We start from the raw sequence: 236,813 nt of genomic DNA, 5'->3' as shown, positions 1-236,813 counted from the left end.
CAGATCATTGGCAAATATAATTTGATGATAAATAATTAATGCTAAATTTATCAAATGTAAACCAGAATTTAAAGTTGTCGTCAGAATGACGCACTTTTTGACCGAAGATTATGACTTGACTATCGGAAATATAGCTGTCATCTATCGTATGCAACGAAAATGTTGCAGTTTTCTCTTCAACCGGCTATATTTTAATGAAAAAAAATAATTATTTATTTATTATTGCATTAAAAACCTCCAGTCTTCTTGGTTGTCATTTATGTCAACAGTGACTAAGAATTTGTCGAGGTAAAATAAATTTGAGGTCATGCTTATCAGTTGGTATGAATATTTTAAAAGTAGTTCCATTACAGGCTGCTTGACACTAGCGCTCAAAAGAACCACGGGCCATCACGCGAACCGCGAATACCTGATAACAAATTAAATTATCAAATGGTCCCGAGTGATATATCGTACGTAATGTATCGAGGCACTATAAAATAATCAAAAATAATTGGCTTTCTTCTTTCAATTTAATTTTTTTTTTATTCACCATTCATTTCAATATTTACATAACCATAAGCATACATACTTAAATAATTAAATAATTAAAGATTTAATTTTTTTCAATAATTCATAATAAAAATATTATTGTTTACAATTGTTAACTTTCAAATTTTTTATGTGCAGCTCACAATTGCACTAATTATTATTTCATTTTTCGCAATGACTCAAATTTTTCTTCTCACTGACACTCGTATATTCTGTTTTATTTATTTCAAAATTCTTTCAATCAGCAAAGCATAGAAAATCTTACTGTCAATTATAAATTTTATTTAAATTAAATTTATTTCAAAAATTAATTCAAAAAATTAAACAAACATTCGTCAGCACAACTACTTGTTACATGTCTTGATTTATTATTTTTATTATTTATTTTTTTTGTTTGGAGAACATTATTTATTTAATGACACCATTGTAAAAAACTTTTTATTTTCTTTTTATTATAAAAATTTGTATGAATTATTTAGACAAAAAATTTTCATTCGCAATAAGGCTCAAAAATTTATCTATTGGTTCTTTGATTATCGTACATTAGTCTATGAGTGTTTTATTTGTTTTTACTTTTTTTAATTTTAATTTCTTTACTTTACTTTGACAGATATGATTTCACTTGCAAATTTGACTTGTAGCTCTTTTTTAAAAAAATTGAAAAATCCAAACACAGAGATAAAAAATCAAAATAATAATCGAAAAACAATTTTTTTTTTCCAAAATTCATGTTAAATATTTTTTTTTGACATTCTACAATTCGTAAATAAATTCTTCTATATATACGTCATACTTTAATAACAATAAACATGTGGTTACACTAGAGAAATTCAAAAAAAAAAAATAAAAAGTATAAATTCTATATAAATCTTGTGATATAAAAAAAAAATAATAATCTTTCTTTAGACTAATTAGCACTGACACACAGTCACGCAGCATAATTGTATACAGTTATCAAAAAAATGGCATTAATGAGTTTAATCAGTTACAAAAAAAATCTAGTATTATAAATATTTTTGTGCTCATTGAAAAAATGTTAACTTGTTGTTTAACAAACAACACTATCCAAAAAAATTAAAATAAAAACATTAGATCACACATTGAGGTCCATCAATATTGATTATTATTTAAATATTATCGCATTTATGTTGAAGAGCACAAGCTGCTCATTTTAAATCTACACATGTATTATTATGTCAATTATAAACATATATTTTACGTATACGCTTTCATAGTTTTAATGCATTTAAATGCAATTATTATTTCAATATTTAATTGTAAATAAATGTCACAATGTTAATGTCATTTATAAAGCACCTTGATTATTAATATATTTTTTTTTGTTTTTATATTTTTACTTTATGCGTTAAAAATATACAAAAGTGGCAGGCCTAATATTTTTTATTTTATTTTTTCATTTTCATTTCTTTTCATCCAGTTATTATTTCGTTTTTTATTTTTTTTCTTTTTGAATTTCAATCAAAAATTAAACAGTCAATAAACACGTTCACGTGTTATATATAAAATGAAAATTAATAATAATAATAATTTTTGTTTTTTAAATATTATATAATATAAATATTTTTTTTTTATTTTTTTTAGTATTTAATATAAATTAATATATAATGTGATTTCGAATATATGCATATGAAGGAGTGCATCGACCGGCTTGCCAATCGAAAAATGGTGCATAATAATAAGCTGGCTTACGATTTATATCACATCCTTAAAGTGTGCGGCAGTGTTTTTTTTTCTTAACATATTTTTTTCATATTATTTATAATTTTCTTATTAATATTATTATTATTATTATTATTGTTTTATTTTTTTTTTATTTTTCGTATTTTCTTTTTATATTTATTTAATTATTTTTTTCCTATAATTTTATTCTAAACTTCAAGTGCATTGTTAAACATTGCATTTTTCAAATGAAAAAAAAAAAAATTCATTGTTATTCATTGCTTGTAAAAAAGCAATTTAGATGGTATATATATATATAAAATTGCAACAAAAACTTTTCATGTGCACGTATACATAATACATACTGGAGACTTTTTTTTTTTATTTTTTCTGTACTAGATAAGAGAACAAGCATCCAATTTTCGTGTTTAAGAATATAGATAAAAGCACATATTGAATAGTAAAATTGTAAAACAGTTGTTGTTGTTGTTATTGTTGTTGTAATTAATTTTGTTGAAAAAATGTTTTTTGTATCAAATACAAAAACACGAGTACCATCGCCTCTCAGTATGAGGCTGAATTATCAGCTACTGTCAGTGCATTGGACGGCTTGTTAATTGTGTAGTTTCAGCTCTTTTTGGTGGTGGTGGTGGTGGTCTTTTTTTACATGCAATAACATTAGCAATATTCATACTTTGATTTTCATCAGTAAATTTAATTGTTTGTTGTAATGTTGGACTTGTTGCATATTCAATTGGTGCATTTGGATCATTTGTATAAATATTTTCATAAAGATTATCATTTCCATAATGTTCTTGTACCCAATTTGATACATTTGTTTCTCTATAATCAGCAATTGCTGGTGGTGGATCACGAAAACCAAGTACCTCATGTGGTGTTGTTGTTGTATCTAATTTACATTTTTGTGCAACTTGCCATTTTTTTCTCATAACACGTTGTAAATCTTTAAGAAAATCACCAGGTGGTGCTTGATCAGATGCTGCTAATTTTTTAGGTGATGTTAATTTAGTACTATCTGAACGTGCTGGTGGCATTGGTTTTCTTAATGGTAATGCTGGACTATCAATATCTTGTTCTGGTGGTAAATTAAATGTTATTTTTTTACCAGTACCTGTTTTTAATTTTGGTGACATTGGTGGTTCTTGTATTGTAACACGTTTTTGTGGTTGTGGACTTGATGTTGCTTTAAGTTCAGCAAGATATGGTGGTGTTGAATAATTATTTGTTGTTTGTTTTAATGCACTTCTTCTAACTGTATCAGTATTACTATTATTATTAATATTATTTTTTATCAATTGTCCACTTTGTTGTTGTAGTAGTACTGGTGTTGTTGTTGGTGTTGCTACTGTTGCTATTCCTGGATATGTACCATAATTAATTTCAGCTTTAACTGTTTGTCTTTGAAGACTATGTTGTTGTGAATTATATGCTGGTGGTGGTATAAATGGTGGTGGTGATATAAAAGTCGGTGAACTTGGTGTATAAGTTGGTGTACTTGAATTTGATTCAGAATATAAATTATGAGGTGATGTATTACCATTATTATGCGTATAGCCATTATTTTGTGATTGTGTCGTATTACAATTTTGTATTATACCATAAATTTGTCCATTACTATTATTATTAATATTATTATTAAGATTATTATTAATATTATTATTATTACGTGTTGATGATGTATCAGGTATTATAGAATTACATTGTATTGTTTGTTTTGGTTTTGCTCGTCTTATTGTACCAGTTTCACCAACAAGAGGACATGGTGGTGGTGGTAATGAATCAAGACTCAATGTTGAACCAGTAAAATTTGCTGTATCACAATTTGGTATTTCACCAGGTGCTGGTGGTGGTGGTAATGAATCCAATGATAAATTTGATCTAAACATTTCTGGTGGTGGTGGTGGTAATGGTTCATTATCACAATTAATAATATCTTCATTTAATCTTGCTGGTGATGGTGGTGGTGGTGGTAATGACATTATTGAATCAGTCATACAATTATTATTATTTTTAATTGGACTTGTTGGTGTTTTAATATCTTGACTATCTGTTTTTGTATAATTTATTGGACTAATAATTTCTCTAACTGGTGTAGTTGGTGGTACTGGACTAACTGGTGTTGCATTACCAGATCTATGATGTCTTTTTAATGTACCAGAACCATCAGAATCACTTGTTCCACTTCTTCTACGACTGTGTCTTCTTGTTAATGTACTTGTACTTGAATTTGTTGGACTTGGACAAGAATCTGGTTCATCTCTAACTGTTTCACCAACTTCTTTTAATTGTCTTGTTATTGATGTTAATGGTAATTTTGGATTCATTGATGGTTTACGTTTTATTGTACCAGTTGGAAATTCACCACATTCAAATGCAACTTCACAACTACTTGGTGCACCATCAGACAAACAACCACTTGAACTTGAACTACTTGCACGACTTAAACGTCCATCATTTGTAAAACTTTGTCGTTGTTCTGTATTATTATTGTTATTATTATTATTATAATTTTGTCGTTGATTATCATATGTTCTTGTGCCATTATCATTAATTGTACCATTTTGTCTATTTTTTTCACTAAATTGTCGTGCATTATCATTTGTTGTATTGTATTGTGTTTGATTTTGTGGTACAGCAATTGAACTAACTGAGCATGATCTAGCATGTGCCAAAAGATCAAGATCCTCTTGAGCTAATTCATCAACTAGTGTTCTATAATTTTCCATTATTTGTCTACCATATTTAGCAACTCTAATACCAACCATCCATCTTTCTAAAACAGCATTATCCTCAGCACAAATAAATTTGATATATTTTGTTGATTTTGGCTGTTGTAAACGTGGATGTTTTACAGCAAAACAATAATCAGTTGGTGCTTTATATTTTTTTTTCCAACCAACACCATAATATACTTGATTAACATCAAATGTTGCTAGACAAACAAGATCACGTGCTGTTCTTGCTTTTTCTTTTGGCCAATAATAAAGACCAGATGCACGTAATATAAAATGATATTTTTTCCATCCTTTTTTACCATCTGATTTCAAGTAGAGTGGACCCTCAACCTGCAATAAAAAAATAAAAATTGAAAATTAAATACACTGTCACAGTATGATGCACGGAGTCACTATTGCCAACTCATTAATGTAAAATATTTTTTGGCTAAAAGCCTGACTATTATTTATACAAAATAAAAATCAATATTTGTTGTTGTTATTATTTTTACCTCTGGTACACCAATATTACTGCTTGAAAAAAATTCTTCAAGTAATATATTACGAGAATGATCGTCATATTCAGTAGCATGTCTGTCTGATTGTCCAAGTAAATATTTTTCTGGTGATAAAAATAATTGAGTTTTATCTGGTCTTTCAACAAATAATAATTTATTTTTTGAATCTCTTGTCCATAACAAAAGATTTTCCACAAGAAGTTCATGATCCTCATAAATTCTCTCCATAAAAAGATCAGGAAGATGTTCAACAACAGCCCACTTGGGATCCATTGCAACATGATTTTTGTCAGCAAGTAAACGGCAAACATGTGCAACACTCATTCCTTCATCAACAAGAAGACTTTTTCCACTACCATCCAATGTAAATGCTTTGATAAATAATTTTTGTACACTTGCTTCACGCATTTTCTCCAATGCAAGACGTATTTTTTCAGCTTTAGCACGACTTGCTGCATCTGTTATTTAAATTTAAATTTAAATTATATGAATAAATTAATTAAACTATTAAATGAACCAATTGAATGCATTAATTGATATATATTTATATGTAAATTTTACCCATAAGTTGATGTGATTGCTGTGGAGGTGGTGGATGCATAACTGGTTGTGGTAGTTTATGTCCTGAACCACTGCTACTTGCTGAACTTTCACTTGACAACATTGATACAGTATCAGAAAATGCACTGTCATTGTCAGGACTATCAGTACGTATACCTGTTGTAAAAAAAAATCAATAATATATAAAATAAATTTTTTATAAATATATAAAATAATTATTTGATATTTTCAAATGATAATACATACCACCATCATTTTTTCCAATGTCTGTACTGTCACCTGGATTGATTCTTCCGCTGTTTGGTCTTCCAGGTCGTTGGGTGTCTGGCGCCGGTGTCGAGGCAATGTCCCCATCGCAACGTCTTTCAAGTGCACACAACTCACCAAGAATTGCATCAAGATCAACATCTTGAGAATCTAAAATTGTTAAAAATAATAATCATATAAATTTTATTTTCTATTTTCTTGTATTTTTTTTTTTTTATTATTTTGATACATGTACTTGTTGGAATAACACATTACGATGATGAATAACAGATGAGATAACAAAATGATTAATGGCAATTGACAAAAGCTCAACACTGAGAATCGAGCTGTTGGCAATGGTGTAATGTCCAATGAAAACCAGTTTTACACTAATTGCTTGGATATTTAATTTATAAAAGAAGGGAAAAAAAAAACATTTTTTTATTTTAAAAATAAATGAGCATGGTGAAGCTGAACATATCGGTTAAATTGTGATGACCAATGGATAACGATACACATTCACTACAGTGATATTTTCAACTGGTGTTGACCAACCTCATATATAAATTCAAAAAAAATTCTCAATGACAACCAAATGAAATAATTCAATGATAAAATATATTTATATATTATTAATATATTGAAAAAGAGTTAAAATAATTAATCGAGTGTGTGTATAGACTATTTCCCGCTGTGTAATAACTTGAACAAGGTATCGAATTAATTATCTAACTGAACCACCACCAACACAAATAAACATGCTCAGTTAAAATGTTGTATTTTAACGTTGTAATAACCTGCTGGGTGGACGATCGATAATCGTATCATATTACCCTTATTATTTTACAGCTAGTGTCTCGTTAAATTCAACGATCCTGAAGACAACAACAACGACAACAAAATAAATAAAATTAGAAATAATAATTGGGGCCAAGTCAACAAATGATATGTTTTAAACAAAATTTACGTTAAAATATAATTTAATTAAAAAGTATATAATTATTTTTTCATCATGTGTTGTTGTTTCTTTTTAATTTTTTTTAAACATGATGATTATTTTTTAGTGTTATATATATTTATTCTTTTGGCTCTTCTTTTAACTTGGTATAGTTATTATAATTATTTTAGATTGTTATCACAATGTAGGTGTACATGGATAGCAGACTTTTGCAGCACGCCTGGCTCGTTACACTAATTAACAAAATTAACAGTACAAACTGCCATGCTTTGGCAACATTTTGTATTATCAACACATACACACCAATTTATCCCTCGTTAACATACATTTCACTACACCTCGATCACTCACATTGCATTTTTTTTTTTTATTTTTAAATAAATGTTCGTTTAGCTTTCATCCCTGAGGCAAATATATTTTATTCAGTTAGTTTTATTGATCAAAGCAACATGATTTTTAAAAATCCTTTTCATTTATTTATTGGAATTTTTTATACTCGTTTTCATGTAATATATACAATAGAAAATTTTAATATTAAATTAATTTTTTTTATGAAATTTTAATTGGTTTAAAGTGATGATTAATATTTATAGAATAATTAAATTGTATGTTTAAATTTAAAAATAAAAAAAATTATAAATTAATGGATGTGGTTAGAAAATTTATGTTATTTGATAAGAAACATTGAACACGAGTTTAATAAAATAATGTGAAGGCGTTAAATTTCATATGAATTTCCAGACGATGCTTTAGAGAATATAATGCAAAAATTAATTTTTGTTTTTTTATTTTTTATTTCATGTGAATGTAATGCGTGGGCAAGATGTTACTTAAACTTTGTGCTGGCCAATTTACTAAGGCACGTAATCCTCGTAATACCACCATCATCATCATCAACATCATCAACATCAACGCCATCACTATTATCATTATTATCATGAGATGATAGGTGTAAGTACTCTGTTTAATATCGTCAGCTCCATGTTTCATTCTTAATATAATTTAAATTATCATCAATCATAATTTTAAATATGACATTTATTTTTTATCATGAAGAGTGAAAAGTTTATTTTCTAATTGACAGATATTTTATATATCAAATAAATTTGCATTTTTTAAAATGGATTTATTTGTTGATTATGAAAAATTGATAAATTTAAATAACAAATAAGTTTATTTAATTTTTTTTTTTTTTCCAATGTAGGTTTTTAATTAAAATATAAAAAATTTAATCGACATTAAAAGTTTAAAACTGTGATAATAATTATTTGAATTTCAAATAAATATTTTAGTAAATAAATAAATTTAATTTAATTAAAAAATTAAATAAAACTTTTTGAATAAATATTTAAGTATTAATTTTTTGTGTATTAATTTTATTAATTATTAAAGCTTCAAGTAAAAATTTTTAGTCGTCAAAATTTAATAGAGCATTATATAATTCTTGAATTTTAAATAAACGTATATTTTTTATCGTCAAACGTTGTCAATAATGATTAAAAAGAAAAAATAGAAAAATAGAAAAAACCCAAGATAATGATGTAATTAATTTTAGACCTCGCACTGATAATCAAGGCGTTTATTACATTTTATCTTAATGATAATGATATTTATATATGTCATTAGAAAAAGAAAAAAAGAAAAAAAAAAAAAGGAGTCAACGAGTGACCGTTTATGATGAACACGTGAGGAATATTTACGATTGGAATTTGAGATAGTTATAAGAAATTGTAACATCAATGTCATGACATTTATTGAGGCTAAATAAATTTAGTTTATTAAATAAATAATTAAGAAAAAGAACAGCTGTATATTGTTCATTTTATATACGAAATTTCGATTATTATCATGATAATAATTGCAGTTTCTTGGAGCAGAACTTAACAAAGTTTACTCCGATATGTATTTGACAGGTATAATGGAGGTGGGCTCGATTGAAGATTGGTGGTTGTATATATTTACCGTTAGTAAACATCTATGTTTTGTGATGAAAGAAAAATAAAATAAAACAAAAAAAAATTCAAGTAAAAACAGAAGTATAAAAGTTAAATAAAAATGGAAAAAAATAAAATAAATTGTCGTAAGTAAAATTGAAGAAGAAAGGCAAGACTGGATTTGTATTCCAAGCACAGATGAGAGATTCCAGTGGTGACTACTACTGGGCCCAGTATGACTCATCATTCACCTCAAACTTTATACACAATTTTTTTTTTCTTTTTTTCACTTTATTTTATCCAATATTATTTTTTAAATATATCTATTTTTATTTTATGTATATAATCATGTCGATGAATTTTTTGGTGACATCTTGCTGGTGGTGGCTGCTGTTGTTGTTGATGGGGCTTTAATGACAGTCTGTTACTGAATCTTTGTAACGTGACTCACACAAATACACACAAAATTTATAAAAACAGGTCATCGACATGATCTGAATATTATTTTCTTTTTTAGAAAATTCAAAATAACATTTAAACAAATAATTTACCTTCCACAGAATAATATCCAAGTATACTTTCATTACTGCCAAAATAATCTGGCATATTAAATCCGTTAATTTGCATTTTGTATTTTTTGTTTTTCTTAAATTTTAAATTTACTTTTTTTTTAATTTATATACCAGCTGAAATAATTTAAATCACATATTTTTACAACAAAAAATACATCACATTTTCACTTAACTTTCGTTGAAATAAGTTTTTATTATTGAAAAAAAAATTGAACAACAAATTTGTGCATAAGGCTGGAGTTATTTTAAATATTATTTTCTTTGTGATAATGAATGGAACGTGATATTATTGAAGAAGCGAGAGTGTATATATTCGATGCTAACGCGGCGTCTGACTCAACTCGACTGGTTGGTTTTGAAAAAAAGGTGGTAAGAGTATCTCTTCTGGCTGTTTTCAATGTGCCTTGCCAGTTGCCTCTCTTCTGATGTTGCTTTATCCATACCAGCAGTATGTGTATATATAAATTCAAGAAATAATACAAACTCAATTTTATCGTGTGCGTACTCAGTTTATTTCTCATTTGAAAATAACAAGTTTTACGACAGGCGCCTTTACGAATTTGTACCATTCAAAATGAATATATTCACTTCTAGTAATGTGTTATTTTAAATAATAGTAAATTTTAATAAATGCAATAATAAAAAAATATATATTATGTAATAAAAATAATAATAATAAAATGGAATGAAAATATAAAATTTTTATTTTTAAATAAATTGAAAATTTTTTATTATTTTATGAAATAATTTAATTTAAAAATATGTCAAATACAAGATTGAGTTGAATAAAATATTAACTTGTATTTTTTTCTTATTGTTAATAATGACAATGATGTGAAACAGTTTATCGACCTACAGTATTATTACGCAAATCAAGTGTTGGCTGACCTAAATCGATTGAATTTATCAGTGATCTCAATGCATCAGTATGCATTTTAATGATTACTTATTCTAGGAAATACTCAACTTGACATTTGTAAAAATAAAGAAATTATTAAAACTGCAGTTAGCTGTTTGGTTTTTTTTTTTAATTGAAAATTAACATATAATAGTAAGTCACAAATAATATTGATTAAATTAATTTTATAATTTAATTAAAATATTTAGGAAAAAGTCATTATAAAATGTAAATCGATATCTCAATAATATAATTATCAAACGTGTGAGAATTCAAAAAATAAAGAAATAAATTTGTTTTATTATTGTTAGTCACTCATGTGAATTTTCATATCGAGTGACAATTTCGAAACCCATTTGCAACCTGCGCATATATACGATATGACAAAAAAAAAAAGTATATAAAAATTATTATTCAAAAAATAAAAAAAGAAAGATGTCATAATGAATCGATTGAACAGACACGTCTCGCCAACAAAAATAAAGAAATAGACACGTTTTGTGTCAACCATTATATTTTACAATAAAAAAAAAATAATATTCCCTCTTCTCTTTTCAAAAGAACAAATAAAAAAATAAAAAAACAATAACGTTAATTATAGTTAAAAAAAAAAAAACAAAAGAGACTTCAATTGATGACAATGAACATGAAAACGTGAAATAAAAAGTAAAATAAATAAATATATAAAAAGAAATTTAAAAAAGAAAAAAAAAAAAAATGATTGCTGCTATGCGGCATCATTGTGACATTCAAAGGTTTGGAGTTATCTGGATAGATAAATTAGATGGTGCATGTACATATATATATCAAGACTAGTACTATCGTAAAATTTAACACACATGGAATAAGCCAATAATACATATACACACAGATACACGGTTGAATTGTGTAACACAAAGGAGAATCATCAAAAGAGAAATACTGTACATGCACGACAACTTCACTAATTATAATTAATCGAATTTTCATTACGAATGTGTTGTACCTTAATGTCAAGATTAAATGACAGTCTGTCATGTGATGGATGATATCAAGATCATACCTGATATTGACAGTAGGAAAGAAAAAAAAAAAGAAGAACTGATGTAAAATCAGAATATTGATTTATCAACTGACTGAATTGACGAGACAGTTTTGCAAATACTTGGATACATCAGCCAAGAATAATATGCTTTGATAATATTCAATGCAACTCGATGATAACAAGCAAGCACCACATTATAAATGTATAATATTGTATATCTGTGTGATGATAATATTGTCATGTACATATCAATTGTGTAAGCATTCTGATATGAATGCGAAAATTCATGGTTTGAAATTTTATCGTTCAAGTAATATCAGCAAAATGACATTACACTGTCGTCGTTATAATTTCAAGAAACCAGACGATGACAACAACAAAAAACTAGACAGACAGAAAGTCAGTGGACAAATAAAACAGAATATGAAAAATTTATTTTTATGCTATCTGTGCAATATCGTATTCATGAAAAATGAAAAGAGAAAAAATAAAATGACAAAGAATAGAAAAAAAGAGATGTGAAAATGCTCGTGATGTCCCGAGAGAAATGGGTAACTTGGCGACGATTACCAGAGAGATAGCCAATCGTGTTGCTCTTCAAGATTACTCCCATGTGAATTTATATATCTATATGAACAAAGTTACTGATGATCCACCTGGAAATTCTTGTCGTTGAATATTCACTGTAATTCACATACGTTGTTACATCCCGCGGGCTTTTTGTAATTTTCTACTTGAATCTATGTGGCACGTATCTCACCTTCTATATAAACCATATACGTGGCTAAACAATTTCTGTAAAGGCATTAATTATTATGATGATTCATGCATTAAATCTTCGTGCAAATAATGTACATTTGATTGATTGTAAAACGTGTATGAATGACCAAATTACTGGGTAATATTATTCAGAAGCAAATTGAAAATTCAAAATAATAAAAGCGACATTTACTAATTAGAATTTTAGAAACGATGATTAAGTGAAAAGGTGAATGAAGAATAGTTTCGAGCTAAAGGTTTTCTTGCTCATTATTATTACTGACAGATTTGAAAATTTTATGAGACATATTTTTTACTTTTTCAATGTCAAACTTTGTTTTTGTTTAAATTATTTAAGGTGGTATTTATTATTTAATTGTATATAACTTTTATTGTTATTAAATATTAAATGAAAATTTTAGATTGATTAAATTATGAAAATTCTAAATTAAATTATCTTCATTTAATTAAAAATTTTTAAAACTCATGCTATTTGTACGAAAAATTTCGTTTATATTTCTCTTTTTTTTTTTTTTATTTTTTTTTTTTAAATAATAATTATCTCATCTAATCTTTTTAATTAATTTTTTTTTTAATTTTTCCAAAACTCTAAATTATAAAAAAAAAATTTAGAGTTGTTTTTTTTGTTTACAAAAGAAAAATTTGGAGATTCTATTGTAAATTTTTCAGAGAAATTTTACTGTAAAAAACAAAAAAGTTTCTTTTTTAAAGAAAAAAAAAAAATTCAGGCATTAAAGTTACGCTATTATTTTATAGTTGAATGAAATATGATAAAAAAAATTTTTATTTATTTTCATGAAAAATTTACTGGCAGATCCGGTTGAACACTCAATAACGTGAAGTGAAATTTCTGGTTTGTGCGGTAATAAACAGATTTATAAAGTTGATGTCAAGGGATGAATGTTGGTCTCTAATCTCTAGGAATGGATTTTACTTCTCTCACTTGACTTGTGAGCTACCAAAGCCACAAACATCATGATAGAAAGGATTCGTTCTAGTACTATTGTTGAATTTAACCACAAATAGGGATTCAGTTCCTTTCATACAACAAAAGCACATTGGATCACAAGTAGACATTAGAATGCTCAGTGGTTCTACTGATGCGTGACTCTTGTTCTATACAATCAATGATTTTATTTATATTATCATTAATTATCCCTATTCAAATACTTTTCAATATAAACATTTTCCATGTTAAATAAATTATCAGTATAATTTATTTTCTCAAACTCCAAATAAGTTTTAAATCTGTTTTTTCTTTTTATATAAGAAATTTCTTTTTTAAATTTATTGTACAATTATATGAGTTGATATAATTTTCAAGATATAAAAATAAATTGTTCTTATTGCTATACACTTGGAAAGAAAATTTTTATATATATCCTATTTTATGTTTTAGCAGAGTATATCATTATTGATCAACAATGAAAATAACCACTTGGATAGTTGGATTATATATTTATTTATTTGAAATTGGCTCCCTTTTATTTTTCCATCAACAACTTTTTTCATGATGATCATAAACTTACTCGACTTTTGTATCTTTCTATATATAAAAAATAATAAATAAAAAAATCTAGCAACAAATAAAAAATGTTTATTAAAATATAAAAATTATTATTATTTGTTTCAAAATAATTTTTGAAGGTTAATAAAAATATTTATTAATAATAGCAAATAATTTTTCAATATTAAAATAAAGCAATTTAGTAAATTATAAATATTGAATTTAAAAAAAAAAATAAAGTAGTACTGTCGTAATAATTGAAATGAAAATTTGTATTTTATTTCCGGCATATTAATATACATATGCATAACATGTTTTATTTTAAAGTTGTAGTTTAGTGACACCCACAGTGTGTATTAATAGTATCCACCTTTTTATTGCTTTCTTTTTGTATATTTAGACAAGTCTGTTGGGGGTTTATATTTTCTATATACAATTGAACGAGTGGTGATTTCTTGTGTGGGTTTTAATAAACATCAACAAACTAACATTTCCTTATCTAAACTGGCATGATATATTTCAATTTAAATTTGACTTGGATTCATTAGCTATATCTTGATGATGATACTCATTAAATAGATATGTACTTAACACGTTTTATATTAAAACCATATTTATAAACTTGAATGAAAAAAAAAAAATGAAATGCCAATAATAAAATAATAATAAATATTGCCCTTTGTATGATTTATGACCATGCTATGTGTACTCCGAGTGAGTCACTAAAATGAATTGAAAGTCAAACTTCCGAACCATCAAAATTCCCCTTTTTAAAATTTATTGTAGCCCTCGAGGACATTGTGGTATACTGCGAGAGTAATTTTAACTCCAAAATTATCCACAAAAAGGTTCAATAAATTCATCAATTGCACACAGAGAAGGATATGTTAACTTACCTACATTAACATATCCATGTTACATCATCAAAGATATATATATTCCATACGTATCTTAATAGTTAATATGCTATGTTAACTATTAAGATATCTACAAATTTGATTATACATTTACGTATGTAAATATGTAATGTTTAAGTAATTTACAAATAATTATTATGACAACACAAAAATTATCAATTAGAATAGTATCAATTATAATGTCATCAATATGGCGCATATATTAAAGATACGTATGTTAACTATAAGTATTATGTTAACATTAATAATGTTTATTAATATATATATCAACATAAACTTAATGTTTAATGTAAACATTTGTATAACTTTAATTATTTCTGTATATCTTCATGTGATGTTCAATTAATACTAGATTATAATTTTATCTATTGTATAGTAATTATTAAATTTCTTGGTATAGCATTATCAAATTTAAAAAAAATAGCTTTTAATTAAAAAATATAATTAAAACTTGAACGATCCATTGTTTTAATTTTAGATCCATTTAATAATAGTACTGTTGATTATTATTTTTATAATTTAATCACTGAAATGTGTAGATTCGTATAGTATCTGGCTTTTTAAATGTGTGATAGTATTACTGGTACTGTACTACTGTTACTATGATAGTAAAATAAATTGTTCACTTGATTACAAGTGACGCATGCTATTTGCAAAAGCCCTGATATGGAACATTGGAGTCATCGAGTTATCAGTGCTTTCCCACACATTAAGTGCATTACCAAGTAAATGAAATTCTATGCATGAATATCGAGTAACTATAAATACCGGGAAAAAAATTTAAATATCAAGGTATACATATAATAAATCAACTGAAACTTTTTATTCTATATACTAACATTGTTGAGTTGACAGCTGTCATTAAACTCTTTCTTTTTTTTCATTTAAATATTTTAGAATAATTTTTTCCACTACTTTTTAATTAACTTGACATTGTAATTTATAAATTTATATAAAAATAATAATTGTCTAGTTGCTATATATTGAAGATAATAAAGTGAATCATTTTTGTTTATTTATTTCAATTTTATTTGTCGAGAAATAAAAAACTCAGTTCTTTTTCTTTTAGTGACAATTTTTACAGAGACATAAAGCAAAGAATACGGAAATTAATCGTAAAAAATTTATATACGAAACTAGGTGTAAAGCCATATCACGGTGGGATCAAGGAAAGTATTTAATTACATACCAGACCATCAAGTTGGCTATAAAAAATTCCGGAAAATAATAATATCAACGAACTTGAAAAAAAGGTTTTTTTTTTTTATTTTTCTTTTTTAATATTGAAGGATTTTACGTCATTAATTTCAAATTGGGATTTTTTATTCATGATAATGCTTGGGTTTTATTATTTTTTTTTTATTTACAAAGAAAAAGAAGTTTTATTTTTTGTTTTTCCTTAAGTACTTTTCTCATGGAAAGTCGTTAACGATTTAAAGAGTTTTAGTTTTTTATTATACCTATAGTTTTTTTTTTTTTTTGTCTTTTTCATTAATAACTTTACATTTTATTGGCCATTTAATTTAATAAAAGGATTTTTAGAGTGTCCAAGTGGGTGCTCGGAAAACTTTTATAATAAGTTTGATAATAAGCTGGTGGTGTTCAACAGTCCTTATCTAAGGAATGTCCTGAGGCTGATGCAATGTGCAAGTAACTAACAAACTCAACACTTGACTTACTCTATTCACAAACATGCTTGAACAACTTGAGGAAGTTATACAAAACCATCCAGTTATTTTAATCTCATGTAAATGCGTGTAATATACGTGATTGATTTAATTTTTAAGCTCGCTATGAATATACATTCATTGAGTAGAAAAAATTAAAATAAATGTATCATTTATACTTGAGATTAAATGGCGCGACTTGTTTGAATACTTGACTGGGCACATAATCGAATATACATACGTCGACGTTGTCTTATAGACAAATGACTTGCCGACTATTTTTTTTTTTCAATTGTCGAGACTGTACGTCAGAATTACGGCGACTTAAAAAAATAAATTCGCGGATAAAACATGATGCTACTGGTTGACCGAAGTAAACTTTGCCAAATGTATTAAAACAAAATTCATTTTTTTTTATTTCATTATATGAAAGTTTCTGGCTGAAGTAAATCAAGACTCAAGTTTCTATTTTATTTATATATTTTTTTTTTTCAACAACAAAGTTGTTTTTGTTTATATAGTTTTGTATCTTTATAAGTTGATGTTGGTTTGTGATGCTTGAAGGAAGGATAGGAGACTATTAGTCAGTGCATGTAGACCGGAAAATCCAGATATCTGTAGAATGGAATCGGCAAACTTTATATTTTTTAGTTAAATTTAATCGACTGAATTTTATCTTGAGCATCACTGGCATAAATATAATAATTTAAATAATACAAAAAAATATAAAAGAAAAAAAATTAAATAACTTTTTAATAATAGTACAAAAGAGCTTTATAAATTTTACTCTAAATCATAGATAGAAAATTTATTTGAATGTGGTATTGAGACAAAAGGGGGTGCAGTTGATGGGTGGTTAAAAAAAAAATTAAATGAAAAGGGTGGAATACCGAAAGGTATTATCGACAGCCTTGGGCAATATTCAGAAATATAAATTCAACGATATGCCAAAGGTACACATATTCTTATTTATAAATAAACTGTACATGGACACATTTGTGTATATATATTTGTGTTTATATCTATACAAAAGTGTACGTTGAAAAGATTTTAGATAACCATTTCCGCAGGCAATATTTGTGTGTTGAGACCCTGGCTCGTCCAGCTCAACTCGACGCCAACATAAAAGGTAAACCCATGCGAATTTATATATGTATGCCAATAGAGAAAATAAAAAAATAAAAAAAATATATATACTCAAGATAATATATTTTATGAAAATATTTTTGCTCGGTTTATGAGGCGTGTACGTTGTTGATGAATTGTATTTTTTTTTTTTTCATTCTCCGCTGAATTGATACTGCATTGTTATTATAATATCTGCGTCATTATTATCCGGAAAAATTCTTAGTAAAGATTCACTTTTGTGCTAGATTTTTTACTTCTTTTTTTTTTTATCAAGGAAAAATAATACTACTCAAGTTGATGGTCTCATTTTTTATATTTTTTTTTTATATATACACCATGTTATCAAGCTCGACGGGTATAAATTATTGCACAATTTAGTTTGGGCGTTTTGTAAGATACAGCTAATGACTTGATGACAAGAGAATATTTGATTTTAGCTGGATTAATATACGAAGCAATGAAGCAGATTGTTCAAGGTATACTTTGCAAAAAAAAACCAAACAAAAAAGATAAATAATTAGTTGAGAAAAAAAAAAAACAAAAAGTAATTTTCTAATGCAGGAATATCGGTCAAAGTTGGGGTGATGTTTCTTTTACTTGGATTGGTACTCAACAAGAAGCGGATGAAAAAAAAAAATGCCTAGCTATCTTTGAGAGGGGTTGTACGCCCTGAGTCGTTATCACAAGTATAGTGTGTATAATGGAGGTAAATTTTTTTCGTGTCATCGATGCTTGAAGAATCCATGATTCATTCAAAGAGGGATGAAGGACATTTTGGTCGACCTGAATGAAAAAAATAGGGACGAAAGGAAAAAAAAAAGTCTTCCACTTTCACATGGTTTAACCTGAGTATAGTTGAAATATTTAAAAATTTTTTTTACCTTCAAGATTTGCCATGGAAAATCGATAACTGTCAATTCTCGGTGTGTTGATGTCTGAATTAAATGGCCTTAGGGTTGCTGAGCTCACATTGTCCAAGCCCTGTAACAAAATAAAAATATAATAATAAAAATATCAGTAAAATTGCATATTCAAGATCAAAAGTAAATTTAAAAAAAAAAAAATTTCATTTTAGCAATAAAAGTTTTGTAGAATTTCACCCTATGGCAAAGTGAGTTTCATTTTGTCGTCTGTTGAAATTGCAAGATGTGCATCAAGTCAGACTTTGTATGAATGAAAAGCCTCCTCAATTTCATCATGATTCTCTCCTCTTTCCATTTCTTCAACCGGAATACCATATCAGTTTGGTTCCTTCGGGCTTCTTGGTGACAGCGTGGTAAATGCAATTCAACTCACTCACACCCATCAATTTATTTCTCTTTCAACATTCAGTATATATATCCCTTTTCACAATCTTAAAGATATCAAGTCTTAAAGACATATATATATAAATACATCAACCAATATTTCTCTGGTGATTTTCCAGCATCAACAAAATGAATCGACACTTTGCCATTTTTTTTACAACTTCAAATACAATTTAAAATGTCATATAGCTCAATGAGTTTTCTTACCATTCGACAAATATCGATAACAATATTTCGAAAAGCAATTCAACTTTTTTTAAAAAAAAATATAATTTGATTATATCGATTTAAATTTTAAAAATTCATTGATTACACGGAGAAAAATTTACATTTTTTTTTAATATAATACCATAGCAATTTTTGCGTTGTGTTACAGTAAGCTGGAACCATAAGAGCATCATATTAAATTTTGAGACAGGCCATAGCAATTTTCATTGAAAAACGCCACTTATTGGCCGTACGCCATATGATGTACCATAGTAATTCTTGCGATGGGCAAACGCAAAATTTATTATGTTTATAAACGCTCGTAAAAAAATATTGTAAAAAAACATTTCAAGCCTAGGATTTGAACCACATATCATCGGGATACAAATCCTACGAGTTATCCGCTGCGCCACAACAACGTATCTGTAAGGGAAATATTATTTGTTTTACATTAACAATTTAAAAATAAGCAAAGTCACGCCTGCGCAGTCGACTAAAAAGTGGGGCAGTTGACATTTCTGAGTCCTTCATCAATTTCTATGGCCCATTGTAATTTTAAATATGTTGTTGTATTTGTTAGTGACACCTACAGGAAATCCAAGAAAGTTATTAAAATTACTATGGTACATTGTAAATTTTCAGAGGATCATTTTAATCTTGTCCATAACAACAAAGTAAAATTTGTGAAATAAACAAAGCAAAAAGAAAAAATATTTTTGCTATGGTGCAAAATGTAATTTTAGACTGATTATTTTAAATTTTAAATTTGGTTTCTGTAAAAATTTCTTATGCGTTGTAATTTTTCATCGGGGAATAGTAAAAAACATGACAAAATCGCTATGGTACATTTTAATTTTTCAAGACTACAATTGTTTTTTTTCGTTGAAATGACAGTAAATTTTTTAATAATCATAATATGGTTCTATGGTAATGTGGCACCATAGTAATATTGAGTGAAAATTTTTCTCCGTGTAACTGTTTTTTTTTATTTATAAAAAATATATAATATATTTATTTTAATAATTTTTTTTTCATAGAAGATAATGATGATGAAAAGTGATGCTTTTAAAAAAACTACTCTCGGCATTCTAGCTTCTACATATTTTGCGCTATTAGTCGTGAATAATGTGAGCTGTCACCTCGTTAAGCCCGAAGCGAGCATGGTTGAGTGGTCAATCAAGTGTAGAGGGTTGTCCGCATAACACACCCACATACACACTCAACGTTTGATAATACATAATACATATATATCCTGAAAACTTGTTGTGTGCATGGTCAACATCCCTTATGCTATATAATCATTTCGTTGACAAGCATTGGGCATGCACTCACACACCCAAACGTAAATGAAAAACGAACGAAAAAATAAACTAGAACAAGATCTCAATGATCACATATATACATTATATATTTAAAAAAAAATAAAGCATGTCCTCAGGGTTCATATAAATCACTTGGAGAATGTCGGAAGTATATAAACAGCCTAGACTACCATCTTGCTTTATAAACAACCTTTATCTTTACAATCATGCATTCCAGCCATGAAGATATTATTGAACACACAAATATAGTTATCTTGATAATTCTAGTAATGCATTTTCTTATATATTACTATACATGCGTGAATAACTTTGCACCAAGTTGCATGATAAAAATTCAAAAGATAAATATTTGAAAATTGTAATAAAAATTTATAAATTCTGTTACTCTTCAAGATCCACGTAAAGCCATTTTTTAATATTGAAAAACTCTTACAAATAAGCCATTTTATGCTCACAAATTTATACACTTTATTTTCAATCTTATTCTACAAAATGTAGAATAAAAAAAAATTCTCTATACTCTGTTATTTGTACATGAAAAAAAAAAAACTATATATAAAAATAGTAAATTCCTATTGAGATTTTTTTTAAAAGATTTGGTTTATATATATAATTTAAAAGATTTAAGTTGTTTTTTTAAATTTATTTTTAAACTTGGTAGTTGCATGTAGGATAACAAATAATGTTGATAATTGGGTGAACTATGCATAACTGTGTCCTATTTATTTGAAATTGAAATATCTTTTTTATCTGTCAATGTGGTGAGTTGTGTGTATAAATTCATAAATATAAATTTTGTATACACTGCAGAGGTATCTGGTAGATATACATGCCAATGCTTGTTGGTTATATATATTATTACGAAGGTGAGCATAAGCAAAAGAGATCTCATTCACCATAAATTTTGAAAAGGCGTTTGTTCTCACCCGATTGCATGAAGGATTCATAATCTCTACTTTAGTACGTGACCAACGAGAGTACCAAGTACGTAGATATAATATCATGTCTCTTTATACGCTTACTATCATAAAATGCAAAAGAGGTCGTATACATCTTTCCAAAATCTACACTACATTTTATTTAACTTTTTTTTACTATTTATTTTCATTCAAATATTATACAGTTGCGTAGTGTGAATTATTACACAGGAGTTTTCGTAAAGACTTTAAAATTTTATAACAAACGCGTTCACGCATTTGTCTGTTTTACAGTGATATTTTAATATTTTATTTAAACAAATAAATATATAAATAAACAAAGTTATTATACAGTTGACTATACATATACAAAATCATGTGTTTAACTTTGCAGTTTGAAAGGTACCACCCACGATGCTCATTTCAAAACAAGGAAATGTTAAACATTTCATTATACATGCAAAAACGATTTGAGGATCAGAATTTATTTGAGAATTGTATTATATTCAAGTGACTTTAAGCGTGGGAGTTTAGAGAATTAAAAAAGGAGTTTAAACACAAAATAGAAAATACATACAATTAGATTTGAATTGATATAAGTATAATTTTTTTTTGATTTTTTCTAGCAAATACAAGAATTGTCTGAGACGCAATTTTTATATTTAAAAATACATTTGATTTATATTTAGATAGATGAGACAGTGTAATCATCATCATGATATATAAATACGGGGTATGACGTCACATTAATTCGACAAGAAGATATTTTTATAAAAAAGCTAATACGTTATAGATTGCACTGATGACGCGAAGCTCAACAAAAATACCCTGGCATTTACAAATAATAGGTGAAAATTAATAATTTGTCATTTTGTAATTTTTCAACGAAAATAATCATTTTTTTTGACCTCAATAAATTTCATTTGTTGTATATTAATAGAGGTAAATATAAAAGAAAAAAATAGATAAGAAAAAAAAAAAAGGTAAAATATATATTTATAAAATTTCTTTGAATTTTTTGAAGCATAATTCTTGTTTGCAGTTACTGAACAAAGAGAGGTTAAAATTGTTCTTCCGCATATTATATTGTATCGATAAAATATTGTATTTTATTTATTTTTAAAAAATTTTTTTTTTCTTTACCCTTATGTCACGTTTGTTCACGAGGTTAGTGGCATCGTCGAGACTTGAATCTTTGATAAACATTGAGTTAACCAACGAACGTGACTACAGCATTGATTTTTACACCAGCAAACTTCAACTTATTTTGAAAATTTCGCACACACATGCTTAGAAAAAAAGCAAAAAAATATTATTTGAAAATAATAAAAAAAAAAACTTGATGATGCTTGTTAACTAACTTTTCTGATAAAATCATTGAAGTACACTTGGGAATTGAAGTTGTCTTGGTTAAAGTTTGACAAAGTTGCACAAAGAAAGCCCAATGTCGTTTTCAAAAGTAAACGTTTATATGCACTTGTGTGGAAAAATATGGATGACTTGTTTGGCATAAGTTACGTAATTTTTGCATCGTCGCCAAGAGATGGGGTTTTAATTTTTCATTATGTGGTGGGTTTATTGTTTGGATTCTGCCAGACCAAAAAGGGAAGAAGTAAAAAATAATAAAGGACATGGTTTGAAGAATAAAAAAAGTAAATAAATGAAAAATGACAAAGAAAAAAAAAACAAGAAAACTGAATTAGAGCAGAGTTGAATTTAGCTTTTGCCAATTTTTCTATACCTTCAGGCATTTCTCATGGGACTAAAGCTGTTTTTACGAAAAAATATCTTCAAAACAATAAAGTCTTTTTATTTTTTGATTTTTCTAAAGAACATTTAATAAAAAAAAAAAAACTCCAGTAATACAATTTACTTGGTAGATGGAAAATATAATTAAATACGAAGGATGTAAACACCAAAGTAATTGAATAATCTGACATAATAAAAATAAAAAAATTGTTTGTTGATTTTTTTTCTACCTAATCTTCATGTGACACTTTTTTTTTTTTTACTCATCTTGATGATAAAAAGAAGAGGCAACTTTTGACCTGATATATTCATTTTTACATACAAAAGAATTTTTAAGTTTCAACTCTTGAAATTTAGATAAGTTTCATGTGTGTACCGTTGAGTATGAAAGAAAATAAAAGTAGGTCTAGTACGAGCAAGTGATTTTTATATATGACACGCAGAAAAAAAATCCCCTTCAAACAACACATACTTTCTCACCCCTCGACATATTTTTTTTTCATCATGCTACTATTATTTAAGATAAAAAAAAATGGATTTATACAAATAAAAATCCATCTTGGTATAACCACAATATTTTCTTTTCATTTTATATTATTTTTGTTATTTTTATTGCAAAGAAAAGAATGCAAAAAAACGTGGATTATATTTCTTATGATTTTTTCATAGCTTTAAATCCATTCATGATTGAATTAATTAAAAAAAGAAATATTAAAATTTTTAATTTGAAAAAAAAAAAGAAAAACAAGCTGCTACATTTAATGTTCAATTAGACTCGAACTTTCAACAGATGCTGGTGGTCACGTGAAGACGATTTACGTGCTTTAATTTTATCTTAAATTATTCGTGGATATCCCTCAATGATGTACGAGGGTAAAAAATTGAAAAACAAAAATAAAAAGCATACATAACTTATTGCACTAAAAAAAAATCACTTGAATGAAAATTCACAAAGAGTTTAATCCGCTTTGCATAATCTCTCATGGAAAATATCAGTAATGGAATATACAAGTTCCATGATACTCACATACTCTTGGACTTTGTGGCTTTTCCACCGAAAAAATCGCTCCATTATTCACTGTTAAACCAGTGACAGATAGTCACTTTTGTAATTATTCTTTGTCAAAAACTTTTTTTATTAGATCCATCAGAACTGTATGTTGTATTGAGAAAAAAAAAAAAAAAACAAAACGTAATTCAAAATATATAAAATTAAATAATTTAAAACTATTTCAGTCGTTAATTATTAATAAAAATAAATAAATAAATAAATAAAATTTGAATTGATCGCGTAAATTGATAATGAGGATATTTAAACAACCCCCAAGAGTCAATGATAGGACGGAGTTACTCCGAATACTGGATGCTGTCCCGTGAGGAATTCAGCGTGGAGCCTCAAACACCTCGTTTTCCTCACTTTTCTTCTTCTATACCTCTTGCTCACTTGTTCTTCTTTACTCTGGATGTGTTTTAGTCGCGCGCGCAAACTCATCAAAATAATTATGCGCATGTGCAGCTATTGATTCCCTCGATTGTAATATTATTTCAGGATGTTGATACCAGCCACACAACATGATAGCTCAACAAAGTAAAGGACATTTAGAACATAACTTATTTTCAAATAAATTGTTTGATTAGTTTTTCATTAATCGCTTCAATATTGCAATTGTTGTTTTATATTTTCATAAACCAACATCATGAATTACCACCAAACCACACGATCTAACTTCAAATCCAACTGGCAAGAAATAATTTAACCAACATCTATTCTCTATCGTTTTTTCATACCCTTATAATACATAAAATGTAAATTTGTATTTTCACCTGGTTATACATATCTATTTATAATTGTACACTTGGGAATTATTTGTAACGAGAAATTTTCTTGCATTACTCTTCATCTATTCATTCATTAATCATTACAAGTTTGATATTTATGCTGATTGTTTCAATGCCGTACATATGAATGAGCACTTTGACTTTTTAATTTTAACAACTTATAAAGCCAATTTATTGCTCGATTTTTTCAATTATATATTTATATAGCTACTTAAAAAATCATCATATTTTATAATTTAATTTAAACTTTTTAAACTCAATTTTATTATCATTTATTATTATTATTATTATTGAAATTAATGAAAAATAAAATTGTTCGTTTTTTTTTAGTTGAGTGTTTTCAAGCTGTATTTTAATGAGATGATTTTATTTATTTATTATTTAATGTAAATTATAAATATATGTATATTCAACTCACAAGCTTAGAAGGCATTGTAAAGGAAAAAAAAAAAAAAAAAAAAAAATCTGAAGTTGAAATACAATTAGCAAGTAATATCCAGCGGGATGTTGGTAGCTATTATTTTAAATGTGTTGAAATTAGAAGAGAGAATATTATTTTACCTTTCATGTATATAATGTAATTAAATATTAAAATGTTATTATTTTGACTTTAGTGTATACGTACTGTTAGTATAAACTCGAGTTAATTTATTTAAAAAATAAATAATAATAATTTAAAACAGCAACTAAAATAATAATTTCAAAGTTGATTTCTTTGTATGCAAGTGGTTGATTTCCACAGTAGCGAAAAACGTTTGTCAACAAAATAACAAAATTGCATTTGATGCTTTTATATATTTATTTTGTTAGAGATGAAATAATATATTATTTAAAATAAATAATATCGATTAACCCCGGGAGTGTGTGTGGTCTATTCTGTATATATATTTTGTCAGTTTTTGTGTTATTTTTTTTCACCGACATTTGTGTCTCGTTGTGGATAGATCTCTGTTTGATAGACGATATATTATACCAGAGCCCCAGAGGGTGGAGCTGCTTCACCAACTCGAACAATAAAAAAAATAAAAAAAGCATCTTGTGCAAGGAAGATTTTACTACCCTCCATTGATACATATATATTTTACATATCATAAAAAAATATTATCATGAGAAGTAATCAAAAAATATTCTCATCGAAATATAACGTAGAGATTGATAAATAAATAAATAAAAATAAAAACAATGAAATTGCCTATCTATATTTTTACGGATTTTAATAGTTTTTTTTTTTTTTCTTTTTAATTTCTGGATACAATTTTGTTTCAATTTGGTGTTGTATAAAAAGCTCTGTATACTGGTTATATATATAACTTTGAAAAACTCATTTCACAACTGCAAACGTGGTCACACTAATAGTCTATTCTGTTGGCCAACAAAACATAAACCTCAAAGTATTTTATAAACTTTATTTTATACACACGCACAAACACACACAGTGTGCTTTTGAAAAAAAAAATTTTTTTCTTTATTTGATAGTTGATTTGTTCCAATGGATTTTTATCATATTCAATAAACGGTGAGAATAAATTTAATTTATTTTTTTTGTTTTTAAAATTCTTAATATATATTTGGGGTATAGTCATATGCCTGTCGCGTCGCAATGCTGCTTGCCTGTCGATGTCATTTAGTTTTTTTTTTTTTTTTTTTTATTCTATTTCGTCTAGACCCTACACTTTTACCGCAACTTTTCTCGTCACGTCGAACCGCCCCTTTGCGAATCTCTTTTCTTAGGCTCAGCAGCAGTTGCAGTGCGTGGCTTTTCTCTAAGTTGATCTGAATGAAAAAAAATATATAAATATATAGAAAAAATATAAAATAAAAAAATTACTTGAAGCTGGCATATTTATAGTCGTCTAGAAAAAGCTGAGCTTTGATTTTTTATTTTTATTAGTTAAAAAGGTGGTTCTAGCCAAAGTGCAGAGTTACTTTGATGAAAAAAAAATTAATGTTAATTTACATATGGCAGTAAAAGCTCTTGCTCATTATTTTAAAATTAATACTATATTAAAAAAAAAAAAAAATAAAAATCAGCATTAATTAAACAAGATGTACTTTTGATAAATCCATTTGATAGAAATGTAATTTTATCTTTTAACATTGAAATGAATATTTCAAAAAAAAAGCCTACAAAATTAGTCAGCCAAAGCTTCAAGTAAACAGACGAAAGCTTAAGAGTGTAGAAAATTTTTCAAAGCCAGGACACAATAGTCCTGAGGGAGATAAACATACAAAAATACCTCTTAACTTTTTCCCTGTATATATAAAAGATCGAAAGCCCTTGAGGATACAAAAGTTCAAATCGTCACAAGTTCAAAATCTTCCCAAGTGAACGTACAATATATCCTTTTTTTTATTTTATTTTTATCTCTACCCATTTTCAATATTTTGAATATTTCATATAAAATCGAAAAAACATTGTCTATTAAAAACTTGAAAAGACCATATATCTTATATTTTATAAGTTGATATTCAATTCATTCAAATATCAATAATTTAATATAAAAAAAAAAAAACTTTTTTCATTTTAATATCAAGTTTTAACGCATCAATTGCAAAGCTCGAGACACATAACTACGAACTTGTTTCACAGAATAGTTCAAATAATGACAATCATATCTCAAGTGTACATTGTTTTTTAGATATTGTAGAGAGAAAATTTTTCAAAGGGAAGATTGTATGAACAACAGAAATGTAACACATGTATCAAAACGTGCTTTATCATTTTCAGCCAACTTTATTTAATTTATTTTTCATAAAAATATATATCTCTATATGAAATTTTTATCTACTTGGGAGTTGATATAAATGATAGAAGAAAAATCTACTGTCCAGCAATGACTGTTGATCGATAGAAAAAAAAAACAAACGACATTTAAATTTATTCTGAAAATCCATTGGATACTTTTATGTTGACCGATCAAAAAGTTTGTTCAATTACCATTTACATTGGTGATCCGATTGACATATCTGATTGACGTACCCTAGACGTTGTATTAAATCAGATCATTTACTAAATCCCTAGTTGAATTTTTTACTCTTCCTTTTTGAACATCACAGAAACCCGTCGACTTCCTTATATATTCATCCAGTATCATCAATGACATTTTCATTTATCCAAAAAGAAAATATTTAAATAATTTTAAATTTGAATTGATTTTTTTACATTTTATTTTTCTTTATTGTCTTGCAGATATTTGATACGTCATTTGAAAATATTCCAAGGTATAAAAATAATATTTTTAAATGGCTCAACAAGCAAAATATAAGTGGATAAAAAATATCATTTGAGTTATTTGTCTTACTATCAGAAATGATAGGAAACAAAACGAAAAAAAAAAATAAACAAAGTAAAGGATTCTTCAATGAAAAAAATAAACAAATAAAATTCTGGGTCATCCAATTAGCCTGGTCTGTAGAAGTAGTTTGCTGATGTATTTTTATTTTTTATTTTTACGATCATATCGAGCAACATAAGTATCTAGACCCTCGACTTTAAGAGCCTCATTGATAAGAATTGTATAAGTATAGACAATTCGAACAATCAGGAAAAAATAAAAACCAATAAATATTTTTTTTGTTTTTTTAGTATCGTAGTGAATATTTTTTATATAATATATGTGTAATTAATCACCCCAACAAAGCTGATGGGGCAAAATTAAATCAGACTAATATGAAAAATTAAATTATCTTTATCAGTATTAATGTTTGTATAAATATTAAATTGAATGTAAATTTTTATCATGATCCATTAAGCAATTGGAAAATTAGTTTATTTTGAATTTATATTTTCAGGGAAAAATCGATTCAACAGTCAGAAATAAAATATTGAGAGTAGCCTATATTTTTTATGGAAATAAATGTATTATTTTGTATAATAATTTTATTCTATTTTGGATGGTACATATTTTTTATGAAAAAACAAATTTATTTTGATGATTGTAATAACTTTTCATTCAGAATATATACTTGTAACTTGGCTGCTTATTTATTTGACTTTTCAAATCATTTTTTGAGTATGAAAAATTCAAAATTAAAAGATAAATAACATATTAAAATTTTCCAACTACCAATTTGCTTTGATAATAAAATTTTTAATGTCATAGTCAAACATATTTTGAAGTTATCATTAAGATACGATAAGACAGTTTAATGGTAGGACAAGAGAAATTCCTTGACCCGTTACAAACAACAGGATGTTGTTATCATTGCCAGGAAAAATTTATAAAGATAACAACAAAATGTTAAAACTATTGTTTGATGTTTATGACATAATGAAATATTTTATTTATTAAAAAATAAGATTAATTAGTATGTAGTAAATAAAATATTAGCATTGAGATAAGAAAATATGATTTTATATAATCATCATTATTTTTTTATGTGAATAATAAAGAATAAAATAAAAAAAAAAAATGTATTTTCACTGACAGGAAGCAAGTAATGAGACAACTAAACGAGGGCTCGATTTTTTTACTTTAATTGGCCACGCCCATTATGCATTGTTAATTTTATATAATATGTTCTTCACAAGGTTAAACGACTGTTAAAAAATAAAAAAAGAACAGTAATTAGTATTAAACTTCGAACTTCACTCTTCAGTGAAAAAAAAAAATTTGCTGATTAATCTCTGTAAAGTAATGCATCTCGTTATACATAAAAAAAAATTAATTATTAAATACAGCTGCTGAAGGTTAGATTAAATTCTATTGATTATATTGTCTCAACATCAGGAGTCACATTCAAGATGGTATGGGAAAGAACAAAAAAAAAATTGTCGAAATAATTGAAGCAAGTATAACAGAGTAAAACATCAATAAATCGATAAATGTATACATGTCTATCAGCCACAATTGAATCGTATTTTTATTTTTTATTTTTGTGGTATAGAAAAAGGGTGTATTTTTTTTTTAAATTCCAAGCACGTTCACACGTGCTAGCCATCAATACTGCAGAAAATAAAAGTAACTACACGACATGTGAGACTTAACTACTACTCTAAGGATCGAAGCTTTTCTACTTTGAGGATCTTGCTATTATTCCAATGTTTTTTTTTAAAACTCGTTATTAAGACTAAACCGAAGCAAGGTTTACCCTCAGAGTACGTGCACAATTCATCCATCAGCCTAATTTCGATAATTACAAAAAGGATTACTCCATTGAATTCTAATATTTTAAAGCCACTTGTGTATTAATTTTTGTTTTTCAAACATGATTACAACTTTGTGTTGTAAAAATTAAACTATTAGTTGAAGAAAAAATATCTATATTTGACCTTGAAACGTCGAATATATAAAATTTGATTTTTTTTGATTTATTAAAAGTGGTAGTCACTTTCCGCAATCAGGAAATGAAAATGATAAGATAAAAAAAAATATATGTATCATATCCATCAATATATAAAAGTGATTGGTAATTTTTTTTTTTTCTTTTTTTTATATATTGGCTATTTTTGTCAAAGTTAATAAAATGAATATTGCATTAAATAGAAAAGAAAAAATTGAGGAAACAAGTTGACAGGCTTTTAGGATTTTGTTGTTGTTAAAATATTATTTTTTTTTTTTTCATATTCAGGTCATGGCTATATACTGATACCCAACTGTATACATGTAAACATAAATATGAATTTGATTTTAAAATGATATCTTTTATCCTGTTAATATTAAATTTTATTTTCTAGGAAAAGTTAAAATTTTTACATCGGAAATTGATTGTCTAATAATTTTAGAATCTAGTCTCAAAAATTGTTAGTTTTATTCTTGATAATATTGATGATAAAATGATTCATGATGAGGATCAATTATCATGATAAAATTCATTTGAAAAAAATATATATTAATGATGAATTAAAGCTTGAAATAAAATACTAACATAATTATTATTATTTTTTTTTTTGCAACATTGAATCCTATAATTTGTGTAAATGTTGAAATTAATATTGAAACAAAAAAAAATCCTATCAGTTGAAGTATATTTGAGCAGCAAGTGTAAGAGACAAATTAGTTATCTCTTTGCTTTCTATATATTCGCCTTGAAAAGTGTCTAGAGAGACACACAAAAACTGCTATTTATAATCTAAAATATTAACATAGGCGTCAGTTTTCTTCTTTCTTTAAAATTATTTCTCACTTTCTACACAAAATTCTATGAATAAATCAAGTTTTAAATTTTTTTTTAAAAACAAATCAACTGAACTCTAGTTCGATTGTCTAAGCATAATAATATTATATAAATAAATGAATAAATTGTTCAAATAACTTTGTTAAAATTTAATAAATATTTTCGAAACTAATGAAATATTTATTGGCAAAATAATTGATAATCAATGGCATTCCTTTTTAATTTAATTAATGTTTTATACTATATATTACGATAAAATTGATGTTCAGTAAGCCAATATATTTAATTAACAGTTTGGTATATCGTTAAATTTAAATTGAATTAAATTTAAATTAAAAAAAATATATATAGTCTTACAAGAGTCATTGATAAATGATATTGAATTGGAATTAAATTTTTTATAAAAGTTTGGCTGTTGAAAATGAAGCATTTAATTTTGTATCAGTGTGTATTCAGCTGATGTCTTCTAATATTAGAAATCGCAAGAGAGCAAATTCTATATTTATCAAACGTAGGGGCATTGCAGGTCGTTCAGTTAATTTACAGAGTATACAAGTCAAGATATTCTCAATGTGAATGCAGTGATTTCAAGTGTACCAACGCATGCTTCACCATCGAGACAATGGCATTCATTTGCAATACGTCAACAATTCTATACATGCATGTATTTAAAATTTAAATGATATCTTAATTTTTTTATATTTTAATATGTTTGAAAACACTTTAATCAAAATGGAAGAAAACGAAACAAGTGTTTCGCAGAGAGATACTAACAGTCAGTACCTTAAAAATAAACAGTTGATTTTATTTTATCTTTAATTTTAAAAATTATATAAAATATTATTTAAATTAAAATTAACATGGAATGTTTTTGTGTATTTTTAATTCTCTATATATAAAATTATCTTAAAAATAAATTTAATATAATTTATTAACTGTTTTAAATATATTTTTAAATTTAACTATTTTTTTAAAATATCAATGACTATTATACAAATGAAAGTTTAAAAAAAAATTAACTAAACACCTGAACGAATGCATTTAAAAAAAATATTAAATATTAAATTTTGGCGTATGTCGGTATAGCCAAGATAATAAAATAAAAAATAAATTAAATAAAATTAATAATGAAAAAAAAAAAAAAAAGTTAAATGTCGAAAGAAGCGGCAAAATAAAGTGTCAAGGGTGAAGTTAAAACTAAAAAAAAAAAAAGGTAAAAAGGGTGGAGTAAATATTGTCAGAGGGGAATTTTATGATAGGTTTTAAAAAAATGGATATGTGTGGCAAAAAAAAAAAAATTTTTAAAATGAGTCATCGAAGGTTGTCGATAAAATTGAAGAAGCCGGTGACTTTAACAAAGCTGTTTTAACGAAGAGCGACATAAAGTCATATGAATAGTATACGACGACGACATTGATTTGATTTTTTTATTTTTTTTTTTTTTCTCCATGGCGGGTCTTGTTCCGTTACAATAAACTGTGTGGCATTCAAATCGGCAAAAAATAAAAAAATAGATACATAAAGATCACGTCCCTTCGGCTCAGATGAAAGTTCACAACCCCCGGAGTTTTCAAAAGTCTAGGACACTCCACACTGAGTGTATCACGTAAAAAAAAAAAAAATTATATAGCAAAAAAAGGTGAAAACTAGAAAAAAAAAAAATCATATAAATCAAGATGTATATCTTTTTATTTATTTATTTTTTTTTCTTTTTTCAGAAGTTTATTTCACTCCCTGCTGATCACAAAACATCTTGACTTTTCCGACCGGCAAATTGTTTGCCAAGTTGAAAATTGAAATATATGAAGTATCAAAGTAACCTCTGGTGGTAAATTTTTCTTAGTAAATACTTTTAAAGCCAGCATAAATACAACTTCTCGAAAGACCATAAAAAAAAAAAAAAAGCATTAATTAAAAATATAATAAATTTGATGTAATTTAAAATAAATTTTTCTCATTTATTATTTCAATTGTATTTGCGCTTATTTGAGGATATAAATTGAGATAATTTTTCGCGTTAAATATAAGACAAATGATGGTGTTATTTTTATTATAATGTGACAATTTTCGTTATTGGATGAAAAAGACAAGGGAATGTATATAGCTGTGACCTTTTTATTTTTTATTTTGGTGAATTTTACAAATTTGAAAGACGAGATGAGGGTGCGACTGACACACTCAACCAACCATGAAGTGTTTTTGTAAAGTCCTTGAAATATTTCACACCGAGGGTGTGGATGTTTGGATCTGTGAGATATATAGTTGTTTTTTTAAAAGATAAAAAATTACCTAATAAAAAAGGAAAATCGCTCTAAGCATGGCTAAGATAAATCAATAATGACATGTAATACTGGACATGCAGCAAATAAACATTTGAATTAACATATTAATTTATAAACAAGTATAAATATTATTTTTATCATCAGTTAAAGAATTTTATGACTATCTTTTTAAAATGACAAGATCAATCATAGTTTGTTTTTTTTTTGTTTTTCTCTTTTTTATATTTGAAATACTTTTATGTATTTTTACTTGATATTTATTTATTTTTACTTTCATTTCCGTTGCAAGCAGGGATGTTTTATTTTCAACGACGAATCTTGTTTTTTTTTTTGTAATACATTTACGTTGCATTAAGCTATTCATCTTGTCAAAGAATCAACGTGACTAGAAAACAACAGATTACTATTGAAATATTGTCAATTAATTAATTTAAATTAATTTACATGTTTAATTACAGAGACAAAATTGATTGGTAAAAAATAAAATAAATAATAAAATGTAATTTAAAATATCGATTTATTTGTGGCTACGATATTTCTCAAATGTTTCCGGGCTTTATTTCGATTTGACGGTTTGAAATAATGAAAAAAGCTAAGATAATGGAGCTAGCAATTTTTCATTTCTCCCTTTAGAAATAAATATAAAAACCACCTATTTCCCAATGATGAACATGGTATATTGAAAAAGATTATTCAAAGTCCAGAAAAAATATATTCTCTTGGATATATCGGAAAGAAAAAAAATTATATTTTTATGTTTACTTTAAAATATATATATTATTTATTTTATTTTTTATCTAAAAAATATGAAGACTCATCTTTGCACGGACAAAGGCGTTTGTATAAATCAAAGTTGTGTATCTATACTAGATGTTTCACTCTTTTCTGCATTTTAAAAATTTTTTATTTACAATTTATTTTATTTTTTCAGTTAGTCATGCTATCTGCAGCCACAAACTGAGTTCTTCGAACATTTAACGTAACGATAAAGTCAGCCATTTTCCTTAACCCCTGTTTTATGTTTCCGGATTTTTCCACTAGTATATACACCACATCTTTTATTGTTGAAATGTTTTTTTTTTTATTTTCAACAAAATAACTATCAACTTTTGTAAATAAAAAATAAAGTATAACACTTAATCCCAGGTGGATTTTATTTCGATTTTTTGTTTTTTTTTCGCACGAATATTTAAATTTGAAAATAAACAAAAACATGATCGATATTTTTTTTTACGTATTTGCAAAAAGTGTAATTTAATTTGTGTAAATCAAATTTAAATAATGAAAATACCTGAAAATTGGAAAAAAAAAAAATTAAATGAATGAAAAAATTGATAATAAAAATGAAAATTTTTGCAGTAAAAATTACATAGATATGAAAAATAAATATGAATTTTAATATCACCAGAGAAAAAGTTTTTTTTTTTCTTCTTTTTTATAAAAAATTCTAAAAAATTATTGCCGGTAAAAATAATCAGTAATTTTGTGTTTTCAATGTTAATAGAAAAAATAATGTTGAATAAAATTTATGTAAATATATTCAATTAGTAATTTCACTCTACCATAACAACAAATTTTAGTGTAATTTCACAGTAGCCGGTCAAAATCCCCTCGAGTTATCGTTATTTGCAAGCTTGCATGTTTTTCACCTGAGTCGTTGTTGTTATCTATTTTACCGACTGCCAGCCAGTTGTCGAAGGGATAACGACCCTTTTGGGGTAGAATAATATAGGGTGAATATAAATGATTGTAATAAAATTTAAATTGAGGGAGTGAGGGTAAAGTCAATTTATTGATAGGTGTTTTAAGAGAATGTTATGCGTTGGCACGTGCTGACCAGTGTATGCATACAGTTTACTAAATATTCGGAAGTCAAAAACATTTAATACACAGAGAACAGGGTCTTCCAAAAAAAAAAAAAAAAAATGAACATGTGTACACAGTATGATTATCATCGAGTTGCAGGCCTGTCTCGTTCATTGGTTCCATTGAATTTAAAATTGAAAAAGAAAAAATACAAATAAAAAAAATATAAGCAAACAATATTTAAAATAAATTTGGTGGTTGAACAACGGAAGTCTGTTCAAGATAAAATTTATTAAAATAAATATATTCATAATTTAGAAACTAATGGAAGAATAATGCATTAAAAAAAAAATTAAATTATAAAGTTGCATGAAATATAATATAATTTGCATAATCATGGCTATTTATAAAGTTTTTTTTTTTTTAATAAAAGTTATCCAGCTTTGATTTTATTGTCGTTTATACTTATAAATTTAAATTTGTAAAGAAAAGTTTAAACTTGATTGACGGAAAAAATTTATTAAAATATGGGAAAAAAATAATAATTTAATTTAATATAAATTCTTTTTTATTCTGAGAGATTTTTTTTTATTTCAGGGTAAATTGAAAAAGAAAAAATTAAAAAAAAATAAATTGTTCATTCCAAGTTATCGCTGATCGATAAAAATCTAATTTCAGTGTAATCACTGCTTTTTGACTTTAATTATCTATATTTTTCTTGCAAGTACAAAACTCTGCTCTATTTTGATGCTTCAAAAAAAGACCCTATTTCCATTAATTTTTATTTTTCAATTTTATCAGATTTCAAGCACATTAAATGACTCCTATTCATGATAATATTAAAAAACATTTAATAAATTATTTTCGTTAATAATTTTTTATATTAAAAAAAAATTTCACACATTAAATTTTATAAATTTAATAATTTTTTACCAATAAATAAATAAGTTTATTATTTTTCTGTTGATATAAACTTGTGATTTATATTTTTTAGAGTTGAAAAAAAAAAAAATTCTACTCAATAACCAATTTTTAGTGGCTCGAGTAAAATTTTCAACAGCTGGCGTCGTATCAGCACTTTAACGATCATAATAAATAACTAAAAATCTTTAAAACGGAAATGACCAATGTCGACAATGCTAGATATCGTTATGACGCGATTTTTTATTTCCTGGGGTTAAGTGGCAGCTGTATGACATCTGCGAAATTACACTTGATTTTAAAATATATTTTAAAAATTTAAAATATATAATATTCTTTAATTTATAAATTAATAAATATTTAGATATTCAAATGTCTTGATTATTAAAATATATAGTGACGAGAAATTTAATTTAATAATGCATGCTCACACAGTTACGATCAGTAATGATGGTCTTTAAAGAATATTATATTGCATGGTGCATGAAATTGATGGCTGCACGTGAGATGACTTGGCTAAGAAATCCTTCTCGACTAATTTTAATATTTTAATTTTTAAATAATAATTAATTTATATTGGAATGCGTAAACTCACATAGCCATAAACATGGGTGGTCATTGTTAAGCATCGCTAGTTTAACAGTGAGTAGTTTCAAGACAAATATTATTTTTTAAATTATTAAAACAAGAATAATCAATGGAGCAAATAGTGTTGAATTCATTTCTATTATTTTAAGGCATGAAAAAATATTTTTTATGCAATTATTAGAATCAAAAAATTGTCATATTTTTTTAGAAATGTTTCAAGTTTTAATTAGAGAGGGTCACGAGAGGGCATTTGCCTTTAAAAGAGCAGTAAAACGATGAAAGATGAAAGAAAAAGACAAAGAAGAAGAATGAGTATAGGGTGAGGACAAATTTTTCCTTTCTCATATCATATAGCCAGAACATAAATAAGAGATATTTTTATTATTTTTTTTTTTTTATTTTCTATAAAGGTTCCCCACAACTTGATGTTTCTTCTGTAGATGTTAAAATATTTGTTTGGTAAATGGAGATACCCTTGTCGAATTTCACGCCTATCTATAATGCTTGTGATGAGTTTGATATATTCTTAAAAAACATATATCTCATCTTGAAAAACTTTAGGAATGTATCACAAAATTAAATGTATATAAAATTTTTCTAAGGATATTATTTTATACACCGTTTATATATTTTTTTTTGTAAGAATGATTGAAAGGGTGATGCTGAGAGTGTCATGGGACTATATGAGAGTTTTTTAGATTGAAGATCAACGCGTCAATGCTCGATTAATCCGACTTGGAGTATAATCATTGCGTATGGCACTGGAGTGCATTTACCCAAGTAAAAAAAAAACACTTCAATAAAATAAATATGATGAATTGAAATAACAAAAAAAAAAAAAATACTGGAATGAAATTAATATAAACAGTCACAAAAAATTCCAGGAGAAATGAAAAATTTTAATATTAAATAAAAAATACACAAGAGAAATGAAAATAAAAATGGTACATTGAGTAAATTCTTACAATCGCATAAAGAAATTAAAACAAAACAAAAAAAAAATCATAAAATAATAATTTGCTTGAAACAAAGAAGATAAAAATAATTAAAATACGGGTACCATCATAATATTTCACTGGGTCTTTGTTGAAGATTTCTTTTTTATTCTGCTTATTTCTAATTGATAAATTAATAAACTTGAAATAGTTTTTTTATTTTTTCTATATATCTATATTTATGATGAAATATAAAGGATAATATATTTTTCAAGTCTATTTTTATATAAATTTTATACAGATAAAAATATTCAAAAAATATTCATTTATACACTATTGCATTCATAAAAAATACACAAAAGCGAGAACAACATGAATAAATTTTATATGTATTCATGAAGAAGTAGAAATAAAAAAAGGAAACAGAGAAAAAGATAGTGCGGATGTTGGTTGTGTATATCTGTTATCCACTCGTCGTCGCATTTTTATAAATTCAAAGTCAACCCGCTTTTCCCGCACTAGCAGTTTTGCAAAGCGGATCTTATTTATTTTTTTTTTTTATATACTTCTAAACGAGCAGCATGTACTAAACTCGTTCCGGGTGCTCGTGCACTGACGACTGGATAATTTAGCCAAAGAAAAAATTAAAAAAATAATTAAAAAACAAAAAACATTTAAGAGCAAAAAATACGAAAAAATAAATAAGCAAGCTTGTCTGTTTGCAGGGCCATTAGGAAGACACATGTGTATGCCAAACTTAGAATGTATTTGAGTTATAAAAAAATCTCATTGACACAAAGAAATGAAAAAATTATTTCTTACATATGCAGTGGCAACAATAAATAAAATACAAATTTTTTTAAATATTAAAAATCCAAAATTGATAGTTTTTTAAAATAAATAAATATTAATTTTTTAAATTTATGAAAAGGATGAGGATAACCGGCAGAAATTAAAGCTGCAGGATGTAGCAGTTGTCCTGAAGGAATTTTTCTCATTAGTGAATATTCTTAGTGAGTCCATAAATTTAAAGTTTACATTAAATAAAAATTTTGAGTTCCTGTGGTGACTTTAATTGGCCACTGTGCGTGTATATATTGTTCAAGTAAATTTTTATTTTCGTGTTTCAGGTCTTTTATTTGAGCACCCTATTTTAGTTCCCTCCTTCCACGTGACAAATGAAATTCCGGCATCACCTAATCAGGTGGTGTTTTCTTATTTATTTATTTTTTCATATATATTTTAAATTTATACATGTGGGTGTAAAAATATAATATATTAAATAAATATTTTTATTTATTTTTTATTTCAAACCAGTTTTTATGAATGATGGGAAAAAAGGAGTGTGCACATGCAACAAATCTATTATGAGGGTTCGATGAAAAAACTTGAATTGAAAGACATGGGACTTTTTCAATCGGAAAGATGATATTTAATATTAAAAAAAGAATTCAAAGGTAATGAAAAAAAAATTACTTAATCTACAAACTGTACGCGACTAGCAATCTTCACTCGGTATATTACATATACCCGTTGTGAGTTGCTTTTCCGCGCTTTGATAAAGATTTTCTTTGCGAAAACTCAAGTTACCGACCGAGTTAAAATTATTATACAGAACATTATTTTCTTTTATTAATTTTTTTTTGTTAAAACCCCTGATGTAGATATTTTTTATTTATACAAATAAATTGTTGATGTATTATTTTTTTTATTGTTACGATTTTATTACTCCGAGGATTTTGAACTGGAGTCATTTTACTACTAGTCTATCGAATTTAAAAAAAAAAAAAACATCTGCACTTAACAATATCATCATTGTCAACAATAGAACTTAAATATATTCTTTAAAAATTTTTACTACTTCCAAGTTTATTTATTTTATAATTTAAATTATAAAAAAAAAAAATATCTACATCATTTATTTTCAGTTATATAAATATATTTTAAATTCGATTTGTAGGATGTTTGAATGTAGCGTGAAGTGAATGGTTAGCTCGTAAAATTTTTGACGCTGTGATTTTCTTTTGCGGTATTATAATATATGCTAAGTATATTAGTAAATATATATAGTTGTAGTAGTATAAATATAAATATAGCCAGACATAAGATGTAAAATCCCTTGACGCGTTAGAGGACGACCATGTCCATGGGAATTGCGACTAATATTTTTTCGCACGAGGGACTGTATCATATATGTACGCCCGCGCGTGAAATACACTAAAAACATTAAAAATCATATATAAAAATATATTTGTATTAAAGTTAATTTTATTTTTTTTTTTCTTTTTGCAAGTGTATGTGTGTGAAGACACAAATATAACCAGCCTGGCGCCAGGCAATAATAACTATTCGCCCACACAGTGAATCCAGCCGTTTTCTTTTTTTTTTTTTGCACCCTCGAGGGATTCTGCAAAGATTGTAACAATTTTTTTTTTTTCTCCATTTCCTTTCTTCTTTATGAATTTCATTTTTCTTATTTCACAGCATTTCCTATTCATTCAGTTTATAAATACAACTGGAAATATAATATTACAATATTCTTATGATAATATTTTGTTTTTTTTTTTTTTGATTTTTCAAGTTTTTTAAATAAGTAGTCAGCTGATTTATTGAAAACACGGAAAACCCCATTTTACGACAATATAATTTCAGAAAAAAAAACACGACAAGAAATAAAAATAAAATTACATAGAAAAGAAAGAATATTAGTCATAAAATTCCCCTTATTGAGGTCAATGTTCTACAGGGATAAATAAAAAATATTTTTCATGTTGAAAAGTCATTTAAAATGTTAATAGTATTTTTTATATTTTATTATTAAAAGTCTATATAGATAATAGACATTAGGTAAAATGATCAAGCGATAATTATATATGGCATTATAGATATATCCATAAAATATATTACTTTGAAAATCACGTGACTGACATATATTCTATATTTACCCACCATAAGGGAATGAAAACAAGAAAAAGAAAAAAAAAAAAGAAATGGCATGCTTGCACTATTAATGATAAATCTACATTTGATAGTGTTCTCTTTTATGTAGCTTTGGGTTCACCAATCTCATTTCGACATCTTGGCATCGTTGAATTGCGGGCGTGAACACACTTTTCCAGATGCTGTCTTATTTAATGCCTCTGATGTTTCTCCCTTTGGGGATTTATTCCAGAGTAATATAGATGATCATGACTCGAAAGATTTACAGTTGATAAAAAATTTTTTTAACATTAAAATAAAACAAAAATTATATTTATAAATATGTCGTTTTTTTTCGCTAAAAATAAAATTAATCTTTCTGCTTTTAAAATCATTACGCCCACTGGATTTGAAAATTTATCATTTGCAATAAAATTAATGTATTTAAAAAATACTAATGTAAATATTGTATGGCAAATAAATTTTTATTCAAAAGTCGTGCACAGTTATATAATATTAGTAATATCGACTTTGACACCTGAATAAAAATGACATGCGTATACAGAATAGAAGCTATATACATAGGGTGACGCGTCCGAATAAAATTATGTTAATTTTCGCTTCTATTTAATCTCCCTTGACAGACTAAAATGCAACAAACATAGGCTAGATTGAACTCTATGTACAGCACATGCATATAAAACACACGTAAATGTGTAATACTAACTCACAAGTTATATATCTACGTGTACATGTAGCTGGTAACCTGGGAGATTTGGGCCAAAAGAGCTTGTGGCGAACAGAGGGTGAATTGAACAGCAAAACCCTACAGACGAGACATGCCACGTGGGGTAAAAAAAGTCTAGGTATGGGCAAATGGTGAGTCATGCTTCATCCCCTTTCCGTCACACTCAGGATTCTCTTTTTTTTTTTTTTTTTTTCTTTTAGACTTATCTTTGCCCGCGGACTGAACATTCAGAGTGCTCTTCGTTGATTGAAATTGTATTTTATTTTTCTCTCATGTATGAAAATATATAGATAAATAAATATAACTAAAAATTTGATATGATATTTTCATTTGCAAAAAATTTATATTTCAAGTAGAAAAAAAAATAAATTAACTTGTTAACTACTTGAAATTGAAATGTATTTTTTCAAGTTAATTTATTTTTTTGTATTTTATTCATTAATTATTTATTCAAAGAGTAAGTTATATATACAAAGGTTGAGCCAGACTCGTTTTAATGGTATTCAGGATCTATTCAGAAAAACATTTGAACTTGGAACTCATGTCCAGCTGTTAAAAATATATACACACATTGAATCATCCCGACAGAAGAGGATGGAAAACATAAAAGAAATGAATAAATAAATTTAAAAAAAAATTATTCAGTATATATATATTTTTTAAAGTGTGCAGTGTTGTTGCTGCTGCGGTCTCGCGTTATTCTCCAATCAACTAGGGACTTTTTTTTTTTTTTGCGACGTTGTCAAGTTTGCCGAGAATAAAACTATCGTACTTTGCCCTTATTATCACTTTAACGGGTCCAAAACTTTACAATAAAAACTGGCCTGTATCCAACTGTCTTTGGTTTGAAGAAAAAAAAAATAAAAAATCACATAAAATAGATAAAAAAAAAAAGAGAAACCTTGACCATGAAAATTGAATTGCTATTTTTTTATGTCTAGATAAGTTGAAGTAAACTTTTTCAGAGTAAAATTATAAATTTTATTTTTATTTATATACATAACAATTTGAAAGAGGAAAAAAAAAATATATATATTATTTATATCTGGTTATGTATCCATGACTAAATATGGTAATGTCAATGTTTGTATATATTTATTGCATTAAATTTATACGCATTATTATAAACCTTAACATACACAAAATGCCAGTGTACCTTTAAGCAGTCATGCATCATGCAACGAAGGGATCAAGTGCCATAACTGAACATGTAGGTTTGTATTTATAACAAATATTACTTTGTGTTTCATCGATTTGCATAAATGTTATTGTTGATTGTCTGGGAGGGTTAACTTGCTCCATTATGCAATTTAAAATTAAGTTTATAGACACGAGCTTGTTATAAAAAAAAAAACAGTAAAATAAATGTTAAACATAATTTCAAGAAACATGGTGATATAAGAAAAAACTCTTATCATGGCAAACATACAAAGCTACAACGTTATCTAAAATGAAAAAAAAAAAAAAAATCAACATTTGTTTCTCTTGTCATTTGAACAACTGTAAATTCTTGAAAAAATATAAAACAATAAAATACACAAGATAATTGCACAAGCAATTTAAAATATACCTTGTGCATTTTATTTATTTTTTTATTTGTCAAAAATAAAAGAGAATAAAAAATTTATTTTTTTGTATATATTCGAATAGTTTGAGACAGCAAAAATGAACATGGTGTGTGTAACTTTATATACGTATTGTAACATAAGACGCGTTTGTATTTAACCACATATATATACGGGCGATGAAAATAAAAATTCAATAAAAAAAATATATATGTGTGTATTTACTGCTAAGGGTTAGAGGGCACGTACTAGTTTACGTCTAGCAAGATGGATCACAGGAAATAATATCTGACCAACTGTTGGATAGAATTTCATTGATTAAAAATACAAAAAAAATTAATTTAAAATATTTGAATGATTGTATTAATAAATTATATGATTAATTATGTTTTTTATTATTGTTGTATATATTTTTATGTGAGGTGGCTATATCCGGTCGCCACATGGCTGTGGTTCCCAGAAAGTCGTTTGATAAGATGTTGATAATCTTTATTTAAGGGGCAATGTTTTTAGGCTGTTTATATTTATGAATACTATTTAGATTTTTATAATTTTCAACTCTTATTAAAAGCCTGAATTTTATTAAATGTAAATTCATCTAAAATGTCTTTAAATATAAATAAATTTGCTGGTAATATTTATGCAAAGTTGAAACACGAATGAGGATAAATGATAATATATTTTCAAGTTCAACAAAACAATATGCATCATGAATAATATATAATAATTATTATTATAAATCTGTAATATTTATATGATAAATTGTTTTTAAAATATTTTATAATGCCAATGATTGTAAATGCATCATCAAATTCAAATCACGTACCATGCCTTCATCAATAGAGGTGTCCTCCTCAAAGTAACAATCGTCATTCTCATCCGGTGTCACAGAAACATCCGGTAACTCTTTGACATCCTGATGTCTCAACCAATCCATGATTATCAATTTTAATCAATAATCACACGAATTTAATAACTTTCACTATTAATCTATTTCAAACCCATTCAATATTTTTACTATTTTATAATTACTCAAATAAACATTCAATAAACAAATCACATGTCAAAAAAAAAAAAAAATATTCACGTGACAATTTAACGTCAAAAACGGAGCCTGTTATTAATTTATCCTCATTTTTTTTTCACAGACACTTGTGTATACACTTCACTTGAAATAATAACTTTGCCAAATATTTTTGAACCTTAAATTAATTATTGTAATTAAGTCACAGCTGAGATTTTAAAAAATATAATTAAATATATTGCACTGTCACTGGTATGCATATAATTATAAATATAAATAAATAATAAATAAATAATACTGTCAAATTAATTAAATATAAATGAATAATAAAATTTTTTTTAAATTTGAATTTAAAATATATATATATATGCTGACTGACGTTGTTGCAGCTGCAACTGCGGCCAAACAGAGAATGCTGAAAGTTGTAGTATGGAGGATGGCTTGGAGTAGCCGGCCGGAAAGCAACGGCTGCTTCGCGTAGGGCCAGAGAACACGCTGTATAGATTAGGGGTTGGTGGAGGGGTGTTGAGGAAAGACGGGAGAAATATCATGACAAAGGGGAAAGCAAAAAAAAGATAGAAATAGAGAGAAATTGAGGAAAGAACGGTAAAGAAGTAGAGGACCATAAAACTGAGCGGGGGCGTGTGAGGCTATATATATATAAAATTTTTTTTTTTAATTTTTTATTCCTTTTTTAATTTTGGCCTTGTGGCTTTTTTTTTTTTTTTGCGTCTATATACATATATACATATTATTATAACTCTGTCTCATCTTTGAATACAACTACTCCTTTTTTTTACTAAAGGAAAAAAAAATATCCCCACTATATTATGGTCTCCTTTTTTTGTCGACAGTCACTGCTCGTTTTCAGGGACGATTCTTGATTTTGGAGCCATGGTGAGACATACAGGGTATTATCCTCAGACGTATGTTAACAATATGAAAAAAAAAATTTATATATATATACACTCGAATATAAAACTGTAAAAATTGTAAACCTGATTTTTCTTTTTTTTGTACCAAGATCACGTTAAAATTTTATACCTATATATTTTTATGCTGATTTTATTATATTTTTTTGTTGCGTTATTTAAATTATAATAGGAAGTTTAAAAAATACATTTTTTTATCTCTTAAATAAATGAGCTTTAGAGTTGAATCATTTATTGATGTATAGTTACACAAAAAATTTACTGAAAAATTATTTAAATTGTCTAATAAAATATACATTACTTCCGGGTAATTTTTTTTTTTTCTTTCGGCTAGTCAGTGAATAGTAACGTCATCAAGTTATATTGCATTTATAAAAAAAAATGTTATATTCCAGACAAGCAGTGCTTTTTTTTTTTTGAAACAAAAAGCTCTTGAACGATATTGGTCCATATTTAGTGAGTCACCCCTTTTGAATTGTCGTAAGTGTGTGTGTATTTGTGAGTAGGAAAAAATATTGTCGAATGGTAGACAAGCAAGGGTGGACTGGCAACAAAACGACACCACTATTCTGATCGATGGTGTGCTGATAGATTAGATGCGAATAATGACTCGTCATTTATATCCCAAAACTGCAATATGGTGTCCATATATATTTCGATACAGATTGTTCATTAGTTTAAAATTCAAAATAAAAGAAAAAAAAAATGAATAAATCAATGTGATTTGTTGACTCTTACAAACATATATTTCATAAATAATTTTATATAAATAAAAAATAAATCAATGCACAAATTCAATTCACTAGTTGAAGTAGCACGAGCGCATATAAAAATCACAGTATCTTTTTCGTTTTTTTTTTTTGTTAGAACGTGGTAGGGGGAAGCGACTAAACTATTCAAAATCAATCGAGTGTTAAAAATCGTGTTTTACTATTGAAAAAATTCAAATAGAGATAGCCAAACGAAAAAAATAAATTATAATGATAATAGATTTTATATAACTAGGAAAAAATTTAAATTAAAAAATAGATAAAATATAAATTTATTATTATCAATTACGAGCGTTAAAAAGGCAAAATTGTACCACATGCAGATTAAATGAACATCAAAGAATAAAATGATTGAGTCAAAAATTTTGCGATAATAAAATAAATATGAAAGAGAGGGTTGCAAAGTAAGGCTACATAAAGATTACGAAAATTATTTTGGGGTCATGTGTGGTTATGATAAAATATATTATAACGGAGAGATGAATCCCTGAAAGTTGAATATAACCTCATGATGATACTTCTCATTATACGAGGATGAAGCATGTAAAATTATAAACATGCACAGTGAGTGCTTCAAAATATGCAACACAAAAATACATGAAGTGAAGTGAAGAGAGATAAAATGAGGAAGGGTGAAGTAATAATGACATTGAAGTACACACTGTTAATGTAATGCAACAAAGTATAGATTGCAGCATCACATTGTACCAAAATGGTTGCCCATAGCAACCTTCATCTATGTATTTTGCAACACACACATACTGTATATTTATTTACAAAGCTGAAACGTTCACAACATACACAATGTTCTCATTTACGATTGTGAACACAAAACTCGATATTTTCATCATATGTTATCCCTTTGAGTTTTACCTATAAATAGACAATAAAAAGCAACGAAAATAAAAGATGAAAAAAAATATATACACTCACATATACATGCAGAATAAATCACAAATGTATTGTAATGTTGCGTGGGTGAGTTAATTGATTTTTCGTTCATCAGAACAGGGATGAACCCTCTGATAGTAACATCGAAAATGCGTTAGAGAAATTGAAGATTTAAAAACCGAATGAATAAATACATTTAAATAAATAAAAAAAATTTAAATATGTAAAATTTTTATCTATTATTATAAAGAAACTTTTTAAAAATATAAAAAATAATTTAATTGTTTTACTGCAGATTATTGAAACACATTTAAAATAGTTGATTTGAAAAAAGAAAATAATTATTAATAAACTGTAATTTGTAATTTGAGTTGACGATATAAATTTTATTATATTTTTATCGAAGCCGAGTATGGCTAACTACTTTGTAAAGTGTATACGTATTTATTGGTAATGTAATAAAAATAAATTGACAAAGTAGAAGGGGGTTATACCTATATACACACATTTGCTTTATCGGGCCGGAAGTGAATGGGTGGTTACGAAAGATATTCCAGTTAATAATTTGCGACTTGATATTGTTACATGAAACACATTTAAAATGAGATTCAAAATGATTTAGCGAATAATCAAGATATTTATAATTAGTCTGGTTATAAAATTTAGAATATTGTTCAATGATTAAGCATAAAGTTAAATCAACATTGTCATTTTAATTATTCAGTTCAAATATAATAATAATTAATACTTTCATAACATAAATATTAAAAATAATATATTTTTTTTATTATTATGTTTAATTAACTGTAATGCAAACAACAGTTTCGATTCAATATTCATTTTATTCCAATAATTTTAAAAATTTAATTATTTAAAGTACACAGCTCATAATTAATTGATATTTATTAATTAAAATTTGTATTAATAATTATGTTTTTTAATTATTCTTAGAGGAAATTTCATGCGATAAAATGTAATGTACTTTTTTTTAAATTTATTATATTTATTTTTTTATTATGATTATATTTGTAATAACAAAACTTGTGTATTGTTCATCATCGACTCATAAAGGTATATCATACCCGGGTGCATAAATTTAAAATTGCAATTTACGCTTCCTCGATTTTTCATTTTATGTATACTTCACGAACCATGCAATCAATTGTATATGCGTTATTACAATGAAACCAGGTAAATATGAACCGCAAAAACACGAAAAAAAAAATATGAAAATAACATTTTAATGGATGTACATTGTGTGTAATTGTAAAAGGAAAAAAAATGGATGAATAAAAAAATTAATGGACCAAGGATTACAGTGACTAATTTACGGAATCGAAAAATTTTATTTTTAAAGTTGGTAATCTTCATCTATTCTTGCAAATATGTATATAAAACATTTAGAAGTGATATGTGAATGTGTGGATCGGTTCAAAGTACACCATATGTTTATATGGTTTATCGGGGCATTTGGTAAAAAGACCAGTGAACATTGGATTTTGCCTACCAATTAACAACGCTCAACACCGTAATCTGAAATACTTGGCGATATGCAAATGGCATTTTGCCCGATGCATATACAGCTGCTGCTTCTGCTGTTGTTGAATATATTTTATCATGAATTCAACCACAAACACCCATTGCAGTTTCTCAACCTTCATTAAGTTTCTTTTTATTTAATCAAAAAAATATACACAAAATTTTATTTACTCCAACGTATTGTTTTACACTATTTCGACCTGAATTTTACTACTGTAAATTGTTGAAAATATTTATTAAAATCAAGAATATAAAACATAAAAAAATCCAGCAAACAAGTATACAACTGAAAACCAGTTTATAACATAAATTTATAAAACAAAAAAACAGTGTGTTTCAATCAGCACTTGAAAGATGTACCAGACTTTTTGATCATCAAGTGAACGGTAATAACGAGGGTAAAAAAATATAACTGAATATTTTTGATACTTAATATAATAAACTTTTTTTTTAGATGAGTTATTATCTTGTTTCTTAATGAACTCACTTATAATTTTTCAATGAGTTACAAAATAATAAAATTAGTTTTATTATACAAACGAAAAAACATGATTCACAAAAATATTGATTTTTATATATATTTCTGTTTCATTTATATAGTGGTGAGTAATACAGTCGTGCTAGTCGGAAATATAATTAACACCCTAGCGCAAAAATAAAAAAAATAAACAATATCTAGGTATAAATGAAGAAAAACCATGAAAAAAAAAAAATGTGGATTTAAAGTTAGTCTTATTTCACGTCACTTTAAAATCTCTATACGCCCACTCGGTTTAATATTATTATTTTCGTATACTAACACACAGTGATGACAGTATAACGCGACATTATGTAGATTATAAAAAGCTTAAACTGCGATAGCAACGAGGGTTGAAGATGAAGAAGAAGAAGAAGATGAGTTGGTACATTATATTTAAACTAGCTATACGACCCTGTCATTTGTGACAATACACATTTGCAATATCACCTAAATCCACACACCATTATTACTTGCGAGTAAAAGCGTTGGTGGTTTAACAAGGGTTCAAGATACAAATATAAAAAAACATTAAAATAAAAATATAAAATACTTGAGAACATTGTTTTTTAGTTAGCCGTTGTCATTATACAATGGCAATTTTTTTTTATGCAACTTGTACATTGCTGCACTCAACAAAAGATAAGCTTTGGCCAAGTGTGAGTGTGATAAAATATTTTTAAAAAATATCTCAAGACACTGGAAAATAATAAAATAATTATACTGATGATTTTTTATTTTCATTTTTTATTGTTAAGAGACTTGAATATTTGTCAAAGGAAAAAAAAACTTCAAGGCATTTTGAGTGTTTAAAATTTTTTAAAAGCTTCAGAAGTTTAAAAAAAAAAAAAATGTATATACTTTCGCTGTATTATCGTCAAACAAATGAAAGATTTTTATCGGATATAATATCATAAACACGAATCAATTCAATCTTGTCAGGATCATAAAGGTCTAAAGAAAAACTGTATGTTTAGATTTTCCACTGATATATTAGAAGAGATATATACCAAGCAAGTTTATCATTGATTTGCATCTTTGAGTAAAATGTTTGCAAACTTGCCGAGTCATGTATGTATGGTTTGTCTCTTGTGGTACATAAAGAACTGTTTAGAAATGAATACATGGTATCCATATGCAAGCATCAAACTGTGTGGACCACAATACCACATATACATAAACAATAATTCAACGACAGAACTTTACTCTTGTATATATGTATTTTGTTGAAGAGACTTGGTCCAATCTTTTTGTCAATACTCTTCCTGTCGTCGTTGGGTGGAGATTCAAGGAGGCAAAAAACGACATTTTTATTTTATTTTATTTTTGTATGTTCCTGTGGCGTTTGAGAGGGCCACCTTAACCGACAAAATTAATATAAACAGCCGCTAGGGACAAAATAAAACTTCCCAATTCACTTTGTCGGTTAGACAACGATCGGCAAAAACAGCGTTATATATTTAAAGAGCCATCCAATATAGAGAAGATGAAGTGGTAGATTTGCAAAACACAAAGACAACAGAACGAAAGAAAAAAAAAATAAGTTAACAAAGAAAAAAAGGATTCACTTTGTTTCGATAACAATCGAACAATAGTCATCATCGTGAACAACAAGCTAAAAAAATAAAAATATATAATATTAAAATGAAATTAGTTTTTTTCGTAATAGTTTTATTTTTATTCATTTTTTCTAGTTAAAAAATAGTATAGTTATTTTTTTATTTAAAATAATATTTAAAATAATTTTTCATTTGATTAAAGAGCAGATGATATTTGATAAATAGTATGTAATTTTAATTGATAGCTACATGCTTTTATACTTTGGTCATTGGTGATAATTAGTAGGCACATCACTTCCAGCTCTGGCGCCACACAAATATACCGAGACTATTTATAAATAAATAAAAATAAAAAAATGTATAAACAGACAGTACACATCTACAGATATATAAATGAGAGTTGAGAATTTTCTAGAGAGAGTGTGATATCTCTTGTTTATATGTAATGATGATGATTGTGAAAAGAGGCAGTTTTAAGTGGAATTAATATTACGATTGAAATAAATTACTTGAAAATATATACACATAAGTTATAACCAATCATTTTTTATGTACAATAAATTATTTTTGATGATGTACGTGAAGAACACAAAGTAACTGATGTGTTATATTATATATATTTTAGCGAATCATCAATCGACAATTTCAACGAGTTGCTGTATTTCAAATATTTATAAAACACGTGCCCCCTTAAGGAGAAATGAGAATAATATCAGTAATGATACTTGGTTTAACAAGATGTTATATAAATTGCAGGCTTGTCAATTTTAGTTCAGTGAACTGGAAAAAAAATAATCAACAACGTCAGTGTGCAAGACGTGTTAATATATTTAATAATAAAAAAAAAGAAAAAAAAATATCACTGATTTATCTGATAGATAATAATCATTCGACATACATAAATTGCAAATCATACTTTTCAATATTACTTTTTTTTAAAAAAAACGTTTGAATATATTAAAAGTAGTATATATAATAAAAAAAATTGCGGTCGAGTTTAAAGAACATTGGTGCAATAAATTAAATAAGCAGAATGAAAAGAAAAAAAAAGAAATTATATTCAGATTTAAGGAATAAAGTATTGCTAAAAATTCCAAGTTTGGTGGAATGTGCTGAGTTATATACACAGTGATGCCACTCAAGCAATTCAGTAAAAAATTGGGGTAAAAATAATTAAAGAGAAAAATTGCAGCGAAAGAAAAAATGTATAAATAAATTGCATGAACAAAGACAGTCAACGCAAATTGCTCCAAATGAAGATGAAGAATCATTGTTCTTTAATTTTTATTTTATTTTTTTTTTTTTTGGCACAGAATAAGTCTACTCACAGCCAATTTTTCGTCACTGTGATATTGTACCAACTAGCTGTATAATTTTCAGCATGAAGTAAAAAGCTCAAAGCTTAATATTGTGCTTTTTTTTTTTGAACTATATTATGAACCCTAATTGCAAGTACTTAATAATTTTTTTAAAAAAATATAAATGATAATTATTTAAATCCAAGAAACATCAAGATAGTTTTAAACGAAAAAAAAAAAAAAAAAAAAACAATTTTAAATTGATTACTCAGAGTTTTCTTTCTCATAAATTAAGAAACAACAAAAATTCTAAAAATATGTTTTTTTACTAGGGCAGCAGTTTGCTTTACATTTAAAAATAACTGCAAGTTAAAAAATGAAAAAAAAAAAAATAAATAATTCTCAAGCAAAAAGTAAGAAAAAAAATAAAAGATAAAAGGTATTCAACAAAGGGCTTCTAATGGAAACTGAACATATCCTGAAAAGCGCCATATATGGCAAAGTGCTTCGCGGTTACCAGCAACACAAGCAACACAAGCAACACGACATCACACAACAGACAACAGACGACAGTATGTATATATATATCGAGTGTTGTGTGTGCAATGTTAGCCCATTCTTTTACTCATATTTTTTTATTTCTTCAATTTATTTTTTCATTTTGTTTCTTTGATCTTTGATCCTTCTCTCTTTTACGATTCACCTTGCCGCGCGACTCCACATTTTTTATGTCACAGCTTAAAACAAGCGTGTTTCATAGTTTCCTCTCGCGAGCGCCATCAACCGCCAGATTTAGATCAAAATAAAAACACGAGCAAGTAAAATGGAGCTTAAATATTTTTCTATTTATCCCGACACTTGAGATGATTTTCAAAAGAAAAAAATGCAAATTAAAACTGAGCTGTCCAAAAGCTATTAGAAAAAACTTACCATTATTATTAGATCTTTTATTGATGAAGATTTTGATGACAATTTATTGGTTGCCTTGATTGATTCTTCAGTGTTGTCATTCATTGAAATAATCTGGGTATTATTTGATCTTACTAGACGATATTCATCGCCTGGTTGACGTCTTTTTTTTTTAAATGAACCACAGAGCATGTTTGCTGCACTTTTTTTTTACTTTTTGTTTTCAAGATGTAAATTAAACTTAAAATGAATAAACAAATGTGTATGTGTACGTGTGTGTTTATGTGGTGACAGTGCGGTTTTTAGTTTGATGGCAACAGTTGTGAAATTAGAATTAAAAAAATAAAAAAAATCATTGGTTAAAAATATACGTGGTTGAAAATAAGATTCTCGAATAATAATAAATTTGGTTTCTTTCTTTTTTTCAATTCATGTGGTTGTATGTTTCACAAAATACAAATGCATGTACTATCATATATGGCAACACTTGAACTTTATTTTATTATTTTGTTTTGGTCTTATCTTTATCCCAGTGTTGTCCACAATCGTTCTCCATTGCTCGATTTCTTTCTCCTTTCTATATCGTAATAACTGACATGGCGCCAGTCTCAGATTCCTGCATCTGTTTATTTAATTTCTTTTTTACTTTTCTTTATTCTTCCTGTTTATGGTACTGATACCGTTTTATAGTATATTTTATTTATTTATTTTTATTCTCAAATCACCCAGTTACTTAGCATTTTAAGATATTTGATAAGAATAATTTTTGTTATAAAATTTTGATATTTTTATGATGATTTTGTGACAACATCATCAGTGGAGCCACAGGGAGTCTATTAAAAATTTTTGATTGACAAGGCCTACCAGCATGAAAGATTCATGAAAGAAGATTTTTATAAACGATCCAATGATCGATGTTTTGATCATCAATTTTATTCAAGCAAGACAACAGCAGCAGCAACTACCAAGTTTCATTAATCTCAACTGGTTGATGCACTTCCTGTTTTGATTTTTGAATACTTTATTAGTACTTCCACTGAATTAAGATCACTGTGGTGAAAAAAGTTGTAGCCTCTTTTCTTGAATCACTCTGAATCTTGGTAGCCTGATTTTTCAATCGAGAGAAATTCAATGAGACTTGGGCCAATACATCAAGTATAGTCTATTGATCTTTTGATAGATCTTTATAGTTTTATAGATCAGATGATACTTGAACTTTATTTTCGCAACACCTGATATTATTTTCTTGCTTTAATCACAAATATTATTTAATTAAAACGGTATCTTGAGACTTGACGCAGTGAGTGTCAAGAGTCGACTGAAGCAATGGACTTGCTGATTATAGCGGTTGAAGGAGCCCCACTACGTTGATTTTTAAAAACACCCGGCAGGCTCTGGGCTCACCGACCGGACAACCTGGTCGCGTAGTATGCACGGCACAGATACACAGTGTTTCTCAAAATTATTTTTCATCATCACTACAATTTTTTTTTATCATGATCATTTATGTTAAAAAATAAATGTAAAAATATTATTAAAATTCAATCAATTTTATCCGTTACTTTTTTAAAAATATTTCATATTACATAATATATTTTTGTTTACTTATTTTTTGTATTTTTTTTTATGCCATGTAATATTCAGTAAAATAAAAAAACTGCAAACTACATTCAAGATAATAATTCTCTTGGGATTTTTTTTTTGTATAAATAATATTTTGATTAATTTCAAATCTTTATTTATTTATTTATTTTTTCATTTACCGATATCCTTGGAAAATTCCTTTCGTTAATTTATAATAAACGACAAAAATGTCCTTGACTAGATTTTTTTTTTAAACTTATATTAACTTATGTTTTTCTTGTGAAACTTGTTTATGAAAAAAAAAAAATAAAAAGAAAATAATTGCAAGTAGTTACGAGGATCTTTGGTTAGTTAATAATTTTATCTATAAATAGTCAACTATGATAGATTGATATTTTATGATTTATTATATGTATAGATTAGCGATGGCTTTATTGGTCTTCTTTTGATCAAGTTTTAGTCGTAAAGTAATAAAAGACACCTGGTTAGCCTTAAGGGTATATTCGTGGTTTAGTATATACACTGAAGAAGATGAGAACATTATAAACTTCAAGGTCTTCATTCTGATATTATCTAGAGAAAATAATAGAACACAACTTGTATTGTGTAGAATTTCCAAACAAAAAAAAAAACAATAATAAAAATGCGACAAAATAAAATTTTAACAAAAAACGAAATAATAAATTGTAACCAAATTATTTGTCATTCAAAGGATAAAATTACTAGCTTTCAGAATTAACATTGTAAAGCCCAGAGATGTGGAAGAAAAAAAACATAATAATAATATTTTTTAACCCTTTGTGCATTGATGCAATTGGTCGACAGTGATGGCGCGTGTGTATGAGTAATACAAAGTTCAGGTGACCAAGTTAAATTTGCATCAGAAATAAATGTACATAGAATGAGAAAAAAAAATAAAAAAAAATAAAACTTCCCCGGCTGTTGGATATAATTGATGGTCTGCATATAATTTGTATTTTGTAGGCAACTGAGTCACCTGCGAGTCACACCCTCTTGAGTCAAATCACAAATTTATTATTGCATGACTTGAACCTATTCAATTTAAATATTATGTCAATTAAAATGACACTTTCAGTTGGTCTTTGTATTTGAAATAAAAATACAAAAAAATATATATTATTGTTTGTAAATAAATTATTTTAAAATACATATTAATTTGCCATTAAAATTCGTGAAGCACAGTAGCCACAATAAATACTTATTAGAAAAAAATAAACGTATCGTTAGAGAAGCTGGTAAACGTGTGCCTATTTATTCACTAACATGACACGTGATTGGCTACTTTTTTTTGTTCACGTGTTATGCCTCATAATCATCAACTAGACTGTTGAAAAATTTGAAATGAGCCAAATAATTGACAAACCATTCAAAATTACAAACAATTACTATAATCATTGTGGTGAAAGGAAAAATGCATAGAATAAAAAAATATTGAGAATCCCTGCAATTTGTGCAGGCATTATTTTAAGGATATATTTATAAACGCGTTTGCAAACGACAGATGTTTCTTCATCGCCAACTGTTGCTGTTTACCACTATGCCCAAAAATACTGGTGGATCTGATTTACTGGTGTAAGAAAAAAAAAAAAAATCCCGTCTTTTCATTTCATTTTTATAATCTATTTTTTTTTTTTTTTTTCTTTTATCTCGATTTTGCTTCACCTGTCCTACTCATCTATACAGTGATATTTTTTTCTTACAAACCCCGAGGCAAGTTTACGTCTAGCATCAACATATTCATCACATTTAAAATTTTTTTCGAATTCAATATATACTATTTTTAGTAAACACACTATTTGACAACTCTTTGTTAATAATATGAAAAAAAATATAGTTCGTGCACTGATTGATACATCTAAAATAGTATAATATTCTCTAATGTGGTAGCGTGTTATTTAAAAATAGATATTTCAAATTACACTGATGATAATGCTTTCATTCGAAATGGCAAGAAATTTTATACGTGATTATGGAATATTAGTCAGACAATAAAACCCTTTTCGTGGCAATTTGATAGATCAATTTGTGCTTTTAATATCTCCATTAGTCTTTGCTATATTTTTTACCTAACGATACGTGTAAAACAACATGGTCATAAGCTCATAACTCATAAATATGCAAATTCATAAAATTGTAAATAAAAAAATTAAGATTTACGATATATCAATTTTTTTGTGTTTTTGATGTATTTCGCAATTAGCAACGATTTAAAATGTAAAACTTGGAATTTTTGGTAGCGACAAGTATTCATTATATATACATGATGTATGTAAAAATTGTTGTTGTATATGTTAAAAATAATAATGTATGAATATTGAATACAAATGAAATAAAAATAAAAAAAGTTAATGCTGAATTAAATGAATATACATTTTTATGTTTCAGCACACCTGTCACCTGTATCAGTGCTTTTACAAATAAAAATTTACTGTTTTTTATATGTGTGTGTAAAAACACCGTGCAATGTTATTTTGTATTCGAGAGTAAGATTTATCACAAGATTCTTCAGTACACTGGCATCTTATTACGACTTATTAACCAGCAATAACTGCGTGATCTTCCTGTACCCAATCAAACTGGTTGTGATCGTTAAAGCTATCACCTGCTCTCCATGTAACCTTATCCCATGTTTTTTCAATTCTCGCTCAACCTATTTTTGTTTCATTGGAGGGAAAAGAAGAAAAAAAAAACTCTGTCTTGCTTTAACATTTATTTTGAATTTTTCGTTCCACTTGGTCCCTTTTTTTTTTTTTTTTAACTGCATCCAGATCGTCTCTTTAGAAATCAATGTACTAAATTCACCTTCATCTGGGGTGTGCTACCTCTTCCTGTCTCATTCGAGTACCTGGTGCATATACTGTATACTGCATCAACGAAATCACGACGCGTGAGGGGGAGGCGATTGCTCAACAACGCCAACCACCTGCCTGTTGAGAGAACACGTGCTCATCGATACCAAAGGGAGAAGAGCAGCTGCTTCTTAATTTTTTTTTTTTGTATATATACTCAGCCTCTTCTTCTCCCAAAGAAATAATAAATAAAAAGAATAAAAATATTCATGGACCATATTTTTCTTCTTCAAAACTTTAAAGGATAATAATTTTACTGGCTAGAAGTTATTACTACAACTGCTAGAAAAACAATTTATTCTTGTAAACACATGACAGGATAAATTAATTAACTTGCTCATATTTGTAAGGAAAAAAAAAAATGTTCCTTTTTTTCACTGCACGTGCAAAGAATGGCAGTCAATAAAGAAAATACAGTAAATTGGTTGTAATACAGCAATGATCTTGTCTCATGCCTTTGCTAGAGTTTGCAGATAATGTCTCAGTATCTACTGAGAAAAAAAAATAAATAAATAACAATAACAACAAAAGTAGCAATAACATGGTTAATGCAACAGATGGTAGACATGACGCGTGGCTAATATTAAACCCAAGATAAGCGATCCATCCCCCATCTCAAAAACTCAACTGGTTCAGGAAAATGATACTCCAGTGATGATAATATCATCATACGGGCTATTATCCTATTTTGTATTTAGTCGAAAATTAAGAGTTGAGACTTTATTATGTCTGGCTATATTTATACCTAATTATTTTATCCTTTTTTTTTTAGTGATGATTTAAAAAAAAATCAGCATAATGAGTTTGTAAAAAAAAAAAAAAAAATACGAGGTCATTAACCAGTATTTTCAAATTTTTAATACTTTTTTTTTTTTTTTTTCTGGCATATAAATTACTGTGATAATTTTAATTTATTATTATTTTTTTTTTACAGTATTACATCATTGAAAAGGCTGATTAAAAATTAATGTAACAGCACACGACATTGAATATTTTATATAATTACTTTTGCGGCTTCAAAGCAGATGGCATTCATGCTGCGATAATGAAAGTAATCAGCCGGCTATCATATAATGAGTAATTTATATTGTATAATCCATGCATCATTGCAATGATTTTTTTTTTTTCTAATATTATTATTTTTATTTTTGTTGAAGCGAAATGCATGGAGTGAAGAGAAAACTTGCATGCGGAAGAGATGATCATATTACTCCTGAAACATCTTGTACACAAGAGAGTATGGCAAAGAGAAAAAAGGGATGTAGAGTGAGTAAAAAATAAATAAAATAAAGAATATCTAAAAACGTACAGCTGTCCCTCTTACAGGGCACGTGCACATCACGTTATTCATTTTGCTGTTCTTTTTTTCTTCTCGTATTTCTTTTTTTTTTTTTTCTTCATTTTTCGAAGGGACCCTCCAGGCGATTTTATTGGGTTTCTTCTTATCTGATAGTTGATCAGTGAAAAACATATTAACCATGGTATCTAAGTAACTATTTCTATACATCGGCTAATGCATACAAAAAAAAAAACCATCAAAGTCGATCAAAGTTGTATTTTTAGTTGGATTTTTTGATTTGGGAAAAAAAAAATAAGTGGCTAGTTGATAGCTTAAAGTACCATAAGGAACAAAGACAATTAGAAATGAAAAAAAAGTCTGGATATTTTGAAATTATAATGCTGAGAAGCGCTTTGCGTGATTGTTGATCCAGGATAGGATATACGAAACCCGCATACCGATAATACACCGGAAACTCTTGGCTAACATTTATTCGTTTCTTTTATTCATCAAACTGCTTAAAGAGGCTTGATTATTGTTATTATTTCTCAATTTTTATATATAACTAGGATCATTTTTATAAGAGCTTACAGACAAACACAAAATGTTTTGGTGAAGAAAAAAATAATTGGGCGTACCTTCCAATTATACAGAGGGATTAATGTTTGGGTCTATCATTTGAAGATTGAGAATCATTTTTATATTATGATTTTATGACTGTCATAAAATTTAATTAAGTGTTTCAAAGATTTATTAATTATCGACTGCTGAACAAGTTTAAATAGTCGAAATGTTATTTATAGGAATATCGAGATTCGAGAAACCCAGGAGGGAGTCACCTCAATTTTTTTTCATTTATAATTGAAATTATTTTCTATAACTTTCAGGATAATAATATTTAGGTGTCTTTTAAATACTGGAACGACAATTTTATAAAATTTTTGCTTGGAAATATTTTTTTTAACAATGATCACTTTTCGCAAAAAGTACCGAATTTCGAAAAAATTTAAAAATAAAAATTAGTTGTTTCCATTTTCTATGAATTTCAGGGTAATATTGTTTGGATGTTAATTAAATATTAGAAGCATAATATTATGAAATTTTTGCTTAGAAATATTTATTTGTTATTTAATATTTTTTTAAATAAACATTCGTAGTCATAATGAAGTAGCGCCAAGAATAAACCGACATAAACTCATGGAACTATTTTAGTTTGTGCTAGTACAAACCGTGTATCGATAATGTAGGTATCAGAAGACGACAAATACCCTGTGAGTTTTGAATAAAAAAATACAAGTGGTAGATGTCGATGTATGCTTTTGGTTAAATTTAAAATGCATGATGAAAAATGATTTATAAAAAATTATTAAATGTACTTTGCAAATGTATATTTTGTAATGATATTTTACAAAGTAAAAAATATTTGATTGAACGATAGCATTACCGGACTATATAATATAAATTATCATAAATGCAGTATCATTTTTCTTGAGATATGATCAATATAAAAAAAAATGTAAAATAATTAAAATCTCAACGACAAGGCTATCAGTATCATGTCAACTGGAAAACTTTGAATTTTTCATCTGTAAGTACAAACAAGTCGAATGGCATTTAAATTATCACGAATGAAAAACCGATCAATATAATTTATTAAAATTTAAAGTAAATTTTTTATTCAAAAAAAAAACATTAATTTCAATGATATATATTTTTAACAATCAATAAATTATTTGTAAAATGATTTCCTTTTTTTAAAAAAATTTTTATAACCCAATGGATATACATTTAATATTTATTCGAGACTTAATCTTACTGAAGACCATAAGTATGTCAGTTAGTTCATAAAATATATTAAATATTTCAGCATTAACAATAGCAACATATCAAACTGAAGGTTAAAGTTAAAGTCCAGCAGGCAACAATAAACTATCAACTGTTTTGCAGTAACAAAGAATTGTGTTTATACAGCAGTCTCGAAGTTTCGATCGTAAAATGAATTGTATAGTTGAAAAAGTATTGGCAAAAAATATTGAAAAAGAAACAATATATATTATATAAAAGAGAATAAAAAAAAAAAAGCAAGATGGATAGATGGATGGAGACAGTGAACGCGTGCGGGGAAGGTCAGCGACCAGTATGTATTATCCGTTCCGCGTTGGCAAGCTATCGATTTGTAGGCGCCTTGACCGACCTCGGTATTGCCAAGTGCAAGCCCAAGGGTTTACTCATCTTTCAACGATTCAATTAATTTATAGTATTTTAAAAGAAAAATTTAACAATTAAAATTACACTCAACAAGTTTATTTCTATTTTTTTTTCTCAACACATTTATTGCATTCTCATTTTTTTTTTTCATTTTTATCCTTCATGATTAATAATAAAATTTAAAATTATATATCAGTGTTGAGATATTCAAGTCTTGTATGACACGTTTATAATCCGATAAAACATAAAATAATATTTATATGCCAATGATAAAAAAAAACTGCTGTGTCAATACAACATATATGTGTACCACACGCATTCTCGTTTGATCAATGAGTCAGAAAATACCGGAAAAGTCATTCTGTTTAAAATTCTACAGTGAAAGAATTTTTTTTAATTTTATTTTTTCGTTATTTCTAAATAGGTTCACTTTTATTTGCAACGTCAATCGACGAAAATGGCCGATTTCCTGGTGAGGGTTTTGTGTCAGCAAATTACAAATTATTTACGAGACAATTGATACGAGTATTGTCAGTTAGAAACCAACACTAAAGCCACCATCACATGCTCGTTGATGTAGATCAGATATATCAATACGTAAAATAGAAAAAAAAAAGCAGCCATGATTTAACAATACGACTCTACTTCAAAAAACAAAAAAATCATTTGTTTTAAAATCAATGTTTGCATGAAATGGATATACACAGTTTAAAAATTTTGTTCAACTATTGATAATAGATAAATATGTATGTAGAATTAGTTGGTTACTAACAATGTTATTTACGTTTGGATAATCAAATATTTGTTGAATCATGTTACATCAAATGAGAAATAGAGAAACATCATCAGTTAGCTTGAATCATGTATCAGAAACATAGCCAATGTATTGCATTCAGCTATTATTTGTACTACCCATCAATTGACACCAATTGAGGAATTTACAAACACAAAGAAAGCCGCAGTATATATACATATAAAAATTATATAAAATGATATATATGTATGATACTTGTTTAATATAAAACCATGAGTTTATTCATGTTCTCATTTTGAATATAAACTATCAATTAATTTATCATTACAAACAAGACGAGTATATAATTAATGGAATTATATGTATATACTTTGAGGCTACATTCACTACTGATTTCTTAACTTATTTTATTTATCCATGCAAGATAAAATTATAGTTGAGTTTGTAGAAACTTACCACAGTTAGACTGTCTAGTTCACCCAACCATTCATTGAGAAGTTGTTCGGGATCAGTCTCATTGTCACTGTCTTCACCACCTTCATCCTCGTAACGTTCCATTATTATAAACTTTTTAATTTAACTTATCAAGTTTCACTTGTTTTATATTGTCACTAAGAACAGCCAAACTTTTCTGTAAAACAAAAAAGAATATATATTATTTATTATTTTTAATATTTAAAAATTTATAAAAGTATTATTAATATAAAATTTTAATATTTATACGTGATAAATTTATAACACTTGTCAAGTTTGCATTAATGAACCTGCTCGTATTAGAATCGATTCGTCCGAGCGAATAATTGTAGTCATGCAACGATGGCCACGTTGTGAATTTACAACAAGAGGTGCGCATGTTACATTATGTTACTCGTAGGACTTGTTATTACAAAACTTTTAAGGGAAAAAGTTAGGTAAATTATATACACATAGATAACACATTAAATTTATTTCTTTATAAATGAACTTTGGTGGTGTGCTGACTGCTGAATCGATTGATGATTCTTTAATCATAAATTCAATATGCCAAAACAAAAATGAAAAATAATTTATATATTAATGACTTATTTATGAGTATCGTAAAATTTTTGACATGCATAAAAATATTACGTATGTGTATACAACATTCTATAAATTGTTTTTTATTTTTTTTTTCATTTCTGACTGATGGAATTGCATGAAAAATTTCTACTGGAGTATTTTTAAAATTGATTTTACATAATTCTCTGCGTGGAGAATAAAAAGTAGGCTATGTAGAAATTGATAGGTTTAATATTTCCGTGTAATAATTATTAAATCGGAAATACTCGTACGTTAAATTACCAGAATTAAATTACGTAGCTGAATTCAATGACGTCAAATCCGATAATTAGATTTCCCATGGAGATTTTCGTATTCAAACGCGCCAAAGCAAAGGCAAAGTACGCCTGATAAATTTATGGATAAAACTCGTAAATTAAATTACGAACAATTTTGTGGTGCATTCAAGTTTTCGGTTTAATATCGGAATTTACTTGAAAAATAGTACAAAAGATATTGTATCTGATAAAAAAAAAAAATTTAAAAATTAATCATTACGATGGAATTTGTCAAGGTAAATTTATTCAACAATTCCAATAAATCAAGTATTTTTTCTATTTTAATTTGAAGAAAAAAAGCAAAAATAAATCCAAGCAATATTTGATTTTTAAATTTTATTAATATCAGATAAATTAAAAAATTAAATTTCTTTTTTTCAAAGACAATTAAAAGTTTCTATAATGCTAATGCTATTATATTGTCATCAGATACTTTTTTTAGGTCGTTAAATATACCCCACACACATATATAAAATTATCCAATTGACTTTTTCAAGTATTATCTTGAAAAGTTGTTAACTGCAATTCAGAACTATGAAAACTTTGCCAATAAAATCTACTTAGATTTTAATTTTTTAATAATTAATGATTTAACTTATTGAGACTAAAGTTTTTAAACAGTTAAAAAAAAAAAAAATTACATAACTACGTCACGTGACAAGTCTTATTTGATTTCATATATTTGATTCATTAATAGAGCATTAAAAAAAATTATTAAACTGTCGTAAATATTTACCAAGAATATAATATTAAATTTAAAGATTTGACAACGTCAAGAATACAAGAAATAAGTTTGAAGAAGTTATGTAAAATAATTGTCAATTGTCGCGTGTTTCCTTGTATTTTTTAAGAGAAAAAAAAACTTGAAACTTTAAATGATTGCTGCTTTAGACAGATCACTTGAAGATGATAAAATCTGCCCTCGTTGATGTTACTCTAGCACACAATATTGTAGATACTATATATAAACCTCATGTACTTGTTGAAGTTGAACTACAATATTCTTATCTTATTAAAACAATCATGGTCTTCAATCGCGCGAGACCAGTCTTTGGCACTATTTTATACCATCCTATTTTACAAACAGACAGAACACATTGTTCGTGTAACCATCTTACAACAATGATAAGAAGGCCCTGTGGCTTTTAGCTCATCTAAATCATTGCAATTGTCTTTGGTTATTTTTTAATTTTTTTTCATGACCCTGGGTCAATTTTATTATCGCTCTAAAGCCACATTTAAAATCTCAACATTCACTACCAAATAAAAATAAATAATACAACTATTTTACATTATGTTTAATTGTTGACTCACACAAATCGAAGTGCATACACATTTATTTGCAATTCAAATACAACCACTTTGAATTGAGTCTGAGAAAATAGCATGAATCATCATAAATTAAACTTTTGAACCATTAAATAATTATTGTCATGAAACAATTATCATTTTTTATTTTCAGCTTAAACTTTTTTTATATTATTCAAAATATTATTGACATTATAAGTATGATAGTGTTTGCCAAGATTATTATTTTTTTTTCAGCAGAAATTTACCACAAGTGTGTGCAGTGTATTTCTAAAATAAAATCAAAAAGACCCAAGTAAACATTCATCACAAAGTTCATAAGTCTTTGCCTTTTATTCAATTTATTCAAACGCACTGAAGTTTAATGCACCATTCAGTATACCAATTATATTTTTTTTTACATTTTATTTTATCATTTATAAAAAGTAATATAACGCTGGGTTTATTATATACTGAATGAATATATGATGAGCCATTCATGCCGTACACTGTAAGGTAAGGTAATGACAGGTCGATTAACATTCACCTAGAAATATGAGTATTGGAACAACAATTGTTAACGACAACAAGTACGAAAACAGGATCGATACTCAGCTCATGTTACAGCAGTATCTTCCTTGTTCGACCTCAGAGTCAAGTTCTCCATAACAAAGTTGTGCATACACAAAATGTTTGTGATATTAACACATCATCTATTTTCATGTCAGATGTCTTCAACAATAAATGCTTCGATCCATTATGAATATATTTTTTTTTTAAATAATATTTTATTGTTGCAAATAATCAATAATATTTATTTTTTAATTTTTCTTTTTTCAAATCGATTTACGTTCAAGTATACAGCTTCATACGGGTTTTTTTTCGAGAGTTGATTTGAGCTTTCAAAAAATTCAGGATTCACGTATTCGTCATTGTGAAAAGCACCAGAGCTGACTCATCGAGGTGCAATTAAGTTTCTACTATTTTCCAATATCGAAAATAAAAAAATAAATTTTTTTTTCAACTTGAAGAGTACAACAGCAGATTATTTTATGATTTTTTTTGTAAAAAAAAATATAAAAATAATGATCTTTGTTGTTTTATTTTGTTTTTTTTTTTATTTCAAAAGAGCTTAGTATTTTTTAAAAACAAAAAATCAAGGTGAAAGTTCAAATGAACTGCATTGTCAATCAGACAAATCCGATCAGTGTATTGGGGAAGTGGATTTTAAGGATGAGAATTTCATTGGTGGAAATATAGGGGCGATCTTAATTGTTTGGGGATTGACAATGCGATTATCTCGAAGGAAAGTCAATAGTTTTTAATGATTAAACATTTTTTTCTTTTATCCGTAATCCATGTAATTGATATTAGTCTAATAAATAATTTAAATCTATAAATTACTATTTCATCATTAGTTTTAATATTTATTTCATTAATTTTATAATAAAATTATCATTTAAAATTTAGACAACATTGTAGTTTATAAATTTGATAAGTTAATTTTTTTATTTCAACTGCATTATTTCCAAACTATTGAATTTATTTGAACATTTCATAGTCACGATTGAAAACTTTTTGTGAAAATTTTTCTTTTAAGTTGTTCATTTGAGCAGCTTAGTTTTTTTTATTCTCAAGTTTGTATAAAAAAAAACTCTATCGAGTTGATAGTAGAATAGAAGACAAAGTTTCAGATGAACAACGTAACGAATAGAATTAATGATGACAAAAAAAAAAATATTCATAAGAATATATAATAATTGAGAAAAAAAAAAAGAAGCATCGACCAATTCAAAGACAAAAATGGCCAAGTTATATAGCCGACGAAATCAGTTGATCGATAAAGTCAGCTGTATAAATTATGAAAATTTTAAATGTTTCCATATTTAAATATGCAAAAAGAATTAGTATGTCTCTTATTCTGATGGGAATTAAAACCGTAGACGAACAAGACAAGTCGCTTAGAGTGAAAATATCGATTGTGCAATTAATAATGCAATGTTGCGACCAGGTATATAGAAAGCAAACACATCAAAATATATTATTTATATTTCAGACTCCTATAAATCGAAGCGACCTTTGTACCATTGTCATCTTGAACCAGCAATAATTTAATAATTCAATTTTAATCGTAACAATCACAGCAAACAAAAATATTCCATAAAAATTTTATAAATTATTTTTAAACTTATAATTAAATTAAATTAAATAATTTTGTTTTACGTGATTTTTGGCTTGACTGATACTGGTGGTATATATGTACACACATGAATAATAAACTGAGAAGGGTTTAAATGTTTAAATGCGTGAGATGTTTGTTTCAACTTTGCAGACTGTGATTCTATATGTAAACTATTGAATTTGTTAAAAACCACATGAGCAATGCTACCCACAGGCTGTTTAAAACATTGTTGATTTTGTTATACCAAGTAAACATATATATATTCAATCATTCACAAAATATTTAACCGGAAAACATAAAAATTTCATTGGATAAACAATTAAAATTAGATAAGATTAAATCGTATGATGATTGTTATTTATTTAACAATGCAAATAAGATAAATAAATTCATCCCAGATAAATGTTTTGAATATTATGAATATTTTTTGGTGATGCATCATTACATTCATGAATATATTGTGTTAATATATCACACAAACACATCTTCAATAGATACGCTGGAGATAATGCACATTTGCAACGCATTTTCGAGTTGCTGAGGGAACATTTACTATATAACTGGTTGATGCAATCCAGTGGCATGCAATATTGATCATTCAAATGGGGATTTCGCTAGAAACAAAACAAGCAAATTCATATACACACATACACAAATATCAATTTGAGAATTCCCTTGAAATATTCATACAGAAAAGTGTGGCCCATAAAGTTTATAAACACCCCCTTTGAAATCTCCTTGGAAACCCAGGTAAAACCAATGCCCATGAATATTTACCACACACATACGCACTGGCAACTTGTAAAAATTAAATACTGTTGGGAATAGACGATGAATAAATTTAATTTCATTTGTGTTTATCACGGAGTTGTTTAAATAAAAATTCATCTATTGAAATGCAAAAATAAAATACAAGCTATTACAATTCAATTTATAATATTTTTTTATATCTATTGAAGTGTGCTGTTTTTTATTTTTAACAATTATAAAAATGAATATAGTTGTATGTAAATAAATTGTATAAATAATTGATTCTTTTTTTTCATCAAACAAAAGTTAATCAAACACACAAATCCTTGTCAAGGAAAATAATTAAATAAATAAAAAAAAAAAGAGGATGAATGCCCTCGGAAAATACTGAATAAAAAGAATGAAAATAAAATAGAAAAGATGATGAAAATTGGAATCTTGTAGACTCTATACACTCTGTCATGGTTCGTGCAGCCAAGGGACTACTGCATTATTTTATAGTTTATTTTTATTTTTTTTCAGTATATATTTTCTCACCAACGCCCCGTTTCAATCGATCTCTCGTGCACCTTACCTATATATCTGTTGAATGGACCAGTAGTTATGTCACAATTTGTTTCGTAGAATACGACGTGAAAGCTCATTGGGGGCTATTCAGCCACGTTTCGGAGATTTCTTGCTATCCCTCGTTTATATTATTTTATCTCAGGAAAATGTGATAGTAGAAATAAATAATAGTACAATTATATATAAAATTTTCAACAATTTACAACAAGAACATCTGGATGAATGCCCAATTTTAAGAATTATAAACTTTCCCCCCTCAACTGATGATAATAATTTATTTTTAAAAATTAAAATAATAAATTTATATATGTGAATTAATTAACAAAACATATTAATATAAATTACATCAATTAACATGAAGAATAAAAATAAAAACAATAATTAAATGGAAGTTTCTGTGAAGTAAATTTTAATTAAAATCCTTGTGAATAGAATCATTGAAACCTTTTGATGTAGAGAAAAAAAAAAAAGAAAAATAGAAAACTCATAAGCTACTGCAGTTTCAAATAAAATTATCAACATCATGATAAACTGTTTCAAAGATGAGTAAAGAAATATTAAAAAAAGAATTTAGCACTCCAATTGCAGTACAGTGTAAAGCATAACTTGTATGCAAAAGTCAGTAACAAAAGTAGTAAGATAGTTTGTGAAGTAGTCGCTCGATAAGCCTGTCGTTGCCCTTGGCAATGCAAAGTAATAATATTCTCGTGTGCCTTTGACGCAGCTACTGTATTGGTAAAATGAGTTAACGACTGAGCTGGGATTTAGCTTTGACAAGAGCACAACTATGTAGTCATACACAATAGAGACATCACATTTCATACAGATGATAACGTATGATTATCAAAACTATATAGTAATCAAATATAAATTTTAAAAATCAATAAATAAATTCATCCTCAACTTTTGTGATTATATTAAATCGTGAATAAAATATCAATATTTGCTGTAAACTATAGAAACTTTTTATAAGATTTTCACTCTAAAATCGATCAAAAGTTTCGTCTTTAGTTTACTAGAAAACCAGCCCACGTATATAAAGTTTTTTTTTTTTTTGAAAAAAGTTGTAGGCGAAGATTGCCTATAATATTATACAGAGTAGGCTGACAAGTCTGGCAAATATATTTATAAAGTTGCTGTATAACGATCATCTTTTTCAACTACTATAAAACTTGCTTCTCACGTTTACAATTATTTTTATTTTTTTAAAATAAAAAATACAAAATAACTTTAAATAAATATTTATAAACATGAAAATAAATAAATATTCATTCATCCCACATTTTCATTGTCCCGCATAATCAACAAAAAAGTCTTAGCCAATTTTATATATTAAAAAAAAAAAAAATATTTTGAATATTAAAAATATTTAATTTTTTCAAATATCAAAATGATATTTTGATGACTACATGAATTGTTAGTGGCAGTTGAAATGCAAGTAGCAACGATATCCGGTAACACCCATCGAATTTAAATGCTGGCTATTTCATATGCATCTTATAGGTCAGGTCGGTGACTTCTATACACACCAAAGTGTTTATGTAAAATATATATAAGCAAAAGAGGAAATGAAATGGAAGCATCATGAATGAATATGTGTGATAACGGTTTGAAAAAAAAAACACCCATCATGATACAACCAGTACCATCAGCAATACTTTTTTCATTTTACCCTTACTATTCCTTTTAAAAAAGACAGTATAAAAATTGATGCATTAAAGAGACACCGATCTCTTTTACAAGATGTATAGAAATCAAGAGGCGCCAGTAAAATTACACTCACGCGCAACTGATGATGAAGAGTGTTGTACATCCATGAGAGTTCCCTCGTCATAAAGCAAAACGACAAGAGGAAAAATTAAAAAAAAAAATAAATAAAAAAAATTTATATATAATGTTAGTTGAAGAGTGTGTTGTAGAAGTACATGTTAATCTTCACTTCAAAACAAATTCAATACACAGTAGTTTTAAATCTGATGAAACTTTATAAACTTTTTATAGACACATAGTGTCACAAAGAGCCTCATTTATGATACAGACTGTATTTACTCTCCGAGTATATAAATTGAATTTTTAATATAAATTTTTTTCTTCCATGTGTGAATTAAATCAGACATCAGTTTATCAGATTAATTTATAATATTAGTTGAGTACAAATAATATGCGATATTCTCGGAATAATTTATTCAATAAATATATATTTGACGATTATTATTTGTATCGAGTTTTTCAATTATCAATTTTATATATTAAGCTTGTATTAATTATTTTTATTATCTATTCAATAACATGTGTTGCAATTGATTTTATTTTTCAAATTAATAATGAGTCTGATGATGAGTCAGTTTGTGATGCGTCAAGTAATCAAGTTTTTCTCAGCAGTTAAACAATGAAATCAGTGAAATGTTGATAAAAATATTTTATATATATATGATAAAGAAAAATAAAATTAAAAAAAGTCAAACACCGACATTCTGGCGCCGTAATAAATATATTTTCCGATAAAAGAGAAAGTACACTTGAACGCGATTAAAAAAAATAAAATATTTTTAATGTTTTGATTACGTTTAATTAATGAGGTTTTAATATAAATAATTTATATAAGTTTATTTTTTTTTTCTCAATTGTCTGACAGATATATATGTAGCTTTATATTTTATTTTTTAAGATAAGTGAGCTGATATTTACCTCCTTAAAATGTAAATATCTGTCTGACACAATAAAGTGGCAAGTAATTAAATTCAAATAATAATTAGCATGCAATGTTTTGCATAAATTTAATTTTTTTATTCAACTTTTTATATATATAATAGAAATAAATAAATTTTAATAAAAGTTGATTATACGTTATTTGCCTCGAGGAAAGAACAGACCAATTACTATGGCGTATGTATTTTAAAAAAAATATTTTAACAGACATTTCATATTACTATAATAATATCAGTAATTTTTCAACATATTTATATATATTTATATATTATTCACTGATTCTTTTTCATTTACATGAAATAGTTTTTTTTTTTTTTTTATCTTTTAGTGGCGCACAAGTAGGCGCCATGTAGACGATTACAAGTACCAAGTATAATTTGTGATGTGAGCACACATATTTGCATCTATCTTAACAAATATTCAATATTACAGAATTTTTTTATTTTTATTATTCGATGCGTGCATGAATACTCGCTTACCTTGAACAAGTATTTTTTGAAAAAAATTATTTATTTATTTTTCTTCCGCCCTTCTGGCAGATTTGTTTTTTTTTTATCCATTTTTCACTGAGTCACTAGTCGTTTTTTACTTGTGAATTTCAAGAGTATCAACTCTGTTTGTCTTTCAGGCAAAGTAATAAAAAATAAAAAATAAATCGAAAACATTTGCGCAGTTGATAAATCGTATTCTTTGTGAAAGCGTCATATCAGAAGCCTTATAAAAGTTTTCATTGTCTGGATCGAAAAAAAAAGTTAGGGAAGCACAAATAATCAGATTATCTATGGGTCGAGTTTGAGCTACTACACCAATCACAATTTTTTTTTTTTCTTTTTTATTTGATTTTACTTGTATACTTTTTGATATGATATAAATATTTTTGAAGTTTAAATAATCAATTTTTCAAATCAGATAAATTGGTTTGTCTTGTAATTGAGGGAAAAAAAAAAAATTGAAATAATAATTTTCAAAGTTTATACGTCAATACTTGTTAAACTCATTTCTTTTTTTTTTTTTCGTGGGGTAAGTTTATTTTTAATATTTAGCCAAGCGTTGTTACAAATTTTTCATTGTTCAAGAAAACGAATATTTCATGTTTACCAGTTTCAATGTTTTTTTCTTATTGATTTTTAAATAACACAAGGTAAATTATTATTTTTTTTTTTCTTTATAAAATCCTTCATTGTTATTAGTATTTTTTTTTTTTTTATTTTTGTAATAATTATATTAAATTATTTCAACAAACTGACATTGTAAATTCAAATGCATGATTGATTATTTGGCTCGAATTTTAAGGCGATAAATTTTTTAGTTCATAATTTAATTACGTCAGTGAAGAAAATATAAAAAAAAATTAACTGTAAAATGGATAACTCATCAAGTCATAACTTGTGAACATAATAGATTATTATATTTTTTTGTGGTCTATTTAAATAAGTTATGTATGTATTAAAAGATGTACGGTAACAGACAATATATATTTTGTAAAATAAATTTTTAGTCATTATTCTTGTACAGCTGAATTTAATTTCAACGATAATAAAATTTTTGACTGGCAACTTGAATGAAAAAAAAAAACTAAATAAAGGCTAAAGAGAAATTTAGTTTTAAAAAAACACATAATTCAATAATGAAAAATAAATAATTGTTTATGTTTTTTTTTTTTTTTTCTTTTGGTGAGTGTGCCTGATGGAGCTCTGAAAGCCAAAAGAGACCAAAAGAAAAAGATTTGACATATATGACAGAAATTTTTTTGCCTTTTATTAGCGAAATATGACATTTCTGTGGCCATGATGATGTTCGCGAGTATAAAAAAACTGAAAAGGAATAACTGAGTCTTTTTTTTTTATTATTGTCTGACGCGGTCGTGACAAAACCACAGTATCTCAATGAATAATAAACAGAGCAATAATTTACAACCCACCATACACACTAATGGAGAAAAAAGAAAAAAAAAAATACTATTATACTGTCTAAAAAATACTTTAGACAAAGTTTAAATAGTTTAAAAATTTCTCATAATATATAGTTTTTTTCATTTTGTTTTTCTATTTTAATATCCGGAAATTGTGGTATCATATATAAAGAAAATAAATAAGCATATAATCCGTTAGAAAAATTGCTTTCAATAATAAATATAAAATCTGATCACAGTGTACTTTTGTACATCCGGTTTAAAATTTTCTAGAATATATATATAGATAAAATTCTTGGTTTTTATCTCTTGAAAAATTCGACTTAAACTTTCTTCCATTTCAACATTTATATAATTTTTTTTTATTATGAAACCCGTCTATTTTGGGATTTGCGAAAACGCCAGACATGTCAAAAGGGCCCAGACTGTTTATTTCAATGCAACAGGGCTTTCCTTTCAGCCTTTTCAAAATACATGTGAGCCTTTTTTTTTTTTATATTTTTTTTTCAACATCACATTGCAATATAATAATAAAAAAAAAAAAAACTTCTGTCTGTTTGTTTTTTATACATGAGTATTCTATTGTTTAATTTAAGTTTTAATAACAACAAAAACTTTTGAAATTTAATTATGTTTATTTGATATACAAGCAGATATGTACGTGAAAATTTTCAGCAAACATATGTACAACTTTATTCATTCAGTAAACGTTTGTTTGAATTAGGGATTAATTAGATATATAAAATGAAAATTTGGGATTGTAAATTTGGGGTCAAGATCAAAAGCGCTTTTCACTTATATATCTCTTGAGGATTTTATATTTTAAAAAATTCCCCTTATACTTGAAAAATAAAATTTATATAGAAAAACCAATTTGGCAGTGCACAGTATATTCCTAAAGGCAAATGCGAATGCGAAAAAAAAAATGAAAAAAAAAGACATCAGTTAGAAAAGAGAGAACTTGGAAGTGAAGGACGTCGACCCGTGTTGGTAAAATCGATAATTCCAGTGGGCTGTGTTGTATAGCATGAGGCTTTTTCTAACTAGTTAAGGTATACATGTTGATATACATAGAGTAAAGACGGAACATCGTGTGCAGGGAGGGTTCGATCGTTTCAACTTTGCCGCATGCTTTTTTGAGCTTTTTTAAATGGATATTTTTAGATGATTTTACTTTGCTTATCGATGTACAAGAGACATCAAGAGACAAAAAGAAAAACAAAATGAATAATTCAAATGAAAATATTATAATAAAATTATTCAACTAATTAATATTCATTTAATAATATTTATTTAGTTAATTGATCATTTTGCTAAACCTGGTCTTTACTGGACCTATTTTATAAAGCTCATTAAGCACCACCACTACCACTGTAAATTCCTCTTTTACTTTCCAAATAGATCAACCAGCAAAGTCTAATTGTGTTCATGGAATTGAAGCGTGATTTTGATGATAGTAAAACAGTAGTAGATGTGCAATCAAAATTGAGCTATACTGCTAAATTACACAGGCATATGTATGATGTATATACACAAATACATGGAGAGATGTAAAGCCTGGACAATATTAATTCAGAGAATTGCCAAGTGACTATATCCGGAGGATCTCGCGTGTTACCAATTGGATAACCTCAGGAAGGCGGAATTTCGATCAGTCATCGATAGTCAATTTGACTGTGTGATTTAACTGGAATAATTAATTCACAGTATAATGAAAAATTAAACATGAAAATAATATTATTATACAAAATTATATAAATACATATTAATATGAATATTATATAAATTTTATCAAAATTTAATTTATTAAAATCACAGACAAATCTCATTAATATTCAATTAGGATTATAAAATTAAATAAATTTAAAAAATTAAAAACCTGACCTAAATTTTTATAATTTTTTACTTGAATAATTATTGTCAAAATATTTGACAAGAATAATTTTATTTTTTAATCAATAAATAGAAAATAAATAATTTTTTTTTTTTTAAGAAATTAATTTAAAAGACTTGTGTAGTAAAAATGTTAATTATATGTTGAAATTAAAAAAAGTATATTCTAAATTTTTATCATGAATAAAATATGTTTTTGTATTTTGATTTTTTGCTGCAATCAGCGTTTGGTGAATTCCTGCCCATGTACGGTTAATAAAAGACCATCACATTGGTGAAAAAAAAATTTTCGGCGAATCGAAGTATGCGTTAAAAATAAAAAAAATAATAAATAAATAAACGATTGGGTTGCTTGTCGATCGAAAGGACGTTTCTTCCTTCACACACATGCACACGTATATATATATATTTCAAATTTTATATGTGTAAAAGTTATACCCGCATACGTGCCTTGAATAATTCCTGGAAATACGTCGCAAGTAAAGAAGATAGGACCTCTGCTTTGCAAAAAACCCTAGCCATGATATGCTTGAAAAATTTTGAATCGAAAAAAAAAATCCACAAGAATATATATAAACGCTATAGCGTTATACTGGGGATTTATACTCAATTTACTTCAACGACGTGATGATATAGAATGTTCAAGACACTGCATGCCAATGCACAAGAATAAGTTATACCATGAGTTTCCCAAATATTAAAATAAGGAAAAAAAAAAAAACCATCATGAATTGACAAATGTATTGCTAAATTCAAATATATTTTTGTATTTTATATTTTTTAAAATTTACCATATATTATTGACAAAATAATATCTACTATTTATACAAAGAAATTTTAATACTAAATTATTATTACATAATTTTGATTGATAGGTGTTTGCAGAAAAAAATTATTCAACAATTTTAAAATTTAATTAAATTGCACTCGGAGCATTTTAATTTTACACTGATGAAAAACTCATTTCAAAATTTCATGTATATGTTTGTAATCAGTCTGAAAGGCAATTTTATACTTGATGTAAAATCCATTTAATACTGTACATGGTATATTTATTCGTTGGACAATTTCTCGTTTGTTAAAGATGTCCTCCCACACACATACACAGATGCACATTGTGCTTGGTGCATTAGAGAGGATTTAACAAGTGAGGTAAAATAATGAGAATCGATTTTATCGATTTTTTTTTCTGAATAGTAAATAATGGAAAATTGACAAGACTAATAGTAGAATAAAAAAAATGAAATAAAAATAAAAATTGGCCAATAGAAAAGAGACAATATAAAAAGAAAAATGAAATTGAGGAATGAAAAAATAAAAATGAGGTGACTTGGTCGATTACTAAAATGAACGATAGCTTTCGTAACACCTTTGGGGAACCATAATTAACGCCCAGTTGTTTTATACTTTATTAAGGTTGGGTGAGATAAGAAGTCAACCGTGTATCCAACAACCGTGATGAAGATAATGAAAAAAATAATAAAATAAACTTGTTGGAGTGGTGTGTGTGTGTGTGTGTGTTAAATTATTTGACGATAGTTGTATTATTATACAAAAGAAAGTAAAAATTATAATAAAACTATCAAATCGACACGAATTAAACTGCCACTATTATCAATATTTAAAATCAAATAAATATAAACATAAACTTTTTGCTTATCGAGTTGGATATTTTAAAATTATATTTACACTTTGACATAAATGTTTTTATAAATTTATTTTTATTTATTTATTATTTATTTATTTTGTAAATTAAAAATTTATATTTTTTATTTATTTATTTTATTTTCAATATATTTAATCAAATTAAATTAAATCTTATATATAAAAATACAATAAAAGACCAGTGCACAATTTACTTTGATAATAGAAAATACGTAAAGTGATAGTAAAAGGTATAACAGTCAATTTTTATCTTTGCACGATTTGCTGAAGCAACCGTGCGTGATGTAGAACTTTAGCGAGCAACATTATAGATATATATTCAGACAATAAGAGACATACTATATCCAAACAAGAAAAAGCAAAAGAAAAAAAATTGATAGTATTTTCAACATTTGCTGTTACATTATCTCTGAAGCTGAGTGCATATTATTATCATCATCATCATCATCAAAAGTTGTGTATATGTGTTGGCATTATAGAGCTCATACATACGCAAATAGCCAACGTCAAATAATCACGATGGCTATTCCATTATTTGATCAGTCTCAAGAATTGTATTTGCTTGACTTTAGTACATTCGTATATGATTATATCAACATAAATCACAATGCCTTGTGGTCAATACCACCCAGTATTTAACCTACAATATTCCATCACTGCATGATCCATAAAAGACATTTATTGCTTCATGAATATATTATAGATTTTTTTTTAAATATTTGTATTTTTTTATTAACTACATTCTATTTTATTGAGAAAAATATTTCTTTTTTTTTCAGCATATGTATGTTTATATGCAACGAAGAATCAGTCAAAAAAAAAAATGAAGGAACAAGATTAATTGACTTGATCAAATGTACATTGTTAAATTCAATTTAATAAAAATAAATAAATCAAAAAAAAAAAAAAGAAAACATGAAAAGAATCTGTTTTTTTTCTTTCAATCATCAAAAATCTGAAACTCTTCAGATAAAATAATAAATTTTTTGATTCACCCACGTCTAAAAATTCCAACAATGCATTTTAATGTTTTTATAGAAGAACAACATAAATATTGGTAGAAAAAAAAATAAAAAAGAAGCAGTTGAATTAGGGGGGGACGTTTGATGATACCGTTCGACAGACAAAAATAAAAAAAATATATATATAAATATATTTATATATTTATAAACACATGAACAGGTTAGAAAAATATACGGGGAATTTTTTTTGGTGTATATGAATGCATTTTATGGGAGCGGCTAAGAAGAGGGTAAGGATGATAAACGTGTGACGTTGGTAATATGTTTATGGTGTTAGTTATTATTATTATTATTATTTACTTGGGTGTGACACTAGCCCATTGGCCTATAATAATGAAGGGTCTCAATGGGATAAGACTTGTCATTTATATATAATCCCGAAGGACATTGTATAATAATTACATATATCACACACACATACACATTGTTTTGACTTTTGGGGGTGTGAACATTTTAATTGTCGCGTGCCATATTTTATGATAAATTTTTTTATTTACTTATCAGGTTGAGGTCAAGTATGAATAAATTAATTTACAAAAAAATAAACGATATACAAATGTAATGATATTATCTGTTGAAATTAAAATATTGCCTGTTGCATTTGCTAATTAATTACTGATTGTAAAATAATTTTGAAAAATTAAAATAATTAACTTTAATTATTAAATAAATATATTTTTAATTAATGATAACTAGTAAAGATATATAATTAATAAAATTAATTTTTAAAATTAAATTTGAACAATTATTTTATATTAAAAAAAAAAAAAAAATCAAATTGATGTTTTTTGAAATTTAAATAATATTTTAATAGTAGTCATTCAATTGTCGTCGTTATTTAAATCGTAATATAAAAAGGACAAACATCATCGGTCTTCCGGACATTTGATTGGTCATTGTTTTTTTCTCACTTACTCTCATACAAATTTCTTTGTTTGCCTTTTTCTATTATTTTTTTATTTATTTCGTTAGCAACGAAAAAACAACAAAAAAAAGCGAGTAAACAAAATTTTTTTTGGTATTTTTTTCTTTTAAATTGACATATTAAGCTAGCACAACTTTTTTAATAATTATTAGATCTTAATGCAATTGGGCTTAAAATTTTGTGCGAATTATGTGTTTTTTATGTGTGAAGAAATAAATTTGAAAGAAAAATTTTTTTTTATTTTTTACATTTTTTTTAAAAATTCAAATATTAAGCTAGCACAACTTTCTCAATAATCATCAGATCTCGATGCAGTTGGGCTTGAAATTTTGTGCGAATTATGTGTTTTTCATGTGTGAAGAAATAAATTTGAAAGAAAATTTTTTTAAATATTTTTTATATTTTTTTTAAAAATTGACATATTAAGCTAGCACAACTTTCTCAATAATCATCGGATCTCGATGCAGTTGGGCTTGAAATTTTGTGCGAATTATGTGTTTTTTATGTGTGAAGAAATAAATTTGAAAGAAAATTTTTTTTTTATTTTTTACATTTTTTTTAAAAGTTCAAATATTAAGCTAGCACAACTTTCTCAATAATCATCGGATCTCGATGCAATTGGGCTTAAAATTTTGTGCGAATTATGTGTTTTTTATGTGTGAAGAAATAAATTTGAAAGAAAATTTTTTAAAATATTTTTTACATTTTTTTTAAAGATTCAAATATTAAGCTAGCACAACTTTCTCAATAATCATCGAATCTCGATGCAATTGGGCTTCAATTTTTGTGCGAATTATGTGTTTTTTATGTGTGAAGAAATAAATTTGAAAGAAAATTTTTTTAAATATTTTTTATATTTGTTTAAAAAATTGACATATTAAGCTAGCACAACTTTTTTAATAATCATCGGATCTTAATGCAATTGGGCTCAAAATTTTGTGCGAATTATGTGTTTTTTATGTGTGGAGAAATAATTCAAAAACAAAATTTTTTTAAATATTTTTTATATTTTTTTTAAAAATTAAGATATAAAGGTTGCACAACTTTTTCAGTAAACATTCAATCTTGATGTTATTAGACTAAAAATTACGTGTGAATTATGTGTGATTTATGTGTAAATAAATAAATTAAAAAAATTTTTCGTCAATTTATTCATTCTTTTTTTTTTTTTTTATGATAATACTTGTGTTCATAAATCCAATGAACAATAAACCTTTCAGAAGGTATGGATACAGGCGCGCGTAGCGCGCCAATGTGCTCGTGTAATAACAAAAAGAATTTTCATATGCAAGTAATTAAAAATAAAAAAAATAAAAAAAAAAAAATATATATATAATTAATTTAAATATACAATTGTGAACAATTGTAATGTGATTAGAATAAACTAAAAAAAAAAAAATATATGAATATAAATGATAATCAGAGTTCAATAATCGACGATCTATTTCCCAGGGATAATCGAGACAGTAGCCCCTTGGGCACTCAAGATGAACTATTGACCCCTGATGAGGTGGAAGACCGTGTGGAAAACCCAGGGAGTCTAACACACAAACGACTTGGGTCAGTTGGGTCGGCACGAGTTGAATATACAAAGCCTCGTTAAATCGGCACAATAATGGGAATAATAAAAATAATAATGATAGCAAGAGGATGCGACGAATCTAAAAAGAGTTTGTTGTTGTTGTTGTTTTTGTTATTGTTTTTGTTGTTGCTTGGTAAGTTAGATGCATGACGTTGTCTTGTGTATATGCGAGAGAAAGGAAATACATATAAGAAAAATAACTGATTTATTTATAAAAAAAAAGATATATTTAAAAAAAAAAGATAAGATATTTTTTATTTATCTTTTAGTTTTGTTTTAGATTCTATTTTTATATAAAATACTTTGAGCAATAAATTTATTTCACAGTTAAAAAAAGATAAAAGTTTTTTCTAAAAAAAAAAAAAAAGATGGTGAAGGACTAAAATGAGATTGCATGTTTAATTCTACTACTTAACTCTTCAACATTTTACAATCTAACATTTTGTTGATTTTATATTTTACTTTTTTGATAGTACTTTGTAGTTTAATTTATATGTTTTTTCTTTATTCTACTAGTATATTTTTACTCAACTCAAAAACGAAATTAAAAAAAAAAAAAAATTATTTGGTATATTACGTAGGCAGGATCTGGTTCAACCAATTAAAACTTTAACACTGATTATCACGCCAGTATTGCAATTTACCTCAGCTAACATATATTTATTTGTTTATTTTTTTTTTTAGTAACTTGAGCAATCCTCATATATTGCAGACTTTATATTACTCAAAAATAAGCATCTCGAGAAGAGGTTAAAAAAAAAATAATATATTTTTATGAGGTCAGTGAAATGATATATACAAAACAGTAAATTGACCTGGAGGTAAAATAGTATGAATATTCAACTGATAAGAAAAAAAAAAAAAAATACATAATTGTCAATTGATTCAGATAAACATAATGAATTTTTATCACCCAAGTCATAAAAATTAATTAACACCCATTTGAAATAAAAAATTAATTTAATAATTTTAAACCAATGACATTTTCATTATCATTACATTAATTTGTCAATCGTAATTTAAGATAATTTAACTGCTTGAATTATATGCTTGTGTATATATTATTCATGAATACATTTAGTATAAAGTAAATTGGAAAGTTTGTCAGTTGTACTTTATCCTATATAAGCAAATTGTTACATTCAAAGTTATTTCTCTCACTCAAGATAAGTAGAAGCCACAAATGAAATACAATCAAAAGTTACATCTTCACTTGTCATTGTAATGATGGTTATACTTTTTGCATTTCAGTCTCTATACAATCATGTTTGAATAAAAATTATTTTGTTAAATTACTATGACAGTGTAAGGGTGTTGATAATTTGCATTTTATTTACAACGAAATCTTCTTATTTGGCGTAATGACAAAGGACATGTGATATAACCATATATGTAAATAATGTGCCAAGGATAAAGAACTTTGGCTTTTCAGTATGTAAATAAAATATGTCACTGTGTATTCATTGGACCTTGTGTTTAGTGAGAGGTAAAAAAAATAATATACATAAAATTTTTGAAACAAAAAAATAATTTCAGTACTTTAAAAGGAATCTTCTTTTTTTTTTTTTTTGGCAACAAGCAATGAATTGTAAAAATAAAAATATCAAAAGATAAATGACTTGTAAAAAAATTGATATTTAAACAAAGTGATAATTTTTTTTTTGAGTCAAGGATATATAGAATGTTTTATTTTTATATTATCTCATATTTATTTTGTCGTTAAAAAATAAAAAAATTATACTTTCTATACAGTTTCGATAAAAAATATATTATAAAAATTAGACGTAAGAAAAAATTGAAATGATAAATTAATAATATTATTTTAAACTATGTTTTTATTTATTTTTAGGAATTTTTATTTACACGTGTATAGATAATTTATCTATTTCAAAGTAGCAATATATATACGTGTAAAGGTAATTTGTAAAGAGACGAGAAACCTCGGGGCTTACTGCAACACATATCTAAAGAACTCAATGTACACTTGGCATGCTTTCACGTGTGTATATATATGTTATACAAAATTCAATCCAAGTAAAGCCACATAGGTTTCTTGCGGCTTTTGTACAACGAAGGAAGAGGAAATTTCATTATGCTAGCATCAACCACTTGTATAGAACAACATTGGCAATGAGAAGAGATTAAATGAAAACATAAGAAAGGTAAAGGATAAAAGCACTTTATATATTAGATGACGCTTGTCTTAAGATTGAGGACCATCATCAAAAGTAACCACGATAAATTCAACACTTGATTTTCTCTGTCCTCATTAGATGCTTTTCATGTTTATCAATATTATATACTTGATAATGTACACACATCAAATTCTATTTGTCTAGCTTTGGTTTAATTTTCTTTTTTTTTTTTCTAAATGAAAAAGTCATCATTACGTAAATAAATAAAATAATAAAAATATATTATTTATAAATGTATTTTTGAAAAAAAAAAAAAAAGAGGAGAAAGTGATATAAAAATACCCAAATTTTTAGGATTAAAAATTTACGGTTATTGAGTTGTAAATAAAAAAAAAAAAAAAAAAGTTTCCTCATTTTATCTCGTAAAATACACGAGTGTAATTTCAATCAAAAAGCTCTATTCTGTTGACACTTTATGTGTCTAAAAATATATCAAAAAGAAATTAAAAATACTTTTACTCACGTATTTTGTTACTCGAATTTTTTAATTATCATATTTGCTTGTTGATAATTTAATAAAAAAAAAAAATTGTTATTCTTCTATTGTACATAACGCTGACAGAACAAAAAAATTTAATTGAAAAAAAAAACGTGATTTCAATCTGATAGCAGCGCATAAAAAATTATTAAATTAAAAAAAAAAAAAAGAAAAATTGCAAATTTTTGTTTGATGCTATATTTTCAAGCTGGAAAACAAATAACTCGTATCGATAATAAAATTTATTTATGAATATATAAATGCAAACAAGAGTCTTTAGATTTATTGAATATAATAGTTGACACATAAATATTTATTCATTTGAATAAATTATTATTAATTATTTTATGTAAATTCATACACGTGCATCAATATAGCAAAGAAATAAATATTGACATTTCATATTTGATAATAAATTTTCAAGTAATATTTATATCATCTGTTGTATAAAATTGTATTCTGTATTATAAAAGGAACAACATTCGTCTCGATTATTGGAAAATATAAATAAAAATAAAAATATATTTTCTTTTTTTTATTTTACAAAAAATATCAAATTCAAATGGATAAAATTTTATTATATTCAAGATAAAATTTGAATCTATTGAGAATCAAAGTATTATAAATTCACGACCAGATGGATATACATACAGAAAACGGATGAAACAGTTGCAGCCATTGATCCGGATGCTTATACTGACTCACTCTCATAAAATCATAGAAATATATATTCAAAAAAATTTATATATATATTTGTTTTTTATTTTTAGTTTTTAGTTATGTCTCTCATCCCCTAGTATATTCATTTATGCGCGAATTCCCAATTAAGGACAATCGATTGTTGCACATGAATCCTCATGGAACAATGAGTTATGCAATTACAATAAACCAATTTGTTTTCAATGCTCAAGCCTCAACGACCATTAGGGAATGTGTCCCTGTGTGACGCAATCATTCAACAACTATTTATCATTATTATTATTATTTTATTTTTTAACCACTAATGAAAATTTATATATAAAATATAAACTCATATATATAAATAAATGACACATGAATTGTGTGTGAATTTAAAACTCTGGCTGCTGATTCAGTGAGAAATAATTTAATGAATTAAATAGCAAATTTAATTTTTTCCTCTCAATAGTCTATTTTTATAATAATTATTTATTTATATTAAAAAAATTAATTAATTGAATTTTATGTTTAAAAAATGAAGGACAAGTTTTGTAAAGAATGAAATAATTAGACAAGATTAGTTGTATAAAAAACAAATTAATAAAATAATAGAAACAATAAAAAATATTATCAATAAAAAGTATTTATATATATGGTCTTATATTGAAAGTGATTGAGGTAGATCAAGATGACAATGACCTCATGGCCGAGCAAATTCGAGGACAGATTGAAATGACGATTTGCAAATTAATAAGAGACTATGCAATGGGGACAATTCAACCAATAACAAGTGACAAATTATCGTGAGACAAAAAAAAGAATTAAAAAAAATTATTGTCATTAAATTTTAGAGACATACTATAAATTTGCCATTACCATTTTTGTTTAACAATTTTATTGTTATATTTAAAAATTTCCATAAAGAGTAAATTTATGATTATTTTTCTTTTGCGATGCATTTTCTTTGATATCTTTTATTCCCGAGTAATGATAAAATATAAATTGAAAATATGTATATCATAATTTATTCAAGATAAAAATAAAAACAGTAAAATAAATATTTTGTATGTCTGGGAATTTTAATCGAAACCGACAACAATGACCTTGACGACAAAGCAAAGTAAAGTGGTGGTAAGAGGGAAGAAGAAATGAGAAATGATTAAATTCGTGGTGGACAAAGGACATGCAAATAATTATTACGGATAATAAACGGCTCAAGTATCTCTCTATGTAGACGAAAAAATATAGCTATTTATTATTTCATTTTATTCACAAATATACTTGTGTTACGAGTTAACTAACAGACTATATTTAGCAGTTAAAAAAATACTGGATAAAACGAGTCGTGGTTTGGTGGTTGGATTTCGGTTTGCTCCAAGCTTTTTCCATGCTTGTAAACCAGCTGGAAAACGAACGAACGAAATAAACTACATAAATATATAGTCCTTCATCTCTACTTTTGAGATTTTTTTTTTGTTCATTTATTTTATTCAACATTCTATGTGCAGAAAAAGCAAAAGGGATTTTATATTTTTTTATTTGACAAATAAATAAATATAAAACAAGCTTAAAAATTATAAATAATAGTATTAGATCATAAATTTAATATAAGAAATTATTCAAAATTCTTTTTTGATATATATTAGATTTAAAATGAAAATTCTTCGAGTTGATAATAATTTAATTTGCCAAGTTTTATCTAATATTATTGGATTTTTTAACCCCTTTTATCTTGAAATACTTTTTACTCATCTTAAACTTCAATATAGTAGATTGCTTGTGGAATGTACATCGATATTTCGACCATTCAAGCTAGAAAATTCAAGCAGACTTGCTGAAAATAATATTGATCAAGTCAAGGAGTCTTCAACAAACGTGTTGGAATTTCAACATCATCTGTCTTTGTACTGTAAGCCCAATAAATATATATAATCAATACTTGGCAAAATTTATTGAAAATAAACTAACAATTTTTACTTGGATTTTTATAAAAAAAAAAATTAATTCAAATGTGCAGTATTGCAGTGACATATTGAATATAAAAAAAATATATTTTTTCATCCCTTTTATGTGACTGATTTATAGAATGAAAAATACTAGAATATTTTTAAGAAGCATTCACTTTTAACCCACGAAGATTTAATATTTCTAGCTGACGTTTGTTTACCATCTACATTTACCACACAAAACAAGGTGACAAGAGCACGTGGGCAAACGTGAAATTCAATGGAAAATACGTAGGATGAAAAACGTGAAAGTCAACAAATATAATAATAATAATAATATTTTTTATTATTTAAATAATTTATTTATTTGCCAAATTAAAAAAGAAATTTATAATAATTATTATTTGCATTTTAATTAAAAATAATTATAATTGATGTATTTTTTTAAAAAGTGAATGATGATAATGATCAAATGAAAAAAACAATAATAATGATGTGTATAAGGAAGCTGACGCGAATGTTCAGATTACATGTAATACGATCAGTTAACCAGAGTGGTCACAGCGAGGAATAATAAAGTAATGTATAATGTGTGTGTTAAGGGGGTGTAGAATATATTCAAGTGAGTTGAAAAAGGAGGCAAATGAGGAGTGTGTTTGCTTGTTGCATTCCAGTGGACCTTTCAACGCCTGGAAATCTTGTTGAGACAACCAAGTATGGTTAGAATATGTATGTACATTGTACACACAAAAACATACATACATATCCATGAATATTGCTTAATGTGTGTCTGAATGATGATGGGATCTTCTAGAACTGCTGTGTTACTCTCGTGTCTTTTTTTTTCAACACTGTATAAATGTACCTACATGTATAGGTACATCAAAATAAGAGGAAGAGACATACGACAGACTGGAAAATATATGAGAAAGATAGGGCGAGGTATAGAGATCGATAAGATGAGCACAAGTCTCTTTTTTGACTCAAATATAAAATAAACAAAATGTGAAAATATATTTATAAAGAAAAAATTAAATTAAATAAAAAAAATTCTAGAGAAAAAAGTTCTTTGAATTTTTAATGAACAGTCTGGTTGGAATTATTATTTTTTTTTTTTAATTTTCATAAAACTCAATGAAGGTATAAATAATATTAAATAAAATTATTATTATTTTTAAAAATAATTTTGATGATACAATTATAATAATTATTCTCGTAAAAAAATTTCTACTTGATTCTTTTTGATTGGATTGATCTTTCGTGTTGGATAAATAAAATTGAAAAATTTAATTTTAGTAAGTATGATTTACCTTTTTATTTCTAATATTAACGTAAATTAAAAAAAAAAAAAATATTTAGAGTTGAAAAAAAAATTATTTAATGACTTTACTAGATGTAAGATGAAAAAAAAATTGTTCCCTCAATATTGGCTAATAATAAAACACAAAGTTTTAAATTTTTAGTAATTTTTTATAATAAATATGCCACAAAAATTTGTGCTTTATCATTAATTTTAACCCTTTTCGTGACGAAACATTTTAAGTAGCTTTTTCTTTCTCCATTATTAAACTTTTTATTATTTATTTTTTCTTAAAACTAATTTTAAATTTCAGTGGCAATATCTATACAATCTTAGTTTAAAAATTATTTAAAAATTTACTAAAGAATTTATGGTTAAATAATTTAACAAAAATAAAAAAAAATCTATCGATTACATAGCTAATAGAATTTTTTTTTATTAAAAAAATAAAACTACCAATAAACATGCTAATAAATAATGACAAAATTATTTTTAGCCATATATGTGTGTCAAAAGTTATGTTTAAATTTTTCATTTTAGCGAGATTTATGTTAACGATAAATTTAATGACATTGAATTCAGATGATATTATGTCAGTGGGCGAAAACCACCAATGAAGTATAATAAAAATATTTAAAAAAAAAATAATTGAATAAAATACTTATAATTTATTTTTTCATAAGTACCGAACGATTATTTATGAAGTAACGTAGCACGTGCACCTACGCTTCATGAACGCGTAGGCATTTACACACGCAAAGAACCACCCATTCACAGTGGACACTATTTTTTTATTTATTTAATTTTTTAAACTAAAGAAAATATCAAAACCACACCCGATTATACGATAATAATAAATAATTCACATCAAATTTAATTTTGAAATAAATATTTTTGTATGAAATAAATACAAATGAAAAAATTAATTGATCAAAGCTACAGTTGACATTTAAAATGATGCCAATTTTCAATATTATGGTATAATTATAAAAAAGACAATAGAAAAAAAAATATATACTCTGAGAAATTATATAGAAAATTTTTCAACAGCAAAGTCGAGTGTATTTCTCAGCACATTTTCTATGTAAACCGTGTTGAATATATTATACTGGAGGGTGGCTTTGCCCTTTTGGCGTGACTTGGAAAAGCTCTTGGTATGCACCAGAGGGATCAACGAACAAGAGGAAAAACTACAAGAGAAAAAAAATATATATTTCGTCGCTGTTATATATAGGAAAAAATTAATGTTTGTCGCGTACTGTTTCTCACGAATGATATATATTTTTCATTTTTCAATCTTTTGTTATTTTTATATAAAAAAAATATTTTTCTGAGCATTTACTACGAGATTTAACACATTATTTTCAAAGAAATTTTAATTATGATTAAATTAAGAAAATTATAATTTGACATATTAAAATTATTATCATATATTTTATAAAGATCGATAGATTTAATTTTTTTTGTATATATGAATCATTAATTTATTGCGTCGAGATGAAGTCATATAAAAATTAAAATGCATATTATTTTTAAAACAAAAAATAAACTAAATAAAAATAAAAAAAGCCTTGGGGCTTAAATCTGTTTTAAAAAAAAAAAACTGAAAACGATAAATACGAGATGAGATGAGAAATGTACGGGGATTTAAATGAAGTAGAGAAGGGTGTCACATCCTCCGGCGTCATGTATCAACTATATTCAAAAATATCTTGATGCTGCACAGTTGCATTCAAAATCACACACAATATTCAAATCTATATGCACTCTCTTATTCAATTTCAATACAAAAAAAAACTATCAAAACAGGAATAAATAGTAAATAAATTTGAAATAACGAAACGAATAATCACAAACAACTAACAAGTGATCATTGTTCCATACAAAAATTTAGAATAATGTAAAAAAAAAAAAATGATGTCTTCATTAAATCGTCTGAGTAAATTCAAAAGAGTGCAGGAAGTGCTTTTTTTCACCTTTCCATTGTCGATATCATATTTATCATACAAGTAGATGTATATTTGTGAACAATATGTGTATGAGCACTTGCAGGCTTGGCTTTTGCCACTAGATATTTTTTTTTTTCAATCTCTTTCTCTTTTTCTCTCGGGAGAATAAATAAACAAATAAATAAATAAGGTAGACGGTGGGTGTCACACGAGTAACAGGGATTTTGCGAAGGCGTTTCTCAACTTCTACTCGACAGCTTTTCATCATTCAACTTAAACTTGGAAATTTCAAACAGCTTGAAAGCAAAAAGTAGTAAATACACCAAAACTAATGTCCTTTGGATTATTATTTCTGAAAATTATCCCTTTTAAAATTCATCCTTAATTCCGTAATCAAATTAATGAAATGTCTTTCGCTTGAATTATTCTAAATTATTATTTTACTCTCATAATAATAATAATAATAATAATAATGATAATAAAAAGACTCCATGCTTGAATTAATATCACAAAGCTGGATTAAACAATAAAATTATATATCTATACTAAAAAAGCTTTGATAAAATAAAAATTGAATAAAAAAATACAAGTGATAATTTTTTAATTATATATTATTATTTTTTAAAAATTTTTTTGTTTTAAATTTCATAATAAATCAGACATACGAGCGGTAATAAATAATAAATATAGTTTTTTTTTTTTAGTACACAACAGTTGAACAATATAACAGGTAGATTTATTAAAAAAAAAAAAAAAAAAATCCAAGTGTATATGGAGAGTTTAACTTTGTATTGCGTGGGTTTAAAACACGTAGATATTTTTTTGTGTCATTGATATGAATATGTGGATGTAAATTTAAAAAGGTCTACATAGTTACGAGTATATTATAGAGTTTAATTACAAAACAAGATTGACTCGTTAGGCAGTGTATATGTGTGTTTATATATATGGAGTTTTGCATTACCATTTATACTAGCTATTCACCAATTTTCATTCGGATATTGGAGACCACATTCATGGGATATATCCACCTAATATTGCTTGGATGTATTAACGTTGTATTGAGCAAATGAAAAGTTATTTAAATTTATATCTCGGGTATACAAAATGATAGAGTATTTTTATATATAAGTGGCTGTTTATAATAGAATTATATATGGATCAAATATAGAATGTAAACTTGAAATGAAAATTCATATTGCACGCACTATCGTTGTCATTTTCAAACGACTTTTTTTTTATATTTTAAATATGTATTATTAATGTTTATATATGGTTTATTTAATTCTGGGAAAATCGATAACTCGGCGGACCTAATAACCGGTCGATTAGTTGCGAAGCATGTACACCATGAAACCACACCTCATTTTTTTTTTTTTTTTTTTTTAATTGTGAATTTTTGTGTTGTCATTATTTTTCCGGCATATATGCAAAATTATAAATTTTCTTTTTTTTTTAATGAATTTTACATTTTTATATTGTTTGAATGGATAAAAACAGAAAAATGACACTGCGGTATTCATGATACTCATGAGCTTTTGTATATAATTATTATGAAAAAAAAAAAAAAATCATTTTTTATATTAAAACAGAGTATTTTAAAATGTACAACTGACTATTTTTATTTATCATTATTATTATAAATAGATATTATATTTTAATGAAGCAATAATGATATTTTTTTCATCAAAATATTATTTTTTGAATATACATTTTTTTATTTTTTTCAAATAAATAACGACCTCGAGCATAAAATTTTTTTGCTATCAGTGATAATGACTTTAACAGCTATATTTTTTCAACAAAAAAAAAAACATGAAAAAACAACCTTGAACGAGCGAAATTCATCGGTGCCTCCTCGAAAGTTCATAAACTTTAGAGAAAGATAAAAAGATAAAAAAATTGGATAGCGCTATTACACATATAAAATAGTGATACCACAGAAAAAAAAAGAACCAACTAAAATAGCAAAAATATAATATTCAAAAATAATAATAATAATGAAAAGTTAAGAGTATCATAAGTTAAAATTTTTGTTCAAAATTACGAGTGCACATTATTTTTATGAATACTAAAAAAATAATAAAAAATGATTTTAATTACTTTAAAAAATATAACCCAACAAACATAATAAAATGTAAACATTATTATTACAAAATATTCATTTGAATAAATATATAAATAGTGGTGGCATAATGAAAATGAAAAAAGTAAAAATAAAAATATTTTAGTGACAGAGGAATCTCGTTCACATATGAGATGTAATATAATATTTATGTACAGTAATGCAACTCGTATATTTAAATGAAGGAGTTTGTCGGTACAATGGTTTGCGTTATTCGCAATGATTTATCGATTGCTTCTGTATGGCGTGTGTGTTGTGTGCAATGGCCTGTAATACTCTCTAGTCATAACGAATAAACACGAACATGTCCTGAGTCTTTCACGACTACTATCGTCGACATCAAAAATATATATACACAAGCAACCAACCACTGAAAGACAACCTTTTTCTTATTTTATATTACATAAATAATCATAATAATAAATATTTAAAAGAAAAAAAAAAAATTAGTGTCAACAAACCAAGCTTCTAGCATCAAAATTTTTATTATTTTTTATTTATTACTATATTTATACTGTACGTATATAAAACGTGAGCTGAGAGGAAACGGAAAATGTGTATAAACATAGACGCGGAAATGAACAGCTGTTAAAATTCCCTCAGATATTGAGCTCGTATATATTCTTTTGGTTGCTATCCACCTTTCGAAGAGAATAATATCGATTTTAATAGTATTTTTAATTATCTTTATTTTAATACTACAGTTGTCTGGTATAATAATTTAAATTTCATCACATATAGCCAGTTTTATATTTTGTATTTCATTTTTTGTCGTTACAACTGTGTGGATGAATAATAAAATTCATCAGACGAATTTTGAAGTGAAAATATATAATAATGATGTTCATATATAATGACAAGTTTTTTTTTTCTTTTATTATTTTGGTAATTATGGTTTTTTATTTTGGAAAATCAATAGAGCCATCAATTATGAATACCATGAATATTTTTTTTTTTTTTTTTTTACTATAAATTATGAGAGGGATTTATTTTCGAGGGATAGAATGAACCCGACAAAGGTCAATCAATGTCGGAAAATTAATCGACAATTTTTGTGTGTGTATGTGTGTTTTATATATGTATTTACTAAATACTAATTTTTTTTTTTTTTTTTGGATGTCAGGTTCAATGTATAGTCATTTTGATAGATTTCAACTGACAAGCTTTATAAAGTTAAATCAAATAAATATGATCTGCAAAAAAAAAATTGTTTTATATCTAAAAAAAAAATAGACTAAAACGATAATATGATTCTTTTTTGTAGATATAAAATATCAAAGCACACAAAACTCAAATTTCCGTGTACTAAAAATATTCAAGAAATGAAAAAAAAAAAAAATGAAAAAAAATTTAATGAAAGCACAAAAGTTATCACTCGAGTCTGTCTTTTGAACTTAATATTTTTATTTTAAATATTTTTTATTCTTTTAAAGTACAGAAGATAAAACGTAAAAATACCAAAAAAGGAAGAAAAAAAAAAATAAATAAATAAAAAAAAAAAAAATATATAATTTTAGGGAGAAAATGAATCGGGTAATTGCGTGCGAGTTCACCTGTTTTATGGGCCAAATGTATGTGGCACGAGCTTTCAGACATTTTAAACCATATATAGGCACGCGTCACAACAAATGGGCACAGACATTTACCCTTGTTTTCTCTCACTCCACTTGAATTTTATGTACTCGTATATACCTATATATTACCCTCCCTCACTTTCAGTTAGCTCTTATATTCTCTCAACCCTTTGCCACTGCCGCACACACTCGAGTCTAATGTATCTATTCCTAAAACATTTCATGGAAATTCTAAAATTCCCTATATGTTTATCTTTATTTTTGAATTTTTTTATTATATTTATTATTGTCAAAATTACTCTCTCTCTTTCTCTTGATATGATGTACAATGATAACTTGTGTGCATGTACTAAAATAACGACAGTATTTTCTACAGAATATTATGGTTTATTTTAGAATACCCTTGGGACAGTGCACTACGATAAAGACGGACAAGAAAATGTACGTAAACCCTACAAATATTTGTAATAAAACTCGATGAATTCAACCACAAGAGACACACAAATCACAAAAATATAAAAAACCCAAAAATCTTTTTTTTAAATCACATAAACTTTAAAAAATATTTCTTTAAACTTTATTTAAATTTTATAAATAACTTTTGTTTTATTATTTTTTTTTTCCTTGTAAATTATTCTATTCTTTTGAATTTTTTAAATCAATTATTCTAAAAGACGACAAATAATTTGTAGCTCAAAAAAAAAATTTACAATTGTCTATGTGGAGAATATATTTATATATATTTTAAATGAAATAATGTTACTTTTAAAATATAACAAAAAAAAAATAAATTATATTTCGTTAAATTGTTGAATTAAAAAGTTTTTAATTATAATGAAATTTTTGTTTTATTTTTAAATGATTTAAGAGTAGTTTTATAAATGTTTTTATCTGCAATGTGAATTTAATGTGTACATCACGAAAATGTAGTTTATTATACAAGTGTATTAGTGAGTGGGTGGGTGAGGAGGTTGACTCTATATTATTCGACAATAAATTCAAAAAAAAAACAGCTTAAAGTATGAAAAAAAAAATTATAATAAAATTATATACAAAGTGTAAAAGTATTGGTGTATTTTCTCATGAAAGTGTGATAAAATTCAACGAATTTTATTTTCATTTGATTGTTTTCTGGCTATTATACCTTGGACCAAGCTGGGAACAATATTAAAGATAGAATAAAATCAAAATACGTCACTGAATTGACGACCATATATGAGATTATAAATTCAAAAATTGTCCAACTGCTCAGACACACATACACACACAAAGGTGATGGTAAATTAATTGAAATAAAAAAATAATAAAAAAACTGTATCTTGTACATTATCAATTAACTGAATATTTTATATTTCTATAAATAAAAATATAAAAAATTCTATTATTTAATTTAATTGAATATTCATTTATTCAAGTCTGGACTATTTAAAAATATAAATAATTTAAATCATCAATTTTCCATTAATTGAATTACAAACTGAAATATTAGTTAATAAAAAAAGAGAAAAAAAAAACTTTTAGAGTATTTTGATCTGGATTAAATATCATTATCAATTAGATAAAAATAAATTAAATTGAAATTATCATAATATATATAAAAGGGTGAAGAAAAAAATCGTGCAGTTCCATTTAAAAAAAAAAAACGAAAAAACCCCGAAGCAAATCTGAAAAGAATTTATAGATAAAATGAAGTGGGTTTGAATATGCAACAATTTTGTTGATCAGAATATTATTTTTAAAAAAAAATGCAGCCTCAGGGGAAAAGAAAAAAACTTATACTTTGAAATAGGTTGATATTAAATGTGAAAAAAATATTTCCTGGGGCATCACACTTGAATTTCGCGTGTTATTTTATTTATTTTAGTTGTATCCTGGTGAGACACTTGGGACTGGTACATAAGGAAAATTAAACGTGAGTGTCAACCCCTCTGCCAACACCAAAACCCTGACGTTTGTAACAAAACTTTTCGTTTTCATGTTAAAAAAAAAATAAAATAATAAAAAAATATATATAGAAAAAACGTGTCTAGCTGGAGAGAGCTTGTGGCACTCGCTGCTGCTGCAACCACTTTAGGACATATTGTACCTGTTTCCATTATTTTTTTTTTATTATATATATATATTTTGTTTTTATTTTTTTGTCTGAATGTCGGTTTCTTCCTGGAGGAAGAGTACATCTGTGTACAACGTTTATATATGTGTTTAAACTCGTTGCACAAACGAGCGTGGGTGAATTCGCATTTGGTAAAGTTACTTGCCATCTTATTTCTCGTTTCAAAGTATTTCAACTCTATGTACACATACATATACATACGCCATGTATATATGTTTAAAAAGCCCGCATATAACGTCTCGTTTTTGCTAGCTAAAATCTACTATATTTTCTTGTAATTTTTTTTTTTTTTTTTCGCTGGTTTAACACTGAAGACACAACGATTCTATTATTAGAAAAAAGTTATTTTAACAAACACGCAAGTCAATTTCTGAATTATATTTTTTTATTCTTCATATATATATCTGTTTTTTTTTTTAAATAAACTTTTATTCATTTTACTTTTATTTTTTTTTGTCTCTATGTACAGTGCTTTTCAAACACCTAAAACTTTAAAACGATTGAGGTAAAAAGAAAGAAAAAAAAAAATATTATGACACAAAACTTTCAACTTGTATATACATCCAAACTCTTTGAGAAAATTTTTATTTACAAATGAAAATAAAAATAAATCAACTTGAAAAAGATATTAGTATTAAAAATAGTATATAAAATTTCTTTTAATCATTTGACGTATAGTAGTGTTTGTCTATGTGTGATAAATAAAATGAAAAAAAAAAAAAAAAATTATAATAATAAAGAGGTAAAAAAAATATTAAAATTTTTTCACGATGTCTGGCTTTTTTTTTTTGACTTGCGTCACATTTTAGAAATAAAAAAATTTAATTGATGTAAATATATATAAATAAAATTATTCGCATATTACGAAAAAATAAAAAAAGCTTTTATCATTTATTTTTGTGTGACAAAATATGTAAATTTGGATTTTTTTTAAACGTAAAAATATAAAATATAGATCAAGTTGGATGCATGACATGAAGGAGTAGTTGGAGACAAACTCAGCCGTTATACATGTATAAATTATATTGATAAAATGTGTGTTTATATTTAAAGTTGGTGAGACAAGATAGTATTTTCTAAACGTGGTGGTCGTGATAATTCGATAGGTGAATGTAACATCATGACAGCCAAGACACGAAAGTCACGACTATTATAACCCGCCTTCCCCCCCACATGAGTAAATATTTGATTGTATTAATGTGACAAAAGTTGGCGTGAGAAATTATTTAAAATATGTCACCCTAATTAAAAGCTTTAATCGATTTAATAGACATGTAGTTTGCAAATTACAATTTAAATTAAAACAAACAAAAAAAAAACACATGATTTTCATTAGATCATTGTTGCTCAACTCAAATGTCTTTTGTAAACATAATATAAAAAATATAAATAGTTTTTTTTTGTTTAATACAATGTTAATGCTTTCATATTTTTTAGATCAATGACAAAAAATAAATATAACCGAAGTAGAATTATTGCTAACGGAATATTTTTTTTTTGTCGTGATCATAAAGGATGAAATTAAAAAAAGAAAATAAATTTTTAAAAATACCACAGTAATTTAAATACGAAGTGGTAAGACATGAGAAAAAAAAAAAAAAGAAGTTATCCAGTACGATGAACTTGTCGAGGATTTTTCAAACGATATTCATGGATTTTTCCTCGACCATCAATTATTATTTTAATCCAAAAATATTTATACATTTATTTATGTCAAAAAGCGACGAATAAAAATAGATTCAAATGTAAATAAAGGTTCATCATGATACAGCTGAATTAAGAAAAAAAAAAAGACTGTTATTATTATCAATTTTTCATCACTTGATATCATCAAATGGCATTGATTAGAAAGCAAGAGTATTTATTATGATTTTATTTATTTTTATTTTTTTAAAAAATGTACCGTTACTCAGTCGTTTACCTTCTTTTTTTTTTTCATAATATATTTTTTTCATTATACAAATGGCATGCATATATTTTAAAACGTTCAACTTACCACGTTGAAGATTTTATCCTTCAAAATCTCTTGACACTTCCTTTGGAAAGTAAAACCCTCTCGTCCACACTTGTCACTCGGTTTAAATAAAAAAAAAAATAAACAAAACGCGAGTGAGAAAAAATGAGCGAAAAAAAAAAAAATAATAAATAAATAAATGACAAACAGCAACACTGATAATAATTGGATATAATTATAAAAGTTGGAGCACTGTTTTAAACTTAATTGTTTTTGGAGCAGAGTCTATGAACCCCGTATCACTTTTGACTTGTTTTTTTTTATTATCATATAAATGCCAGTTATGTTGACATTATCAGTAAAACTTCAAGGATAAGATTATTGAACAGAGATGATGAGACATTACATTATGAGAATGGCCCGAGCGGCAACACACTGACTCTGTCGGTGGCTGAACGTGACTGAATCCGTTTTCGACGAATCCGCGCGCATGTCTTGATACTTTTCATCACGACGCCCCCTTGTGAAACATTGTCGAATGATTTTAATACAACCACATATATATATTTTATTATTATATTTGTTTAATGTAAATACACACAACACACTATTATTACAATCACTAATTACACAGTCGTCGTTAAAAAAATTAATTAGCCTGTAGAGTTGGGCCAAAGATGATCTTGTTTTGAGTGTTTGATGAAATTAATTTGTTATATAATTAAAATTCAAATTAATTCAAATTTATAGATGATACATTAAATAGTAATTGATAACAAATTATTTTTTATTTTTTTGGGAAAGATAAACTTGGGGAATTATTTGCAAATTTGATTGAAAAAAAAAAAATTTTTTTGAAATAAAAATAAATTTGTTTTTTTTTTTTTTTTTAATTTAGGAAAAGTGATCGAGAAAAATGTAAATAAAATGGAATTTGAATTTGTCAAAAAAATGGCGCTTATTGACCGAAGATGCGGCATCGAACCGATTTAGCTGCTGTCTGTTAGAAAAGATTGCGACAAAAATAATGCAGCTCCTTCGACCACCATTATTTTTGTAGAAATAAAAATAATAATAATAATAATAAAATAAAAAAATTTGGAGTATACAAATATTTACGAAAATATTGAAATTAAATTATCAAATATAATTAAATATTTGATAATAAAATTAAATTATCAAATTAAATTATCAAATTAAATTATTAAATATAATAATAATATATTGATAAATAATTATTCGTTTTTAAAAAACAACAAAATTAAATAAAATAAAATAAAATTAGTCGATGATTGTGGAGTAAAAACTGGCACACAAAAAAAAAAAAATAAATAAAAAATTAATTGACGAGACTCCTTTATCCCGATTTATCCATATTTTTTCGCACCATCAATAAAAAAATTAATTAAATCATACAAATTTTAAGAAGTTAAAAAAAAAAAAAATTTACTCAACAATCGAAGGGACATTTTGTGAAAAAATATGCAACTCCAACAATATCGCAATATTAAACACGAAAACAATTAAATAATTAATTAAATAACGTTAAAAATTTGATTGAATAAATTATTAAAGATAAAGTGTATTATATAAGAAAAACTGTACCAGAAAAAAACAGCAAAAGACAGGAGCACAAAAAAACAATCACACTACATATTATTCAAGTTCACACCGCACACGACCACCGACAATGTTTCACTGAGAAAAAAAACAAAAAACAAAAGACGGTAGACCACCCAAAAAAAAACATCCTGTGGCTCTTGATATTCACACCCCTGTACCCTTCCCCGCAAATGTATAACAAGCCAACCACAGTCATCCATGTTCATTTGTTTTTTCAAGATGGATTACTCTTGATTTGCATTGTGCGTCTTACAACAATTATTATTATTATCTGGTAAATTATTAAAACAATATTATATTATTATTAAAATTTTATTGTTTAAAAAAAATTATTTAATAATATTTAAACAATTTATATATTTATTTAGATGGATATTTATTGACTGCTGATCTCAAATCTGGTGTCCAAATATATTTCAAGGTCAAGCCCAAAAAAAAGGCAAGTTTTATTTTTCTTTTTTTAATTTTTATTTAATAATAATTGATTAATTTTTTTTTGTGTATTATTTTGTTATTAATTAATCGTCTTGTTGGCGTTGATATTTTTGACGTTTTTTATTTTCTTCATGTATTTTTAATTTTTTAATTTTTCGCATATTGTCAATGTATTCTGTTGTTGGTGTTGACATGCCCATTAATGCAACTGAGTAATTTCCAATACCCGGATTATTAAATACAATTTCATGATTAATTTTCCAATGTCCATAATTAATTTCTGATAATATGTTGAAACCAATTGTTTGTGATAATTTTTGAGTGTCATTTGAAGTGAAAATTCCAACAACAGCTGGTATATCATTGACAATTGCCATTTCGATGCAAGCCTCCAGGAGGTCAGTGTATACATCTCGGAGTTTGTAACTTGGATGAACACAAATAATATAAAGACGAAGAATTTTTGATACATTCAATTGTTGATAGACATTTGATTTTTTCATTAGTGCATTTTTTAAATTCATCAATTTGGCAAGAACATCACCTTGTAAAATCTGGTGTTAAAAAAAAAATTAATTTTATTCATTTATTTATTTTTTATTAGTTAATCTATTCAAGTAATTTATTTTATTTAAATTAAATTTTTTTTTACCTGAAATCTCATTCTTGAAAATACATGGTTTTTTTCTTCTTCACTATTGATTTTTAAAATTGCAGCACCAACGACTCTATCACTTTTTTTGCTGATTGCAACAATGCTATTATTTTCTCTCATCCAACTACAAATTTCATCAAGATATTCTTGGGTTGAAATTGGATCATCAAGAAGTTTTGCTGATAGACACATTGGATCATCAGAAAAAAAATGATGCTGCAAAAAAATAATTAAACGTTGACAGTTTTAATTTATAACTTTTTATTTTTTCATCTCAATTTGTAAGTATTTACTTTTATTAAATGTAAAACTTGTTGATAATGTTGTTCTTTTAGATCAATAATTTTGCATGATTCTGAACAGCTCCATTGTAAAGGAGCTGTTATTTTTTCTTGCATTTTCATTATCATTTCTTCTCTTTCTATTTCTGATATTCTATTTTTTTTAAACGCCATATTGTTTTTTTTTTGCTTTTATTTTTAGAAAATACATCATCTTGATAATTCAATTTAATAATATTAATTTTTTTGTTTTGTTTTATTACAGGGACAAGCTCATTATGAAGAAGTAGAGCTGATTGTCAAGATGTTGATCTCAAGTATATTTACTGGAGGAAAAATTATTTACAGCTATCTTGACAAATCTTCAATAAGTTTTCTCATTATTTATGTAAGTATTATTTTATAATTTAAATTTTTTATTCAACTTTACTTTACCTGCATCAACTGTTTCATTGGTCCAATTAATTATTGTTTTTTTAATTTGATAAAGCATCGATACAATGAGCTTCACCTTCTCATCAACATTGACTATATAATCAATTTTTTTTTTCTGTTTGAAATAAAGCTAAGATTTTGCAAATTTTATTATATAATTTTGAAAAAAATAATCATCTTAGTTTATTTAAATGATGTAAAGAAGGTTAATTATCATTAATTGAAATAATTAAGTTGACAGTTATAAGAAAAACACAAAATTCATTTGTTAAAATAAAAAAATAACCTACACAAGTTATATTTAATAAAAATAATATTTTTCTAGGAATGTCGTCATCAGTTTTGTGACAAAAACTTTCCAATTGACCGAGTGGAATAATGACAAACAGCTTCTGGCAAATTGGATCAAAGAACTTCACATGTAAGTAATTTTTATTTTTTATTTTTTCATTCTATCTTATCGAGCTGCATATACAAATACATTCTCAAGAAATAAATTTATCACAATGACATTATAAATAGATAATCGAAATATTGTTATCTTTTGAATGAAAATATTTGATTCACAGTATCTCATTTGAATCAAATTTTAAAAAAAAAATCTAATCTAAATTGTATTTAGCTTTTTTTTTTTAAATTGTCTTTTGAAATAATTTATCAAGGCTTATTTAATTGAAATTAATTGAAGCAAATCTTGATTGTTTTTTATTTATATTTATTATAATTATCGTGACTTGAATCAATTTATTTTGTTGAACAACATTGCCAACTATAATTGGAATGAAAAAAAAAAACCAACGTCATTTTTTAAAAAATTGATTTCTATTTTAAGTTACAATTTTTCTTGTTTTACAATTAATTAATGGAGAAAAAAAATTACAATTCATCTTTGACTCTATCATTTAATTTTCTAAATGGTAAATTTTCCAAAAATTTCATTCGTTTTTTATTAAAATTTTTTGACATAAACATATTTTCTGGATTTTTTATTAAAAAAAATTCCAAATCTTCAGTTCTCACTGGTTTCCATTTATTTGGTAATTGTTTCGTTACAACAGGAGTTGGATTGCTGAAAAATATTAATTAAAATTACACAAATTATATATTAAATCATTTATATTATATAATTTATTTTTTTCATACCCATGTTTGGCAAAATTGCACCAAATGTTTGTAAGTACATCAATCATTTGTTGGTCTTCCTCACTTTGTTTAATATCTGGACTAAAACTTAGTTTACTCAACGGAAAAAGATACATTAAATCATCAGTATGTGAAACACCATAATTTTCTTTACTGCCATATGTCTCGATCAATGATGTTTTTCCTCTGTATGAAAATTCATAATAAAATACTGAGCTTCCAAAATGTTTAAGATGATACTTCACAGACAGATGGGTACCAAAATTCTCCCAAAAATCTGAGTACATCTAAATCAAAAAATAAAATAAATATATTTTAATTCTTTATAAATATTGAAATTATTTTTAACTTATTAAAAAATTAATTTTAACATACATCAATTAAATCAGACTTTGATGAATCATCAATAATTTTATTTTTCAAATAAAATTTACGAATTTTTTTAGCCATTTCATTGTGATATTTTTCATCATGTGTCTGTTGATACATTAGAGTAGTTGGTGCTAGTTCTTGCCACTTGTCATTTAGTGATTTAATTAAATCATCAGAATTATAAAGAAAAAATACTGGAGGAGCCCCTTCGTGTGATGTAATTCCTGTCATCCATGGTGTATCCCTGACTTGACCATTTTTTATCAATTCAACCGGGTCTTCAGTTAAAAATGCACCTGGATGTTTTGGTTCTATGACAACTCTAAATGGCATTATTGGATCTATACTAAATATTTTAAATATTGAATCAGTATCCATTATATCACTTGCATTTTTATTTTTAAGACATGCAATTAAATTCTCTGAATTTGATATTGGACAGTTGAGATATTTTCCAAGTTTATTTGCATTTTCAATTGCAGTTTTTTCATTATTAAATGCCCATGAAGATAAAGCTGTTCCACTTTGTGAAATTCCACGATGAAATAAATCTAAATTGTAAATTTTACGTATATGGATAAGATAAAATTGTTGTCTATTTTTTTTTTTTCTCTATTATGTAATATCATTAAAATAATAATTGACTTGTTGCGTGATAAAATTTAATTACGTAAAATAAATTGAATACAATTTTACCTTTTGCAAGAGGACTCATCATGTGATAATGAATACTTGCTCCTCCTGCACTTTCACCAAATAGTGTTACACTATTTGGATCACCACCAAAAGCATCAATATTTTCTTTGACCCATCTTAAAATATTATTAAAATGACACATGATTATTGTATAATTTTTTTTTTGGGCATAAATTTTACCTTATTGACTGGACTTGATCTTTCATTCCATAGTTACCCGGTGATACTATATCTTGGGTACTTAAAAAACCCAATGGACCAAGTCTGTAATATTTAAATACACGTTAAAAAAGTATGTTGTTATTTTTTTTTTTTTAAATAATTTTACCTGTAGTTTATTGTAACTAGAACAATATCGTGATCGAGAAAATAAATTGGGCTGTGACAATCTGAATGACCAGATCCTTCTAACCATCCACCTCCTTTATTTATTAACAATAAAATATCAGTAATAAATTAATAAAAATTTTAAATAATACTTGCCATGAATCCAAATCATTACTGGATATTTTTTTGATATATTTTCTGTATTGAGAGTTGGTAATTCGGGTGTGTATACATTAAGATATAGACAGTCCTCTGAACCAATTATTTTATCAAGCAAATTATTCTTTTGATAACTATTGACTTGAATGCACATATCTGCATCTTTTTTTGCTGATCGTGTACCTTTCCATGATGTAGCAGGTTTTGGAGACTGTTAAATATTTACAAATTTATTTTTTTTATTTTTTTTTTTTTTTACAAACGAACCTTGAATCGCAATTCACCAATTGGTGGAAGAGCATATGGTATTCCTCTAAAAGAATAAAAATTTCTTCCATTTTTAGATTTCATTATTGAGCCCTCGAGAGTTCCATTTTTTATTTTTACAATTGGTGAAGCATTAATTAAAATACTACATGCCCAAATTGTAACGATTAATAATTTAAATATTACACTTGACATTGATAACTAATTTACAACAGTTTAAACGAAACGATTGACATGAAAAATTTGATGCTTCAACTGCACTCAACTCAGCAATACTGTTTAAAAGTTGATAAACACTTTTTAACTTGGGTGCTATTTCATTATTATCAATATCAGTCAACGACCTTATTGTATTTTTTTTACTTGCATATCTACAAACTTATTATCGTTAAACTCGTTTTAAAATTTTTTATCAAGCCTTAATTATAATAGATATGTATTTTAAAAATTTATAAATTCTCAAGAGTTTAAAAAAAAAAAAAAATATCAATAAAAAACATATTTATATAGACTAATGATGACTTCTACATTTTTTTTTCTACGCTAATTATGTCAAGGACAATATAAAATTAGTCAAATTAATTTAAAAAAAAATAAACTGTATATTTTATTGCATTAAAGTAATAAATATTAAATATTTTTTTTTTATTTTTACATCAAATTTTTTATACAAATATTTATTGATTTTTTTTCTTTCACATGACTTGGCAATAAAAATTAAATACAAACGTGTTATATAAAAAAATAATTAACTAAAATTTTAATAGAAAAAAAAAAAAATTCTAGCACGAATACAATTAGGTACATAAATTAAAATGTAAAAAAATATATATAAATATGCATTATAAATTATAATTTATAATTCATCTTTGATATCTTCAGAGTCTATGTGATCATAGGATTGATTAAAATTCATTTGATACAATGTGTTATCCCAGAATGTCATTCTTTCTTTATTAAGATTTTCTGACATTTTTATATCCATTGAATTTTTAATTTCAAGATACTCTAATTTATCAGTTTGTACTGATAGCCATTTTACTGGATTTTCCTTTGTAACATCAGGTGTTGGATTTCTAAAATTGATTTAAAAATTAATTTTCAATTATAAATATTTTTAATTTATGTTTGAATTTACTAACCCAGTTTTTGCAAAGTTGTACCATAGCTGAGTCATAATATCAATCATATTATTATCTTCTGTGCTTATTGGTAATCCAAATAATTCAAAGAAAAATTTTATATCAATTGGAAATATATACTGAAGTTCATCACCATGACAGACTCCATAATCTTGAAATAAAGTATATATATTTGATACAGAGTACCTTCCTTTGTATGAAAAATAATAAAAATAAACAGGATTAGAAAATTTTTTAAGATGTGTCTTGATAGATCTGGAAGCTGGTACTCCAAACCAACCATCAGTATACATCTGTAATTTAAAAAAAAAAAAAAACAATATATTTAATGCCATTTTAAATTTACCAAATTAATTAATTATTAAAAGTTTTTTGTTTTTACATTTATCAAATCAGATTTAGAATTTTCATTGATAATTTTATTACCAAAATAAAATTCACGAATTTTACTTGTTACTTTGGCTTGTAAATTTTTTGGACAAGTATGTTCATAGAGTAAAATCATTGGTGCAAGTTCAGACCATTTTTCATTTAATTCAGAAATAAAATCTTTTTTATTATTATGAAAATAATGTATAGCTCTTATTGCACCTTCGTGTGCATTAATTCCAGTAAGCCAAGGTACATCATTGATATTTCCATTTTCCAATGACTCATTTGGATCCTCTTTTAAAAATGCACTTGGATGATTTGGCTCAATAACTGGTCTAAATGGAATGACTGGATCAATTGACCATATTGACATTTTTTCTTGCATTTCAATAATATCAATTGCATTTATTTTTCTTAAACAATTAACAAGTTCAATTGAATTGGTTGTTGGACAATTTAACAAGCTACCTAAACGTATAGCTTTTTCTTTGGCTTGACCTGGTTGATGTAAAGCCCATGGACAATGAATAGTTCCACTTTGTGATATTGCACGATGAAAAAGTCCTGTTAAAAATAATAATACAATGTAATTTAATTTGTTTAATTGAATTTTATAAATTAATAGACAAAAAGAAAAATAAAAGAAACCTTTTGACATAGGACTTATCATGTGATAATGAGCACTAGCACCACCAGCACTTTCTCCAAATATTGTAACACTATTTGGATCACCACCAAATGCTGCAATATTTTCATTGACCCATCTAAAGTTATATTTATTATTTATTATTTATTTTATAAATTATTTTTAATTTATATTCAAACCTTAATGCTTGTACTTGATCTTTCAATCCTAAATTACCAGGTAGTATCATATCTTCAGTACTGAGAAAACCCAATGGTCCTAATCTGTAAAATAAAAAAAATAAAAAATTATTTAAATGTTTATTTTTATTTTTACAGTATCAACCTGTAGTTTACAGTGACCAGGACAACATTATGATCAAGAAGATATTTTGGACCATAAAGTTTTGAGTAACCAGAGCCACAGTAAAATCCGCCACCATGGTACCAGACCATCACTGGGTAAAGTTCATTTTCATTTTTATCGATCATCAATTTTGGAGTATACACATTTATATAAAGACAGTCCTCTGATCCACTCATTTTTCCATTATCAAAAATGTCTTTTTGAACACAAATGTCTGCATCTTTTTGAGCAATATATACATCTTTCCATGAATCAGCTGGTTGTGGTAGCTGTAATTAAATATTTATTATAAAGTAATTTTTGTTATTTATGTTAGATGAATGTTGGCATGTTACCTCAAAACGTAAATCACCAATTGGTGGACGTGCATATGGTATACCTTGAAAGGCAAATATTTGTCTTCCATTTCTTGTTGTTATTATTGATCCTTGGAGTGTTCCATTTTTAATCGTTACTCTTGGTGATGCCAACACATGCATACAACAACACAAACATGTGATAGTTAAATATTTTATTACTAACAACATTTCACTTGTTATTTTATTTATTTATCAAGTAGAATTAAAATTAGAAAAATATGTAAATTATTGATGTTCACTCTCTGACATAACCAGCACAACTGTGCTGTAACCTGTTTCGTGTATTATCTTTTTTTCTAACAGTTTCTTTTTATGTAGAAAGTTCCTATTGCCTTGTATATTGTTACTGGAGTTGGCCGCGAATATATTACCTTGATTTCTCAAGCATAACTCTTTCCTTTTTTACAAAATTAAAAACGTTTTTTTTTTTTTTTTAAATAAAAAAACAAACAAATTTATTTATTCAAATTATTTTTAATTATATAGTGAGAAAAACAAATTATAGATTGATTCAAATATTACATAACAAAAAAAAAAAAAAAATTACATTAATTTATTCAAAACATATTTTTTATTTATTTATTTATTTATTTTAATTATTGTTGGCATGTTACATGTCTTTTATAATTAAAAATATTACAATTCATCTTTGGCATCATTTAAAAATGGAACAATATTTGCACGATGAGGAATGCTATTCCAAAATGCAATTCTATCACTTTGAAAATTTTTTAACATTTCGAAACTTGTTGAACTTTTAATATCAAAATATTCAAGTTCTTCACTTTGTACTGGTAGCCATTTAACTGGTATTTTTTCTGTTATTTCTGGTGTAGGATTTCTGTAATATTATTTAAATTACATAATTATAATATTTGTCAGGTGTATTGTTAATTTTTTTTTTTTTAATTTATAAATTATAATAAATACCCAGTTTTTGCAAAGTTATACCACAAATTTGTCATAAAATGAGCAACATTTAAATCTTCAGTGGCTACAGGAAGTTTTATAAGATCAAAAAAAAATCTTATATTAAATGAAAATAAATATTGAAGTTCATCTGCATGACTAACTCCATATTCTCCAAAAATATCATATACATTTGAGACAGAGTATCTTCCTCTGTATGCAAAATGATAAAAATATACTGGACTTGAAAATTTTTTATAATGAGTTTTAACTGATTCACAAGTTCCAACATTAAACCATGCATCGGAATACATCTGTAAATATCACATAAATTTATTTCATCAAACAGTCAAGTCATATCAGTATCACTTATCACTGGTTAATATTTTTCTTATCACTTGCATTTATTAACTCTGTTTTTGTTGATCGAGTAATATCCTCATCGCCAAAATAAAATTTACGAATTTTATTTGTTACTTTGTCTTGAAGATTTTCGGGACAACTATCATCAATTGTCAAAGACACTGGTGCATACTTTGTCCATTTTTCATTGAGCTTAGTTAACGAGTCCCTTTCATCATTGCTAAATAAAGTCATTACTCTGAGTGAACCTTCGTGAGAATTCAATCCAGTTAACCAAGGAACATCATTTATTTGACCTTTTTCAATTAATTCAGTTGGTTCTTTTGTTAAAAAAGCACCTGAATGATCAGGCTCAATTGATAGTTTAAATGTGATCAAAGGATCGATTCCGAGAACCTTGAATGATCAATTAAAAAATAAATATTATAAAAAATAAATATTTAAGTTAAACATGCATGTTTTTTTACCTTAAAATTATCATCAGTTTCAATAATGTTTTTTGCATCAATGTTACGCATGCAATCAACAAACTCCACTGAATTATTAGTTGGACAATTCATCATTTCACCTAAACGTTTAGCATGTTTTTTTGCCGATCCAGGTCTATATAATGTCCATGAAGAATGAATTGTTCCACTTTGTGATATTGCTCGATGAAATAGTCCTTAAAAATATTTATATAATTTATTAATCTAGATGAGATAATTAAAAAATTGAAAAGAAGTTTAAAAAATACCTTTAGAAAGAGGACTTATCATGTGATAATGAGTAGAAACTCCACCAGCACTTTCACCAAATATTGTGACACAATTTGGATCACCACCAAATTTATCAATATTCTCATTGACCCATCTAAAAAAATAATGATTTATTATTAATAATTATTTAATTATTTGTTGATAATCAAAATTTTTTACCTCAATGCTTGGACTTGGTCTTTCATTCCTAAATTACCAGGTAAAATTGTATCTTCGGTACTTAAAAAACCCATTGGTCCAAGTCTATATATCAAATGAAAAATTTGCTTTGTAATGAAAAATAATTGACTGTTTTTTTTTTTTTTTTAATTTAATAATTTAAAATTCTTTTACCTGTAATTGATGGTAACAAGTACAGTATTGTAGTCAAGAAGATAACCAGGTCCATAAATATTTGAATCGCTTGATCCCTGAATAAATGCTCCTCCATGTATCCAAAACATAACTGGATATTTTTCATCAACATCTTGATTTTGTGAATTCGGCAATTTTGGAGTGTAAACATTTAGATAAAGACAATTTTCTGAACCAATAATATCTCTGCTCAATATAAAATCACGTTGAATACATACTTCTGCATCTTTATTTGCGATAAGGACATTTGTCCATGCATTAGCTGGTTGTGGTACCTGATAAATAGTTTAATTTTTATTAAAAAAAAATTTATAAAAAAAATAATTTATATCTTATTTAAAAGTTTTTATTGAGTCAATTGTTTTTACATAATAAATTTCATAATTTTATTTTTTATTATTATATGGCTCAATCAAACAATGTGCATTTAAGTTTAATGCATAAATTTAGTCATTAATAATATGTAATTTTATACAAAAAAAAAAAAAAAAGATAATGCATGAAATCTTTTTCTATCTGTTTTGTTATTTAAAGCACAATCATTAACAAGGTTATCACCACTAATCGTTTCTATTTTTAATACTTGATTTATTTATTCCAACAAACAATTGATGAATTTATTATTTGTAAATAGATCAAATCAAAAGTCAAAACAATTTAATTAATTTATTTATTTAAATTTTTAACTTATATTTAAAAAAACAAAAAAACAAAATGTATTATTATTTATTAGTATTATTACAAAATATTATTGTACCTCAAAACGTAATTTTCCAATTGGTGGAAGTGCATATGGAATACCTTGAAATGAAAATATATTTCTTCCACTGTCGGTTGTAATTTCTGTGCCTTCAATTGTACCATTTTTAATGTTTACAATTGGTGGTGATGATGCTACAGTGAATAAAAAACACAAACCGCTTGCAATAAAAAAAAGAGTCACCGCAAACTTTGTACCCATTATTGATCATTCAACGTGTGACGTAAATTTGATATGTATATTATTGATGGTCGCGTGTTGGCCTCGTCAGCCTAACTGTCTACAGGCGAGCTACTGAATGTTTGGATCTGAGTATTTTTCCTTGAAGCCTATGATTCCCCTTCTATGCGTCCACTAAGTCACACATACATTTGCATACATTTATAAAAAAATAAACGATGTAAACCGAGTGCTGCCGAGACATGGTGATTTCGGCATATATTTAATAGTAGTATTAAATATATGGATTTCGGCTGATGTCGGCTATCTCAAAGTAAACTCGGCAGCACTCGATTTACATCGTTTATTTTTTTATAAATGTGTGTGTGACTTAGTGGACGCATAGAAGGGGAGTCATAAGCTTTAAGAAAAAATACTCAGATCTTATGATATTCATCTGTATCATTCAGTGCGTATACATATATTTAACACTTTTAATACGATATATTCTAATATTGTTATATTTAACAAATATTCTTCTTTGATATTATTTTGATGAGTATTTTCTATATGATCAAGTAAATCTTTCCAGAATAATGTTCTTTCTGGATTTAAATTTTTAGACATTTTTATTGTCTCAGGATTTTTAATAAGTAAATATTCATTATCTGTAGTTCTAATTGGCTTCCACTTGGTTGACAATTTATTTGTAATTGTTGGTGTTGGATTTCTAAAATAAAATTTTTTCATATATGAAAATAAAAGTATTGCTATCATTGTTTTTGATAAGATAAAAATTAAAAAAAATTTATTTACCCAGTCTTAGCGAAATTGTACCAAAGTGTAGTTATTATGTCGACCATTTTTAAATCTTGTTTAGTGTATGTATTTTTAAAATCACCCAATGGAAAAAGATAGAGTAATTCATCACAATGACATACTCCAAAATCGTCTCTGGTTGATCCAAATATTTGTGAAAATGAAAATGAGCCTTTATAATTAAAGTAATAATAAAAAACAGGACTTGAAAGTGATTCAAGATGAGCAATATTTGCTAAATCAGCTCCAGAATTAAACCAGGCGTCTGAATACATCTACAATAAATATTTATAATTTACAAATCATTTTACAATTTAATTTCTTTTGAAAGAATATTATTAAACTTACGTCAATTAAATTCCATTTTGTCGAAATATCAATATCTCTATCGTTAAAATAAAATTCACGAATTTTCTTGACTATGTTAATCTGCTCTTTTTTAGAAACAAGATCGTCAATGAATAATGAGGCTGGTGCAAGCTCTGTCCACTTTTTATTAAATGTTTCAACTAATTTTTGATTATTAATATCATACAATGCAGCTGCTTTGAGTGCACCTTCGTGTGAAGTTAGTCCATTCATCCATGGTACATCTGAAACTTGTCCAGTTTTTAGCAAAGCAATTGGATCATCTTTCATGAATGCACCTGGATGATCAGGCTCAATGATAGGTCTAAATGGAATTGCCGGATCCCAATGAAATATCTGAAATAAAATTCAAGGCAATCTCTTGGCAAGAAGAACATTAAAAAAAAGTAATTTACGTACTTGAAATGCATCTTCTGCATCAACTATTTCTTTTGCATCTTTTTCTCTAAGACAATTGATCATTTCAATTGAATTTTTTGTTGGACATTTCAAATGCTCAGCCAAACGTTTTGCATAATTTGTTGATTTTTTTGATTTTGATAGAGCCCATGGAGCTAATGCATTTCCACTTTGAGATATCGCACGATGAAATAATCCTGAAATAAAATTAAAAAAAAAAAAAACATTACTGATTTACGTAATCAACAAAAAATAATTATTAATTTTATACCTTTTGAAAGAGGACTAATAACATGATGATGAACACTAGCACCACCAGCACTTTCACCAAATATTGTAACACTATTTGGATCTCCACTAAATTGTACAATATTTTCTTGAACCCATTTTAATGCAAGTACTTGATCTTTTAATCCCATGTTTCCAGGTATCACCATGTCTTGTGTACTCAAAAATCCCAAGGATCCAAGTCTGTAATTCATCGTGACCAACACTGTGTCATGATCAAGAAGAAATTCGGGACTATATAAATCGCTGTTACCAGATCCAGCCAAGAATCCACCACCATGGATCCATACCATAACAGGTAATAATATTTTATCATCATTAATTGGTAATCGTGGTGTATAAACATTTAAATAAAGACAATCTTCAACTCCAACCACATCTTTTTGATTTGTAAATTTATCTTTTTGTGTACAGATTGGTGCATCATTTTTTGCTGAACGTACTCCTTCCCAAGATGCTGCTGGTTGAGCTGTCTGGTAAGTAATTACAATTTTTTATCATAAAATTTAAAAAAACATTTAATATAAATAAACTTACTTGAAATCGTAATTGTCCAATTGGTGCAAGTGCATAAGGTATACTTCGAAAAGCATAAAATTCCCTTTCGTATCTTGATTTCAATGATAATCCTTCAAGTGTGCCATTTGCAATATTAACAAGTATCGAACCTTTTGCAATAATGATACAAAGTGAAATTAAAAAAATAAAATGAATCTTCTGATGTAGTGTCCACATCATCTGGCTGTTTCAATGAATGACAACTGACTAAAGAAATATAGAAATACGTGTTATTATTAAATATGATTAACAGGAAATAATTCATAAAAAAAATTAACGTAACATGCAAGCATAAACTGGTTATGAGATCAGTGACATTGCATTTATTCATGATTATATATTTTTTCAAGTGCAGTCTTGAAGTATATACTTGTTTTGTTGACATATAAAAAGCTATTATAAAATATTATAATAGTTCTAACATTTTCCTTTAAAGAAAAAAAATAATAATAATTCAAATAGTTTTTTTTTTTTTTCATTACGATTTTTTAATTTGTTTTTTTTTTTACATTAATATAATGATAAGTTATTCAGCTGAGTTGTCTGAACACTGATAAAAAAAATTGACAAGAGATATCCATTGTATAAATTTGAATTTATATAAAAATAATATTTTTTTTTTATTCTATAACTCGTCTTTCTTAGAAATTTTTTCATTGAAATTTTCTGATTGATTAATAAGAGATCTTAAAAATTCTATTCTCTTTTTATTGAGATTACTTGACATCTTGATATTTTGTGGGTTTTCAATGAAAAGATATTCATGAGCATCTGTTGTTACTGGTTTCCATTCAACTGGCATATCTTTTATTGTAGGATTTCTATTGTTGAAACAAAAAAAAATTATTATTATTTGCATATTATATCACTAGATATTTTAAAAGCCGTCAAGTAAACGTGTTGACTCACCCAGTTTTTGCAAAATTATACCAAGCAGTTGTTAAAAAGTCAATGATTTTATGATCATTCTCAGTTAATACATTTTTTGGAAATAATATTTCTCCAATTGGAAAAAGATATAGTAAATCATCAGCATGACAGACGCCATATGTTCCCTCAGGGTCACCAAATATAGTTGAAAATGAGGTGGCACCTTTGTAAGCAAATTCGTAATAATAGATAGGACTAGAATTAAATTCTAGATGATATTTAATAGCCTCGTCAATTCCATATGCCATATATATGTCAGTATACATCTATGACAAAAAATAATTTTAAAATAAGAAATTAAAATAGCTAAATTATTCATATGTTAGTATTTTTATCAAAATAAATTAAATTACATCAATCAAAGCCCATTTACTCGATTCATCAATTGTTTTATCACCAAAATAAAATTGACGAATTTTTTCAACAACTCCTGCTGGAATACTGTCTGAAAAAACTTGATCGAGTAACAAATTAGTTGGTCCAAGTTCAAGCCAATTGTCATTTAGCTGTTTGACATAACTACGTTCTCCAAAACCATGAAGTAATGCTGCAACTCTTATTGCTCCTTCATGAGTTGTTATACCTGTCATCCAAGGAACATCTGAAATATTTCCACTCTTAACAATATTCAAAGGCAAATCATTGATAAATGCCTCAGAATGATTTGGTTCATCTACAATTCTAAATGGAATTATTGGATCATAGCCAAAAATCTAAAAATAAATAAAAATAGTTATTTTATAATTTTATAAAAATAAAATTCATCACAAATAAATTTTTTTATATTTAAAAAATAATAAAAACCTGAAATATTTTTTCTGCTTCAATTATTTCAGCAGCATCTATTTTTCGAAGACATGCTATTATTTGTGTTGAATCATTTGTATGACATCCAAAGTGTTGAGCTAAAAGTTGAGAGTGTTGTTTTACGGTATTTCGATTACCAAAAGCCCAGGGTGAAAGAGTTACTCCACTTTGTGAAATTACTCGATGGAAAAGTCCTATTGAAAAAAATGAAAAGATGATTTATACATTTAAAAAATTATTCTTTTTATTTTGTAATTATAATATTTGATTAATTGACCTTTAGACAGTGGACTTAACATGTGATAATGAACACTAGCACCACCAGCACTTTCACCAAATATTGTAACACTATTTGGATCACCACCAAATGCTGCAATATTTTCTTGAACCCATTTCAATGCAAGAACTTGATCTTTCATTCCTATATTACCAGGTGAAACCATGTCACCAGTACTTAAAAATCCAATTGCTCCAAGTCTGTAATTTAACGTAACCAGAACAATATTGTGATCAAGAAGATATTTAGGACCAAATGCAAATCCTTGACCTGAAATAAATGCACCTCCATGAATCCATACCATAACAGGTAAATTTTTATCATCAGAATTTTTTAATTCAGGAGTGTACACATTCAAGTATAGACAATCTTCTTGTCCATCAACAATTTTTTGATTTGTAAATACATCTTTTTGTGTACACTTTGGAGGCACATTTATTGATTTACGTATTCCAGTCCAAGAAACAGCTGGTTGTGGTGGCTAAAAAATACAAAAATTAAAATATGATTTAAAATTATATAAATAATTTTTGTATATCTCAGATTATCTTACCTCAAATCGTAATTTACCAAGTGGAGGAATTGCATATGGTATACCTTGAAAAGAATAAAATTCTCTTCCATATCTTGATTGCATTGTTGTTCCCTCGAGCAATCCATTTTTTATTTCTACAATTGGTGATGATTTGACACAAATACTTAATCCACAAATAACGAGCAATGATATCAAAGCTGATGGACTCATGATTATCGCCATCATTGCCGCGAGCTAGCTTGTTGTCGACTGTTATTTTATATCAAATTTATATTTTATATCAAAATAAAAAAAAAACAAGTATCTTGAACGTTGGACCAAACAGTTTTTTATCTGTTTTTTTTTTCAAGTTTTATGATTGTATCTTGATGAGGAACAAATAAAAATATATTTATACACGTTTTATATTTTTAAAACATCAATCCAAATTTTATTATTTAATAAATAATTAATTTTTTTTTCTTTGTTTAATATATAACAAATAAAAATAAATAAAATATTTTGTTTTTCATAAAATATATTTTGATAATATAACATATTGTTATTTGAAAATTTATTTTTATAAAACTAATATTAATATATGTAAAATAAATTTAAAATTAATTATATTTTGTTGTTGTGTAAATACTAGAACCATAATATCATGAAATTTGTTTTTAAAAATATATTTTTCAACTTTTAAACAAACATGTTTATCTTTTTTCTGCTACAAAATTCGTAAATTTATTTTTCGTTTTTTTAATTATATAATTACATTGTCACGTTAATTTATTTACAACTCATCTTTTATTTTAAAATTTCTATTTGATTCAAATGTCCATCTAAGTTGTGGAAATGATTGCCAAAATTTTATTCTCTCCGGGTAAAGATTTTTTGACATTACAAGTTCATTTGGTTTTTCAATTAATAAATATTCAAGTTCTTCACTCTCTACTGGTGTCCATTTAATTGGAATTTTTTTCGTTATCTCTGGAGTAGGATTTCTGTAAATTTTATTTTAAAATTAAATAACACTTTTCTAATTCAAATATCATTATTTACACTCTAATTATTTACCCAGTATTTGCAAAATTAAACCAAAGTTCAGTTAAAATATCAATCATTTTATTGTCCTCCATTGAGAGACTAATATCATCGAAAAAACGTTCACCAAGTGGAAATAAATATTGCAATTCATCACCATGAATAACACCATAATCACTTGTTGATTTACCAAGACGTTTTCCCATTGTTGCTGTTCCATTATAAGCAAAATGATAATAATATACTGGACTATTTTTTTTTCTAAAATGATCTCTAGCACTCATCTCAACATAGGCAAATCCAACTCCATCACTCAACGCCTAAATATTAAAAGAATAAATATTTTTGCATAAAAATAAAATACTATTCAAATAGAGTTTATATTCACCAACCGTAATAACATCAAATTTTGTTGATTCATTAATTTTTTTGTCATCCAAATAAAATTGACGTATTTTTTTACTCATTTCTTCTTGATATTCTTTTGGACAAATATGTGCATATAAAAAAACATGTGGTGCCAATTTAATCCAGTTGTCATTTAATAATTTTAAAAAATCATTATTTTTTCCCTCATTTACAGCAATTGGATAACCTCCTTCATGTGAATTAACTCCCATTAACCATGGAATATCATTCCAATTTTCATTATCTATAAATTCAACTGGTTCTTTTGTTAAAAAAGCACCTGGATGATCAGCCTCAATGACTGGCTTGAAAGGTGACAATGAAAAATAATCATCATTTTCAAATTTTTTATCTGTCAATACAATATCAGCTGAATTTTTTTGTCTCAGACATTTCAATAGTATTGTTGAATTATCAGTTGGACAATTGAGAAATTCACCAAGTTTTTTTGCATATTTTTTTGATAATCCTGGTGCATTATATACCCAGGGACATCTAGCTGTTCCACTTTGCCCGATAACACGATGAAATAAGCCTAAAATATTATTTACAAAAAAAAAATTAAAATTATCTTTTCTTATCATTTAATTTATTATGATTATATAAAAATATTTACTTTATTTATAAATTGTTGAAATAATACCTTTTGAAAGACCACTCATCATGTGTAAATTTGCACTAGCAGCACCAGCACTTTGTCCAAACAGTGTAACACGATTTGGATCACCTCCAAATGCACCAATATTTTCATTGACCCATCTAAATCAATAATATTATTTTTGATATTTACAATAATACAATTATAAAAATTCTATTTACCTTATTGCTTGAGCTTGATCTTTCAAGCCTTGATTACCTGGTATTATCATGTCCTCTGTGCTAAGAAATCCTAGGGCTCCAAGTCTAAAAAAATATTATTTTCATTATAAATAAAATAATAGATAATAACACAATGTAGTATTAATTTAAAATGTTACCTGTAGTTAACACAGACAAGTACTACATCATGATCAAGCAGAAATTTCGGTCCATAAAATAATGAATGACCTGTTCCAGTGTCAAATCCTCCTCCATGTAACCAAATCATTACTGGTAAACTTGTTTCTTTATTTTCATGATTTAATGATGGTAGCTTTGGAGTGTATACATTCAAGTAAAGACAATCTTCATCTCCAAATATTTCTTCATGATTATTTAAATTATATTTTTGCGTACAAGAGCTTCCATCATATCTTGCTGATCTTACTCCACTCCAACCAGCAGCTGGACGTGGTGGCTATAATTTTTTAAATTTATTTTACTTTTAAAATTTTATTTTTTCATTGTCAATGATGTCTTACCTCGAAACGTAAATCCCCAATTGGTGATAGAGCATAAGGTATACCTCTGTATGCAAAAAAACTACGACCATGTCTTGATTTCATTACTGTACCTACTAATGATCCATTTTTAACATCAACAATTGGAGACGTTGCACTAAACAAATAGTCAAACAGTACTAAACTTATTAATTTTAATGCATTCATGATTAAAAAATTTATATAAACATTCAGTATAACATTCACTGTCTCTCTGATGTTGACAGCAAGAAGCTGAATATATATTCTTGTATACAGGTATTTATTTTTTTTTTTTTTAATGATTGATTGAAAAAATAAATAAATACTAAATACAACTGTAAAAGTGTCTGCTAAATAATATCAATTTTAATTAATCGTTTGTTTTTAATTTTTATTGATAATTATTTATTTTAATTTTATTTTAATTTATAAAAATATTAGTATTCTTTTTTATATTAATAACAATTTTAATTTTAATAAATTTTTATAATATTATTAGTATAAAACTTAAATTTATATATAATTATGAACATTGCTTGGTATTTTTTTAACATTCATAAAATGAATTTATCTAACTTGATAAAATATTTATAATTCATCTTTAATAATTGGTTGTCCATTTGATATGGTAACTGCAGCACGATGTGGCAAACTTTCCCAAAATTTCATTCTTTCATGAAGAAGATTTTTCAGCATTGTTATATTTTTTGAATTTTCAATATGAAGATATTCAAGTTCTTGAGTACGTACTGGTTTCCATTTCAATGGTACTTTTGGTGTGAATTTTGGTGTTGGATTTCTAAAAGAAGAAAAAATAAAAAAAACAATGTTTTTCAATGGCATTTAAATTTTTTTTTATTTTTAAAAATATAAATTAACTTACCCAGAGTTGGCAAAATTATACCACAAGCTTGTCATAACATCAATGACTTTGTGATCCTCTTTACTGAGTGGAGTGTCCTGGAACAATTGTTCACCAACTGGGAATAAATATTGAAGTTCATCTGCATGTGATACACCATAATCACCCTCTGGAGCACCAAATATTTTTGAAAATGATGCTACACCTCTGTAGGCAAAATAATAATAATACACAGGACTTGAAAGTGTCTCAAGATGATCTCTTACAGCCATGTCTCCACCAACATTGAACCACGCATCTGAATACATCTGCAATTTAAAATAATAATAATTAAAAAACTTGCTATTTTTTTTATTTCTAAACAATAATTAACAAAATGGGAAATTAAATAATATTCTTACATCAATGACTGCAAATTTATTTGATTCATCAACAGGCTTGTCATTTAAATAAAATTTTCTAATTTTTTTAACAGTATCAACATGTAATTCTTGTGGGCATGTATCTTCAAACAACAAAGTTGTTGGTCCAAGCTCAATAATTTTTTTTATTATATATATATATTTTGTTTTTATTTTTTTGTCTGAATGTCGGTTTCTTCCTGGAGGAAGAGTACATCTGTGTACAACGTTTATATATGTGTTTAAACTCGTTGCACAAACGAGCGTGGGTGAATTCGCATTTGGTAAAGTTACTTGCCATCTTATTTCTCGTTTCAAAGTATTTCAACTCTATGTACACATACATATACATACGCCATGTATATATGTTTAAAAAGCCCGCATATAACGTCTCGTTTTTGCTAGCTAAAATCTACTATATTTTCTTGTAATTTTTTTTTTTTTTTTTCGCTGGTTTAACACTGAAGACACAACGATTCTATTATTAGAAAAAAGTTATTTTAACAAACACGCAAGTCAATTTCTGAATTATATTTTTTTATTCTTCATATATATATCTGTTTTTTTTTTTAAATAAACTTTTATTCATTTTACTTTTATTTTTTTTTGTCTCTATGTACAGTGCTTTTCAAACACCTAAAACTTTAAAACGATTGAGGTAAAAAGAAAGAAAAAATATTATGACACAAAACTTTCAACTTGTATATACATCCAAACTCTTTGAGAAAATTTTTATTTACAAATGAAAATAAAAATAAATCAACTTGAAAAAGATATTAGTATTAAAAATAGTATATAAAATTTCTTTTAATCATTTGACGTATAGTAGTGTTTGTCTATGTGTGATAAATAAAATGAAAAAAAAAAAAAAAAATTATAATAATAAAGAGGTAAAAAAAATATTAAAATTTTTTCACGATGTCTGGCTTTTTTTTTTTGACTTGCGTCACATTTTAGAAATAAAAAAATTTAATTGATGTAAATATATATAAATAAAATTATTCGCATATTACGAAAAAATAAAAAAAGCTTTTATCATTTATTTTTGTGTGACAAAATATGTAAATTTGGATTTTTTTTAAACGTAAAAATATAAAATATAGATCAAGTTGGATGCATGACATGAAGGAGTAGTTGGAGACAAACTCAGCCGTTATACATGTATAAATTATATTGATAAAATGTGTGTTTATATTTAAAGTTGGTGAGACAAGATAGTATTTTCTAAACGTGGTGGTCGTGATAATTCGATAGGTGAATGTAACATCATGACAGCCAAGACACGAAAGTCACGACTATTATAACCCGCCTTCCCCCCCACATGAGTAAATATTTGATTGTATTAATGTGACAAAAGTTGGCGTGAGAAATTATTTAAAATATGTCACCCTAATTAAAAGCTTTAATCGATTTAATAGACATGTAGTTTGCAAATTACAATTTAAATTAAAACAAACAAAAAAAAAACACATGATTTTCATTAGATCATTGTTGCTCAACTCAAATGTCTTTTGTAAACATAATATAAAAAATATAAATAGTTTTTTTTTGTTTAATACAATGTTAATGCTTTCATATTTTTTAGATCAATGACAAAAAATAAATATAACCGAAGTAGAATTATTGCTAACGGAATATTTTTTTTTTGTCGTGATCATAAAGGATGAAATTAAAAAAAGAAAATAAATTTTTAAAAATACCACAGTAATTTAAATACGAAGTGGTAAGACATGAGAAAAAAAAAAAAAAGATTTATATAGACTCCAAAATGAAAAAAAAAAAAAAAAGAAGTTATCCAGTACGATGAACTTGTCGAGGATTTTTCAAACGATATTCATGGATTTTTCCTCGACCATCAATTATTATTTTAATCCAAAAATATTTATACATTTATTTATGTTAAAAAGCGACGAATAAAAATAGATTCAAATGTAAATAAAGGTTCATCATGATACAGCTGAATTAAGAAAAAAAAAAGACTGTTATTATTATCAATTTTTCATCACTTGATATCATCAAATGGCATTGATTAGAAAGCAAGAGTATTTATTATGATTTTATTTATTTTTATTTTTTTAAAAAATGTACCGTTACTCAGTCGTTTACCTTCTTTTTTTTTTTCATAATATATTTTTTTCATTATACAAATGGCATGCATATATTTTAAAACGTTCAACTTACCACGTTGAAGATTTTATCCTTCAAAATCTCTTGACACTTCCTTTGGAAAGTAAAACCCTCTCGTCCACACTTGTCACTCGGTTTAAATAAAAAAAAAAATAAACAAAACGCGAGTGAGAAAAAATGAGCGAAAAAAAAAAAAATAATAAATAAATAAATGACAAACAGCAACACTGATAATAATTGGATATAATTATAAAAGTTGGAGCACTGTTTTAAACTTAATTGTTTTTGGAGCAGAGTCTATGAACCCCGTATCACTTTTGACTTGTTTTTTTTTATTATCATATAAATGCCAGTTATGTTGACATTATCAGTAAAACTTCAAGGATAAGATTATTGAACAGAGAAGATGATGAGACATTACATTATGAGAATGGCCCGAGCGGCAACACACTGACTCTGTCGGTGGCTGAACGTGACTGAATCCGTTTTCGACGAATCCGCGCGCATGTCTTGATACTTTTCATCACGACGCCCCCTTGTGAAACATTGTCGAATGATTTTAATACAACCACATATATATATTTTATTATTATATTTGTTTAATGTAAATACACACAACACACTATTATTACAATCACTAATTACACAGTCGTCGTTAAAAAAATTAATTAGCCTGTAGAGTTGGGCCAAAGATGATCTTGTTTTGAGTGTTTGATGAAATTAATTTGTTATATAATTAAAATTCAAATTAATTCAAATTTATAGATGATACATTAAATAGTAATTGATAACAAATTATTTTTTATTTTTTTGGGAAAGATAAACTTGGGGAATTATTTGCAAATTTGATTGAAAAAAAAAAAATTTTTTTGAAATAAAAATAAATTTGTTTTTTTTTTTTTTTTTAATTTAGGAAAAGTGATCGAGAAAAATGTAAATAAAATGGAATTTGAATTTGTCAAAAAAATGGCGCGCTTATTGACCGAAGATGCGGCATCGAACCGATTTAGCTGCTGTCTGTTAGAAAAAGATTGCGACAAAAATAATGCAGCTCCCTTCTCGACCACCATTATTTTTGTAGAAATAAAAATAATAATAATAATAATAAAATAAAAAAATTTGGAGTATACAAATATTTACGAAAATATTGAAATTAAATTATCAAATATAATTAAATATTTGATAATAAAATTAAATTATCAAATTAAATTATCAAATTAAATTATTAAATATAATAATAATATATTGATAAATAATTATTCGTTTTTAAAAAACAACAAAATTAAATAAAATAAAATAAAATTAGTCGATGATTGTGGAGTAAAAACTGGCACACAAAAAAAAAAAAATAAATAAAAAATTAATTGACGAGACTCCTTTATCCCGATTTATCCATATTTTTTCGCACCATCAATAAAAAAATTAATTAAATCATACAAATTTTAAGAAGTTAAAAAAAAAAAAAATTTACTCAACAATCGAAGGGACATTTTGTGAAAAAATATGCAACTCCAACAATATCGCAATATTAAACACGAAAACAATTAAATAATTAATTAAATAACGTTAAAAATTTGATTGAATAAATTATTAAAGATAAAGTGTATTATATAAGAAAAACTGTACCAGAAAAAAACAGCAAAAGACAGGAGCACAAAAAAACAATCACACTACATATTATTCAAGTTCACACCGCACACGACCACCGACAATGTTTCACTGAGAAAAAAAACAAAAAACAAAAGACGGTAGACCACCCAAAAAAAAACATCCTGTGGCTCTTGATATTCACACCCCTGTACCCTTCCCCGCAAATGTATAACAAGCCAACCACAGTCATCCATGTTCATTTGTTTTTTCAAGATGGATTACTCTTGATTTGCATTGTGCGTCTTACAACAATTATTATTATTATCTGGTAAATTATTAAAACAATATTATATTATTATTAAAATTTTATTGTTTAAAAAAAATTATTTAATAATATTTAAACAATTTATATATTTATTTAGATGGATATTTATTGACTGCTGATCTCAAATCTGGTGTCCAAATATATTTCAAGGTCAAGCCCAAAAAAAAGGCAAGTTTTATTTTTCTTTTTTTAATTTTTATTTAATAATAATTGATTAATTTTTTTTTGTGTATTATTTTGTTATTAATTAATCGTCTTGTTGGCGTTGATATTTTTGACGTTTTTTATTTTCTTCATGTATTTTTAATTTTTTAATTTTTCGCATATTGTCAATGTATTCTGTTGTTGGTGTTGACATGCCCATTAATGCAACTGAGTAATTTCCAATACCCGGATTATTAAATACAATTTCATGATTAATTTTCCAATGTCCATAATTAATTTCTGATAATATGTTGAAACCAATTGTTTGTGATAATTTTTGAGTGTCATTTGAAGTGAAAATTCCAACAACAGCTGGTATATCATTGACAATTGCCATTTCGATGCAAGCCTCCAGGAGGTCAGTGTATACATCTCGAGTTTGTAACTTGGATGAACACAAATAATATAAAGACGAAGAATTTTTGATACATTCAATTGTTGATAGACATTTGATTTTTTCATTAGTGCATTTTTTAAATTCATCAATTTGGCAAGAACATCACCTTGTAAAATCTGGTGTTAAAAAAAAAATTAATTTTATTCATTTATTTATTTTTTATTAGTTAATCTATTCAAGTAATTTATTTTATTTAAATTAAATTTTTTTTTACCTGAAATCTCATTCTTGAAAATACATGGTTTTTTTCTTCTTCACTATTGATTTTTAAAATTGCAGCACCAACGACTCTATCACTTTTTTTGCTGATTGCAACAATGCTATTATTTTCTCTCATCCAACTACAAATTTCATCAAGATATTCTTGGGTTGAAATTGGATCATCAAGAAGTTTTGCTGATAGACACATTGGATCATCAGAAAAAAAATGATGCTGCAAAAAAATAATTAAACGTTGACAGTTTTAATTTATAACTTTTTATTTTTTCATCTCAATTTGTAAGTATTTACTTTTATTAAATGTAAAACTTGTTGATAATGTTGTTCTTTTAGATCAATAATTTTGCATGATTCTGAACAGCTCCATTGTAAAGGAGCTGTTATTTTTTCTTGCATTTTCATTATCATTTCTTCTCTTTCTATTTCTGATATTCTATTTTTTTTAAACGCCATATTGTTTTTTTTTGCTTTCAATTATTATTTTAGAAAAAAAATACATCATCTTGATAATTCAATTTAATAATATTAATTTTTTTGTTTTGTTTTATTACAGGGACAAGCTCATTATGAAGAAGTAGAGCTGATTGTCAAGATGTTGATCTCAAGTATATTTACTGGAGGAAAAATTATTTACAGCTATCTTGACAAATCTTCAATAAGTTTTCTCATTATTTATGTAAGTATTATTTTATAATTTAAATTTTTTATTCAACTTTACTTTACCTGCATCAACTGTTTCATTGGTCCAATTAATTATTGTTTTTTTAATTTGATAAAGCATCGATACAATGAGCTTCACCTTCTCATCAACATTGACTATATAATCAATTTTTTTTTTCTGTTTGAAATAAAGCTAAGATTTTGCAAATTTTATTATATAATTTTGAAAAAAATAATCATCTTAGTTTATTTAAATGATGTAAAGAAGGTTAATTATCATTAATTGAAATAATTAAGTTGACAGTTATAAGAAAAACACAAAATTCATTTGTTAAAATAAAAAAATAACCTACACAAGTTATATTTAATAAAAATAATATTTTTCTAGGAATGTCGTCATCAGTTTTGTGACAAAAACTTTCCAATTGACCGAGTGGAATAATGACAAACAGCTTCTGGCAAATTGGATCAAAGAACTTCACATGTAAGTAATTTTTATTTTTTATTTTTCATTCTATCTTATCGAGCTGCATATACAAATACATTCTCAAGAAATAAATTTATCACAATGACATTATAAATAGATAATCGAAATATTGTTATCTTTTGAATGAAAATATTTGATTCACAGTATCTCATTTGAATCAAATTTTAAAAAAAAAATCTAATCTAAATTGTATTTAGCTTTTTTTTTTTAAATTGTCTTTTGAAATAATTTATCAAGGCTTATTTAATTGAAATTAATTGAAGCAAATCTTGATTGTTTTTTATTTATATTTATTATAATTATCGTGACTTGAATCAATTTATTTTGTTGAACAACATTGCCAACTATAATTGGAATGAAAAAAAAAAACCAACGTCATTTTTTAAAAAATTGATTTCTATTTTAAGTTACAATTTTTCTTGTTTTACAATTAATTAATGGAGAAAAAAAATTACAATTCATCTTTGACTCTATCATTTAATTTTCTAAATGGTAAATTTTCCAAAAATTTCATTCGTTTTTTATTAAAATTTTTTGACATAAACATATTTTCTGGATTTTTTATTAAAAAAAATTCCAAATCTTCAGTTCTCACTGGTTTCCATTTATTTGGTAATTGTTTCGTTACAACAGGAGTTGGATTGCTGAAAAATATTAATTAAAATTACACAAATTATATATTAAATCATTTATATTATATAATTTATTTTTTTCATACCCATGTTTGGCAAAATTGCACCAAATGTTTGTAAGTACATCAATCATTTGTTGGTCTTCCTCACTTTGTTTAATATCTGGACTAAAACTTAGTTTACTCAACGGAAAAAGATACATTAAATCATCAGTATGTGAAACACCATAATTTTCTTTACTGCCATATGTCTCGATCAATGATGTTTTTCCTCTGTATGAAAATTCATAATAAAATACTGAGCTTCCAAAATGTTTAAGATGATACTTCACAGACAGATGGGTACCAAAATTCTCCCAAAAATCTGAGTACATCTAAATCAAAAAATAAAATAAATATATTTTAATTCTTTATAAATATTGAAATTATTTTTAACTTATTAAAAAATTAATTTTAACATACATCAATTAAATCAGACTTTGATGAATCATCAATAATTTTATTTTTCAAATAAAATTTACGAATTTTTTTAGCCATTTCATTGTGATATTTTTCATCATGTGTCTGTTGATACATTAGAGTAGTTGGTGCTAGTTCTTGCCACTTGTCATTTAGTGATTTAATTAAATCATCAGAATTATAAAGAAAAAATACTGGAGGAGCCCCTTCGTGTGATGTAATTCCTGTCATCCATGGTGTATCCCTGACTTGACCATTTTTTATCAATTCAACCGGGTCTTCAGTTAAAAATGCACCTGGATGTTTTGGTTCTATGACAACTCTAAATGGCATTATTGGATCTATACTAAATATTTTAAATATTGAATCAGTATCCATTATATCACTTGCATTTTTATTTTTAAGACATGCAATTAAATTCTCTGAATTTGATATTGGACAGTTGAGATATTTTCCAAGTTTATTTGCATTTTCAATTGCAGTTTTTTCATTATTAAATGCCCATGAAGATAAAGCTGTTCCACTTTGTGAAATTCCACGATGAAATAAATCTAAATTGTAAATTTTACGTATATGGATAAGATAAAATTGTTGTCTATTTTTTTTTTTTCTCTATTATGTAATATCATTAAAATAATAATTGACTTGTTGCGTGATAAAATTTAATTACGTAAAATAAATTGAATACAATTTTACCTTTTGCAAGAGGACTCATCATGTGATAATGAATACTTGCTCCTCCTGCACTTTCACCAAATAGTGTTACACTATTTGGATCACCACCAAAAGCATCAATATTTTCTTTGACCCATCTTAAAATATTATTAAAATGACACATGATTATTGTATAATTTTTTTTTTTTTTTTTTTTTGACATAACGTTTACCTTATTGACTGGACTTGATCTTTCATTCCATAGTTACCCGGTGATACTATATCTTGGGTACTTAAAAAACCCAATGGACCAAGTCTGTAATATTTAAATACACGTTAAAAAAGTATGTTGTTATTTTTTTTTTTTTAAATAATTTTACCTGTAGTTTATTGTAACTAGAACAATATCGTGATCGAGAAAATAAATTGGGCTGTGTTTAATCTGAATGACCAGATCCTTCTAACCATCCACCTCCTTTATTTATTAACAATAAAATATCAGTAATAAATTAATAAAAATTTTAAATAATACTTGCCATGAATCCAAATCATTACTGGATATTTTTTTGATATATTTTCTGTATTGAGAGTTGGTAATTCGGGTGTGTATACATTAAGATATAGACAGTCCTCTGAACCAATTATTTTATCAAGCAAATTATTCTTTTGATAACTATTGACTTGAATGCACATATCTGCATCTTTTTTTGCTGATCGTGTACCTTTCCATGATGTAGCAGGTTTTGGAGACTGTTAAATATTTACAAATTTATTGTTTTTATTTTTTCAAACGAACCTTGAATCGCAATTCACCAATTGGTGGAAGAGCATATGGTATTCCTCTAAAAGAATAAAAATTTCTTCCATTTTTAGATTTCATTATTGAGCCCTCGAGAGTTCCATTTTTTATTTTTACAATTGGTGAAGCATTAATTAAAATACTACATGCCCAAATTGTAACGATTAATAATTTAAATATTACACTTGACATTGATAACTAATTTACAACAGTTTAAACGAAACGATTGACATGAAAAATTTGATGCTTCAACTGCACTCAACTCAGCAATACTGTTTAAAAGTTGATAAACACTTTTTAACTTGGGTGCTATTTCATTATTATCAATATCAGTCAACGACCTTATTGTATTTTTTTTACTTGCATATCTACAAACTTATTATCGTTAAACTCGTTTTAAAATTTTTTATCAAGCCTTAATTATAATAGATATGTATTTTAAAAATTTATAAATTCTCAAGAGTTTAAAAAAAAAAAAAAATATCAATAAAAAACATATTTATATAGACTAATGATGACTTCTACATTTTTTTTTCTACGCTAATTATGTCAAGGACAATATAAAATTAGTCAAATTAATTTAAAAAAAAATAAACTGTATATTTTATTGCATTAAAGTAATAAATATTAAATATTTTTTTTTTATTTTTACATCAAATTTTTTATACAAATATTTATTGATTTTTTTTCTTTCACATGACTTGGCAATAAAAATTAAATACAAACGTGTTATATAAAAAAATAATTAACTAAAATTTTAATAGAAAAAAAAAAAAATTCTAGCACGAATACAATTAGGTACATAAATTAAAATGTAAAAAAATATATATAAATATGCATTATAAATTATAATTTATAATTCATCTTTGATATCTTCAGAGTCTATGTGATCATAGGATTGATTAAAATTCATTTGATACAATGTGTTATCCCAGAATGTCATTCTTTCTTTATTAAGATTTTCTGACATTTTTATATCCATTGAATTTTTAATTTCAAGATACTCTAATTTATCAGTTTGTACTGATAGCCATTTTACTGGATTTTCCTTTGTAACATCAGGTGTTGGATTTCTAAAATTGATTTAAAAATTAATTTTCAATTATAAATATTTTTAATTTATGTTTGAATTTACTAACCCAGTTTTTGCAAAGTTGTACCATAGCTGAGTCATAATATCAATCATATTATTATCTTCTGTGCTTATTGGTAATCCAAATAATTCAAAGAAAAATTTTATATCAATTGGAAATATATACTGAAGTTCATCACCATGACAGACTCCATAATCTTGAAATAAAGTATATATATTTGATACAGAGTACCTTCCTTTGTATGAAAAATAATAAAAATAAACAGGATTAGAAAATTTTTTAAGATGTGTCTTGATAGATCTGGAAGCTGGTACTCCAAACCAACCATCAGTATACATCTGTAATTTAAAAAAAAAAAAAAACAATATATTTAATGCCATTTTAAATTTACCAAATTAATTAATTATTAAAAGTTTTTTGTTTTTACATTTATCAAATCAGATTTAGAATTTTCATTGATAATTTTATTACCAAAATAAAATTCACGAATTTTACTTGTTACTTTGGCTTGTAAATTTTTTGGACAAGTATGTTCATAGAGTAAAATCATTGGTGCAAGTTCAGACCATTTTTCATTTAATTCAGAAATAAAATCTTTTTTATTATTATGAAAATAATGTATAGCTCTTATTGCACCTTCGTGTGCATTAATTCCAGTAAGCCAAGGTACATCATTGATATTTCCATTTTCCAATGACTCATTTGGATCCTCTTTTAAAAATGCACTTGGATGATTTGGCTCAATAACTGGTCTAAATGGAATGACTGGATCAATTGACCATATTGACATTTTTTCTTGCATTTCAATAATATCAATTGCATTTATTTTTCTTAAACAATTAACAAGTTCAATTGAATTGGTTGTTGGACAATTTAACAAGCTACCTAAACGTATAGCTTTTTCTTTGGCTTGACCTGGTTGATGTAAAGCCCATGGACAATGAATAGTTCCACTTTGTGATATTGCACGATGAAAAAGTCCTGTTAAAAATAATAATACAATGTAATTTAATTTGTTTAATTGAATTTTATAAATTAATAGACAAAAAGAAAAATAAAAGAAACCTTTTGACATAGGACTTATCATGTGATAATGAGCACTAGCACCACCAGCACTTTCTCCAAATATTGTAACACTATTTGGATCACCACCAAATGCTGCAATATTTTCATTGACCCATCTAAAGTTATATTTATTATTTATTATTTATTTTATAAATTATTTTTAATTTATATTCAAACCTTAATGCTTGTACTTGATCTTTCAATCCTAAATTACCAGGTAGTATCATATCTTCAGTACTGAGAAAACCAATGGTCCTAATCTGTAAAATAAAAAATAAAAATTATTTAAATGTTTATTTTTATTTTTACAGTATCAACCTGTAGTTTACAGTGACCAGGACAACATTATGATCAAGAAGATATTTTGGACCATAAAGTTTTGAGTAACCAGAGCCACAGTAAAATCCGCCACCATGGTACCAGACCATCACTGGGTAAAGTTCATTTTCATTTTTATCGATCATCAATTTTGGAGTATACACATTTATATAAAGACAGTCCTCTGATCCACTCATTTTTCCATTATCAAAAATGTCTTTTTGAACACAAATGTCTGCATCTTTTTGAGCAATATATACATCTTTCCATGAATCAGCTGGTTGTGGTAGCTGTAATTAAATATTTATTATAAAGTAATTTTTGTTATTTATGTTAGATGAATGTTGGCATGTTACCTCAAAACGTAAATCACCAATTGGTGGACGTGCATATGGTATACCTTGAAAGGCAAATATTTGTCTTCCATTTCTTGTTGTTATTATTGATCCTTGGAGTGTTCCATTTTTAATCGTTACTCTTGGTGATGCCAACACATGCATACAACAACACAAACATGTGATAGTTAAATATTTTATTACTAACAACATTTCACTTGTTATTTTATTTATTTATCAAGTAGAATTAAAATTAGAAAAATATGTAAATTATTGATGTTCACTCTCTGACATAACCAGCACAACTGTGCTGTAACCTGTTCGTGTATTATCTTTTTTCTAACAGTTTCTTTTTATGTAGAAAGTTCCTATTGCCTTGTATATTGTTACTGGTTGTTGCAGAATATATTACCTTGATTTCTCAAGCATAACTCTTTCCTTTTTACAAAATTAAAAACGTTTTTTTTTTTTTTTTAAATAAAAAAACAAACAAATTTATTTATTCAAATTATTTTTAATTATATAGTGAGAAAAACAAATTATAGATTGATTCAAATATTACATAACAAAAAAAAAAAAAAAATTACATTAATTTATTCAAAACATATTTTTTATTTATTTATTTATTTATTTTAATTATTGTTGGCATGTTACATGTCTTTTATAATTAAAAATATTACAATTCATCTTTGGCATCATTTAAAAATGGAACAATATTTGCACGATGAGGAATGCTATTCCAAAATGCAATTCTATCACTTTGAAAATTTTTTAACATTTCGAAACTTGTTGAACTTTTAATATCAAAATATTCAAGTTCTTCACTTTGTACTGGTAGCCATTTAACTGGTATTTTTTCTGTTATTTCTGGTGTAGGATTTCTGTAATATTATTTAAATTACATAATTATAATATTTGTCAGGTGTATTGTTAATTTTTTTTTTTTTAATTTATAAATTATAATAAATACCCAGTTTTTGCAAAGTTATACCACAAATTTGTCATAAAATGAGCAACATTTAAATCTTCAGTGGCTACAGGAAGTTTTATAAGATCAAAAAAAAATCTTATATTAAATGAAAATAAATATTGAAGTTCATCTGCATGACTAACTCCATATTCTCCAAAAATATCATATACATTTGAGACAGAGTATCTTCCTCTGTATGCAAAATGATAAAAATATACTGGACTTGAAAATTTTTTATAATGAGTTTTAACTGATTCACAAGTTCCAACATTAAACCATGCATCGGAATACATCTGTAAATATCACATAAATTTATTTCATCAAACAGTCAAGTCATATCAGTATCACTTATCACTGGTTAATATTTTTCTTATCACTTGCATTTATTAACTCTGTTTTTGTTGATCGAGTAATATCCTCATCGCCAAAATAAAATTTACGAATTTTATTTGTTACTTTGTCTTGAAGATTTTCGGGACAACTATCATCAATTGTCAAAGACACTGGTGCATACTTTGTCCTGTCCATTTTCATTGAGCTTAGTTAACGAGTCCCTTTCATCATTGCTAAATAAAGTCATTACTCTGAGTGAACCTTCGTGAGAATTCAATCCAGTTAACCAAGGAACATCATTTATTTGACCTTTTTCAATTAATTCAGTTGGTTCTTTTGTTAAAAAAGCACCTGAATGATCAGGCTCAATTGATAGTTTAAATGTGATCAAAGGATCGATTCCGAGAACCTTGAATGATCAATTAAAAAATAAATATTATAAAAAATAAATATTTAAGTTAAACATGCATGTTTTTTTACCTTAAAATTATCATCAGTTTCAATAATGTTTTTTGCATCAATGTTACGCATGCAATCAACAAACTCCACTGAATTATTAGTTGGACAATTCATCATTTCACCTAAACGTTTAGCATGTTTTTTTGCCGATCCAGGTCTATATAATGTCCATGAAGAATGAATTGTTCCACTTTGTGATATTGCTCGATGAAATAGTCCTTAAAAATATTTATATAATTTATTAATCTAGATGAGATAATTAAAAAATTGAAAAGAAGTTTAAAAAATACCTTTAGAAAGAGGACTTATCATGTGATAATGAGTAGAAACTCCACCAGCACTTTCACCAAATATTGTGACACAATTTGGATCACCACCAAATTTATCAATATTCTCATTGACCCATCTAAAAAAATAATGATTTATTATTAATAATTATTTAATTATTTGTTGATAATCAAAATTTTTTACCTCAATGCTTGGACTTGGTCTTTCATTCCTAAATTACCAGGTAAAATTGTATCTTCGGTACTTAAAAAACCCATTGGTCCAAGTCTATATATCAAATGAAAAATTTGCTTTGTAATGAAAAATAATTGACTGTTTTTTTTTTTTTTTTAATTTAATAATTTAAAATTCTTTTACCTGTAATTGATGGTAACAAGTACAGTATTGTAGTCAAGAAGATAACCAGGTCCATAAATATTTGAATCGCTTGATCCCTGAATAAATGCTCCTCCATGTATCCAAAACATAACTGGATATTTTTCATCAACATCTTGATTTTGTGAATTCGGCAATTTTGGAGTGTAAACATTTAGATAAAGACAATTTTCTGAACCAATAATATCTCTGCTCAATATAAAATCACGTTGAATACATACTTCTGCATCTTTATTTGCGATAAGGACATTTGTCCATGCATTAGCTGGTTGTGGTACCTGATAAATAGTTTAATTTTTATTAAAAAAAAATTTATAAAAAAAATAATTTATATCTTATTTAAAAGTTTTTATTGAGTCAATTGTTTTTACATAATAAATTTCATAATTTTATTTTTTATTATTATATGGCTCAATCAAACAATGTGCATTTAAGTTTAATGCATAAATTTAGTCATTAATAATATGTAATTTTATACAAAAAAAAAAAAAAAAGATAATGCATGAAATCTTTTTCTATCTGTTTTGTTATTTAAAGCACAATCATTAACAAGGTTATCACCACTAATCGTTTCTATTTTTAATACTTGATTTATTTATTCCAACAAACAATTGATGAATTTATTATTTGTAAATAGATCAAATCAAAAGTCAAAACAATTTAATTAATTTATTTATTTAAATTTTTAACTTATATTTAAAAAAACAAAAAAACAAAATGTATTATTATTTATTAGTATTATTACAAAATATTATTGTACCTCAAAACGTAATTTTCCAATTGGTGGAAGTGCATATGGAATACCTTGAAATGAAAATATATTTCTTCCACTGTCGGTTGTAATTTCTGTGCCTTCAATTGTACCATTTTTAATGTTTACAATTGGTGGTGATGATGCTACAGTGAATAAAAAACACAAACCGCTTGCAATAAAAAAAAGAGTCACCGCAAACTTTGTACCCATTATTGATCATTCAACGTGTGACGTAAATTTGATATGTATATTATTGATGGTCGCGTGTTGGCCTCGTCAGCCTAACTGTCTACAGGCGAGCTACTGAATGTTTGGATCTGAGTATTGAAGTTATGATTTCTATGCGTCCACTAAGTCACACATACATTTGCATACATTTATAAAAAAATAAACGATGTAAACCGAGTGCTGCCGAGACATGGTGATTTCGGCATATATTTAATAGTAGTATTAAATATATGGATTTCGGCTGATGTCGGCTATCTCAAAGTAAACTCGGCAGCACTCGATTTACATCGTTTATTTTTTTATAAATGTGTGTGTGACTTAGTGGACGCATAGAAGGGGAGTCATAAGCTTTAAGAAAAAATACTCAGATGTACGATTATTTAAAGTATACATATAGTATCACTCATGCAAATCCCCACCTTTTAAAATTCATCCGTGTGTTTCGTAATTCTTTTATTGGATTCAAAAAAAAAAGAAACGTTATACATGATATTGAGATGATATTGAAAAAAATATTTAATACGATATTTTTATTGAGATATTTTATATATTTTTAGTGCTATACATAATTTAACACTTTATCATATATTCTAAATTGTTAATTTACAATTCTTCTTTGATATTATTTTGATGAGTATTTTCTATATGATCAAGTAAATCTTTCCAGAATAATGTTCTTTCTGGATTTAAATTTTTAGACATTTTTATTGTCTCAGGATTTTTAATAAGTAAATATTCATTATCTGTAGTTCTAATTGGCTTCCACTTGGTTGACAATTTATTTGTAATTGTTGGTGTTGGATTTCTAAAATAAAATTTTTTCATATATGAAAATAAAAGTATTGCTATCATTGTTTTTGATAAGATAAAAATTAAAAAAAATTTATTTACCCAGTCTTAGCGAAATTGTACCAAAGTGTAGTTATTATGTCGACCATTTTTAAATCTTGTTTAGTGTATGTATTTTTAAAATCACCCAATGGAAAAAGATAGAGTAATTCATCACAATGACATACTCCAAAATCGTCTCTGGTTGATCCAAATATTTGTGAAAATGAAAATGAGCCTTTATAATTAAAGTAATAATAAAAAACAGGACTTGAAAGTGATTCAAGATGAGCAATATTTGCTAAATCAGCTCCAGAATTAAACCAGGCGTCTGAATACATCTACAATAAATATTTATAATTTACAAATCATTTTACAATTTAATTTCTTTTGAAAGAATATTATTAAACTTACGTCAATTAAATTCCATTTTGTCGAAATATCAATATCTCTATCGTTAAAATAAAATTCACGAATTTTCTTGACTATGTTAATCTGCTCTTTTTTAGAAACAAGATCGTCAATGAATAATGAGGCTGGTGCAAGCTCTGTCCACTTTTTATTAAATGTTTCAACTAATTTTTGATTATTAATATCATACAATGCAGCTGCTTTGAGTGCACCTTCGTGTGAAGTTAGTCCATTCATCCATGGTACATCTGAAACTTGTCCAGTTTTTAGCAAAGCAATTGGATCATCTTTCATGAATGCACCTGGATGATCAGGCTCAATGATAGGTCTAAATGGAATTGCCGGATCCCAATGAAATATCTGAAATAAAATTCAAGGCAATCTCTTGGCAAGAAGAACATTAAAAAAAAGTAATTTACGTACTTGAAATGCATCTTCTGCATCAACTATTTCTTTTGCATCTTTTTCTCTAAGACAATTGATCATTTCAATTGAATTTTTTGTTGGACATTTCAAATGCTCAGCCAAACGTTTTGCATAATTTGTTGATTTTTTTGATTTTGATAGAGCCCATGGAGCTAATGCATTTCCACTTTGAGATATCGCACGATGAAATAATCCTGAAATAAAATTAAAAAAAAAAAAAACATTACTGATTTACGTAATCAACAAAAAATAATTATTAATTTTATACCTTTTGAGAGAGGACTGATAACATGGTGATGAACACTAGCACCACCAGCACTTTCACCAAATATTGTAACACTATTTGGATCTCCACTAAATTGTGCAATATTTTCTTGAACCCATTTTAATGCAAGTACTTGATCTTTTAATCCCATGTTTCCAGGTATTACCTTGTCTTGTGTACTCAAAAATCCCAAGGATCCAAGTCTGTAATTCATCGTGACCAACACTGTGTCATGATCAAGAAGAAATTCAGGACTATATAAATCGCTGTTACCAGATCCAGCCAAGAATCCACCGCCATGGATCCATACCATAACAGGTAATAATATTTTATCATCATTAATTGGTAATCGTGGTGTATAAACATTTAAATAAAGACAATCTTCAACTCCAACCACATCTTTTTGATTTGTAAATTTATCTTTTTGTGTACAGATTGGTGCATCATTTTTTGCTGAACGTACTCCTTCCCAAGATGCTGCTGGTTGAGCTGTCTGGTAAGTAATTACAATTTTTTATCATAAAATTTAAAAAAACATTTAATATAAATAATCTTACTTGAAATCGTAATGGCCCAACTGGTGCAAGTGCATAAGGTATACTTCGAAAAGCATAAAATTCCCTTTCGTATCTTGATTTCAATGATAATCCTTCAAGTGTGCCATTTGCAATATTAACAAGTATCGAACCTTTTGCAATAATGATACAAAGTGAAATTAAAAAAATAAAATGAATCTTCTGATGTAGTGTCCACATCATCTGGCTGTTTCAATGAATGACAACTGACTAAAGAAATATAGAAATACGTGTTATTATTAAATATGATTAACAGGAAATAATTCATAAAAAAAATTAACGTAACATGCAAGCATAAACTGGTTATGAGATCAGTGACATTGCATTTATTCATGATTATATATTTTTTCAAGTGCAGTCTTGAAGTATATACTTGTTTTGTTGACATATAAAAAGCTATTATAAAATATTATAATAGTTCTAACATTTTCCTTTAAAGAAAAAAAATAATAATAATTCAAATAGTTTTTTTTTTTTTTCATTACGATTTTTTAATTTGTTTTTTTTTTTACATTAATATAATGATAAGTTATTCAGCTGAGTTGTCTGAACACTGATAAAAAAAATTGACAAGAGATATCCATTGTATAAATTTGAATTTATATAAAAATAATATTTTTTTTTTATTCTATAACTCGTCTTTCTTAGAAATTTTTTCATTGAAATTTTCTGATTGATTAATAAGAGATCTTAAAAATTCTATTCTCTTTTTATTGAGATTACTTGACATCTTGATATTTTGTGGGTTTTCAATGAAAAGATATTCATGAGCATCTGTTGTTACTGGTTTCCATTCAACTGGCATATCTTTTATTGTAGGATTTCTATTGTTGAAACAAAAAAAAATTATTATTATTTGCATATTATATCACTAGATATTTTAAAAGCCGTCAAGTAAACGTGTTGACTCACCCAGTTTTTGCAAAATTATACCAAGCAGTTGTTAAAAAGTCAATGATTTTATGATCATTCTCAGTTAATACATTTTTTGGAAATAATATTTCTCCAATTGGAAAAAGATATAGTAAATCATCAGCATGACAGACGCCATATGTTCCCTCAGGGTCACCAAATATAGTTGAAAATGAGGTGGCACCTTTGTAAGCAAATTCGTAATAATAGATAGGACTAGAATTAAATTCTAGATGATATTTAATAGCCTCGTCAATTCCATATGCCATATATATGTCAGTATACATCTATGACAAAAAATAATTTTAAAATAAGAAATTAAAATAGCTAAATTATTCATATGTTAGTATTTTTATCAAAATAAATTAAATTACATCAATCAAAGCCCATTTACTCGATTCATCAATTGTTTTATCACCAAAATAAAATTGACGAATTTTTTCAACAACTCCTGCTGGAATACTGTCTGAAAAAACTTGATCGAGTAACAAATTAGTTGGTCCAAGTTCAAGCCAATTGTCATTTAGCTGTTTGACATAACTACGTTCTCCAAAACCATGAAGTAATGCTGCAACTCTTATTGCTCCTTCATGAGTTGTTATACCTGTCATCCAAGGAACATCTGAAATATTTCCACTCTTAACAATATTCAAAGGCAAATCATTGATAAATGCCTCAGAATGATTTGGTTCATCTACAATTCTAAATGGAATTATTGGATCATAGCCAAAAATCTAAAAATAAATAAAAATAGTTATTTTATAATTTTATAAAAATAAAATTCATCACAAATAAATTTTTTTATATTTAAAAAATAATAAAAACCTGAAATATTTTTTCTGCTTCAATTATTTCAGCAGCATCTATTTTTCGAAGACATGCTATTATTTGTGTTGAATCATTTGTATGACATCCAAAGTGTTGAGCTAAAAGTTGAGAGTGTTGTTTTACGGTATTTCGATTACCAAAAGCCCAGGGTGAAAGAGTTACTCCACTTTGTGAAATTACTCGATGGAAAAGTCCTATTGAAAAAAATGAAAAAATTTAAAAAATTATTCTTTTTATTTTGTAATTATAATATTTGATTAATTGACCTTTAGACAGTGGACTTAACATGTGATAATGAACACTAGCACCACCAGCACTTTCACCAAATATTGTAACACTATTTGGATCACCACCAAATGCTGCAATATTTTCTTGAACCCATTTCAATGCAAGAACTTGATCTTTCATTCCTATATTACCAGGTGAAACCATGTCACCAGTACTTAAAAATCCAATTGCTCCAAGTCTGTAATTTAACGTAACCAGAACAATATTGTGATCAAGAAGATATTTAGGACCAAATGCAAATCCTTGACCTGAAATAAATGCACCTCCATGAATCCATACCATAACAGGTAAATTTTTATCATCAGAATTTTTTAATTCAGGAGTGTACACATTCAAGTATAGACAATCTTCTTGTCCATCAACAATTTTTTGATTTGTAAATACATCTTTTTGTGTACACTTTGGAGGCACATTTATTGATTTACGTATTCCAGTCCAAGAAACAGCTGGTTGTGGTGGCTAAAAAATACAAAAATTAAAATATGATTTAAAATTATATAAATAATTTTTGTATATCTCAGATTATCTTACCTCAAATCGTAATTTACCAAGTGGAGGAATTGCATATGGTATACCTTGAAAAGAATAAAATTCTCTTCCATATCTTGATTGCATTGTTGTTCCCTCGAGCAATCCATTTTTTATTTCTACAATTGGTGATGATTTGACACAAATACTTAATCCACAAATAACGAGCAATGATATCAAAGCTGATGGACTCATGATTATCGCCATCATTGCCGCGAGCTAGCTTGTTGTCGACTGTTATTTTATATCAAATTTATATTTTATATCAAAATAAAAAAAAAACAAGTATCTTGAACGTTGGACCAAACAGTTTTTTATCTGTTTTTTTTTTCAAGTTTTATGATTGTATCTTGATGAGGAACAAATAAAAATATATTTATACACGTTTTATATTTTTAAAACATCAATCCAAATTTTATTATTTAATAAATAATTAATTTTTTTTTCTTTGTTTAATATATAACAAATAAAAATAAATAAAATATTTTGTTTTTCATAAAATATATTTTGATAATATAACATATTGTTATTTGAAAATTTATTTTTATAAAACTAATATTAATATATGTAAAATAAATTTAAAATTAATTATATTTTGTTGTTGTGTAAATACTAGAACCATAATATCATGAAATTTGTTTTTAAAAATATATTTTTCAACTTTTAAACAAACATGTTTATCTTTTTTCTGCTTTCGTAAATTTTTAATTATATAATTACATTGTCACGTTAATTTATTTACAACTCATCTTTTATTTTAAAATTTCTATTTGATTCAAATGTCCATCTAAGTTGTGGAAATGATTGCCAAAATTTTATTCTCTCCGGGTAAAGATTTTTTGACATTACAAGTTCATTTGGTTTTTCAATTAATAAATATTCAAGTTCTTCACTCTCTACTGGTGTCCATTTAATTGGAATTTTTTTCGTTATCTCTGGAGTAGGATTTCTGTAAATTTTATTTTAAAATTAAATAACACTTTTCTAATTCAAATATCATTATTTACACTCTAATTATTTACCCAGTATTTGCAAAATTAAACCAAAGTTCAGTTAAAATATCAATCATTTTATTGTCCTCTGCTGTGAGACTAATATCATCGAAAAAACGTTCACCAAGTGGAAATAAATATTGCAATTCATCACCATGAATAACACCATAATCACTTGTTGATTTACCAAGACGTTTTCCCATTGTTGCTGTTCCATTATAAGCAAAATGATAATAATATACTGGACTATTTTTTTTTCTAAAATGATCTCTAGCACTCATCTCAACATAGGCAAATCCAACTCCATCACTCAACGCCTAAATATTAAAAGAATAAATATTTTTGCATAAAAATAAAATACTATTCAAATAGAGTTTATATTCACCAACCGTAATAACATCAAATTTTGTTGATTCATTAATTTTTTTGTCATCCAAATAAAATTGACGTATTTTTTTACTCATTTCTTCTTGATATTCTTTTGGACAAATATGTGCATATAAAAAAACATGTGGTGCCAATTTAATCCAGTTGTCATTTAATAATTTTAAAAAATCATTATTTTTTCCCTCATTTACAGCAATTGGATAACCTCCTTCATGTGAATTAACTCCCATTAACCATGGAATATCATTCCAATTTTCATTATCTATAAATTCAACTGGTTCTTTTGTTAAAAAAGCACCTGGATGATCAGCCTCAATGACTGGTTTGGGTGACAATGAAAAATAATCATCATTTTCAAATTTTTTATCTGTCAATACAATATCAGCTGAATTTTTTTGTCTCAGACATTTCAATAGTATTGTTGAATTATCAGTTGGACAATTGAGAAATTCACCAAGTTTTTTTGCATATTTTTTTGATAATCCTGGTGCATTATATACCCAGGGACATCTAGCTGTTCCACTTTGCCCGATAACACGATGAAATAAGCCTAAAATATTATTTACAAAAAAAAAATTAAAATTATCTTTTCTTATCATTTAATTTATTATGATTATATAAAAATATTTACTTTATTTATAAATTGTTGAAATAATACCTTTTGAAAGACCACTCATCATGTGTAAATTTGCACTAGCAGCACCAGCACTTTGTCCAAACAGTGTAACACGATTTGGATCACCTCCAAATGCACCAATATTTTCATTGACCCATCTAAATCAATAATATTATTTTTGATATTTACAATAATACAATTATAAAAATTCTATTTACCTTATTGCTTGAGCTTGATCTTTCAAGCCTTGATTACCTGGTATTATCATGTCCTCTGTGCTAAGAAATCCTAGGGCTCCAAGTCTAAAAAAATATTATTTTCATTATAAATAAAATAATAGATAATAACACAATGTAGTATTAATTTAAAATGTTACCTGTAGTTAACACAGACAAGTACTACATCATGATCAAGCAGAAATTTCGGTCCATAAAATAATGAATGACCTGTTCCAGTGTCAAATCCTCCTCCATGTAACCAAATCATTACTGGTAAACTTGTTTCTTTATTTTCATGATTTAATGATGGTAGCTTTGGAGTGTATACATTCAAGTAAAGACAATCTTCATCTCCAAATATTTCTTCATGATTATTTAAATTATATTTTTGCGTACAAGAGCTTCCATCATATCTTGCTGATCTTACTCCACTCCAACCAGCAGCTGGACGTGGTGGCTATAATTTTTTAAATTTATTTTACTTTTAAAATTTTATTTTTTCATTGTCAATGATGTCTTACCTCGAAACGTAAATCCCCAATTGGTGATAGAGCATAAGGTATACCTCTGTATGCAAAAAAACTACGACCATGTCTTGATTTCATTACTGTACCTACTAATGATCCATTTTTAACATCAACAATTGGAGACGTTGCACTAAACAAATAGTCAAACAGTACTAAACTTATTAATTTTAATGCATTCATGATTAAAAAATTTATATAAACATTCAGTATAACATTCACTGTCTCTCTGATGTTGACAGCAAGAAGCTGAATATATATTCTTGTATACAGGTATTTATTTTTTTTTTTTTTAATGATTGATTGAAAAAATAAATAAATACTAAATACAACTGTAAAAGTGTCTGCTAAATAATATCAATTTTAATTAATCGTTTGTTTTTAATTTTTATTGATAATTATTTATTTTAATTTTATTTTAATTTATAAAAATATTAGTATTCTTTTTTATATTAATAACAATTTTAATTTTAATAAATTTTTATAATATTATTAGTATAAAACTTAAATTTATATATAATTATGAACATTGCTTGGTATTTTTTTAACATTCATAAAATGAATTTATCTAACTTGATAAAATATTTATAATTCATCTTTAATAATTGGTTGTCCATTTGATATGGTAACTGCAGCACGATGTGGCAAACTTTCCCAAAATTTCATTCTTTCATGAAGAAGATTTTTCAGCATTGTTATATTTTTTGAATTTTCAATATGAAGATATTCAAGTTCTTGAGTACGTACTGGTTTCCATTTCAATGGTACTTTTGGTGTGAATTTTGGTGTTGGATTTCTAAAAGAAGAAAAAATAAAAAAAACAATGTTTTTCAATGGCATTTAAATTTTTTTTTATTTTTAAAAATATAAATTAACTTACCCAGAGTTGGCAAAATTATACCACAAGCTTGTCATAACATCAATGACTTTGTGATCCTCTTTACTGAGTGGAGTGTCCTGGAACAATTGTTCACCAACTGGGAATAAATATTGAAGTTCATCTGCATGTGATACACCATAATCACCCTCTGGAGCACCAAATATTTTTGAAAATGATGCTACACCTCTGTAGGCAAAATAATAATAATACACAGGACTTGAAAGTGTCTCAAGATGATCTCTTACAGCCATGTCTCCACCAACATTGAACCACGCATCTGAATACATCTGCAATTTAAAATAATAATAATTAAAAAACTTGCTATTTTTTTTATTTCTAAACAATAATTAACAAAATGGGAAATTAAATAATATTCTTACATCAATGACTGCAAATTTATTTGATTCATCAACAGGCTTGTCATTTAAATAAAATTTTCTAATTTTTTTAACAGTATCAACATGTAATTCTTGTGGGCATGTATCTTCAAACAACAAAGTTGTTGGTCCAAGCTCAATAAATTTATCATTCAATTGTTTGACATATTGCTTTTCTTTAATACCATAAAGTCCAGCAACTTTAATTGTTCCCTCGTGTGAATTAAATCCAGTCATCCATGGCACATCAACCATATTTCCTCTTTTAAGAGATTCAGCTGGTTCTTCACTTAAAAATGCACCTGGATGATTTGGTTCAATCACAGGTCTGAATGGTATCATTGGATCATAGTCAAAGATCTGAAAAATAATTAAATAAATATCTAGTTTTACTTTCTATAAGTCTAATCACACGAGACATCATAGTAAACAACATGTTGTAATTCAAATTCAATATTAGACTGGAATTTTGTTTACACATTTGAATATTATTTTATCTATTAAATAATATTAAATTAAAGATAAAAAAAAAAAATTATTTAACCATATTTCATAAACTGTATATTGCTAAACTATGCAAATTTTTTTTTTTACATTTTAAAACTGGTTTATTAATAATGACGATGTTAGGCATGATAAATTTTTGAATACAAAAAATAAATTGAAATTACTGTTAGCCAGTTGAAAGTTATTACAAAATATTTATTTGCAAATTTTAATTTTGACTATAAAATTAAATAGCAGTAAATTTTTTTCTACTTTTAAATTTTATTTAAACTATTGTTAATAATTATTTAGGTTACCATTTTATATTTTTAAAAGAAAAAAACTGCAAGTTAAAAAAAAAAAAATTACTATTAGTATTGCAAAATAAATATTTTATAATTTATTATTAGATTTACTTTTGCAGTGATAAAATCTTGATTTAAAAAAATTAAAAAATATAGTAAAAGAAAGTAATAAGTAATAATATAAAAATAATAAATATTTCATACTTGAAATTTTTTATCAGTTGCAATAATTTCAACTGCATCTTTCTTCATAAGACAATCTAAAAGTTTTTTTGATGAATCTGTTGGACAATTGAGATATTGACCAAGTCGTTTAGCTTGTTTTTTAGCAACTCCTGGTCGTGTTAGTACCCAAGGACACAGAGCCGTTCCACTGTGTGAAATTCCACGATGAAATAGTCCTGTTATTAAAACATATATAATTAATTAATTTACATTACATAAACGCGAGTCAATTAAATTCAAATGCGCACATGTCAAAGTCAAGGTTAAAAATGAACGTCATTTATTCTTGTTATATGTTATTTTTTTTTTATGATTATTTTTTTACTTGAGTTTATTTCGATAACAATAAAAATTTAACATCGAGATTATTGAAAAACCGGTTAGCTGCTTGTTTTATATATTTCAATTATTATAAATACAAAGATTAATTTTTTTTTTTTTCCTCAATTGATACAGCTGTGTTTGATCATTTTTTTCAGACATCAAAATGACTTGCAATTATATAAAAAATATTTTTTAATATATTTAAATATTTTTTTCATTTATTTATGAATTTTTAAAACAACATTTATTCAACTATTTTAATTGCATATAAAGTGGAATTTTCGCATTATTTTTATTATCCATAATAAGCACGTCATGAATATTTTAGCTTCAGAAAATTCATTTGCTAAAATTGTTTTTTTTTAAAAAAAGAAAAAAAAAAGGTTTAATAAATTGAAAAAAAATTTACCTCTTGACAGTTTACTCATCATGTGATAATGAACACTTGCTCCTCCTGCACTTTCTCCAAATATTGTCACACGATTTGGATCACCTCCAAAAGCAGCAATGTTTTCATTTACCCATCTGACAATTATATTATTAATTATATCAATAGTAATAATAATCAATTCGAGATAAATTAAATAGCTTATATTCATGTGTTACCTGATTGATTGAGCTTGATCTTTCATGCCCTGATTACCAGGCAAAGTCATGTCCTCAGTACTGAGAAAACCTAATGGACCCAGTCTAAAAAAAAAAAGACATTACAAAATGAGTTACATACTCTAATCAAGACATACAAACTTTCTATGTTGAAATTAATAATAATAATAATAATAATAATAAAGTACCGAAAGTTAACAGTAACGAGAATGACATCATGATCAAGAAGAAATTTTGGATTGTAAAATTCAGAATGACCAGCGCCAGTTACCCAACCACCACCGTGAAACCATATCATAACTGGATAATTTTTACGTACATCATAATGTTTATTGTCAGGTAATTTTGGTGTATAAACATTTAAGTAAAGACAATCTTCAACTCCAACGACTTCTTTTTGATGTGTATAAATATTTCTTTGTGTACAAATATCAGCATCATTTTTAGCTGATTTAATTCCTTTCCAAGATGCTGCTGGTTTTGGTGGCTTAAAATTTTTTAATTAATTTATTTTTTATTTCTAAATGATGAAGCAAAGATTAATTAAAAAGTTTTAATATATACCTGAAATCGTAATTCGTCAAGTGGAGGTAGTGCATATGGTACACCTCTAAATCCAATAATATTTCTATTATTTCTTGTTTTCATAATTGCTCCTTCAAGTGTACCATTTTTTATTCTTACAATTGGTGATGCAGCTAATGCACAATTGCATAAAACAGCTCCAATTAAAAATTTTATAGTAACAGTTATCAAACTCATTTTTGAGACTTGATATTGTTGATATAATTTTAATTAAATTGTGAAAATGAAAAATTATTGGCACATAATTTGTCTTTACTTGGTGAAGGTGGAAACACGACTGTGCCTAAAGTTGTAGAAAAATGTTCTTTAAACCTGTCTGTATGATTAAAAACAACGATTGGTTAAGAATTTTTTATTATTGTAATTTTTTTTTTATTCATGCAATTTTATATTTTAATAAAGTTTGAAAATTTTTATTGTTATTTTACATAATTTAAAATTACAAAAAACAATATGAGATAAAAATTGAATAATTTATTGGAGTATAAATTTACAAAAAATTAATTAGTTTATTCAGGAGTATTTACATCTTACAAAAACAACAAAATAAAGTCAAACAATAAAGTCAATTATTGTTTTTTTTTTTTTTATTTTAATGATGAAACCAACAACAAAAAGAAAATAAACACATTATTGAAAATTACAAGACATTTATGCCTAAATAATTTGTTTAATGACTACATATTATCTAATGAATCAAAGCCCGTTTAAATAATCAATTTTCTTGATGAATTTTAATATCTGCATATAAATAATTTGTAACTTGAAAGACAACAACATGAGTCATGAATGTCATGATTACATAGTTGCTTATGCAATTCCTATTTCAAGTGTCATTATCTCAGACAATTTAAAAATTTAAATTTTCATCAAATCACATAATTATTCTATCAATTTTTTTTGAATTATTAATTATCGTCTAAAATAACAAAAAAAAAAAAAAAATTAATCATTCAAATAGATTGTACATTTATTTTTCAACGTGGATAAATAATTTTTTTAATTATTTTAAATAATTTTTTATTTTTTTAAATAATTACGTGCATAAAAATACTTGTTAGTGGAATTTTTTAATTATTTACTTATACAGTAATGTGAGAATTGTTTTTTTTTTTTTAAAAGCCATTTATTTTTTATTTTTTTATTTTCATTTATAAACACGCAATGTTTTTTTTTTTTTTTTGTTTAAATAATATATTTATATTGTCTGTTGATGAATTTATTTTTCATGCAACTCTATCTTTAATTTGTTGTACTATATTTATTTATTGATAATTGGTACTGTTACTTTTTCAACAACCGGCTACATATCAACCACCAATATCTGCTTGCTTGTTGTCGATAAAGTAGTAAAATTTTAATAACACATAAACTCTAAATGAATTTATCATAAATAATTATTAAAATAAAAATATTAATTGACTTTATTGTCAATTTTAATATTGATAATTTCAAGACATAAATAAATATAAATAAATATTTTAATTTAAAATCAAGATGATTGTATAAATACTGTAATAAAATACAATTTATCAAAATAGTCATAAAAATTTAGTCCATCCCACAAAATAACATTTAAAATTTTTATTTTGTATTTTTATATTTTTATATATGTACTATTATTATTTCCACAAAAATAACTTGTATATTTAAATTTATAATTAAAAAAAAAAATCATAAATTTTATATTAATTTTTTTTTTAAATAATAAAAAATTATACAACTTTCATAGTTTTATTATTTTTGTATATCATATAAAATAGTTACAGTAGGTTTCGGCAATAAAATCTTTCAATAAAATACGTTCGATTGTAATTTTTTTTTATTTTTTTTTTAATGTACAAAAGTTGGGTGATGTAAACGAGACATTTGAGTCAGTTGCTGGTAATAAAAGTTTTCTAAATTGAATTTTCCCAACCAGTACATATCAATGTGGTCAAAATAAAAAAAAAAATAAAGAAAATTTATCAATGATACGTTGAATATTTTATTTTTATTATCTATTTTTTATTTATTTTATATTTTCAATTGTATTTTTTATTTTTAAAATTTTTAATCATCACAACACTTGTGTTTTCATGATCAAAAAAAATAGAAAAAGTCATTAACTCATTTTATTAATTATGCGCATGTTGTTGTATCATATTTCATCACGTCACAATTATTTTATTAAATTTCTATAATATCCCTCGTAAATTTTTTTGAAATTAATAAGTTTTAAGTTTTAAAATTTCGTTCGTTTATTCAACGACTTGAATCATAGCCCTGTTTCAATCGTAAAACTTGAGAATTAATTAAACTCAATTTACATCAGAACTGAGAAAGTCAGTGGGTGGACGATGATTATGGTCTCGGGGTTTGTGGACTTTTGTTATATATTGAGTAACTGTAGGTAAAGAAAGCCAACTTTTCAAGCGTAAATCGAAACAGTTTGAATCTAAGAAAATCCTGTAGGGTATAAAAATGCTAAAGAACAAAAAAAAAAACTAAAACTAAAACTAAAAGAGGGATAATAATAAAAATATATACTACAACTTTTTTCTTTTTTTTTCTTTTTTGTAATGCGATAAAGTCGAGAGTCAGAAAATTGGTATGTACGTATGTTACTCGCTCTTCAGCCTCTCTTCTCTTTCAATTTTACTAGTTTTTTTTTACGACTTGTCGTCGTGATGGGTGTATAGTGTACATTTTAGATTCGGCCATTTGCAACGTATGCTGTATATATATATCTACCCCCTTTTTCTTCGTTTACATCAAATCGAAAAAAAAAAAAAAAAAAATTCACCCCTATGGAAATCATCTCTTTTATACTTTTGGCATTCAACAAAATTGCACACATAAAAAAAAAAAAAAAAATACTCCAAATAAAATGTTGATTCTCTTTGACAATATGCATTTACTAAAATATTTTTCAAAAATATATTTCATATTTATGTAAATTGTCAACATTAATACAAAAAAAAAAAAAATTAATGACTCAAAAATAATGTTCAAACGTTCATTGCAAAATAATAAAAATAACTATTGACTTTATTAAATTTTTATAAATAAAATTTAGTCATTTGACTGATGATTTTAACGAAAAAAAATAACAATAATAATATGTGATTTATTTTTAAATATATATTTGAGTGGTATATATTTATTATCATGAAAACGACGAGACTGAGTTAATGCAAAAATAATAAATTTTTAAGTAAATGGCAATGTGTATATTTATAAAAATATTTAGTGAAAAAAATGTGGTATAATTACTGTTGATGATGATGAAGAAGATGAAGATGATGAATAAGGTCATAACCGTGTGCTAGACTTGTTGTTATTGTTGTTTTTTTTAATTTTTAATAATTTTTATTTTTTATTTTTTCAACATTTCATAAGTGTTTTGGCTTTCCAAGAACGACAAAACATAAATCACAATTTTATGATGGATAATTTAACGAGAACTCATTGGACTCTTGTTGATGGTGCTCGCGGCTACCTTAAACTTGTAATCGCCCTTCTTGATTATGCTTAGACTCAACTCTTTCTGCTTCCGACTCTGTTTTTTTTTCTTTTTTTTTCTTTCATTTTTTATTTTTTCTCTCTTGCATGCTCTCTCGATCTTTCTCTATTAGTTATATACAACTGTAAAGTTTATAATAATATATAATACAAGTTTTATTTTATCGTCAACGTCGTTTTGTTCGTCATCTTAACTGGCTTCCAAGTCGTTATAAAACATTAACTAAATAACTTGGACGTCGGCAAACATCGAAGAAATATATGTATAGTGAATGAATCAAATTTGAACCAAGTAGTTCAAGGTGTGTAAGGTCAGACAAAATGATTATCGATTTAAATTTTTTTTTTTTTTTTTTTCATTTTATTATGTATACATTTAATAAACAATAAATAAATATATATTAAATTTTTATAACATATTATATTTCATTTGAATATATGTAAATATATCGGGTGTTATTTAAAATATTAAAAATATTCAATTAATCGTCGCAATTATATTTAAATAAAATATATTTTTAAATTGGCTATACAATAACTAATTGAAATTGAAATTATAAATTTTTATTTTTTAACTTGCACATGAATAATGATGATTTTTGTTGATTTGTCATAATAAAAAAATTGCAAAATAAAAATAAAATAAATAAATGGAGGTCTTAAACCACGCCCGTGCACAAAACTTTACGATTTTTAAAAGAAATCGGCGACTTTTGAAGCTCAAATTAAATTTCATTGCTTTATGGAAGTTCGTAGAAAAAATATTATTAAAAAAAAAAAAATAAATAACAACAAATATACGCTGATATTAATTTCTCCAATTTTTAACGATCTTCTTAATTTTTTTCAACACATGCAAGTTGTAACATTCTATAAATGAACATTAGAAAATTTTTTGATTTTCACAAACTTTTCTTCTCAAATGCCTAATACAGTGTAGAAATTTTTTTAATTTCTTAAATCTCCTTACAGATTTAAATACACACAGCAATGAGTTTTCGTTTTTTTTTTCGTGGCTTTACTGCTTATGAAAAGTTAAAAAATATATATATATTTTTTCAATTTTATTTATAAAAATACCATCACGCAAAGTAATAAGAAGAAAAAATTATTAAGTTGAAGAAAAATAAGAATAATAAATACATGATAATTTTAAGTACAAAAAATAATGTGAGATTCCATGCAATTGATACTTTGTATAACATTTGCGGTTTTTTTTGTTGATTTTTTACCAAGAATTGGTTATGTCGAGCGTGACTTAAACATTATTCCCTCAGCTTCCACTAGATTACACACCAATAAAATATAAAAGATAAAAAGTCTCTTTCAAACTTGAATTTATTGTGTGTTATCAATAAATGAAGAATAATAATATTTAAAATAAAAAAAAAAAACTACTTTATCGAATTAAAATAAACAAAAAATAAAACTTGATGATCAATCATCGATGCATCGACTGCACAAATTCGACAATGAAGATCTTTCAATCTTGATTAAAGGAAAAAAATATATTTATTTATAACTCTTTTGGAAATTATAAAAAAATAAAAAATGAACATAGGGTCTTGGGATCTGCTATTTGACTCAGACTAATTTCACCCAGCGGGATATCACTGACTTTTTGGCCCGTGCCATTAAATAAACAGCTCTCTTACCACCTTGCGACATTATCCATTAATTTTAAAATATTTTATCAATTTTTTTTAAATAAAATACAGTGTTTTATGTAAAAATTAATTTTCCATAAATTCATTAAATATAATATTGATAATTATTTATTTACAAAAATATTGATAAAAATTATTTTGACAAATACACTGTCAAATAAAAAAATATTTTTTTATAAATTAATATATTTTTTCATCTCAAATTTCATCATATCGATCTTCACAATAAAAATACAACGAATAATATTGCAAGCAATTTTTAATATCACGTTATGATAAATTATTTTTATTTTTTTTCTACTGGCGGCGTCTGTCCTTTTTCTCTCCTCATCATCATCTTTAGCATAATTTTTCACAACCACAAGAATGTCGGTCAGTGTGCGAATAGATTGTCCGCTGGTGGTCTCTGATTATTTACAAACACACATATGAATAATCGTGAATTTAAATGTCACGCTGCCAAGTCGATTAATCGCAAACAAAAATTTTGCATCTTGACTTTGCGACAGATTAATTTTTAGTCCCATCTAGACTTTGTATAAACAACATCTTTTATTTATATATATATATTTAAATAAATATATTCACACATCCATACACTGTGTATTTAATTGATAATAATAACAAAGAAAACAAATTTATGTTTATGCTAAATACATATGTGAAAAAAATATTTAAAAAAACAAAACCGGATATGTCTAATATCAGATAGTTTTACGAGTAGGGTGCAAAATTCATAGTGTGACAAAATTCACAGTGGTACAAAATTGCTAGTCAAACTATGAGACAAAAAAAAAGCAATAGATGGCTCTGCAAATGATTTTGAAAAACCCTGACAATGAAACCCCTATTATGATTGATAAAAATTAGAGATTACATAAACAATTGACTATAAAACCCCACATACATTTTTATCATTAACAATAAATTTTATTTCTTTATTTCTTCGTAAATTAATAACAATACCCTTTATTTCTTCATAAATTAATAACAATATCTATCACAAAACCCTTTACTAGAATGACCCTTTATTATTTAATAACTTATAAACATTAATATCTACAACGCCCTTGATTCAAAAGGCCCTTTACTTTTTTATAAATTAACAACAATATTAATCACAAAACCCTTTATTGGTAAGACCCTTAATTTCTTTATAAATTAATAACAATATTAATCACAAAACCCTTTATTAGAAAGACCTTTCATTTTTTAATAACTTATTAAGAATAATATCTACAACGCCCTTGATTCGAAAGACCCTTTACTTTATAAATTAATAACAATATTAATTAGAAAAACCCTTTATTGGAAAGACTCTTTATTATTAAATAACTTATAAACGATAATATCTTCAACGCCCTTATTTCAAAAAGACCCTTTTTTTTATAAATTGACAACAATATTAATCACAAAAACTTTATTGGTAAGACCTTTTATTTTTTATAAATTAATAACAATATTAATCACAAAACCCTTTATTAAAAAAAACTCCTTTTTAATAACTTATTATAATATCTACAACGCCTTTGATTCGAAAGACCCTTTATTTCTTGATAAATTAATAACAATATTAATCAAAAAACCCTTTATTAGAAAGACCCTTCATTTTTTAATAACTTGATAACAATTATATCTATAACACTCTTGATTTGAAAGATCTTATACTGAAAAATTATATTGAAATCGACTCACAGATATAAGGGACTTTTGAAAGACCCTGTGTCATAAATATTATAATAAAAAATAAAGAATTATTAAGTTGTTCTGCTACCAAGGGTTAATTGATACAGGGTCTTTCTGACTTCAAATAAGTAAAAAAAATTATAGGGTATGTAATCGAGACTCACAATCGAATGGTAGGGTTCAAAATTTGATAGAGACAGGAAAAGGGTTGAAAAAATAATTAATCATAAAAGATCAATTTTGCGTATCCTGTTTGCTTTAGAATAAAATGATTCAAATAAACGTTGTGAGAATATTATTTTGGGGAATATATTGATGTCGCGCTCATACTCGACGCTCGGCCACGCTCGTTCATTCGGTCATACTATATTCTTCTTTAAATATATATCTTTCCCTTTTTCTTTTCAAACTCTGCTGATTTTCGTTTCGAAGCATCCGCGGCCGCAGAATAATAACAAAAGCAATTGTTTATTGTTAAATTAACATTAACAATTGGATACTAGCTTCAATAGTTGACCGATTTCAATAATTTTTCTGTTTTAAGGCTTGAAACGTGCTATTATCTTATTGAATAAAAAAATTATCACTTGAAAACAACAATAGAAGAAATTTTTTATAGTAAAATTATTATTTAAAAAACGAATTTTTTTTTTAATAATTGATTGGGATTTTTTTTTTTTTTTTTGTTTTTAAGAAGATAAGACAAACTTCAATTGACTGTGAAAAACAAAATAAAAAGCAATCAATAAATATAAAATAGAAACAATTTTCAAATAGTAATTTTACACTAAACAATAAATTTCATTGTTATTTTTCGAATGGAAGTTTTTTTTACCGTATTATTGAAGTTCTAAACTTTTAATAAAAAACTAAAAAACTAAAAAATTTTTAAATCGATTAATTGTTAAATTTAATTTTGAATAATATCATTTAATATTATTTATTAAAAATATTATTTAAAATTGAGATTCCAATATGATCGATTGATTTCTTTTCTTTTTTATAGATAAGACAAACTTCATTAAAAAAAAAACAATTCTCAACTTTAAACAACAACAAAATTTTATTTGTTCATTGTAAAATTCAATACTATTAAAAAAAAACAAACTGCAATCAATTATTAGAACAGAATGTCAATTTCAAATAGTAATTTTACAATAAACAATCAATTTTATCGTTACTTTTCAAGTGATAATTTTTTTCGACAGTAATATTAAAGTTTGTGTTGGCCCTTTAAAACAAATTTTTAAATCAATTAATTATTAAAATAGAAATTTAAGTTTTAATAATAATTTTACAAACAATTAATTTTTTGTTGTTTTTGAGTGAAAATTTGATTTTACAGTATTATTAAAGTTGGTTTTGTTCCCTTTGAAACAAATAAAAAAAAAAAGAAAATCAATCAATTATTAAAATAGAAACTTAATTTTTAATAATAATTTTACAATAAACAATTTCTTTTATTGTTGTTTTTCAAGTGATAATTCTTTTTATTCAATAAGATAATAGCACGTTTCAAGCCCTTCAAAACAAAAAAAAAATTATTGAAATTGGTCAACTATTGAAGCTAGTATCCAATTGTTAATATTAATTTAACAATAAACAATTGCTTTCGTTATTATTCTTCGGCCGCGGATGCTTCGAAAACGAAAATTGGCTCAGAATTTGATTTGAAAGAAAAAAGGAAAGATATATATTTAAAGAAGACAGATATAGTAGAAACCGAATGAACGAGCGTGACCGAGCGTAACCGAGTGTGAGCGCGACATCAATATATTTCTCAATTTTCTTTCTCAATACTTCGAAGTTTGACTGGACTACTAATACTTTTTGTTCGATAAATACAACAGCAGTTTATACGTGCGCGTCCAGTCGGATACAGTCGGGTAGCGTCGGGAAGCGTCGGGTCGAAATAAATCTCTTTTGAAATATCTATCAAGGTCGCGCAGGGAGTTTTGGGTGGGGATTTTAGTAACGCGTTAATCGAAAACTTTGAAAATTAATTATTTAAAAACGGGTGGTTATAAAAATTTATAAGAAGTACCCCCTCTCTTTCTCCCAAAATAATATTCTCTACAACGTTTATTTAAATCATTTTATTCTAAAGCTAACTGATACGCAAAATTGATCTTTTATGATTAATTATTTTTTAACCCTTTTCTTGTCTCTATCAAATTTTAAACCCTACCATTCGATTCGTGAGCCTCGATTACATACCCCTATAATTTTTATAAAACTTGAAAATTCCCGAAGTCAGAAAGACCCTGTATCAATTAACCCTGGTAGCAGAACAACTTAATACCTTTATTTTTATTATAATATTTATGCTACAGGGTCTTTCAAAGTCCCATGTCTGTGAGTCGATTTCAATATAATTTTTCAGTATAAGATCGTTTAAATCAAAGATGTTATAGATATAATTGTTATCAAGTTATTAAAAATGAAGGGTCTTCCAATAAAGGGTTTTGTAATTAATATTGTTGTTGATTTATAAAAGTGAAGGGTCTTTGAATCAAGGGCGTCGTAGATAATATTGTTAATAAGTTATAAAAATAAAGGATCTTTCTAATAAAGAGTTTTGTGAGATACTGTTATTAATTTATAAAGAAATAAAGGGTCTTACCAATAAAAGGTTCTGTGATTAATATCGTTGTTAATTTTTATAAAAAAGTAAAGGGTCTTTGAATTAAGGGCGTTGAAAATATATTGTTTATAAGTTATTAAATAATAAAGGGTTTTTCTAATAAAAGGTTTTGTGATTAATATTGTTGCTCATTTATTTAGAAATAAAGGTCTTTCCATTAAAGGGTTTTTCTAATTAATATTGTTATTAATTTATAAAGTAAAGGGTCTTTCGAATCAAGGGTGTTGTAGATATTATTCTTAATAAGTTATTAAAAAATGAAGGGTCTTTCTAACAAAGGGTTTTGTGATTAATATTGTTAATAATGTATTCAGAAATAAAGGGTTTTTCCAATAAAGGGTTTTGTAATTAATATTGTTGTTAATTTATAAAAAAGTAAAGGGTCTTCAAAAGAGTCCAAAAAAAGTTTTTAGAAGACTCCAAATGGTTATTCTAAAAATGAAAATTGAAAGTTGAAAGGGTTTTTTAGAATATCCTTAATGTTTTTGAAACAACCTTCTTTGATAGGTGGCGCCTGAATCAGTCTCAACTGTGAATTTTGTCCCACTGTGAATTTTGCACCCTACTCAGTTTTACAGACACTAATTCCTTTTGATCTTTGTCCAAATCCAGTTTCACGTTTGACAGGCGTAAAAATTCAAGACTAGGATTTTGTCATCGTACACTTCTCTGCAAAAAAAAAAATATTATTTTTACAAACTTAAATGATTAAATAATTTTTTTTAAAAAGATTTAAAAGAAAAAGAAAAAATTTATTATTGTAGACCACTTGACGGGTTTGGCGCCATCAATATCATCACCGGAAGTTAATCTTATACTGGAACCTTTTTTTTTATTTTCATTTTGGTAATTTACATTGTACAAAAAAGAAAGAAATCAATAAATTTGTCTCAATTCAATAATCCAGAAGCGATGACTCGCGAACAGACTCTAATGTTATTTATGATCTATTCAGAGGTTTACTCGATGCCAATAAATTATTTGCTTGGACTGTTGTTGTATCTCTAAAAAAAAAATATGATAATAATAAATAATAAATAAAAAAGTATATAGAAATGAAAGATATCGATAAGTCTTAACGACTATGAAGAAGAGGAGGAAAGGTGGAAGTTTTAAAAAATAAAAATAAAGAGGATGAGGTGAAACTTTGTCGAGGAGTTCTCACGCTGCAAGCGGCTTTTTTGTTGTCGTGCTTCTCTCTATGCTAATTTAATTTATGCGACTTTGTATTCGTCGAATTATCAATATATAGTATACTTGTATACAATAACGCAAAAATATTTATCTATATATATGTATTTATTAATTTTTTTTATATATATATTTTGATGTTGTTTTATTGGTGTTGGTTGTTAATACTTAATACGCGTATATCTACTTTCTATTAGTCGCGGTTGAACACAGTTACACTGGCTAATTAGAAGCATCAAATTCCGCCAAATTTTTATGATCGGTTTATTACTTGGAGTTTTAAAAAAAATCATATGTTGAATATTGATTGAGGATTTATGATGTTTCATTTAAAAATAATATGAAAATTTTAATTTTTCAAAAATATAAATTAAATATAATCAGCAAAGATAAAAAAAAAATATATAAAATGTTTTTAAATTTTTTTTTACTACATTTTATATAATAAAATACAAAATAATATTAAAATATGTGACTATAAATCTTATAAACAAAGTAAAGAATTTATTGATTTAAAAAAATAAAAAAAAAAATTTCCACAAATTTTTATTTATGATTAATTTTAAAATTGACATTAATTACTAATAATTTTTTAACACACCCACATGATTATTATGTACTATTATAAAATTATAAATTTTATAAAAAAAAAAAAAATTTTAATCAATAATTTATTTAACATTATAATACACGATAAATAGAAATAAATCAAATAATATATTTAACCAAGGTATCACATGACTTTTTATATCTTTACAATTTATATTCAAAAAAAAAAAATAATATTATCAATTAATTGATCAAACATACCAGCTAAATATTTTCAAGCTTCTGTATCTGATATTTTAAACTAATTTTATATTTTTTATAATCATGCTTATTATTTTTATAGAAGTAAAATAAAGCTTTACAGTTTTTGAGTGTAAAAGTGGTTTATATGTGAATTTGATAAAGATCACTGTCCCAAAAATTCGCAGAGTATGCCAATGGGTTGGGGATTGATTATAAAAAGAAAAAAAAAAAAAATACAAAAAGTTTCGGTGAACTTTTAGGGAGTTGAATTAGATCGACTATATAACGAGAAGTATATATATTTTCAATGTCGAGCAGATTGCAAGTTGAAAAAAAAAAAAAGAGGAAAAAAGTTAAGAATGAGGATAACACCCTTCTTCACTTTATCTTTTTTTTTAGGGTTGAGAATCACGCCAGGTCGTTGAGTCTATATCACTATCTTACTTTCCTCCGTGGAAAAAAAAGAAAAATAAATAAAAAAAAAGTTCTCTGCAATTCCAGGAGCATTACAGACAGTCAAACAAGTGTTTCAGGGTCACAGAAAGTGAAATCGGGACGCTACCATACTCTATTTTTTTTTTTTATCTCATTTTTCTTTTCTTTCTCATTTATATACGCGCAATAATATATATATTTTTTTTTTTTATTCTCTCGTTTATACTTGTTTTATTTGCTCAGAGAAAATATCTTAAAGCGGATGTACAAGATTAAGATAATGGTCCCTGAAGATAAAATAAATAAGTGAGAAAAATAAAAAGAGAAAGAGAGCTTGCAATGAACTTGCAGAAAGGTCTGATGGGAATATTACTGTGAAGAAACATAGATAATACCAAGGTTTATATAGAAGCACAAAAACAAGCGTTATGATGTGGGTCAAAGTCTCAATGACTAGGACGCTCGTGGTTGGCATTTTTCTTGCTCATTTATCCATCTATTTTATGTCTATATATTTCCATTCAAATATTACCAAATTTATCCTTGATTTATCTATTGCTTTATACATATCATAATTTTTCAAAATTTCTTTCGTTTTTTTTTTTGTACGTTTCTTCTCACTGTCATATATCATTCAATGTGTTTATTAAATTTTTCGTTGTGTAAATTTCATTTAAAAAATATTTTAGCATTATTATTATTTTTATTAAATATTGTTTTGTTGATAAAATGAATTATCATAGTATATGTCTTGTCATAAGAATGAGACAATTGATGTTAAAGTCATCATGTTGTTTTCGTCACCCTTGAGAATCCTCAGGCAGGTCGGAAGAAAAATGACCGATTGTGTGGGGTAGGTTGTTGACTTTTATCCATTTTTCTCCATCATCCCTTATATATTTTTGTTGTCTCCCTTCATCTTCAGTCAAAGAAAATAAAAACAAGCCAACCATTCCTAATAAGATAACCCCGTAAAGACGATATAAAAGTACACCAGTATCAATCTTATCATCCCTCATATGTGATCTCAATCAAAACTTATTTTTTCCTGTAGGTATTTTTTGTTTTTTTTTTTTTTACTTCTATAGGTATTTATTGAAAATATTTAAAAAAAAAAAAAAAAACACAAGTATAAAATGTCTATAAATAATATTAATTAACAACAAATATTTTTTCATATTAAATAATATAAAATAAATAAATAATAATTTTAAAATATAATTATCATAATTTATAATAAATCTAAAATTTATTTTTTTAAAATTTTTAATTAAATCATTGTTTTAAAATTTTTTAAAAATATAATTATTATATAAGAAAATTTTTGGAACCGAAATTTGGCAACCACTGTAGTTGAGAGAATTTTGAGGGTATATACATAGTAATATATGTGTGTGAGGGTGCGTGAACGATGAGGATATTGTTAGTGAGAAAGAGGGTTGAAATAAGCGAGAGGATAAATTTATATACGTATAGATGGCCAGGGGCCAAGGCAAAGGCACACATACTGGACTTTTCTGGTCTTCTCTCGTCGTCGTCATTGACGTATACATACAACTGGGGCGTCTTTTTTAACTCTCTTCTTGTATATTTTCTATCTTTCTTTACTATTGCTTTAGTTGTTGATAACCAAAGAGTATGAGTGGGTGAAGAAGGGTGATTTTCCAAGAGAACCCTCGGTCAGCCCGCACAGTACCACCCCTCCCTCTCACCCTCTCACCCACCTCCCGACTGAGTAATATATATATAGATTGGTGTGTATGTATAGGGGTTGTTCACGACATGGCAAGGCTGGAGTTGAAGCTGAGGCGAAGGAGGTCGAGTTGGTGAGGGTAACTTTTCACTGAGATCAATACTCTCGTATCTAACACGATGCTGGACTTTACTCAAAGACTGGACATTGAGAGATTTTGAAATTTTACTTTAAAACATTCATCACTATTTTTTTTTACTATTGAATATTATTTTGAAATAAATTTGGAAAATATATAAATATTTTGAAATTATTATATTGCTCGCATGTGAATTTATATATTTAATAAATTAAATATATATTTATTTAAAATAAAAAAAAAAATGATTTAAATGTTTTTATTGAAAAAATAATACAACGTTAAATATTCACAAGAAAAATTATTATTAAAAAATTTATATTTTATTAAACTTTTGGAAAAACTAAATATGAAAAAATTAAATTTATGTATATGCCATAATTATTATTCAGAGAAAATTTCAATTTTCAATTAGTAAAGAAAAAAAAAAGAAAAACTTTATGTTTTATTTTCTAATTATATTTTTTGTTTTCTCATTTTAATTTAAATAAATATATTGAAAATTTATGTTTAAAGAAAAAAAAAAAAAATTTCATCTTCTCTGAGAAAACTCCCTGTTTACTTCTTGAGATGAATTTTTTAAAGATGGGCGTGTCTGACGTATAAATGTATATCTATTTTATTTTAAAATTATAAAAAAATCTCTTGGATATAAATTTTCACTTCTCAAGTCCATGCGCAATGCGATATATATATCTTATCATTATTATTATCATTGTTATCTTTTATATCATATTTTTTTTTTACTTTTTTTTCCATAACATTCGCAATGAATTTTTGGACTATTACCATCTTTTTATGCTTGGAGGGTGAAAAAAGAGAAAAAAGAAAAAAGACAACGGTGCGTGAATTGTGGCTGTACAGTGTACACATACACGAAAGCGCGGAAAAGAGAAATGATTATGACTTCCGCACAACGAAAGTACCGAGTAAACGACACGAAAACAGTTCAATTCCGTGTATAACTAGCTTTTATTCTTCTTTTTTTTTTTCTCATTATAAACTGAATTGTTTTTATATTTATTATCGTTATACTTTTTTTTTTATTTCAGGCAAATAAATGTTGAAATTTAACAGGTACGTGTTTGTACAACACGTTATTTTCCCAATAATATAATTTTTTTTTTCTTTTTCAAACAATATTTTTATTTTTTATTAAAATCATCCAAAGTGTTGAAAATTTTATCAATGATAAATCGAATATACATAAGGTTTTGAAAACGAAAAATTTTATAAAAAATAATATTAGTATTCGATAAATATTTCAACATTGACCTTGATAATAAAAACTTTTAAAAAATGAAAAAATGCATTGAAAAATACTTTTATCAATATTTTTTTTAAATAAAAAATGAAATAAATTTTGTTATTTATGTACATTTTTGTTTTTTATTTGAAAAGATAAAATTATTTTGTAATCGATAGAATTCACATGTCAGCATGTACTATATTTTTTTTTTTAATCAACCAATTAAAATGTTTATTCAAAATGAAAAAAGTTTAGAATAAAATTAATTTAAAGTGCGAAAATAATATTTTTCTATTTTTTTTTTTTCTGATTATATTATAAAGCAATGTAGACATAGATAATTATTTTTTTATTGCAATGTACATAAAAAAAGTGAGTGTTTTTTGTTTTTTTTTTTTAAGCGAAAATATTTAATCAAATAAATTAAATAAGTAACTACATGACATTACTTGAGTAGTATTTTTAAAAAAATAATGTATAATAATATTTTTATTAATATAATCACATAATTGTTTTTTACATAGTGTTATTTAAAAATGATTAAATACTAAAAGAAAATTTCAATTTTAAACTTAAAAAAAAGAAAAAACATGGTTACTATTTGTTTATTTATTTTCTTTATTTATCGTCATATTCAAAAGTTTACAAGAAATCAATTACTAAAGAGACAATATAAACTTGAATTATTAATCAGTATAACGACAAATTATTATGATCATTGTTATTAAGCACAACGATAATCTTGAACCTTATAATCCATTACACATTTTCCCCTACATTGACCAGTAGGATTTTTTTCGGTTTTTACACACTGCAAAAAAACAAAACAAAGTATATTGTATTATTGTATAAATTTTTTTTTATATTCAATTAATCGATGTTTATAAATAATTATACCTTTTCACCTTTCCTTAAGTAATCAGGCATTGCGTGCGGGTTTGCAAGCACGCTGAATACCAATCCAAATATGATCCAAATCCAAGTCAAATAAATATTCATTGCTGAAAGTATTTGCTTACTGGTAAATATTTTGCGTTAAAAAATGGTCTTTACGTTATAACAAATCACGTCGCGACTTATATACCCAACAAGCGCATAAAATAATGTATTGTTTTCAAATCAACCAGGAAAAAATAATAAATATTTTATTTTTCAATGCTAGAAGTGAAAAAATTTTAACTCATCAACAACCAATGATTTTTTAAAAACAATTTTGAGTACTCAGATAAAATTCCTATGAATACAGGAAGTAAAACATTTTGTACTTGAAAAAAATAAATGTAATATATTTAAAAAAAAAAAAAGCCTTGGTTTATTAAAAATGATGAAATAACAATTAAAATGATCTAAAGTCGTAAAGATTTCATTAAAAAAAAATCAAAAGAACACAACTTGACAAAATTAAAAAATTTCATAATAAAAATTGTTATTATATTCTTATTTTTCATTTGCAAAAATAAAATTATTTTGTAAATAATGTAATTCCCAAGGACATGTACTATGCTTTTTCTTTTTTAATCAATCAATTGAGATGTTTACTTAAATCAATAAACCAAAATAAATAAGAATGAAATTAATTTAAAGTGTGAAAATAATATTCATCTATTTTTTTTTTTTTCTTTTGCTAATTATATTATAAAGTAGACATTGGTTATTATTTTTTATTGCAATGTACATAAAACAAATTAGTGTTTTTTGCTTTTTTCTTTTTAAGCAAAAAAATTTAATCAAATAAATTAAATAAATAACTACGCATGATATTACTTGAGTAGTATTCAAAAAAAATAATATTTTTATAAATACAATTACATGATTGTTTTACATAGTGTTATTTAAAAGTGATAATAAAATAGAGGATAATTCTAATTTTAAAATTAAAGAAAAGAAAAAGCTTGGTTTTTATTTATTTTTTAATTTTCTTTATTTATTGTCATATTCAAAAGTTTACAAGAAATTAATTACTAAAGAGACAATATAAACTTGAATTATAATCATTAGTAATCAGTATAACAATGAATAATTATATGAGCTTCCATTATTTACAACGAAATTCCTTGGCTCTGTCGTCATATAGACATTCGTTAGGACATCCACCCTTAGGATCTGGATGTTTTTCACACTGCAAAAAAAAAAGAAACAAAGTTTTATATGAAATATTTTTTGTATTCAATTAATCAATGTTTATAAATAAAATTACCCTGTCATTTTTCTTTAATTTCTGAGCTGTAATCGAAAGCACGCTGAGTGCCATCAAAATTAGAATCCAAGTTAAATAAATATTCATTGTTGAAATGTATTTGCCTGCTGGTAAATATTTTTGAGATTGGAAATTGTCTTTATAACGTCTTTATATACCCAACAAGTCCATAAAAAAATGTATTGTTTTCAAATCAACCAGGAAAAAATAATAAATATTTTATTTTTCAATGTTAGAAGTAAAAAAATTTTAACTCATCAACAACCAATGATTTTTTAAAAACAATTTTAAGTACTCAGATAAAATTCCTTTGAATACAGGAAGTAAAACATTTTGTACTTGAAAAAAATAAATGTGATGATTTTTTTTTTCTATTTAAATAATTATAATTAATTATAACCAGTATTATAAATTAAATTTTTTTGTCATTTAAAATGCAAATTTACATAGATATACACAAACAAAATGTGTAAATAAAAAATAAGTATATTAATTGATGAAAAAATTTTCTTTAAAAAATATAATTTTTAATGATTTATCGACTGACCTCAGAGGATATTTGAGGTCGTGAGATTGGGAGGTATTTTTTCGCTTGATTTTTTCAAGGTTTCAAAAAAATATACAGGAAAAAAAAATTGTTTCTTAAAGAGGATCCTCTGGACTTTTTTTTGGCCCAGTGCGCGTGTATGAAATATTTTTATTTATTTTTCTTGTTGCCAGATCTAATAGGGTTGTCTTCTTCTTATTTTTTATTTTGTTTTTTTATCCTTTATACGTTTTCCTGTTATTTTTTCAATGGTTTTTTTTTTGTCCTGATGGATGAAACACTGACATTCGAGAGTCCCCGAGGAACAACAGCTTAAAGATTCAACTCTCCCTTTTCGTAGAGTTGACATTTAGTTTGTTGGACAATCTCTTTTTATTATTTTTCTATCACTCAATATTTTTATAAAAAAAATATTATTATATTAAATAAAGTTAAATTTTTATACAAAAAATTAAAATTTCATTAGAGCGAGTAAATTTTTTATTTGCCTGTCTGGAATAAACTCAGTATTCAGTAATTGCGCGTCAGTCAGTCGAGAATTGCACTAGCATATTATATTTATATAGCAAAACGTTGAAATCATTATCAATGTCATACTCGCAATGTAATCTAAAATGTAAAAATATTAAATATACGCGCTTACAAGCAATTAATATATAACATCATTAAAAAATGATTTTAAAATATAATTTTTTTCTTTTTTTTTTTTAAATCAATTTAAATATCAATTATAATTTTATAATTACTTAATCAAGATTTTTTTTCTTTTAATTCATTCATTAACAAACACGGAAATTAAAATGACAAATATTTTAAATTACAAATTTATTTTTTATTATTTTATATAATTAATTAATTTTTTTATTAAGAAAAAAAAAAAAATTAATAATAAACCAGTTTATTTAAAATGAATACATACAAATGAAAAAAAAAAATAGACAATTTTAATTTAGTATTGGATGATTTTTTATTTTGAATTGAAGAAAAATTTGACAACCACTGTGTTAACTTTCACCCAACAAAAAGAGAACCCTTTGGCATATCAACCCCCTCAGTAAACTCACCCTCCAAGTAATGCTTACTCTCACTCTCACTCATCGTATTTCACTCACACCAATTCATCCAGAATTCTCGTATTTTCCTCTTTCGTATTTTCCTCCGAGAGTCCGCGCCCTATCTCGATCTCACTTTCATCCTTCAGCTGGTGCGCGGCTGTTACCGAGGCACGAGAGGGTGCCTAAGAAGTATATATGTATTTGTTTTTTATGTATAAATATATACATATATGTGAATTCATCCCCTTGGCAAGTATGTGCTTACCTTGTGTAGAATATATATAGTCGGCGGCCAAAAGCAAGTACGAGTCCACCATTTCAACAAAATAATTTAGTTGATCTTGAAAACAAACTTTCATCTCATCTGTTTTTTTTTTTCTTTTTTTTTATTTCATTTTTTCTTCATTATTTTATATATTTAAATTTTTATTATTTATTCATAGTTTCATTTAAAAATTCAAGGAATAATTAAATAATATGAAAAAAAAATTAAAAAATTAATCAACACAGAGATATTATATAAATGATAAATGAAATTAAAAAAAAATATATATGTATTTTTAAGTCTAGACAATTATATAAAACATGATCTAAAATTAAAAGTCAATTTTTTAAAAAAATATATTTTTATAAAAAATAAGTTGCTATTATATGGTTTTTTTTTTTTAATGTTAAAAAAAAATTATTAATGAATAAATAATTACTGTCATTTGTAAATGTAAATTAAACAAGATGTAAATTGAGACTCTTAATTGTGGCATTTTGGATAAAGTTTTTGATATCTGCACATTGGTGTGATAATAATCAAAATAAATGATTATATTTCTTTATTTTTTTTTTTTTAAATTCATGAAATAAAAAGACAACAAAATAAATAAATTAAAAAAAAATTATTTATATGAATGTCATTTATGTAAAAAAAAAAAAAAAAAAAAAATTATCTCACAGTCTGACAAAATACGACCTTGTATCACTTAAGAAAACGGTGATTTAAAAAAAAAAAAAAATGACAAATTTCGTGACAAATGGATGTAGTATATAAAGTGACAAAAAATTGCATGACAGTTCCAAGTATACCATCTAGAAAAAAAATAGAGTGAAAAAACTACAACATATGATGAAAAAAAAAAAACCAAAAACAAAAATACAATTTAATATTGTCCTGTATCTTGTCAAAAAAAAAAAAAATAAATAAAAATTAAATTAAAATATTTCTCGATTTAAAACAAACAAAAAAAAAATATATAAATTGTTTTAAAATAAAAAAATAAAAACATAAACAACTCTGTTAAATTAATAAATGAAATGTTCTATTTTTAAAATTAAATTATCATTGATTAATTGTATCATTCAAATCACATGTTAAACACATTTTAAATTAGACTAACAATATAGAAGAAAAAAAAAAAAAAAAGTTTAACTAACTTTTGAAATTGTTATGATAAATTTATTAGAGGCCGTTTACAGAATGCTTGCATGACTTGATCCAATTCATAGCAATCAGCGGAAATATCCCACATAGCAACACGCACCCATTACAATTTGCAACCCTTGCGGTATGAAAAGCCGGTGGGTATATCTCACGCCCTCTAATTGTTGGTACGTCAAAACCGCAGTATCAAAATGGCCCATCATCCCTTACGATAACGCCAAACATTTATGCCAATTTAATTGACATTTATTTCATCAATTTTATCATTTAAATTTTATGATTAAACATTCTTTTTTTATAAAATTATAACACATATACAAATATGTTTTTAATTTAACATGCAATATAATACTTGTGGCTTTATTATTACAACTCCATAAAATTGAAAAAATAAAATAACTAAAAGCAAATTGGTGGATTTATACTTGTATATGAAAAAACAAGAGGGTGTTTAGTGTTAGCTATTGATGCTAAACATTATGACGAATTATTGAGATTAACAACCCTTAGATCGAGCTTTATAACAAAGGCAGGGGGTGTATATGTATTTATATGAATAACCTATCCCAATGATAAATATATTTTTAGGTCTTTAAGCCACATGACTCGAAGTCAATCCTTCAAAGGCTTCTTTGATCTTCATTCTTCATGGATATTATTTTTGATATTTATAATAAATTTTCATCATCTTGTAATCAAAATAGATACATGAAAAATTATTTTAACATACAAGGTTTTTTTTTTACTTGAAAGTTAATCTACCTTTTTCATTAATTAGCCAAATTATAATCCTATATTTATATATAGGTTTAATTTATTTTTTCATGATACACGCGCGTGTATTTGTATAATTGATTTGGGTATTTTTTTTTCTTTCAAATTTGATGGTGCTTGTTTTATTTGTCATTAAATGTTTGAAGGTTAATTATAACGATTAAGTTAAACTTTGTTTTTGAAAATTTTAAATAATTAAAAATTATCATATTTTTTTTTTAATTGATAACACGATTTATATTATGTAACATTGATAAAACTTTTTGACTCGTTAGTCAGGTATATAAACAGCGACATTTGTTGATAAAGCATTTATTTTTTTTATTTTTTTTTGTTAACATACAGTTATTCAGGTTAACTATTAAAACACTCACCTGCAGTTAGCATATATATTTTTTTAAAATGAAGATTATCTATTTGATTTGGAGTTTTATTTTAATCATATTCAGCGTGCAGTCGAGTGGAGCTTTTGACGATGAAGATTGCATTCCCCACATGGCGCCAGTAATTATATCAATTAACCATAAAAATTTATATTTCGTATCATCATTGTTCATTTCTTTTTCTTTTTTTTTTTTTTTTGTACAGTGTGATCCAGCTAAAGTATTTGTACAAGTATGCTGCGGGGGCCGATCTTGTCATTGTGTCAGTCCAAATCGCCCTCAATTCGTATGCACATAATTATTAAGTTCTCATAATTATTTGTCAATCAATACACATGATGATTGATAATATAATTTAATTGAAAAATTATAATTGTATTCTGTAAATATTTATATCATTATTGAATTTCACTGTGCAAATAACAAACAGTCATAATTGTATTTAAAAATTTATAATAAAAAATATATATAAGCCCCAGTGAGTCGCGATGTACTAAAGAAAAATTAAAATTATTTTAGTCAAAGACAAGAATGACAATAATACCGAAAATCATATTTATAATTAGTATTATTAAAAAAGACTGGAGCGTAGCCGTCGGTCTCGTTAGTATAAAAATAACAAGTTTAAAAATTTATATGATAAATTGAATTAAATGGAAAAACAAAATTATTATTATACTTTTTTAAATCTTTCAATTTAATGAAAAATTGAGGATTCTCAATGACTTGAATTTTTCTTTGATCTCAAAATGAGAATTAAATTCAGACCAGCTATCACAAAGAGGACTGGGAAATTCGACCTCGCCCTTCAACGTCCAAGAGTTTCGTGAGTAACATATAAATCGCATTCTACTTTTTTTTTTTTTATTTTATTTTTTTCCTTTTTCTCAGTTTATTTATTTATTTTTTTCCTATCTACTCGAATTGGTTCATTGAATTTAAAAATCTTTTTCGAGTACCAAAAGAACCAGCAAGTTGAATTCATATATATATATAATACACTGTAAAAAAAAAATAATTAGTTTTACTATAAAAAAAGAATTATTTTTACTATTTTTTCTGGTACTCGGGGACGTTTTCGAAAAAATAATAACATGTACTATGCACATAGTAAAATTTTTTATCCTAGTATAGTTTACAATGTTCCAATTGGAGAAGATACGATGTATCTTGTTAAGAAGTACTATGTTGCATAGTCAAGTCTAGCGTTCGTTGAATCTACTATGTTGCATTTTGGGAGATTTACGATGTTCACATGTACATTTCATTATATATTCTATTTGTATTTTCGATAAAAAACAGAATTATTTGTTTATTTAAAAATAACTTTAAATTATTTATAATAATATTATGTTTATACATTTTTTCAACTTGGCTATTTCTGACCTAACTCGGGATTCGAACCCGGGTTTTCTGGATTCGAACTCCGATCGTTTACCCAAATTGCCATTCCGGTATAAAACAGTAGAAGAATCGAAAATGTCTATATATATTTATTCTCTTTTATTCCCTTCTTCTTCATGCTAGCATGGTGAAACTAACTACAGACCTAATAATTTTTTACCATTTTGTATATAGTAACACCTACGAGTTGCATAAAAGCATTTTAAGGTTTCCATAGTACGGTTCATTTTCCAAATGTACCCTCACGGTCATGGTGAATTTAAACACACAACATAGTACAAAGTAACAAGTTTATGGTTGTTCGTATCATTGGTATAGTGAAGACTATCTATTGAACAAGTAAAGTCTACTAAAACCATAATAAAAACCGGTTTTACCTCAGCAGAGTACTTTTTACTATGTTACTATCGTGAAATTTAAAATGCACATCGTAAAAAAAATTATAAAAAATAATATGTTGAACCATATTTCCGAAAACGTCCCTCAGTACTATAGTAACATAGTAAAACTAATTATTTTTTTTTTACAGTGTATATATAGTTCGATCGCGATTAACTTTTCAAACAGATTCACTTAAAAAAAAAAGCTTCAATTTCTGTTCTTTTTACCAATAGAGCGATACTTGTTTCTGTATATATACTCATGTAAAAGTGTTAAAAGAAAAAACAGTTTTACGTAATAAAAAATAAAATAAATCAATTTAATTTTTATTTCTTTTCACTGATTTAATAATTGTTGATAATTATTACTCTATTGTCTTTCTTTTTAAAAATAAAATCTCAAAAATGTGATTTATAATTTTTTGCAATAAATAATGCTTGGCCCACGACGTAAATTTTTTTTAGAATAGTCTAAGCCTGTCTCTATTTACTATTGAAATTTTTAAAATATCTACCTATGATTTTTCTCTGGAGGAATTAAAAAAAAAAAAAAAAAACTCGAAGAAAAGAGATAATTTAATTTAAAAAATGAATTTATTCAGCCAATTGCAGAGAAAAAAAATAATGAAAAATCATATGAGAGCAAGTGAGAAAGACGACGACCAATAAAATGTTTAGAAGATCAATGACACTTGTCATTTTAATAATAGGATAACAAGAAATTTTTATAAAAATTACAATCATTTAGATGAATAATTGTGTAGCCATAATAATTATTGAAACACATGTAACAATAAAAATATCTGGCAATTACAAAATAATTATTATATATTTATCAAAAAATCATGTGTAAATAAAGACATTACGTGTTTCAAAAAATATATATCTAATAAAAATAGTTATTAATATATCGTGTTGAGAAAAAAAAAAAAAATGAAAAAATAAAATATACTACCAAGTGAATTTATGAAATGAAAAAAATTACTAGGGTACTGTTGAAAAAGTGTTTAACGTGTTAGTATGGTTATCGTGTGTATTGTATGATATCAGCAGTAAGGGTAGTTTGTGTCTTGAGTTAATAAATGCCATAAGCCATGCCAAAAGTGAGTGTATATATCTCGAGGATATTATATATCTGATGGTCATCATTGAGAACAACATCCCTCGACACTCGAGCTGGGGGTGGATCAACTAACGTGCTTACAATGACCCTCAAAAAAGTCTGCCCAATATACGACTCTTTAGTTATTTATTATTTATTTTTCTAATAACTTTATTTTATTTAATTCAATCATTTTTTCTTTTCCTTTTTTTTTTTTTTCTTTTCCTCGATAATCTTACAAATCTGTACTTGATTGTTTTTCAATAAATTATTTTTTGATTTACGATAATCAAGTTTCATATTACTTTAGCTATACTTCAACATGAAAAAAATATAAAAAATATTTAAGACTATGACAAGCACATGCCAAAAATTATTTTCTCAATGTACACGTCATTTTTTTTTTTTTTTTTTTGATGTACATATATAACTTATGCAAGGAATTAAATAGACAATGAGATTAATATATACTGTACATAGAAAAAATCAAAAATTATCGGTAAAATATAATTAGCCACGTGACTTTAATATCGATTCACAATAAAAATAAAAAAAAAGCTCAAATAATAATACAAAATATTTTTTTTTAAATCTCAAAAAGCAAAGGTAGTTTTTTTTTTTTTTTTTGTATTTTCAATTGCGATATTAATTAATCGTTAAATAAACGAGTGAAAATTTAATTAAAATTATTATTTTTCATATAGCATATATAAATAAAAAATTGATTCAAACTTTACAACATAAATGAAATATTTTTCATAAACAATTGGTAAAAATATTAAATAATAAATTTTTAAAAAAATTGTGTAATTAAATAACTTGTTTAGTTTAACCCAATTTTCAATTTATTGATTTTAAAGTTTGTTATAATATTTATAAAATTAATAATGTAAATTTTTATATTTAAAATTACCTGGTAAATATATACACTGGTTGTTTGGATATCTGATCTTGTAATACGATAATATATATAGTTATAAAATTGGTGTTGTAAAATATTTTAAATGCATTTTAATGTTTAGGTATGTGTCGTAAGTTTAAAGGCTTGTTATCGTTAAATAGCAAAGCTTGAATTGTGTATATATATATATAGGGATAGGATGAGAAAAGTTGTTATGTGCCACACACTAAGTTGTAATATTGCAGGGTATTTTATCGTGCCAGGCTCCGTGTCCGTTTCGCCACGTGAATATGCTCCTTTTTTTTTTTTTTAATTTTTTTTCTATTTTTTAACTCAACGAAAAGCATAAGTGATGGACGAGAAAAGAAAGTTATTAACTTGGTTTGTATACATGTATTTATATGCACCAAAAAATTATGTTTAGCTGCACTACTTGTTTGAAACTTCAACGCCTTGATTTTGCTCTTTTGCTCATTTGTTTTTTTTTTTTGTTCTTTTTTTAATTTAATTGGGTATTTTGTTGGGATTTAATTTTTCATTTGGTTTTTGTCTGCAAATAATGTGCAAAATAAATCATTTACATATATTATTATAACTGTCTTTGTTGTTCTTGTAAATTATTTGTTGTTTTAAATTTTTTTTTCTTTCTTTTTTACTTGTGGACCATTGATTTTGGTATTAAATTACAAATTAAATATTTTTTACTTCAAGTTTTGCTGCACAATACTCGTGTTGATATATTTTTATGTTTCAAATTATATTGAAAATATTTTTAATTGTCATTGATTTAAATAGTTTATCAGTATAAATAAATCAATAAAATTAATTGAGAATTTTTAAAAAAAAAAAAAAAGAAATAGCCAATGTATAAATCAATTTTTAAATATTGATATTATTTTTATATTTTTTTTCTTTTTACCATCTATAAAAATTATTTGTTAATTATATTCGGTAGTTTATATTTCAGTGGCATTTCGTGACACGAATTTTCTACGACAAAATTACAAAAATTCAAAAATGTTATATGTTTTCTGACAAGGCTGATGACTCTTGTAATTATTATTATTTTGACAATTTGGTATATAAATGGACACAAAATGAAATTTATGGTAAAAATAAATTTTATAATGTATGTTCCAGTGTATAGATATGTGTAGATATCGTGTTCCATCAATCACATGATGATATTCAATATAATGACCAACGACACGCGCATACAATTCGTGACAGGTTTTTTTGGTGTCTAGACAACTCATAGATAGAAATTTTTTTCAAAAAACTATATACACCATATGAAAATAGTAAAAATTCAAAAAAGAAATACTATTTTTTACTTTTTTTTGAGCAACAACAAAATTGTTTTCTAAAAACAGTTTTTTGTCGTTATTTATATTCTTTTTTTTTTTTTCAAAAAAATCAGCAAATAATTTAATAAAAAAATTTCAAGAACCTATACTAGAAATATACTATAATTACAATATAAAAAAAAAAATAAAAATATAACTAGAGCTTCACTAGGTTCATATATTTAAAAAAAAAATGAATAAAAAGTAAAAGTCAATATGGCTGTGACAGTTATTTTTTATGTATTATTTATTTATTTTTTCTACTTGATTTACATCATCTAGGTGCAATAAATAAATTACATAACGTGTTGTATATATAGTTTATGCGAAAAATAAAGTATACACGATTCAATAATGCGGATCAAGAAACTTGCAAGAGGGAGGTTTCAACTGAGGGTGCCTCATCACGCCAGTCCGTGTTTCGACGTGACTTGTGACACAGCGTTTTTAAATTCAACAAAAAATATTAATAAATAAATAATTTATAATCAATAACAGCAACTTATAAATAAAAATAAAATAGTTGTTAATTTTACACACTTTGTTGTCATTATAATCATCATTATCAAATGGACTTTCTCAGCTTTAATTTTTCACAAGTAAGAATTTAAAAATTAAAATCAAATCATTTTTTAATATCTTTAAATGTAAGAGTTTAATTTACACAAAAGCTTAATGACTTGAGATAATTTATATCATCATTTATATACTTGAAGATAAATTAAAAAATGTCAACAAATAAATTATGTAATTATATAGAAACGATGTCAAATGAAAGTTGTCATCAGACAAAATAAATAATTCTCATCATTTTTATCATACAATTTTTTAATAATTAAATATTCAAATAACTTGTTAATTAAAATAAGTTACTTGACATAAAACTAATCACATTGATGAAAAAAAAAAAATTCAGCTTGATGTTTAAATTTAAATTTTTTTATCCAACAAAGCTAAATTTAAAAAAAAAAAATTTAAACTCCATATAATTCTGTTAATTTAAAATGAAATAATATTATTTTTTTTTTTATTTCATAAACTTTTGTTTAATTTAGAAGACAACAATTATTTTCCATGAAAAGTTTTTTGGGTTTCTGTCGGTCGGGTGCCATCAGACAAGATTAAATAAATTAAAGTCGATTAAGACTCTTGTGTGGAACAAAACAAAGGTCTTTCGGGGCATCGAGCAGGGACTCGAGACACAAAAATTGTGGTTGCGTAAGCGGATTTTCGTAACGAATATATCTATATAGAAACTGGGAGAATTATTTTATAAATATATAGATCTAAACACGTGGACACACACATACATGAACGATATGTCAGATCAAGAATGGACCAAAGGGATAACATTGACCGAAATGGGATTTAAGGGTGACAAAAAATAAAAAAAATCTGTGCTTAAAAAAACACATACACTCGAGAATATTTTATTCTATGTTCGTCTCCCCGGATATAGGTTTTCTAAATAAAATTTAAATAAATAAATAAATAAAAAAAAAAAGTATAGTATATAAATTAAAATAAAAAGACGAAAAAAAAAAAATTATATAAATTATTATATTAGCATGGCGTTGTGTGACCTATAAGACCTTTTTTTTTGTTTTTGTTTTTTCGTAAGGATTGATTGGCAGGATTGCCAATTTGGCCAATTATTGTTAGTCGGTATTCGCGGAATAAAAAATTAAATTATATAGGTATCCTATCGATGCTATGAACCAAGAGATGATCGTAACGAATTGGCCATGTATATACACTGTAGCTGACGGCATACAAAAAAAAGATTCACAATCGAATTCTGATTTACGAATTTTTGGTAAAATTCGAGGTCAAAGTCCCTCCATAAAGCACACTTTCTATATCCTTTTTTTTTCTTTATTTATCTCGATATAATTTTGCTACAAAGAAGCTATTTTAAAAAGATATTAAAGATAAATAATATCATCACGAAATATATTGCTTATTGTATATTTAAAAAAAAAAATAAATTTTTTTTTTTGTTTTTATTTTACATTGCGTAATGATGTTTATTTAACCTCATTATTTATTTATTTTTGTTTTATGATTTTTAAATTATTTAGATTATATACATAAGACAGTGGTAATGATAAAAATAATTAATTATTTTTTGTCAAATAATTACTATGGATTAAAAATTCATTTACTTATTATTTTTGAATTTGTAGATTCCATTGAATATGTTCAATAGATATTTTTAATTTAATTTTTATAAAGTTAATTGAGATAATATGTATTAAATTATATGAAAAAAAAAAAAAAGAAGAATCTGTAACGCCTTAAGTTGAAGTAATCGCAACTTATACCAGCTCACGAGAACATCTTCTGCGACTAGTAATCCAGACAGATGGGACTTGTTAATGGTACACGCTCGGATAATTTGCAAGAAATCTAATAACCATTTCGTGGAGTCAGTGTAACCCTCAACTCAGCTTTTCTCATGTTCAAGAAAATATATACCAACTAAAAAAAATTTAAGCAAAAATAAATAAACAATATAAGACTATGATAAATGATAAAAATTATAGAAAAAAAATAAAAAAATCTATTTTCTCAGAATTATTTTCTCTGTGGGAATGGTAATTTTTTTTGTCTCAATGAGGAAGAGATTTTATACAGCAAAATCTTGTTATAATTAAGGTGGGAAAAGTAGGCGTTTATTTTATATATAAAATTATATTTTTATTATAAATTATAGTTTAAAAAAAAATTATAATTATAAATATATTATAGAAAATATAAATGTTAAAATGTAGATTTAAGTTTTTTTTTTTTAAACTCAATATTTATACAAGTAAATTTTTTTATTCAAAGTTTTTTTTATTTATTTATTTTGCAAGTATTTTTATTATGTTGTCAAACATTGGATTTGATGTTCTACATTTTTATCAAATGATAAAACAATAGCCTATAAAATTTTATCTACTTGGATGCAATACAAGCATTTAAAAAATTACAGTTGTCTTTGGTTTATATTTTTTTTATCAATTTAAAAAAAAAAAACAGAAAAACACTTGTATGATTTTTTATTGGATTTTTTTTTTATAGCTTTTGTAATATTTTTTATTATTTTTTTACTTCAGTATGAAGGTTTAGTGTGACTCATACAAATAGTCCATAAATTTTTGAGCATAAAAAATCAGAGTATATAAATTGTAGCCTCAGTTGACATAATATTATTTATAATAAAATAAACAAACAAAAAACAGCTTAAAGTATAAAATTAAAAATGTTTGTGACAAGTATTTTTTTTGTTTCCTTGTGTGCCTTTGCAATTGCAATTCCAATGGAACAATCAGAATTGAAGTCAGAAGATTTATCTACTCGAGATATAATTGAAGCTCGTCAAACTGTAATTATATCAAGATTCGTGCAGTTCATATCAACAGAAGATGTTCTATCAATCGACAGGAGATTTCAAGTTGAAAAAAATTACCGAATCACTGCAATAACATACGAAGAATACAACAACAGTGGTACACTTGTAACTATCAAAAATGGTGGTCCAGGTTTCGATTTTGTTACTCTAACATTTGAAAATCAATTGCCAGGACAAGAGTCAAATTTTAATATTGAAATTCAAGCCAAGCAGTTGAAACTAAAACGAATTTTTTCTTGGACATTATAAATGTTATTAAAATTATAAATTTCATACTGTAATTGTTTAAATACAAACAATAAATAAATTCATCTAAAAAAAAAAATAAATTTTGTTTTATTCAATTTTTTTTGTAAATATTAATAATTTTTTTCACATGACAATTATAATACATGCATTTGTATATAATAATAATACAAAACAATGGTAATTTAAAAAAAAAAAAAAAAAATGTACAAGCTAACTCGTTAAGCAGTTTTCACTTGTCGTGTACGTTTTTTTTGCTGATCTCTCTTGCACCCCCATCAATGTAAATATATTCCCCGAAGCGATTCCTCTTTTCCTCTCCCTCTCATTTATCCTTCTCTTTGATAATCAAGGTTAAAAGTTATTTTATTTATTAGTCTCAACTAAAAATAAAAAAAAATCATCAAGTAAATAAATAAAAACAAATTACAAATGAAATAAAAATCTTGAAATCTCTGTTTATTATTTTTTTAGCAAGTCACTTTAAACTATAAATTCGACAAATAATAATTAATCATAAAAAAAAAAATTTAATAAAAAACAAAAAGGATAATTTGAATAATTTTAAATCAACTCTCACCAAGTGCATCATTGTAATTAAATAATAAATATTTATATAAATTTTATTTATGAATTTTTTTAATAACACAGTGATATTCTTGTATAAAAAATTTATAATAAAAAATATTCATATGAATATAATAAATATGATAAATATGAATTAAAAATTAAATATATTTATTTGATATAAAATATGAAAATAAAAAAATAATATTAAAATATATAAATTGATGTGAGTATATGTACAATGTACATTACAATTTAATATATATATTAAATTTGCTGAATGAAATAATTTAATTAACAACATCCGACAATCAATAAATTAATAAACGCAGCACCTGCAAGCCAATTACGAAAAGAACAAGACACATTTGATCGTCAAGAAGTATATATCACTGTGGTGGGTCCCCGGCAATAATATGCGTGTTCGTAATTTGGAATTATGTGTATGAATGTGTGTATCAAGATTTTTTTTTATTATAAAAATTATTATTATATTTGTTTATTTATTTATATTATTTTTTTCAATTTTTATTTCTTGGTTTCTTTTTGTTGGTTGTTCGAGTAGACTGAAGCCGACGCTTCTTACTGACCTCAGCCCCCGCGGCAAGTAGCTGATGAAAACTAATCTATCCCACACCTTGGCAATGTGGGTGACCCCCTCTCTCTCTTTCTCTCTCGCCCCTGAAATATTAAAAAAAATAAAAACAAATTTACATTAAGGAATAAATAAAATAAAATTCAAAACAGCCAGTTAAGCAACCAGATGCATTCATCCGCAGAATTCTCATATTTTAAATGTCTAAAAATTTGTCTTGTAAATCGAAACTGACGTACGTTGAACCAGATAAAGAATTTTTTAAAAAATAATATTAAATATATAATTACGTATCACGCTGTCTATTTTAGAAATTAATTAATTTTTTATTTATTTATTTTTTTTATTTTTTTTGAATTTTAATTGTCAATTTGATATGGAAATTTTTAAGATTTTTATAAATGAAAAAATCATGAAATATAATACAATTTTTAATAAAGACTTGTAGGCAAAAAAAAAGTATATATTAATAATTGAAAAATTTATTTTATTTTGAGTATAAATAAATAATAAAAATTAACGTTTATTTTTCTTTAAATTTACAGAATTTAAGACAGTTTTAATTTTAATTTTAAAAAAATTACCATGGCTGACTACAGAAGAAGACTTCTCCTTGTTGAGGAGGTGCCAGGTTTATATATTAGACGTCTTACACTTGAAGATCCACGAATTGGTCGAGATCGAATTTACTCAAGATCACCATCACCAGTACGTCATATCTGTCATCCAAAAAGTGGCCAAATTCGCCCTGGGCGAGGTTCTTCATCTAGGTAAATTCACACCATCACAAACACTACAAAAAAAAAACATTTAAATAAATTAAAAAATAACAAATGAGAACAAAAATAAATAAATATATAAATAAATAATAAAAATTAAATACTATATTATATACAAAATAAGAAAAAAAAATGAATCAAAAATTTTAACTAATATACAAGTTACGCCCATGACATGGATTGCTCATAATAAATTATAAAATCCTGATCTAAAACCGCACAAACAAATTTATATATATATTAATATACAAGTTAGAATATATAAATAAAAAAATATTCTCTATTAATATTTCTTCGAATGTTTTATTTTATTTATTCATTTTTTCCCACGACAGATAATTTAAAATCATCGTGATAGCTACTAATTAAAGAATGATTATAAATAAAAAATGAAAAAAAAAAATTATATCAATGCGATATTTAAAAAATATATACAGCGTGAATTAAAAGATTCGATAATTTTTAAATTTTTTATTTAGATGAATTTTTTGATTTCTGTTTTTTTTTTTTTATATGATTATTTTTCATTTTGGCATTTAACATATATAATGTTGATGTTGTATGTGTGTGTGTGTATATGTGCGGCAAAAGCCTGTAATTAAACGTACTAAAACTTAACGGTTGGACAGGACGACGAACGGTTGTGGCACGACTTAATAAAGCCCCCATGTCGATCTATACAACGCTTTTACCATGGCCAATATTATCGTGTTATTAAAGCACCTTATTAAAATACGAGCTTACAATATATATGTATGTAGACTTTCATAAAACATTAATATATAACCATACTACAGTATTACTATTTTACTTAACCATTATCATTTACAATTATTTTTAAAATATTTAATTAATCTTGCTTATTTCGTTCTTTCTGTTATACAAAATAATATATTTAAAATTATTTCTATCAAATTTTTTTTATCGTGCATTTTGTAGAATTTATAATGCATTATGATATTTATATTTTTTTTAATTTTTAATTTTAAAAAGTATTTTTTATTTTGAAAATATAAATCATTGAGACATTTGAAAATATAAAAACGTATTTTTAAAATTGATTTATTAATTTTTTTTTTTTTTAATTGAATTTTTATAATTTAATTAACAAATTTTTAATTGAGGTATTATTTTCTATTTGTGCCAAGCAATATATGGATATATATATTTTTTTTCTCTTTTTTTTCTTACGTGAGAGTATATAAATAAAAAAAATAAAATAATATTGTAAAAGGAAATGAGGAAAGAAATGCAATTTACAAAAGAGAATGGGTTTTGTATATTTTTCGATTGGAATTTAAACCAATTAAAGTTTTAAAGTTAATTGTTTAAATTTTATTTAATAATACAATGTGCAAAAATAAAATATAATTAATTTTTTATTATTAACAGTTATAGTTATTGGTTGGAAAAAATAAAAAATAATGAACGACCAGCTTATTTGACAATAACATCATTGGAATTGCCTGAATCACCAATTCCATTAATTGAGTCTCAGGCAAGTGCACGACTGAGATCATCTGGATCAACTGGTGTGTCTTCAGACAAGGATGAAGCATACAATGATTTTTTTGAAAGTATTGCTGATGAAAAAAAAATATACAAAACAAGAGGAGAATCTGTTGAAAAAATAATTCAAAAAACACAAAAACAATATTCATCAAAATTTAATAACTCACAATTTCATAAAATTAATAAAATTAATAATTCAACAAAAAATAATAACAATGGTTTGTTTATTTTATTACTATTATTATTATTTTTAAAGTTCAAATATTTAAAAATTTAGGACACATATCTCACGAATATTTCAACTTGAGAATTTAAAATTAAAAAATCATTTAAATTGATGCAAAGCAATGGTAATACCATGTTTTATTATATCAAAAAATAAAATCAGATATATTTGGCATAAAACATGAATATCTACTTTGCCACTTGATTGTCTAAAAAATAATTATGCAATATTAAAAATTGAATATATATTTATTTTATTATCCAGCTATTTTTTAAATTCAAATTTATAAATCTGAAAATAAATGAAAAATATTATTTAAACAATTGCTAGATAATTATAAAAAAATATTATTGAGTGTTATTTATTGTTTAATAAAATTAATATTGAATAAAGATGAAAAATAATAGAGAATTTTGAATAAATTAATTTTGTTGAGATATGTAAATTAAATATATATAAATATGTTGTGTATTAAATTCAGTATAATATTAAATTTCAGGACGACATGGTGAGTTATTTGCAAACCAAAATGACATCATCACCAGCACCAATATCAAGGACTGCATTTGCTCAGAAATAAGCGAGAATATGGAGATCAATATTAGAGAGAAAACTGAAATAAAACAATCATCTCGTAGTCCAAGTCCAGAAGTTACTCATACTATTAAAATTGCTATGAAATATATTGGTCAACCTGGACTTGCTCACAGTGATAATAAAAATACTAAAATTAATTACGATGAATCATCAATTAGTTGTGTTGATAATAATCAAAATAATTATCAGGAATTTGGTAAAAAAAATAATGAATGTTGTGGTGTTAATGTTGCACTAGATTTTACACTTAATTGTAATAATTTTCAATTGACACAACGTGATGTAAGCTTGAAAGCAATGTCAAAAAATTAAACTAGCATAAATTAAATTTCATCAATTAATTATTTTTTATTTAAATAAATATATAAATATTATACAATTTATTTTAAATTTATTTATTAATAATAATACGAGTTTTATGAAAAATAAAAATAAATAAATTCTTATCAGTATATAAAATCAAAAGTTGAGGAAGAAAAAAAATTGTTTTTTATTTTTAAAATTTTTTGTTAACAATTTATCAAAGTGTATATGCAAATTGAATATAAAAACAACATTTGATATCTTTATGATTTTCGATTAATTAAATTATATATATACATGTATACTGACAATGTTGCAAATATATATTTTTATTGTTTTTTTCCAACTTTTCAAGATGTCATCCGATGGTATGCATAAAAAATATATTTTTCAAGTCACACTGTACGTTTACAAAGTATTCCAATTAATTCTTCCTCTCTTGTCTTAATGTATCCTCAAATATTATAAAATATCGTCTACCTTGTTTTTTTTTTTTCACCAAAAAAAAAGGTAATTGATCAAATAAAAAGAAAACACTGTTATGATCATGAAAAAAAAAAACTAGAATTCAAAAAAATAAAAAGATTAATATTCTACCGTCTATATATATATTTTAAAAATGAAGAAAATAATTATAATTAATTTATACAAATAAAATAACTGACATTTTTATTTCTTCAAAAAAAAATCGCATTAGTAGATATTGTGCAAATTAATCCAGCAAATAGAGAAGATCTTCATCTATTTAAAAAAAAAAAATCATCATGAAATAATCATTAACTATTTCTCAAAAAATTAAAACCTATCAGACAAATATCTCAGCCACATATTCAAAATACAAAATAAATGAAATAATATTTTATAAAATTCCTATTAATTAACTCAACTAATAAATTGCAATGTTGACTATATATATTTACTCAACAATAGGTCCGTTAGGAATATTCATCACACACATGATAACCTCGTAAAATAATATATTGTTCTACTTTTATATAATAAATTCCAGTTGAAATTAGTTAATGCCATAGCGTCTAGATTCAAAATACCCATACAAACCCACACACAACTATAAATGAGTATTTCATTCTTGCAAGCACGATTTTTATTCTCTTATTATTATTCTTCTTCTTTTTTATTTATTTTTGTGTTCTTATTTTAAACCCCTTTTTCACTATATATTCATTCCCGGTTTATATTCGCTTCGAATTCACCAACTTGTATTTTTTTTTTCTCTCATTTTTTTATTCTCGTTTGTGTGGTTGTACGTAGATATGTGTTTGTGAGTGTGTATGTTATTTATCTGCTGTTCTAAGGGCGAAAAATGGTTCATGGCCACACCAACGAAATGGTGATTTCGATGCTGCGGCTAACACATCGCGAATCAACTCCTGTTCCCTCGCGTTTCGTTTTTTATTTTTTTTATTTTTTTATTTATTCTTCCTCATCCACCGAGTATTCTCTAAACACTCTTATATCTATTACAAAAATACTTTTTTTTATCTTTATAAATATATATATATTTTTTTTATTTTTTAAATTTATTTATACATAATTTTTTTAAACCCCTTTTTTTTAATTTTCTTTTTTTTGTATTTCTTGATTTTTATTCTTCTTTTTCTCTCTTTTTTATTATTATTATTATTATCATCATCATCATCATCTTAATATTTTTTTTTTTTGGTTATTTTAAATTCACTAATTTCTTTTTTCATCGTCTCGATCGATTAACGCACGTTTATTCGATGACGGTGTGAGAAATTCGATAATTAAGCGTCACGCAGGCTCCATAAAAGATATTAGTGTCTGCTGATACAATAGATCAAGACATTTTTAATTTTATATATTTATATTTATTTATATTTATGTTTTTTTTTTCTTTTTGTAAAATATATACTATATATTATTTTTTTTGTCTTCAGTCTCATTAAAATAATTATAAAAAAAAAAAAATTAGCATATTTTAAGTAGTCAAAAAATTTGACCAAAATCTGTAAATCATTTATTTTTATTTTTTTTTACTCTTCCGGTTTTATGTGTAATTACTTTTTTAATTTATTTACACATATATAATTTTTTTTTTCCTTAAATTCGTGACACAGTTTTGATTTAATTTTTATAAAAATATGACCGGCAAACTACACTCGCGAGATGACGTCAATATCTGCACATGTTTAGTCGGCAATGTGGCGTTTCTGAGAATAATTTGATTACTTGCGAAGGAAAAAAAAAAAAAGAGGATAGTCACTAGGAGAAATTCACAGGAGACCGCTTGTTATACTTTCTTATATTTTTTTTGTGGCATAGAAATTCATTGCAAATTATAATTAAATTCAATTATTAAAATAACAATTTGGAGACATTTTTAAGTGAATATATATTTAATCAATTTAATTAGCTTTTAATATTCAACTATTATATAAAAATTCGTAACCTTAAATCATTTGTGTATACGATGAAATTTTTTATTAGTATGTATATTCATTTTCTAAATGTTTTTTTGTCGATAATACCTGCAAGCCACGAAAGAGGATATTTCCGTTCAGATGTTCTGTATGACTGGAACACTTCAATAGTTATTATGTTATTTATATACAATTTTTTTTTATTTTAATAATACAGATGGTATAATTAAGTATACAATCAGTTACATTCTGTATACAATTTTTTATTTTTTTTCGAGATCATAGTATTGTATAATTATAAACGTCAAAAACACTTGTGCAAAAAGCATGTGATTAATGTTTTTTTATTTTAAAAAAATCAGGTCATGTTAATATAATAATATATATTTTTAAATTATTATTTTAATAATTATTAAATTTTAAATGTCTTGTAAATTTCCATAAGTTTAAATAACAAAAATAAAACTTTAACCAATTAGATAGGACTGCTCTGAATGTAAATTAATGACAAATATTTATTGCTAAAACTTGTTTTATAAAATTTATAAATGAAAAATAAATAACTTGCAAAATCTTGTGATTGGATATTTTGATTTTAAATTTTTTCCTTAATAATTATATATTTAATATAAAAATATGAAAATTTAAATATTTAAAAACTTATCAAAATGCATTATGAAGATTTTAGTATGTATATAAAAATAATGATTTACGATGTATCGAAGAATTTTCGATGTAATAAAAAAATTAGTAAAAAATATAAAACTCAATATTTTTATTTATAAATAAATAAATATATTTTTTTTTTAAATTAATTTATAAAAATATCCTTTTGAACTTTTAATGTTAACGAAGAAAAATAAAAAATACAAATTTTATACTTGAAAATAATGTAAGAAATTGAAAAAATTAATAAATAAAAACAAACAAAATTTATATATTTACAGTGAATCGTTGGAAATCCATCATCGCATGTTTGCTTCAATTTTGTAGTCATTTATCAACAAGTTCTTGGTTCCATAGGCACAACATATAAATATAATTTTCTAGTCATTTTCTAACCATACAATTTCTCACATATATATCTATAATTTTTTATTTTTTTTTTCTTCTTTTTCTTCAACCTTTTTGAGACCTTTAGCTAAATCATCCCCACTTTTAACTACCCTCATTCTGACATTAAAAAATTATTAGAAATCAATTTAGCTAAAAACTTGACTGAGTGCTGTTTTTCATCGTTTAATTTTTTTTTCCTCTTTCATTTATATTTCATTCAGAATAAAAAAACCATTTCTTAAATTCAAAAAAATTTCTCAATCTTTTTCAAAAGACATTTAAGTGTTTTTTTTTTTTTTAATTTTTATATTCAATCTAGTTTTTATAATGGTTATATTTACCATCATTTTATGAGAGCAATGTACTCATTCAAAATTGCATTCAATTGACATACAATTATACTTTGGCAAGCCGACAAATCAGACTGACAATGGGGGACCTCCCGGGTGACACAGGAAGGCTTTTATCATCACCGATTTAGGCTCATTAGTTTTTTTCTTTTTTTTTTTTGTCTTACTAATAATAATAATAATTACTTGTCTGTTTGATAAATTAAAATTGTCTATAATAATATTCAAATAATTAAATTACTTGTTATTATTTCAATTTATAATGATTAAAATAAAAAACTGTATTTATAATTTCATTTGATATTTTAAAACACTGGTTTATAAATTTACTTGTCATATGTTGTTGAATAAATTTGTCCACGATCAAAAAAAAAAAAAGCTCAATGAGCTTTATGATAGCTAAATAGTTACATTATTTTTTTCCACTCCTCTTTCTCCATCATCATCATCATCATCCCTTATTATTTTTTCTAAATTTTATATATATTTGTTTTAATTTTAAAATTTTTTAATGGAATGAAGATTGCGATGTAAGGGCCATCTTACTCGACGCCTACGATTGGTCGTCACTAGACGAAGACGATTCATTGGAATGCAGTTTTCGAGGCTGCACCGGATAAACAAGAAGAAGATCGGGGGTTTAAAAGAAGAAGGACCCACTATATATATTATATATACACATACATGTACACGTTTATATTTTTAAATGTTAATGTGTTAACCTGGGCCACAAAACTCGACTGTTAAAGACTCTCCTTCTCTCTCTCACTCTCTCTCACTTACTTGTGATTCTTTGCCGATAAAAACTTCACCTTACGAGACTCACCGCGTAGTTTGTGAACATTTTTATCATACTAAAATTAAATTAAAACTCTTCCATAAAATTTATATATATTTTATAAAATCAACAATAAACCAAAATAATATAAAAATAAATAAATTTACAGAAAAAAAAAATATACAATAAATGTATTGAAAATTTTTAAAAATAATTTAAATAATTTTGTAAAAAAATTAATAGACAATTTTTTAAATTAAATCATTTGAGTAAATTATATTTCTAAATATTTTAAATGTAATTAGATAATTATTTTTTCACTTTGCAAAAATATTAATTTGTATTTGTTGTTAAAAATTTAATTTATTTTTAAGTTTGGTAAATGATGATTTCAAAATTATCATACATCAATTTGACAGAATATTCATTCAAAACACATGGGACATTTATTCCGACCACCATAATATATGTATCAATTAATTGTGATTAAAAATTTCTGTTTTTTTATTTTTTTGAATTCCACAAATCTTTTGATTTTGTTGTTGAAAATAATTCATATATTGTAAAGTTAAAAAAAAAAATAAAAAAAGAATTCTGCAGGTGACTATGAGGTGGATGATTTCCGACTGTGCCTCAACAAGTTGTATACACATAATTTGACCCAGATTCCCGAGGCCCTGGTGAGTGAGGTCTGGTGTGTTTGGTGGGTATATGCGAGTATGGTATAATAATACAAGTAGCATCTTTTGGCCCTTCGAAGGGTGCCAAAAAAAAGGAAATAAAAAACAAAAAGAAAAAAAGATGAGAAAAAAAATAAGGTAGGTTTGTGTTTCTTGGGATATGGGACAAACAAAAATATATAACGACAAGCATTTAGTACAAGAAAAGATCCCTCAAGTTTTTGGCCCAATGAGGATGAGAAGTGGGAGGAAGGGGGTTACGGAATTGGAGGATCTTCACGGTATTTCTTTTGCCCTTTTCTTCATATAAAAATAAAACTAGTAAACTGACGATGAGAGAAGCCTCTTCTTCCGCCCTCTTCCCTCTCTTGACACCAAATGTTGTTGCTGCTATATATAACATCCTCAAGAGCATGAATGAATTACAGAAACGATTCATTTATTGTTTTTATTTTTTTTTTGTTTATAAACTTTTTTTTTTATCTTTGTTTGTCTCAACATTTTTATCTTTTTTTTTTGTTTCAAGTTATCTTTTTTCTTCTGTATTTTGTTGACAGTACTATTTATATACTCACATATGACCTCTGTGGTACAAAATACACTTCCGCTTGAGATTAAATAATATATTTTACATTAAATTAAACTTGATTATCTCAAGGTCAATTGTACAATTTCAATGACTGTATAAAATTAAAAAAAAAAACTTATTTAGATGATTTTTTAAAATAATTTTTCCCTTCGATTTCTCTTTCTCTTTTTAATCATTAGTTTTTTTTTTTTAAATAATTAAAATAAATAAAAATATATAAACACTGTCAAAATGTTGAAACACAATCGAGTTGTATTTTTTAATTATCATTGCATGTTTTCAATTTTTATATATAAACAATTAAACAAATTCTCACGAAGAATACTTTAAATAGGTTCAAATTTTGATTGCGTGTTTATATATATAAAATCGTAGGTGACAAAAATGAAAGATGATGTGTTGTCTAGTCTTAAGACCAGGGAGTCTAAAAAAAAAAAGAGAAATGAATAGTGTCGTTGACCCAGGTCGGTACTCATTCCAATGATACTTTCTTTCAACTTGAAGATATATATTTACTATACTTTTATCTGTCTCACTTTGTGTCTACCCCTATACGGATACGTTTCACTTGTTTGATTTTTTATTATTTTTATTTGTTGTTCTCTTATTCCCTCGCTGTGCAACTTTGGCAATCCCTCGACGATCTTCGATTCGATTAGGCACGGATTTGTTGGTTAACCACGAAAAAATTAAGTGCTTTTGCTTGTCTCGGTCAGCTCATTTTATTTCTCACTCTATCTATCTCATGTTTATTACTTTTTATTTATATTTATATTTTTTTTCTCATCGCTTTGTCTCATTGGATTTTCAAAGTCAACATAAATGTTACTTTCAGTCATTCATTGAATTCACAATAAACAACAACAATAGAAATTATTTAATTTTTTTTTTCATAATGATTGATTTGTTGAATATTTTTGAAGATGAAAGATGATTAATTTAATTTTTAATACAAAAATATATAATAAATTAAGCGCGATAAATAAAATAACGCTTGTGAATAATTATTATGATGCAATGAAAGGTTGAAAGCTTGAGCATGTGATGTGACTTGTTAAATATTATGCAAGCTGGCGCGAATTTAATTGAGACATTGATATAGTTTTATATTTATTTATTTACTTAGAGATGCATTGCTTCGGTGAAACTCGTTTAATTTATTAGCTCAATTAATATGTATACAATTTTTTGTTAAGAGCTACTGAAAGATATTTCTTAATAAAAAATAAATAAAATCATTCAATTTTCAACATTTCAATTGATAACGATTAAGAATGGATTTATTATAAATTATAACGTTAAAACTATCTCTTGATGATATGCGTATATAATTTTTTTTTATTCATATTAATATAAAGAAAAAAAAAATGCGATTTTTTGCAATAATGCATATATTTTTTCCGTCGAAATGTCCTTGATATACATAAATAGATAAAAAAAAAAAAAATTCCTTTGAAAGTTTGCTACTTCCCTGTTTTTTTTGCTAATATAATTTTTATATTTATACTCATATTTCTAGAAGATAACAAACAATAATAGGTTTCATAAAACTTTTATTTGTTTATTTTAAAATATTTAATGAAAAAAAAAATTTTTTTAAATAGTTGTGTACTGTAAATTACAAGTGGCACTGACTGAGAAGAAAAAATAATCATGAAGTTTATTATTTGTCTTGTTTCGTTGTGTTTAATTATCAAAGAAAATCAAAGTGACGAGCCTCCTTTGTAAGTATGAACATCAAGTGTTCTTTGCAGAATAAATTTTTATTATTAATAATTATTTTAGATCGAGTAAATTTGTATTTCAACCATCCGCCCATCAAAGAGCACTCTTTCAAGTTGCAGTAAACACGTGGAAAAGTAAAAATATTATAGACAAAATGAAAATTGATATAGTTCGTTTGTTTTATGCTGGATCAGGTGTACCAACGGTTGTAGTGAAACACTTGTTACGTGATATTGATAACTGTGTTCAGAATTTAACATTGCCTCTGGAATTGAAAAAACAGTTACCTCAAGTTTATTTTGCAATAGGTGAAAAAACAATTGAGTATTTACTTGATGTAAAAAGATCACTGGGACGAGATGATGAACATCCAACATTCAATGATTATATTCAAAATATTGTGTACACAGATCTGGGCTTAGTAAATAAATCACGAACTATAAGAGCCATCTTTGATAATATTAGACAAAAATATCCTCGTGATAATTACAATTATAAATTTTTATTTATAGAAGCTTGTAAGTATTGTTCAGAAAATGATATTAAAGTAATATGGCAAGAACTATCAGATGAAGAAAAATATGAAATGGGAGATGCAGCAACTGATACATTGAACTTTCATCATATGCCTGGTTTTAATCCATACACTAAAGCAATTGTTTTATATTGGGGAATTTATTTGAATTTATTTCAATCAAATGAGCCTAGTCATACGAGTGAATCTATATTACGAAGTCTTTTCACGACATTTTCCCAACGGATGTTTTTATATGAAGACATTGAAACTTTTAAATATTTTTTTCATAAAATGAATTTTGATAATGAAAAAAAAGATTTATATATGTTGGAGGATCTGATTGGAATTGAAACGAGTTTAAGGTTTCCAGATAACATTGATAACTGGATATTTGTGATGCAACAATTATCAGATTCAGGTCGACGACTTTATCTTGATAAAATTGAAATTATGAGAATTATTAATTTGTCAAAACATTGGCCATGGCGATATTTGTGTATTGAAATTCTTGATTCACTTTTGAAGATATACGGTGATACTACAACAGCGGATTATGAAAAAATATTAGCGGTAATTACTGAAATAATAATTGACGGACATGATATTTCTAAAGATTTCAAGTACTTAGATTGTTGGATAATTGCAACATATTGGTCTTATTATGAAGATCATTTTGATGGTAGTATTATCAAGGCATATTGGAAATCGGATTCTGATACTTCAACAAAATTGAAAGCTCTTATTGTTCTTAAAAAGTGTTTTAGACTTGAAACAATTAATCATGTGCCTCAAACGCGTGCTGAAATTTTCGAGGCGGCATTTAATTATCGTTGGTACATAGATCTGAAAGATGAGTGGGATATGTTGTATCAAATTTATAAAAATATTCTGGAAACAGAGGAAGAAAGGTATCATTTTGTATCTCGTGTTAATATGAACACTATTTATAATTATTTTATAAGTAACGGTGAACGATATCATATAGTTGATGAGCTGTTCAATACAAGATGTCAAAATGATGAAGAAATGAAAATGAAAATTAAACATTCGATACAATGGCTGGAAATTTTGAGAAAAGTTATGAAAAATGCAGATGATATGAATGAGAGAGATAAGAAATCGAATACATTTTTTGATTGGTTAGGATTTTCAAACGACCAAAAGACTAAATTATTTAAATGTATAAATGTCGAAAAGCGTTCTATCTACAATGACAAAGATTGGAAAAAAATGGAAAAATGTTTGATAAAAACTGCACGTCTATTTACTCCTGTAGAGTTTCGACATTTCAGATGGTTCCATTAACAGAATAACAGGATGTAATATTCAAAATTTTCAACTATATTCTTTTAATGTTAATCATAACAATTTGTTTATTAAAAACAAAAACAACTAATTAAATAAAAAATTTAATTATTATTGTATCTAAAAAAAAAAAAGAAATCTTCGTGCATTTAAATTATTGCGTGAACATCATTTATAATCTAACATACAAAATTATTTAAAAAAAAAAAAAAACTATCTGTTACTATTGGTATTTGTTATTTTATGGCTTTAAATATTTGTTAGAGATAATAAATAATATTAAAGACGTTAAGTGTTATATTCTAAATAAAAAATGAAAAACATCATTTTGTTTCCTGTATAATATAAAAATATTTTATTTCAAAAGTTAAAACCATTTTAAATAAAATTCTTTACAAACATATATTAAAAGAAAAAAAAAAAAAATTATTTTATTTTTTATTTTATGATAATTAATTTGTTGAATGATTTTAAGCATAAAATATGATTAATTTGACGTTTAATACAAAAATTTATAATAAATTAAGCGCGATAAATAAAATAACGCTTATGAATAATTATGATAATGCAATGAGAGGTTGAAAGCTTGAGCATGTGATGTGACTTGCTAACTATTATTCAAGCTGGCGCAAATTTATTTGAGACATTGATATAGTTTTATATTTATTTATTTACTTAGCCATGCATTGCTTCGATGAGACTTGCATATAATTGATTAGCTTAATTAATATGTATACTATTTTTTATCAAAAGCTACTGAAGGATATTTCTCGATAAAAAATTAATAAAAAAATCATCCAAATTTCAACATTTCAATTAATAAAGATTAACGATCGATTTATTATAAAAATTAACGTAAAAATTATCTCTCGATGATATGCTTATATAATTATTTTTATTTATATTAATATAAAGAAAAAAAAAAAGTTTTGCATTGGAATCTATTGAATAAACATTATTTTTAAAACATGCAAAATTACGATGCAACTTTTTGCAATAATGCATATACTTTTTCCGTCAAAATGTCCTTGATATAAATAAACAGATAAAATTAAAAAAATTCCTTTAAAAGTTTGCTACTTCCTCGTTTTTTTATTATATTTTATGAAATTTTTATATTTATATTCATATTTCCTGAAGATAGCAAACAATAATAGGTATAATAAAAATTTTATTTGTTTATTTCAAAATGTTTGATGAAAAAAATTTAAAACATAATAGTTGTGTACTAAAAATTACAAGTGGCACTGCCTGAGCAAAAAAATAATCATGAAGTTTATTATTTGTCTCGTTTCGTTGTGTTTAATTATCAAAGGAATTCAAAGTGACGAGCCTCCTTCGTAAGTATGAAATTCAAGTGTTCTTTGCAAAATAAAATTTTATATTTTTGAAAAATTTGATAATAATAATAATTTTAGAGCGAGTCTATTTGTATTTCAACCATCCTTGGGGCAAAGAACACTGTTCCAAGTTGCAGTAAACTTGTGGAAGAGTAAACATATTATAAACAAAATGAAAAATGATATAGTTCGTTTGTTTTATGCTGGATCAGGTGTACCAACAATTGTAGTGAAACGCTTGCTACGTGATATTGATTACTGTACTCAAAATTTAACATTGCCTCCACAATTAAAAAAACCATTACCTCTAGTTTATTTTGCAATAGGTAAAAAAACAATTCAGTATTTACTCGATGTAAAAAGATCACTGGGACGAGATGATGAGCATCCAACATTCAATGATTACATTGAAAATATTGTGTACACAGATCTGGGCTTAGTAAATAAATCACGAACCATAAGAGCCATCTTTGATAATATTCGACAAAAATATCCTCGTGATAATTACAATTATAAATTTTTATTTATAGAAGCTTGTAAGTATTGTTCACAAAATGATATTAAATTAATATGGGAAGAATTATCTGATGAAGAAAAATATGAAATGGGAGATGCAGCAACTGATACATTGAACTTTCATCATATGCCTGGTTTCAATCCATACACTAGAGCAATTGTTTTATATTGGGGAATTTATTTGAATTTATTTCAATCAAATGAACCTAGTCATAAAAGTGAAATTCTATCACAAAATCTATTTACGAAATTTTCCGAACGTATGTTTTTATATGAAGACATTGAAACTTTCAAATATTTTTTTCATAAAATGAATTTTGATAATGAAAAAAAAGATTCGTTTTTGTTGGAAGATTTGATTGGAATTGAAACGAATTTAAGGTTTCCAGATAATATTGATAACTGGATATTTGTGATGCAACAATTATCAGATTCAGCTCGATCACGTTATCTTGAAAAAATTGAAATTATGAGTGTTATAACATTGTCAAGACATTGGCCATGGCGATATTTGTGGAAAGAAATTTTTGATTCACTTTTGAAGATATACGATGATACTACAACAGCGGATTATGAAAAAATATTAGCGCTAATTACTGAAACAATAATTGACGGACATGATGTTTTTAAAGATTTCAAGTACTTAGATTGTTGGATAATTTCAACATATTGGTTTTATTATGAAGGTCATTTTGATGGTAGTCTTATCCAGGCATATTGGAAATCGGATTCTGATACTTCAACAAAATTGAAAGCTCTTATTGTTCTTAAAAAGTATTTCAAACTTAAGACAATTGATGAACCTGAAACACGAGCTAAAATTTTTGAGGTGGCATTTAATTATCGTTGGTACATAGATCTGAAAGATGAGTGGGATATGTTGTATCAAATTTATAAAAATATTATGGAAACAGAAGAGGAAAGATATAATTATATTTCTAGTATTAATATGGACACTATTTCCAATTATTTTATAAGTAACGGTGAAAGATATGATATAGTTGATGAGCTGCTAAATACGAAATCTCAAAATGATGAAGAAATGAAAATAAAAATTCAATATTCGATACAATGGCGGGAAATTTTGAGAAAAGTTATGAAAAATGCAGATGATATGGATGAGAGAGATAAGAAAACGAATACATTTTTTGATTGGTTAGGATTTTCAAACGACCAAAAGACTAAATTATTTGAATGTATAAAGGTCGAAAAGCTTTCTATCTACAATGACAAAGATTGGGAAAAAATGGCGAAATGTTTGAAAAAAGCTGTTTGTCTATTTACAACTGAAAAGTTTCAACATTTCAAATGGTTCCATTAACAGGATAACAGGATCGGACATTTAAAATTTTAAACTATATTCTTTTATTATTAATTATAACAATTTGTTTATTTAAAAAAAACAACTAATTAAATTAACCATCGAATTATTATTGTATCTAAAAAAAAAAAAAAACAATAATTGTATGAATTTCTGTTACTTCCTATTTGTTATTTTATGGCTTTGAATATTTGTTAGAGATAATGAATAATAATAAAAACGTCAAGTGTTATATTCTAAATAAAAAATGAAAAACATTATTTTGTTTATAAACATATATTATAAGAAAAAAAAAAATTATTTAATTTTTTTTTTTATGATAGTTAATTTGTCGAATGATCTTAAGGATGAGAGATGATTAATTTTATTTTTAATACAAAAATTTATAATAAATTAAGCACGATAAATAAAATAACGCTTGTGAATAATTGTGATAATGCAATGAGAGGTTAAAAGCTTGAGCATGTGATGTGACTTGTTAAATATTATGCAAGCTGGCGCGAATTTAATTGAGACATTGATATAGTTTTATATTTATTTATTTACTTAGAGATGCATTGCTTCGGTGAAACTCGTTTAATTTATTAGCTCAATTAATATGTATACTATTTTTTATCAAGAGCTACTGAAAGATATTTCCTAATAAAAAATAAATAAAATCATTCAATTTTCAACATTTCAATCAATAAAGATTAACGATGGATTTATTATAAATTATAACGTTAAAACTATCTCTTGATGATATGCGTGTATAATTTTTTTTATTCATATTAATATAAAGAAAAAAAAAAAATTTCAAATTGGAATTTATTAAATCAACATTATTTTTAAAACATGCAAAATTACGATGCGATTTTTTGCAATAATGCATATATTTTTTCCGTCGAAATGTCCTTGATATACATAAATAGATTAAAAAAAAAATTTCCATGAATGTTTGCTACTTCCCTATTTTTTCGCTAATATAATTTTTATATTTATATTTATTATTCCTCAAAGATAAACAATAATAGGTATAATAAAATTTTTGTTTGTTTATTTCAAAATGTTTGATGAAAAAAAAAATGAAAAAGAAATAATTGTATACTGTAAATTACAAGTGGCACTGCCTGAGCAAAAAAATAATCATGAAGTTTATTATTTGTCTCGTTTCGTTGTGTTTAATTATCAAAGGAATTCAAAGTGACGAGCCTCCTTTGTAAGTATGAAATTCAAGTGTTTTTTGCAAAATAAAATTTCATATTTTTGAAAAATTTGATAATAATAATAATTTTAGATCGAGTCTATTTGTATTTCAGCCATCCTTGGCGCAAAGAACACAGTTTCAAGTTGCAGTAAACTCATGGAAGAGTAAAAATATTATAGACAAAATGAAAATTGATATAGTTCGTTTGTTTTATGATGGATCAGGTGTACCAGCACTTGTAGTGAAACGCTTGCTACGTGATATTGATTACTGTATGAAAAATTTAACATTGCCTCTGGAATTGAAAAAACAATTACCTCAAGTTTATTTTGCAATAGGTGAAAAAACAATTGAGTATTTACTTGATGTAAAAAGATCACTGGGACGAGATGATGAGCATCCAACATTCAATGATTACATTGAAAATATTGTGTACACAGATCTGGGCTTAGTAAATAAATCACGAACCATAAGAGCCATCTTTGATAATATTCGACAAAAATATCCTCGTAATAATTACAATTATAAATTTTTATTTATAGAAGCTTGTAAGTATTGTTCAGAAAATGATATTCAATTAATATGGCAAGAACTATCAGATGAAGAAAAATATGAAATGGGAGATGCAGCAACTGATACATTGAACTTTCATCATATGCCTGGTTTCGATCTGTACACTAGAGCAATTGTTTTATATTGGGGAATTCATTTGAATTTATTTCAGTCAAATGAGCCTAGTCATACGAGTGAATCTATATTACGAAGTCTTTTTGCAACATTTTCCCAACGTATGTTTTTATATGAAGACATTGAAACTTTCAAATATTTTTTTCATAAAATGAATTTTGATAATGAAAAAAAAGATTCGTTTTTGTTGGAAGATTTGATTGAAATTGAAGCGAGTTTAAGGTTTCCAGATAATATTGATAACTGGATATTTGTGATGCAACAATTATCAGATTCAGGTCGACGACTTTATCTTGATAAAATTGAAATTATGAGAATTATTAATTTGTCAAAACATTGGCCATGGCGATATTTGTGTATTGAAATTCTTGATTCACTTTTAAAGATATACAATGATACTACAACAGCAGATTATGAAAAAATATTAGCGGTAATTACTGAAACAATAATTGACGGACATGATATTTCTAAAGATTTCAAGTACTTAGATTGTTGGATAATTGCAACATTTTGGTCTCATTATGAAGATCATTTTGGTGGTAGTATTATCAAGGCATATTGGAAATCGGATTCTGATACTTCAACAAAATTGAAAACTCTTATTGTTCTTAAAAAGTGTTTTAGACTTGAAACAATTGATCATGTACCTGAAACGCGAGCTGAAATTTTTGAGGTGGCATTTAATTATCGTTGGTATATAGATCTAAAAGATGAGTGGGATATGTTGTATCAAATTTATAAAAATATTTTGGAAACAGAGGAAGAAAGATCTAATTATATATCTAGCATTAATATGAACACCATTTCTAATTATTTTATATGTAACGGTGAACGATATCATATAGTTGATGAGCTGCTCAATACAAAATGTCAAAATGATGAAGAAATGAAAATAAAAATTAAACTCTCGATACAATGGCCGGAAATTTTGAGAAAAGTTATGATAAATGCAGATGATATGAATGAGACAAATATGAAATCGAATAAATTTTTTGATTGGTTAGGGTTTTCAAACGACCAAAAGACTAAATTATTTAAATGTATAAATGTCGAAACTCGTTCTATCTACAATAACAAAGATTGGAAAAAAATGGAAAAATGTTTGATAAAAACTGCACGTCAATTTATTGCTAAAAAAATTAATTGGTTTGAATTGGTTCCTATGAGACCTGAGACTATACATCTACAATTTCAAGGGTCTTAACTACTTAATCATAAAAATTTGTTTATATTTCAATAAACAACTAATTGAATAAATCATTTAATTATTATTGTATCTGAAAAAAAAAAAAAAATACTTTGTGCATTTGAATTATTGCATGAACATTATTTATAATCTAACATACAAAATTATTATAAAAAAAAAAAACAATAATTTTAAGAATTTCTGTTTCTTCCTATTTGTTATTTTATGACTTTGAATATTTTTTAGAGATAATGTATAATAATAAAAATGTCAAGTGTTATATTCTAAATAAAAAATGAAAAACATTATTTTGTTTCCTGTGTAATTCAAAAATATTTTATTTCAAAAGTTAAAACCATTTTAACTAAAATTCTTTACAAACATAAATTAAAAGAAAAAAAAAATTATTTATTTTTTTTATCATCTTATTTTCAATTTTTCACTTGTTTATTAATTTTCTTTTGTTTATTTTATTTTTTATTAAACATTTTATCAATAATATATTTATAAATTTTAAAAGAGTATTGCAATCAACTGTCTTTCAATAAATTGAAAAATAAATTGGTTTTCTTCGTTAAATAAACTCAAACTTGTGGAAAAAGTAATAAAGAATTGTTACAATAGCTTTTCCCACTTTAGTTGTTATTTTAGCAATTTAAACGTCTTGAAGCGGCATATCGTAAAGAACTAATAATGATAAAAATAAATAAAATAAAATATAATAATAATAATGAAAAAGCACAAACCGTCGCGTCGTTACGCTAGACTGAGGAATGATCGCGAAGGCGCCAAGACTCGTCATCTTTCTTTCACTCTCACTTTTTTAATTCTTTTTTTTTTTTAAATTATTCTTCTCTGTCTTATTCACATCTTTGTTTAACCCTATTTTCAAGTGGGCCTAACCCCTTCTCTACCTGTACACTCATCATCTTAATTTATTTTTTTTCGCTCCATGTTAATTTTTTTTTTTTTTGTTATGAGGATTGCATTTCATGCTATTATGCCTGATTCTGTTTGGCAAAAAAAGGATTGAAAAAAAAAAATTGAGTATCTTTCAAATATGCTGATCAATATGATATTTCAAGTGATCAAATGATCGATTGATTTTTTTCAACAAATGAATAATAATTACAACAAAATTAAAGTGAAAAAAAAAGTGAATATAAATTGTCATTTTTTTCGGGACTTTAGATCTTTTATATTTTAATACTTGATTTTTGTTAATTCTTCGAAATATGAACAAGCATTAGAAAAGTGAAAAATGCAAACAACTGGGGGGTATTGAATTTATATATATTTCTTTTTTCATTTAATTTTTTTTAATTTTTTTTTTACAATGAAATCTTTGGTTACGCTAGATGGATACAAATTGCTCGAGCTACGGGGGTTGCTTCTTGGTATTTCGAAATCGATTAGTAAAAGTCCAGTTTTTCTTTTTTTTTTTTTTCTTATTCTTTTATCTTTTAAGGATGAAAAATCTACAACAGCCGTTCATCAAAGGCGTACACATGGGCTATTTTCCCTCCCATATCACAAGGATAAAGGATAAAAAATTGAAGTATAAAAATGAAAAATATATAAATTATTTATCTATCTGAAAATTTAGTTGAAATTTATTCTGCTGAATTTATAATAAATATATAAATCTCAATTTAGTTTTACTTTCATCGCAGTATGAAAAAAAAAAAATAAATAATTACTACTTATTCGATATTTTAGTTTAAAAAATAAAGAAATATTTTTATTTATTTTTTTTCATATTTTGTTTTAGCAATATGCATGTATATTATTTTTTACTTATAATCAATTAATGTATTTACTAAAAATATATATAACAAAAACTCATTCTCACGATATACCAATCGTTGATCATTACAGACTCGTGACTTGCATATATATGAATCAAAAATCGATATTATTATTTTAACAAATTCGAGTCATCTCATGTATTAAATATGAGTGCATGTCATGAGTCATTAGTTGAAAAATAAATAATATATTTATTATTTTTATTCGTCATGTGTCAAAATTATTATTAAATATATTGTTTTTTTATTTTTTAATTTTTAAAATATAAATATATTTTTTGGCATCTATTATTATTTAAATTATCATAATCAAAACAATTGAAAATAAAAAAACGTTATTTGAGGTGATTAACTATGTCAATCGAATGATGAATAATATAAGTTATGAAAAATTTTCATATTAATGACTGACCAGCTCAACCGATGTTACGTTGTCAACAGGTCATTGACAGATCCCTCTGCATGTGTTTTTCTATTTTTTGACAGTCAGAGAAATACAATATACAAACTACTGTGTTTTTTATTTTTATTTTTAACGGTGGCAAAAGGTCGATACACGCAAGAGGATGCAACCTGTCGCAATGAAATTCACCATAAGAGGCTACTATACCTGCGGGACGTACCTTTTTTCACGCTTCTTCTTCTTTTTTTTTTTTTTTTTCTGTTAATCGAGTGAAGTGTTAGAACTGCGCTTTGGTCCATACCTGAGGGTCTGAGGATCATAAATATAACATTTTGGGACTAAAGGTGTCATTGCCTGGACAAAATAAAACTGTCGTATGACAAAAAAAAGGTCAAATATAAAAGAAAAAAAAAAAAAAAGTCAACAAACGGTATATAATAAAGTAGATCTTTAAACAACCCGAGATTTGTTTTTATTTTATATTGAAAAATTGAAAAAAAAGGCTTTATTATTCAATATAATTTGTAAACATATAATAATAAATAAATAAAAATATATTCTTTATGAAAATTTACAAACTACTTATTTATGTTTATTTATTTATTTATTTATTTATTAAAAAAAAAAAAAAATTGACAAGTATATTTACAACAGCCTGGCCAAGAATTAATACCAGTCAACAAGCTGAATAATTTAATTTTTTATTCATTATTTATTCATTAATTTTAATTTTAATTTTACATTATAAATGTATTTGAATATTTGATCAGGATCACTAAAGTTGATGTATAAAAAAAATTCTGTATCATAAAGTTTATACATGAGAAGAGTTGATTGTACTTTGTGATGCCTTAATGTATATAATTTGATCTCGTTAAGGCGTACTGAGGATCGTTGAGCGTGAGGTGAGAAATTAGTGATAAGCCAGGTAATGATTTTATATATAGTACATAATTTTTTATACAAACTTATTTTTCAGTGATAAACATTACCTCGTTAATTTTTATACACTATAAATCAACAACAATAAATCATTTTTTAATATTCTTTTTTTTTTTTTTTATTTTTCGTTGTATTTTCAATGTTATTTTAATTAACAAAAATCTTCTTGTTTTTGTTTGATTTTTTCTTTCAATTTTTATTTCGATTAAAATATATTTTTTTTTTTACCTCGTTTGTTGTTCAAGGTGATTTGGAACAATGGTAACCTAAGATTTAATAAAGGGTTGACGAGCATAACGGTACCTTTTTAAATTTTTTTCTTTATTTTTTGTGGTCCTTTTTACTATTTTTGTTTTTTTATTGTTGTTATTATATTTGTATGTTTTTTTTTTGTTTTCTTCTACTACGATTTTAACTCCCACGATATTCAGTGGATTAGGATCATTTTTTTTTTTTTCCCTTAGCTAACAACATCCATCTCTCTTCAGATGACAGAATAAATTTTCATGATAAGTCGTAAATTATGACAAGTATTTTTATTTTTTTTAAAATAATTTTATCGATATAAATTTTAATATTACCTTTTTCTCACAAATAAAAATCTGATTAAATAATATTTTTATATAAAAAAAAAATTTGTATTACCAAAGAATGCAATTATTTGAAAATGAAATGAATAATTCATTCAGTAATATAAATCAATAATACATCAGACATACCAGAAATATGGAATAATTTAAAAAATAATTTTTTTTATTTATTAAAAAAAAAAATAAATAAATAAATAAATATTCATTTATATACACGTACACTGCTATTAAAAATATTATCATTTTTCAAGAAAAAAAAAAAATAAAAATAAATAAATTTTTAATGTATTTAAAACAAGAATAATAAAAATAATTTTTATAAATTTAATTTAAAATTTAAATTACAATGTTTTTTAATATACAAATACATATATTTTTTTTTTTCATCTACAAAAACAAGTTCATTAAAAAAAAATATATAAAATTTTTATATATTAACATGTTATGAATTTAATTTGCTTGACAAAAAATCTAAATTTACTAAAAAATAATTGTAAAATTATTTATTAAAATTTTAATTAGACTTTTTTTTAAATTTTTAAAAAATATATTTATAATTTATTGATATTAAAAATTGAGTGATGATTATAATATGAGATGTATTTTTGAATGTTGCCACTGCATCTTTAAATTTTCTCATTGGCTGTACGTCATTATAAACAGTGACTCATACCTCCGAAAAAAAACCCGTTTGGCGATCGTGATTTTTATTTTTTTAATTTATTTTTTATTCATTATTATTGTTATTATATTCGTTTATATATATATGTTATTTAAGCGAAACTGTAGATGAAATAAAAGACTGAAAGTGAAATGAAAACTATATGTATACAGTGAAAGTGAAGGAATAAAAAGAAAGACAGAAAGTGAGATTGAACTTGGCATATAAACTTATATAGGTATATAAAAGTTTTATCGATGTTGCAGTTGTGGAATTTGGCGTACACACTACCATGCTTATATTCTATATACTAAAACGTTTGTTCTGTCTTTTTTTTTTTTTTTTATTTCATTTATTTTTACATTTTATTCTTATTTTTTTTGCCAAGTTTTTTTCGGCGAGTGATTCGCTGCAGCATGCTAGCTCATGTTGCCTTGCGACAAGAAATTTTTGGCAATGGTAAAACGAGGATGGTAAATGCCACGACGTTGTTCCGTGAGAACAATAATTATTGTTCTCTGGCAAAAAATAAAATAAAGCATCAGACGCGAATGGTTCTTATCGTACCAACGAATCATTCTGCGTGGGCTCTCACGAGGTAAAGATTTACTCCAAACCATCCTACAAATACCACCTGAATATTCTCTTTTTTATATCTTATTGATGAATATATAATTTTTTTTTATTTTATTTTTTATATATATACTTTGAGTATACATTGTTAAAATAATAAATATTTTGTAATAATGTATTTGATTATTATTATTCACAAATTAATGTTGATCGATATTATTTTTTTGTTTTTTAAAATGTTAAATTTTAGTTTGAATAATAATAAAAGTTTTTATAGATTTTTGTGTGTATATAGATAATTTAAAAAGTGGAAATATTTAGAGTATACTATTATTATCAAATTTTTAAATAAAATTATAATAAAATTTTTGTGCAGGGGAATTTGAACTTGTCCAAGGTGAGGTTACAGCTCAGGTGGTCATGTCAAACAATAATTTCCATTTTGCAAACAACACGATTTTATTGTTTTTTTTTTTATATTTATGCTTAGTTTTTAAATTCACACGATGAAAACCAGGTTTGCCTGTTTTACATTACAAGGAAAAAATATTACATGCATATTGTACATTAAATTCAACAACGAAAAACAAAATAGTCGTAAATTTTTTAACGAGTAAATTGATTTTTTTAAATATCAAAAATTTTTAATATATTTATTTATATATAAAAAAATAATTAAATTTATATAGATTTAAATATAAAAAATTCAAAAATTCAATTAGAAAATTTGTATTTAAAAAAATTAAAATTCATAAAGTAAATATATATATTTTTATAATAAATTTTTCAAGTCAGCATATAATTTTTTTTTTTTTTTTTTTAATTTTATGTATTTACAAAAGTATGGAATTTTTTTTAATATACCTCATGAAATTTTAGATTACGACTTGATATTTATTACGTCTACGATAAGAATAACAAGTAAATTTAAAAATTATATATGTATAAAAATATTTAACCTTGAATGTATTTATTTTTTTTTTAAATTACTGACATATTTTAATTTATCTTATTATCTTTGTAAGAATCATAAAATTTTAATATTTAAAAAAATACAAATATATTTTTTACGTATTTTTATTGAAGCATAATTATCAAAAACCAAATTTTTTTCTTAAACAATCAACAAAACTAATCAAAAAAAAAAAAAGATTATCTAAATAAAAATAAATTTAATTCGGTTTCAATATACGAGCTTTTTTTTGCCCTAATTATTATATATAAAAAGCTGTGTTTATTATGAGTATGTTTACAGTGGTTTTAATACTGCAGATGCACAGTAGTTTGGTGCTAATAAAAAAAAATTTATACATCCATAAAATTCAATTTTTAAAAAATCACCGTTGATTTTCGTATTTGCAGTATTTACTTATATTGAGAGCAACATCATTTTGATGAATAGGTGTTCGTGGAATGTCGATGTGTATTCATCCCCTCTAAATTTTTCCTCCCCCAATCTTCGCCACACCTTTTTTTTTCTCTATATATTTTTTTTCATCCCGTCACGTCGTTTGCTGATCGCCTCAGGCGCCAAATCGCCAGTAAATACAAATGGAAAAAAAAATAATAAAATAAAAAAAATAAAAAAGAAGAACTAGAAAAGCAAATAAAAAAAAAAAAAAAACATTTAGTCCTGCTGCATATAATGCATGAAACTAGCAAATCTTCATTCTTTCAATTTTGATACCAGCAACCTCTTCACTCTCTTATTCTTAAAAAAAAAATACGGATTTTAGTAAGCCTGGATGAATGGAAGTATTACATTCTCAGGGGGTGAAATATATTGTATATATTTTCACACTTGCACAATACAACATTCTGTCATACAATATTTTTTTTTCTTTTATTTTTTTTTTTTTAAATATCAATATATATTCATTGCTTGTATTTGCAACAAAATAAATTAAATATAAAAATTAATTTCACGTAAAATCCAGCATTATTAATGACAAGGAAATATAAAAATATAAAAATTTTAAATTCAATAAAAATGAACACTAAAAATTGGAACTTGATCCATGTTATTTGTAGGATTTAATAAAATTGGTAGTCGGTATTTTGTGGTGTTGAGTGTCTTGGCATGAATGAGCCATGAGGTGACAGGCATTGTCTTAAATGTTTACATGTGCATGTACCTCTTACCCTCTTGTCTTTGATCAGTATAAATTATTATAATATATACTCAGCTTCTCATGTGCGTACATCAACACAAAACGTAGTTTAATAACCTTTTTTTTTCCTCAAATAATTTAAATAATAAAACAAAAAATAAAACTATTTTTATTTATTTTCATTTGTATAATATTATAAATGATTGATTGGTGCAACAATATGTATATTGATCCACTCCAGCTGATGGACCAGTTGATGACCAACACAGATTTAACTGCTTCCAAAAAAAAAAAAACAAGAAATGAGTGTTGATCATCATCATCATGATTCAGTCCCTCTCAAATTGAAAAATAAAATAAAAAAATGATTAGAATCTTTTTTTTTTTTCAACTGATTATATTCTTGTTTTAGGATATATTTTTTTTTTAAATTGTCTAGGTTGTTTTTATATACATCACGCGACGAATTTTATTTATCTTGAGGAAGGACACGCGGTGTCGTCTTGTGCCTGACATAATTTAAAAATAATAACAATATATTATTCTAAATTATAAAAAAAAAGTCCTGTAATTATTATTTATATATTTTGTTTTTATTATATTGTTTATAGATATAAAAAATTAATTTTTTTGTTTTTTTTTTATGTATGACAAAATGTAATGAATAATTAAAATTTGTAAACGAGACAATTTAATGTCGTTGGTTTATTTATATACAGAGGCAAGTATGAACTACGTTTATAGGTATAAAAAAATATAAAATAAAAGATTTAATCACGCCCAAACTATCGGTTGAATTAATTAACGGTAGACGAACTAGTAATTAAATCGCCTTTAAATCGACGGTCTACTAATGAATATTCCGGTATACACAGCATGTCTGACTCTCATTCACTCTTTCTACTTTTCATCCAACATTTAATCTACCTCACTTTTTTGCCCCCTTTATTTTTTATTTATTATTATTTTATTTAACCCGGTGCTGCATTCTTTCTTATATATGTGCTGCCAGAGATATCGTGTATACGATCATCATCCTCTAAACATTTTCCAAGAATAAAAATCAACTGAAAATATATTTTTTTTTTAATCTTAAATACTCCAATGAATGAAAAAATATTTTTTTTATAACAATTAAAATAAAATATATGTTTTTTATTGATTTCACTATATTTATTATTAATTTTTAATAAATTTTTTATTTTTTAAATGTTTATAAAGTGTTGTAAATAATGTTTAGAATTTTATTTTTATATGTTTAAATTTTCGTCACTTTATTAGGATAAAATAGAGATTTTTTATTGTTTTATTTTTCATGAATATAATGAGAGTTTTCACATTCATCCGGCTCATCCGATTTGGTCGCAAGTGAAGTAACTATATTGGTAAGAGTATTGTGGATGAATTTATTTATTTTTTTATTTTTTAGGGAGGTTATTATTTGCTATTGAGATTGGTACAGTGCAACGCGGGTGGTTTTGAGTGTTCCAAATACGACAAGAAATCTCATTCGGTTTTGGAGACTGAAGAAAAAACCAAGACCTGGCTATTGTCGAACAATCGTGTTCTTGCTTTATCTGTTTCTGTCTTTTTTTTTTTTTTTATTCATTTTTTTCTACTTTGTTAGGATGTATGTGTGTTTTCCTGCAAGACTCGTTGCCATTGTTGTCTTTTACGAGGCGTTACAAAAAGAGGAATATATAAATTTTTTAATACATTTCTTTAAAAAAAAAAAAATCTAAATTCACATCCTCCATAGAAATAAAAGAATGAATATATGATTCAATTTTTATGCTTGGTAAATTGAGGCATTTAATTTTTTTTTTTTTTTCATTTGATTTATCAAAATACAAACGTCATATTAATTTGTCGAGAAAATTGTACAATATAATTTTTTTTTTTCCATTTATATTTTATCCAAAAAATATTTTAATAAAATATATGTTGAAAATATTTTGTAATGAAAAGTGCATATTAAACATTGCTTACTCACGAAAATAAGAGCAAACATCTTTTTTTTTGTCAGTTTTTTGCCTACTTGTACTTGAATGAAAAATAATAAATAATAAATGAAAATAATAATAAAAAATAAAAGCTTTTATAAAAAAAAAAATAAAAAATATAAAAAAAAAAACTTTCATACTCTTGCATCACAACAAAATATTTGCTTTTCTTCAAGATGCGTATGTTTGTATAGGTGCATGGATGATGCCCCAAGGTCTTTTTTAAAAAAATTTATTTTCTTTTTTTTACAATTTTTTTCTCGGCATGAATCTTTCATCTCCAGTCGGTATTCTTTTTCTTCTCCTTTACCACCCCAATATTTATAAACATTTCTGAAAACATTTGCCCGAAAATAACAAGTGCTTTTTTTCTCTAAATTTTAATGATATAATATTGATGATGAATTTATATCATTCACTTGATATAAATATTTATTTATTCATTTTAGTGCTTATCTATTTGATCCTTGAAACTACTTGACTCTTATATTCGCCTGATTTATAAAGCTCACATCTCTTATCTATTTTCTATATATCTATTTTATAATTTATATTATATTTACGTGAAAAATATTTTTCTTGCTCGATTAATAAATTCATCAAGCACCAGAAACATGCATTTTTTAAAAATTTGTTTCATTATATTTTCAGGAAATTTAAAATCTATAAATAGAAAGAAAATAACCACCTAATTAAAATATAAATAAATTCAAACAAATTGGGTCAACGGTTGACAATAAAATTTGGAGAAAAAAAAAAACATAAATTGTGAGAGCATTAAGAAGAAATCAGTAGGTAAAAGGTGCAACCGGAAGGAAAATGTGCTCCCACGTGGCGAGGGTAAAATTGCAACAGTCACAATCAGGCCACGTGTGGTGCATCGACACACGCACACACACACGCACACAATTATTCATATGTGTATATAAAAAGAAATAATAAAACCACTATTGATTCTCTTAATTTGGCCTTGAAGCAACACATTGAATAATGTAAGAGTTTAAATGTCGACCAAGAATAACTCAAATTTTATTAAATAGTGACATGTAATTTTTTTTTGTTGAAATATTTTTTCACCCCATCAAAACCACAATTCGACAACCTGTAATTTTTTTTTTTTTTTCATTATCAATTTTTTTAAATTGCTACTGTATGTGAGACTATTATGAAGAATTACAATTCAATGTTATTTTCAAGAAAAGAGTTGGATAATAGAATAAAAATGTTCCACTATAATCATCACGATATTGGAAACTATTTTTGAAAGAAAATAATAAATAAAATATTACATTAGAGCAACTGTCTCAGCTGGTGTCGTTTTAGTATGTTTTTTTTTTTTGGCAAAACATGCTTAAGTATATTTTCAGCCTATTGCAAAAAAAGAAAAAAATTAATCTGTCACAATACCGGATGCAGTTTACTCGCCGGAAGTAAATATTATTCATCGTGTCATCAGCATATGCATTTAAAATTTTCACACAGTCAAAAAAAAGCTAACAATGCCACCGATTGTCCACAGCTATATATGAGGCTTTTTGAGCATTCATATATACTTCCATGACCTTCAGATAAATAAAATTTTATATGCGCTCAGTGTCATGGATTTTATTTATTTATTTATTTTTTTTTTTTTCACCGGATTCTACGAATTTTTCATTTAAATGAGATTACTTTATTCGGTATTGGGTATTATAAAATAGATATTTCAAGAATTTATTTTTATTATTTTTGTATTTATTTATTGAGGGAAATTATGTTACCTAAAATTATTTTAAATTTATCGAATTATTTTTTTTTTTTTTGTCATTATTTGTTTGTTCTATTATTTTTTGGATATTTATCATGAATAATCAATTTTTTTTTTACTTTTTTAATTTTATTATCATGCCTTGGCAATAAAAAATATATTTTGAATTAGTATATCATAATTTCATCATGTTGTCATTTTTTAAATTCATCATCGAGATACCCAATAGATTAATATCAATTAAATAATTATTATTTTCAATATTTAATAATTTTTCGTTTGCTTGTTCTATATTTTTTTATAAATTTAAAAAAATTTAATATGCAATGGAATTTTTTTTATTAACCAGAAATGCAATATAAATATATGAGGTTCAGTTAAGTAGATAAAAAAATTTAATAATATTATGAAAATATTTTTTCATGTTCAAGAATTTGAAGGACAATTTGATAACAAGTAGTTGCAAGTTGCAACTTGCAAGGCACATGTTTTATATCTTTTTGAAGGATAAACTTCAAAAAAAAAATAAATAAATAAATCATTCTTTACATTTTCACGGATATATATCCAAAAAGAAATACAAAAAAAAAAAGAAAAAAAAAAGAAAAATTTACGATGAAAAGAAACACAGACATTTTTCATAAAATAAAATAAAAGTTTCAGGGTCATTTTCACTTAGAGGGGTGCTAGTACAACACACTTTTCAACTGTTATTTTTTTTTCGCGACTAAGAAAAAAGCCCATAAATGTAAGGAGAAAAAAAAAAAAAAAGATAGAAAATAAAATTCTTAGAAGTGAAGATTTATTTTTCTGAAGAGCGAGTCTAATGGCTCACCTCGCCCAAGGTGTTTACCCTCCTCTTTGGCCTCTCATATCACTCTGAGCAAGTAGCTAAATTATGACCTTGTATAAGGGTAGCTATAGCTTCAACATTGCGAGGGTCGATTTTAGTCCTCTATTTTCTTTTTTATTCATGTTGACTTGTATTATTCAAAATATTCAATATATCAAATTTTCACTGATTTTATTTTTTTTTTCTTTAATTATAATTCATAACATTACTCAAGTATTTTTAAGCAATATTTTATCATTAAATAATTCAAATAATATTTATAAATTTATATTAAAATTTATTATACATTTCAACGAAAATAATATAATGTTTTTAAGCCACTAAAATATTATCGAAAAAGATAAAACATATGTTCAGTTTTTTAAGTGCATATCTATATATCGATGATAAAAAAAAAAATGAGGCACAAGCGTGGGAAGAAAATTTAAAACTGCTTGGTAATATTAGTCCGAAAGGGGAGAAATAGAAAGAAAAAAAAAAAAAAGATTTAAAAGTATGTAAGGGTAGAGAGAATTTAAAAAAGAAAAGAGAAAAACTAAACCGGTTTTCCCGCAAAACATGCATCGCTAACATTTATATACTTCATCTACAGCCTATATATTTAATTTTTTTTTTCAACATTGGATAGAGTTTCAAAGATTCAAATATAAAAGCCAATGTTTGAGTAGTCCCATATGAGAATAAAGAAAAGTCAACGTTTTCAGAAAAGTCTTTTGATACTCTAGGGTTGGCTATAAAAGGGGGGGTGAAAACCTGTTGCCAATGCTTGGCTCCAATCTCCATCAATGTTTTTCAAAAGCTCCTGTCTCTTTTTATTATTTTTTTACTTCTAGTTTTCTATTTTATTTATTTTTTTCTATTTTTCTATCTATATAATATATATTTTTTTTCTGTCCAACTGACTCTTGTCTACATGGCAATGCATCATGAATAAATCCAGATTCTATTTATAGTTGTATAGATTGATCTTGAAAATATAAAAAAAATTTTTTATTATTATTTATATCATTCTTTGAAATTTAAAAATAATATAATTGTGTCGAAGAGAGGAGAACATTGTAATCAACAAGCCTTTTGTTATTTGCCGTTTCTCATGCTAACATAATTACCAAGTCATTACAAATAAATGTGTAATATAAGTTTATATTGGTATGAAACTGATGGAGTGAATTTTATGTGCAATGATTATATACCAGTGAAATGAAAATGAATCTAATATTTGAAACATGTGTAGCATTCAAACAAAATTAATAAATAAAAATAAATAATGTAATAATTTGTAATAAGAGATCAGCTTTAATGATTGTATTAAAATAATAATATTGAGTTATGTTTATTATATTATAGTTACATGTTGTGTATCTACCAAGGTCATCCTCATATACACCCCCATAATTATTATACATATTTATACAACTATCTTGTTACTTCAATCAGTATACATAATTTTTAAAATGACAGTTTCATCAAATTCATACCAACTTTAATTACCCATTTAATAAAATTCAAAAAAAATTATTTTACCTATATCTTTATGGGTTTTTATTTGTTATTTGTAGAAAATATATTTTAAATTTTTTTAATTAAACAAAAATTATATTTATTGAATATTTTTTTTTATTGCTTTTAAATTGAATTATTGAAAAATTATATTTCACAGCAAAGTGTCACTGTGAAAGTAATAAAAATAATGAAGTATTATTATTTATTATCTAATAGAAAAAAATAAATAAATTTTAATAAATAAATTTTATTATTTGTATTTTTTGTGTTTTCATGAAAAATTAATTTTTTAATGAAAAAAAAAAATAATGATAAAAAGAAAAACGTGAAATTGCGTACACGCAACGTATTATCGGATTCGAGGAAAGCAATTAAGCTTTCACTTGATTTATTTCGGGCATAAATAATTTGGTGAAGTAGTAATTATCGCCTGTAGGATAGCCGCGAAAGGGGCAAAGAAAAAAGGGGGAAAAAAAGAATGGAATATCTATCTATCTTTTTATGTTTTTTTTTTTTTTTAATTTTTTTTTCTACGCTCTTCACTCTCTACACAGTCTTTAAATGTTTTTTTTCCTTGTTATTTTTTTTTTTTTTTCTTTTAGGAAGAGATGAAAGCACCCACCCGCACAGTACCTCACTCGGGGCGCGACGAAACTTCCCGTGAAACTATAAATTTAAGAAACAATAGAAAACTCTCACGACTAGACAATAGAAGAAATATATTCAGTATAATATAGTTTATGTATAAAAAGCTATATTATATAGACGGAAATGCTTTTTGAAATTATTTCACTAACCACCAACTTGTTAGACAGTAAAACAATAAAGAAAATTATAATAGTCATTATAAAATTCAAAAATTACAAGGGTTATATTCACTGACCAATTGAGCGATGATATAACTCTCTGCAAATCTGCAATTTTCAACGAGTCATTTATTAACATGACTCACATGGAGTACTGACTCAACATTGCAATAAAAAAATTTAAAAATCAAATTCGAAATTCGTGCTTTTATATACCTTTACAAATTGTTTTTTTTTTAATTTTTTTTTTGCGCACTGGGTCATTTGAAATGCCAACTTGTGTGATGAATTTTTCATAATCAAACTTTTTGATCAACAACATGCTTTGACATTTTGACAGACCCAGTGCAAAAAAAAAAAAAAAATATCAATCCAAAATGTCTGACTGTAAATTTAGAAACAAATTTTGAATTTAATGATTTTTACTATCACGAAATATCACAAACTATCGCGCCTCATTCAGTCGAATGATTACAAAGCAAGTGTTTAAATATTAAATAGTTATCAACAACTTGGCTATTAAATACAAAACAATAATATTAAAAAACTTTTTGATGAAAAGATTAAATACATTTAAATTAAATAATTCAACATGAATTTAACATTATTTTTTAAATACCACAGTTGTATTTATTTATTTTTCTTGTTTTAAATAAGATGATAATAATAATATAAATATTATCCAATTAAACTGTAGCTTATAAATTATAAATTATGAAAATTATAAAATATTTTAAAAACTAAATAATATAACGAGTCAATTTATGTTTGATATGCTCTTGTGAAATATTTTATGATGAAAAAAAAAAATAAATAAATTTGATTGCATCAGGTAGTTGATCAAAAAGATATATACAAGTGAAAAATAAATTTAAAACGAAACACTTAAATGATTTTATTTTATTATTATTTATGTCATTATTATTATTTTTATTTTTTTTTTGTAGATTTATAATAATTGGGAATGTCTGTAAAACGTCAATCAATGTCAACTTCCACGAAATTTCCGGGTATTTCTTGGTTATTTCGATATGATTTTTATTCAACTTTTATTAATTTTTTTTTATTTTTTTATAATTCTTATTTATAAACTTCCCTCTATGTATGTTACAGGTAACACGAAGGTATTGTCGTTGTTTAGTTTGTAGTCAATTGACGTGGTAATATCCCGTGAACTGACATTTTGGTCACGTGAAACCAGTTTACCAGACTTAATTACCCTGAGAATAAAAGCATGGCGCTTGTCTTCCCTTGATGAAACGAATCTTCTCGCTACAAAAAATATACATTTTTACAGCTAGAAAAAATAATAATAATAAATAGATAAAAAAAAATTTTAAATAAAGGGAGGTAGAGGCGTGGCATCTTTCATTTCTTGCATTTCAAAAGATGTTATGGATACTGGCTGTTTTTTTCTAAATTATTAAAAAAAAAAAAAAAAAATTCGACCAAATGGGCTTTTGTTGTAATGGACAGGTAGGCGGTGCTTTTTTTTTATTTCACTACAAATGTCATGGCATGTGCCTGATAAATCTCAAATGAATTTGCAAATAAAAAAAAAAATAATTAAAAATTTTCAAGAGTCTTATTAATTTTAAAATAATAAAATTAAAAATATTTGTATTGTAAAATTTCTTGCACATTTAATAATGATTAATAATAATTTTTAAAATACAGAGCAATAAAAGAGTTTATTTATTTTTATATAAATACTATAATAAGCAATAATTATTGTAAATTTTAACATCAAGCAAGTTCGATGATCAGAGTAAAATGATAAGTAAACTCACGTATAAATTTTAAATTACAAACAGGCTATATGATCTTTGATGAATCATTCACAGAGGTTAAAGATACAAGTATTAATATTTATGTATATGTATAGATATATAATTGGTATATATAAACAGTCAGAATTGAAACTCGAGAACTCTAAAGATCCTTCGAAATTTATTTTCAACATTTCAAATGCATTGTCCTTGTGAAATGATGTGCGGCATTCTTTTTTAAAAGATAAAAAATACTGATTAAAAACAAACGTCTGTCAAGATAATAAAAAATGTGCATATCTATTTTGAATTATTATTTGTGGAAAAAAAAAATGCAACATCAAGATAATATAACTATTATTTGAATAAAAATTAAAATTTGATGGACAAATAAAATTTGAATGACACTTTTAATTATTACATGACGATTTTTTGAGTTCATGTAATTTTTAAAATGAGTCAAAAATTGGTAAAAATATATTTAAATCAAATATTGTTGTCTGCCAGGATTCATCAGTCTGATGGATCATCAGGAAAAAAAAAATCCTAAAAGAAAAAATGTAAAGAAGAAGAAGAAGAGGCAGAAGAAAAAGAGACGAAACAAAAATGAAATATACATAACTACTTATGTGTATGCATTGAGAAAAAAAAATTTAATAAAAAGAGTAAAAAAAATATGAAGAAGATGGACCAGCTAAAAATAATAAAACTCGAAATATAGTGGCAGAGGTCATTGTATAACGTGGATATAAAGTTGGCTAAAATAAAATGAAAAAAAAAAAAGAAGGTGGGCTAGATGATGTTGCTGATGATGAGAAAAATAAAGGACATTAAAAAAACTGAAGAATAAAATGAGATAAAATGAAAAATATATTTCGAAAAAATACCAGACAAATTATGGTGATCGAGACAACATCATAAGATCATGAACTTGATTCAAACAACAGACAATTAAAAATACTAAATCAGATGAAAGGTTAATATCATAGGTTCAACATCGTGTACACGATTTTTATCATAAAAAAAATCTCAATTATACATAATATTTATCGTAATTTTCATTAAAAAATAAATGTCATATTAATATAAATAATAATAATTATTTTTTTTTGTATTTATTTTGTATATTTAAGAGTGCTATTCTTTGAAAAGAATTTCACCAAAATCACCAAGCCAAATGAACCAACAAAGTACAGTCGAAAAATAAAAGAAAAAAAAAAAAGTGAGAAAATAAAGAAAAAAATAAAATAACAATGAAAAACGAACAGATGAAGGAACACATGATGATGAAGATAAAAAGAAGAAAAAAAAAAAGCAAAGCTTGCCGCTAATGCGTTTCCTTAATGAATGCTTTCTTTGTCTCGGACAAACACCGAGAGGTCCTTAAGCCTGATCCGCGAGCAAAGCCCAAGCCACAAGACAATTTTGCACCAGAGGAACAACAAATGTTCATCCAACATACAAAATTTTTCATCAAAATTTTGGGATGAAAGCCCATATTGCTATATACTTTTCATCAAAGTATATTTTTTTATTTTCTTTGTTTAGGATTTTTATTTTTATTTTAAAATATAAATAAATATTTTGTAAATAAAAAATATATTATTTATAATTTTTTAAAATTCAGTATTTATTCTTGTATGCATATATATTTTTATTTTTTTTTTTCAAACTACTATAAAAGTAGATTAAATGTTTTTTAAAAATTTGCAGTTTTATTACTAAAATATGAGTGATAACAGCAAAGTTTTATATTTGCATGTTCAACAAAAATAACATAGTTGTCAGTGGAATTTTCCAATGATATACAAAAATAATATTTTCATAAAATTTATAACAAATGAAAAAAAAACCTTGATAATTATCAAGGTTTTTTTTTTCGTTTGTTATAAATAAAACCAATATATATTTGTTGTTGTTTTTTTTTTTTTTTGTATCGTAAAACTTGTTATTAAAATTATTTTGTGTTTAAAATTATTTATCATTGGAATTTGTTATTTTTATTATTTCATGTTTGCACTTCCTGAAGATAAAAAAATAATAAATATATTTTTTTTTAAATTCCAAAGGCATCTAAATGATAAAAAACATTCACAACGTATTGGTTAAGACAACAGTCAAGACACAGTAAACTGCAAAGTTGCATTAAAAATATAAAACATGAAGATAATTATTATCCTTTTATTTGCTTTGCTCATTGAAAAGGGGAAGCTTGAAGAAACTCAATCCAATTCGTGAGTAAAATTAACAATGACAATTATAAAAAATAATTAATTAATTAATTAATAAAATTATTTTTATGAAATAAATTTTAGTAAAGCATTATTTGAATTCCATCCGACACCTAAGCAGAGCAAATTAATTAACGAGGCAATTGAATATTGGACGGATAAAGATATGAAACAAAAATTGATGACCGAAATTCCACGTCAATTTTTTTCAGGAAGAGGAACACCACAAAATATATTAAAAGTTTTGCTGAATGATACTGAAAAAGATGATTCAAAAAAAGAATCAAATTATATTAAATATGCAATTGGTGAAAAAACAATTGATTATTTAATACATATGCAGAGATCATTAGGACAAGTAAATGGATATCCAGAATTGAGTGATTACATTAACAATATAAAGTATACAAATATAGGTTTAATTAATAGACCACTTACATCTGCAGAAACTTTCCTCGTAGTTAATAATTATAATGACAGTACTACTGTCGATAGAAAATTTATTTTTGTTGAAAGTTGCAGATATCTCTTCACCGAATATCCTGTGACTATATGGAATTCCACAAAAGATGATGATAGAAATGATATAAGAGCTTCACTTGTGGATACATCAAATAATCCTGATATAGCTGGATTGGATATATTTATGAAAACAATTGTCAAGTATTGGGGACGAAAATTAAATTTAAATTTAACACCCAATAATAACAATAATGACACTGAAAATCCAGAAATTAAAAAAATATTAACAACTTATGCTCTACGATTATTAGATGAAGATAGTGGAATGTTGAAATATTTTTTGAACGAATCACATCTTTCAAGTGACAAGAAAGATCAATTTATATTGGATCACTTGTTAAAATATGATTTGACTTCATATTTTTCAAACAGCGTTGATCATTGGATATATTTAATGAAAAAATTGACAGATACACGTCGAGCAACATATCTTGATAAAAATAAAAATTCATTGTTGGATTTAATGTTTGACTCGTGGCCATGGAGATATTTGTATCTTGACATAGTTAACTCAACCAACAAAAATTCTGATCAGAATTTAAAGAAAATGCTTGGTGAAATTTTTGGAAAAATCATTGAGGAGTATGAAATTAAAAAGAATACTGAATACCTGAGTTTTTGGATGGTTGATAAATTTTTGGATAAATATAGCAACTTTTTTGAAAATAAAGATATCATTCAATTATATTGGAGTACATCGTCTGCGGATTTCATATCAAAAGTTAAACTTTTAATTCCTCTTATGAAGCATTTTAAACATAAAAAAATCCAACCAATATCTACAGAAAACCCAATAACTAAAGAGCTTACTAAATTAAGTTTTATGTTTGATTTATATGATGAATATGATTTATTACATGATATTGCAAATGAAGTTTTACAAGAAGATGAAGACAAAGTTGCAATTATGAAAGAAATTGATCTTGATAATATTTGCTTGTATTTTCTCATTAACAATATAAATGATAAGATAAAAATTGAAAACGTTATTAAATGGGCATTCAATTGGGTCGAGAAATCAATCAATCGCTACAAGCAATCAATGAAATTAACAAAAATTGTCAAAAAAATTATTTCATCTGAAAAAGGTGAATATTCAACCAATGACATACTAAAATCATTATTCGAATGGAAAGGATATTCACATACACAAAAAACTGAATTGGAAAAATGCTTAACAAAACATTCTGATGAAGAAAAAATTAAAAAATGGAATAAATTTAAAGTTTGTTTACTTAAATCTCTTGGATAATAATAATTTGTTAAATTTTATCAACATTTAATATATAAATGTAAAATTAATAAATTTCTCATTTGAGAAATAATCTCAATCTTTTTTCAAAATTAAAAAAAAAAAATAAAACAATATTAATATTGCTATTTAAAAATTATCTGTTATTTCTTCAATAAAACTTTTAATCAATTATTAAACATTGTCTTAATCAATTTTATTTATTTATCCATATATTTTTTACCCTTTTTTTTTGATAAAAAAATAATTTCAAAATTCAATATAAAATTGAGAGAAAATATAGTTGAGAATTTCGGATGGACAATTGCTGAGGTATCTCATCTCCAATAATTTTTCTTTGAAATATAAAAAGAGAGATCAGAGAGAGATTAAGAGAGAGAGAGCGAGAAAATTTTCCCCTTTATATATTTGTATGTGTATACGCTGGAGATTATTACGGAGGTTTGTTTAAAATATTCAAGAATAGCCGTAACCACAACGTGATTCTCTGGGTTATTGAAAATAAATGATGGCCATTATCTACGCGAGAAGAGACGCCTTTCCTTGAATACTTAACAATACTTAAAAAATTTATTGAGATATGTCAGGTGTGACACTAGTGACACTAGTCAAAAACTTTTCTCCCCTTATCTCATCACCCACTGCACACAGATTGAATTAAATAATACATCAATAAAATAGCGAAATTTTTTTTTAAATTTATTTTTATCTATTTATTTTTTAATTTAATCATTTTAATAATAATAAACATGTGTTTTAATTATTGTAAATATATATATTCAACGCATTTGTTGTACAATTACAACTGTTTGAAATTAATGGAATGTCAACTGACTTAATTTGTCTGGTACAAATGGACTATTTCTCACTATTGCCAAACATCAGTCGAGCATGAAATTACCAAATTACCTTGTAAATCTACATATATATATATACAAACCATCTAAAAATTCTAACAAATTTACAAACGCTATAAACATCAATCATTCTTTCAAAATTTAAATAAACCATTAAAATATATATTTCATTTTCAAAAATATAATCCTCAAGATATCCAAATGTCTCAACAGTTTGAAAAACTTTTTTTTTTTTTTTTTTTTTTTATCAAACAAATTATAATTGTAAAAAATAAATTAAAATTAAATGAAAAAAAAAAAATATATATATTACGTTTTGAATAATTTTTTTTTTTATTATAAATGAAAATTTATATTGATAATAAATTACGGTGTGTGTGTGTGTATATTGGTATGATTGAGGGATTGATAGACGAAATTATACTCAAGACAAAATGAGATATTCCTTGCAGGCATATATTGTGATGGTGTATAACATTTACATCATGAAATGCATATGTTTGTGAATAATTATGCGCATGTACATGATGATATTAACAACAAATGTAATCTATAATAATATCAGAATTAATATATCTATGAACATAATGTTTGTTGATCATTGATCAAGCAACATTCAAATTTTCAATGTTATTGACGTATTTTGAATGAAGGTAGTTGGTATCTAGGTGATATATATATGTGGATGCATGCAAAGGGGGTGAGAATATGAGAAAACATAAAGGATGATATGATGAGAGAGGAACAGAAGATGAAGAAGGATAAAGAGGAGGAAGAGAAGGTGGTTCATTTTGATATAATATATAGAAGATGGCTAGATGTCCCATCAAATAAAATAGCCAGGCATGTGGTGTCCACGACAACGATGCTGACGACGACGACGTTCTTCTCAACTCTGCAAAACTTGATACAATGTTGTGTTTATCTCTCGCTTGTTCTTGAACGTTGTTCTCTCTAGTCCTCTTTATTTTGATGTACATATAAACCCTGCATGTATATAGATCAATTCGTATTTTAGTCTCTATCTTCAATAGCCATTTTCTACCCTTATATTCAAGTATCTCACTCTTCCAAGGTAACATGTTCAATCTCCCTTTTCTCTTGTTCTCTATTTTCTATCCTTGTAATTTTGATTTTAGCACCCTTCTATCACATACAAATACCATCTAACCTCCCCTGCAATATACAATACTCGTACTCACTCACTCACTTACTCATTTGCACTTGTTATTTTTTTATTTTCTATTTTTTCTTCTTCTTTTTGCTGGAATATCTCCATACGCCACTTACCAAGGCATCTAGGGTGTTTTCTCTGCTCGGTTGCCTCACCATCCAACCAACTGGCTCGTTGATATTTCTCTCCCTCTTATATTCTCTTATATATACTCTTCATCTCTCTACCCCTCTTTACAATATATAGGTATATATATAGGTGGATTTATATCTACCGAGAGACCCCCAAGTCCTTTCACAGAATTACGTTCGATCGAGGTGACTCCCTCTCTTTATATACATATATATTTTATAGACGTATATAGTTTTTTTTTTTTTTTTTTTTTTTTACTTGTACATTGGACTCAACTTGTCTCAATGGGTGACTATTTTCCATTGCTTTGAATCACCAGCTGGCTATTGTTGCATATATCAATGGATACAGTGCATTTTCCACCATTATGAATTTGTGCATATTCAGTTTTTATTTTTTATTTTTTTTGAATTTTTATACACACTTGATTTTATTGGCTTTATATTGATTTTATATATATTTAAATTATTATCAACAAATAAGTAATTAGCTTTTACTTGTTAAATTAATGTATTTATAATATTTCAATTGACATTGCTGGCTTAACCACGATAAGACACAATCACACCTCTACTAAACATAAATATAAAATTTTAATAAAATAGAATTAAGAATTTTAATAGAATGAATTGATGAGCTTTTATTTTAGTATATAAAAAGACGATAATATTATTGCTCGACAATAATAATTATAAAAAGAAATACAACACCAGCTTTTATAAATTTTTGACTAATATTATCTGAGTATTTTTTTATTTCATTCTTCAAAGGGTTTATTTTATTTATTTTTTTTGATTTAATAGAGTGTAGCGAGCAAATGTGGCTTGTCGGGATTAAAACAAAATTAAATTGTTGTCTGACTAACAAAAGGATGTAAAAAAATTTATATAAAAAATAAAAATACATACAATTTAAAGTGTTCCAATTGCATAGTCAAAAATAAAAATTATTTACAGGTTGTTAAGGGCAAATACTTCCTAGCATAGAACAAGGGTGGACTATGCGTGTCTCCCCTTATTTTATGCCAAGACGTATTTGACTCAAACACCTGACATGACTCATACATTTTACTTCTTGACTTGGTTGAATCACTGATAATCTTGATCATTCTGTACACACATCTTATTACACTACATCTTCATAAAAGATTCAGAATTAAAGTAATGGCAATAATATGCGACTTGAACTGACAACGTGGAACTCAATGGCCGGGTGTTTGCCGACTTAACCACGATATGACATGATTATACTTCTACTAAACATAAATATCAATCACAACGAGTCCATATCTTCATTATGTTTTAAATAAAATATTTAAATTACATTAAAAATGAATAATAATTACATTTAAATTTGGGCTGACAAAGTATAAACATATTTTATTCCTACTTCATATAATTTTGTATATATCAATACAAAAAATATATTCAAAAATTATTAATGAACCAAATAATTTACCCAATATAATTTATATATATTTATTTTGAATGAAACTTTAATTTATTGTATTCGAACACGACTCACCTTTTTTATTTTAAAACATTATTTGATTGATAATAGTAAAAAAATTCTAACTTCACATCTATCTGCAGACATTGGCATTTTCTTAATTTCAATTTAAATAATTAATAATAACATAAAGGCCTAACTACAAAAAATTAAAGCAATTTTATTTATAAATTATAAACCTTCAACTTCATAATCACTGGGCGTTATTTTATTATTGATAAATATTTTTATAAAAAATCTAAAAATTCAAGGGACTATTTTTGTGGCGATAGGTATTTTTGCAATAAATAATTCCCACAATGCTAATAATAAAAAAAGAAAATATAATATGTCGTTTTTGTAGTTAATAATGGATTTTTTGAATATTAAATTATTTGGCCAATATTAACTTGTATTTTAAGATATTGTGATAGAAAAATTTTTTCCATTTTTAAATTATCAAAGTCAAAAATTTATTCAAGCAGAATAAGGGTAAGGGTGTGCTGGTCACCCTTGTTCAAGTGTAAAAAAAGAAAAAAAATCAAAAAAAAATATTTCATTAATATCGAGATTGAAGGTGATCAACTCATTGAAGTAAGAATTCACTTGAAAAATATAAATTTGGAATAGTAATTAAAAAATAAATTAAAATCAAAAGAAAAGAAAATTTTATTTTTAGGTATATACATGTCCTAAAATTTTCTTGATAATTTGTGATCATGAGAAAAAAAAAAAGGTAGAAAAGTAAAATATGATATTGATGGGATAGATGTAATGGATCGTCGTCGTCGTCACTTGCAAAAGAAAAGGGTGTAGATTCTTCGGAGGGATAAAGTCCAAAGTCCAAGCAATAGGGAGAATACACAGAAATTTATATATACATAGCAAAATGTAATATATGTATGCCAAGCAACTTGCAAAATTTACATTTGATGGTAAATTCCAACCGAGTTTCATGATACACGCACGTTCAACCAACACAATTACATCACCAATATTAATTCTAAACATAGTTTAGAATTTAAATTATAATTTAAAAGAAAATTTCACCAAAAAATATCTTTCAAAAATTTAAACGTTTTTATTTTTTATTATAAATATATTTACTTATCAGATGTGTGTGGTGAATACATGAAAAGAGTGTAAAATAAAGAATAAAAGTAAATGCTGAATTTGCAGTAAATAGTATATATATATGTTGAAGGTTGGTAGGGTTTGCAAGGAGGTAAGGGGGTGCCAATCACGCGCTAAGACAAACAAACCAGTGTAGACCACCACTGATTGCCGAAGAAGTCCTTACAGAAGTTCTGGCTATATACATACTTGGACTGACGTGTGCACAACTCATCGACGTTGTCTGAATACCAAATCAAAGTCAACTCATATACTAATATGTATATGGACTTCTTGTTTGACTCACTTGTCTCATCCCTCAATTTCACTTTATACACTGTCCATTTACGTACAGTATCTGACATTGCTTCAATTTTCAAGAGACAAACTTTAACACACAAGAGAGAGAGAGTTGAATCGATTCAAAGACATACAACTATGAATAAATATAGTTGCATAAGATATTCACATTACAATTTACAATTCCTTTGAAATTCAAATTTTCGATAAAATTAAAAAATATATACTCTTAACTGTATATAATTTTTTTTTTTTTTTTTTTTCTCTTTGCAAATAAAATTCTTTGAAGTTTATTTTCCTCAATTTTTGCTTTTTTATAAATCTATCATTATAAGTTAAAAATATATTTTTTAATATCAAGTCATTATTTATTATTGTTAGTGATGTTTTTTAAAAAAAAATTTTACTTTTTTTTTTTTTTATTGATCCCCTTGACACAAGTGTCCTTTCTCGTTAATACTATACAGCATTACGTTTATTATTATTTTTTTTTTTTCATCTTCAATTTTTTTCTTATATTTTCCATTACATTTTCTTTATATACATATATATATATTTTACATTTTATCAGCAAAGAAAAACCAGTATGGACGTGAGTGGATATTAGAAAAAACGTCGTTGCTTCTCCTGTCTTTGCATAAGAGAGATTGTGAGATGGAGAATGTATTTCGCTTGTCCAAGCCTTGCCTCGTGAATATTCCAAGCTCTAAAAGCTTCTCATTTTCCCCTTATATATAAAATGTGTGTATATATATGTATATATAAACTGGCATTTCTCTCTTTCCCCTTTCAACATTGCCTTAGCATATATAGCCATGAGCAACGTAGGGTCCATCACGTCCATAACAAGCTCAGTCTATCCTAGGCCGCTTGCACGATGTCGAGGCAGGCACTCTGATCCTGCTTCATCAAGAGGAAGAGGGGTTTATTTTAAATATATATATGTATATTCTCAGGGATGGACGAGAGTCAGAGACAAAGATAGTTATATGAATATCTTTACATATAAACACCAACACATCTACATCAACACACACAAATAATATATGTTTAGAGAAAAATATACAAAGAATAAAGACAGTGGCATTTTGATGGTGACGGTGATGGTGGTAGTGGTGGTTGCCACCGTTGTGCCTACGTTAGGTAAATTTCTGAATAATGCCAAGCAAAGGGTGGGGCCATAACAGGGAGAGAATTTTGCAAGAGAAAGACTGTTCAAGACCAATGTAACACTGGCTGGCTGGCTGGCTGGCTTGGGTGGCCAACTTGATCGATTACTCTCATATATATATGTATACTAATACATAAAATTTATATATGCAAACACACTCAAAGTAAGAGAGAGAAAGACTTAGTCAATTTCTCGGACCCTGGACACTCAACGAAAATTCTCATTTCTGATGTCCTTCAGGGTATATATATTTTCTCCACGAATATACCAAATACCATCATTCTCTGCGTATCTAAACTTCAATTATAAACTTAATCCTGTCTTGTAATCCATTCTATATACACCCTTGGAATAGTTATTGGACTTTTGATCGAATGAGATGCACTTTTGATATTTATGGCTTGTCTCTCGACTCTATATCTATGCACAAACTCTTGTAACTTGTTTAATTATTTTCGTTTTTTTTTTTTCTATTAAATTTGATTGGTTATTTAATTATTTTAGAAAATATATTATTATATTTAATTAATGAAATTATATTTTTTCGGTTTTTTTTTTTTTTTTTTTTGCTTCCCTTGAAAAGGGAAACTGAAATTTTTTATTTAATTTAATAAATTTTAAAATTACATAATGAGGCATTTGAGGTACTTTTGACTGTGATATATTAGAAACTCGTTGCATAAAGTATGGGTAAGACGAGACATGGCAATCTAAATCTGAAATCCCTTGACGGAAAGTTGTGGTCTCTTGCTCCAACAAATCTTATCAAATAATCAGTTAATTCGATTATATTTCTGTATCAATATTTGATAATTTAAGATATGATTTTCATTTTGTATAAAAATCAAATCATAATTATTTATATTTAATTATTTAAAATATTTAAATAAATCAAGATTACAATTCAACTTTGAATAATTTTTAAATATAATATTAAAAATAATTTAGTATTTTAGCTGACAGTATGAGACCAACTGTGACAGTCGTGTGTCAAGATGAATAAAAATAAAAAAACAAAAAAAAAATGTTAATTTTCTCATTGTCTTAGTAAAAGCTCAAGTGAAATCTTCTTCACTTGGTGGTTTATATACTTTGTTGTGAAATTATTCATGTAATTCTTGCGTGCTTTTGTGATTTATAAAACCACTCTTCTACATGCATAGTTTCAAGTGTTGGTATATGACTTTTTAGAGTAGATAGGGTGAGTGGATTTTTTGACTGCGAGGATGAGAAGATAGGGGTAGAAAAAATTATATATATATAGACATAGAAAGATGTAAAATTGAGGGAGACAATAGAAGAATAGGGAGAATTTAAAAAAAAAAAAAATCAACCAAACGAAATTCTTACAGTGGCGCCGGTAGTCGGGAGAGTCTAGTAAGGGCTCATGATCCCCTAGAGAATTCACACGAACCCGAGAATTTGTTTTGAATGTCCACATGAAACTTACGTATTTTTTCGTAACAAAAAAAAGTCACGAAACAAAAACAACTATCGTTTTTTTTTTCTACTTTATAACATACATGTTTTCGAAATAAACAAATACGGAGAAGTAAAAAATTTCGAATTTCTTATTTTATTTTTTAGGATTTTTTTTATCTATCGATGCTCGGTAAATTGAAATTGAACAAAAAAAAAAAAATACAATTTTCTAGGTAAATAAATACGGGGGATAAAAATGAAATAAAAAATAGACTCTCGTATTGGTCTAGACTTACGATTTGTATAATATTTAATAAATGTTTCAACACTCTTGTTATTGTGTGTATTTTTTTTTTTTTTTTGCATTTTTTATGTAAATTTATATCTTGTTATGTTAATTTACAATTTTTAAAAATGTGTGAGATGCGTGTTTTTTTTTTTATTTTTCTTTTTTCTATTTTATTTTATTTTTTTTGACAGAGAATTACTGGGAAAATTTACGACAGTATATATATTAAGCATGGATTTTCAAATGTATCCTGTCACGATTTCCATGCGATTGTCGTAGAATCGTCGGTGCCATAGTGACTATTGTTCAGCTGGCATACATGGAAAAGAACACAGCGGGATATCTAATGTTAGAAAATTCGCCGAGGCAACACATAAACTGACTGACTGACAAAAAAAAAAAAAAGAAAAAAAAACATTTAAAAGAGACGAAAAGCAAGGAAAAGGTGGAAACAACTACTAAATTTTTGGGATATATTTTTTTTATAAAAAATAAAAGAGAAAACTTTAAAACATACATTTTTTTTTTACTACACTACAATAGAGGCACTTTTTTATTTTATTTTGCATATTTTGAATGTTATTTTTACAAATATTATAATGGTATTGATGTTTTGAAAAAAATAAATAAATTTTTACTAGACTAAAAGCTATTTAACCGCAAAATTTCATCAAATAAATATTTCATTATTATAAATTTCAATGAAAAATTTCCAATAATTCAATAAGACAAATAAAATATAGTATCACTTTAAAAATACAAAAATAAATAAATTAAATAAAAAACGATTTATAAAAAAAGAAAAAAAAAAAAAAAATCTATCACCACTATTTAGTTTATCTGAGAATCTTGAAGTTTTTTTCAAATGGATTCATTACGAAGAGGCTTCATTAGCATCACCATGGGGTATTTATTTCTATCGAACACAGTGTGCATCTATAAAATGCCAATGCTTTATATGCGTTGCTGTCTGAAGAATAAAAATGTGTTTCTTTTTTTAAATCTTTTGATAATCTTTACTTTAGTATATAAGGAAAGCTTTTGAAACATAGAAGAGACCCATAAATACTTCACTCTTTTCTAGTGCTTTGCTAGGATTGCGATGTGATGGTCATTGTTCTCAAATCACTACAGGCAGTCTTCAAACTATTCTATACCTTTTTACACAAATTGCGATTTTTCACCTGTTTTTTTATGTCTTTTATTTATTTACAATTATTATTTTTTATTTATGACTGACGATTGTTGCAAAAATCAAAGTAAAGTAGCTCATTTTACACAATTAGATTTATCAACAATTTTTAAATATCAAACTTTTCATTGTTATATTTTTTTTTGATTAATATATTTTTTTTTTTCTTTTGTAAACTAAATGTTACAAGATGCTTTCGATTGGATCGATCATTATTTTATCTAAAAAACAGATATTGTTCAGCTTAAAAAAAAAAAAAACCCTTCCCATGTTACAGTTGATACTTTCTTTTCTTTTTTTTTTTTATATGTCATTTTTCACAATAGGATGCAGGAACCCATGGGGATGTGAAATTAATCAAGCATGTTAAAGATTTTTTCAACTTACCTATGGCATTTTGTTTTTTTTTTTTATTTTTTTTTCTTATTTATATATAAATTTATTTGGTAATTGAAATAAGAGTCACTTCCATAATACTAAAAGGTTAATTTAGAGTATTCAAAATTTAACTGCGACGATTGAATTTCATTTGGCATTGAGCTTTATTGATTTTCTTTTTTTTTTCTTTGATAATTAAGGCTATTTATATATTCTTTGTTTCGATTATTGAAATGTCAAAAAGGTAATAACTAATAACAAATTTTTCCATGCCAATTATATAACTGTACAACTTGTTATTGCATATTTAAAAAATATTAATATCATGTATGTAGCTGTAAAGTTGGTAGACTTTTTTCTGACTCTACATAATTTATCCCTCCAAATTCATATGACAATAAAGTATCAAAATAAAATCAACAAATCAACTGAATGAAAATTAAAACTAAATTGTTTATAATCTTCAAAATTAATTAAAATAAAATCCATAAAGAAAAATAATTCACTGACAAAAAAACTATTAAAAGATAAATTTAAAAAAAAATCCAAACTGACAAATAAAATATAAAACGACAAAGAATGACTTTCGATTGAATAAAAAAGAAAAAAAAAACCCTTTTGTACAGTAGATTTATTTAATAAAAAATGTTTGAATCATATTGCATTAAAATAACGATAGATTGAATGAAATTCAGGTGTATTCAAATGAAATATCCCACGTGCCTTTAAACGGTCGTCAAAAATTCGGGTATATATCAATAGGTATAAGCAACACATATAAACCAAAAAACCATTGAAAAATGCAAGACCTTTTTTTTTTTTTGAATCTAAACAACGTGTATGCAAGAATGAAGTGCTCGTTACAATTCAAGATGTCACGCTTTTGAATAATAATTTTTTAACTAAACAAAAATTTTTCATATACGACATGTAACCCTCTTTTTTTTTTTGCATATGTTTATACGTATATATAAGTCTCGAGTTTCTTTTTCTCGCGTTTATATTCCTGTGGATCGACAGCTTTCATCCGGTTCTCCATTGGGGATCTGCATTTGAATGGGCAACGAGTCTATAGTATGATTATATTTTACATATACACTGACACTAGTCAACTTTACAACGCGATATAACGCGAAATAAATACAACACATGCACAACCCTTTTTACACCTCGACCTTCGATGGGGAGAGAAACCAAGAGGATAATCCGATGCGTGACACAATGTTCGCGTAACCGACTATGAAAGCCCGCCGGCGTATATATATACAACAAACACGCACATATTTATTATTTAATATACTTTTAAATTATAGATACATGCACAAGACTTTTCATCATGATGAAAGGTCTCTTCATATGAAATAATAATCACTCAAAATATATGTGTGTGTATGCAGAGGAAGGATCAGCAACAAACTCTTTTCTTAATATTCAAAGAAATGAATATTAAAAAAAAAAAATTCCACCTACAATGAATGGAAAGACACGCGTGCCATCTTATATATTATCCTTGGAATTTATTTTTTTTTTTTATCCTCACAAAATCCATGGGGATGTCTTGGGACCAGGTTATTATTTCTCTAGGGATGAATTATTAATTCCCATCAATGACATTAGCGCACGAGCTGACTGACACTCCCTGGATTTTGAAAAGTAAAAAATTTAAAATTTATATTTTTTTATAAATTAGATAATATTGTTAATTTTATTATTAACGAGCACATTGGCGCGCTACGCGCGCCTGTATCTATATCTTCTAAAAGGTTCATTGTTCATTGATTTTATAAACACAAGTATTATCATAAAAAAAAAAAAAAATGAATAAATTGACGAAAAATTTTTTTAATTTATTTATTTACACATAAATCACACATAATTCACACGTAATTTTTAGTCTAATAACATCAAGATTGAATGTTTACTGAAAAAGTTGTGCTACCTTAATATGTCAATTTTAAAAAAAAATATAAAAAATATTTAAAAAAATTTTGTTTTTGAATTATTTCTTCACACATAAAAAACACATAATTCGCACAAAATTTCGAGCCCAGTTGCATCAAGATCCGATGATTATTGAGAAAGTTGTGCTAGCTTAATATTTGAATTTTTTAAAAAAATGTAAAAAATATTTAAAAAAATTTTGTTTTTGAATTATTTCTTCACACATTAAAAACACATAATTCGAACAAAATTTCAAGCCCAATTGCATCAAGATCTAATAATTAATAAAAAAGTTGTGCTAGCTTAATATGTCAATTTTTAAAAAAAATATAGAAAATATTTAAAAAAATTTTCTTTCAAATTTATTTCTTCACACATAAAAAACACATAATTCGCACAAAATTTTAAGCCCAATTGCATCGAGATCCGATGATTATTAGAAAAGTTGTGCTAGCTTAATATGTCAATTTTAAAAAAAAAAATATAAAAAATATTTAAAAAAATTTTGTTTTTGAATTATTTCTTCACACATAAAAAACGCATAATTCGTACAAAATTTCAAGCCCAATTGCAACGAGATCCAATGATTATTGAGAAAGTTGTGCTAGCTTAATATTTCAATTTTTAAAAAAAATATAAAAAATATTTTAAAAAATTTTCTTTCAAATTTATTTCTTCACACATAAAAAACACATAATTCGCACAAAATTTCAAGCCCAATTGCATCGAGATCCGATGATTATTAAAAAAGTTGTGCTAGCTTAATATTTGAATTTTTTAAAAAAATGTAAAAAATAAAAAAAAAATTTTCTTTCAAATTTATTTCTTCACACATAAAAAACACATAATTCGCACAAAATTTCAAGCCCAATTGCATCAAGATCCGATGATTATTAAAAAAGTTGTGCTAGCTTAATATGTCAATTTTAAAAAAAAAAATATAATAAATATCAAAAAAAATTTTGTTTACTCGCTTTTTTTTGTTGTTTTTTCGTTGCCAACGAAATAAATAAAAAAATAATAGAAAAAGGCAAACAGAAAGAAATTTGTATGAGAGTAAGTGAGAAAAAAACAATGACCAATCAAATGTCCGGAAGACCGATGATGTTTGTCCTTTTTATATTAGGATTAATAATCATTTTATTGTTGTATATTGTTATAGTGATAATTATTTTAATTATTTTGTATTTAATTCTTGAAATTTTTATATACATTTTTTTTTGTTGGTAATATTTTTAAATTGACAATGCAAATTATAATATAGAATTTATTTGCTTGTGGTATTTTGTATTTTATAAGGCGTGTTGTAATACTTGGATTTGTCTAATCCAACATACGTTTTCCATGAATATGCATTTGCTAGTTTAATGCTATTTTATTCACAATTTTGTTTTACCCTTTTTTTTTATCACCTCTATTATAAATATTGGCTTTTGTTAATGCTTGTACATGAAATATATTTACATTTGAAAATATAATTATTATAAAATTAGAATTACATTTAATTTAAATTATATATTGTTATATTTTTATTTTTAAATATAAAGTTTATATCAGTGAAAATTAGTGACGCATGTTATTGCCAATAATATCGATTGACCTCAATAGCAAATTAATAATTTTTTTTCAGGTCATCAGATCACACCGGAAACAAAATAATCCCGTTATAATATTAAGCTTATATTACTATTATCAATATGTGGCAAAAAAATATATTTTTAACTTTAGTTATTATTTTTGAAATATAGATTTTTTTTTTTTAAACGCCGGAAGACTTTAGGGTCGAATATTGCCGAAGGTTATTTTGAAAAATACTATTATTATGTGGCAATGTGCACCTGTGGTCAGTAGAAGATAAATAAATTTTTGTAAATAAAATTTTTCATAAAAATAATATGTAACTAATATAACGAAGATATGAGAATTTTGTATATTTTTTTTTTTCGAATTATTTTGAATATATTTTTACGGCAAGATGAATTTAAAATTTATTATTATTATTTTGATGCACTCAGCAGCTCGTCTCATTTTGGCATTTATGAGAGAAAAAAAAATATGTGTATAATGAATTAGACCCTTACTTCAACATGCCTAGATGCATTGTTAACAGTTCCAGTTTCAACCTTGAATCAACAAACCCAAGACATTTATGTGTACCTGTGTTAAAAGTCTGTAGCAATATACACCTCCGAAACGAAATGTTTTAGACTATTTTATTGCCGCAAACCTCTCCCCTTGCGTTTTTCATAATGTTAAGTTTTTAAAAAAAATAAAATAAAGAAAACAAAAAAAAGTAAAAGTGATGCCGTCAAAAGAATTTTCTTTTAACAATCGTAAATTTTATGTCTTACCTTGTACACACCGAAAAACTACCATAAAACGGTACATTTTTTTTCCCAATGAGATCCTTGAAAGTGAAAAAGAAATGTCCTGTAAATGTAAAAAAGAAAAATTCTTTTTGAAAATTATTTAACATCGTCCAAAACATTTATGGTTAATGGTTGTGCCATTGAATTTTTATGGCTTTTTTTTTTGCATCTAACCGTGATAATCCACCGTGTTAAATTTTTATAAAAATCATAAAGAAAAAAAAAAAAAAGAAAAAATTATCTAAAATTCTAAAATTTTAAGTGCTTTAACATGTTAGAAATATTTTGGACGGAATAGAAAAATAAAATAAATTTTTCAAGGTTTTTTTTTGCAATAATGAATTGTAAAATAATTGTGAAAAAAAAAAAAAAAAAAAAGAGAAAATACTCTATTGTTACTTTGAAGGTTGAATATAAAATAAAATAAAATTTATAATAAAAATTTTAATTTAAATCGAAAAAAAATCGAGATAACAGTAATAATTTTCCAAGTTTTTCGCAGTAAACACCTGTATGGTTATTTGGGCACGTGTGTATCAATGGTCAGTATCTGTATTGAGGGTTTCATAACCAGGTTAATCCCCGATTGACCCCCAGTAGCCGAACGAACTGACCTGCAGCGATCACGGTCACACATAAGCACAAAAGCCAAGCGTGAATGAAGAGCAAAAAGAGGAAAAAAAAAAAAGATAAAATAAAGCAAGAATAAAAGAAAAAGAAAGCATAAAAAAAAAAAAAAAAAAAAACAGAAATCTCATAAAGAGAATGTGAGAGAAAGAGAGAGAGAAATGGTGGTCCGGCACGCGACTATACGTATAGCCAACAAAATCAGGGTTGTAACAAAAAGGTACCCTCAAAATAACGAACCATACCGGTCACATGTATTCGTGAATCAATGCGAATGAGAGAGAGTAAAAAACCAAGGTGTCCTTCTTAACATAAAACCTCGGGATGTTATACCCATGGTGGGTCCAACACCATCATAACATATTCTAGATGGTTTTTAGGCGCCATTTGAAAGGTATGATTTTTTTTTTTTTTTTTTTTTTGATGCGACAGGTAGCCAATGCATCCTTTATACCCACAGGAATTCAACGACCCAACATTGAGACATAATATTCTATTTTTAAAAAATTTTGATGGACTTTAAATTAAATTCTTCATTTGACAATAAAATATTTCAACACATTCTTTATATATTCAAAAAATGAAATTTTTTTATATAATATTTTAAAGGATATTTGAAAAATTCAAAAAAACATATCAGTCGTTTTAAATTTAAGAATTTTTTTTTTAAATTAAACGTTAATTTACTTTGAATTATTTTTATTTTTAAATTTATTTATAAAATTATTGATAAATGTATTTTTGGTCTCATGAGAGAGTTTAGTTTCCAGGGGATTTTGTAAATGATGAGACGATGAATTAAATTGAAATTTTAAAAATCAGGATGTGGGTCATTGATTCAAGAGTTTCAAGGATATCCTGCTCATAGATCGCACTTACTACTCGATCGAAATAACAAAAAAAAAAAAAACAAATATATTTTTTTTCAGTAGATGAAGACTATGTATGGGAAGACCTGTCCAACAGGGTAATAATAAAATATATATACGTGATATGCACTTGCGTTTGTACCGCCCATGGTGACACCCTCTTCCGGTTGGATGATTTTTTAAAACTTGTATTTTTTAATTCATCCCCAATGTGTATACTCATACAGGTAATATTTAAAAATAAACTTGTACAATTACATCAAGCATCATACATCACCCAAAATGACACTTGAAATTTAACAATTCATATTTTAAATTAAAAAAAACATTTAACCGTTTCTTTATTATCAATAAAAAAATGACAAATAAAATTAATTGTTTGATAAATTTTGTGATTAATCATTATTAAAAAAATATGAAAAAAAAAACAAAAAAAATGTCATCAACATCAGTGAGTCAGGAAATACTTATCAATTTATCCATAATGTTAAAAAAATATAAAAATATATTGTTTTTTTTTTTCTATTATAGAAAGAAAAAAAAATAAAAGGATTTTTTTTTTTTTATATTTTCATTTGAAGGGATGAACGATATTTATATATTTTTTTTTTTTTCTTCATTTTTTCAATGTTATTTTATTTTTTTTTTTCTAAGCAACTCATTCGTTGCACGTCCATCAAGATTTGTCCAAAATTTCCCCCGCGTTTTGTAAATAAAATACAATACCAGCGACGTTTTTATTTCGGTAAAATGCGTGGATTTCTCTTTAACCGGGCAGTGAGCTGCACGTAAAGGAATGAACAACAACCCCTGTTGTCGTGTCTGCCCTCACAATAACATATACGTACAGGCCCTTCAACCATCAATATGCTATATATATATATAAAAACGACAGTGCAATAGGCCGGTGCACAAAATTTTTCGGGAAAAGCCAGAAAGGATTCAATTCCGTGGGAACTAAGGGCGCAAGAAGAGTTGAATTTCAGATATATATATGAAAAAAAAAAAAAGAATTTAGAAGGAAAAAAAATTTATCTAGAGGGGTTAACAAAAAAATTGAAAAAAAATATATATAAAGGGGAATAAAAACGGCTGGCACACGTTTTGCACCAAATTTCATGCTTTTACGAATAAATCCATGGACATTAGTTCAATCAAAAAAAAAAAAGTGATTTAATGGAAAAGAATGATTTTTTTTTTTTTGATTCATTTTTACAACATTTCAGTAAAATGTAATAAATTGAAAAAAAGGGTTAAAAAATAAATTGAAAGGGTGGTGAATTCGTGGTGGTCTTGTAAGGACCTCCAGCAAATAAAACAAAATTTTAAAAAAATATAAAATATAAAAAATGAAGAATAGAAAGGTTAATTCAATTAAAATTTAGAGCAGGTATATCTACACTGTACAATTTTCATTTATTTTTTATTTTTTAAAAAATAGATTTAACTAGAAAGGGTTATTTTTCATTCAGAAAAAAAAATAATTTTTATGTAATTTATATATTTTTTTAAAATTTTTTACCTGGACACAAATTCACACGGTTTAAAAAAAAAAAAAACGTACTTTTTCTCGCGGAATAAATAAATAAATTTTTGGCAGTTGGACATGTGTATTTTGTGAAATCAAACATCATATAGAAATTTGCTACACGTTGATATAACTATTTTTTTATTTTTTTTATATTTTAAACTTTCACTGTATAGATTCAATTGTAATATTGATTATATCGTTAGATAAATATGTAATTTATTTATTTCATTTTGACTACCAAATGTATATTTTTTTTATTGTTATTAAATTGTTCAGAGTGTATAGAGATTTTTTGTGATTAAGTGAGAAAGACTGTGTATATATTTTCATCAATAATAAAGAGAGAGAAAGTGCTAAAAACTAAGTAGAAAAAAAATAAACTAATAGTTCCAAGTGAAACGGTTTCACGTGTCTACAATGTAGCAAATATATCGTATTACCGGAAGCTCTTAATCATAACCGCCTGAATGAAAACAATATATATTTTAACCAAAAAATGAAAAAAAAAAAAAAATTGGCAATTTTAGTTTATAAAATATTTTAAAAAATATATTTAAATTTTCAATTTCCTGTTTGAAAATAAAAATTATTGAATAAATTGATTAGTGTATATTTATAAAAGAGAAATTTGGCTCTTTACCTTGAAACAAAAAATGTGTGACACATGGTTAATGTTATATCACATATTATATATTAGAGAAAAGAAAAAATGAGAACTAGAATTTAAGAAAAAAAAATAATTCTTGTGAATTATATAAGTTGAAATATACATGTGTTGTGTGTATGCTAACACGTGGGGGTGCATTTGTTCCGGCTATATATGTACACATCAAATGCATCTCTCTATATACACAAAATACTTGCACTTACAGAGAGAGCATGTATTACACAAAAAAAAAAAAAGAAATTTCTTCCAAGCATTGTCCATTGTCAGAGTGAAAAATCCTCAGTTGCCCCAGGAGATTTTTGTCAAGCAGCTGATTGAAATTTTTCATAAAATTTGTACACGTGCACAGATCATACACATGGTTTCTAATGCTTGCACAAACGAGAGCTAGAACATTATTTTAGAATAAAAAAAATAATAACAATAATAAAGAAAAAAAAAAAGATGAAAAAGATGATGACTCCTTGACAGGAGAATAGTTATTTCAAGATGTCTAAAAAATATTATTAAAGAAATGAAAAAAAAAATGAGCTTGTGTAAAAAAATTTATAAAAAAAAAAAACTATATAAAATGAGTGACATAAATTAAATTAAATTAAAAAAAATAAATTGTCACACAAGATTGTATTAAAATATTATGAAAAAATAAAATACAAGTAATAAATTTTTGAGGTAAAAAGTGAATATAAAATAATTCGATGTGCAGGTTTTTTAAATACACAGTGAATTACAAAGTGGGGTAGTTTGGGGGAGGTTATAGAAGGGTAAAAGCTACAACAACCTGTTGAGTCAGACAATATCGCGTTTTTTACTAATGCCCCACAACACACAGATCCCAAAGCTAGAGATTTTTTTTTTTTCCTTTTTTTTCATAAATTTTATTTGTTACATACTGAAAATCACGAGAATAAAAATGTTAAGGGGCTTAATGTTTTTTATTATTATTATTATAGAATTTTTTTTTGTTTTATCTGCCTCCTGCTGGGTGGTTGACAGAGGTGGACCTTCCCCTCTGAACATATTCAACGAGCGTTAAACGACGAATTATTCTGCTCGCACTATCTTGGTATTAAATGCCTTCCGAAAAAAAAAAATAAAAAATATAAAATAATATTTAGAATTTATATGCTTGAATGAAGAGTTAAAAAAGATGAAAAAAAATATTAATTCTGAGTATATATAAAAGCGAGAGAAAAAAAAAATTCAAGATTTTTATGATTTGAAGTTTTGGCTTCCTGCCATGCTGTAGCATATTCACTGCAGCAACATTAACAAAGGTTTCTCAAAATCCCTAATCTCTTCATTCGTCATTCAAAAGGTATGACTCGACAATTCCTTGGCTTCATGGCTTCATGGCCAATTCTATGGACGCACCAATGTCTGTCTGTACTACTTGTCATACGAAAATAAAATATTTGAAAAAAAAAAAAAAATGATAAAGGTCCAGATTCAATTGGGATTTATTTTGTCTGAAAAATTTTTACTTCAATCATCCGTAAACAATATGTCTTTGATAAAATTGAATTTTTAAAATAAAATATACCAGAAAATTTCAAAATCATCACTTCATTTTCAATGCTCCAGTTGAAATATAATTTTTTTCATTTTTTTTTTTCAATAAAATTCAAGTAACATATATATTTTTTTAAATTTAATCAAAATTTTTCAAGCGTGTCATTTGTTACATGAACAAACATTTTAAACAAATAAAAATCTAAAATATATATTTTACCATTCATTGTGTTTTTTTGTTTCAAGTATATAGTAAAAAAGTTTAGGAAAAATAAAAAATAAAAAATAAAAAATCGAGATGTAAATAATATATGAAAATGAGATAAAAAAAAAATAAAGATCCTTGTTATAATAATAATGATGAGGATAATTGTCTTGGTCGTTGAGGTGTATCAGTGTATTTTCATTTGTCCTGTTTCCCAGGCTCGTAGATAGACAAAATGTATAGACAAAATATGCACCTGGTCTCTCGAAATGTCTGTACATGGCGCCGCTCCTCCTCTGCACATAATAAATACTACTATACTATGAAACTTTTAAATTTTTAAAATGTTGAAAACTAACCGAGCGCCAAAAAAATATATATGCTTTCGTGAACGTGAATAGTAGCTAGACGTAGAACCTCGGTAAAGCTTCAATAGAGAATCCCTATGGTGCCCGTCCCATCTTTTTTAGAGATTTATCTTTTTTTTATATACACACACACACACATACTCATGCATAGCAGTCATCATTTTTTTTTTTATTTTTAAATTTCCAATAGAAAATATAGGATGTCAAAATGCTTTTCTCAAATTTAGCTCCATCAAGCAATCATGATTATCAACCGGATGCATCAAATTGCAAGGAGACAAGTACACTATTTTTTTTTTTTCATTTCAATTTTTTTTCTTTTCTAATTAAAATATATTTATTATATTGTAATATTTAAAGTGTGAAAAAAAATAAAGATTTTTTGAGATTTAAATTAATAAAGTTAATCGATATTATGCCGAGAAAGTCAAGGTACATTTATTACGATACGGTTTAAGTTGCTCGTTAGAAGGTGGACCATATGGTGTTTGGTAATTTCTCATTGCATGGATTCAAACTGTTAAAAATTGTATGAGTATTAACTGGATGATGTTTAACAAGCCATGGGAACGGAACTTCGCATGTGTTGATTTGCCTCAGTATATTAAATATATTAAAATATATTTTAAAAAATAAACAAAGTAATAAACGTCCTTTTTTCATCACGAACTGATTTAATTTTTAATTTTAAATATATATTGTTAGCTATCATCCAGATGGCCACGAGAATTATTATCGATGATTGAATCTTGTAATTTTAGCTCACGTTTTATACATAATCATAATCAATATTAACTAATTAATATTAATTTTTTTTTTCTCTTGTTTTTCTAAGTTATAATCGTGATGTTAATTTATGATATTAATATCATAAAAATAATTGATAATGTTGATGGTTTTAGCTACATAATAAAAAAAAAAAAAAAGGTAAATTATTTTTTTTTTATATATCTTTTTTTGTTTTACTAGTGATTTTTTTTCTCTTGGGAATCGCGAGAATTAATATCAAAGTCATTACTGAGTTTAGTATTTTCATCAAAATTTACACCTATTGACACATGTAAGATTATTGTATCCTAACTCGATTGGTATTTACTAACAACTTTGGGGATCAAGTTTTTCCTGTTGCTTTTTCCAAAGTAAAAAAAAAAAAACTTTCTTCATCATCGTGACCTGCCTCACTTTTATTTATTTCTCTCTCCTCCCTACAACCGTAACTTCAATGAATTATGATTTTTTTTTTTTATATTTTTCCCTACTCTATTAAAGATATACTATCCAAAATCAAAAAAATAATTATAATAAATAAATACTGTCATATTACGATGAAAGAAAAAAAAATAAATATAAATTCCAAAAGCCTCAAAACTTTCTCCTAGCGTATAATCCTAATTCCTATTGTCAAAATCATATGTAAATTTAAAATAACAATTGTTAAATCTAGATATGTTTTTTTTTATAAATTTTTTTAACAATAAAAAATATATTATTTATTAACTGTAATATTTATTTATTATTTAATTTATAATCCTTAAATATATTCTCACTTGAGAAATATATTTTTTTTTGTTTTTTCAATTTATTTTTTTCTTTTTGCATTTTTAACAAGATAAAGAGATGATGGTTAAATACCTGCATCGTCACGTACACACTTGGTTGCAGAGCACGGTCTTCGAAAATCAAGAAAGATACGTGAGGATGCAACTCATTATGACAGCTGTCCTGGGTATGGGAAAAACTTATTATTTATAAGATGAGTTTTTTTATTTTTTTCATATTAAAATTATCATCGATAAAAAAAAAACTTTAAAATGAATAAATGCATTTTCATGCAACTGCATTTAAAAAAAATTAAAATACCATTTCAATATAAAAAAATAATTAAATTTGACAATATTATTCATAGACAATAATAATATTCATAAATCAATCATTTTTTTTTATTTTAAAATACCTATTAAAATGAATAATCATTATATCAAGTATACATAATAAATGAATATTTAACGAGTATTCTTGTTTCATCATGAGAACATCAATTTTATAAAAAATAATTTTTTGTTAACTTTATATTTATTTTTCCGGTGATCTATATGTATACTTATATAAATTTTTTTTTCATCTTGAATATGATGTATGAAAAAAAATAGAAAATAAAAAAAAAAATTCACTGATCGGGATCTACTAACAACCTTGGAAGTTGTGTATTTATAAAGTAAAAATAAGAGCATATGGTCCATGAGAATATGTGGATAAAAAGAAAGGCAAAACATATTGGCTCTGTGTGTGAGACTGTTTAATCTTGCTATTTATCACAGGATGAAAAGAACAGCAATAAAATTTTAAATTTAATCCTCGTATATTGTATATAGTTTTTCCACCAACAAGCTGGCTATTTATGTTTAATATATATAACCAATATACATAAGATTGGTAATTAGAGTTCACCTCTAACTGCTCGTAATTGCAATGTTAAATATACCGGCATCATCCTGATGCACAACTTGTACAGAGAAAGGAGGAGTTGTATAGGGATTTTTTTTATTTTCTTTGTAAAAAAAAGATTTTTATTATTATTATTTTTTTTTTTTTCTAGACACTCTCACAAGTGTCTTGAGATAAATTTATTTAAAAATTATAAAAAAAAATTAATAATAATTATAATAATTAAATGATTTTGAGATTTATTTATTTTTTAATTTTATTATTCGGATATTAATTATTTTTATTTCTTTAATAATTAGCTATTTATTTATTTTTTTTTTTTTTGAAATCGTATGAACATTTGTACATGTGTTTTGCATTATGAGGTACTTGTGTATGGCATCGACAAAATACATCATTCACAATGTATATTTTATACATTGTTATATTTTTTTTTAAATTAATTTATTAATTATTATTTTTTATTTCATTTGATATTTTAATATCTTTCATTGTTTTATTATTTACTCTTGTGGCGGCAGTATATTTATTTATCTATATTATTTTATATCATTTAAATATTATTGTTTGGTTTTTTAAATTTTTTTTTTTATTTATCTGCAATGAGTCAATCATTGTATATTTTTAAAAACTTAAATCGGCTTTTATTTATTATTATTTTTTTTATAATTATAATCACTGTTTTTACATTGATAGTGTGGAAAAAAAAAAACAATATAAAAATCACAATATATTAAATTAAAAAAATAAATTATTGTTGATAAATATGAAATTGATTTAATTTATTTAATCATGAAAATTAGCCGCCACACAAATTATTGATTGGCATCATTTAATTCGCATTTATATTTATCCGATAATTTTATTATTTTTTTTTTTTTTTAAATACCAAATGAACAATAAATTCGTTCACAGAGAATTTAGAAAAAAAAAACATTGAAATTTAGCTAATTTAGACGCATGATACATTATAATGAGCTACATCTAACATCATGCTTTTTTTTAAATTTAATTTTAATTAATATTATTGATTTATTTTTGTTTTCACATTTTTTATTATTTAAATAATTGTAAATAAATCGCTCAATATTGCTTCGTCATCAGGTAGATGTTGCCTAAATCTATGAATAATGACAGATGTCGATTGAGACTCTGAACTTAAATACACATAGTGGACAATTATCATCACATTCACCATATGTTTAAATTTCAGCCTTTCAGCTGATTCTGCAACAAGTTTTTTTTTATTTTTATTTTTCTTTCCTCGCCCAATGCGACAAATGACGCCCATCAATTGAATGATTTTTTTTTTTATTATTGAATTACGAATCAATATTTAAAAATCATCATTTCCATCGAATTAATTAACAATAAAATGGAAAAAAAAATATCAAACGATAATCAAAAAGAAGAAATGAAAAATCAAACCAACAAAAATCAACACATATAATTTGAGTAGAAAAAAAAATTGAGCATTGGAATGAAAATTAAATAAAAAA

General features: G+C 25.6%; 11 protein-coding genes across 15 annotated transcripts; 1 reads left to right on the top strand and 10 right to left on the bottom strand.

Annotated features, from left to right (window-relative positions):
- Nucleotides 1-1,016: 1,016 nt before the first annotated feature.
- On the bottom strand, nt 1,017-95,636 carry LOC122858958 (amyloid beta A4 precursor protein-binding family B member 1-interacting protein). 5 transcript variants are annotated; one of them, XM_044162216.1, is made up of 7 exons: nt 95,216-95,636; nt 61,469-61,643; nt 18,538-18,637; nt 6,272-6,442; nt 6,026-6,181; nt 5,459-5,922; nt 1,017-5,297 (listed from the first exon to the last, which is right to left on the bottom strand). In XM_044162216.1, the coding sequence occupies exons 2-7, from the start codon at nt 61,568-61,570 to the stop codon at nt 2,805-2,807; spliced, it is 3,486 nt and encodes a 1,161-aa protein (XP_044018151.1). In that variant the 5' UTR covers nt 61,571-61,643; nt 95,216-95,636; the 3' UTR covers nt 1,017-2,804. The 5 variants fall into 5 exon arrangements, with proteins under 5 accessions (XP_044018151.1, XP_044018149.1, XP_044018150.1 ...); XM_044162214.1 differs by lacking the exons at nt 61,469-61,643; nt 95,216-95,636 and adding an exon at nt 52,339-53,672; XM_044162215.1 differs by lacking the exons at nt 61,469-61,643; nt 95,216-95,636 and adding an exon at nt 43,705-44,076.
- Nucleotides 95,637-97,308: 1,672 nt separating this feature from the next.
- On the bottom strand, nt 97,309-98,341 carry LOC122859698. Its single transcript, XM_044163383.1, has 3 exons — nt 98,180-98,341; nt 97,884-98,102; nt 97,309-97,785 (listed from the first exon to the last, which is right to left on the bottom strand). Exons 1-3 carry the CDS (start codon nt 98,339-98,341, stop codon nt 97,315-97,317), a joined length of 852 nt encoding a protein of 283 aa, XP_044019318.1. The 3' UTR covers nt 97,309-97,314.
- Nucleotides 98,342-99,027: 686 nt separating this feature from the next.
- LOC122858955 (venom carboxylesterase-6-like) lies at nt 99,028-102,006 on the bottom strand. Its single transcript, XM_044162210.1, has 8 exons — nt 101,567-102,006; nt 101,297-101,510; nt 101,142-101,235; nt 100,994-101,077; nt 100,814-100,929; nt 100,121-100,668; nt 99,746-100,032; nt 99,028-99,671 (listed from the first exon to the last, which is right to left on the bottom strand). Exons 1-8 carry the CDS (start codon nt 101,759-101,761, stop codon nt 99,479-99,481), a joined length of 1,731 nt encoding a protein of 576 aa, XP_044018145.1. The 5' UTR covers nt 101,762-102,006; the 3' UTR covers nt 99,028-99,478.
- A 349-nt stretch (nt 102,007-102,355) lies between these two features.
- LOC122859697 lies at nt 102,356-112,976 on the bottom strand. The gene is made up of 21 exons (XM_044163382.1): nt 112,734-112,976; nt 112,181-112,661; nt 109,321-109,517; nt 108,901-109,257; nt 108,550-108,827; nt 108,235-108,463; nt 107,572-107,778; nt 106,794-107,089; nt 106,620-106,703; nt 106,439-106,554; nt 106,170-106,366; nt 105,742-106,098; nt 105,361-105,653; nt 105,071-105,271; nt 104,407-104,617; nt 104,051-104,340; nt 103,906-103,989; nt 103,729-103,844; nt 103,091-103,644; nt 102,709-103,001; nt 102,356-102,642 (listed from the first exon to the last, which is right to left on the bottom strand). Exons 1-21 carry the CDS (start codon nt 112,938-112,940, stop codon nt 102,423-102,425), a joined length of 5,268 nt encoding a protein of 1,755 aa, XP_044019317.1. The 5' UTR covers nt 112,941-112,976; the 3' UTR covers nt 102,356-102,422.
- Nucleotides 112,977-113,339: 363 nt separating this feature from the next.
- On the bottom strand, nt 113,340-125,738 carry LOC122859696. Its single transcript, XM_044163381.1, is given in 20 exon segments — nt 113,340-113,698; nt 113,772-114,058; nt 114,131-114,681; nt 114,790-114,905; nt 114,966-115,049; nt 115,124-115,422; nt 115,487-115,738; nt 116,120-116,285; nt 116,370-116,656; nt 121,607-121,825; nt 121,903-122,044; nt 123,214-123,402; nt 123,477-123,763; nt 123,852-124,399; nt 124,545-124,660; nt 124,735-124,818; nt 124,883-124,941; nt 124,943-124,977; nt 125,039-125,252; nt 125,299-125,738. Coding segments are annotated over 20 exon segments (4,341 nt in total). The 5' UTR covers nt 125,494-125,738; the 3' UTR covers nt 113,340-113,487.
- Nucleotides 125,739-126,087: 349 nt separating this feature from the next.
- On the bottom strand, nt 126,088-131,987 carry LOC122859695 (juvenile hormone esterase-like). The gene is made up of 16 exons (XM_044163379.1): nt 131,890-131,987; nt 131,299-131,585; nt 130,521-130,816; nt 130,347-130,430; nt 130,166-130,281; nt 129,897-130,093; nt 129,598-129,825; nt 129,084-129,376; nt 128,794-128,994; nt 128,135-128,255; nt 127,796-128,068; nt 127,638-127,720; nt 127,461-127,576; nt 126,823-127,376; nt 126,441-126,733; nt 126,088-126,374 (listed from the first exon to the last, which is right to left on the bottom strand). The coding sequence occupies exons 2-16, from the start codon at nt 131,500-131,502 to the stop codon at nt 126,155-126,157; spliced, it is 3,279 nt and encodes a 1,092-aa protein (XP_044019314.1). The 5' UTR covers nt 131,503-131,585; nt 131,890-131,987; the 3' UTR covers nt 126,088-126,154.
- Nucleotides 128,608-129,617, bottom strand: LOC122858957 (esterase FE4-like). The gene is made up of 3 exons (XM_044162213.1): nt 129,465-129,617; nt 129,084-129,376; nt 128,608-128,994 (listed from the first exon to the last, which is right to left on the bottom strand). Exons 1-3 carry the CDS (start codon nt 129,615-129,617, stop codon nt 128,790-128,792), a joined length of 651 nt encoding a protein of 216 aa, XP_044018148.1. The 3' UTR covers nt 128,608-128,789.
- Nucleotides 131,988-132,017: 30 nt separating the features above from the next.
- Nucleotides 132,018-136,827, bottom strand: LOC122859694. The gene is made up of 12 exons (XM_044163378.1): nt 136,585-136,827; nt 136,032-136,512; nt 135,763-135,959; nt 135,312-135,671; nt 134,938-135,224; nt 134,661-134,849; nt 134,008-134,218; nt 133,454-133,943; nt 133,183-133,379; nt 132,763-133,119; nt 132,412-132,689; nt 132,018-132,325 (listed from the first exon to the last, which is right to left on the bottom strand). Exons 1-12 carry the CDS (start codon nt 136,789-136,791, stop codon nt 132,124-132,126), a joined length of 3,456 nt encoding a protein of 1,151 aa, XP_044019313.1. The 5' UTR covers nt 136,792-136,827; the 3' UTR covers nt 132,018-132,123.
- Nucleotides 136,828-136,974: 147 nt separating this feature from the next.
- On the bottom strand, nt 136,975-139,534 carry LOC122858956 (venom carboxylesterase-6-like). Its single transcript, XM_044162211.1, has 7 exons — nt 139,316-139,534; nt 138,953-139,251; nt 138,795-138,878; nt 138,619-138,734; nt 137,963-138,510; nt 137,604-137,890; nt 136,975-137,530 (listed from the first exon to the last, which is right to left on the bottom strand). The coding sequence occupies exons 1-7, from the start codon at nt 139,499-139,501 to the stop codon at nt 137,320-137,322; spliced, it is 1,731 nt and encodes a 576-aa protein (XP_044018146.1). The 5' UTR covers nt 139,502-139,534; the 3' UTR covers nt 136,975-137,319.
- Nucleotides 139,535-139,652: 118 nt separating this feature from the next.
- On the bottom strand, nt 139,653-143,785 carry LOC122858954 (venom carboxylesterase-6-like). Its single transcript, XM_044162209.1, has 8 exons — nt 143,086-143,785; nt 142,710-143,008; nt 142,522-142,605; nt 142,325-142,440; nt 141,571-141,767; nt 140,579-140,935; nt 140,199-140,485; nt 139,653-140,114 (listed from the first exon to the last, which is right to left on the bottom strand). Exons 1-8 carry the CDS (start codon nt 143,281-143,283, stop codon nt 139,904-139,906), a joined length of 1,749 nt encoding a protein of 582 aa, XP_044018144.1. The 5' UTR covers nt 143,284-143,785; the 3' UTR covers nt 139,653-139,903.
- Nucleotides 143,786-176,906: 33,121 nt separating this feature from the next.
- Nucleotides 176,907-177,858, top strand: LOC122858953. The gene is made up of 2 exons (XM_044162208.1): nt 176,907-176,941; nt 177,449-177,858. Exon 2 carries the CDS (start codon nt 177,538-177,540, stop codon nt 177,856-177,858), a length of 321 nt encoding a protein of 106 aa, XP_044018143.1. The 5' UTR covers nt 176,907-176,941; nt 177,449-177,537.
- Nucleotides 177,859-236,813: the final 58,955 nt, after the last annotated feature.

This window comes from Aphidius gifuensis, linkage group LG6 (genome assembly GCF_014905175.1).
Source record: "Aphidius gifuensis isolate YNYX2018 linkage group LG6, ASM1490517v1, whole genome shotgun sequence".
NCBI classification, from domain to species: domain Eukaryota; kingdom Metazoa; phylum Arthropoda; class Insecta; order Hymenoptera; family Braconidae; genus Aphidius; species Aphidius gifuensis.
The sequence above is the reverse complement of the archived record's forward strand: the minus strand, read 5'-3'. Positions and strand labels throughout refer to the sequence as shown.

Bases quoted from the DNA above. Each gene is read 5' to 3' on its own strand.
- LOC122858958 (XM_044162214.1), bottom strand. From the start codon at position 52,509: ATGCTCTGTGGTTCATTTAAAAAAAAAAGACGTCAACCAGGCGATGAA. The intron at 18,638-52,338 runs GTAAGTTTTTTC...ATTTTGTTACAG, and splicing joins TAAAAGATCTAATAATAATG to GGCTTGGACAATGTGAGCTC. The intron at 6,182-6,271 runs GTATGTATTATC...TTTTTACAACAG, and splicing joins CATTGGAAAAAATGATGGTG to GTATACGTACTGATAGTCCT.
- LOC122859698 (XM_044163383.1), bottom strand. From the start codon at position 98,341: ATGGCGTTTAAAAAAAATAGAATATCAGAAATAGAAAGAGAAGAAATG. The intron at 98,103-98,179 runs GTAAATACTTAC...ATTTTTTTGCAG, and splicing joins AAGTTTTACATTTAATAAAA to CATCATTTTTTTTCTGATGA. The intron at 97,786-97,883 runs GTAAAAAAAAAT...TTTTAACACCAG, and splicing joins TTTCAAGAATGAGATTTCAG to ATTTTACAAGGTGATGTTCT.
- LOC122858955 (XM_044162210.1), bottom strand. From the start codon at position 101,761: ATGTCAAGTGTAATATTTAAATTATTAATCGTTACAATTTGGGCATGT. The intron at 101,078-101,141 runs GTAAAATTATTT...TAAATATTACAG, and splicing joins CTAGTTACAATAAACTACAG to ACTTGGTCCATTGGGTTTTT. The intron at 100,930-100,993 runs GTAAAATTTATG...TAATATTTTAAG, and splicing joins GATCAAGTCCAGTCAATAAG to ATGGGTCAAAGAAAATATTG.
- LOC122859697 (XM_044163382.1), bottom strand. From the start codon at position 112,940: ATGATGGCGATAATCATGAGTCCATCAGCTTTGATATCATTGCTCGTT. The intron at 104,341-104,406 runs GTAACATGCCAA...ATTTAATTACAG, and splicing joins TTGGTGATTTACGTTTTGAG to CTACCACAACCAGCTGATTC. The intron at 103,002-103,090 runs GTAAAAACAAAA...TTTAAATTACAG, and splicing joins CTAAATCTGATTTGATAAAT to ATGTATACTGATGGTTGGTT.
- LOC122858957 (XM_044162213.1), bottom strand. From the start codon at position 129,617: ATGAAAATGGACAGGACAAAGTATGCACCAGTGTCTTTGACAATTGAT. The intron at 129,377-129,464 runs GCAAGTGATAAG...TGATATTTACAG, and splicing joins CAAAAACAGAGTTAATAAAT to ATGTATTCCGATGCATGGTT. The intron at 128,995-129,083 runs GTATTTATTATA...ATAATATTACAG, and splicing joins TATAACTTTGCAAAAACTGG to AAATCCTACACCAGAAATAA.
- LOC122859695 (XM_044163379.1), bottom strand. From the start codon at position 131,502: ATGGGTACAAAGTTTGCGGTGACTCTTTTTTTTATTGCAAGCGGTTTG. The intron at 127,721-127,795 runs GTCACTGTAAAC...TTTATTTTACAG, and splicing joins TTGATCATAATGTTGTCCTG to ATTAGGACCATTGGTTTTCT. The intron at 127,577-127,637 runs GTTTGAATATAA...ATATAACTTTAG, and splicing joins GATCAAGTACAAGCATTAAG to ATGGGTCAATGAAAATATTG.
- LOC122859694 (XM_044163378.1), bottom strand. From the start codon at position 136,791: ATGATGGCGATAATCATGAGTCCATCAGCTTTGATATCATTGCTCGTT. The intron at 134,850-134,937 runs GTGAGTCAACAC...TTTCAACAATAG, and splicing joins TATAATTTTGCAAAAACTGG to AAATCCTACAATAAAAGATA. The intron at 132,326-132,411 runs GTAAATAAATTT...ATTTTATTTTAG, and splicing joins TACAATTTCGCTAAGACTGG to AAATCCAACACCAACAATTA.
- LOC122858956 (XM_044162211.1), bottom strand. From the start codon at position 139,501: ATGAATGCATTAAAATTAATAAGTTTAGTACTGTTTGACTATTTGTTT. The intron at 139,252-139,315 runs GTAAGACATCAT...AAAAAATTATAG, and splicing joins TTGGGGATTTACGTTTCGAG to CCACCACGTCCAGCTGCTGG. The intron at 137,891-137,962 runs GTTGGTGAATAT...TTTAATATTTAG, and splicing joins CAAAATTTGATGTTATTACG to GCGTTGAGTGATGGAGTTGG.
- LOC122858954 (XM_044162209.1), bottom strand. From the start codon at position 143,283: ATGAGTTTGATAACTGTTACTATAAAATTTTTAATTGGAGCTGTTTTA. The intron at 140,936-141,570 runs GTATGAAATATT...ATTATTTTTCAG, and splicing joins CAACTGATAAAAAATTTCAA to ATCTTTGACTATGATCCAAT. The intron at 140,115-140,198 runs GTAAGTTAATTT...TTCTTCTTTTAG, and splicing joins TATAATTTTGCCAACTCTGG to AAATCCAACACCAAAATTCA.
- LOC122858953 (XM_044162208.1), top strand. From the start codon at position 177,538: ATGGAGATCAATATTAGAGAGAAAACTGAAATAAAACAATCATCTCGT.